Genomic DNA, 284087 nt, shown 5'->3' with positions numbered 1-284087 from the left:
AAGAGGAAACTGCCTCAAATTTTGCCAGGGTACATTTAGATTGGATGTTAGGAAACATTTCTTCACCAGAAGGGTTTTCTATCATTGGAACAGGCTGTCCAGGGAAGTGGCTGAGTCACTGTCCTGGGATGTATTTTAAAGATGTGTAGATGGGGTGGTTAGAGGCCTGTTCAGTGGCTGGACTTGGCATTGTTAGGTTAATGGTTGGACTTGATGATTTTAAAGGTCTTTTCCAACATAAGCAATTCTGTGGTTCTGTGATCTTTCTCTGTCTCTATTCAGGGGTTCTGAGGATCTATAGGTAGCAAGAAAAAGTGACAGGCTAGTCTATGGCAATTTCTGTCTCTAGATCTGTAAGAGAAGCCAGTGTGAATTATTGCAGAGGCCTTCTGTGGTATTGTCAAGCCCTGACAAACTTCACAAGCTTAGTTGTTACAGTGGTTGTTCCTCTAGAAGCATTCAGCCAACACAAGAAGATGGATTCCCCATAGGATGGATCTCAGCAGGTAAAGGGGAGCTTCAGGACTCTTCAGCTGGGATTAAGTAACAGGCTGAGAGAATTTGAACAAAGTTTAACTTTCGTCTCAATTTATATTTCAGCTGTAAATTGTTTCTATACATGATAGAAGTGGTTCAGGGGCTTTTTGCACTTACTTGGTGCCACTGGAGGGATATTATTCTAGAATAAGAGAATTCCTTTCCTTGGAGGTGGGGTTGATATGTGAGTATTCAATCAGCACAGCTGTATAATTTGCTGTGGCAATATTTGACTGCATCAAATTATGTTACTCTGTCTATAATTTCTAGAGGAAAGATTATCCTCTCACCTCTAGCATTAGTTGGAAAACTTGTTGGCACCCTCAACAAAAAGAAAACCAGATAGTGCTTAGGAAAGAAATGCCATCTCATTCCTGTGCTGAGCCCTCAAGCATGGGACCTGCAGAGGAAATTTGTGGTGGCTGTGTTTTTCCTCTTTCATGGGTAAGCACAGCATTTTTTGTTTTGCTACTGATTCAAAATTTCCAGAATCAAATAGCATATGTGAATAATTGTCATATTATGGATGGTCTGTGAACTATGTGGTTTAGACAATTGCTGCTTCTTCTTCTTTGTTTGTTTGTAACATCTGACGGGTCTGCTAAGTGTATAGTTTTCACTAGCTATGTAGATTTTTTTAATCAATAGTTAATGTGTAATGTCAGTAATAAGCAATGTTAGCTAATTTTGCAAACTACTCAGGCTGCAGTGGATATTCTCAGTAGATTTTTTAAAATTTTGTTGATTGCTGGTTGGTTGGGGTTTTTTTTCCCTAAAACCCTTATAGCCTGTGTTTTAAATTACACCAGCTGGAGTGAAACACATGTCATTATTACTCTTGCCCAGACATCATCTTGAGAATTGTCAAGAATCTTCCCCTCAACACAACAGCTAGTGAGAATGAATTTTTCACTTGCTAAACCAAACTTGTATCATGGGAAAGAGGAGATAATATCACATTTCTGTGTCAGAGGAAAAAACACAATTCTGCAACCTCCAGCCTGCACAAGATGGCTTTACTACGCATCTGACAGCATTAAACATGTGCATTGACTTACTATTCTCTTGTTCTATCCTTGGGTCTGACAAAGCACTTAAAAAATTATGTGTGGTTAGATTGTGGACAAACTGTCCTGGAGACTACTACCAACTGTCCAGTTGTGATAAAAGCAGAAACTGCCTTGAACCTGACTTCTGCTTCTCCTAAAAAACATTTCCCCCTTATCACATTAAACTAAAATGGGGTGAAATTGATCTATAAGCACAACTGACAAGTGTACCTCAGATAAAAAGTAGACAGTTATCAAAGCTTCCAGATCTGTTTGGAAGTAGTGGCTCAGCTCTGTCTAATTTTGTGGGAGAGAAGATTGCTATGCCTTTTTTACTTGAGTGAAGAAACCAAGAGTCATATTTATATCCCCTGCTGAATCAAATTAAGCAGAAACAAAGAAAATGTGCTCTACTTCATCAAAACTCTTTATCTGAGTTTTCTCTTCAAAACTTATCACTGTCACATCCCCTGACAGCATACCTCGCACTAGCAGCATTTTACCTAATTTTTTCATATCTTTAACAGGAAAGCTGGAATCACTTAAAGGGGCATTGCCAATTTAAAAATAAATGTACTTTCTCAATTTCTAAAATTACTTTTAATTCCAAACAATGCCTAATATTGTTGAAAAGAAAAAAGCTGTCATTCATATTCAGAGTGTTTTACTTAGTGTTTGCCAGATTCTTTGCATCTTCCACATGTTTCTGGAGGCCACACAACAATGAAGGAATAATGTACATTTTAAAGGGTACTTTCAGAAAAGTAAGTAGAGGATGCATGCAAGAATTTTCTGAGTTCAAGAAGCATCTGGACCACGCACTCAGTCACATGCTCTGACTTGGGTGACCCTGTGTGGAACTGGGAGTTGGACTTGATGATCCTTACGGGTCCCTTCCAACTCAGGATATTCTATGATTAAAAAGAGAGTATAAGCAGGGGTTAAAATACTGAGGCAAAGAATAAATGGAGATACTAGAAGTATCTCCAGAAAAGGGTGAAGATTAGCAGAGAAAAAGTATAATAAGGATGAGGCCATAAGTTGATCTCTCTCCTGCATTTGTGTTGTGAACTTTAGCAATAGAGTTTTGTCCTTATGTGAACATTTTAATCACTTTGACAGCCATGTAGAACTTGGGATCTAGGGATGTGTGGCTTTTAGGATAACTTGAGCTCTTCATTCTGCATGTTACCTACCCACTGTAGGTTTACCTTCACCATAATTATGTGTATAGGCATGCAAAAGAAATACCCAGCTTCAGTTTTATCTGTACAAAGAGACAGTCAAACTAATGTCACTCATGTCAAACTACCCCAGATTTCACATGTTTTGTTTTCAGATCATGGAAGAGTACAGATTCCTGATGTAGCCGTACTTTCTTATAACTCTAGTTGGCTGATGTTTCTAGTATGAAGCATCATGATTATGAATTCTAAATTACTACTTTCTGTAAATATGGCATAATCTTCCCTTTGAGTATATACCAGAAAGTAGCTGAAATACAAATAAAAAATATATGAAGGCAAAATTTCAAGGGAAAGATACTGAAGTGTTTTTTTTTTCCTGGTACCCAGCTTCATTGTACATTACATTTTAGTCCTAGTTTTCTCAGATGAGTCAAGTTGCTCTCAGCTTTGAAGGACAAAATAGTAATTACATTAGTCAGATCTAAAGAACAGTTGAGAAAAATAGGTAGGTATGTTTTCAATATGATAAAAGATGAAATTAATTGCGACAAACCCATAGTAATGCACATTAGATGCTATTTGTAGACAGTGTTAAATTCTAAATGATGATACACTGAAGTATAACACAGGAGTGATGGTTTCCAAATGAAGAAAAGCTTCTAGTGTTATGCAGCAGCACTTACTGATGCAAAAATACATTTGAAGAATGAAAGAGAAGTAATCCCGAAATTAATGAAGTAGTAATTGTGCTTAATAAATTGTGTGCACTGTCATTTGGAATACTGTAAAAAGTTTTCATAAATAGGTAGCATGTAATACAAGTTTTGGGTTTGTACAGGGAGATAAAAAATTGGTGCTGCTTAGTCTGGAAAAATATTAATAAAGTAAATTCATTGTAAGAATTTAAAATTATGAACATTGCAGAACAATGTTTTGTAAGGGGAAAATTAATTTTCTTCATTTTAAAGAAATTGAACAATAATGAAAATTAAACATATAGCAGAAAATAACTTTTATGCATGATGAGAAATGCATGACACTGCATACGATGAAGTTAGTAAATGGATATGAAAAGGATATGTGGCTTGCATTCTTTGAATTCAGGCTACTGTAAGTTGGACATCACAGAATGCTCTTTTGGTACTGGTATTTTATGCTATGCTTGGTAATTTCTTTCAGAACCTTGACACTTAGGTGATTTCCAACTAGGAACGGGTGTCCCCAGCTGGGCAGGGATGCAAACTCTGAGGCTGTCACTGTGAATCCTGACACATGGATGGTCAGTGCTGGAACAGTCGATGGTGATTTGGGTTCACTGGTTGTTCAGGACTGTATAGAAAGAAAGGCAGATTCTCAAAGGAGAAAGCAACTAGAACAAACAGTCACTTTTTTCTTTTTTCTACAAAATACAATATCACCTTCTTTTCATCTGTATGTAAGAAGGAGATGATTTAATGGCATGTGTACATGCCTACTTTTTTATGCCTTGATCCATACAGTAGCATTAAGAAGAGAATTCTTTATTTTTGCCATCTTCATGAGTGCTCAAAGATCACTCCATAGCAGTATAATATCCACGAATTTTCCCCTCCCTATTTCTGAATAGTTCTCTAAGAGAATACAATTTCTTTGAACGTTATCATTTGCAAAGGAAGGAATTATTATTATATTATATTACTAATATTAAGTACTTGTTTCTCCCTTTACCTTTTCCCATATCACAGCCCACCCTATGCATTCATTTTTTCAATCTGTCATGCTTCTTTGGTCTTCCTGAGAACTGCCCCTTCAATCACTTCTGCTTTTAAACTTTTAAACTTTACCATCCTTTCCTGTGTACTGTGGCCACTTCATCTCAGTTGTACATCTGCAAATCAAAACAGTTTGTCATGCCAACAAAACAAAGGCATATTTATTCATGCATATGGCGTTGTGAAAGCCACAGAGAACTCCTATTACTCTCTCTCTCTCTCTCCCAGCACAGTCCTTAGGGCTTCATTTGATTGCAATTAATATAAAGAATTTTGGTTCACTATATCACATGTATGCCTTTCAATAACATCATACACATCAATTAACTGAAGCTCACTGCCTTACCAAAGTGGCCTGTTTTAACTATCCACATGTTTTTTAGAGGAGCAAAATGGACTTGCTCCTAATCAATACCACAGATCAGCTTAGAACCAAGATGTTTTGGCAATAGCTGACTATAACTGTCACATTGTATTCTCTCCTATATGCAAACCTAGACTCCAAACAGGGCCACAGCTGAGACCACACTACCCCAGAAAAAGTACAGATGCTACACTGCAGAACAAACTCCCCCTCTTTCCACATATTCACCACACTTTGCAAACATTAACTAATTAGTTAATCTGAGGTCTCACTTAAAACCAAGATACTTTTTTTAGAATCTGATTTAAAGCTAATTAATTAAGATGAGTTTCTAGCTTATTAAGCTCATCATAATAAGGACGTTATTTTGATTAGTCTAACCCTGTTTTCTCTCTCATTTTTTTACTCTGAATTCAGTATCATACTTGAAAGCATGAAAATTGAGTGTTGACAATTTCATAGGGAATAAGAACAGAAGGGATCAGCTTTGAGCTCATCAAACCAGTAAAGCGATTGGGCTTCCCCGTACTCTCCGATATCTGGGATAATTTTGCTTAGAAATATTAATAAAGGCTCACTTCTCCTCTCCTTTACATCCAACATTGCATCTATACCAAGCGTTTTCTTTAAGTAACCAATTCTTCTGATTATTTCTAGCCTAAGAAAGCACAAAATTCCCTCAGAATCAATATTTGAAGGGAAACCCACAGAAACTGTATCAATCTTCAAATCTGGAAAGAAGAGAAAATAGGGAGGAAGAAGCTAAAACCCTAGGTGCTGCTGGAAACTTAGCCCACTAAGGGCTTGGTTTTTTGTTGCACCCTTAAATTCACTTACTGCCGGGTTGCTATATTCCTGTACTACTGATATAAGGTACTCTGTGACCTGCCTTAGAATTCAAGAGCAAGTAACCAAAAAAATGTGAGCAATATAGAGTGCTTAATGAAGACCTTCAACGTAATCTTACAGCCCACTATTCTTTTCTTGTGGTACATTTCCACTAGTTAGCATGGGCTGCATACATGCACTTTCAGACAGGCAACTTTTAAGTAAACAGTCTAGTCTCAATAAGATAATGAAATTGCTCCTTTTCTTTCATTGTCCTCAGGTGACAATGAGGTTTATTTTCCAAGTCACATGGTGCTTCACTCTTCTGTGCTGCGTGTTGGAAGGTAGTGATTAATGAGAGTCCGTGAGTGCAGCTCTTCACTTTGTGGAGTCCCAGGTTTACCATTGCAGTATCTTGAACTTTAGTCAAGGGTCATTTATAGATCAGGAGTTTGGCTGTCTCACCTTTTCCCTTGGTCTAAGTTCCTTTTTCTGTTTTTCACCTCTCTGACAGAAGAGAGCAGGAGGTAGTTTTCTCTTCTTCCTGCCGCCATTCTCTAGGAACAGGCTGTTCTCCTTCTTCACCTTTCTTAATATTTCTTTATTCCTTTTCATTTTATCTTGTTTATCCCCCTTTAAATGTGAATAAACTTTACCTACCACATATCCAGCAGAATATTCAACATACATGCAGCTTCTTAGATTCATATATTCCACCTAACTAGAAGTTTCATGCAAGGTATATTAACACAGCTGTTAGAAAAGCAACATTAACAGTGGCAAAGCATTCACAAAATAACTATTACATCTTTGACCTCAAGAAAGACTTTGAAAATATCATTAAAAGGCAAGCCTAAGAATTGAAGTTCATAATTATTAGACACAAAAAATAATATACTTAGATCAAGGTTTTAGAATTTCCTTTGTACCAAACATCACTCATACCTCATTGCTCCACAGGTGATAATTACTTCTTTTTCTGTATTCTCACAGGAGCTATTGAACTTCTCTCCTCCCCTCTTTGCTAACATATCACCCTATCTTACAACTAGTAACTTCTACCTTCTTTTTCTTCAGACTGATGAACGTAATTAAATTAAACTCAGAGCAATTTTGCACAAGCTATTTCAAGTTTGCTGTTTCTGTTTCTAACCTGAAAAAAAAAAAAACCCAACCCAAAACTGTGCAAAAATGCTTGTCTGGTTTTCCATCTGTATCAGCTGCTCTAAAAAAATACAGTTCTTCTCCATTAAAACTATGACTGCCATATGTTCTCCCATAATATAGACCTTTACTGATTTTGGTAAAAATGAAATACCTTTTTTTCTCCTAATCTAGTTATGATCATATTAACTCAGACTATTTGTTTGGAGGCCAGCAAGACAGTTCCACTCAGCCTCTCTTCTCCATTAGTATTTGTATATAACCCCTAAAGATTTATTTTTCATCTCACCAATGACTAAACTATTAGAATGCAATCTAACATGCATTTTGCAGTACATTGGGTAGTCCTTCAATATTCTGTGGATCTAAGAGTAAAACCATGACCTAACAACAGGAGAGAGGAATCACATAGGCACTGGAATGAAGAAACAGCATCCAGGCATTACATTTTTTATCTATAGAATGAATCCTAATGGGAAATTGGACAGACAGAAAAATCAACACCCTCCTCCTTTCACCAACATGCTATGTATGCATGTATGAGTAATATAGCACAGCCTACCTCAATAGCAAAAGTGTTGAATAAAGAAAGGAAGTGTCTATCTTATTAGTTGTCACTGAGGTGCCACAACTGTGATGATGGGATGGATCTGTCTACAAAACACTATGTGATACATGCCTACCTCATTCCATAGGGGAAAAAAACCCCCATCTATATGATGAAATAAAAAGGAAAAGAACCTTGCCTCTAAAGCCCAGTGTCTGTGGATGCACCTATATCTACATTGTGTCAGGCTGGGCAACCATTTAGCATCTGACCCATGTGGTATTCCTGTAGCCTTAAAAGGCAATTCCTGTTACATTCAAAGTGTTTGAAATAATGTGAGAGATGTTCTATGTTTCATCAAATCACCTGATACAGAATATTCTCTATGACAGGCCCTGAGGTGTAGCTGTTTGCTGAGGTTGTTGGTGGAGGATTTGTGTAGGGTGGAGAGAGCCAAAGCTGATGTGTTCTTCCTTTTCAGTGTGATTTCTGATATGAGCTATCCCCAAATCAAGTGGGGATGCTTTGGATAAACTGCTCTGAACCATCGAGACAAAGCCTGAGGGAGAAAGAACAGCTAAGCATTAAACACAGTCAGGGGTCAAGCACTCGGGTTTGATCTTTTTCATTTTACCATTGCAGACATCCTTGAGGCTTCTCTGCTAAGCAATTTTACAGACTATCTCTTCGGAAAACAAAAGGTCAGGAACACGGTTGGAAAAATCTATTATAGTAAGGCTTTGCAAAAGAGAACAGTGAAGAGGCTGTATTAGAAGGAAGAAAGGGGAATGTTTGGAGCACAGGAAGGAGAGGCATACTCCTTTTAAAAGTGCATAAATAGAAGGCAGGATGTAGAGAGACAGACAAAGGTAGATAGAGGACAAGCCAAATAGATTGTATGAAAGAGAAGTATGTGCTAATAAGAGCACAGGAGGAGGAAAACTAGACAAAATTAATCAAGCTGGGAGAAAAGTGGAAGCTAGCTGTAAAAGGTCACAGTGAGGCATTCTCATGGGACTGAAGGAGGTTTCAAAAGAGACAGGTGAGCCTCTCTGCAAAAGAGAGCTGTAGACAACTAGAGAAAGATGAGAATTCCACAGGAGCACAGGGATACAGGGAAAAGAATGGCCTTAAGGAGGGTCTGGGGAACTACAGGCCTGTCAGTCTGACCTCTGTCCCTGGGAAGATCATGGAGAGGGTCATCTTGGGAGCTATCATGCAGCACATGCATGGTGGCCAGGGGATCAGGCCTAGTCAACATGGGTTTACAAACTAACCTTCTATGACAAGGTGACCTGCTTAATGGACAAGGGGAAGGCTGTGAATGTGCTCTACCTGGACTTCAGTAAAGCCTTTGACACGGTTTCTCACAGAATTCTGACAGAAACTGGCTGCCACTGGCCTTGACAGGTGGACCCTCAGCTGGGTTGAAAACTGGCTGGATGGCCAGGCCAAAAGGGTGGTGGTCAATGGAATAAAATCTAGCTGGAGGCTGGTCACGAGTGGCATCCCCCAGGGCTCAGTCCAGGGTCCAGTCTTATTCAAGATCTTTATCAATGACCTCGATGAAGGGATTGAATGCTCCCTCAGTAAGTTTGTAGATGACACTAAGCTGGGAGGAAGTGTTGATCTGCCTGAGGGTAGGGAGGCTCTTCAGAGGGATCTGAACAGACTGGACCAATGGGCTGAGACCAATGGGATGAAGTTTAACATGGCCAAGTGTAGAGTGCTGCACATGGGACATAACAACTCCATGCAACACTACAGGCTTGGGGGAGACTGGCTGGAGAGCTGTCAGGAAGAGAAGGACCTGGGGGTGTTGGTTGGCTACAGGCTGAATATGATCCAGCAGTGTGCCCAGGCAGCCAAGAAGGCCAATGGCATCTTGGCTTGTATCAAAAACAGTGTGGCCAGTAGGTCTAGGGAGGTGATTGTGCCCCTGTTCTTGGCATTGGTGAGACTGAACCTCAAGTACTGTGTCCCGTTCTGGGCTCTCCACCATAGGAAGGGCATTGAGGTCCTTGAGCAAGTGCAGAGAAGGGCAACCAGGCTGGTGACGGGGCTGGAGAGCAAATCCTATGAGGAACGGCTGGGGGAGCTGGGGATGTTTAGCTTGGAGAAGAGGAGGCTGAGGGGAGACCTTACCACCACCTACAACTACCTGAAGGGAGTTTGTAGAGAGGTGGGCGATGGTCTCTTCAGCCAAGTAACAGGAGATAGGACAAGGGGAAATGGCATGAAGCTGTGCCAGGGCAGCTTTAGATTGGATATTAGAAAAAAATTTTTTACTGAAAGAGTTGTCAGGGCATGGAACAGGCTGCCCAGGGAAGTGGTTGTGTTCAAAAAAAGGGTAGATGGGGTACTTAGGGATATGGCTTAGCTTAGGATGTGAATGGTTGGACTTAATGCTCTTCAAAGGTCTTTTCCAACCTTGTGATTCTGTGAAAATGCCTGAGTGGTATGTTTAGAAGCAATAAAGTAGAAGGAACTCTTACATTATTTTTTCATAATAAAAAATGTATCCTTGAAGTGAACTAAGTGAAAGAGTTGCTAGTTAGCTGGCCTTATTTGGTCTTGGTACTAACCAGACCTCTGATGGTTCTGATATGCTCTGATAGCTTTCTTCTTGTTCGTTTACTTTGTCAATTGAATTCAAGCTTAGATACAGCTTTTTGTTGATGCTGGCAGTATCCCAATAGAAGGGTCCAGTCAGTATAACAAGGAAGTACTTGAAACCTGAGCTAAGGGCACTGAAAGAGCATGTTGTCTTCAATCGTAAGCATCAAACATTCAGGTTGTAGATGAGTTCAAGTTGGAGTTCCTGGTTCAACCTGAGGATCACCACCACTTGGATAGTTCTTCTGCTCCTCAGAATCAATTTCTCATCACTACATTTGACCCTGCAGCTTTTACTAACATTCCTGAAGTTAGTTCAAAACCACATCTGACACTTCAAGCAAATTAAAAGAAAAAAAAGCTGCTGCTAAAAAAAAATGTCCAAGAAAGGTGAGCGCATCAGGATGGATGAATGACTCAGTGCAAACACATTGTCTTCAGAAATACTTCAGAAATACTAATACCTCAGTGTGGTCTTAGGTAAATACTGTCCAGTGCAGGAAATACACAACATAAAAAAGTGGCCTAGATTACTTCTAACCAGATGTATGACTTGACAGCAATCTCTTTAGTCAGACTTCAGAAATATACGGTCACTTAATTCTATTTATTTCAGTCACAGTTGGGAAGGAACCCCATCATCCACCATTGTCAAAATTAGTTTTGGGTACAAGCGTAGATTTGGTCAGCTGTGTAGGAGATCTCAACCCCAATTATATTACTATTAGTTCATTCTGAAGACAACTATCAAAAATAAGGGAGAACAATGGTGTAGGGACAGGAGAGACATAAGGAAGTATATTCCAGCTATTGTTAGGATTCACCCTGTCCTCCTCATCACTGATATAATGCATATCATAAATGTTTTGCTTCCCATGTGCATTTGTCAACCTAACTTGGGTGAAAGATATGTTGCTATCTCAAACCATCTTCTCAAACTGCCTTCTCTACTGTGTCAAGAGGCTTAACTATTTGTCACATCCTTTTATTACTGAAAGATTCAGATATGTAACCAAAGAATTTTAAAACTGAGAGATAGTTTTGGCCTGTTGCTGTTTGAATACATCTGTGGATGTAAGCAAGTCATGCAGTCCAATACGAGTGGGTATGAAGGGAGAAGCAGTTGGTTCTGAGGACACAATATCCAGTGTGCTGGAGGTGCATTCCAGTAGGGCATGTCTCAGTTCAGTTTCATATAAGTCTCCTGCGTATAACACAATTGTTCTGTGAGCCAAAGCACGATGCATAAAGTGTGAACAAGAGACTCCAAAAGCTTACTCTTGAGCCAAACTACCTAAAATTCTAGTGTAAACACTCCCAGTGTAAGCCGAGTGACTTCACAAATGACAATGAATTTGCATGGTGCAAGAACAAATATGAAAATGGGATACAGACAATTGAAGACAGAGAAACGAGAGCAAGCATTTGTAATTGAGCCAAGGAGGCACAAAACCACTGAAAGAGCAGCTGTCTCAGACATGATAGAAAACTTTGCCAATGGCAATAGATATTCCTGTACAAATCCTACTGTTATTATTTTTTGTGCATCTTGTGAATATATATTGCAAGCATAAAGAAGGATCTCCCAATCCATAACATATTTTGAGCCACATCCTAGAATAAAATAATTAACGCAGTGCTAGGATAAAAATTACATATGGAAAGATTCCAGAGTTAATGGTATATATTCTCTTTTCAAACCACTTCTGTAGGACTGCCAATCCCTTTGCTCTGTTGGAATTACTCCCAGCTTTCATTGTTATATGAGACAGCAGGGCCAGTCCAAAACCATCTTCATATTAGTATCAACATCTCTACCTTCTGCCTGTGGTATTTTTAGTTAGGTGATACTCTGAAGGGACATCTTAATTGGTTTACTGTAGAAACCACATGGAATTAAACTTTAATTTTTAAAATAATTTTGATGTGGTTTTGGCTCTTCATATCAGCATTCCACATTTCATAATGCACAGCTTGTGTGCACAAATAAATTGAGTGAAGGAATTTACAATATCAGGATAGGACTCTCAACAGAAGCTGTTATATATTACTATTCTATGACCAAAATCAGAAACATTCACTATTTTAACTTTTCTGTTCTTTAAGAATTTATTTGAAACCTCTTCATGGTATATTCTCTTTCTGAGATCATAGTGTTTCTTTTATACTTAAACTGCACACCCCAATCATTGTGAAAATATATGGACTTATGTTTTATGACCAAAATAAACAGTTATGTCACTACATTTTAGTGAGCTTTTAATACAAAAGGTGTAATTTAATCATTGTCTTTTCAAATACCAAAGCAAAATTTAGTGTGCTGCTGAGCTATATCTAGTGAGAACATTAGGAGACAACTTTCCAGAGCTTTTGTGGAACCTTTTTTATGAAACTGTAATATGATTTTGCAATTTTAATTTATGACTGTTTTAAGGAGTAACAATGTGACTCTACCCAGAATCTTCAAAGCTTTTTTTCCTGTGATGCGACACCTAAGAGACAAAAACCTGTTCTTTCTGAGTACATATTGTATTTGTTCATTGGTTATTCTTGTCTTCGTTACTCTTCTTGACCTTGGAAAACAGGTCAATAATAAAAATTTGAAGTAGTCTGGGACCAAGATTTGATTCCTGTAAGGAGGGGTTGAAATCAAATCAATTTATTTGATTCTCGTAGGGTCTACAGGAATTGGCACTTAATGATCTTTGTACCTAAGTTAACTCTTCATATCAGAATGTATCATTGGGGTTTAATCTGCTTAATATACGCAGTGTTAATGTTGTATTGATTTAGTTTGTTAACTTTGCTTTTAGTCAAAGTTTAAGTTTTCAACAAGTCATGCCTATATCTGCAGCCTTATGACCTTATCAATAAACAAGTTGTCTATTAGTTTAACTGAAGTAATTTCTTCCAGCCTGGACAGTAAGAGTGCCTGTGATCTAATAAGTGCCCAGGAAACCTTTTTACTCTCTGCACTGTTTATGGACAGTGGGAGAATTAAGTTAATGAATAAGGAACAGTGTGGCCAAGCAGGAGTAGGGAAGTGATCCTTCCTCTACTCAGCGCTGGTGAGGCTGCACCTCGAGTACTGTGTTCAATTTTGGGTCCCTCACTACAAGGACATCGAGATGCTCGAGTGTATCCAGAGAAGGGCTACAAAGCTGGTTTAGAACACAGGCTTTATAAGGATCAGCTGAGGGAGCTCGGATTGTTTAGCCTGCAGAAAAAGACTCTGAGGGGAAACCACAGCACTCTCTATAACTACGTGAAAGGTGGTTGTAGTGAGGTGGGGATTGGTCTCTTCTCCCTGGAGGCTAGTGACAGGACAAAGAGAAATGCTCTGAAGTTATATTGGGGAAGTTTAGTTTGGATATTAGGAAAGGGTTGTCAGATATTGGAACAGGCTGCCCAGGGAGGCAGTTGAGTCACCATCCCTGGAGGTGTTTAAAAGAAGAGCAGATGTACTTGGTGACATGGTATAGTGTTGGACCTAGTAGGGCTGGATAGATGGTTGGACTCGATGATCTTGAAGGTCTTGTCCAACCATTCTGTTTCTATTAATGCCTTGCAATTTTGAAAAGACCAGGAAATCAAGCTGCCACTTTTTTCCTTGTGTCCTCAAAGGTCAAGTTGAAGTTAAAACAAAGTTGTAATATGAAATTATTAATGGAGCACTAAATAACCAGTTAAAATGTATTCTCTGTGAGGATTGGTAAATATACAGCAGAGTGAGAGCTTACAATATTATATAGTTCATGACTTGTCAGGTATTTATTTAGGAGATTGTTATTTTTCATTAAAAATTAAAACAAAAGAGAAAAAATGTGTGTCTTCACACAAGTTCTTTGTATTTTACATGCCCTGAGACAATGAATTTTTCATTATTCTTGCATACATAAAGAATTATCTTTGCAGAGTAAAATGATTATGGATGATACAAAGTAAACATTAAAGCAACCAAGATCACATACACATGAACTCTGGAGAGCATCATCTACCAGTGTTATGACATTTTAATGAATTACTTAAGATAATTGATGCAATTAAAACATTTCAGCCTGATCTTTTCTGTAAGGGTAATCTTCAAATTGAAAATACCTAATGTAATTGGGTCATTTTTGATGAAGGACAAGTGTTGGATTATGCCAGTACTCTGAGGTTAAGCAGAGACCAAGGTTTCCTCAAAAGAGCAACACAGATCTTAATTTTTTTAAACAGAATATTTCTAGGCACATTTTTCTACAGATGCTACAAAGGAATCAGAATTTAGATTATACAGTGTTTCTATGCTTTGGCACTTGGGTGCCCCTTCTCGGGCTTCTCTGAAATATACTTCAGCATTTACATAATCAGATCTTTTATTGCAATCAATTAGGCTTAAAGCCTGGTCTAATTTTTGGCTTTTTCAAGGATGCAAATGCAGCCTGATTTACATAAAATACTGCAGCATCTAAAGATGCCGACATGAATGAAGGAGATGGAGTTTATATAAACTCTGAAACTCTGTAGTTATAGGCTTCTTTTTTTAAAAATGTACTTCTTATGTTTTAATTGACAGGGTTGAACATGAAAAAGAGGTCTTTTGTTAATTGAAATCTACTGTAAATTCCTATTGATGTCTAGATTCACAAAGATGCTGTAGTCCAGTGGACTAAATTTCTGTATTATATTTAAAAAGCAAAGCATTAATATTCTGGTAAGGTTATCCTTTCCCTCTCAATTTTTATTAGCTATTTTCCATCATGCAATTATGGATTAATTACTTCCTGATACTTTTTAATATATCAGTGCTTTGTAGTTTTAATTCAGCAAAGAGGAGGTACAGTCCATTACACATAATTAATGCTGCCATTAATACATTCACGGCCGGTGTCAGGGAGGACTTTCGATTACAGGAACAGTCTCTAATCATTGCTTGTCACTAAGTTTTCCTGGCCATATATGAACTGCAACAGCTTTTATAAATCCCTTGGTGTACTTCTCAAGGATCCTGCAAGCATTAGATTTTTAGAAAATAAAAATCATCTACAAATATTATAGTACCGAATATTTGCAATTTTGACTCTAAATTTTGTACTTCCTCAATGTCAAACAGCAAGCATGACATGATAAAACTTCCAAACACTAAAGCAGACCTGTAAGCTCTGGATCATTTTAAAACACATTTGCTACCGAAATCCACCTTGGTTATTGCACAATCAATGGACTAAATTTAGCCAGTATATAGTCTAAACTTCACCAAATTTGGAAGAATTCAGTCACTTTAGATAGCACTTTGCACAACATTTACCCCTATTTTCCCTAATACAAAGATGTTAGTTTTTAAAAATGTGTGCATGGCTGGAGTTTGAGAGGGTCATCCTGAAGTTGTGTAAGCCCTACAGAACTTTAAGCAGGATGACATGGTAGGTTGGCAAGGTTCATATTCGGACTTCAGACGTGAGCAGAGCTGACCTCATTATGGCATGTGAAGTTACAAAATTTTGAAAATATACATAAACTTTTTTTCACCATCAAAAAGCAAAGTAAAAACTGTAAAACAGAACCTAGGTTTCTTGTCAATCATACTTGGCTTATTTTTTTTTAGTGTCAGTATTTAGCGTTTTTTCTACCTTCATTGTGCTTTAGAAAATTGTGCCAGTGTTTTGGTATTAAAATAAAGTGATAGATTGAATACCATTTAAAATAAATCAATATCATGCATACAGCCACCAAAAAATCAAAGTCATTGCCCCTTCTTTCTATGCTCATTGATACTGCAAAGCTCAGGGAGAAGTAGGTGATTAAAAAAAGAGACCTCTTAAAATATCAGCTACCACACTGCAATGTGTAGTTTTCATCATGAATGTTTTATACACAAGATGTTCAGCAGTGTGGCTGGTTCATTAGCTCTGGGTTGTGCAATATCCAAGTACAAAGTTGGCCTCATTTTCATAGGTGCTTGCAGCTCATAATGAAGTCTGTGTAATCTTGCATTTGCTGTACTGCTCTGTAAATCAGACCAGCAGCTTTCAATAGGGATAGTAATTAAAAGGACATAGGTGATACAGTGTTTAATTTGTTGTAAATAAGCTTCAATGTAAGTAGTGGTATATTCTTGCTGATGAATTGTTCTACCAATGATTGAGAAATCTAGTCAAAGTAAATAACATTCTGTAGCGAAAAAGGAAGACAAAAAATTGCATACATATATGTCTGTGTATGTGTATATATCCTCTTGCCTCTGTGGAGAGTCTGCCTGTTAAACCACTGTCCAGGTATACCATCTTCTATCACCTTACGATTTTCCTTCAAGGTCAGAGTTTCCAGCCTGCAGCCCATATTCACTGATATTTCCCTTTACTCCTATGGAACATCCCTGCTATCCTTTCCCTAACTGGAATCTGCACCTCAAGTCCTTAAACTACTTGAGACAATTGTAACTCAAAAGCCCTTACCCTCTTCCTACATCTTGAACTAGCAAGACAGCTTTCTGAGATGTTTGTAGTATTGCAGGAGCAACACTTCTAGCTCCTTAAGAGAGGTGATCCAGAGCAACAGCTGCAGTTATCACTGCAGTAGTAAACAGGTAAAACTTGTGGTCTTTACAATGACTTTAATTCTTGTGTAATTCTGGCAGAATATTTCTTCTGCAGTGAAATCAGCAAACAGTTTCACTTACCTGCATCAGTACGATATGGGTGGATTTACTAGGTGGGAGCTTTGTGTACAGAGCAGCTGCAATTTCCTGCTTCTCTGTAGAAATGATTTGCTGTGCCTGCTTCGTGGAGAAAGAGGTTGGATTCCAGTCAGTACTCCACGGGGGTTTCATTGCCAATACCAGTAGGAGTCACATCCCCAAAAGGTATTGTGATGCACATACTTGGGTTGCACTCCCCCTGCTTGGACAGCTCTAGCATGGTGGCAATTAAGTAGCAGTAGTACAATTCACATTTTTGTTTTCCTTTTTTACAGACACGCAAGGCAAGTGTGTCTTCCTTCCAAACATGCTGCCAGCTGCTGAGGGAAAGGTTTTTTCTTCAGAAAGATTAAAACTTTGTTTGAAATTAGACATTATTTTAATTGTGTGTCATTTTCTTATGTAAAATTATAACCAGGCAAAAAGCTCACATTATTACTAGAAGCTTTAACCATTTAAGAGTCATATATAGAGAGAGAGTCCTGACTTGTTTTTATAAGGCAGTTCTATAAACAAAAATATTCACATAAATTAAATATCATTATGAATAATTGAAAAAAAGAAAAGAAAATTTAAATCAGTGAAGAGATTGTTTATATTTATTGCCAAGCCCTGTAAGTTGCATTATTGATAAAGAGATCACTTGTCAAAATTCTTTGATAATGTAAGAAGTCTATTATTATAAGAGTATAATGAAAAAAAATTATTTACTAAAACTTTGATTTCCTTTTGTTCAGTATGCTGCTATCTCAGCTGTACACTGGAAGGAGATTCAACTCAAAAGTTACATTCTGAGCTGACACAAAAGGATAATACATTCTCTCCTAATCTCCAGGTCAGACTCCTCTTTGGTTTTGTTCCTGTTTTGCCCACAGCTAGTGTCCAGGTAATTATCCAATTTCCTAAACTGTTCACATTGCAAGTGAACTACACAGCCATCAGACCTTCATGCATTTCAGGAATCTGGAGTATATGTCAAAAGGTGCTATATCACTGGACTTTCAGGTTTCAGGTGTCATTACATCACTATTCTTTCCTTAGGCCTGGCCTAACTAATATTTACTTGGTCTTAATTTTCCTCTATGGTTCATACTTTGTTTTATTTCTGTCATCCTGTTAATTTCACCACTGATCCCTACTCATTGCCTCCCTGTTGGTCCCAGTCTAATGACTCCTCACACAACCCAGAAGGCTCTTAGAACAGAAGGATATACTGTTGGCTTGAAAGCCTCACTGCCAAACTTTCTGGTTGAGCTGTTCAAACTCAAGGCTTGATAGAATTCAAATGTTTCTAAGATGGTGTCATGAGATTAAGATGACTGGCTGTAGCCTTTGAACAAGTGTTATGCATCTATGTTGTTAAGTAGGCCATGAATCTTACGCAAACATAAAACAAACTGCAGGGTCTTTGATAGTTAAATGTCCTTAGCTACATGAATCTGGATGACTATCGGATGTAGATATGGAGCAGGAGCTACAGGTCTGGATGGAGTAGGTGGGATGAGCTTTGGGGTGACGTGTAACTGCTAACTTCTTTTTGTTGCCTGAAAACTAAAGATGAACTGTGCTTTGAAGACTGAGAGGTAACAGATAAAATAGCACACTTATCAATACTATTTTAAGATTATTTTCTGGATACCTTACAGCTATGCAAGAAGTTGCTTTCTAAATTAAATAAACTAAATTAGGAGGTTAATGTGGAATTCATCTCACCTGACTTCAGACATTTATAACATATGCTGTAGGCATATACACTTAAGCAAGTCACTTGAGTCTTCTCTTTAAGGTCAATGGGAGAAACAGAGAGTGATTCATTAGGCCTATTACTGACAGGCACTTTAGAAAGAGAAGATTTACTCCCTCTTTCTCCCTCTGACCTTGAAGAGAAGCATTGAGTGACTAGCTCAGCTCTTCACATGTGCTTTTGGTCCAACAAATCTCACCTTTAGGCTCTCTACATAGTTAACCTTCACTAGACAAATCAAAAAAGCCTTGTTTAGTTCTTTTTCTCCCTACTGACCACCTAAAGAAGCCCAAAGATGACTAGATTAAGCATTTCAGTTAGATATTTGCAAATTATACACAGTGAATTCCTCTGCCCTCATTTTCACTGTACATATTGGTGACAATCTAAGAAGCAGGAATGTATTGAATGCCAATTAAGGTGGTTGAGCATTTAGATGCTGTTTGCATTACTTATAACTAGAAAGGGCTGGATTAAAAGAAAATAAACTGTATAAATTTGCAGTGTGTCAAACAGGAACTCTAAATAGTTTAAAGATTAACATATCAAAATACAGATTTTATTACAGGTATTGATAACTTTGAAAAGAGCAGAGCAATAGCTTGGATTTTTAACATTTTTTTCTAGTTCCAGTGGAAAGGAACTGCAATGTATTTAATTGCATGTCTTTTTCATCATGTTTTTCTGAAAAGAAGAAAAAAAATCAATGATATTATCAATAAGAAAATAAACACAACCTTTTAGGATGTATATAAAAGGTATACTCCACTCCTCCCCCTCACTCACCTCTGAAAAGTAGTAAATGAGAGTTCAGTTAAAGAGAAAAAATAAACAGATTATATGATCATGTATAGTTTAGAATTGTCAAAAAATAGAGTAGGGAAGAAAATGCTAAAATGGTGATTCATTTGACATGGTTCATTTGTGCTATAAAATTGAATTTCAGGTAATTAGAGATTGTCTCTAAATTAAGTGATATAAACTGCTGATGAAGCATGCATGGAATACAAGATGCCTTGGAAAACAATGGCCAAAAACGTGAAAGAGCAACTTGTTTTAAGCAAGAAATACAACAACAGGGCTGAAGTGCATATTTAAAACTCAGATGTTCTAAATATAAGAATTTCTTCAATAGTTTAAAATATCTTCTGGTTCTAATACAAGTGTTTTCCAAAAGATCCAAAACTCAAGACCAAATTGTTTGTTTTCTTATATACACTTGCTATTTCAGATCTTTGCTCCTGGATGTAATACAAAGCAAGCATAGAAATGCCTGAAAAGATTATGAAAATGGCATTTGAAAGCCATTTTGATGGCTTCCAAGCTATTGAGCATTCTAGGTGAATTAATGTAAGTTGCTGTCACAGTTTATTTAACCCTTCCTTGTCCCTGGTGGGATGGGGAGGAGAACTGGTTAGGATGTGAACAGTTTACTAGGACAGCAAAGGAAGTGGAAGAATAGCAACAACATTACTAATAAAAGAATATACAAAGCAGGTGATACACAATGCACTTTGCTCACCACCACGAATCTGATGCATGTCCTGTCCCTATGTGGCAAACCCACCTCCCTAGCCAGGTGCCCCGCCTAAAAACTAAGCTTGACATCATATAGCTAGTTTAGGTCACCTGCCCTGACTGTGTCCCCTCCCGGTCCCTTGTGAAGATTAACTCCATCCCAGCTGAAAACCAGGACAGATATAAAGTCCTGAGAAGATCAGTGCAGTAAGGATGCTGTCTTCACTGTGAAGATGAGCCAAGAAGTGTGCAATGAGTTGTCCAATGCAGGATGCACTTTGACGTAGAAATTTGCACTGATACTAGTTTTCTCACTGCTAAGTTTTACCACAGTATATCTTCAGAGTGCAAAAAGAATTTTAAGCACTATCTTTATAAAATTGAGTTCTAGGATATTGGTATGCAAAAGAGTTTGCACAAAAGCCCTTCTCTGATTATTATTGTTAACCTAAGATACTTCATTTTGTAAAGGAAGTGTTAGTACAAAAAGAACAAGAATTTTTAAAATTTTGGACTCAGCTGTTATTCTGGGAATATGTCTCACTGCACTATGGTAGTTTGGGAAGATGTAAAAGTGCTCTGATTTCAAAAAATATAATGCATGGGTTCAGTCATTGTCAGACTTGAAAATGAATATATATGTTTGCTTCTGATGGCATATTCTAATAGATATCTACTAAGAGATTTTAAAGGTAAGAACATGAAGTGCTATAAGCAATCTTAAGTTTCAGAAAATCCTTATATTTTGAGAAGGGTTAAGGTTGAAGGTGTATCAATGTACAGAATATCACAAACGTCCTGTGTAGCTGGAAACACTGTTCTTAGCTTTGCGGTCAGCTAGCGTAGTGCACAGTCTTTGTAGTCAGAAAATTGAGGGGGTATGGTGGTGGTGTTTAGATGTAAGGATTTAAGTAGAAAGGTACTAATTAAAAGGTGATACTGTTATTTTAAGGCTTCATAGATTTTTAGTAGAAAATTATTAAGATGAGAGAAGTGGTAAATGCTCTACCTCTCTTTGAATTTCTACATGTGAAAAGGTATTTTATAAGGAGTATCATGGAAAAGTGAAATTCAAGCTTATGGTGAATACAGCAGAAAATTTCTGTAAGCTGCTCTGCTGGATATACAGAAATAAATGCCCATGATAACGACCCTAATTTCTGTGGATTTAGAGGTGCTCTGAGAAGGTCAAAGTCATTATCCTGAACTTGAACTTGTCAAAGTAGATAAAAGCTCTCCACTCTATAATGAGATAGAAACTTAGATTGATGTCCTTTGGGAATAGCTCATGGGAATCATGATTTTATAATGCTATAGAATAATCATTTTTTCAGTCAGTTATACATAGATGATGAAACTGGGATATGCTCATATTTACTGCATTCCCTTGATGCTTTGAATTGTCTCTTTTATTCTACTAGGTGTGGAGTCTTCTAGGCTAAATGAGTTGCATAAATTAGACGTAATACAAGGAAGGACAGGGTTTTCTCCCTGCAAAAAAGGCCTTTGAACTGAATCAGGCTAAATCTAGGTCAAGGCCTGAAAAGAACCTGTCAGCACTCCACATAGCTTCTAATAGTTATCATCAATAAGTGTGAAAGCTTGACCTACAAATCCTCAGCTCAGCTTCCAGCTGTGACCATGGTGAAAGCACTTATAGGCTACTGCTCCTTTTTATGGACCTATTTTGATCACACCCTCCAGATGGAGAATGTCACATAGGTGCTGTCTTTTCCTCAAACTTGACCCCAAGGCTTTTTAAAGGATCCTTCCAGCTCCGAATAGGTGGCTTTTGTGTTGTCAAAACAGTGCATCTGTCCCTCAGCCTTCTCCCATGACAAGATGGCTTGATCTGACATAATTTGATAAATTTGTTTCTAGTTACCTCTGCTGTTCTCTACATATTTTCTGAAATAATTGATTCATCAAGCTTAACAGACATCATCCTTTTACCCTTTAAAGGATGTTTATTGCAGTTATGATTTCCATAGAGATGTTTAGCATATATCTATTTTACAACTTTAATTACAATTATCTAATATAATTATCAAAAATATTTTATTAAGGACAATTATAAAAAGAAAATAGTTTATTCAGACCAAAAGTTGATTTATTCTTTTACTGATTCGTAACTATCCTATGTATCATATTTTTCTTATATAAATATTCATAGAATACAAAGACTGAGAAAAATTTTAAATATCAGTTTGACCTCTTAGACAGGAATTCTTAGTATAGAATTCCTGAACATGATTGCTCTATCTGATTTTATAAGTTCTATTTGAGTGCATCTTTTAGAAGGACATCAAACCTAACTGCAGCTGATGAAGAATTTGTCATGTTCCATGATAATCACCCTCACTGCCTCACTATTAAATATGGTATCATTTTTTGCTATTTTAACTATCTTAACTTAAAATTTCAGGTTTTGATTCAAGTTTTTGTTCTCTGTAAAATCCCTTAACCCTCTTCTTGACCTCATGAGCTTGACACATATTAGGTCAGAGAGTAGTTGAAGGAAACACAAGGCCATTGAAACGCAATTACAGCAAATCACTTAAAAGGTGATTTTATGAAAAATCTTGCCAAATATCTCTGTTTTGATGCTTGGTCTCAGTCCAAAATGAAGCCTCTTCCTTGCCCCTAGCAACAGCGACAAAGGTGTTTATAACTCACCATCTTGGCAACCCAAACTTTTTCTTTTCCCCCGAGTGTTTGTCCAGTATTGAGACCATGGAAGAAGTTTTATTCCATTCTCATTCAATTCTTCTTCTTGTCAGGATAGATACAATATATTCTCTGCCACAAAAAAACAGTAACTGTCACAGAGCTAGTGATAGAATCGCCCGTGGAAGTACAACTCTTCAAATCCAGAAATACAAAATCCAAATTTATACATCTAAATCCATCTCAGGTAACTGACCATTTATTTTCATATACCTGATGTGTGGGACATGAAATTTTATTTCAGCATTTTAAAGTATTTGAAATCCATTTTATCTGTTATCATGTTCTACTATTCAAAAAGGTTACAGCACATAAACTGTGTTTTCTAATTTTATAAATGCCACATGAGTTACAACTCTCTGATACTCTACTAACACAGGCAAAGAGCTGATAGTTTGTTGATAAGCATTCACCTAACCCCTAAATTATTTTGGAACGAAGATGAACATAGAAAGAGTGTCATGTGGTAACATATTGAGTTCTGTGGTGCCTGAAGAGAAGCTGAAAGTAAGCAACTTACCTACCCTCAATTAAGAAAGAATTCTTCCAAGGGAGAATTGAATGGGTCTGAAAAGAGTCTACGACAATGAAAAAACAAAGTACAGAAAGATGTTCCACCTTCAGCAACAGTGATTAAAGAAAACATCATGGAAAATGAGATGTTTGTATAACAGTATTCATGTTTAGGTTTTTCATAGAGTCTAGATAGGTCTTTTTAAACTAGGTGATTTGAATGGAGTGTGTGTCTTCTCTGGTGTCTTTATTATGTATTCCAGGAGGCCAAAATCTGTGTCGCTCTGCCAGGTTGCTTTGGAGTATGCCCCAGGTTCATACACTTGTTATACTTCCTTTTGGTTTTCTCTTAACTTTGCTAAGAGTGAAATGAAAGTGTGGTGCTACAAGAGGAAAACAAAGACCAAGTATTGTAGATGAGAACCTAAGAAACAGCCTCAAGACCCGCAAGTAAACGGTCTTGGGGACAGCATACCAGCACTAATTCTGATGCTGTACCTGATAGCCAGAAGACCAGTAAAGTGATATTTTTGAGCATGTCCTAAGGTAATAGTAAGAGAACCTTAATTCTCTGCTTTCTCCTTGCTAAACTTCTGGTTTTGAAAACTGCCTTCAAATTTACCTTGGCTCCTGCATGCTCTGCAGCACTCTTTTAGGCTTTTCTTATAGGCGCTAAAGCAATGAGAGGAAGAGAATGAAGGCACTCTTTTTATTATTTGTTTTGGAAACGGCTGCAGAAATGTACTTCTGTTCTTCTTTCTGGCCTTCTGGCCATGCTCAAATTTGCAACTACAATATTGGATAGATCTCTTTTGAGGATTAAACACTATAACTGAGGTGACTTCTCAGATTAAAAGGCCTCATTTCTCTGACAGCCTTGGTCTTTGAAATAAATTGTAACTGTCAAAATTCCATTTAGGTTATTATAACCCAGATTATCATAGTCTGAAGTCATTGCTATAAAGGGACTTATTGCTGATAAGAAATTAAACACACTGCAATGAATGCACATAGAAGGTTATGGAGTATAAACTTTTGTAAGCCTCGTTTCTTCTTCTGTACAGTACTGTTGGGCTTTATCTCAGATGGCTGTACAAAGCAAACTCAGGTTGTTCTCCACAAAATGGAAAGTAAAATAGATGGATAAAATCTTTCCCTTGTCAAAGATCAGACCAGATTATGTTGACTCAGACACTTTTATTAATTCTTATGTATGCTTAGAAGATACTGAGCAAACAATGCAAGTCCATTACCTATGGGATGTTGTTAATCATAGTAGGAAACATTTCTATGTTAATCAGCTCTTAACAAGGAAAAGTATATTAGGAATACTCTGCAAGAGATTTGTTTATGATGGCAGCTTAATGCTTGCAGTTTAAATAGTGGTGTATATCTTTGTTACAACCATGGTAAAGTAAATGTCATTATAGCATGGATTAAAACTGATGTAATATGTTTTGGCCTTTGTTTCCAAGTGCAGTGTTAGCATTAACTTTATGTAGCATTGTTTTATAGGAACTCAGATCAGCTGGACTGATCAATGTCATTTCTGTCAAGCTGTTTTCCTGACCTGAACCATAGTCAAGAGAAACTGATCATGGAGCAGTTCAGTGTAGTAATAGCAACATTTCCACATTGATATGCATTGTTTTACATGTTTTCTGAGTGTATTGTAAATTATTTTAAAATAATGCTTTAATTTATTTTTCTGATAAAAGTGGCAATCCCAAAATCCATATTATGACAACTGTGGTAAAAATTTGACTAGCCACACACGGACAAAGTACTTTCCAAGAAGCTTGCATAATTTCTCCCAAGTACCCAAATGCCTCTCTCAGCTAGGAAGCCTGTTGGCGTTCCTGACTTTATTTGATGTAATAGACAGAAGGACAAAGAATAATTGTGAGCTGTTTCTGCTCCTGTACATTGAGAGTATCTGGTGTCCAGACTAATAAATTAATAGTCTTGAGATTTACTAGGCTGTGCATTTCCCATGTATAGGGAAAGATGTAGAAACAGTCTTGCATGAATACAAAATCTAGCACATTACAGAATCTTACAAACTAGCAATGTCCACAGAAACAGCAAGAAACTTCATACTTAATCCCCAAATGGATTCCATTAAGTATCTTTTCCTCTGTATGGCATTACTAGATCAATAGGGCTGCTGGTATTAGTACAAACAGGAGCTTGTCGGGGTTTTTTTCTGAATTTACTCCAGTATGACTTAAGCCTGATAAAGAATTCATATCCCCTGAGGAGTTTGGAAAGATTATTAGGTTACTAAATAGAGGTGAAGTAACAGTCAGAACCTGTGTCATGAAAACAGGAATTTCTCTCTGTTAATGCACTGTCAGCAGCAGTTTTGTTTTATTGGTTTGGGGGATTTTTTTGGCTAATCTTCTAGGTTTGAACAAGATGAAAATTAATACATGCATGTTTTGTTTACTCCAGATGTTATTAATATTTGCCTACTCAGTATGAAAATGTACTTATATAATGCCTCTGGGTCATTGAAGTGATTTGGTTTTTTGACTGATTGTTATAATTACAGCTGATACGTTGGTCGTGAATCCTAAAATTTGTGGGGGACAAACTCAAGGACCAGAACATTGGTGTTCATTAATGTCTCTTGTTTAAATACAGGCTTGACGTGCTGAAAGAGAGCCTTCCCTCCTAACCAAAATTATGACTATGACTGCCAATGTTGTGGCCATTACTTATCACTAAGGTGTAAACCCAGTAGTATCAGATAAAAATGATATGCTGTACTTTCTCTGGATAAAGCACTTTAAAAAATGGATTCCACATTACTGCTCAAACACAGGTGCCAGTCTGTTGATGCTTTTCCTGACAAAATGCACAATTTTTCTGTTTGAAGTGGCCTATGTCTCCCATCATGTTGTGTCTTTTGCATCCGGCAGCTCAAGAAGTTGGACACTAGAACTGCACTTAACTAAAGTGCCTTTTTTGGGTATTCTTGAACTGCTGTCTCATTTTGAGTTTGCAATAATGTCCTAAAGCTTGACTTGCAATAATAATACTACAAGGCTTTGGAAAATGAAAGTAGCGTTGCAATATATACAGAGATGTTTAATAAGCAAGGATGAGTCTTAGAACAAGAGTATTGCTGTAGTTGACTATAGAGGAAACTGGCATGTTGCCTTGACATTTTGGGTTGTTTGTTTTTTTAATTTGTTTTGCATGCTTTTTTTTTTTTCTCCAGAAACACCCAACACCTCCCCACCAGCCACCCCCCACCGCCCAAAAAAAGAAAAACAAACCTTACCCCCACACCCCCACAACAACAACAAAAAATCCCCCCACAAAGCAATATCAGGAAAAATCAAAGCCGTGCCATTTGTATTGTTATAAACAAATTTGCTTTCCTTTAAAAAAAAGTATAACATCGGTGTACATAATCAGCAGAATGTAAGAAAGGAAACTTTGCACTGACAGAAACTCTCTTTACCTCACAGTTGTTGATTTCATTTTCAGAAAACCTGTTACAGCATCATTTGAAACATGCTCTTTTCTATAGGTCAAGAGAAGCAAGGATTTATTTTTATGGTGAAAGATGGGTTAACGTACTGTTTATGTCTAGATCTAATTGGGTACCAGGTAAAGGACTTTAAGAAACAAAGCCATTACTAAATGTGTATTCCCATAGTTCAGTTCAGCGTTCTGCATAAAATGTTCCATGCAAGAAAAAAAATAAACTGCTATAGTTTTAGAGTTCCCTTTCTTCTACAAATCCAGGGACAAACTTTAGTGCTAGTGGCATTCCTGAGTGCCATGGAAATCCCCAGACAGTAAGGCAGAGGATCTGTTCTTTGAAGCATCTATGTTGGTTGGTTTTGAATTTGCTACATAGCTGCTATGTTCTCAAGCAAGCAGTGGTCTGTGATAAAGCAGGAATATCTCCATCAGATCAGGAAAAGTTGAGGGAAAAAAGAGTTATCCATTACTTTTCTAATGCAGATAGTTGCTTTGCTTGAGTTGCTGATATGACTCTACTGATGAGGAGAACCGACCTGCTTTTTGAGTGTCTTTTATAAGAGTTGCATAACAATCATTAATGAGAAAGGAGAAATCATTTAGCTTTTAGCTCCTGAGATACATGGAAAATGTGCTGTAACTGTTCTAATATGCAAGAATTTATAAGATATCAGTTCACTAAATTAGGCCTAGCTTTAATTACATGTACAGGAAGTTATATCACATTGTAAGAATTCTGGCTTCTCATTTTCCATTCCTAATTCCTCATAAGCCTCAAAAGGCAGCAATGAAACCAGATTTATTACAAAAACAGTGGTAAAGTGCAAGCCACTAAAGAAATTGTTGAAGAACCTCAGTACTGTCAGCATCCTAGATTAGCTAATATACCACTTCAGTGAACATTTCGCTACCATCTTTTTTCAGCTGGCAGAGGAAATGCATAAAAAAACATTGAGAAGTAGTATACTATGCACAAAAGAAATACCACTGATACCTTCATTGGCATTTTAAATCAGTCATGTTTATGAGGCTAGTATCACTGAATGATTAACTTGCATATGGGTTAGTAATGCTGGTTTAGCTAGTTGGGGTGGATATTGAGCTTTACCCAGCCCAATGTAGGACAGAAAAGAAAGATCTACCTTAGCAAATAACTTTTCCATAATCAGTTCAGTGGTGATGGGATATTTTTGGGACTGAGGAAGTAAAACTCTTGCCTATGCGATAATAAGATATGATACACATCCCATGAAGGTGATGGAGTGGAACGTAAGGGATTGAATAAACCTTTCAGCGTCATGTAACTAGAAATATATGTATTACATGGGAGGATGATAATATGGAGGCCATGGGCATGTCAGCAATTCCCGATTCCATTACCTCTTCAGCACATACTCTGTAAGTTTGATGAGCATTTTATTTTTTATGGTTTTAGAAATATCACTGCAAATTAGTTATAATTTGTCTATCATAAGAAGTGATGGAACAATTGCCATTTCCACCGTCCTCTCAAAACCACAGTTTTTTCCCTATAGCTAGGATGTCCTCACTTTCTCAAGTGATAAATCAAAAGTACTGGAAGAAAAAAGGCAGGAAGAAAAGAGAGAAGAGAGTTAACTTTGATGTTCTCTGTTGATTAATACTGGGGGAGACAAATGGTTTTTATATCTCTCTTTGGAATTGTATGGATTAAATCATGATGATGGATTGAAGGAAAATATAGGCATATTCTTTCAGATAATGAGATATGTGGTTAGCTGAATGCACAATAGTTTGTAAAAATGTTCATGTTAAACTACCTTCACTTTAAATAATGAATAATTCTGACTTATTTTTATTCCATATATTACTTTCTGACAATATAAAAAGTCTTTGACATTCAAAAATCACATCTTTGAAGACTTTGAGGACAATAGAGAAAGGGAGTGAGTGCCTGTTTGTACTGATATCCATGAAAATAGAATTGTCCTCCATTCTGTATGGGAGGTCTTCCCCTTGTGAAATGGAAAGAATACAGTTAATCAAATATTTAAAAAAAATAATCTGGAGTTTGATGCAGAATAAGATTGTGTCATTTTCTCACAGGACAATTTATACTCCTGTGCATTCTCAGGAAAAGACAGCTAAGAAAATTTGGGGCTAAAACCTCAACTACTCTGAGTTGCTGTTATTGAAAATGTGATTTAAATTTACATACCAGGAACTGGGAGTAGTCAAAAGAGATCTTTTACTCAGAAAAAGAGATTGCTTAGAACTTGGCCATTCAGACTAACATGTAATTGTGTGTTTGTATTATAGCACTATCTAGGTGTTTTTTGAACTACAGTGTAGTATGACTTATAGTCATTGATCAACAACACCAGCTAATAGAGCATCCGTTTAAATGCAATTTTTGTGGAATTACTTAAGCATGAAAATAATAACATTTCCAATTCACAGAAAGTCTCTGAAGAAAACTGCAAAGAAATATGTGCACCTTTTTCACTTCTTTATGACTGTGAACTACATTTTAATTGTTTGAATAGGATTTTCATTTATTTTAGTCGAGAAATGATCCCTTGTATCGTTACAAATTCTGAGTGTTTAGGAAGTGGACAGAAACTCAACTTCTACAGAAAAACCTTTCCCCTTTCTGACTATAAATTGAATGAAGATGAAGGAAGAAAGGAAGAGGAAAGTATTGCCTTGCTTTGCAAGACTGTCAGCAATCTATCATTTCTGCAGAAAACTCTCCCTTACTTTGAGCCTTTGCCCTCTTTTGTCCTGTGAAGCTATGTCCTACTTCCTCTTAGGAGTCTTCAGGGCACCAAAACACACCAAAAAGGAGACAGGACCTTGGATATACATGGTAAGACAAGTGTATTAAAATTAACGGGATCCACAGAGAGGAAAGTGCTATATGCAGCAATGGGAATAAAGGTCCATTTGCTTCCTTTTGCAGGAAGAAAAGCTCAGCAGCACCAAAAAAAATAAGAAAAAAAAGTGCTGCTGCTGTTTTTCTTTATATCCTCCTTTTTCTTTTCTTTTTTTGGTCTGTCTCCTGTGTGGGAGGTCTAATGGACAATAGGCAGAAGGTTGTTCCAAAGTACAGGAGACACACCAGGAGTTCAAGGAGGAAGCTTAGTCCATGCATAGTTGTGAGCCCATCTGTATTACTATAAGGAGTTGCAGATGGTTTTCGGGGGTTTTTCACTTCTGCAGAATAGTCTGTCTTTCCATTGACTCCTGAAAAAATACCTTCTTTAACTATGCCACATCTGTTTAGTCAGGTAAAAGGGGGAAAAAATCAACATAAAAATATAGCTTGACTTTTAGTAAGCAGCAGAGGTTATGATAGTATATAATTTACCTCCTCTGAAAACAAAGCAAGCAAAACCAAGGGGAAACTGCTTCAGAATTGCTGAACACCATTCAGCTGTAGTTATCTGGAGAATTTTCTGTTGTACTGACTGAATAATCTTTTCCTTCCCTTTCCCCTTCCACCTCCCCTCAATATTGTACACAATGAATTGTACAATATAGAAGCATGCAAAATATATTTATCAAAGTTATTCCTGTCCCAGAGATATTGCAATCAGTGTCTTTATTTCCAAGCTTTCCTGCCTAGGTTTTTCTCTATTTTCAGGCTCTTTCTGTTGTTTCTCAGTGTGTTATTTTTCCTCTCCGATACCAAACATCCAATTAATGCCAAGCAGAATATTGGTAAATGTTTGAGTTTTTAAGACTGTCTCTGTAAGAAGTTACTGTATGTTTTTGTCCCACTGTATAATAATACATAAACTACAGTTATGTACTGCAGCCACAAATATTACAGCTGATTTCCAAGCCCTAATGATAAGCAATTCCATGAACCACAAAAGTGACAGTATCATTTCTCATTCCTAAAACACTCTCTGAGAAACCACAAATCACTTCTAGGACTGCTGTCAATAGCCTGATTAGTAATACAAAAGCAAGTGGTCTAAGAAGTCTGTATGCTATACAGAAAAAAAATCTTGCCTAATATTACTGACAAGTAAAGTAATTTAAAAATGATGAATCATAATATACCCCCAAATGCCAAATTCTCAACAAAATTGACCTTTTGTATCTGCTCTCTGTTTTTCTACAAACTGTGAGGTACAGCTGGATCGTATTTTTAGGGTTTCTTTTGTAAACCTAAATTATTCCCCTCCCTCCTCCAAATACACAATATATAATATTCTCACTGGTTTGCAGAAACTATTTTGGATTGGATTCTTTGCTTGGTTGATCTTTTTTAGTGAATATTTTGAATACCATTAGATGGTCGTCCAAACTGTCATGGGCTAATCAACATCCTTAGGTTGAATAATAAAAACATGACAGAACATGGCTATGGGATATGCTTGTATGAGATATAGTGTATCCTGTAGTACGCTCTAGAGATTAAGGAGAAGATATTCCAAGTTGGGTTTTTTTTAATGAATTTTGAAGTTTTTATATTTGATTTTATAAACTACATAGTGAACGATAGTTCTAAACAAGAGAGCTAGTTAGAGCAGCCTTCCTCACAACATAAGGAGAAAATCTGGCATCCTGCAGTCAGATCCAGTACTTATGCATTAGGTTTTGACATTTCTGTATAATTTGGCTGGAAGGTAACGGAAAATTCTCCAGTTCTTACCCACTTTTCTCATCTGAGAAGTTATTTGGTCTCTGTGAATGAGTAAAACAAGCAACATCTTGGTCAGCAACAGGTATTAATAGATTAGAAATGGATATACTTGCATGCAGCATATAGCAAATCTCTTTAGGGTCCTTTTTTTCAATTATCCTCTTTCAGAAAGACAAACAAATGCGTCTTTATTTCTTCCGTTGTTAGGATCTGTCATTCTAGGGCACTTTAGACATCTTAATGTGCAGCCATTTTTCCAGAAGCCTGTGGCAGAATACCAGAGTTTGATTTCTGGGGTAGTGAAATAAAGGACTTCAATTTAATTATTAATTACTATCTTAGCAATCTTTATTTTTCTGATAAAGCCTACCTGGAAACTTGTTTGGATGTAGTGATGAGACTCACATAGTAATGATTCCAAAAGTTACTTTCTCCAGGGATCCCTTTGACATATAAGGCTTTCCATACGTTTTTGTACATTGCCTAAGCTAGCTATTTCACAGAATCACAGAATGATAGGGGTTGGAAGGGACCTCTGAAGATGATCTAGTCCAACCCCACCCTGCCAGAGCAACTCTATTCAATTTTATTTCCTCTTCCACCTAAACATCAGAATTTTTTCCCTTCAGGAAGTAACTAAAGATGGTAACATGGAGAATTCATGGTCTACCAGAGTCCCAGCCCTCCTTACAACATTTTTTTGCTCACTCAGCTTCTTCTTGTAGTAGAGAAGTCATATTAGAAGAAAGATAGTACTCTGCTATACCCATGTGTCAGCTGTTACTTGAGCTGCTGTGATTGCTCTTCCCTTAAGTCAGTTCCTCTGAAAAGTTTCTATCATAAGAATTACTGTCATTATATCTCAGGTTTTGAGGCTTCAAGTGTCAGGATTGCTGTCTACAGCACTTTCCTTCAAGGCATGAAATTCCTTCAGGGAATGAGAATTTGAGACTATATCAAGAACTTCATTATTTTTGTGTGTGCTTGTATTATAAGTCTCTTATTGTAGTATCAGATCTTCAAATCATTTTAATAGGTGCGCTCCCCATGAGTTTTTACAAATATAGTTTAAGGAAAATACCCATCTTATTCTTTTTGTGGATTTTTTTTTTTTACTTTTTTAATTGTTTGTGGCTAATTCTTTGCTACTTTGCTATTCATTTTATCATGATAATGTTTTAAATTATATTGTCCAGAACAAGAGAAAATGCCAGCTCTACTAAAACAGAAGAGAATGATAAAAAAATTTCTATTTTAAAAGGCTAATCTCCATTTCCCAATCAGTTCATGCTACTGGTAACTGGATTAGTTTATCCTGAGGGCTTCCTCTCGGCAAAGCCCTAACCATATCAGTGATTCTTCTTTTGCTTGTGAAATATATGGAGGCACATCCCACTGTTTTTTCAGATAAGGTGCATCAGATGCCCTTCTGAGCCAGCTGTTTCTAAGGAAGTTTGGGAAGAACACTGGAGGAATATCAGCTCTCAGTGACACAGCATCCTGTTTATGAGCACACTGTTAGGCTGTTTAGTGTTTACCCATCCTAACAATAAAGTAAACAAGCTAAAAAAGTGCTTCTATATAGGTCATAGGTTCCTCTGTGGGGAGAAGTGACTCCACACAAAAGGTGAAGTGACTCATTACAACTAAGAACGGTATGACCCATGCTAGAAAGACATAGTAAACTGGAAGGTCATTTCATCCTGCTAGAATGGTTTTGTGCATACCTATGAGTGAGGGAGAAGACAGGGATAACATCAGGAAATTTCCACGTAGAGGTGATAAGATAAATGAACAGAATAACAAGGAGAAGAATTTTAAACAATTTTGTCAAATTTGGAAAACGTGCTGAGTTTCCTACCCAAAAGGTAAGAACATATTAATATAAAAATAATATGATTAATAATGATCAATTTTTAGAATTAAAGTAACTTTTATATCACCATAGTTTTAACTTTTAGCATGCTTTTCTCATATCCATTTTGAACTGCTTTATAGCTTGTTATAAGAAGAAATTATATAGGTTGACTGCTTTACTAGATTTGCAAGATATTCATTATTAATAACCTAGTCTTTGAAGAAATTATTCTGTGAAGAATTGTTCAAAATGGTTTCCCTTAACATATTCATAAATATTAAAGTTGGCCTCACTACTTTACTGGTACAGAAAACTAAATATAAATTCTTACAGATTTTTTTTCGATTTTCTTTTTAGATGATAAAACTAAAGTATATTAAAAAGGTGTTGAAGGATGAATCTCTACTCTAAAATCAAATGTAAGTAATGACATTCTCATCTTGAATTGCAGCTCCATTACAGCAGACTGAAAAAAGATTATTTAAGGATTGAATAGAGAAACTCCACTTCGGATCTCTACCAGCAGGCACACAGCTAAATGCTACGTTATTCTCTCTAGTCTCTCTATTCACTCTAGGTTTCTTTTGCCCTGAGTTCAGTTACCAGGTTCCACAATCAAATCAAACTAGACCACCCTCATTGCCATTCTCAGACTGGTTCCACGGTCATTAATAGGATATGACATGAAAAAGACTCCATTCTCACTTAGATAAGATATATCATCAAAGTTGATCTCCTCTCTGTGGTGACCAGAGATAGGACACAAGGAAATGCAATGAAGCTACATCAGGGGAAGTTCAGGTTGGACATTAGAAAAAAAGTTCTTCACTGGGAGGGTGGTCAGTGTGGAATACAGTCCACAGTGAAATCATCATGGCACCAAGCCTGACAAAATATCAAGGAGTATCTGGACAATGCTCTGAGTCATATGATTTAGTTTAAGGTAATCCTGCGAGGAGCAGGGAGTTGAGTTGGATGTTCTTTATGGGTCCCTTCCAACTCAAGATATTCTATGATTCTCTGATCCCATATAATACTGAGATTAGTTCATTGGTTTTATGATGGTGCTTGCTAGACAGTATCACGGTTGTCTAAAGTTAGAGAAAAGCTCTTGAAGTATCCAAGGAACCAACAGAGGGAACTTATGTTTTGATCAGCATTTTGAAAGGATGTAGCTTTTCTGTGATACCCTCAAGAGCTCTGAAGCAGGATGTAGTGACAAACCTCTTCTAATGAAGTGTCTGTGATTGCTTTTATTTCTAGAAAGACAGTTCAAACTGACTTGGCACTTCCCACATTTAAAGACAATATCACATTTCTAAACTTCCTTTCCTTTTTGAGTTGACTCTTGCATTTTTTATATTCTATGGCTTACCCTAAGACAGGTTTTCACAGGACAGGGAGCCTTTTCTAGTTCTGGCTCCCAACAAAAGAAAGCTAGAAAAACTCTGCTTAATATGTCACTTTTGGACATTCTTTACCTATATAGATTCTTTGAATTTCAAGCGAGCTCTAAGTATGTATTGAGTAAACTATATAAATGAAAAGTAAAATATGGTCAATTGTGGATGGATTTTTATAAGAAATGAGGAAGCACATTTCTGGTACAAAATCAACCCCTTGTAAATTTTACTTCTTCTCCAAAGCATGGAGCATCCTAAAGCCTTTCAAAAAATATTCCTAATACACATTGTACAATCCCTTTTCCTAATCTTGCTCTAAGAAATGTGTTTCAGCTGAGGTGCTGAGTTTTTTGGTATATAAAAAAAGCCCCCTAAAACAGTGTGCAGACATCAGAATGGAAAACTGTAGCCTGAATTACTAACCTGAGACCAATTTCTAGTAAGGATAATTTTGTCTGGAAACCTCACTAAGAAGATGTACTTTTGCCTTATTTGGTAATTCACTGAGGGGATGAGGAAAAAGCAATTGACACGATATATTAGGACTTCGGCAACACTTTGATTCCACCCCACATTGTGTTCCTGTAACCAGACTGCAGAAAGAATGAACTGTGTTGCTGTTTTCAATCTCTTACCATTTTTGTTCCATAATTTTTTTCAAGGGAAAAAGCAGATTCCTTGGATGGCAAATGCATTCTTGATGACAAGATGCTTGCTTGTCTTGCACAGAAGATGCAACCATTTGAAAAACAAGAGGGATAGATAATATTGAATAGGGGCCCAGCTGATTGGAAAAATATACTGGAAAAGCATGTACCGATGTTTTCATGTCAGGTTGAGTGGAGATGTCAAGTATTTTATAGCATTCTGCCTTATGCCCAGTCCTGTTCAGTATTTTCTTTAATATCAGGAATAACAGAGTGTAGATTGCCACCATCAAATTTGTGGAAGTTACAAGACTTGTATTTAATGTGGAAGGTAGAATCAGCATTCAAACTGTTCTCGATAAATTAGGGAATTATTCTGAAGTAAACAAATATAAATTAATAAGGCTTTGTACTTAGAAAAAATATTAATCAAGTTCACATAAAAATATAAGTGGTAACTACAGAGAATGACAGGCAGTTTATAAGAAAACACAACTGTAATATAATCCAACAAACTGATTCTGGTGCAAGCCAGGTGAACCTGTGTTGGTTACAGAAAAAGAAGCAACGAATGCAAGTAATATAACAGAAAAAAAATCTGTTGCAATTGGCCTCTGCAATGTCTCAGCTGGACCACCACATCAAGTCTTTGGCACTATATATTAGGGAAGAGACAGACCAACTGAAGTAACTAAAAAAGAAAGCAGTAAGAATATAAGGTCTAGAAGACATCTACCTAGAGAAAAAAACTAATGTGAGTTTTATTTAAAAGAGAGAACTCAGTGCAGTGGTGAGGAGACATGCAGACATTCTTCCAAAATGGAGAGTAGTAAAGAAAGGACAATGACCAGTTATTCACTGTTTTGCACTTCCTGGGGAAAAAAAGCAAGTTCATGTCAAAGCAGATTCAGGAAGAATTCTGATAAAACCCTTTCAAGGTATAAGCACTGGCAGAGGCAACAGGGAGAAACTATGCAATCTCCCTCTATTAAAGGAAGACCAGAAAACTCTACATTAAAGAGAACCTAAGGCAATTGCCTGGTGTCATTACAGGGGAAGATGTAGATGATCACGTAAGGTCTTCACTGCCCTGCTCTTTAATGATTCTGTGACAGCTTCACTGGAGCCCTGATAGTTGGTTGCAGCACTGACATCACTTGTTTGCTTTTTCTACTATGCTTCTAAAGGAAATGAGGCTTTTGTGGCCCAACTGTAAGATACATATAGTTTTATTACCATTGTGCAGTTCTGTCAGTACATAATTTGGCCTTATCTGTGGTTTTCTTACTGTTTCGAGAATCTGTATCTGAATTTGCAAATTATACAACTCCTGATAAACTCAGTTGAAGGGTTTGGGTGTTTCTGTAACTGCTTCGGGTTTTTCAGCTTCTAATTTTATATATGCTGAACATACCTCTAGTAGCACATTTTCATTACATGAGGATAATTGAATATTTTATAGAAGAGAAATAGAATGCTGCAAAATCACTGGGAAACAAACAAGAAATGCCAGTATAACTGCTAAGATTCCTCTTAGCACATCAGTCTTGCCTATCTTTTTCTCAGGATTATTACAACTAAAAATGTTTTCTGTATGAAAAAGTCTTTCTAACAAAATAAAGCAAAACATGTAGATAAGATGTCTATCTCATATATGCCTATCTTTAAAACAAGGCAATGCATCAGTGAACTACTTGCTGCACATCTCAGGGATTAATCTAATCCTTGTGCAGTATAAAAAGGGATCATACACACCACAACCAAATTTCAGGAAAGGGTAATGCAGTGTATCTTGAACATTCATAGTAATTTCTAAGCTGTGCAGATGATCAGTATTCCACTTTGAAGAAGTTTTTCAGTCCTTAAAAGAAAGGCTAGAGCATACAAAGTGTGTGATGACTGCAGTTCCTCTCTCACCAGTTTACAGCAGTTCTGGTGATTTAATTTAAGAAATGAAGTTTTCCAATTTCACAGGAGTTTTAAATTTTCATTTCAAGAGACTTAGTTTAAGCCATTGAGTGCATTCATAAGGAAATGTAACTCTTACCTTAGAATATATTTTCTATGGATTTTGCTAGAATGAAACACATTTTGTACAAGAAGTCAGCAAAGTTCAACAGAAACTTGTCTCAGATGTGTGCTGCATGACACTGCATGTAAGGCCTGTAACTATACAATGGAAGAAGTATTTAGCCCCATTTAGCCTTTGACTACCCAATATCCCCTAAGTGAGAATATAGTGAAGGAAGGATGGGTTAACACTGTTTCTTTAAAACTGTGGCTCTAAAAGCAAAATGTATTGTTTAATTCTGTTCATCTCATCCCGGAAGTTCATAAAAAAGTAAGACTGTCCTATACCCCAAGGAGCTCACAGATGGGTTCAAGTCCTTCCAAATGATAGACATCGATGATTCAGCAAAGTATTGGTCATGTAACTTTAACATAACTGCATATCAGTAAGTCTATGCAAATGCTGGTATGAACCAACTACTTTTCTGGCCAGCTCCAGCATATCCTCTTTGAATATATTAAATGCAACAGGAATATCTCTTTAAAAAAAAAAAAAATGCATGCTTTTCAGGGGAAAAAAAATTACTTCGTTCTTCTCCATTTTTCTGAAATGTGAGGTGCTATATACATATATGTTTTAATCTTCAGAGAAAATGCTGTTCTGGGTGGAAAAGAGTCTGAGACAGAATGTCAGCTGAGGTGACCTACAGCAATGAAAAAGCTAACAGTTTTGATATTTGCATTTTTTCCCTTCCTTGAACTAGTTTATCTTAGCAGAAAACTGCCCCAGTCCTTTAAGAGTAAATCTTTTGTGCTAGGAATGTGCTTCAGTTTTGTTGTCTTCAAATTGTTGCCAAGGTAGATGCACCTTTCTGGTATCTGAATACCAATTTTATTTTTGTCTTATATTGTTACAGCTCACAAGCTGGTCAATATTGCCTGCTTTTTTATCACCAGCTTATAATAGGGTGCTTTTTCCAGTTAGCATTTGGCACCAATAGTTACTCCTTCCCACCTCTTCCCCTCCTTACAAATAACACTTGACACATTCTGGATTCTTGTTTTTCTGCACCTTACTGCCCCTTCACCCTGTGTTACTTTGGTTTCAGACTTCTTTGTGAAATAGCATCAGGGATGTAAAGTAATAAAGAGTTTGAGGATGTCTGTAATGCAACTGTCTAAATCATGTAATGAATGTCACCAAGTCTAGCTGAGGACATACTTGTTTGACAACATGTCTATAGTATCTTCAGCACCCTCACTGGTATGGTAATAAAGCCCCAGTAGAGAAACATAATGAAATCCTTTATTATGCAACCAGTGAGTCGAAATTTTACCTGTACATTTAATGATTAACAAAAGAGCATGATGCATCTTCTGGCTAAACAGTGCACTGCAGAGCTTATGTCTTTATTTAGTTATGTTATAGGCTACTTAATAACTTTGGGAACATCACATCTTTTGTATCTCAATTTATATCTGCTAATTTGGAATAACATTTCCTTTCTTTTTCCAATCTCTGTCTTGTTTATTTAGATAGAGAGCTTGAGAGGCAGAGAGTGTCACTTAGAATACACCTGTGAGAAACCTTGCACAGAGACCCAAGATCTCTGTCACAGCAAAACTGAATGTGACAGTGCCTGTAATTTATTTATATTTTACCTGTGCAATAATGTATGCTAGTCACTGGTGAATACTAACCTTCAGACAGTTTGTCCTGAAATGTTAATCATATATGTAATCCTTACAGATCAGTCAAACTTTACATAAAATACCCATATTTGTAAGAACACAGTTCCCCTTAAGTCAAACCCCTCTGAATCCAGGCTGCTGCAGCCTGTCCTCTTCTGCACCATGTGTGAACACTGTCTTCCCATTCTGTTCTTCTACGTGTAGCTGGCCTGACTGAAAGGCAATCACCTCAAATGCTGTTAGATCAGTCAAATCAGTGTACATAGATAGGCACGAAGTTAAAGAACTTGTCATACTGTTTCATGGGCCTTATTTAATCTTCATTTAGGTGGTATCACGTCAATAAACATCTTTCTTGTCACACAGAATCTGATGTCTGATGTAATATAACATATCTTCTTAGAGGAAAAAAGTTATTATTTGTGTCATAGCCTTCTGCTTGCTTTCAGCAGGAAATATTTCAGGGAATAATGGCCCTTCCACCCATGTTTCCCTGGAAGCTAGCATCCAAATGCTTATAAACACTTCAGTGCAAAATGTTTTAAATCAACTGTAGCTGTAGTACACAGGATGGCAGAAATAAAGATTAATCACATTTACATCTAAGTTTTATTGCAATTAGAAAATTAGAAAACGGTTTCTGTTAAAGCATCTGATACTGTAGCTTGCAGCCTGGCATTATTAGGCAGGAAGTTTTGAACTAATATCCAAAGAGCAGTTATAATTTAGGGCATTTTTCTTTGGTTCTGATAAATAGCTTAAAACATTTCAGTGCTACGAAATTGAGTAAATATATAGAAGAACAATTTGGAGGAACACAAATTTCTGCTTTAAAAGATTTGGGATTATTCTTAAGTAAACTTTTGTATGGTAGAAACGGGGGGGGGGGGCGGAATCTTATGTGTGCTCTTTAGAGGCTTCCTGACTAATACTTTTTAACTGAAATTTTTCCTGAGTAAAGTGCAAATGTACTCTCCTCTTAAAAGGAAAGGGGGGGATGGGGAAAGGTGGGGGGGTGGGGCTCAGTGCTGTTTTATCCTTCTTGGAACGTATTTTTCCCTTTGTCCTATACTAATACATCAAGAGGATATACTTGGGGGGAAGTTTCAGACTGCTAATCTTAGAGCCTGTTCTTTCCCTATTGTCGTGGTTTCACCCTGGCTGAGGGCTGAGATCCACGCAGCTGACTGCTCCTTAAAGGAAAAGAGCGGGGAAAAGGGAAGGGGCGGGGGGGGGGGGGGGGGGGGGGGGGGGAAGGTAAGGGAAGGGAAAAGGAAGAGGAAGGGGCAAATAACCCCAAACCAAGAAATAAGAGGCCCGTGGGTTGGGATAAGGATCGTTTACTAAGATAACAGAAAGATACAATGTAACAATGCTAACAGGACTTTAGAGCAAAAATATATGAAGCTGTTGATACACAATGCAGTTTCTCACCAAACCACACAACTCAGGCCGTGCCACCCAGAGCCGTCCCAGAACCCGACCGTCCCCCAAGAACCGCGCGTCCCGGAGCCGCCCTCGGCCTTCCTCCCATCCGCCCCCTGATATCCTGGGCAGGACGTAATTGGGGTGGAATACTCTCTTTGGTCAGTTGGGTCACTGTCCTGGCTTCGCCCCTCCTTTCTCATGAAGAGCTGAGAAAGTCCTTGACTGTCTGACAGCAACTAGAAACATCAGGGTGTTATCAGCACTACTCCCATTTTTACTCTCAAACACAGCATTCCATCCGCTGCTACAAATGAAATTAACTCCATCCTGACCAAAACCAGGACACCTATGCAGCCCTACCATTCTAGCCACAAGAAATCATTCTCAAACATCTTCTTCTCTTTGTTTTTTATTCCCCCACCCTGTGTTTGGATTTACTTCTCTTAGTATTCTTTGTTGTTTATGTAGTAACATTCATGAAAGATTGTTCAATTTTTCTCTCTCTTCCCTCCCTCCACTTCATATCCTGCAGATGTAGAGAATATATCCCTTGTTATCAACCATAATTTATGTATGTGTTGAAAGTAAAAGTGAAAAAGCATTCCTAAGTCCCTGGAGATCCTTCTTTCCGCTGGTACAGACCCCTCACCTGCTGTGCTTTCAGTTCCAGTTCATTGGAAAAAACATTGTCCCTTACAGTATTTTTCCTCAGCTGACTACCACTCCTCTGGAACAATTTCAACTACTCACTTCAGAGCAAGAGCTTAGATCTTGTCAGCAGTCTGCCTATTGCACTCGGCTGCACCAACCAGATAAACTCAGCATGAGAAAGCCAAGCTGAGATGGATGTGAACCTACCCAGTAAACAAAAAGAAAACGAGTGCCTTTCACACAAATTTAAAGGGTCTTGTTCTCAGAGGACATGGGCAGGCGTTGCCAGCTACAGATTTATTTTTAAAGAATGTAGGCCAAATTTTGCCCCCTGGTTACACCTTCATTATACAATTATTTTTATCTTGTGACTCCAGTGAGGACGCAGAGGTGTAATGGAGGACAGAATTTGGCCCCATTAATATGTGCCACTAATGAGCATTATTTTAAGATGCAGGATGAAAAATTGTCTGGACAAGATTGTCAAGGACCCAGAACTGGAAATGTTCTTTGGCAATGTGTGATTGGGTGTGGAGGGACAGATGAAAGAGAGGAGAAAGAGAGAAGCAGCTTTGAGATGAAAGAAATCACATATTCTGTCACAACCCCTGGCCAAAGTGAGGGCGTGCCAGTCCACACCAGTTTGCATTCAGCACGTGAGGGACCCAAAGGGTCAGTTTAGCACCCTCTTACATTGTATGGAGGTGGAAAGTATGCCACTGGAGAAAAATTCTAGCCCTGGACCGGTAGGTTAATTGAAAATTTCGATTACACTTGCAGGATAATCTTTTACTTCAAATAGGAGATGCACTAATTGATCTCTCAGATATTTTTATTTTCTTTCAAAAGAAAACAAAGCTTATATGATAATGCTATTTGTCAGTCCCCAACTGATACGTTCTGAAACATATCACTGATTACAACCAAATCTGATGGAGGGGTGATGTCTCGAGAGTAATGATGTTCCTAACAGGTGGCTGTTTTAGGCATGTTTTCTTTTAAAAATGAGGAATTATGCAAAGACGAAAGAGTTTGGGGTTGAAATTATAGGCAAGAGACACAGAAGAGTTTGGTTAATAGCTGAATCCAGAAAGATATAGGGATACTACAGCAGGGAACAATATCTGTATTGGACAATGTTTCCATGTTATTTCTGAGGTAGGTGACTGGTATGCTCATAACCTGAAGTCTGAAGCACCTCCAACTCCAAACCTTTGCTGTAACTTTAGCTTCAAACCTGTCATTACACACTTGTGACTTCAAGTCTTGCCCATAAGCTGAAGATACCAATATTCTGTACAAAGGCTGTGTATAATGCTGCATAGGATTTGGGAAAGCAGAAATTATTTGCAGCTCTCCATGTAGCACTCTAGTTTTTTTCTTACTGTTTTCCTACTAGTGAGTTTTACTCTTCTAATCTTGTGCATGGTGCTGTAGGAGATCACACCATGGGGCGGTGGAGTGGGAAGCTCTTCTTTGGGGGTTTTTTCCCCCCCTCTCTGGTCCTGCCCTATGGCAAACCCATGTTTCAGCAACTGGCAGCTGCTTCTAGGAGGCAGGAACAGATAGGCTGGGAGACATGCATGGCAAGACCGTCAGCATAGAGGAAACAGACCACTGCAATAGGTTTTTTCTCTGTAGGCTGCTAGAATTTGGGTGGCCAGGAAGGAGCTGGTGGTTTGGTAACGCTACAATTGCTTGAAGGACTAGTAAATTAATCTGAGAAGCACCACCCTTATTGGGAGGAGGTTACAAAGGTCTCCCCAGCTGCATGTTGTTGGCAATTCCTAGACGAGAAAGCAAGTTGAGGTGAACTGGATGAGAAGGTGGTAGTAGCCTTCTTTGCCTGGCTCTCTGGATCAGTGCTGCTATTGAAGTTGGTGCCAGTCACAGCCCTCTGACTGGGCACCCGTTGAAGCCTGCAAGCAATCGCTGCCTGCTGCTTTGGTCAGGTGTAGTAAATTCTCAAAAGTGGGCCAGGGCTTTTGTGCAGTCCAGCTCTGCAGCATGCATTAGGACTTTGTAAGGAGGCCTTGAATCTGTCGCAAGTGTGTGCAAGTATTTTAGCCATCTAGCTGTAATAAAGTTTTGCTATAGGAGTGTTTATATTTCTAGGTATATGACATTTATTGATAGAAGGTCTAAAGCTCTTGTATGTGTGCTGTATTGCTAGAACCCCTTAATTAAAAAAAAAATAAAAACAAACAAAAAGCATGTTTAGAAAGCTGGAACACAGGAAGCAGCTCCTTTAAAACTTGTCTGGACAGGAATTTTTGAAAGAAAAATAAGCTGTCTTTAAAAAAAAGTAAATGTATTATAACCCTGCCTAAATGTTTTTCCTTATATCCTGATTATTTTCTTTGCGTTGACCTGAGTTAACTCTGCCCCCTACAGCATTCATCTTATTGGTATAGAAAATGGAAAGCTCAGTAGGTTGCCTAGTAAGAGTTTCTCTAAGTGTTGGTGTTAAATGACAGTGAATCAAAGAAAGCTGTAGCATGAGCCACAATGAAGTAAAAACATGTTACGATATGCATGGCTTCCATCTATTGCTAATGATGTAAGAATGATGTTTGGGATCCTTGTTGCTATAGTCATCTCCCTATAGAAGCAAAGGGTGTTAGGGACTTGTGTTTGGGTAATTTTAAAATTGCATGAAAGACAGCAGTTTAATCCAGCTCATACAGCCAATTGGAACTGCTGACCTACTACAGAACTGATTGAATTTTAATGAGTTGAATTATCTCTGAATTAAGCTGCTTGGTATTGCTTGTGGTTTGAACAAGCTTCATTTCTTGTGTAGGTCCTAACTGGAAAGAAACTGGAAAAGAAAGATTGGGAAACAGCTCTTTTGCTTTTTTCAAATTAGATTAATGGCCATATATTCACTAGTGATTGACATTGCAGTCTTAGATTGTTACATTGAACAAAATTTTCATGAAAACATGAAAATTTATAGTCATTAGCCTAATTTTTCCACTCAAAAATCGTCTTTGTTTCTTGGGGTTAGGAAGCAACAAAGGCTTTATAAGTATAGCTTGCTCACATGACTTTAATAGATTTGTTGCAGGCTTCTTGTTTTCCTTTTCTCTCTCTTTCCTAATGAGAATACGACTGGAGTAATATCAATCTTGGCAGCAGTAGTAGTAGAAAGGTATGCATAGCACACCTAGGTACCAAACGAGAAGGTGGTTGGAAAGATGAACAAGCCCACTTTATAGCCATGGGGTTGAAAGCAGCATCAGCACTCGATTTTGTGACTTTTCTGGATAGAGAAGTTTACCTGGTAGTAGAGAATGCTACTGGTAGAATAGGTAGGGAAGGTAAAAAAACCTAACCCTACAAAAAAAGCTAAGCCTAAGTTTCAAAAAAATTCAAATGCAACTTATGTGGAGGAATGGGGTAACAGGTTGTACTGAAGGACAATGGCATATTGGTTCTGGTTTGTCAGAGTATTAAGGGATAAGAAGGAATGCAGGTGGCAACTGCAGAGTGCTACTAAAAACCTTTTTTAAAAAAATAAATATATATATATATAGAGAGAGAGTTACAAGCACTATAAGCAAGAAAGGCAGAGGAATAAGGAAAGGGTTTTGAAGTGCTTTGTATACTGCTAAAGAAACAATGCGAACCTTCTCATACAAAACCAGCATAAAGGAAGCTGTCCTTAGTTACAGCAGATGCAAACCTTTTCAAAGAACATCAGCCTGATGTTATATTTGAAGAAACACAGAGGCTTTTTCTTTGCTTTCCCTTCTTTTCTGACTGAATGTTTGCATGTATTCCAGTCCTTTGGTAGCAGGTGCATCTATGAGCCTATACAATGCATAAACAGTCATCCACCTATAAAGCTGAGTTTAGCAAGCTTTTAACCAAGTTATTCTGTGCCACTTTGAAACTACTGCAGTTGTGATTGCCATGCATTAAATCTCAGTGCCTTCAGCTGTGTCCTGCATGCAGTAGAGTCACGTGGGCCTAATTTTTGTTTAAGGTGTTGTGGGAGTGTATTGAACATTTTGGAACCACCTAGAGTTACTTCACTAACTGAAGAAATTAGAACATTGTTAGACAGAAAGCTGCAAGTTCTTTGTGCTGGTGAGTAAAAATTATTTGCATATAACATTGGGGTCAGGGGTTGTTCCTATTTTATTACACTTTTTTTGTAGTATTTAGGTAAATGTTATGAAATTGTCTTTTTGGTTTTAGAGGAAAACACTACTGTGGTTCTTGGTGTGACACCAACCCCCTGCTACTGTTCAGTTTGCTTTGTTGGCATTTTGTGAAAATATTAGTGTTCTCTATTAGTAATAATAATAATAATCCTCAATTTTGAACTGTGATGTGAATTTTGTCTTTGACCTTAGAGCTTCGAAAGGAAAAACATCATCATATGTCTGTTTTCTGAATGATATCTTGCAGTAATGCTACTTGAGCCCAGCCATAAGGATATTTAAATCTACCTTTTGCTCAGATTGTTCAGTTCAACTGAAGTGGTTAGAAGGGAGCTCTTCTACAGCGTTCTCACCTAGTCTAAATGAACTGTTTTACCATTCAAAGGCAATTTTTCAATTAATTGGGTTCAATCATAGACTGTTAGTTCAATATCACTTTACCTGAATAACTATATCAGTTGTTGTTTGGCAAACTATAGATTGTCTGCCAACAAATATTCACCAAAACCTGAAATGCTGTTCTGAGCTCCAATAATTATTTCTTGGTGTTATGTGAGAAAGTTTTCTTGTCTGTGCCTAATATAGCTTTGCAGAGTGTGTGGGCAATTAGCGAGGTGGCTTTTCATAGTGTGAAAAAGGAAAGTCCTTTTTTCTGCTGAAACAAGTTTGAGCTAAATAGCGACATGTACCAACTTCTACTAAAAGAGAAGGCAGTGGACTGTAGGAGCCACCCCAAAATGTCTTTTATGAGACAAATACTGGGGTGTCAGGTACCTGCAGGTGCAGGTATTCCAGCCCTACCGTCCACCCGGGACCATAGAAGCGATGTGATTTCTGAGGTCTGGCGCTGGCTGAGCCGCTGTGGGGGTGAGGACTTCCACGCAAGATCTGAACCCGGGGGTTCCTGCCCTCCCTCTCCCCGTCTCCGACGCGCTGGACCGCCGTCCTTTCCTGGCTGATCCGGGGAGAGGACCGGTAGCCTGTCAGGTTACGCTTCGGAACACCGGGAGCCCCTGCCCAGGGAGGGAGGCGATGCGGGGACGGAGAGATGCTGCGGAGAGAGGCTGGCGCGGTGGCCCCACTGCCCGCAGCCCCGCACCTCCCGCTCACCGCGGCGGGGCCCGGGCGGCAGCGGGGGGCGCATCCCGCCCTGGGTAGCGCAGGGCAGGGGGGCGGTGCCGCAGGAGCCCCCGGAGCGGGGAGGTCGGACAAAGGCTTCCAGGAGAGAGAGGGAGTGGCAATCGGCCGCCGAACCCTGCGGCGGCGTCTGGGCTAGCGGGTCGGTCTCCGCCGGGACCCGGAGGAAGAGGGGACGAGTGAAGTTCCCCACGGACACGGGGAGCCTCCGGCCCCCCAGGAGGCGGGGAGGGAGGCGGCGGCGGGGGTCGCAGCCGCTTTCCCAGAGGCGAAAGCCGTGCGCTTCTGTGCTGCTATCTGCTTCTCCTAAGGTGGCTGCCGGGGAGGGGGAGGCGGAGGAGGAGCCGGCTTCATCCCCGGGCGGGCGGCGGCCCCTCCACTGCACCAACCTGCAGGCGGGCTGGAGGCAGCAGCCCCGCCTGGCCTCTGTCTGCGCGGGGCCGCGCCTCCCCTCGCCTCCGGGACGGCAGAGCCGCCAGCAGCAGCTTCCCGCTGCGCCGGTCCTGGACTGCAGCTTGCTGGCGGCGAGGGCAACAAGCAGCGGCATCTTGGAGCGTCTTTTTTCCCGAGTGCCCTTTCATCTCTCTCAGTCCTCTCCTCTCTCGTACCTGCAGCCTTTTCTTCTCCTTCCACGCCTCCTACCTTGCTATTTCTCATCTTCTCCCTCCTTCTCTTCCCATTTTCTGGGGGTTTTTGTGGTGTTTTTGCTTCCTTTCTCTTTCTTCTCCCCCCACCCTGTTCTTTTTTGGACCCTCTTCGTCTAGTGCCTCTTAATTTCTTGATTCTTCTGATTTTTTTCCTTGGACTTTGCCTTGTCATGTCAAGATGGAAGTCAGGCATGACTGGCTCTCCTCATCCCCCCATGAGGGATTCGAGCAGATGAGGCTGAAGAGCAGACCCAGGGAGCCTTCCCCAAGCCTCAGCAGAGTAGGTGCGAACTTCTACAGCACTGTCAAGCAGCAGGACTACAGTGCCAGTGTCTGGCTGAGGAGGAAAGACAAACTGGAGCACGTAAGCTAGCTTCTATTTTCCCCTTTTCTCTTCTTTCTAGACCACTGTCCAGGTACTCTGTTAGGCTACGTCCCTACCAGCTTGGACTCCAGAAGGAAAGTGTTGCTCCAGTAATTGGTCAGAGCATTTCCCAAAAGGTAGAGAAAGGAGCTGCTTAGAGGTCCCAGACTGGCCAAATCTAAAGTAAATAGGATGTCAGTACTGTTCCCAAACCACATGCAAGTTCTGTTCTTGACTGGAAGTATCTTTCAATGTTCTCGTCTTACTCATTCGTCTATTCCCGCAAATTCAGCACTGATGTGGGAGGAGAAAGATTGGGATGGTGCAGATGGAGGTTAGAACATGTAGCTCACTGATTATAACTGGTAAAAGAAAATAGTTTGGGGTGGTGGGTTTTTCTTGTTTGGTTTTTGTTTTTTTGTTGTTGTTGTGTTTTTTGGGGGATGTGAGGGTTTTGGTTTTTTTTAATTCTACCTGTGATTATCCCCCTCCCCCATTCTTTTTCTTCTTCATGCATGGGACTTTGAAAATACTCAATCTCTGTGGGGCAGAGATTTCCTTCAAGACATCTGCAGCAGTAGTACATGACTTAGCTGTGTTTGGAACCACAATAGAAACAATACTATGGATAGCTCTAGTGAATATTTTATGAGAATTTAAGGTGCTTCTAAGTATTCCTATTTCAGACAATGTTTGAAAGCATTTTTCATGTAACTTCTAACAGCAAGGAAATGGCAGGAGATGACCTGCATACTGTGTAAGAGTTTTCTGAATAGCTTATTAGGTGAACCCCGTTGTTACTGTACAATCAAAACAGGGAAGTAGCTGCGTCTACAGGAATACAAAAGAATGTGGATGGGTTTGCATAATGCAACAGCCTGCCATTCTTTACATTAGTGAGCAATTTGCAATCAGTCACATTGACTTCAAGATGCACAGAAAAATATTTCTTGTGGTTCAGGCACCTGAAGTCTCTTTGTATAGAAATACTCTCATTACGACCAAGTATTGCCTTTTATTACATGAAAATCCTAGATGGCATAGTAGAGTCCTTTAAAGATGAAACCTGGAAAAAGCTCCTCTATCAACTAGTTCATGGAGTATTACCCTCCCTTCCCAGTAACCTGCAGAGTATTTTATCCCTGGTAGTGATCTTAAAACTTGAGCTATTTACGCTTCCAGGGGAAAAGGCAAGAACTTTATGAGCTGTTGGAAATATATTTCAAATGTTGAGAAAGGTACTGAATCCTATCTGCCATAATTTTTGTGACTTTCTCTCTACACTAACAACAAGGCTTTGCAGTAGTAAGCTTGTAAGCGGAGTATTCTCCCATTGTGACTCGGGAAGAAAGGTCAGTGCCTTATCTCAGTACAGCTGATGGCTGAAACATAGAAAGCACATGAATCTGAGCTCTGGCTTTTGTAACAGCCTTTTGTTACCTGTGCCTACATGTTGATATATGTCATCAAGTGAATGATTATTAAGGGGGGGGGGGGGGGGGAGGGGAGGCAATAATTTGTCAACAGTTTGATAGCTAACTACTGTTCTGATAGGTGAATGTTAGCATGTACAGATACCTGTATTTTAAATCATACCACAGTATTGGCATGGGCAAGGAAAATAGGCATTAGCATGTTTGAAGATCACAGGTGCAAGACCTTTATTTTGTATGTGGTTTGGTTGGTTTTTAGGGGTTTTTTCTTTATGAAATCACTATTTTGTCACAACAGTAATCTTCAATAACCCTGCAGCACTGATGTGAAAAGCTTTTCCTGTAATCAGTTTGGTATGAATGCATGTTCTTCTGGGGGTTTCCCTCTCATTTCATCCAGTTATTTTTGTTCCTAGAGACCATTTGAACAATGTAAAGAAAAGAAATTGGAACACTGCTATTTCTTGTTTGCCATGAAGTATTTCTCATTGACGTTTATTGTGAAAGCCCTGCAGTATATCAGATATGCCACCAGTATATATACGCAAATACTTTGTTTTAAGGTTTTGGGTAGCTGCTTTGCTCATTATTGTTCTAACAGACAGGGGATCAGGTAGCTCCCTTTAATGAATCTAAAATAAATATTAATTTCCACAATCTATTTTGCTTATACAGTGTTGGAGCAATGTTGTTATTTCCTATTTTCAGATATATCTTTGAGGGTTTTGAGTGTTTTCTTGCCAAAGGAGTTATTTCCTGCACTCTACTCTTCAAGTCCAAAAGCCAAATCAATTAATTTGAGATACATAATTTTCAATGGTTTGGTCACTGACATATGATAGCTTATGACCAATATTGGGAAATGAAGTTATGCAAACTTCATACGGTGCATGGAGAGCATGAATAACACTTCATTGCAGCTCCCTTTGAGAGATAATCATGTTACTTGATACCTACAAAAGAAAATCAAAATACAGGGAGTGAGCATTCATAGGGCACTGATTTTGATATTATGCCATCATAAATTTGATGTTACATAATGACAGATATGAGCAGAAGAAGGGTGTATAGTGAGTGTGAGTCGATACGCATGAATAGATTTGAAGTTTTGTGTGCACTATTTACCCTTGTGAAGGGGGTTGTTTTTTGCTTCATTGAAATTATTTCTTACATTTATTTCAGTCCCTGCTACAGGGGTTGTAGCAGGGATAAAATTGGGTCAGTATGTTTTATACACTTATTCCAGTAAATCCTTGTAGACTTCCATTAAAGTGAGTAGAACACTTAACTCATATGTGACACTTCTTATTAATATGTGTATGGTTTGAGGAAATAAAAAACATCTTCTGGAGCCAGTTTTTATTAAATTTTTTATATTTAAAAATCTCAAATATACAAAGAATTTGTTTCTAGATTTCAAAACTGTAACAAAGTTGTAGGGTTGGGTGTTGTGGTTTTTGGTTTCTAGGTTTTTTAAAAACACAATTTGAAGAATGTGGTAAAGAGGTTCAAAATTTACCTGTTGCCATCTCTCTTCTAAAAGCACAGAATGAGTTCAGTTACACAAATATGCCATGGTTTCTTTGAAATTGTTCAATATTTAATAATTGACTTCCTCTACGGTCAGTCAATCTGGAACGTGTTGCTGGCATCTTGCTAATTTGATTGCTCTTCACATGGATCTTTATATAGTGTGCCTCCTCATTGGCTAATTGTGTTTGTGCGTTATCTTTTTTTCAAGTGGCAGTAAACAGCATCTATCATACAAGGATTAGATGATTCTCCTGGAACATGCTTAAAGATAGGCCAGCGAACAGTTTTTGCCTCAGCATGTGTCTGTTGTAGCTATTGGGTCAAAGAGCCATACTTTCAATGAAGAAAGTACTAGAGGTGTGAGGAACTCTGACATGGCAGCTGTGACCACAGTGATGTTGCAAACCTTTGGCTGAAATTCCCCCTGTTCAGGTTCAATATATCCACTTCAGCTGGTTCCTCACACCTTTTTGTGAAGCTGTTTGCCTGGAACTGCAAGTGTTGGAGTGAAAACTGTTGTGTGAAATATTCTTGAAGTCTGTTGCATAGTAGTTTTTTGTTTGTTTGTCTGGTTTTGCCTTTTTTAATGATGTGAATTGGTTAAGAGAAAAAGGAGAAGGAGGTAGGAAAGGGGAGAAAGAGCTAACCTGATAGCCTTTAGCTGGTGGGAGTCACTTATGTCTGGTTTATAGCAGCTATCAATCATATCTGTGTATCCTTCAGTAGTGACAAGTACTGCATAGCTTCTTGCCTAGTAATTCAGCAACGAATTCTAGAGAGCTTTTGAATTATCAAAACTTAAACCAAAACCAGAACAGATTTCTTTTTAAGCTATAATAATTGTATATTATTCTTTTATGACAAGGACAGGTATTCCTTCTCAGAGATGTAGTGGGAGTCTTTCTCTAATAACTTTTCATTATTTATGCTTAAATATTATGGTATTATGCTTAAATATTTTAAAAATTGTCTTTTTAGAAACAGGTCCAAGACTGTAACTTTTTGCTGATCTGGTATCAGAACAGTCTTGAGAGGCATAATCATGGTAAGAGACTTAATTTGTGGTGTCTGGCTTCATGTTGTTGCACAAGAAAACAAAACGACTGGAAGTTTCAGAGTTGCACTTTAAAACTGATATATGTATGTATGTAAAAATTTGATTCAACCCATTCCAGACTATTTAGAAATCAAGTTTTCCGGTTTCCGAACAGAAGTCCTAAATCTTAGGCGATGTTTGTTCCAGATGATAACTTCAATGGAGATAGGGGAAAAGTGTTTTTTACTGATATGCCTTTTCTGATGCTACCAACAGTAAGGAAAAACAAAATTAGTGTTTTGCTGCTGTCATACCTTCTTTTTATCAGTATTGACCATCCTTGCTTAAGGATTTTTGAAATATCCGCTTCAAAAACTTGCAACTTTAATCTTGTCGGTTGCACAAAATGTCTGCAGTCTTTAGTGGTTTGATCTTGTAGCAGACCATGGACAGTAACACTTGTAAAGAAAGCAGGAGTACTTAAGACACTAATAAAATTATCCTTTGTGAATACCACCACCTCACAAATGCAATCACTTCACTGTCTGTAAACGATACCCAAAGAAGTTAGTTTCTGTGGTTGAATGGAAGGTCTAGTTTAGGCTTCCTTCCTGTCCAGAACAGCACATGCTAAAATACTGCAGTGAAAATCTCTTTACCAAACTATCCAAAGATGGAAACAGCAGGCCAACTGATGCCAATGATTAACAAATCCCATTTCACTGGCATTCAAGATGGGAAGCCATATAGTCTTAATCATTCCTAAAAAAGAAAGTCCTGTACTGGCAACAGACTCCTCAGATCTGTTTCCCCTGATGAAACCATTTCCAGAGGCATGTATACTTATGACTTCCCACCTCTTGCCTTGCTCTTTTTGTAACATTATTTAAGGTCTGATTCCCTGGCCTTTTTATGTAGCTTCATTTCTGAGAGTAAAAAATACCTTGCCTAATGTCTTGGAAGGTCCATATATCCTCTTAAACTGAACATTCCCTGTCATATTTCAGAATCTGAAAGGAGGTTTCTTAAATTATAATTTGGATAGTTTTTTTAATTTTGTTTTTGTGTTACTATATTTCTCATTGCTAAATAGCAGCTGTTAGAGTGAAAAAGTGTAACATGAATTCTTTAGTGCAGTAACATTTATGTAGTGCCTGTAACCTTGCGTAGTCTGAGAGGACAATCAACTTGCTTGCCATCTGTCCTTCACAGTTCTTGGGAGCTAGGAGATATCTAGATTAGGCAATGCTGGGATCAATATCATTTAATTAGCTGAATTTAGGGACCTGTGCCCCTGCTGGCTGATGACCTGTATGCTGGGATTTCCAGGAGGGGCAAAAATGAAGTGAATGTACACCTAGGTGTTTTCTGGTGGGGATGTTGTTGAGCCATTTATTGAGAATTGAGGCACTCACAGATTCACTGGTCTTTAGTGTCATGAAGGAAGTTTCCTCAAAGTGACTTAAATACTGGGATGCTTGTGATTATCCGACAATCTACTGTGCCTTATTTGGCAGAAAGGCCACTCAGTGAAAAGTGAAGAATTGTGTGCTTTGAATCAGGAGAATCTCAGATATTCATGAAGAGGAAGAGAGGGAATGAGTGACACATAGGTGACAACAAAGTGACTTCATTTAATCAGAAATTAATTTTATTGGATCACAAACTTATTCCTATGGGGTGTTTTTATGCTTATCCATCAAAACTTTTAATTTTTTTGTTTGTTTTGTTTTTTAAGGTTTGCTCCTCAGAATTACTTTGGTTTTATAAGGGCTTTGCAAATACAAGATTTGAATATTTTTATAGGGATTTGGCTTCTTTTGTTTTGATGGATGCATTGTGTAATTTGATTGTGTAGATAATGTCTAGCACTGAACAGAGTGATATTTTTAACAATACTTCATTGGCTGGCTCTCTGAAGACAGAGACAAATCTACCTACTTTTTCCACTTTTGTATAACCTGTAAACCTACTTCTGTATATGCAATATTTGTAGGTGAATGCACTTGTGCATTTTATTAATTTTTTTCTTATTAAAGCCAAGAATGTAAAAAAACTTAGTAAGTTCCATTTCTGGTTGTATGATGTCAACTTAATCAGTAGCTTGTTTTATAATTTATGTAGTTGTTGCAGCTCATAAATACCAGTCATTCTATTCTAATTTTGTTGCTATTTGTAGTTCAGTATTTACAGTTATAATGAAATGTTTAATGGAATAAACAAGCTAATGTATTTGAGAATTGTTACTAATATAACAAATAGTGATTCAGACAATTCCTGCCATTCAGATACATTAAATAAGCTGGGTATCCTCAAGGCATTTTAAGCTGTTTGGAGCAGAACCAAATTTGGAGCAGTGCTGAGAGGGATTTGGACCAGTTTAACATTCACAATCATATTGTTACTTCACTAAAGGCAAATTTACTTGGGGTTATACTTTAAATTGATTCTCTAAAAGCTAGCATGTGCTGCAAAAAAACCTTTCTCTAAAAGCTAGCATGTGCTGCAAAAAAACCTTTCTCTAAAAGCTAGCATGTGCTGCAAAAAAACCTATCATAAAGGCAGATGTGTACTAGCTTTCAAACATGTGAATGATAAAAGTCAGTAACATCTTCAGCACTTCAGTCACAGTAGACATGGTGTGTCTCAGTAGTGCTTTTTGTGTTACAGAAATTGTCCTGCTGCCCATTAAATTCTATGACTGATCTCTTCTGAGCAGGATTTTTTTGGGAAGGGAATATGCGTGCTCAACAGACGCCAGGCATTGCCTCACCTGCAGCTAACTACTTCTGGGAAGGGTGTTGAAGTTGACTGTGATTTGTACCCTACATGCTCAATGCAGTTTGTGCACTTCAGTTTGATCTTGTTCCAAAGCCATGGCAAAGTCTCCATTGACTTTTCTACTGTAGATTTAAGTTGTATGTGAATTCCTTGAGAAGCTGTGGATCAGCTCAGCTGCCATGTGTTTGGGGGTGAAAAAAGCAAGTTCAATATATCATACTAAGCAGTTGGAGGAAAAAAATAATCTGAGTCCTCACCTTTTCTTGAGCTTTGAGTATCTGGATCATCATGCTAGTAGCTAGATGAGTGTTCTCACTATTTGAGAACACTTTGCAGTTAGTACAGGTGAAAATCTGTGACAGGAAGGACAGAAAGCATCCTAATGTAGCAGATGGCATGTAAAAACTGTAACAGCCTATGTGAGCATGCAAAAATTATATAGATCCAGTTGCCCACCATTTAAGTCCAATTTAAGGTGTTTCAGAATGGAGACTACAGAACTCCTTGAAACTTAAATTACCTGCCAAGACTAATGAATCAATAAGTAAAGAAAACTCAAAAGAAAATAAATTTACCATTGACATTATTTCTTTGCTCACAATTAGAATACTTCTGCTCCTCATCAGAAAGTATAGGTGAAAATAATGCCTATCATGCTAAAAAACAAATCAAACCTAAACTAGAATATGATCTCAGTTTAATGATAGCGGGCATCATCTGACTTTGTGTTTTGTGCTCATTTAAGTAGAAATGTGTACCTGCTTTAATTAAAATAGTTTGGGGAAGAAAAAAAAGCCCTGAACTCCAAACAAGCCCACTAGAATCCAAACCTCTTGCCTCTTATGGAAAATTAATTAGGTGAGCAACTAGAAGAATGAGTATGAATGTAACTGGTGGCCACACCAGTTTGGGTTTTTTTGTTTGGGTGTTTTGGGGTTTTTTTTGTCAAGTTCTGCTATTTCTCCATAGTTGTTTATTGGGAAGGATGCATCAGTATCTAGAAAGCCTTGTGTTCCTGGAACACTACGAAAAATGTCATTTGAGGACATACAGAAACTCTCTAACAGCATCTTTCCTATGTCGTTCTGGTGCCTGTTGGCAGAAGGTGGCCTGTTTAGCCTCTTCATTAGTAATGATAAAATAGCCAGCATGAATTAGGTTCGGAAATTGAGTGGAGTGTATTAAGCTAGGACTAAAGCTCTGTCAGCATGCTTTAGGACTTGAATGGCTCTAAGTGCCTACACGGTATGATGAGTAGGGATTTGCACTCTTTATAAACAGAAGTTGATGTACATCTGTAACCCTGTGCGTTCATTGTTACCTTCTGGAATAAAGTAGTTCAAAGGTTTCAAGACAGTGAATTGGCTGAGGCAGTGATCCCACTTTTCCTTTTTTTCCCTGAACAATTCATCTGATAGCTTCTTCCTGTTTATTAAATAATTGTCTTGTGGCCTAAGCACTGTTTTCAGTCCTGTGAAGTCTAATATTGAAGATACACTTTCTACTGAACGGTCTTTGCCTTATGGAAAGGTAGTTTCCCTAAGTTTCCAACCGGATTTATAATGCTAAGTTTGGGTAGGCTAGCGAGTCATTTAGACATTACTTCAGTCACAGTTTGAGGTGTTTGCTAAGCCATGCTATTTCTACATGGATGTCTTCTGGAAACCTACTACCTTCCATGAAGAGTCAGCTGTTGCTGTTTACTGGGTAAAAAGTGATCTGGGGCCATATGGTCCTGTACATAAGTGCTGCTTAAAACAACATGGGATGAATTATATTCTCTGCAGCCTCTACTGGATGTGAGTTTTCAATCCCTGAGAACATACATATTTTGTGTAAGTCCTATTACATAAATAAAGGTTACATTGTTGTAACCTTGTTGTAGCAGCAGATTGGACAGTTCTAAAGATATATAACTTCAAAATTAATGGTTTAAAACAGGCAAACAAAATGTTGATGAACGGAAGACCAACAATTTTTAAATTATTTGCAATTTAAACTGTTTTTGGAGTGACTTATTTTCTACAATGTGACTTATACAGAATCTGTGATGCTGAAGACTGGTGCTTATTTGGGATGCTACGAGCATAAAAAGATCATCAATACACCAAATGCTGTTTCAGGCCCTTACAGTGACCGTGATTTATTATTTGAATAACAACAATTCCTTTGGGTCTAGCACAAAACCAAGTCAATTAAGTGTTTTGGAAAATGTTATCCTTTAGAACAAAGCAATTTCTTTTGTCGATGTGAGCTGTTGTCCCTGCAGACTTTTCTTTCAATTCCCTGTTGGGCATGTGGCAGGCAGATAGCACCTCACCCTTTCTGTTTTCTTATTCCATTTTATGCAGTATTGTTCTCTCCGAGCTTTGTTGTCATGGCTTAGTGGCATCAAACTCCAGCTGTGGAAAGCTGGAATGTGCCAGCCTATATTCTCTGGTCTTAATGCACATCAGCTAAATCAATTTGTTTCTGCAACCATACGACAGCCGAAACCATTGACTTCTAGAAATGCCAATTTTTAAAAAATATTTTTTCTTCTGTTTGTGAACTTTGTTCCCAGAGTCGTGTCTGTGCTGAGGCTGTTCCAAGCATTCTGTTTGGCTTTAAATGTTGCTTTGTATCCAACTTCTGTAAGGTAGAATTTCACACAAATATTTTCCTTTTCAGTTTTCTATGTTTGGATTTACTGACTGTCCTGGTTTCAGCTGGGATGGAGTTAATTTTCTTCCTAGTAGCTGGTATAGTGCTGGGTTTTGTATTTAGTATGAGAATAATGTCAATAAGCACCTTCCAGTACCTGAAGGGGCCTGTCAGAAAGCTGGAGGACTGTTTACAAGGGCAGGTGATGATTAGAACAAGGAGTAATGGATTTAAACTGAAGGATGGTAGATTTAGATTAAAGGAAGAAATTCTTGACTGTGAGGGCAATGAGGCATTGGCACAGGTTGCCCACAGAAGCTGTGGATGCCCCCTCTCTGGCAGCGTTCAAGGCCAGGTTGGATGGGGCTTCAGGCAACCTGGGCTAGTGGAGGGTGTCAGTGCCTGTAGCAGGAGGTTGGAACTAGATGCACTTTGAGGTTCCTTCCAACCCAAACCAGATTCACAGACTGAAACACACTGATGTTCTGTTTGCTGCTAACTAGTACTTAGCTTAGGTCAAAGATTTTTCCAACTTCTTATAGCTTGCCAGTGAGAAGGCTGGAGATGCAGAAGAAGCTGGAAGGGGGCGCAGCCAGGACAGCTGACCCAAAGCGGGCAAAGGCATGTTCCATGCCATATGATGTCGTAATCCATAAATAACTGGGAGTGGAGTTGGCTGGGCAGGGGATCACTGCTTGGGAGTGGGCTGGCCATCTGTCAAATGGGTGGTGAGCAACTGAATTGTGCATCACCTGTTTTGCATATTCTGTTATTAGTAATATCAGTATTATTTTCGCTTCCTTTTCCTTTTCTGTCTTGTTAAACTGTCATTATCTCAACCCATGAGTTTTTCTTTCTCCCCCTGCCCCTTAATTTTCTTCCCCATCCAACTGGGGTGGGAGCTGTAGGTGTTTAGCTCCATGCCAGGTCAAACCACACCACCTACCCAAACCAAAACGTTCAGGGTTTCCCTTTTTCTACAGTTTCATCTTACCACTTTTCATGATGCTTGATGTTTTAGTCCATTTTCTTTATCTGCCTGTCTACCTGCTGCCTTGTCCCCTTGAACTTGTCTGACGTATCCACAGCCATATTCTGGTATTGCATGCCAGGTTTTGCGATGCTGTGTGTGTGGTACTCCCAGGGAAAATATGGTGAATGAAGCGTATGTAGGATCTGCAAAAAATGTAATTCTCTTCCAACGATTATTTATAGTTTTTGTACAGACAGGATAACACTTTCTGAAGTTCCTAGGTGTTTTAACTTTGTAAGTCCTGATTATGCACTTTTGAACCCCCTGAATATGTGATTAAAATGGAAGTCTTTTGAGTTGTGTGACAGTTTGAGTTGGGCAGCAGCCTTGCAAGTGTGATCTACAGACCTAGTAATATAAAAGGCAATGGTTACATCAAGATCAACACAAGGTTTTGCCACCAGTGGGACTTGATGTCAACCAACAGCATATTCTTTCAGTATCTTCTCTCTTTGTAATTAAATGAGAGCTCAGATGTTTCCAGAGTGGAAAAATAGAAGCAACTGTACCATTATACCTTGAAAGGGATAAAAAACCTGTTTCTCAGTATTATGGAATCTGTTTTCCAAGAGATTGCATGTTTATTTTTATTTTTTAAAATAGACACCTGAGTGCACCTTTTGAAGTCAGTTTGTGCAGGTAGTGAATAGGTTTTTCTCTGATCTAGGAAGAAATTTGCAGCAGATGTAGAAATTCTTGCTTATTATAGGAGTACCACTGTATATATTAATACTTTCTGATTTACAAGCTGCAGTACGTGAGATACATGGAGCATTGAAACATGTATGTGGTTTAGATCTCATACTTCCAATGTATGTTTTGTTTGTGTAGCTTTGTTTTTTTTAACACGTTGCTTAAATAAGGTGGAGTGATAGTTTTGAAAGACTGTAAGATTCGATCCTTTTTGGACTAATCTGGCTACTGTATTTGAGCTGTTGCTTTCTAAGATTTCTTTTTTGATAAAAGTCTCTTTCCAACAGCTAATTGTGATTTATCTTTTTAATGTTTTGGGTTTTTTTCTCCAGTATTTATAAGATTAACTTTTTCTGTTGGGTTTTTTTTGGGGGGAGAACCTTTGTTGCTGCATTTATTCACTTTATGATTCTGTTTGGCATCAGATGTTCCCAGCTTATTTCTGGCCATCATTAATTTTCTACTGCATACCTGGCCAACTTCTTCAGGCTCTAAGGATGGAAGTTCTGACTCAAGTAGAAATAGAAAAGATTGATGGGGACCAGCTACTGATAGACTTTTGATTATTGTCACCATGACGGAAACACCTTCTCAAAATATCGTTCTGAATAATAATTGCATGTCAAATTAGAGATGTCATGATGATGTAATCTGAAAACAGCATAACTACTGGTAGTAGCCTCTCTTCTGTGAGTTATATTTGATTTATAGTAGCTTGTTTTAGCTCTACTTAATTAACTTAAATTACATGTTTATATATGGGTATGCTTTTAACTATTGGGATTGATACTATAACTGATAGGTTTGTTTAGTTGTATTAAGTGCATATTTACCACGCATTGTGAAGTGTTTTTCTGGTTTTGGCTAAAAACAATAAAATAGGCTTGGCAGCAGAGTGGAAGGTAGCTGTCTTGTATTATCCTATCTGCTGTACTTCTCAGGAAGGGGGAGATGAGTTCTTTTTGAGAGCAGCTGAGCCATGAGGTCTGGAGATGCTTTTAAGGTGGAGGTGGAACAAGCAGATTTGGAGAGGAACAAAGAAACTTGGATGAAACTGTAGACTGGAAGATTACAGAAATGAGCGGAGAAATTGATTTGTAGTAGCATGATGACAGAAAGATAGAAGCTCTTTTAGGGCTCTGGAAATGAAAACACAGGATTGCTCAACTCAGCCTCTGAAAGACTTTGAATGGGTTAGCCAAATCAGAAGAGAAGATCTGCCCTGCAAGATAATAAAGCCCAATTTTTTTTCAGATTTTTTTTTTTTTTCATGCAGAAGGTTTGAGTTCTGGGTTCTGTATTAGATTACTGGTTTTGTGCTAGCAATTAGAGAGGTGTGTGTGTGGGGAGTGTTTGTTTGCTTGTTGCTATTTGGTTTTGTCCGTTGTTTTGGTAAACATTTTGATATACACAGTAATTTCACCTGAAGACTCTGTCTGAAATGAAGCTCTGTCATGAATGTCTGCATATAAAGTGTCTGAATGTAGTAAGATGAGAATAGAAAAAACAACTTCTGTGGTTGACTCCTTGGATAGTGGGCTCGAAAAACATAGTTCAATGTTGATGCAGTGATTTATTTATTTTGTAGTATAATAATTTAATGTATATTGAACCACAGACTCCAATGTCTGCCTGGGACATTGTGGTGGTTTAGCCCTGGCTGGAGGCCAGATGCCCACCAAAGTCAGTCTATTACTCCCCTTAGTTGGACAGGGGAGAAAATAGATATTAAGAGGCTCAGGAGTCAAAATAAGGACTGGGAGAGATCTTTCTGTCATCCACGGCATGGGCAAAACAGACTCAACACAGAGTGAAGAAAGCAAACTTATCTAATTTATTACACTACACTACAAAGAACAGTGAAACGGGAGTCCGGAGCACGACCAAATCGTAAAACAAACGAAAGCAGATCTTAAAACATTTTTCCCCCACCACTCCCGTCTTAGGATACTTTAGTCAGAATTTTGCTTCCTTCTTCCCCCCTGTTCACAGCACAAGGAGGGGGAGGGACTGGGGAAAATGGGGTTCTCGGTAGCACCTTCCCCCCACCCCTCCATTCTAAGCAAACTTCCCTTTAGCCATGATTTTGCTCCCTTCTTCCCCCCGCTCACAGTACAGGGGGGCAGGACTGGGAGAAAATGGGGTTCTCGGTTACTTCTTCATGAGCTGTTTTCCTTTTCCAAATTTTAAAACACCTCTAACCTCCCCCGGCTCCCTTCTTAGCAGACTTCACTCTAGTCATGATTTCACTCCCTTCTTCCCCCTGCTCGCAGTACAGGGAGGCAGGGGCTGGGAGATGGGGGCTTTGGTCAGTCCCTTGCAAGTTGGTTTCCCTCTCTACCGGAGGGTGTGGGGGGGCATTCACTCCACACCCTCATCCTGCTGCACCGTAGGGTCCCACCCACGGGAGATAGTCCTCCATGAACTTCTCCAACGTGAGTCTCTTCCCCCAGGGCTTTAACTCGTCATTCAGCTGCCCCACCATGGATCACTGCTATAGTGGGCAGTAGTAAATCACAATGTCTCTCAGTCCCAGTCCTCCGCGGGGTCACCAGCCTCCCCCAGCAAACCTGTTCCAGTGCAAATCTCTCTCTCTGTAGGTTGCAAGTGCTGGCAGGGGCTTTCTTCAACGTAGGGTCACAGCGTCTTCTCTATGTCTCCACCTGCTCCATCCAGCTTGGAGCCCCTCCATGGGCTACAGGTGGGGTCTCAGCCTTTTCCATGATGACACCCACTCTACCATGGGTTTCTCCACCGCCTGCAGGGGCATCTTTCTCTCCAGCAGCTGGGGCGCCTCCTCCGCTGCCTTTCCCAGCCTTGGTGTCTGTACAGCTCGGTACATCTCACTCCCTTCTCTGGTGGCAAAATGCAGCTGCTTCCGGGTTTTTTTTTCTCTCCTCTATGTGATTCACAGAGGTGCTATGACTATCTCTCAGCTGCAACCATGGCCTTGAATTGCCCGAAGTTTACACTTTGAGGCTGGCAGAAAACTGTAACTGCTGCTTACAAAAACTCTCAGCAGCACAGCCTCGCAAAACTGCAACAGACATGTAGCCATTGGCTTATTCAACTACCTTCTGTTACATAGCTTTATGTTAGATATATGGAAGCTACGCAGACCACACAAAAGGAGAATAGGAAGAATTGACTGAATAGGGACCATTTTGCTTTCCAAAAGCTGAAACTAATTTTATCAAAGTCCTGATGCAGCAGAAAGTCTTTGGTAGCTTTTACTGGCTTAAATTTTTTATTTATTTGCAGTTCAGTGTGTGTCATCAGACACAAATAATACTGATTTTTGCTTGTGCTTTTTTCCTTTTAAACATTTGCTATCTGCAGAGAAGGCACATTGGTAATTTCTGAATGGCTATACTAATACTTTTGACATAAGCTTTTGCAAACGTATGCTTGCATGGGTATTTGAGGTAAGCTGTTTTCAACCTAAAAAAGACCACTCCAAATGTCTGTATGCATAGATGTCACCTGAAAACAGAGGTAAAACTGCCATGAGTGGAATACGTTGCTGAGAAATGAATTAATTTTTTTGCTTATTTTGTGGATTATACTACTGTTTAATCTGCAAGGTGGTTATATGACTTGTAGCATGTATGGAGAGCAACATAGTCCCTTCAATCTTTTTTTTCCTGTTTGAATAAACACTGCATACTATGGCTAATCTTCATTTGTCATTTGAGTGACAAGTTTCGTTGTCTTCCAGAGAGTTTAAATTCTCTTCTTTTTGTGGTGCTTCATGAACATTTTTACCTAATATGGAAAACATATTTCAGTGAGGAAGTGCTTTTTTCCTCCTTTCTTCCTTTCCTTTATGTTGTGGGACAGGAAGATAAAATGAGTATGGCTAAAATCATCAGATCCAATGTGGACAAGTGTTCTATGACCTGGAGCTGCACGGAAGCACAGTATTAATAACAGGTGTGGCAATAGCAATAGTTTAAGTTCTTAAATTATTTTCACTAGATTTTCCTTGTTGATAAATCTAATTTCCTATTGCAGGTGAAAAACATTGGCCTGGTAGGCTCTTGAAATGATACTGATTCTTTCAACTTCTTAATTCATAACCATGTATACATCGTACTGGAAAACCCAATATTGACTAATTTCAAGGGAAGAAGGTGTTATTTAAAGCTCAAACTGTCTGCAGAAAGTTCTCTAACACTCTAAATAAGCTTCTTTTTTTATGTGTTAAGTTTTGAGGAGGAGAAGGTGCTGATTTTACATTAACCTTTTCATTTTGTCTTATCTTTTGGGACCTCAAACACAAGAATAGTTTGTTTTCTTTCCTTTTCTACAGGCAATGACAGCTTGTTCTCATAGACCTCAAGGAGAAATTATATACTACTTGGAAAATCTGTGTCTGAGCTGCCTAGGGGTTCTATTTGTTAGTTGATTTGATGTGGGTTTGAGGATCTTTGATTTTAATTTTTTTCTCAACCACACCCTTTTTTATTCTTAGAGCAAAAATAACCCGCCCTGTATTCTCCAGATAAGGATTTAGCTGAGAATTTGTGGTGTCTTTGCTGCTCTGGATTTCTAGACATCTCTTTTGCATGACTATATAACCATTTATCAGTGCCAGCTAACAAATGTATTTGCTTTGGCTGTGGACTAATTTTGATTACTTATTTAAAAGGAAGCTCACTTTTCAGCAGTTTTATTGGTCCCCTCATCAGTGTGGAACTTTACATTTGCATTTCACTTTCACAGGGCTCCTGTCAGCCCCTTTGAGACTGTCAAAATCTGTCTGAATAGTAGCCTTGAGTTGCCTGTGAATTTGTTGCAAGTGATTCTGACCAATTTTCCAGGTCATTGATGAGATATTAAACAGCATTGACCCTGGTAGCGATCCCTGAGATACTAGGGTAGTATCTGACCACCAGCTGGACTCTGCTGACCACAACTCTTTCAGCCCTATGGGTCATCCAGTTTCCAGCTCATTTTATATTGTTGTCCAGTGCACATCTTCCCAGTTTCTCTTTAAGGATTCTGTAGGAGAGAGGCCTTGCTAATACCAAGATACACAATATGTTCTGCTTTCCTTTAGTCCAGTCATCATATGCAGAAGGGGTGTTCAGGTTAGTCCAAGTTATGCCCACATTATATTAGAATCCTAGAAAAGTTTGGGTTGGAAGGGACCTTTAAAGGTCATCTAGTCCAACCCTCCTGCAATGAGTAGGGACATCTTAACTACAACAGGTTGCTTGCTTACTGCTTTCCCTGTTAACGTATGAAAAGTTTGACCATTTGCCCTCTCAGTAGCTGGTTCCTGAGCTTGGTCTCATTTTGAATATGGAAAATACTTGCCATCCCCAACTCTACGAAAGAAATGGATGAAAATTCCTCTCTTGTACCTACTTTTTAGTGCACCTGCTTATTACCTTCACTGGGTGACTGCCAAGAAAAGCTTCTGTAGTTAGACTGAATGTTACTTCAAGAGCGTTGAGACTGTATTTGTGAATTTGTGTGTGTGTGTGTGTGTTAGAGAAAGGAGTATGTGACAGTAACAGTTCTACTTGGAGATTCAAGATGTTGACTAAGTTTCCTCATCTGTTTGAAGTTGCTTTTGTTGCAAAGCTAGCTTAGTTTAACTTATTTTAACTTTGCCTGGCTCCAGGAAAAAATCTGTTGTTTGAAACACCAATGGAGCTGAGCAGTGGAAATGCTGTTGAATTTTCATTTCATTATGAGTTTATATTCAGTTTCTAGATTGGATCTCCTAAAGTTAGCTTAACTTAAAGAAATGTTTTGGGCATAGACAGGTAATGAGATCCTAGGGCAGCGTTTGCTTTACTGTTCCTTTTAAAGACAGAGTGAAAACAGGCTTTGTTTTTGATGTGACCTTGGGAAAGATATCGTAATCTCACTGTAACTCATTTCACTGCACGTATAATGGACTAATTGCATTACTCAGCTTTTTATAAGGGTTATGAGGATATATCCAGTTAAGATGATAAAATATATATGTGGGCAAGTTGCAAGCCATATGAATACTTTAGATAAATGATAATATAACATCTTTCCCTTCAGCTTTCCAGAATAGAAATTATACTGGCAATTTTAGATGCAATTGTATGCATATCTTATCTGGGCCAATCGTAGTGGTTGATATTAGGAAATTGTGCTCAGCTTCCTGAGTTGCAGGGTCCGCCATCCTCCATGTGTTGCTGCTAGTGATTGCATGGTCAGAGGCTGAGCTGATCAATAAGCTGATTTTTATAGAAAACCTACTTTCCTTCATTCCCAAATGAAATTGCTAACATTCTTTCATATAAGTGTGCCGATATAGCAATCATGTTGTTGCAGGGCCAGCTAACTTCCAGGTAGAGGAAGGACCAGGGATGTATGGATGTATGAAGAGGGGAGGAGCTCATCAGAAACTGTTGATGTACTCAGGTTGGTTGAAATCCAAAGCAAAATAGCATCTTTAAGGATGTATTTGACTTCACTGTGGCTTCGTACAGAGTATTCTTTGTAGGTCTCTGTCCTTTTCAGAGTAGGAACTTAGATGGCTACAGCCCAAGATTACAGGCTATTGCAATATACAAGGACAGATTACCTCAACTAGCTGTTTGTTCTGTGTCAGTATCAACGTTGACCATGATCCAGGTAGCTTTCAGAATGTAAAATTCTACTTGCCCAAATCCAAAGCATTACACAGAAAGTATGACGAGACTGAGTTATTTCTGTAGACCTGTCTTCTTGCTTCTGAGGTAGGGCTCCAACTTGCTTAGAAAGTTATTTGATTTAGAAGATGTTTCCTCACTGCCTTGTAGAACATGGGGCCAAGAAGCAAGCCAAAACATATTGTCATGTTTTTGACAAGTAGAAGCTTAAATGCTATCATATTATGTGTTAGCATTTTCTGGGACTTTTCCTTAGACTTGTTTGTCTGAACAAGGACTTTCGTTTGGCTGTAAGGTAAATTTGATCTCGCGGATACTGGGGTCCTGGTTTTGAAAGGCAATATTAATATGAACAATTAATAATAAAATATTTTTCAGAGAACCTTAATGTTACTATCGTAGAATCATAGAATTTTAGGGGTTGGAAGGGACCTCGAGAGATCATCGGGTCCAACCCCTCTGCCAAAGCAGCTCCCCAGCTCATATTACACAGATAGGTGTCCAGACGGGTCTTGAATATCTCCAGAGAAGGAGACTCCACCACCTCCCTGGGCAGCCTGTCCCAGGGCTCTGTCACCCTCACTGTGAAAAAGTTCTTCCACATGTTGGTGCAGAACTTCCTGTGCTCCAACTTGCAGCCATTGCCCCATGCCATATGTAACTTCAGGTTCTTTTCTCTTCAATCTTGTAGCATACTGATTTAGCTGTTGTTTCCTCTCAGGAAGGGCAAAACTTTGAGGCTTGTGTTACTGGACTTTTTTTTTTGTTAAAGTGTATTGTTAGAACAAATTCTGAATGTTACTTACCAGTCATGTAATTTCACATCCAAAATGCTTCTTACCTGACTCCTTTAAAAGAGTGCACTTATTAAAACATCCACACATGAAACACACATTGCAAGAACTTTTATGGCATTTCTTACTATTTGTATACTCTCTGTTGCCATAGCTTTTCACACCAAGTTAGGATGCTTGTCCACAATTATTTGGATAAACACTGCAAGATGTTATTAGAGACACTGGATTAAAAGAATTATGTCAACAAAAGATCTACAGACAAAGTAGATGTTCTAAAAATTGCTTCCATGATGCATGGTCTTCATAATACTAGATGGAAAAGTTGATGTAAAAATGAAAATCTGGAAATTCAGCCAGCCTGATCTGCTTGCTCTATTAGGAATAACTTGATGCAGCTCATGCTTTAAGAAGTAGAATCTTCCACAAACAGAAGCATTGCAGTTCTTGCTCTTTTCTTAGCCATGAGGGATAAAAAGTACCCTAAACTGAGTTGTATTAAAATAGAGAACTAGATTAGGAAAAGACTGAATATAGTTGTTAGCAACAGGACAAGGGTCAATAGGTGCAAGCAAGAGCATTGGAAGTTCATGTGAATATGAGGAGAAACATTTTCACTGTGAGGGTGACGGAGCATTGGCACAAGCTGCCCAGAGAGGTTGTGAAGTCTCCGTCTCTGGAGACATTGAAAACCAATTTGGATGTGTTCCTGTGTGATTTAGTCTAGGCGATCCTGCTTTGGCAGGGGGGGTTGGTCTAGATGACCTTTCAAGGTCCCTTCCAACTCCTAATGTTCTGTGATTGTGTGATAGCAAAGATCTGTATGTGGGTTCTGCCTTCAGAATATACAGTGTAAAATATATTAGGCTTTCATAAAAATACTTCTTCAAGAAAGAAAGCATTAAGGAAACCTAGAAAACTCATATCAGGAAGGAAAGAAACTCATTTCAGGTCTGGGATGAAATCTCCTGCAGGTGAACTTACTGCTTACCTTCAGAGAATCACAGAATGGTTGGGGCTGGAAGGGACCTCTGGGGGTCATCTGGTCCAACCCTCTCCTGCTCAAGAAGAGTTTCCTAAAGCAGGCTTCCCAGGACCATGTCCAGATGGCTTTTGAATATCTTCAAGGAGGGAGACTCCATCACCTCTCTGGGAACCCCGTGCCTGTGCTCAGTCTCCCTCACAGTAAATAATTGTTCCTGACATTCAAAATGGAACCTCCTGTGTTTCAGTCTGTACCCACTGACTCTTGGCCTGTCACTGGACACCACTGAGAAGAGTTTGTCTCCATCTTTGCACCCTCCCTTTAAGTACTTGTACACATCGATGTACTCCCCCCCCGCCCTACTGAATCTTCTCCAGACTGAACAGTCCCAGCTCTCTCAGCATATCCTCATAAGAGTGGTGCTCCGGTCCCTTAACTGTTTTCATGTCCCTTTGTTTGACTCTTTTCAGCAGCTCCATATTTCTCTTGTACTGGAGAGCCCAGAACTGGCCAGAGTACTGCAGATGTGGTCTCACCAGTACGGAATAGAGGGCAAAAGTCACCTCCCTTGTCCTGCTGGCAGTGCTCATTAATGGTAGCTCAGGATACCATCAACCAGCACATTGCTGGCTCGTGCTCTGTTTGTTCACCAGGATCCCCAGGGCCTTTTCTGCAAAGCTTCCCCCAGCACATACTGATATGTGTGGGTGTTCCTTGTCAGGTGCAGGTCTTTACACTTCCCTTTCTTAAACTTCATGGTGTTGTCATCCCATTTTTTTCAGCCTGCCAAAATCCCTCTGGATGGCAGCACAACCCTATCAGTTTTCTATCATCTGCAGTCTTGCTAAAGGTATACTCAGTTGAAGCTATCCCATCATAATGAAGCTATTAAATAGGACTGGACCCAGTGTCTATGCCTGGTGTATATTGCTAATTACTGGCATCCGACTAGGTGTTGTACTCGGTCTGGCTAGAGCTGACTAGATCAACACCCTCCGGGCCTGGCCCTTCAGCCAGTTTTCAGTCTGCTCACCCGGCTTTACTTCAGCTTCCCTATAAGGATCTTACAGGCCACTGTAAAAGATCAAGTACAAAACCACGGTTTTGCTTGAACAGATCTATAAAAGCAAAACAGGTTACCACCTCGTTTAACTTTTCTGAAGTCACCAAATTATTTAAACCCACAGGCAGTTATTGACAAACAGTTAAGAGTTTGGTTACATTTCTTTGTAACTCTACAAAACACATTTTTTTCATTACATTTCAGTCTACCTGTGCAAAAAAAAAGTGGCATGGAGACTCTATGAACTAAGCTATTGTACTGGTGAAAAGATCACTTAAAAATACACACAATGGATGCATTTCGTACAACTGTTTTTCAGAATGTAAGGGTGGTTTTGCTGGGAAATGTGAAAAAGAAAATGCTGTAATAAGATGGTGTATGTACTTGCTACCAACTTTTACACTAGTCTATATTTCATAATTGCATCACTAGAAGCATGGCCATGAAATATGTCACCCTCTGAAGTAGATCACAAAAAGCAAGACTGAAAGGGAGATAAAGAGTCACATAGTCTGTGTTTATGCCTCTGGACTGCATTAACTTCATCCACAATCAAGTATTATACTTAGTTACATTTTAAGTATCAGGATAAAAATGTAAATAGTGGCTTCTGGTTAGAAAATATTTAGGACTTACTGTTCTTGCATTTTTGCTGCCTGGCATTATGACTGATGTATCTAGTCCTTTTTCATCACAGTTTGTATAAAAATGATGTAATGTTCTTTGCTTGCAAATTTGCCACATCCCTATGGGCTAATACATTTATGATTTTTTTCTGATGCTCAGTTCTACTGTTTTATCTTGAAACAAGCTGAAGAAGTTGAGTTCAAAGAAAGTGCTGCCTCTCATACACAAACGTAGCCTGCAGTGTAATTGTATTAGGATTGAGAAATAAAGCAGGTGTGCAAATTGTTTCTTAGAACATAAAGTCAACTCACCCTTACTGTTAATGTGTTTCTCTGCTAACTTGTCTTTTCCCCCTGTCTGCTCCTGCCTGTTTATTTCTCTGGGACATAATCCAAAGCCATTGAAAACTTACTGTTGATTCCAATAAACTCACAATGAAGGCCTTATAATTGTCAATTTTAAGCTCTGCAGGAAGAGATGTTAATAGCTTATATAGGGCTGATTACTGCAAAGCCCTTGTTTTAAGGGCTCTAGGCTGTGCTTCGTTTTTACGAGTACATTCAGCACAGATACTGGCTTGTTTTAAAGTCCTTTAGTCTGACATAGTTTTAAATAGACACCTTTTCTTTATAACTGTATTACGTTACAACTGCTTGAAGTTCTGGAAAGTCTGGTTGTGGGATGTGATTTTGCTTGGTGTGGACTGTCTTTTTTCTTTCTATTTAAACATAAATACTTAACCATGTACTTACAGTATACCTATTTTCCCCCTCTAGCAAAAAGTGAAACTCTAGAATGGAAAACAATTTTTTATATAGGGCTGTAAAGCAGAAACCTCACATAATTACATCACCTTTTTTTTTCAGAAATGTTATATTTTTTCCATCAAAAATAAATTTTGTTGTGAGTAGGTCATACGGTTTTAAGTACTTTTACACTTCTGTGAGCTTCCATGCTGAAGCAAGCAAGTATTAGCTCATGATTTTAAAAATAAAAGTCACAAAGATTAATCATCCTGACTTTCTTCCAGCTCTTCCTAACACTGGCCTTGAGCTACTTGGGTGATTGAGAACCTGTTTATCTTCTACGCTGCTTGCCATCTGGGGTCCTGATGTTTTCAGTGTCTATAGACCTGGAGTGCTGCAGAACAGGCAGCCATGGTGCAGTAGGTACGGGACACCATAAATCAAACTGCGTTCAGAAAAACATTATGATGACTGCACTCCTTCAGGGAGAAAACACTACTGTTTCCACTTTTTAGAAAATTATAGTCAGTGGGTCATCCTGTAAGATAGACGCTGAAGAAGCAATGTTCTGGATAAAAAAAATCTATTGGCATCCATCAAAAATTGTGGGTTTTATCGAAGATGGAAAGTAAAAATATATGAATACAGTAATTCATAGACTGATTTAATTTGGTGACAGATTGCAACAAGTATGCTTTTCTTACAAAGTCTATCAGACAACAACTATTTTAATATTGTTTTCCTTGAAGATTAGCCATTTGATTTTTCACCTGTGTGTAGGCCATATGCAAATTAAAACAACTATTCTTTTCTCATGTAGTAACATCTTCAGACTATGAGTTACAGTCTTCCTCTTTCTTTTCCTTATTTTAAGAAAGCAAATACACTATTTTTTTTTTAAATGCATGAAGCATATAGACATGTATAGTATAGAGTTTGAGTCTTTTACATAGTTAGAAATCTGGTTATACTATGATAAATGTCCAAAGGATAATTTTACAAATATATGTAGACACGTACAAAAACCATGTCTTTACTTTGGATAGGAGGAGAATAAAAAATAAACAGTTTCCTATTCCTATTTCACTTTGTCTCCACACTAAGAAAATCCCCTTGCCTCAGTAGACTGTAATAGCCACTTTATATACTTAATATATATTCAACAGTTGGAAAATGTGAAGTATAACATCAGAGAATCTGCTTAGTGAAGTTGTTTTGGTGTTGTGATGGGGGGGTTATCCAACTGAAAAAAAACTGAATAGTTACATGTGGTGAACTCACTCCACCTTTGAATATGTGTAGAGATCTACCATAGGTTTTCCAGTTCTGGTAGCAGTGAAGATGCAGAGAGCTGGCTATGGTGTTACCTTCTGAATGACGATATGGAGAATTGGGCTGGCTTCACAGATTGTGGAGATAAGGCTGGTCAGGTTACAGGGTCATTCTGTGACACAGTCATACTTTATGAACATAGTATGGATGTGTCCTCACTCCACATAATTTAAATTATTTGTCTGAGAGCATATAGAGGAAGTATGAGGTCACGTTTATATTTTAACAGCATACCATGTGATAATGGGGATTAGCATTGTCTACCGAGATTAGGGCCTTTTGTGCAGTGTCCAAATGCAGTGAGAGACAAGTCTTGTCGTGAAGGCTAATGAGATTAAATAAAGGCACAGAATGGCAATTTGTCTTCCTCTGTTTGGTTTGGATTTACTTCGGTTCTCTGGCTCCTAGATTGGTGCCCTAGCTAAGGTATTTCATTTTTTGGCTTGTCTTTTTTTTTTTTTTTCTTTCTCTGTGTGCGTGTTAGTCTGTAAAATGAGACACCCTGACTTCAGGTTTCGTCTCTCCCTGGCACTTGCACACACTATGTCCACAATAAAAAAAAGAGTACAAAGCAATATAAGCAGATCTCTAAAGCAAAATATTGGGTGCTAAGGCTGTGCCTGTGCTGTACGTGTCGGAGAGGTTTAAAGAGGACTAGCTCTAGTCTGGATCCATTGACTGAAAACCCATTAGCAGGTTTTGCATATTAGTTGCACTCCTGAAGTGCACATGTGGGTTTAACCGAAGTAAATTGGGCTGCATGTTCTCAGATCATTCTGTGAAACAAATCTTAAGTGAGCTTTGGCAGGGGGGTTGGACCCGATGATCTCTTGAGGTCCCTTCCAACCCCTACAATTCTATGATTCTATGATTATGGTGTCTGGCCCAGAAGGCTGTTGTAGAAGGAATTGGTAATCTATGATAACAAATACAGGTGTATGACTATCGTGAGTACCATGTAATGGCTAGCTACTTAAGAGATGTGCATTTAAGCAATATGCATATATATTATCTAACTGTTTCCAGGAACTTTTGGATTATTGAGATAAGAATATTAGGGTCTACCACCAAGGTGGTCTTTAAAGCTAAATCCAGACTCGATTTCTATCAGTGACAGAAGCAAGACCCTACTAGAAGTGAATATAGAATTGGTCAGCCTCATGATGGAGAAGATCAGTGTATTGTGCTGTGCTCTGACTGGAGGGTCCTTTCAATGCTGTATTGTCTCAGGGTTCCTAGCATGAGAAGAGGCATGAGATATTCTTTTTTTTTTTTTTTTTAACTTGCTGTCACTTTTTTCTGGAATACTAATAGTCACCTGTCTTCAAAGTGTTACCTGCTTGTTACAGGGCTAGTCAGGAGGACACTAATATGTTTGCGAAAGTACACTCCTGAAGCAAGATAAAACATTAATTTATTTTATATATATATAGATATATAAACTCTTCAGAAAAGCAAAGTAGAGTTTAACACTTGCATAATAGGTCTTACAATTTCACTTCATGGGGTTGAAGCTTTGTTCCTTGGGTTGGGGAAGGTCTGTTGGTTTTTTACACAAATGCACTCAATTTTTTTTCCTCAAATCAGAACTGAATTAGCTGGAGGCTCTCCAGTATTCAGAGAGCTCAATAAAGCTTTGAAAATTGCCTACTGAAAAGTGGTCAGAACAGATCTCCAAGGGGGATGTATCCAATTATAGCTTCCTTTACTGAGACACTATTTCATGAAGGAATGAACTTTCTTTTGAGAGTAACCAATCTGTAGGTTGTTTTGTGGTGTGGGTTTGGCTTTTTTTTAATTACAAAGAAGGGAAATTTAGATGTCGCTTTAGACAATATTGCATATAGTGTGGAATGTGGCCCTGAGAAGAGAGGTGATAAAGCTTTTCCAGATAGCACATTTTATGTTCCTGAAAGCCAGGATAAGGTAGCCCTAAAGAAAGAGCAAGTGCAAAAGATGTGTCAACAACTACCACCAAAAATTAAGAGAACAGAATATTGTAAATACTAAATAAATCCAACAAGAATAAATCCGTTGAAAGAAATTCGCAACTCGGTCTAGGCTGTTAAATAGTCTTTAATGGTTCCTGTAAATCATGTCAACTATGTGGGCATGCTGTGGCTCTGCCTCCAGTTAGGGGTCAAATTATTTATAGCAGGTTAAAAGACTGCTATTGTCTTAAGGCAACATATATATGCAGAAAGCTTTAGTCTATTGGCTACAGAAACATCATGTGTAATGCTTGTAAATAACGGAAACAGTTCAATTTCCCTCTCCCTCCCAAAAAAGAATCACCAAGGGAATTGTCAAGGTATAAAGTGTTTTGTATAATATACAGATTATTTTCAGAGATTTAACAATTAATTTAACAATTAAATCTGAGCATTGGATCTTCCAGATTTTTCATTCAAGAGGAGATAGATGTGTTTCTGAAGATACAGTGATTCTTTTTGGGATAAGCTTCTCTCTGTGCTTTAAAGCAATAAGTGCACTAATCAGCTGCAGCGTGAAGGTGACTCCAACCATGTCAGATGTCTGACTTGTAGGTACTTGGAACTCCTTGTGTGAGTTGCTGGGGTGTGTTCCTACTGAAGCTTATCCAGATGAGGCTGGAAAGAAGAGTACAGCACTTATCAAATGCAACATGGAGAGCACTGATGGATACTGCTCCTGTTTGGTAGTCATAATTTTTGAACATAGTTGAAGCATAATCTTGCAATGCTTTATCTGGTTTTTGTTACTGATTTTCTGGTTGAGGGGTACTTTTTGACCCCTATTTTATATATAGTTTAAAATTGTTTACCTTTCCTTGCTCCAATCAAGACTTTTGATCTGGCAAATATAAGCATTCAACCTGGCTTATATATATTTGATATGTAATATTTTGCAAATCATTCTTCTTTGTGTTTGGATGTGTTTTTCCTTTCCCTGCATTTAGAAATCCAGTAATTCTTAACAGTAGAACTAAAATGCCTCTTCAGGAATGCACTAGGGGTTGTGAGTCAAATTATAGTAATGCTGTAATTTGGCTGTAAAATTTCAGAGAGAAAAAACTGTTCTGCAGTGTTTTGTGTATCACTTGGGAAAGTATTTTGCAGGTAAGCATCAGGATTCCTTTAATGTGGGGTGCATTGGTTTTGTCATCCAAAGAGCCATTGCCCAAAGGAGGAAATCAAGAGGCTTAAGACTTCATTCTGCAATTTATGGGTTTATGTATATGTATTTCTCAGCCCTTAATTTTTCAAAAGATTTTTTTTTATGGTAGGTCAATCTGAGGTCATTCTTCAGTCTCATCAAAGCCACATTTTTCAGTTATGTAAAGAAGTGTGACATAGCAACAAGTGGGCATTGTCACAGCTGAAACCACTAAGGCTGTTTGTGTGCTCCAGCAGTAAAGAATTTGGCCAAGAAGGTTATCCACACCTTAATTACCTTTTGGAACTAACTCAATGCCTTAAAATAATTAGAGGATTAAACCATTAATGAACTTAAGCTGTGCCTTCAGTTCAGCTTGACCGGTAATAAGTTCATTAAGCTACTCATTACCAGATATTAAATTTCTGAACAGTAGCTTTCAGCTATACTGCAAAAATGTGGGTATTAATCTAAATTACTATAAATGCATATTATTCCTTTCTTCCTCTGCCAGTGCAGTGTAATGACTACACACCAGGCACAGTATGTATTCTCATTCTGTCTTGTGCTACAGAGTAGTGTTTTTAGATTCACTACCATTCCACTGTCCAGTCACTTCCTGCTGTCCTGAAAAACACAGCTTTACAAGCAGACGATCATCTATATCTGGAGTATGTGTTCAGAGAAATCAAGCTGCTTTGCTTTGGGGCTTTTTGCTACCTTATTGATCAGCTCTTTCTCACTCTTGTTTCCTAATTATAGGTATTGATGTCATCTTACCAGCTGACTCCAGGCAACCATTAAGAAACATTTCATTTCAAAAGCAGGCAATATGTTGGATACAAAGAGCTAAGATGAGAATATTCACATGTTAAGTTATACCTCATGTTAATCATTTACTTTTCCATAGCATGTTCTGAATTAACATCAACTCTGTGATGGCTTCGGGCCAACATTATCTCATGTTAAGACCTTGCAAGTTCACAAAGCTGCCCTTATTATCCAGGTTGCTGCCTTTGTCCTGTCTCCTGGCATGACAGTCAACTTTGTTGACAAATAGTACAAATAGTTGTACTGTATCCAACTGGGATGTAGTTAATTTTCTTCACAGCACTGTGTAGTACTGTGTTTTGGATGAACAGCTAAAACAGTGTTCATAATGCACTGATATTTTGACTTACTGAACAGTGCTTGGACAGCACAGAGGCCTTCTTTGTTTCTTAGTTGACCCTCTGATTCAGTTGGCTAGGGTGGGAAAGAGGTTGGTGATGGATGCAGCTGGGATGGAGAACTCAAACTGTCTAGAGGGATATTCCATATCACATTACTTAATACTTGGCAATAAAAACTGGAGGTAGAGGAAGAAGGCAGTTGGCAGGGCAGGGGGCTGTGTGTGCATGACTTCCATGCTGGTCGTTGCTCAAAGAGTGTCTGATCATCAGCCTTCTTGTGGGAAGTAATGAGTGATCTCCTTTTGAGTCACTTTCTGGTTGGGGGGGGGGTGGGGGGGGTTGTTGGGTGTGTGTGACCACTCTACATCACTTGTGAAGATCTCTATTTGATCTACAAGTTTTCTTGCTTTGTTCTCCCTATTCTCTCCTATGAGTGGGATGTGAGTGAGCAGCTGTATGGAATTTTTGTCTTCTGACCAGGGCCAACCCACCACAGTGTTTATTTAAGTATTAATCATTTGCAGAACTGTGGTGAGAAGCAACCTTGTTCTCCTGACACCTGTTTTGTGCGCCTATTAGGTCAAAACTAGCTGTTTACAGCGGATTATCAAGCTTTGAAGCTTTTGGCCATTGAACTGGCAGTTCTATCCCTCAGTCTCCTGAGAGAGATAACCTATTCTCAGCAACTTCTTTTTTTTTTTTTTTTCCAATTTTAAAACCATTGATTTGCAGAGCTTATTGTGAGACCCTTGACTTCACTTTCTCATAGGTAAGAGACTCATACCACTCAGGGCAAGGAGTTGCCTATCTTGTGATCCTTTGATAAATGGAATTTTTTAAAGTTTGGCAAAATGAGTAAAAGACTTTTTTCTGTTGACGTCACTGTATTTGCCCACAATTAGTTCGGGACAAAGCCTGAACTTCACTATCCCTCTTTTAAGTAAATAGTCCATGGCTTAATTCAGTTTTCTCCTTTTTCTATCATGGATAGGATTTTGGTTAAAGAATTTAGTTCAGAAACTTGTGCAGTTTTTTTAGAAGCCTTTCAAAGACCTTGTCAGTAAAATCAACTCTTCCATATTTTATTTTTTTTTTTAAAAGATTAGCTCCAAAGTAGCCAGGTTATCATCTGCTGCTATCATCAGGTTTTCAAATGTTCTGCCATTTCCAGAGATGGTTTCTGTTCAGCCATCTGACCACTTGCTGTGTCCTTTCACAAAATCCTATCAGGTTTTGCATTCTGTTGTTTTAATAAATATTCTGCTAATCCTTCAACCACTCTTTCAGAAAGTTAATTTTCTAGGAGGGTCAAGAAAGTCTTTGAATTATGGGAGCATTTGTCCCTGCTATCTTTACTATATTAAGAGACCTTGTTAACCTCTTTTCTAATACTGGTAAAATTCGGCAGTTTTCTTTGTGGTATCTGTAGTATACCTGTGTGATAGTATATGGCTACTCGATAGCATCTGTTTGCTGTTGCTCTTTTGTTTTCACTTTGAATGGATGGAGACTGGATGTGATGTCTAGGGCTTCTTTGATAACTCCCTGTCATTGATGGAGTCATGCTCCTCAATTGTAAGAGAGAAGCAACCATATTCCTTATTCATATAAAACAGTGAATTAAAAAAGTTCAGTGGTAAATGCTACAAGATTTGATGGCAAGGTACATCTGATTATTTACTGCATAGAAGACAGGATCAGACCAAATAGTCAGGGACACCCTCCCATTGAGTCATGTGGTTTGGAAAGAACACCCTTGCTTTCTAAGCTGCTGTTCAGAGAGGAGTCTTGGTGTGGCTGAATCCAAACTTTGATCAAGGTTTTATGTCTAAATAATTATACATCTGTGCATATGATCAATCCTTTATATCATTTTGTTAAGACTTAAAGTTTAGCATGCTAGTAGTCACTTACTGAGAACCTGTTGTTGTAAGGAATATCTCGGCCTCAAGGAATAGTCTCAAGAGGCATCCCTAATCAAGGGAAGATCCTGGCATGCAGCCCACTGCCGTGCAGGAAAGCTCAAAAAGCTCTTGGGCTGCTCATTATTTATGGGGGTAAGATAATTGACTTCAGTCATGTTTGCATACTGACCACAGATACTAGCTTCTTCAAATTGGATGTTGACTAGCACTGTAGCTAGGTAAGCACATTGCTCAAATTAGCCTTTGGCTATTGTGGTGCTATCTGTTTCTGAATCCAATTTGATCTGGATGCAGCCATCAAGACTAGTCACATCCACTACCACAGCCACTGGTGATAATCACTTAAGCAAGATGACATGAGATAAAACTGAAGTTGGGAGCATGGGAGGTGAGCACACCGTCACCTAGTGCAGCTTAAATGACTGACTGTTAAGATTCATTCCTGAGCCAAATCCCACAGCACTTTCTCTTTTTTTTTTTTTTTTTTTCTAAAGCCTATCACTGTTCTGTGTTGTATCTTTATAGATCCTTTTTCTCACAGAACTCGTAGTGGGGTGAATGGTAGGTCATGGCTTGAGAGTCCAGGTAAGTGTTGACATTGAGGTATTCCTTGCTGCTTCTGTTTTCATTACATGGTAAAGGGAATCCTTATCTCACATGCCTTTCAGCGCTGTGCAGGTCCATTTCTTGCTCAGGCTGTGCTGGAGATACATATTGTATACACCTACACTTCTCAAGTTTTCATAAATTTATAGCAGTCATTTGCCTGCTTCACTTCTTCCTTGTGGCTCTTTTCATTTGGAAGTGGGTTTAATGACTGCTGCCTGCTTCACAGTGAACAAATGCTGATGCTGTTCAGCTGCTTTTCTGTTCTTTCTTGGGATCAGACCCTTCCCTGAGAACTGGTTGGGGAGGCTTGTGTGTTGAGTTTTAAAGTAGGTTATATCTGTCATTGAGTTTGTTACACCAGAATAGTTTAGCACTCTCCCCTTGCCCTGTTGCTTGGGACTGTGCCACCATGTCTGTCATGGATCCAGTACCTTCAATGCCTTTCTGAGCATTTTCACGTCCATAAGACTTGACGATAGTGCTCTGCTCTGCCATTGCTCTCTAGCATGTATATCTGTGTTGGGCTCCAGTGTTCTGAGGACAGCGTTGGAGTGGCATCATGATCAACAAAATCCAAAAGATGTAGTACGCCCTTATCTATTGTAGTGTAGCCCTGAAGTCAACACCAAGCCCTGAAGATCTGCTTGGGTGCCGCTCCATTTCTCCACTTCTGTCTCAAGCTATTTTCAACTTAGTGGTAGTTAGTGTCTTTGATCTTTCTGCCATTTCTTTCCTCCTCTGCCCAAGTTTGAGACTGGTGTTAGGTGGGGTGTTGCAGCAGAGTTAAATGTCTTTTATAACCTAGGAAAATTACATTAGGAGCAACTTTACATAGAAACAAAGCTGAATTACATCAACCAAGCTACGTTGTTACGTAGGAAGCCAAGTACAGTGATGTATGTACAATGATTAGTTGGTTTTAAAATCAGCTGGTTTTTCAGCCCGTACATTCCACAGGCTTTTTGTGTGCAAAAAAAATTTTTAAAAAAAAGTCTGTTTTGTTAAGTATTCGATGGTATTTATTGCGATCATTCTTGCTTAGCGTAATTAAGTTAATGCAAGTGGTTGTTCTAAGATAACGAGGCGCTTCCGCTGTTGGGAGGGACGCGGCGCCGGGCGAGTGGGGCCCGAGCAAGGCTGTACCTCCCCCTCGTGGCCAGCGGGAGAGGAGGAGAGCGGAGGAGAGCCGCCGCCGGGCGGGCGGCGCCTTCCGCGCAGCGCGGAAGCACGGCGGCCCTCGGAGACAAGTGTTTCTCCAGGCACGGAACGTCTGCTAGAGGCTTTTCTCATTATCCTACTTCAGAAACGGTTTGCTGATGAGGCCATTACCCCGATAGCGATTTCAGTGTTCAAAGGCTGTGTCCCATCTTCACTAAAATATGCAAAAAAATGTCAATTTTTAAGGGTTGGGTTTTTTTTTCGTCTTTTGATTAAAAAAATCAGGCTTGTGATCTTTGTAGTTGGCATTTTTAAGAAACATCCCTGGAGTTACTTTGTAACGGAAGGATGCTTGGCTTGGGTATTCTGTAAATGTTGAAAATAACGTTCCACGGTTAGTGCTCAAAACATAGTGCAGTAAAACCTAAGCTTCTTTAAATGGGACTTCTTAAACTGCTAGCGCGACTACAGTTATGCACTGATTTCAGTAGTCAAGCCCAGAAATGCCGTGCTGCTCTGAGTTGTTTGGCTCTTGTAGACCAGTGCTGTTGCCTCTGTTGTTATAGATGATGGTGGGTGGAAGATGCAGCTGCGCTGCAATCCTGCCTGTGCCTCTCTTTCCTTAAGCATCTCCCAGGGGTGCTGAAGAGGCTCTTCTTGCCCACCTGGCTGCTCCAGGTGAAGTGGTGGGAAGTGTATGCTCTGTGTGGCAGTCTTGAGGCCTGTGGAGAGAGAGAGGGCCTACTGTGTTTTCCTTTAAGTTTGTGCAGGAAGGGATTTGTGCGAGGCATGTGAGAAAGGCGGATCCGTCCCAATTTTCAAGCTGCTGTAACTGGCTGTGCTGTTTGGGCAACACAGAGCCCTAGGGCTGTGCATAGCTGGAGTGGTCCAGTGTGACCCCTCAGTACAGTGGTTGGCAGAAACAGAGAATCTAGTTATTGTTTCACAGCCCTTGGAGATTGTTTCCTTGGACACTGAATCGGTGGATCACAGCAAAATAGAAAGAATTGTTTCTGGCAGCTGGACTCTGGGAGGCAGCACTCATATGTTTTTTCAGTTGTGTCTGATAGATAAGAAGGCTTTTTTCCTTTGTAATGTTTTTAATGTGATGGCATTTCTTGTGCATCTGTTCTTACCTTTAGCTCACACTTTAATCACAAAATAGTGGAAATGGTTTTTTTTCTTTGAAAACTGCAGGCAATGTTTGGACTTGACTGGCAATGAAAACCTATCACCCTCTGTATTGATAGTGCCTAGTTAAATAGCAGGCACCTGCTGTAGGCAGGGTCATGCTCCCCTTTCAAACTGTGAGCAGGCACACCACTTTAGGGCTGGGTGATGCATGCAGTGATTACAAGGGAGATAAACATTCAGGGCCATGTTTCAACCTTTGGTTAATGCTGAGTAGGGTCTTAATTGATAGGAAGCCTCTTCTATCCATAACCTCTGAATGTATTTCCATTGATTTGAAATTACATTCCTTCAGGTGTCAGGGTCTGCTCTAAAAGCAGAATTTCCCATAAAAGCTTTCTTTCCTGCTAAGCCAGTAGAACTTCTTAATCCTCTTTCTTTGCTTCAGAACATAATTTGAAGTATTTGAGGCTGTGCTTTTATATTAGTCCCCATGGAGAACTGGATTTTAGCACTGGAAAGTCTCACTGACATTAACGTATGAACTGTATGAGTGAGGGGGTTTCAAGATGTAGCTTATTTCAGTAAAGCTTCTTGCAAGGTGAAATACAGCTGTCTGAGTGGAAAAGTAGCAGGTTAGGTGATATCTCTGATTTTGGTGCTGTTGGTTGTTTTTTGTGCTTGCTATTGATTTGTAGATCCAGTGGGTCTTGAAGAGGAACCGATGGGACCAGCTTGTGTTCAGTTACTTCTTTAGTATGTAGGAGTATGGCACTTTTCTCATTTAGAATCAGAGTCAGAGTGCACTTTGGACATATTTCTTCATAGCTATGCTGCATAGGGACCTACTTTTTTTGGGAAAAACAACTTGATTCTGAAAAAATGGTTGGAATAATGACAGTCAAAATATACAACAAGCTGACAGGATGCCAGAGAGAGGTTATCTTGAAATAAGAGGCCTGTTGAAAAGACCTGAGCAAATGGAGGAGGTGCTATCTGAGGTGCAGTCTTGATGCTTGTTGTGTGAAAATAATGCCACAGTAAAATAAAATAGAAATACAGTTCTTGCTGCCACAGAGTAGTAAGTCTTGTGGCAGGTCATCTGCTGGGTTTCTATACAGAAAGGTAGAAAGCACAGGGATATTCACTACCATATCTGTTCCCTTACCTTGCATAGCCATCTCCCTGTTATCACTGCTCTTTAGGAGCACTTCTGTTTGTTCCAAGCCTTTAACAATAAAATTCAGAATTCTTTTGTTCAAGTTCATCTGGCCAGGACAAGCTAAACTTTGTACTGAAAGTATTTGGGCTTGGATTTTAAGCTACATGGCTGCCTTCAGATTTTGAAAAGTCTTATTGTATTCTGCTCTGGTTTACTGCTTTCCTGTTTCTGATGAAATAGAATATCCTTTAAATGAGAAAGTGTATGTTAATGTTCTGCATAAATCCCAACTATCGTGATGGATTTAGACCTTTTCCAAGAGTGAATATTTTGGAGCCAAAATGGGAAATATCTGTATTTTGTGAAATACAAAATTATTTTTAAAATCCAAAGTATTTTTGTTGATAGATTTCCTGTTTTCTGTAGGTGTGTCTGAGGTTTTGTGCATCTTGGTTTACTGACTTTCAGAATTTCTGTAGACATATGTAACCTAGTGTGACTCTTCAGAATGAAGATAAATAATATTTCATGCCTTGGTCTTGTTATTCATTACATCCATGATCTATTTTAAACTATTTATAGCAAGCTGTTTGTAGATCTTTTCAGTATTTATTATAGCCTATGGAGAGAGATGGTGTTTCATAATGCCAGGGACATTTAGGACAGGCCTAGTGCCCAAGAAAGCCATAAGTACATGCCCTTTAGGTGTTGCAGCATCTCAAGCAAATCCAAAATTACTCAGAAATTATATATTTAACTTTATTGGGAGTAATGAAAATTTGAAATTCTTTGGTTGTCCATCCTGTCTCCAGACAGCAATCCAATATCAAAATAAAAGAAATTCTAATGGGGCAAAAATTCAGTTCTTTGGTCAGTTGCTTTTGTTTGCTGCCTATCAATACAGCTTTTCAATTGTTACAGACTGAGGGCTATGGTGTGAAGACCTATATGCTACAAAGAACATACATGTGTGAAATACAATAGATCTTGGCATTACAAGTTCTTTTCATTTAAAAAAAATACTTTAAATTAGTTTTTCAGCCCCATTCTTTGATGATACAGAGCATTCAAGGTCTTACAACATTGCTTGAGAAGTGCATCTAGTCTTTTTAAGCTATGCTGCCTGTTAACTACATTTCTACAAGTGCTTAAGGAATGTGATTAAATGCTTTTGAGAGCCTTTATTTATTTCTGAAATAGCCTCTGAAGCATGGGGCCTCTGATGAGTTTGATGAGAGAAGTAAAGTCTGGCAAAATGTGTACTTGTCCCTGCATGAGAGGGTTGCAAGCAGTCAACAAGGGTTACATTAAGGGTTTTAAATCAGACTTGGGAGGACGATTGTTTCCTCATATAAAAAGAAGGAATTCTAGACCTGTCCAGAAAATTTAAGCTCCTTTTCCATGTTACTCCTTTAAGAAGTGAAGTGGAAGTGGCAAAAAAAAAACCCCAAACCTGAGGATTTCATCTCTAAGGGTTGTGTTAGATGTAAAAGTTGAAGGTGACATTTAAACTATTACAGTTACAGCAGTACTCGACTTTTTCCCTCAGTGGACACTCCTTTTTCTTTGTCTCTGAATGTGTGTGTTGGGACGAGTTTAAAGCAAATGAAGGAAGGTTGTTGTCTTTTGAAACAAGAATGCTAATGCTACAGTCAACTTGAATTTTTTTCTTTTTTTTCTCTGCTTGTATAGATGTACTACTAATAGTGCTTGTTCTGTGTAGCAATGTTTTTAGTTGAATTTACGAGATGATATTTGCAATTGAATTTTTACATATGAGACGACTGTGCCAGAATTTACTCTGAAATTTATATATATTCAAGTAGTTCTTAATCAGTAAAAAATGGCAGCATTCTGGCTTCCTTGACTGAAAGGCAGAGTTGAAAATAGTTTGCATGTACGCGTAGGGCCATATAACCCTGTTCCATTCCACACTTGGTGTAGAAACATAGTGGGGCAATCAAGACTTGACTACATGTCTTCATATTCCACATCTGATCATTATCCCACTAGGTGCCTCTTTGATAATCGAAAGGTTTCAGAAATTTCAAGAACTGCAGGAAGGGTTTGCACAGACTAGCAAACTGGCTGAAAACATTCATAGAATCATAGAATCATAGAATGGTCTGGGTTGGAAGGGACCCCAAGGATCATAGAGCTCCAACCCTATGGTTGGGGCAATGAGGTCCCCCTGCAGCCTTCTCTTCTCCAGGCTGAACAAGCCCAGTTCCCTCAGCCTCTCTTCGTAGGGCAGGTGCTCCAGCCCTCTAATCATCCTTGTGGCCCTCCTCTGAACCCTCTCCAACAGTTCCACATCCTTCTTGTATTGGGGGCCCCAGATCTGGACACAGTACTCCAGATGGGGCCTCACGAGGGCAGAGTAGAGAGGGAAAATCACCTCCCTGTCCCTGCTGGTCACTCCTCTCCTGATGGAGCCCAGGATACCATTGGCCCTACGAGCTGCAAGAGCACACTGCTGGCTCACATTAAGTTTCTCACCCACCACAATCCCCAAGTCCTTCTCAGCAGGGCTACTCTCAAGAAGCTCTTCTCCCAGTCTGTATCTGTGTCTGGGATTCTTCTGTCCCAAGTGCAACACCTTACACTTGGCAGTGTTGAACCTCATTAGGTTCCCTCGGGCCCACCTTTCCAGCCAGTCAAGTTCCCTCTGGATGGCTTCCTTTCCTTCTAGGGTGTCGACCACACCGCTCAGCTTGGTGTCATCTGCAAACGATGATAAAGATTCTGATGATAAAAACCAAGCCCTCTGTAGCCTGATTCATTGCGATTGAACTGATTCACAGGATTGACTGTTGGGTCACGGTGGTGTTACAAGTGGAGCCTCTCTGATGGGAATCCCATTACCAGTCTGACTAATACAGCCGAATGAGTTGTTTACTGTCACTGCTGAGGTTCTGGTGTGGCACTGAGCACTTCCCAGTGTATATCCTGCTCCCTCCATGCTGCTGTAACTGCTGAAACCAGTGCTCTATACTGATTTTCTTTATCTTGTAAGCTACCTTGTATGTTGCTGTCCATTTTCTCCCTGAAATTTTGTCTTAGTTTTGTAGAACCTGTCTTGCTTAATTTTTCCTAACTGCCTTCTTAATCACTCTTTCAATATCTCTTTCTACTCCATCTTCCTATGTTTCTTAGGGTTTGAACCATGCTCCCTTTCTTTTATTTACATCAGATAATCTGTAAAAAGAAATCAAATTTATCCTTGTCACAATGGCTTGCAAGTGGACTTCTTTATTCCAGACCTTTCCTCTTCAGACAGAACTGAGGAGAGCTTCTTGTGCCTGTTCAGCTAGATATCAACAACTCAACATGGTTAAGACAGACCTCTTATAGACTTCCATACTGCTGCTTCCTCCTTCACTCTGGAAAACAACCTAATCTTGCCATGATGTCCATAATGTGTCATTTATTACTTCATTGTTTCTCTAAATCCAGTAGCAACATAGTGTTATTGATGACTGTATTTTTCTATGTAATTTCTAGAACAAGATTATTGTTGTTCCAACAACCAAAGATTCCAAACAGCTGCTCTCCACCTTTTTAAAAAGCTTGCCAATTAGTCCAGCATTCTTCCTCTTGCTTTCTTCAGATGAGTTGAGCGCTCTCATACACAATCCAACAGTTTCGGTGAATATGATTATTGTATCCTGTTGCAAAGAGAATAAAGCTATGAGCACCTCTTCTGAATTTCTTTTCCTTCCTTGCACAGAGCATGGTCTTAGTTTTCTAGACCTTTATAAACTCTCAGTCATTTCAGAAGCATCACTCCATCCTTTTTTCTTCCATTCATTAAAATTTCAGATGCAGTCTTGTGCTCAGTATGATGCTTTCACCTTGAGACAATATCCAAGGTAGTCCATAGTCTCTGGACTCCATAGTCTCTCAATGACCCTTTCTTTAAAACTACTTTATTGTCATGCCCCAAATGTTCAGAAATGGTCAGCTTGCTGGGATATTACTTTTCTTACCTCTCCAACTAGACAGTATTGTCTCATTTAGTTCATTGTGCATCCTTCTTTGTCAACTTTCACTGTGTTCTTTGATGAGAGGATCCATGGAGCATGGAGTCAGGACTTTCTTTGGAGTTTTTTTGTGGGTGGTTTTTGGTGGTTTTCTTTCTTCTAGTATTACACCCAGCACAGCAGCATCCTGGGTTGTCAATGAGAACATTAAAATGGTTATAATATTAACAAAGTAGTAAATCATAGTTACAGCATTGCAGAGAGATTTTTCTATGGTGTATATTCTTGAGAGGAGTGGGGGTAGAAGTGTGTAGAAGAGGTGCCAGTTGATCATTTCATCCCTTTGGATCTTACCACCTCGTCTTCACCAGGGAAAAAAGTGTGTTTTTTAAAGAAACAAAAAGCCAACAAAGAGCAGCCACACTGCAAATAAAAGATGCTCTTAGCTAATCTGAAGGGGCATTTGGCTGCCTCACAAAAGCACTGTGTGTTTTGGCAAAGTTAGGAGCTTTGGCTTATGAAGATCCATGTTTGGAATAACAGGGTGTGTTGCAAGTCAAAATTCAGGTATCTTGGCAGAGATGTATGCGTAATCTGGCATGATGCCTTTCTGCACTGTGCCTAGCTGTAGCAAGTGCTGAAGTCCCTTGTGAACAATATATGAATCTCATTTTGGAAGAAAGAAAAAAAAAAAAAAAAAGAGGAGGAGGGAAGAAGGAGCCAGGATTTATTTTAACATTTCGTGGATATAAAAAACAAGTAGCAAGAAGCAAAACACTTCCGAGAAGCGTTTGCTGTGAAAATTCTGCAACTTCTTGTTGCAAACCTCCATCGCTTGGATTGGCTGATTTCCAGAGCATCAAGGCTAGGAATTGAGGGACTGAAATATAATCAGTGGTGATACATTTTAACCACATAAAACATTCTCTGCTTCCAAAGCCTCCGGTGTCTCTAGTAAGCAGTGCAACAGCAACAGCTCCTTGCTGCTGGACTCCGGAGACGGGGAAAAATATTGGAACAGAATGGTAAGAAGCTCTTTACTTTTCACCAGACCTAGCTTATTACTTTGAAAAGAATGTTTAAAAGATGATGATGAAATTAGTAGGGATCAGTATTTAAACCAAGGAAACTGTGTGTGTAATATGCGGTAGCATTATCAGTGTTTTGCTGGAAGAGATCAGCAAAGCAAGTTGGTGACAAATATCTTTGGCACTGAACATGTTGTGCAGCTTATATAAAATCTTTTAAAATTGGGAAACACTGCCGAATAGAATTCGATGTAAAATGTAAGCCTGACTACTTGTTCTATTGCAGAAGGACAGCTGCATGAGCTTTTAAAATAATTGTGCATTAATAACCATTGACACAGACTTTATACATACAAATATAAATAAACCTTAGGCAGGCTGTATGTTTATATGTTTTCTTCCATTGGGGTTTTGTTGCTTTGTTTTTTAGGAAGAAGGAGAGATGCTCAGTTACATACCTTAGACTTTTGGGGAGCTATGAAGTTTGTATTTTACTGGATTTTCAATCCATGAAGACTTGTTAATCACATTGTGTTTCTCTAGTGTAATTGTTTGGTGGGAAAAATAACCAAGGAAAACTTTTTAGGATAGTGATTTTATTCTTTCTAACAACTTAAATATTCTGATCTAAACGTTAAAACAATAGAATGTAAAATACAATAGTGTAACATCTGAATTATTGCAAATTGATACCAATGTTATTAGTAGTTTAAACGATGCCAGAAGATACAATAAAAATATTCTTACTATTAATTTCCTATGTATTAGAGAACAGGAGGGGGAGATGTAAACCTTGGGAGTGTTTACCCCAAGTCTCATTGTCAAGACTGTGTTTTTGTTTTAATTGAAATATATATGAAGCCAAATCTCCTGTATGGGAACTCAGCCATTCATTTAGAGTGTATACTAAGTCCAGGAATACATCGATTATAAAATTACAGTACATCAGGGTGAAAGGAAAACAAATTACTAAATACATCTGAAGCATACTGAAATATGCTTACTTGACAGCCCAGCTGATGTGTGGGAAATTATTCTCTTTGTGATTCAAATGGAAGAGGAGATTTTAGAAGAGTGACTATGAGAGTTTGAAAAGTGTACAGCAGATGTGAAAGTGTGTCTGATTTGGTATTTTTCATTTTTCTTGGGTATTTGTTGTTGATCAGCATTATGAAAATTAGAAAACAAGAACTAAAACTATCACTGAATGATCCTTTCCTTTTCTAAGTGGTTCCACTGGATGGCAAGAAATAAAACACTGAACTACAGTAGATAGTAAATCATGTTATCTGGGCCTATATATTCCGGGTTATGACTGTAAAGACACTTTGATCTGTTAAAGACTTCTGTTTTCCTTCTCAACCTGCACCATAGACTACAAAATCAGTAACTGAATGGCCACCAGGCTGTAGGGTTCTTAGAAAGAATTTCAGAATGGATCTAAGCATGATTTTGTTGTTGCAATTAGTATTTTTAATACTTTCTTGAAAAAAAGAAATGTTCAATGCTGAATATTCAAATACTACTCTGGTACTGAAGGGATATAAATATGATGCTTCCTGTCAGAAGAGAATGTGCTTATAGTTATTATTATTCTGTATCTAAATTTTGTTACAGGAAAATATTGGAGATGGGAGATTTGGCTTCTTTTCCCTGTTGTAAACACAGAACTTATATATAACTTCATTAGTTATTAGTTATTTCCAGGTGTGTGATTCCTTAGTTCCTATATAAGCCAAATACCAGGTATGCTTCAGTAACAGTAAATGATGTTTCCCTCTAGAAACATAACGTTTGTGAAATACCATATACTTGCTCTTGATGAAAATTAAGCCAAAGTAAGCTTGCATGGTGTCCTGTCTGACATGGATTAGTTAGGTGACTATCACAGGCAGTTCACAAAGGCATCTATTTCCATTTGGATTGCCTGGGCAAGGGGTTTGCATGTCTTTTGAGGGGGGAAAAAAGAACCAACGTCATACCCCAAAGATGAATCCCTGGTAGTAATCAGCTATGTAATAAATGGTACAGCCAGCCCAAGGGGCTGTAAGTTGTAAGGTCTCTCACAACTGTAAAATAATACAATTTCTTTCAGGATGTAAATACTAAACCGTCTTAAAGAGCTCAGGATTGCAAGCTGCCAAATGGTTTAGATACCCGGGTTTAATTATTCAAAGTGATTTTTCTAGTAAGTCTTAAGAACAAAAGTAAAATTATGAGTAATGTACCAGTCTTGCCTGAAAATTTGAGAGGTTGTAAACATGACTCTTGGAGTGCTAGATTACAATACAGTATCATCTAGGATTACTGCAAGAGATGCTGGGTATGACGAAGTTCAGTTTATGTGTTTTTCTGGTGCAAAATTTCAAAAAGTCTACTCAACAGTTGGATCAATTGGATGTGTGATTCATCCAAATTAATTTAGATTAAATAATTTTTTTAATCCCGGTGACTAAATAGAAGTTTGTTAATGCATGAAAATGTACTCCTGTATTTAAAGAGGTATACTAGAAATATGTAAACTATGTAGCTTATATGTAGTATAAAGTAAGTTTAGGAAAAGGAAGGTTTTTATCTGCTGTGAAGTTGATTCAAGACTTAATAATGTTCTTAGGTTTGACTGTTTTAACTCTCCTGCCCTCTTCTTTTTTTTCCCCCAATAAAAGTTTGTTCATTGAGAAGCACTCATGCTCACTCTCACTTCTACTGCTGAAAAAGTATTAGAAGATTTGCTCAGAAGATATCTCATGCAGTACAGCTTTGTTGAAATCACAGGTGTTTAGCACCAATTCATATGCCCCAACTATCGTTTGGCACAGTGTGGTTCAGATGATGTGTTAGAGCTGTGTGGCAGGCTGTTTACACACCAATAAATCTATGCACCATTCTAGAGTGAAATACTCTTATGTGCTCCTTAAATAATGTTTTTGAAGGACAAATATAACTGAAATGTAATGCTAGACTATCTCTCTATATATGCATATATATTAGGATTCATTCATAATGAAATAAACTTGTGTTTTGAATTCTTAGCATCCATGTTTATGGAGCCTAAATACTTCCAGTGAACAAAGTATGAGAGCAAGCAAGGTTCACACAAGGATTCCTAAACTTTAATAGTTTTTTGGTGGCGGTGAATTACTTTTTTAAGCCATTTTCCTTTTGATTCATTATCAGTATGCTCTGTAGATCAGGTTTTGCTCACTGAAAGGCATCTTTTAAATTGTGCCATTACACTGACAGTGTAACTTTTAAATGAGTTGCTTTCAGGAAGTTATAAATTATTTGTTGTGGTTTACATAATGTATTAGCATGTCTGCTGCATCTGTGTTCAAGACAGGGTTTTATTCCTTCATCCATGTGATATACAAAGAAACTATTAGAAAGGGATGCTTTTAGCATTAGTCTGTCCTGCCTTTTATCCTGTCATGCCATCTGAAATGAGGGTTGGGTGAAAATGATGGCAGGGGAAAAGGTCAGTCTGGTTTCTAGGTGAAATAATTCATGGGAGCAGCTTCCTGAGAAATAGAGCTAAAGTGAGGAGGTGGCTGTGCAACGTATTTTTTTCTGCATCTGGTTAATGTTCGTATTGCAGTATTTCCAGTGTTTTGAAATATCAGGACAAAATTCTGTTGCCCATATATCTTATGACTCTCAGAGCAATGTGATGCTTTGCCACACGTAGTTGTCCTTATACTTCATAACCATATTGAGAATACTGAAAACAATTAAGTTGAGACTTACTGTGGACCATTTACGTAAAAAGGTTTGGAGAAGACAAAAAGGTACTGACAACTTTATACCCACTTGATAGTTTGCAGATGTAAGAAGAGACAGTTATGGAGTCGTGCCCTGAGGGTTGTGTTTTCAGTGCTTCTCTAAGGACTGTGCTCTGGCCAGAATTAAGACTGCATGATATGTGTTGGTAGGAGACGTGATGCACAGTTTTGCTGGATTTCCAGGCTTGCTCTGCTATAGAGTGGTGATGGAAACCTATCGTATCTAAAATCTACAGTAAATCTGCTATTAAAAACACTTTATTTAGATAAGTTTTCTAATGTTTCTGTGTCACTTGGTGATACAGCTGCATAGTCATGCCTACTGTATCATCTAATAATGGAAGGGACAACTCAAAGGTGAGTGCTGTCTACTCCTCTGGAACTGTGCTAGAGGCTTCAGTTCCCCTCTAGTCACCAAGATGCACCTCAGGTATACGACTAAAGTTTTTGCACCCGTGAAGACTTTTGGAATGAGATTCCTGTCTGAAGCTTGGCAACCTCTGGTGTAGATCCTTAGTCTGCAGATAAATCATGTGTTGAAACCCACAGAACTTCTGTATCCATTGCCATAGTAGGATAGCAGTAAACTGATTGTGTTGACCTTTTGGGTAGGTCATAGACTTTCTGAGACCATGTATTGCAGCTTCTTCTCCCCTTATGTGATGAGGTGTGGTTTTCATTGCATGACTTTTATGTGATAATTCTCCTTTTCACAGGATAATAGGTTGTGTGCATGTGTCAGGCTACCAGGCTAGAAACTGGGCATGCACGTATGTCATTTCTATGACTGAATATCCACTAACAGGGACATCTCTGTTTTGGCCATATAGTGGGGATTTATTTGATCAGGTGATGACTGGAGATTCGTTTGGAAAAAATACCAAGGAAGAAGATATTGTAGGAAGGTTTAAATTAGATATTAGGGGACGTTTTTCACAGAGAGAGTGGTGAGGTGCTGGAACAGGCTGCCCAGAGAGGTGGTGGGTGCCCCGTCCCTGGACGTATTCAAGGCCAGGTTGGATGGGGCCCTGGGCAACCTTGTGTAGATCCAGGCCTGGAAGTTGGTGGCCCTGCCCATGGCAGGGGGGTTGGAGCTCTGTGATACCTGGGGTCCCTTCCAACCCATGCCATTCTGTGATTCTATGACTACACCTGATTTAACTTTTTCCCTGTCAATACTTTTAATAGTTTTTGTGTGGTCCTACCTGTTCAGAAAGGAAAACAAATAAACAAAAAAAATCTACGTAACACAGTATAGTTTTTACGAGTATTAGTTCTGGAGAGAAATTTTTGGAAGAATATATACTTGGTTTGGCCCAAACCAAAGAGCTACCACTCTGCAGACCTCTGATTTGTTCAGGTAAGAATGAAGGACCTTCCATTGGCTGAAACTGTCCAACAAAATTTATGTCAGGAAAAGAAAATGTGTGGGGTTTTTTCTTTTAATTGGAGAAATAGAAGGAACTGGTTTTAAAGAGTGATGAAAAGCTCCATGATGAAAATGTCCTGTTAGTGAGTTAAAGTTTGTTAGGTTCTTTTCTGGTTCTACTAAGCTTGTTGCATGCAGTACTGTTAATTTTCTTATTTTCTATATGAAGGATTGTCAAAAGTGATAGGTATGTTAAAAAGAAACTTTTTTTTTGTCCTATTCCTCATTCCGCTATTACAGGGATTGATCACAAAACCATCACTTGGATCTAGTAATTCTTCCACTACAGCACAGGTAGAGAGAAAACTGGTTTCTTTCTGTATGCAACGCATTAGAAAATAAATTCTCTGTGAGGGATGAATACAACACACTAGGAATACTATAGACAGAATATATGTCTATATAGTATATAGCAGAATGTATGCCTGTATACCAGCTCTGAGGAGAAGGACTTGGTGGTATTGGTCGAGAAGCTCACCATAAACTAGAAAAGCGTGCTTGCATCCCAGAAATATAATTGTGTCCTGGGCTGCATCAAAGGAAGTGATTCTGCTCCTCTACTTCATTCTTGTGACGCCTCATCTGGAGTACTGTGTTCAGCTCCGGTGTCCCCAGTACAAGATGTGGAGCTGCTGAAGTGAGTCCAGAGGAGGGCCACAAAGATGATCAGAGGGCTGGAGCACCTCTCCAGCTACAACAGGCTGAGCGCTGGGCTTCTTCAGCTTGGAGAGGATTCCAATGAGACCTTACATTGGCCTACCAGTATCTGAAGGGAGATCTACAAGAAAGCTGGAGAAAGACTGTTTAAAAGAGCAGGTAGTGATAGAATAAGTGGTAATGGCCTTGAACTGAAGAAGAGGAGATTAGTTTGAGATATTGGGAAGAAATTCTTGACTGTGAGAGTGATGATGCACTGGGATACAGGTTGCCCAGAGAAGTTGTGGCTGTCCCCTCCCTGGCAGTGTTCAAGATCTTGTTGGATGGAGCTTTGGGCAACCTGGGCTGGAGGGTGTCCCTGCCCATTGGCAGAGGGTTGGAACTGGAAATCTTTGAGGTCTCTTTAAACCCAACCAGTCTGTGATTTCTATTAAGGTCTCTGCTAGCACCTGTTTGCTGCAGAGGTTGCTATGAAATGACACTTGTTCTTTGCTATTTCGTCTTTGTGTGCTTGTGCTGGTCATGGACTGTGTTTCCTCTGTCCCTCACTGCTGGTGTGGTCCTGTAGCTAGCAAGTGATTGGGAGTTCCATTATTTCCAGCTCCACCTCTGTTTCAGGGTCATTTATGCATTCTTCATCCAAAACTAATTGCTCAGTTTAGGCTCCTAGGAAGTTGCAGAAGAGTTGAGTTGTGGAAGAATCTTCTGTCTCAGTGACCATGGTGGATTTAATGGTTTTGTGCTTTGACCTTGACACTACATCTGTAGTGTTTGCCATTACACCAGCCCATTGTTTGGTTTATACTTTTAAAGAAAAAAAAATCCCCAACAACAAAAAAACCAAAGTAAAAACACCTCCTCAGGATAAATATTTCTAGCTCTTACCAAATGTTTGCTTAGGCCTTGTACTTCATTTAGGGAGCAGGACTGCAATCTAATAGGACGCATGCATGTATTGTTATGTGCTTGGGAAAAATAAACAGGTCTAAGAGTGTACCAGGGTAAACCATGAATCTTTCTACTGTATCAGTACAAGAACTCTTTGAAGTCATAACAAATGCAGATAATTGACTGAGGAAACTAGTTTTGGTGCTATGCATAATAAGAGAGGACATGCAGGTTTTTAACGGTGTTATAGAAGGAAGTTTACTATACAGTACTTTAGAATTTATATGACTTTGTGTTACATTGATGTTGTTAGCTTTTTTGGTTTTTGTTAGCATATCATAGGTCCCAAAAATGCTAGAACCTCTTTCATAAATTTACTAATGAAGCTGACTTCATTGTTGATTAAAGTCCCTTTTTAGTAAAAGAAATGTAAAAATATTTGTAGAAGAATCTGATAAAAAAACGCTAAAAACCTGCTAATTCATGTGGATGTAGAGTGATCTTGATAGCCTTACCAGTCGTAGCAGCCTTATGGATTCTCTGGTCCAAGCTTAGGGAAGTGGTGTGTTTTGCTGTCGATTATTTTACTGGTCCAAAACCAGTGAAATATTCACTCTGGTCTGCGTCAGTGAGGAAGCACATATAGTATATGCTTCCAGTCAGTGATGGAGGAGGAGTAGGAGGATTTTTCTTGAACAATATAATTAAATGCATGTATGTAAAAGATACCTGCAAGATGCTGTTTGAGAAAGTACTTTATAGAAATAGATAATTATAGGGAAAAAAATACTTCTTGGGGATGATAGTACATGTTATTATTTTACCTGTGATGGTAAGGGGGTTTTTGTGCAGTTTGTTTCCTTTTTTTAACACAGTACTTTTTCTAATAATCTTTGTATCTTCAGAAATGATTTTTAGGCAAAAATGTTTTATAGGGCATATTACCTTGGAATTTTAATACAGAACTAACACTGGCCAATGTTGTAACGGGTTTTTTCATCGCTTTTGCAGAAGTGTGGGCCAAAGGCATATGTTTTCTTGCCTATTTACTACAATTTAAATTGTTTGCATGGTTGCCACTGTTGTAGATCATACCCACATCTATCTTTTAAGGTGTCCAGAGGAGGTGATGATATTAATTCACCTGCTGCTAAACACTATCCAATTAGAAAGAAATTCAGAAGTGACTCAGACATCAGAAATGAAAACAGAGTCAGTTGCTTAGGTTTGCTTAGGGCTAAACCTTGCAAGTGCTTACTACTGGGTATGGTGTGTTGTGACTTTCCTAGGATTAATCACATCCTAAACAGATAAAAAAATATTCTGGTTCCCCCTCCTCCTCTCCACTACTCCTCCATTTTCTGTGGAAAGAAAAAGGCTTCAATGGATTTTGTTTCAGCTGTCTCCAAACAAAGCTGTAGGCTGTGTGTGTGATAACACTTGTTTGCAGGAATGAAGCACCTGGAAACTTGATCAAAAATACCTGTTGCAGGCTATGCTCTTAGTGTTGCCCAAAGAAGCCTTCAGATGCAAGAGCATCCTTGGGAGCCTCAGGTCCATGTGTTGGCCTTCAGGTAGGAGCACTATGGGGGCAGCCAGAGCCAAGGCTGGTGCTCATCACCCTGCCCTACCTTTGCCCACCACTGGTGAATATTTTGCTGCTTTGCCAAGAGGTTGCTGTGTAACATTTTGCTTCTGAGCCTGATTTGATAAGTGCTGTGGAAAGTATATGGTGGAAAGGAGCTGGGTCAGAAGTTTGCTCTGGGGAGGGTTCATTTGAAGCTATCAACTATTATTTAAAAAAGAAAACCCAGTGTAATCCATGACATTGTTACTGAAAAATGGGAGTTAACCCATTGTTATCTGGTTTAAGGACAGCTTCTTTCCAGTCTGTTTTCCTGTAAATATTTCTATTGAGTAAGAATTATGTTAGGATACTGCAGCTCTCTGAACTATACTGAGATGACAGAATAACTGGAGTTGAGCATTCTTGCCCATTCTCCTTTCCTTTCTGATATTAAGTGCTGCACAAAAAACACAGCAGAGATTTTGACCTGTTCCACATCTTAGCGATTGAAGGAAAGATGGTGCATTCAGTTAGCATTAATTTCAAGGAGAAATCCCTACCAGAACCGTGAAGCCAGATTTCTGTCATTTCTGAGACGTTTCACTACTTAAAGCTATGTGACTATGTGACTTAAAAAAAAAAAAAAAAAAAGTAGGTGCTGTTGGTTTTAACGATCAGAGTGATGCCCACAGCTGAATATGGCAAACTTGCAGAATGCAGATATGGAGATCCTCATCTAAGCTTACGTAGGTGCCTCATGTTCAGTAGTGGCATGTATACTTTCCACTGAGTCTCTGATCTCAGACTGTGTTGAGTAAATGTGTATTTTTTTAATAAAATCCTAAGTTCTGAGTGGACAGTGTTTTCTAGGGAAATGGATGCAGAACACAGAAGACCATAGTTAGTTTAAAATCTTTACTACCTCTAGGGACTTGACAACACTCGCTAGGCTGCAGTGAGAAGCATATAATTTATTGTGTTATAAACACTCTTCTATCTTAAATTCTAAAATAGTTGTTTCCTGGAGGAGGCTTGGAATATAAACTGATGTACCTGACAGTTAATTAAAATTCAGCGTTGTTTGTTCTTGCTTAAATTAGTGAAGAAAAGCTTCTAGGAAACACCACAGAGAACAACATTCTGAAAATTTCAAATTATTTTGAAAGATGAGAATTCCCATGACTCAATTCTTTAAAGAGTTGAAACATAATTCAGATGCTTCTTTACCACCTGTCACATTCTTTTGCATTTTTAGAGCGAGTATTTTCTCTCTCTCATAAATAAATAAAAGGAGTGAACTGCTAAGAGAACCTCTTACTTCCTTTTTTTTTTTTTTTTACCCAGCAGGTTGTTTCCTGAATCCTAGTTAGTGAACTGCACGCACGTACTACTTCTCTTACAGCATTGTAACCAACCCGGACAAATGCATACTGAGAGGGAGTCCAATTGTTTCATTAAGTTACACCAGGAATTCGCCAGTATTGCTGTAGGAACCACAGAAAAGCATGTGTAATTGGTTTTGTTTGTAATGTGAAATCAGTGATTAGCCAGTGAATGCCATTTTCTTTCCCATGCACGCAGCCTCCCACACATGCATTAGAAGATGCAAACAAATAGTTTAAAAATAAGTTTTAACCTACAACAATTAGGTCTCCAGATGTCCAATTCCTTGGTTTAGAAAATTGCAAAAGAGCTTATCTATTCCGGAAATAAAAATTGTTTAGATGGTCCCAAACTACTTTTGCTGTTGCCCATCTGCCAGGGTGTGCATTTCCTTTTTCATGTAGCAAATAAAATTTCTAGGTGATTTTAAAAATCATTACTGCACAGCTCATTACAGAGATCTTGTGCTTGCTAGTACTGACAAATAGGAGGCAAAAGGACTAGTAAAACATGAGGAGCACCCATAGGAGGTTTGCAAGGCAAGTCCCTCAGGGAGAAGGGAGAGTAGTTCAGTGGATTCACACAGGCTATTCCACTTCACCCTGTTTCTCCTTTCATAAAATGCAGATACATACTGAGAGGGATGGGAAAGGCATTTTTCCAAGCTTTCTTGTTGGGTTTGTGCCATTAGTTTCCCATCTGAATCAGGCACGTGTTTTTTAAGCTGTCCTTTCTTGTTATGTACCTTACTACAGTGCATTGGCTTCATACTTGTGCTTAGGTAGGCAGACTTCTCCAGTCCTAATGCTTAAATTTAGAGTCTTACCTTGTTCAGATTTTTTGAAAGGTCACTTCTGCTCAAATGTGACAGGTTGTGGGTGCTCAGACATTGGCAAATCAAGCCTTCCCTATACTTTACACCGAAGTCACAACTGGAAAAGGGGGAGTCATACCCACCTATGTTCCCAAAACTGGGCTGACTCTTGCATACTTAGCTAGAGGTGCAGTTAATCAAAACAGCTGCAGCTCAGAGCACCTGGAAGTTGTGCGACTCTTAAATGTCTAAATGTAAATTTAAGAATCCAATTTTAAGCAGGCAGATTTGATCATTTTGCCATTGGTTACCCAGGAAACCAGTTAATTACTATGCATTTGCTTCAGCACTCTGCATGCAGCTTTTAAAACATTTTATTATAATTTTTCTTTTATTTTGTCTTAAGCTAGTGTTTGTAGAAAGGGCTGGCTTGACAGCTCTGGCAAATGAAATAGTCTGCCTGCCCACGGAATATGTGCTCCCTAGACAGTGGCAGTCCAAACTTCCTCACACTGTTTTCTCAGTGTGCTACAACTTTTCTTGGGGTGGGGGGAAGAGTTGGAGGAGGAGGTAGGGTCCTTGTGCCATCATGTCTTTGTCACCAAAACACATAAGCATTGTCAGGAAAAACAAGCTGCATTTTCTTTCCAGCATAGAAAACAGTGCAGCTAAAAATTGGATGAACTCTCAATCCCTGGAAACCTAGATCCAGTCTGCAAACCATCATCAAGATCACAACTTTGATTTTGCTGTGTTGCATTTGGCATGGTGACAGATGAGATCATGAACTAAGCAGAGTTTTCTTTGCTTAGTGCTAGGGCAAAAGGATTTTCAGAGAGTTCTGGTGCTGAAGCCATCAGCAAAAAGTTCTGGGATGGTATTTGCAAATTAGAGTTGGAAGTGGGATACCTGGAAACTTACTATAAAATGTTAACACTGCAGCTTGTTGTGCTTCACTTTCTAGATGCTGATCAGAGCATGCACAGTTTGTTACTTTGGTTTGTCTTGGGGATGACTTCTGTTGAGATAGATGTGTAATACAAATCCTGATAGCTATGGATTACCTAGCACTCCTAGGAAAGTCACCCAGGAAGCAGGCAGCCTTTTCAGTAAAGAATTATGTAGTTGCTTTCCAAGTTGTTTACAGGCCTTCTGGTTCAGTTAGTAGCCTAAAAATCATGGAAGATCACTGACAGAATTATACTACTCTTCACTTGTTTCAACAAAAATAATGCTCTGTTCTTCTTACCATCTTTTAATTTCACAAATCTTTGTTCTGTTGTGACTGAAAAATGAAATACAGAAGGAATGTTCACATTATCCAACTTCAAGCATCTGACTTGAATAGCTACAATGCTTCATAATCTGTTATTCTGTAGTTATGAGAGGGGTTATCCAGAAAGTTGTCAAGACCATCTCTGTTCAAGCTGTGCTTCGAAGACAGCTTAAATGATCCAGACCAGGCTGCATGTTGCTGCCCCATCTTTTTCTTCCAGCCAGTGCCATGGCTTGTAATGAATCAGTTCCGAGAGTTGCTTGCTTGAAAGCTAACCAAGAGTTTTGGACTTCTGGCATAGAAGACATTGTCAACTGCAGAGGAGAGTTTTGCAGACTTCAGTTTGGCAAGGAAAGTGTGATTTGGCTTGTAAAGGCGAGAGTATTGCTAAGCATAAATGAAAATGACAGTGTGTTAAGAGTGAGAGCACAAAAGAAGACACTGGTCATGAAAATTGCTTGGGGAACCCTTGTTCTTTGAATGCTGTTTTGAATTATGAAATAATTTTTCATAGCTTTTTCTACCATGTTGTACTTTCAAGTTCATCACTTAAGTTCTGAGAAAGAGCTGTAAATTCAAAAAAAAAAAAAAGCACAAAACAAAGATTTTTATGTTACTGGCACTCAAAACTTATTAACCTTTTGGGCATCTAAATTCAAGATTTATTGCTGCTTAATATTACTCAAAGAAATCCATGGTGCATTAATGTAACTAATTGTGCTATCGGTATTGGTCTCGTACACATTGCATCTTTTTTAAATGATGAGGAGCAGGGACAGTATATAGAAGAAAATGGAAACCATCTCTTCGTTATCTGAATTAAGCTGTTCTTCCTGCCTGGAGAATCAATATTTTAGAAGTCAAGGAGCACTATATTTTGCTGTCTTGATGCCTGTTAGGTGTTCTTAAGTGTTAGAAACCAGTACTCCAGAAAAGAATTCCATAGTGGATTTGCATTTGTAGGTGTAAGGAACGTGGGTCTGTTATGGAGATGTTAGAATATATTTATAAATTAGGAGTGAGATCCTGCTTTATGTCACTGTAAAAATTTTCATTTTGAAATTTAGTGAACTTTATTTTACTCGTGGCAACTATTTGGTTAGTTTGTTTGCTTGTTTGTTTTGGTTTATTGTTGGTTGGTTGGGTTTTTTAAGTTTCTTTTTTTTTTCCTGTTTGAATAACTTAATTTCTTATGTGGCTGGTTCTGTGGTCCTAGGATTATGAGCTGGTAAACTCTGAATTATTCAGAGTTGATGTAGTTCATGTATTTTTACTGCTGGGTTGTTTGCTTAAGGCAAACCTAAATAGGGAAGAAAGAGACTAGATTTAGAGCATGAGTGTGCTGTCAAATTGCAGAAGAGACTAGATTCATGTTTACTCTGTTGAGACTGGCCAAGGAAATAGCCAAGAGTTGCCTGATCGTAGAAACCTCTATCAATTACAGCCATATCAAGTTTCCAGTGGGACTAGCAGAACTTTTTCATTCACCTTAATGATATTGACGTAGCAAATTTTCTACCAGTTCCACTAAATTCAATGGATCCTGCTTTACTCACTGGCATTGAGTGTATGATTTGTCCTATTTACTGAGAATCATACAAAACTTCTGTAATTATAACAACCTAAGAAGGTTGAAACAGACCCTTTTTACTTTTGTTCATTGGTCATGAGTATCTCTACCTTTTGTTATAATCGGAGATTATTCAAAGCAAGAAAAAAACCAACTTGATAAAAATGTGTGTTAAAGGCAAAATAGAGATAGTTCTGAGAACTAGATGACTTATGTGGCTGAGAGGTGCTGCCAGAATTTGTCTTCCATCGTTATTTGGGAAAGAGGTGCAGGCTCTATAGGAAAAGTACACAGTACCTTGTGTGTATGTAGTTATGAAGATTCATTTGCATCATTGTGTTCATATGAAATATATACACTTGAAATCAGATAAATCCACAGATATAAGAGCTGTATTAATTTTAGGCAAGCACTACTTTTTCTTGGGAAGCAATGCTTTAGATAAAAAGCAAGTAGAAAACCTAACTACCCTCTTTGTGAATGTAGTGTAGCTGCTATCTGGAAGGTGTGCTTTGACACAGAATGTGTGGTAGTGTGTGGGAATGGGGAGCTCCAGGGTCTCGTAGGATAATAAAGGTATGTGCCTCTGATGGTTAGGACAAATATGTTACCATCTGGGTTCACATTGATAGCATTACCTTATTGAGAGATTGAATTGGATGTTGATTGTGTCACATCAGACAGGGTTAGTACTAGCTTTATTTTTTATCATTGGAGCTATTTTTCCAAGTTCATGTTGGTGCTGTTTATATGTAGCTATTGCTGTTGTTTTTATTGAGGTCATTAATTTTAATAACCCAAGCATCACAAATAGGTTATTACTGTCATAAGTTGAAGTAAAAATGGCATTAAATCTTTAGAGATTTATGTAAAGGAGTGTCTTGATCTCCCTACTCTTCCTATGCCATGAATAAAATTTGCTGAACAGTCCAGAGGTTTACTTTTTTTCAAGTCATAACATCTCCTTTGTAATAGTGACTAGATAAAGCTGAGAGATGAATGTAAATGTTCACTCTACAGTGATGTACAAGAAGAAAGAAACCTTGAAAAGGTCCTTCAGAACAGTTACTCCATTTAGTCTCCAGGACGGTGAGAGTTCAGGCTCATAAAAAGCCTAACAGGTTACCATACATGTATATGCTGAAATTGTGGTAAATGCAATGTAGTTCAACTAAATATGTGATTCATTGCAATCCAAGGGCATACAAATAGCATGATTTCATTAATGTGTTTTAAGTTACGTAGCTGCAGAATCAGATCCTATAGCTGCTCTTTGCTTAAAACATTAGGACAGCTTACATGCAGTCACTCGGAACTGACAGCTCTGGGTCCCTAAGCAGAAGCAGCTGAGACCCCTCTGTCACTGGTGAGAACCATGTGCAGCACAGCAATGTCTTTGTGTCTGTAGGGCATGACCCTAAAAATTGTCATCAGTGAGGTCACTGTTTCGCACAGAATTTGAGGAATCAACGGCAATAAAATTCTTTTCCTCCCTCCCCAGGAATGCATTTGCCTTGTTGTGAGAGATGTAGACTGTTCAGTACAAGGGGCACCATTGGCCAGGTCACCATATGGACCAGGGGCTCTATGACATAAGAGGACCCAGTAGGACTGGGGGTTTCCCATGGGGGCTTCCAGGGCCTGTCCCACCTCCACATCTAGGAAAGAGAGTAGCTGAGGGGGGCATCCCTGGTGCCAAACATTGGGTTGCTGGTGGCCCTGGCTCACCAGGAGCAATGGCAGTGCTGGACCATGGGGAGCTGGAGACTGTTCCTGTTGCAGCATTGCTGGGACGGGGACTGATGGCTCTGGGAAATGACATGGCATCCTGCCCATGGGCAGGTGGGGTGAGCCCTGGGGGCTGGCCAGGACCTGTAAGGCCAGTAGGTATCTTCAGAGCCCTGCTACCATGTGTGCTATAAGGATATTTCCTTAGCATTGTGTTTACTGTCATCTGTGGATGTGGTCTACCTGGGCTTCAGTAAAGCCTTTGACACGGTTTCTCACATCATTCTGACTGAGAAACTGGCTGCCACTGGCCTTGACAGGTGGACCCTCAGCTGGGTTAAAAACTGACTGGCTGGATGGGCCCAAAGGGTGGTGGTGAATGCAACCAAATCCAGCTGGAGGCCGGTCATGAGTGGCATCCCCCAGGGCTCAGTCCTGGGTCCAGTCTTGTTCAACATCTTTATCAATGACCTCGATGAAGGGATTGAATGCTCCCCCAGTAAGTTTGTAGATGACACTAAGCTGGGAGGAAGTGTTGATCTGCCTGAGGGTAGGGAGGCTCTTCAGAGGGATCTGAACAGACTGGACTGATGGGCTGAGACCAACGGGATGAAGTTTAACACAGCCAAGTGTAGAGTGCTGCACATGGGATGTAACAACCCCATGCAGCACTACAGGCTTGGGGGAGACTGGCTGGAGAGCTGTCAGGAAGAGAAGAACCAGGGGATGTTGATTGACCGCAGTGTGCCCAGGAAAACCAATGACATCCTGGCTTGTAGTGTGGCCAGTAGGTCTAGGGAGGTGATTGTGCCCCTGTACTCAGCATTGGTGAGGCCACATCTTGAGTACTGTGTGCGGTTCTGGGCTCCTCACCATAAGAAGGACATTGAGGTCCTTGAACGAATCCAGAGAAGGGCAACCAGGCTGGTGAAGGGGCTGGAGAGCAAATCATATGAGGCATGGCTGAGGGAGCTGGGGATGTTCAGCCTGGAGAGAAGGAGGCTGAGGGGAGACCTTATCACCACCTACAACTACCTGAAGGGTAGTTGTAGGGAGGTGGGCGATGGTCTCTTCAGCCAAGTGACAGGAGACAGGGCAAGGGGAAACGGCACAAAGCTGTGCCAGGGCAGATTGAGATTAGATGTTAGGAAAAAAAAATTTACTGAAAGAGTTTTTGGGGCCTGGAACAGGCTGCCCAGGGAGGTGATTGAGTCACCTTCCCTGGATATGTTTAAAAAAAGGGTAGATGAGGTACTTAGGGATATGGTTTAGCATGGGACGGGAACAGTTGGACTTGATGATCTTCAAAGGTATTTTCCAACCTTGTGATTCTGTAATCTCCAGTTACTCGAGTTGGTATCTTTGTCTTTACTATGTAGCTCCCAGGGCGCTTCTGTATTCAAGAAGAAAACCCAAATAAATCTGTTTTCAAATCTGTGTAAGATTCTAGCATCTCTGGTGTCCCATGGTGAAGGGTTCTACAGCTCAATAATGCCTTGTGTGGAAGAGTACCGTTTCTGTTCATTTTGAACTTGCCAACATAATTAATTTAATGTCCTCTAATGTTTTTATTGGAAGACACTGTGAATAACTGTTAGTCATATTTTCCATGCTGATTAAGAATTTATAGTTCTGTCACATTCCTTCCTTAGTCATATCTTTTTCCAAGCTAAGACTACCAGTTTATTTGATCTTTCTTTATACAGAAACATTGTAGACTTTGATTGTCCTTTTTACCTTTTCCATACATCTTCCAGTTGTTCTATAACTTTTGAAATGAGTGGACCAGAACTGCATGGGGCTGTTCCCTTTCTAGTACTTCAGTTTGCATCTGACTTCCAGACACGAAGTTGATATTAGTTAGTATAATGTTACGTACAATTGCAATGATATTGCTCATAGATGGTAATAGTATGAAAATAATTTTGAGGCAAAGTCAGTCAGATGTTTCGTGTACATTTACATGCACTATGTTATATACAGCTATGTAATTTTCTTGTTCCATCCAGTCACTCAGAGTCAGTAGGTCCTACTGCCACTGCTTGCCTCTGGCTGCCGCCTTTACTAATCTGTGACTAACTTTGTGTCATCAGCTAACTCTCTGCCCACTAGTATAAATTTTGTCACGTAACTAAGAAAATGAACAATAAAAGCAGTAATGAATGTTTATTCAAAGTGCACTTGCTAATTTTGAGGGAGGAGATCTTCAGCAAATTGCTACTCTGTTAGATTCTTCAGTGATGAACTGCTGTGGTTTTACAGATCATTTCTGATAGTTATTTTTTTAAGATAGAAGGAATATAGAAATGGGTTTAGCTGGGTACCACTTCTTTAATGTTTAACTTAACAGTCCTTATGTTAGCTTACAATCTTCAGAACTCCCTGAGTTACAAAAAACCACAACTTTCTTCTTCCTCTACAAAACTTCCCAAATCTCTGTTCATTGTTTGGACTGAGATTAAGAATAGGTATTATAACATTTTGGGGGAGGTTGGGGCCAGGAAGCTAAAATGAAAGAAGAAATTCCTCCATGGTTGTGCTATGCTAAATCTCCATATCTGTGTATCTGCAATGTATTAATTAACAAAGTCTATCTGAAATATTAATAAAATTCAAATGTAACTGGTCATTTAAAAATACTTTTACAGCAGAGAGAGGACTTGATATAACATTCAGAGAGGAGATAAAACAGTCTCTACCTTCAGAAACAAAGCCTGGGAAAAATACTTCAGGTGGAAGAGGGGGAGGTGTTCCTGGCTGTCAGCATGTAGTTTTAAAATCGGGCTGGTATTTTGAAATGAGATGTATCAGTTGTGTAGAATTTTATATGGTGTTGTAGGTAGTGTGGGCCATATTAAGAGCTATAATAAGCTATTTGCTATGGTCATGGGCTGGGACAAGCTGAAAGTATTGAAGTTTGGGAGCATTTAATGAAAACTAAGACAATCTAAAACAGTAGATGGAAACTGTCTCTGCTGCTCCTTCTGGTTTTGGCACCTTCCCATATTTTCAGCAGATTTCAGTGTTGTTTTCTGACACTTTTGACAGCAGTCAAAAGATTTTTGTAGAATGTACTGAAGCCTCCCTGGCTTTTTGAGTGAAGGTGTTGGGGCACAATACAAAGTCTAAATGCGCCTTTGTTCTCCAGGGCAAAGATCTTTTTCACAGGTGAGACATGGAACTTGCTGAAATTGAGGGAGAATCAGTGAGAGGTAGCAAAATGATAATATTGTTGCAGATGAAAAAGCAAAATATACTGCCACTGTTATACAAAAAGATTGGGTTTTATTCCTTTGCACATACCAGATGCTTAGATGAGAAAGGGGAGAAAATAATAAAAGGAATTTGAGCATAGCTTCATTATGGAAGGGGTTTCTGAATATCAGGTGCACCATAACAGGAATTTTTTTTCTTCCTTATGCTCCCTGTTCCAACATCAAGGCCATGGAGGGCGAGCATAAGTACTGTAGTTACTATGACAGCGCTGGAGCACTCACCCTCGGTGGCATTATGGATGCAAACGTGACTCTCAGTCTTTTCCTAGATTTGCCTATAAGTCTATGCATTTTCTGGTCAATTCAGCATCAAATACTAGTAATATTTCTGTGATATTTGTCTTTCCATGTTTCTAAAGGTAGTTTTCCAAGTTCCTCTGTCTTAAAGCTCTATTTGGTGACCTTTAACTTTAGTATTCCTTTTCCTTCCTCCTTCATCCCATGGACTTGCCTCATTCTAGTCCATAGAGCTTTCTTCTGTCAGAGAGGTGGAAAAGAGCAGTTTGGATGCTGTAATTTTACTTTAAGAGAATGACATCCCTGAATGACATCTCTGCATGTACCTTGGAGAAATAATAAAGATTTTTTTTTTCTTTTTAATTTTGTTAGCAACACTGGCTGTTACAGACAGCCCACTTTCTGCCAACTCAGTTTTAATCACCTTGTGCAATATGCCAAGATTACTGTTGAGAAAAGTGGCCTTAAACAACTTCTGCAACCTCATTATTCTCCTGCCTTTGGAATGCCATCATCTAGTGAGCATTAATTCATTTTGATGGCATTATTGTTGCCCTGTAGCCATTCCAGCTCTTAGAATAACAATGGGGCAGGGCCATTGCCTTCCTCTGTCTTGCCACAGCAGAGCAGCCTAGTACGCCCAGGCATTAGGTACATTTCTTGAAGTAGCTCAGCTATCTTTATGGTACCCCAGCTGAGGGAGGACAATACAGAGCCTGGAGGCAAGAGGAGACAGGGCTTGCTTTTCAAAAAGGACTGTTAGATCACACGCTCTGTTCTGCCCTGTGCTTATCTAAGGTAAAGGAGAAGATGACAGCAAATTTTTTCAAACCACTTTTTGGTATTGCTTTTTTGGTTTTAACCTTCGGATTTTATTTTTTTTTTCTTTCAAACTTGTTGTAAATCTTCATTTGAGTCAAGAAGTTTGCCTGGGTAATTTCTTTCAGCTTTCTACAGACAGAGCTGTGACTGGCTGGCAGAAAACAGAGCATTGGAAAATTCTTGCATTGAGCCAAAAAACTTTGGAGATGCTTTTTGTCAAATAATCATTTGCAGTCTCAGAGCCCATTCTTATATAGTAAAGAGATAAATTGCCAAAGTTGTCCTCTACAAAGTGATTTGCAGACCTAAAAACATCAGAAAGGGAATATATTAATTTCTGCAGATATAGCAAATAGATTGAATGTCCTTGGAGAGATCTCCAGATAAGTGCAAGCATATTTATTGAATTTATAAATTCTTAGGTAATTTCCTTCAGTTTGAACTATTGTGGCTTAGATGGAAACTAATAATTTTTCCCCCCTCATGTTTAAAAACGTCTAGTCTGTGCTTCTCAGGCAAAACTGTTGAGCTTTATAATATTTTTTTCCAAAGTATCTCAGGTTATTTCAATTTTTTTTTGTGTAGTTGAAATTGCAAGCTCAGTTTCCAGTATACTTGTTGTTTGGGGTTTTTATTTCTTAATTACATGTATTTAAACATTTTCATCTTTACTGAATAACTTTGTAGAAGTTGTCAACCATGGAGAAGGAGAACAAGTGTCAAACACTGCGTTTATATTTGTGCAAAGTTTGAAGAAAGTCAACGATCTTAGTAAGGTTGTCCTAACAGTTTTTATATGATAATAGAACACGGTTGCAAGCTGGAAAAGAATTTACTGTCATGCTTTGTTGATCAGGCTGTTCACTTTTTCTCAGTAAACAGCTCAACAGCTGAGCACAAATCTAGTGTTGAGAAAAAAATCCAGCCTTGCAATCCTAGCAGACAAAGTGAGATGTCCTACCATTCCCTATATTCCTCTAGAGAAATATAACTGTCATAAGAGGGACAAAATCTAGAGCTATTGAATGTTGACCAAGGCCTTTACAGAAGGACACAGAAGAAATGGAGAAAGAAAATTTTAAATCTGTCAGAAAGTCTTAGCAACAAAGGACAGGTGCCATCTCTTCTAGGTACTAAGGTGTAGGGTAATTTGTGAATAGTTAATAATGTGCCAGCTGCTTTGAATCATTCATTAAATTTTGATCAAGAATTTTGTATTCCAAGTGTAAATCAAGACGACTTTACACCATATCTGACGTATGCCTAGTGTTTCTTTTATATATCTAGCATAATCTCAAAATAAGATCAAGAAATTTATCTGAGAACCATGTTAAACAGGAAAGGTTCTTGAGCTGTGGGGCTTCTACCTGGCTGTACATTCTGAATGTGCCAGAATTAATGTGGTAGATTATAGCTGCATTTTTGTGTCCTTGGCAAAATCTGAATTTGAGCTCAATGAAGTAGATGAGTTTTGGCTTAGGTGCTAATCTAATTATGCCTTTAGGCCCATAGGGAACTGAAGTTTTCATAGTAGACAGAATGATCTGAAGAAAAGGCAAAGGCTTTAAACAATGAGTTGCATGTTATCCCTGAAAAAGGTTCTTTTGATGAGTGACTTCTATGAGATTATAGTCTGCATTTTAATACCCCTTGAAAGAAAAAGGATACAGTTTTATGATTTGACAGAAATTTATCACATTTATATTCAAAATGGATTTTTGGCTTTTGCAGAAACAATTATATGTGTTTTCTGAAGAGTGAGTTAAGCCTTGTTCTTTTTAAAGACAGTGGCACAATGCTATTATACACAGCAGCTTGTACAAAGTCAATAGGAAATTTAATACAAAAGCAAGGTGGGGACTAGACAAAGTCACATTAGAAGTTTGCCATCAGTATGAAAATTAGGATATGAGAAATGGCATAGATGATCATGGCTCATAGTGTGATTTAAATCTGCACTGGGAGTGTGCTAGCGAGCTTGTTGGCTCTTTGGTGGGTAAGAATAGCATTCCTGAGTAACCCTCTCCCTGGTAACTTCTTAATAAACAGTAACAAGTGTGTCTTGTTTGGTAAGTTTGCTGCAAAGCATTTGTCACTTTGAGTGATATAACATCTTGGTGTGTATATGGACATGTATGTCTATAAAGCATGCGTACACATCCTTAGCTTGAAACTGCAACAAAATTTGGTCCTTTGCTATATATTATGTATTCCAATCATCTCAGCTGCATGTTTGGAGAGTTAAGTTTGAGTGGAGCCTGTGCATCTTCCCCATTTCTGACCACTATAGGAAAAGGTGACCCTGGATTATTAAACTTTCTCAGACTTGGAAGCGCTCCGTAGGGTGTGGTCTGGACAGCATTGGTGACCTACAAATATTTATGGTAGGTGACCCACTGAACTGTGTTATATATTGCTGCTTAATTCACTTTTATTGCAGTTGTAATTTATTGATAAATAGGTGTGGGTTTCTATTACAGTTCTTGCGGTCTGGCACTGTTTCGGTGACCCAGAAAATGTGAGAACTTCTGTTCTATGCTTTTGATATACAATGGCATTTTGCCCAGAAATAAGCTTTGTAGGACATATATGTGTATGCATGCATATTTCTTACAAATGCTATCAAAGATATTAATTAATTTGCTTGTCTACCATTAATTCATTCAGTGCTTGTCAGTAAACAAAATTAAGCTTCTTTTAGTTTGTGGAGCAATGCTTTCTGTAACTATTTTTGTTGAAATCTCTATACAGATTAGTATGTGAATAAATACCTGCAATTTAAAAATAAAATCTGTAGTAGATATGGGGTATCAATCGGCTGATTGTATGAACACATATGCAGCCTTTCATATAGCTTCTGCAAAAAGCCTGTCTTGTCTTGTTCTGATACTGTACATTATCTCAGAAAGACAGAAGCAAAACAGATTATTTTGAATGTGCTCTGGAAGAAGCACAGGCCTCAAGTATCTGTACCAGTGGGCACTTCATCAGTTTTCTTTACGAGTGGCTAGGAAATTAAGAAAAGCAAGGCTGTTGCCATTAAGCTTACGTTTCCTATACAGAGGGAAACTCATTTAAGAATTGTAAGAACCACTGTTGTCTCAACAAGTGTGTACGGGGACGCATGATGATGCAGTGTAATCTGGAAATGTTATCAACTGATATATTGTCTGAGTTTGGTTTTTAAGAGTAGTAGAATGTCCATGTGAAAGGCTTACATTATACTTGTTAACAAGTTGTACATTTGGAAAGCAAACATGTACCAGATTCTACTTGAATTTCATTGATTGTTTTACCAGAAAACATGATGAATACTCTATTGGTTTTTATTTGTGTGAAATAGCTTTCGGCCTAAGCAATGCATACAAAAAGTATGTAGGTTCTAAGCCTGTTTTCATAAGTGCCGTGTGCATGGGTTTTACTGCCGTTGGTTTCAGGAGAAAACTGAAAATGTAAACTAATATAATATGGCAGCATAAGATCTCCAAATCTCAAATTACTTCCAAAATGCTGGCAATTACTTAGTATTTTGCTGCTTTCTAAGAAATGGGCAAAGGTGTCTTTTGAGACCACAGAAACCTTATTATATGAAAATTTCTGACTGTGACAGATGAAATGTGGATGTCTGTGGGAATTTTATAGAACTTAACAGATGCTTTTTTGAGAGAGAGTGTCTTAAAAAATTATTGCTATTTTTAGATTGGGCATGAGCTACTTACTCATCCTGAGACTGATATTTCCCCAGGTACATGTGTCTACCTTTCCAGATGCTTTTGCTGTGTTAGAGCCTTGATGTTTAACTTAACGGCACTTTATTTTGCAACATTAGAGGGCTTACTCATAAGGTATTGTAAGTACAAACCACTGTCCAAAACAGTTTTCCTCACTGAAAGGCCTGCCACAAGAGGCTTTTATTCCAAATAATTCAATTTGTTTTCCTTCAAAGAAAGTATTCCCAAGTAAGTCTGTTCTTAGAGAGGAGGGAAAAAAAAAAAAACCAGAAAAATATTGGACTTAACAGTAGGATGAAAGGTGATAATGTTTAGTGACCTTCTTTGGCATGAAGTTACTTGTTCCAGGAACTTTCTTTGATATATCATCACTTCTATCGGTGAGGTGCAAAACACCTACTCTCCTTTCAGGAACACTGAAAAATCCGTGAAGGAATTGTGTCTCCACCATGTCAAATTGCTGTGTGGCTATTTTGTATTCAAGGTTTGTTTTCATCTCTCAAAGTTTTTTATACTTTATTGGGAGTCTGTGATACAGAATTGAGAATAAGAATCCAGAACTTCATGGAAGCTTTATTCCTTCATTTATTTTACACAATGATTAAATTTCCAAATTAGCAGTGATTTAAAAAAACCATAGCAATTACCTAATTTAAAAAAGTAATAAAACTAGAGGCAAACTCAAGCAGTCCAGAACATTTGGTGGTTTTAATGGGAACAGCCATGTACTTGTATGGATATTTTAATTTTTAAAAAAAAAAAATAACTTATTGGATATAATATTTAATCTTTAGGACTATTTTCCTATTAAACTGAGACTTTGTCATAAAGGCTGCATGCCTAAATATGTATATTTACATTGACTTAAAATCTTATAGGAAGGTGGACATTTTCAAGAGGTTTTTCAAGTCAAGTGTCATGAGTTCAATGATCGGTTGAAGGAAGAAGCAGATTCTCTGCCACCTAGCAAAGTGAAATGCTCTACATAACTGGGCTCTGTGTTTATATGGGTTTTCAATGACAGATGCAAAAAGCAAAGACATTTTTTTTGTATGTTCAGTCATGATGTTGATATATTATTCTTATGTATAAATGTTGAAATTGTTATTTTTAAAAAACTAATTTATTTCTCAAGTATTTTGACTGGATAATAGGTCAACAGGCAGCAAGTCCAATTCAGTAGAATAGTACTATAACAATAATAGACTAAGGAAAGAGTAGTACAAACGCTTTCCAGAAAGGAAATAAATGAGAAAAGGTGGAGAAACAAGGCTGTAATCCAGGACACCTTCGTATCCCAATGTACTAGAAGGATTCTGACCTTATTAACATGGAGATAACTCATCACGGTTTGGGCCGATGGGTGGGAAGGGGAGCATCATTGCTGGGGGAAGAGGTACCAGGTAATTCCAGCAAGTGGTTACAAGTTAATCAGAATAAAGTAATTTTGTACTCTGCTGGAGTAGGAACACAGTTGCAGCAACCTATAGAAAACTTATCTCTTTGACCCTACCAAAACTGGATCCTGGTGGTTACTTTTTTGTCGACGCCTCAAGATATCTGTTATCTTCCAGTAGTTTTGAAAGCTGCTGTCCTTTTTGTGGACTCTTCTCTGCATTGTATGAAGAGAGAAACATGTAAGATGGCAGAACAGAACAGGAGTGAGACCATGATAATAATGAATTATTTTGCTATTTGGTGGAGCAGAGAGGGCAGGAAAGGATGAATCTAGATGGAACAGTGAAAGAAGAAGATATCCAGGAACAATTATCTTTGGCCAGAGACAAACCCCATTATTGTCAACTTCACTAGGAGTAGGAAAAATATTCCTATAATAGTAAGAACACTGTAAAAATCTCATACAAAAACAGATTATGGTAGAGGAAAGTAGAAGACTTAAAGGCCGATTGCTGTTTTTCTTGACTTTTTCTCTTGGCACTCCTTTTTGATTGTTATATATTCATGTGTGCTTATAAATTTATTATCATTGTAAATATTCAAATCTTTTTTTCTTTTTCTGGGATTTCAGGGGAAGCTTTTCAGACCAAATCTTTATGAAGACCTGTTATTAACAGTTTTTATAAATAACTAGCACCAGACATTCCAGTCATTGAGAACTGAGAGGATTTTTTTTTCATTACCTAAATCATTCCTGCTTTGCTATGAAAGTACTTTCATTTAAAAAAAGCCAACCAAAACCACAACAAATGCATACACTCACCCCCGCCACCCCAAAAAGTCCCCAAACACCCACCAGAAGAAATGGAATGTTCGTCTTCCTCAGAGACAAATGAGAAAAACAGAGCCTCTGGGGCCCTCTCCAAGAAGAGGCAGCTGCCTTTGTAGGATGCATGTGAAAATGGAGACTTCCTGCCTCGCTTTCTTCACATTGGATTTTGCTTGCAGAGTAAGGGATGGTTCTGCTCTTAATGACATTCCACTCTTCAGTCTTCTGTATGCTGTCATTTGAAATCAAATGTTGTATGTCAAGGAGGGAGATTTTTCTCCTCTTGTTCCTTTTCTGGGGATTCAGTGGTCTTGACATTGAATTTCTTCAAAGCATCGGGCAGGCAAGAAATGATCTGGGCCAAATATCTTTGTTTCCTTTACGCAAAAATGATATTAGGGGTGATTATTCTATATATGTTTGACTTCCCAGAAGCCCAAGTCAATACAGCAATCCCATCTTTCCTCTTAATAGTACATATTTTCCCAACAATAAAGGAATTATCCATCAAATAGAACTACTTAAGATGTAAACGTTACAAATACTGCCATTTAATTCAATTACAGAATTGTGGCGTAACTCAACAGGCAGATAAAACAACCCTACAGCTGCTTGTTCACTTCTGCCACAGTGGGATAGGGGAAGAATGGGGGGACTGGGGTGAGGGGGGAAAGCTAGAACTCATAAGTTGAGATGAAGACACTTTAACAGGTAAAGCAAAAGCCGTGCCCAAGCAAAGCAAGACAAGGAATTCATTCCCTACTCCCCATGGGCAGGCAGGAGTTCAGCCATCCCCAGGGAAGCAGGGTGCCATCACGTGTAATGGTGACTTGAGAATCGCCATCATTCTAAATGTGCCCTCCCCTTCTTCCCCCCACTTTATATGCTGAGCATGATGTCATGTGGCATAGAATATCCCTTGGGTCAGCTGTCCTGGCTGTGTACCCTCCCAACTCCACCCCAGCCCACTCACTGGTTGGGTGAGAAGCAGCAAAGACCTTGGCTCTGTGTAAGCACTGCTCAGCAGTAACTAAAACATCTCTGTGTTACCAACACTGTTTTCAGCCCAAATACAAAAGCTAGCCCCGTACCAGCTACCAGAAAGAAAATTAACTCTGTCCTGGCCAAAACCGGCACAAGAATCTTATAGTATAAAAAGCTTGGTAACTAAATTACCTCTCAATTACCTGTCATAAAAAAGAAAGCATACATCAGATACACTTAATCACTATCATTAACTATTTACCGTTATAGTTCTGATTAGCTATAGATCATAAGCCTCTCTCTATTTTCCTTTATCTCTCTCTAAAGTAGAATATAATTCCTATTGTGAATGTCACGTTGGTTGTGTTCTCTGTGACAATGGAATTGACTTGCTTGGCCGAATGGCAAATCTATCATTTCAACATGTACTCACAGTGTAGTTATATATTCAGAATGAGCTAAAAATAAATGTTTCCTTTATGAGATAATTTCATTTCATGAACTTATGTCAATTTATAATAGTGTTAGTAAAACTTTTTCCTTAAGCGTGTCTCATCAGAATGAATAAAAGCAAACTAAAAAAAAACAAACCAACCATAAAACCCCAACAAATTTCACTCTTAATTTTCTTCGTACACTTCAGGACAGGGAAACTAGCAATTTATGATTCATCTGAGAAACTAAGTTAGTACCTCTGGGTTGAGTTGCACCACCTGCCTTTGATTGTAGAATGATTGCTTTATTGGGATTTAATGTGATGTTGCTGTAATTGATGGCATGCACACTCTTGGCCTGTCCAATTTCAGGAGGAAGTGCTTAAACCTCATCAGAAAAAAGTTTAAGGTAATTTATTTTCCTTTGTTAATTTGATTAAGAAAAAAAAATGTTCCAGGTAGAGCAGTGAGTTAGTTATGCTGCAGAACTGCACCAGAGCTTGAATTTGTGTCTAACAGACTGCCTAGTGGCACTTATGTGTCAGTAGCCACAATTTCTTTGTTTTAGGCCCTTTTTTTGTCATGACTTGTCTATTTTTAAAGAATCTTAGAAAAACAGTGAAAGACTGTGTGCGAGAAGCTTGAGCTGATTGTGCATATGAACATTAAATGTCATATGAAAATATGAGGAAAAAAATTTGTTCATGACTTTTAAATTTCAATTAGTTTATCTTAAAACCTTATTAGCAGCATTCTTAGATAAAACATTTTCTGGATAGAAGCATTATTTCTTTTGTAATTGCTGTGTTGTCATCAAGTTTTAGGCTAATTAGGTTTTTTTTCTAGTTACTAAAGTAGTAAACCAAATTATATTTACTTTTCAACACAGAAGAGGCGTTACCTGTTGTAAATTAGAGATCAGAAGTATAAAATCAATGTATTTGTATATAGCCTGGTCTGCCTTTGCAAATAAACATATATAAATGAATCTAACATTCTAGTAGTTTTCCCTTGTCATGTTGAAACAGATTTGTGTTGGCTGTTAACAGTCATTATTTTATATATTTATAGATACATATATTCAGGGTGTCTGTTTGCATATGCATAGGGCCTAAACATCTTTTTTGGGTGCTGAAGTGATATGGAATGATCTATCATGGACATACTTGCACTGACATCAATAGGGTTACTGTATTTTCCTCTTAAAAAGTCCCTTGCACATAAATGTTTGTTTGTTGTGTGCACACAAAATAGCTGCCCAACATTTTTCTGATCCCATCTGTCAGGCAGCCTCAAATCCTGTGATGTTGCCCGAGTGCACCCTGACCTGTCCTCTGTTCCCAAATGCTGCTTGTCCCGGATTCAGACTGATAAAGTGTTCTGAATTGCTGGATGGTACCATGTCATCAGATTGTCCTTAGGCTGAGATCTGCCTTAATAGTATGACGTGATAGGATTGATGTTAAAATTTAACAGCTTCATACCTGATGTATTATAGCCAAACACTCATTTTGATGCTCAAAGGTGACCAAATGGAAATAAAACCTCAATGTGTGTTAGGCTTCTTAAATGCATGACTAGTTCAAATGTGGGATGTCCTTCCTTTCTTGGTGAGCTGTCTAAGGTGAAAAAGTTTTGAGCATTTCACAGGCAACTAAGAAAATTATACCTTTCCCCTCCTTTGTAATTTAAAGCATTCTATTTCAATTTAGTATAAACATGATTAATCTTTACATTAAAAAGTGAAGGTGTATGATGAGCAGTTCTAGAAGAGATTTAAGAAATCAGGGTTAGTAGAAAAATGTTATGATGAATGCAAACAAAGTGTAGAGAAGATAGTAGTAATGTAGACTTTTTTTTTCCTTGATGATGATGATGGCTTGCAGGACTCAGATGCAGTATGGCAAGTTACTGCAGTTTCTCATTCAGTGTTCGTTGAAAATTCTCATTTCTTGCGGTTCTGGTATTTTGTCCTAGTTTTCCATTAGGAGTTAGGACAATCAACATCAAATACAAAGTGAAGGTGGAGAGAAGTAGGGCTACAACTTGGACTTTCAAACTATTTGGCCTGCTATGCTGTAGGCTCCAGAGAGATAACTAAAGGCTGTAAAATTATGAAGAGTATTTTCTGCTACCAATCAGACAACCAGAACGCCTGCTGATACCTGGACTTCTAGATTACAGGCCAGTCCTTGTATCATCTGCTAGATCTTGCCCGCTGTCCTCCCATGATTGTAACTGATTTAAGTGCACTGCTCTGCAATATACTAAGTAGCTTGCATTAATTTCAATCTTTCTCACATTGTTGCCTTATAGGATCTTGTTCTTGAGGAAAAATAATAGAGCTTTAAACGCTTGTTTGCTCAGTGATTGTTTGATGTGTTTCACCTGATTTCTGAAGAGGGCTGAGTTCAGTTTTTAATTATATTTGTGGGCTAAAGTTGCATATAAAGGGTGTCTTATCTGTACATAAAAAAATCTAATATATGAAGATAAGCACTGTTAGATGTGTGTTAGTAATGCTATTTTTAGCTGCAGTGTTCTAGTTGGTAGACTAATTTTGCTAAACTGATTTTCTTTTTTTTTTTTTGCCTTTTGTATCTTTCCAGTTTTATATTTCGATTATTCTCTGGTTCTTTCTACCTCTTCTGTCTTTTGCAATTTTTTTTCCTCGTTCTTTCTTACCTTTCTGCTTTTTTCTCCCCTCCCTTCCAACTCTTCCTTTTGCAAACCATAGACTTCTGTTGTTTTTTTCCCCCATATTGGACATCTTTCTTCCCTTTTCCTCCCTTCTTATTTATTTCCTGTCTCTTCCATTCAGTGTACTTTATGATCTTCCTTTCTTTATTTGGTCACCCCAAATTGTTAATCCAATACTGTTGCCATCAGTCCTGGAATTCAGGTTGGGGTTTCTTCTTTGGTTTGTTTTTTCTAAAGGTGATTTGTATTTTGTTATGTGGTGGAATGCTGATGCAAAAAGAATTCAATTATAGCATTCTCTATCACAGCAATTTTTACTTGCAAAATTCCTGGTGGAGTAAGGTATCTAATGCCAGCACTGGTAAGAGTCCTTACTTAGATGCTCTAAGTTTAAAGATGAGTAAAGAGATATCAGGATATCTCTTTCCTATTTTTGGTGGGTATTGCTAACGAGGTAATTTCTGAAGTGTTTGTTCAGGACGGGTTCAGATCGTTCAATTTTTATTTCTTTGTTTGTTTGTTTGGGGTTTTTTGCGTGTTTTTTCCCAAGAAGGTACTGGATTTAAGTAGACTTATTTTTAGGGTAGACAATAGCGCTTTTTTTTTTTTTTTTTTTTTTTTGCATTGCCAAACTGTAATATTATGTTAAAGACTGAGTCAACATATCATGTTGAGAAGTCAGGGCTCAATTTTGGGTAAATGGCACACAAACACTTAAATGTATTCAGGCTTTTCACTCCTCCTTTTTGCCAATTCTGGCCAACAAATACATTAGAGGTTACTTGGTCATGTGCTGGAAACCCGTTGTTCTTATAGAGCTCGTATTCTGAATGTTAATAGCTTTCTGTAATACAGCACTTTGTGTGGATGAGGTTCAGATAAGTAACCCTAAGGCCTTGGATTTCTTCCAAAGTAGTTTATTGGTTTTCTATTTATAGCAACGTGTCTGTCCATGCGTTATACGCCCGACCAGTTGGATCAAATGTTTGTTCAGTGAGCAGTAAATCCAACGCTGCCACTTCACTGCTGGTGTGTGCTCAGGGCTTGCAACCCCTCTGTATGCCAGGGTGGCAGCAGTTCCTCTCATCCCATCTCCACTAGGCTGTGCTCTCTGTTTGCTGGGAGGCAAAACTTTGAACCACTTTTTACCCTTGGTAAAGGCACTCATTTGGGTCCTTCTCAGCCAAGTCTGACTACGGACTGGATATTGTAAAACCTCTGAGATAATTACATTTCTGTAAATCTTTCTTTTAAATATGGATTCTAAAGAAACTGCTTAGCAGAAAACGTGGCTTCACGTGCCTTGTTTGCTTGGAAGACACTGACATTAAAGAATGTTGTTTGGAGAATTAACTATTGATTCTATTCTTTCTGTGGTAAATATCACACTAGTTATTGTGGGGTTTTTTTCCTAGACTGTCTCCATACAGTCCTGAAAAGTGAACAAAATAGGCCAACTTGAAGTAGAGGGTAAGGATTATTTTTGCCTTGTGTGCAGTGCAAACATTATACCAGGATGCACAGATGTAAATCAACATAACAGTGTGACAGGGATGGTTCATGTTCAGGTTATACTCTGCTATAGCTTGTAGGTCCTTATGTGGAAAAAGGAGACTCTTTAAGAATGTAGAGAATAAATTCTACTGCTCACACCCGTGGCAATTTTAGTACTGTGCTGTGTGTCTAACAGTGGCAACAGGATGCCCCCATCATCTCGATTAGAGGGCACATCCCTGTGTATTTTCTCTAGCATCTGCTCTGGACTTTTTTTCAAAGGCTTTGTCTAATCTCTTTATAAACCTGCTGCTGCTTGCTTTTACAGCCTCCTGTGGCAACAAATTCCAGACACTCAATATCCACTTCATTAGAAAGTTTTTTATCTTTTGGAAACTTCACTCCTACAGGTTCCAATAAATGTCCCATATTTCTGGTATTGTGATACCTGGTGAATAATAATTTTGCTTTCACTATACTTGATGCTCTTGTGATGATTTTGAACTCTTTGGTCATATTACTTATTGTCTCCAAACTACAGACCCCTACCTTTTTCTCTTCTAAAGCATCTGCTCCAGCCTCTTAATAATTTTGATTATCCTTTTTCCTAATGGCTTCTCAGTTCCTGTATCTGTGCAAGTGATTACTCCTACCTGCTGGTAGCTCTTTTCTCTTCCTTAATTGAATTTTAACCTGGGTTTTTTCAACATACCCCCAAATTGTCAAGAACATGTTGAAATTTAAATCTAGTCTTCCAGCAGGCTTTCAATTTGCACTGCTTTTGTTTTGATTGAAAACTTAATAAGCACATTTCATTTCTAGTCCATAATTTAGATTGTTAATAAAGACACGAACAAAAACAGATGCACAGCAGAATCCTCTGAATCCCTTCTAAAACGTCCTCCCATTTTTTCAATGAGCTTGATATTCCAACCAGTTTTGCACCTCTCCTGTAATAACCTGGACATAGTTTCTGTGGTGTGTAAGAAAGTTTTTTTTATTAAAGATTATAGTATATGTTATTTTCATCGTCTCCAACAAGATAACAGGCTCATGACTAAGAAAGATGGAAATCGAATTTGATGTGAATTTTTCTTGACAAAATTTCTTATCTTCTACGTGTTTATGTATAGCACCTTCATTACTGACTTGTTCAAGTATTTTCTAGAGATGGGAGTTAAAATAAGTGATTTGCTTTTCCCCGATTTCTATTGCCTGACTACTTTTTTTTTTCTTAAATATGGGTAACATTTTCCTCTTTCCAGTCTTCAGAGATAAGCACTGGAAGTTGTCTGCTAGCCTAAGCCAGTACCTTATATATCCAAGGATGAAGCTCAGTAGGCTCAGCCAATTTGAAAATATTTATCTTAGCACTCTTGGATTAATTCCTTCCTATTTTTGTTAAATAGGAACTTAAGCATTGGTTGGTATTAATCATACTCGCTGGGAGATTTAAGGCTGCGATGAAGATTATTACTGTATATGGATTCCGGATTAATGGAAAAAAAAAAGTCTTTACAGTAATTTTTTTTTCTCTAGTAAACACACATAATGATTCTAAGAAACAAGGTTAATCCAAGAATGATTGCTAATTCTAGAAGTCCAGTTCCTTGCCATCTTTGGCAAAAGTACTGCAGCACTCCATAAAGCCTCAGGAGCTGTTGACCAGGTTACTAGTGTTGAAGATGAGTGCCTTTGTTCTCACAGTGCTGTTCAGACATCTTGCAGGAAAGAGCAGGCTGCTGTTATGATGGAAGATGTGAAAACCTACCTTTTACAGCTTCCATGGTTCTGACAAGCAGATATGAACTCCATATTAGTATACTGCATAAATATTGTCTACTTTATTATTTAAATAGATATAAAATAAAGCTCTGGTTCAAAGCCATGACATGTTTTGTTTTGTGCTCAGTTTTCTCAGTAGATTCAGAACTGCAATTTCATGGTTCCTGCTTGGGGAGAGAAGGACATTTTTGTACTGTATTGAGGTAAAAGTAAATTCCCAGTTAAATTTAGTGTGTTGCAGAGATATACATATTGTTTGTGAAGAAACTGATAGCTTTATGGGCCATTGAAGCATTCTTAACTGCTTTTGAGTAATGGGAGTGCAGTAAAGATGGAGGCCTTGTTCTTTCTTGCTCTAATTTTGTATTCTGCCTGGGTAGCACGGGCTCTGATGTAACCTTACCTGACATAACTATCCTTTTTCTTAGTAATAAATAAACAGATAGGGTCCTTCTCAGATTGAATTCTAGTTTGACTGGTACTGCACTGCATACCTATTGTGCAGCTTTTGCTCTTGTTCTCACTCTCTACATAGGGGTAGAACAGCATGTTTTAGCAAATGCAGTATTTTGGTGGATTTGCTTTAATGTGGGTATTGGTTAAGCTGACTGAGGCAAACAAAGGAACACATTTTTCTCATGAAGTGGAAACCAGAAGCATTTTTGATAAGTCCTTATTCCTGCAGGAATTTCATTCCCAATCTTCCACAAACTCTGAAGAAATCTTTCTATCATGCAGCAGTATTTCTGGTCGTCAGAGATCTCCAGACTGTTAAGAGTGAACCTCTCAGCCACTGATATCCTCTGACAGGTCTAGTGAAACTGGTAGATGCTGTGGACCAAGGTCTCTTCGCATCTCTAGCAGTCTTCAAATATGTAAGAGACTACAGCAGGAAAGTGAAATACTCTCCTGTCCATTTTTCAGAGTATGGGAAGGAAAACCCAACATTGCAACGTAAGAGACTTAAGTAAGGCATCAGTAGGGTAATAATACATGGGGTGGATTCCTTAAAGATACTGCAGGATCACTTTCAACTGCAGATTTTTAGGGACAGACTACCAAAGTACCTGTTAGAAGTAAAATTTGTATAAATTAACCATGTATATGGAGAGTTGGAAAAATAAGCTTTAGAGGTGCCTCCCTACCCTGTATTCTGTAATCAAGTTTTGAAGACTGGAAGCTTGAACACAGAGGGTTTTAGACATTTACTGAAGGAGGCAGGAGGATAGGTCTGCTAAACTCTGAAGGATCCCAGTTGCCAAGGGGATGCAAACAACACAACATCCAGCAAACACCGACGCAAGAGTCCGAAGAGCAAATCTAACCGATTCCTTCTAGTCTGTCTATGGCATGAGCTCTTCTATCGTGAATTCTTTCAAGAAGCCTGCTATTACTCACACGTGCCCACGTACACACAGGCACGCGTGGAAGCGCTCACGGAACAGCGACGTGGTCTGTTCTAATCTATTTTAATTAGAGAAGGCCTGTTGGAAAATTGCTGGCAGAAAGGTGTTAGTGCATGAAAATTAATATTTATAACCATTGTCAAAAGAAAGGCTCGGAAGATTTGTTTGGTGCCTGTAGCTATTTTTTTATTCTGTGTTATCTAATACAAACATCAATTTGAATCTAAGCAATATTCAAATATTTATTTGTAATGTGTACCTAAATGTAAAAGATATCAAAAAATCACCACTCAGGAGATGCAATTTCAAGATGAATGCTTAGCTCATTCAAAATCTGCCTTACTAGCTGTATAATTTTTAAACTTTTTTTTTTTTTAATCAGGTCTTTACCTGACCCTTCATACCTGTAACTAATAATGTAGGTTTAGGAATATTGCAGAGTTGTAATTTTTTTTTTTCATGTTTTAGGGTGTCCTTATTTCAAAGAAAAATGCTGCTGTTACAGTTTGGGTTTTGTGTGTGTGGATTTATGAGGTTCCCTATGCTATTTCTAGCCATACTGTTAAGCTGATATTTAAGAAAAAGTGAAAGAACGAAACATTATAATTGTCAAAGATAAATGCATAACACAAAAGATCTGTGTAAATAAGAGCAGTAAATCAGATCTGTGCAGTTCTGTCTTTATTTTAGTGCTAGTGTGATAGCAGTGGGTGAGCAGCAGTCAGTCACACTGCAGAGCTTGACTGTAGCTGTAGACATGCAGACCTGAAAGAACAGGGATTTAAACTTCATACTATAATGTGTAAGTCAAGAAGCTTTGAATATGTTCCCCAAATTTATGTGAATGGACAATTAAAGCTAGATTCGGAGGATACAGTCAGAATTATTTTGGCTTCCCCTTTGCATCTTGCCTCAAACACCTAGAAATTGCTACCATAACATGTCCTGGTATTGAAGGAGCATAAGGCATCCATTGCACCTGCTATCCCCACCTTAAGTTAAGGCTATGCCTTGTTTTAATATTCAATCTGAGATACAGAGTTTATCATACTGAACAATGCTTTCCAGTTGTTTCCTCGAATCCCATCTATCTTCTGAAAATTTGTTTTCCTTATATTATGAGTACCGAGGGGCAAGGACTTGCCAAGTGTCTCAGTTGCTGTGACAATCAAAGTAACAATATCAGTTACTTTGTGTAGCAATGAAAAAATGACTTTGCTCTTCACTGTTCTTGCACTGACGTTTTATTTCAGCCAAACACAACAAAACTCTCAAGACTTTTGAGTGCCATCCTAAGTGTGTCCTTTATCTGTGAGGAGCAATCAGAAAATACGTAGTTAATGTAAGAGTCATTATTTTAATGCATAATGCTTCCCTCATGGTACAAACAGAAAACAGTTTAAATTATGAACATTATTTGTGACATGAATTATTTAACAATGTCTGAGAGATTTAAAATACATCTCAAGGTGATACCTGAAGGACAGTTTTGAGAGGGTGGGTTTTTTCATCCTGAGGTGTGTTTCATGTTGACAGCTGTGGTGGTAAGATCTTCAAAGAATTTTAGATCTTATGTAAAAGCTTTAGAGCTTCAGGTCATTGACTGGAATGTTCTCACACCATTAAAACTTTTTTAATCTTAATCTCTTTCAGTCCCAGCAAAGATGCATTGTGATCTTTGCACTGGTATGCTGCTTTGCAATTCTGGTTGCACTGATATTTTCGGCAGTGGATATTATGGGAGAAGATGAGGATGGACTTTCAGAAAAGAACTGTCAAAATAACTGTCGGTAAGAGGTAACAAACAAAACTTCTCTTTTGGGGTGGACAAGAATATATATGTCTTGTATAATAGCATGTAGTAATTACCATAGTCCTGTGGTATAATTGGGAAGAGTAGGTAATAGAGGAAGAAATTGTTTCTTGTTTTGAATTTCTGGGTTTGGAAGTTGGTTTGACAAAATAAAGTGTGCTTTTTGAAGTTATTTTTGGTTGTGTGTTTTGAGCAAGACCCGTGTGTTATTTAAATTATTTTGAAAGCTTGGGTCAAAGCCTATTATATTTCAGTAAATGAGTACTGAGGTGGCTCACATAGTTCCCGATTCTGTCATGCCAGTCTTTCATCAAGAGCTTTTTTGTTTCCTCAGGAAGATCACTGATCACTTTTGACCTAAGATTGCTGTCCCTATTACATAGGGGGACATATTGTATATTCATGTCTGTTGCACTCCACTTATACACAATAGCTCGCCTGGCAACTGTGAAGGAAATTAGTGATATAGTCAGAAAAATAGGGAGTATTGACTATGTTGGATTAGGATTTGCCTCAGACACCTGCCACAATTTTAACTTTAAGAGTTAAGAAGATGATCATATTTTGGGAGCTGTTATTTCCAGACTGTGAATTACATTTTGCTGCAGCCCATTGCCAGGTTCTTCCATGAATCTGTTCATCCAATGTACCAATGATGTTGTCCAAGGTCCACTTCTCTCCACTAGTAACGCTGGTTTAATGAATGTTTCACAATTGTATTCTGCTTTTTTTCAAGCTTTAAACATGGATACAGAGAACCCTTTCTCTTTCATTTTATGAAAAAATTCATCCTTAAATAACTTCTCAGCAATCCATTTGATTTTGATCAAGGAATTGCTGGAGTGGGAAGGGGCCTCTGGGCATCCTGAGGTCCACTGCCCTGCTTGGAGCAAGGTCAGCTACATCAGGTTGCTCAGAGATATGCAGAACTGGGCTTTGCATAGCTCAAGGGGTGAACTCCACAGCCTTCCTGGGCAACCTGTTCCACTGTTTGTACTGAATCTACCCAGCTACCATTAGCTGGGTATACAGTGAGTTGGAGATAATTGGTATTTATTTTTCAGAATAATCTAATGAAAATTTAATGTATGTTTGTGTATTTTTTCTTATTTCTGCTATTCTATGTTGATTTTGTGTGAAAATTCATTGGGGATGGTGCCTTTCTATTGCTGCACCTGTCACAATGTGGTCAGAAGTGATTCACAGTCCAGAAAATGGGATTATGTTTTTGCAACTATACTGTGGTTTTACAGTATTTTTTACCCTCTGGTAATTAAAAAAGAGGGATGGGGGGGAGGAGAAATTCTTCTTTACATTTGCAGCTCCTTTCAAATAGGGCATACCTGCAGCCTTGTTTTGTTCTGAAACCCAGCACACTTCCGGCAGTTTTTTCCAGTTTGGCCCTAATCTGTTTCCATTCTTGTATGCCTACAGTTCTGGGCAACCTTCTTATATCTTGTCTGAATTTCCTAGAGTTCAGCTAGCTTTCTTTTGCCATCAGGGACTTAGGTATTCTTCACTGTGAGTGGAAGCCTTCTAAAATTTTTAAAGATCCTGCATGTGTCACCTCTACACCCACTATCTCCATGTGTGAATCTTTGACAGAACTAGGTCAGACGAGGGGAAGGTCTTTCTGCTCATTGGCTTCAGTGTGCTGTGCACAACTTCAGTACACGCAACAACTACTGCAACGTGTTTTCCTTCTAGTTGTATCAACTGATGGCTCCTGTTTTGTTCTGGGTAGCTGCATGGGCCTACCCAAAGAACTTAATCTTTGTATTCTTTAAATGAAAAAACAAAATAGGAGGGGCTGCCATGTACAGTTCCATGGAAAAATGTGATGTTACTTTTTTCCACATGTAATGGATTACTTGGTTTTGTCTCTTTGCATGGGCTACACCAGTCTGCCTTTCCAAAGGACACTCAGCTTTGCTCAGCTTTCTGTTGACTGGCATGCATCGCTCTTGCCTCTTCTGGACTGCGTTAGGGGATCCTGCGAGTAAAACCAGCACATTTGACTTTAAACATTAGAGTCAATGAAACTGCTCTCCATTTACAGTGATAGAAGTGATCTCAGACCCCAGCTCTATTTTAAGGTGCCTTTCCCAGTGATTCACTTGCGTGATCTAGCTACTGATACCTGAACCAGAAGGGCTATCAGTGCTGTGTGTACAGACTGCCTCAACCATTTCTAATAACAGTATCTGAGTGGCAGCAGCTGCTACCTTCTAACATCGAACCCTTCTCTACACGATGAAGCTGGGCTCCTTTACGTGTTAAATATATTGCAAGCTTAACTGAAGTGTGGCAAGATCAATTGCTGCCTGTGGCATATGTTTAGTACTTGGGGTAAGCACTTTTAATAAGTAAGACAAGAATTATTGAATTCTTATATTTCTGCTGTGTGAGTACTTTCACTGAAATTCAGGAACGGGCACTTGTGCCTGCTGGATGTGCAGAGACAGAATGGTTATAGATGATCTTTTTTTTTTTTTAGATTAAATGATTGTCAAATGCCAGTTTACATACACAATTGTGTGATTCTGTTTTGTTTTTAATTGACTGAAGTTTGAAGATGCTTGATGGGAAAGCATGTTATTGGCTTGAGAGGAACTTCACTGATGATTTCTAAAAGGTTTTCATGTTCTGAAAATCAATTTGATTTCTGTAATTTTATTTTAAAGGAAAATATGTCTGAAATAGAGCTGTGGTCTAAAATAGTTCTTTGGCATGAAATTTTTGAAGCTTGTGCCAAAAAATAGCAAGTGAGAATTTCAAAAAATAAAAAAGAAAGAGAGAAAGAGAAAGCAAAAGGAAGACATTTGTAGCAGTCTAGAGCTTTTTGTAGCTTGAGAGAAGCATTGAGGTATACTGCAAGTAGCATTATGCGGTAAAGCTTACATCTATTTTTATTGAGATTGTATTGTTGTCCATCAGTATAAATGCAGCCTTTCTGATCTACTTGTTGTAGTTCAACATGACGTCTCTTCTGTTAATTATTCCTTAAACTCTTATTGCATAAGGAATGCATATGTTGCCAAAAAGACCTTCCTCTCTACTGATGTATTTATTTCTCTTGGGGGGCTTTGTAATAAAAAAAAGTCAGGGAAGTGGAAAAGCAGCCTTTTTTGCATGCCTTCACCAGTTGCTGAAGGGGTTGCTGCCACCCATCTGAAAGGATGCATAGGAAATGGCACTTTCTGAAGAAGCTAAAATTATGAATTATGATATGTGATCTTTGAGCTTCTTGCTGAAAAACCCTGCCTGTGGTTGAGAACTGAAATGCGTCTTGCCTTAGAGGTCAGTCTTGACTGCCAGAATGTGAGGGCAGTAAACCATTTCCTATAGTGGTTGTTACAGAGGCAGAGAAACTTAGTATTCAATAGTATTGAGTAGAATATTCAAGAGGAACTTGAGTATTTGAGATTTAACTAATTAAATTTTTGGACATGTAGATACAAAATCTTAGATTTTTTTTTTTTTTGTCTGCTTTACGTGTTTTAATCCAGAAATACATATACATAATTCAAAAGAAATTTCAACCCTGCCCTAATAACTGAGGGCAAATAAATGTAATTAACAGATTAATTACCAAGCACTACTGTAAAAAATTACTGTCTTCTACTGATACATATACTGTAATTCAAAAAGCAAGCTGGGGAGGAGATGGGAGATGGTCTGTAAAATTTAACAGGCAGACAAATTATGGCTTCAGAACTGAAACTGGAATCTGAACTCTCCTGAATGGAAAGCTGTATTGGTTTAGATGAAACAATGCTTTTTGTACTTATTTACACTGTCCCATATAAATTTCATACTGTAAATGATATGTGGAGAGACTGGCTGTTGGAAAGTAGACCTTTTATTTAAGTTCTTTTACAGCTGGACCAACTCTGTTCTGAGGGAGCTTTTCACTTCTGAGTGTACTATACACTCCCGGATTTTTTCCACAAATTCGATTTCAGAATGCTGGGCTTAGAAAATACAAATGACTTTTGACCCTGGCTATTAAAAAGAAATGTCATCTGATAGACATTTAAGGAACAAACAAGTAGTAATGACTGTGAAAATTTGAGGTTTTGCACTTGTGCTTTGTGTGGGATACAAATAATTCTCCTGAGAATGTTGTTAGGCAGCTCTGATGGATGAGGCCGGTTAAGAGGATATGCTTAGCAGTCTGGAAACTTTGCCTGTCTCACTGTGGGCCCATTAGACACTGAGTCTATAAAATTAGATTATTGCAATTAGAAAATAGTACTTTCTAATGGCTGATCTATTGTGAATAAATCTTGGGTAGCCCCTGATGTAACTTTAGTCAACACTTCCTTGGATTTGTTGAAACTGGTTGGTAAACTCGAAAAATAGCTATCTAGGAAAAAGAAGAAATTGCAACTATGAAGAGTAGGTCTCTGTTATCTAAAGTGTTTCAACCAAGGTCATTTCAATTTATTACCAGTAACTTCAGCTGTTCAGTATGCCTCTTCTCCTTGTTGCTGTTGATAGTCATGCTATGGTTCCTACAGAGCTTGCACATGCCCTTGGTTATCCTTGTCTCACCGTCTTTTCCAATATCCACTGAGGCAGTAGCAGCTGGCATAGTTCCTGCCTCTGATTCTGCCTTTGATCCTGTCTCTTGAGAGGGGCTAAAGAAAACTAAGGTGGAAAGGGAAGCAATGGGTACTACTTTCCATGGTTCCCAAGTTTAGGGTGTAGTAAAACTGTTGTCATGATGATTTAGGGCTGGGAGGGTTTTTTACAATTTTTGCCTTTCTCTGACAATAATTGGAGGGTTTTCTTGTTTTACCTGTGTGTTCAGGGTGGATTCTGTCTTGCATTCTGTTCCAATTTTGCTACTGTGATCAATTTTCTTGTCCTCAGTGTAATATATAATGAAGGTACTTGTTCTTTTGTTTTTGGATTTGTACTGGAAGAATTTGCTTTTCTGTATGACACGATTGGCAAAGCTGTTTAATTCAGTTGGTGACTGCAAGGAGGCTTTGACCAATTCTGCCCCTATAATAAGAAGGTGGTAATACTCAGGCAGTATTTGTATTTGCTTTGGAAATTGGAGTGGTTTGAATAAGGGTTTGTATTCTTGATTTCAGTTTCCTGCAGAGGAGCTGAATCTTCCTGGTGAAATGCTAAGCTTTGCATCTCAACAGTACCTGGCAGCACTGAGTTCTAGACACTAAATCCAGTTGTATATAATAATTCTTCATGTGTATCTGTACTCTGTTTTCAATTTCATTAGGAGTTCCTGTATTCTCATGTTGTGAGAGGGCCCACAATTGTTATTCTTTCTATATCTTTATAAAATTTTCCTTCAACTACTCTCTGCTGTTTCACCGCATAGGGTTCTGCAGTGCTACTAACAAAGGATGCTGCAGCACATGCTTACGTTGGTTTACCTTGGAAGTGCTTTGCCCCTGGCTGGCTGTGGGGGAGAATTTTCTCTGTGCTGCGTGGGTTCTGAACATAGCAAGGTTTATATTGATGGATTTCTATTTAATAAACAAACTATGACAGGCATAATAATTAAATGTCTAAACAGAACAAGATGCTCAGATTTTTTTTAAACAAGGCTGTTAAAGAGCAACTGAAGATTTCAGTTTACAAAACACTTATGGCACTTTGCATAAAAATGCCTTCTGCCAACCTGATGACTGTTGGCCTCTTGCTTTGGGGTGATGGAGAGAATGAGCTATAAAACACCTTAATTGTAAAAATGATCCACATTGGAAGGCTTTTTTTATTTTTTCATCAGAAGAATGAATACCCTAGATAGTTCAGGTAGGCAGTTCATCAGTAATTACATCATATGAATAGGTCTGGGCTACAACTCATTTTGACCACATGCACAAACGATTCCTATTTCTTGTATACTTTGTTCAATTAAAACTAATCCCTTCTTCTGGACTTTAGGACAGAGTACTTTAGAGTTTCCTTAACACAGTTGCTCCTGTCATGTAAAGCATTATTTAGGAGGTATTACAGAGATTGACATAGTTGGATATATTCAAGTATGTGCTCATTTCTCCTTTTGTGACTTAGAATTTGGAACATTTTCTCTGATGTGAATTCACAACCTTAATGGAAATCAAATTCCAGTTACTTTAAGTTTTCAGAGTAAGGCATGTGGGTTATAGGCTACCCCAGCACATGAATGGTTCCTTTCTCATGTATAGTCTGTTGGGGTTTCTCTATGATCAGATTTAGGTTTTTTTTCTTTTTCTTTTTAACCTAATGTGTTCAGGAAACTTAAATGACTTCATCCCAGCAGGACTCATAAAATTCCCAAGGTCATTTTCTATACCAGATTGTAAGTCTGTTCTAAACAGAGTTATTAAATCTAAAATTACTGGTCATTCTCCTGATCCTGAAGACTGATTTGAAATGTTTCAGAGAGGTTTTTATTCTGCCTGCTGAGAATACCGATAGAAGTTAATGAAGCTCCCTGATACATCGCTTTTTCTTTCCCCTGTGAGAAAGGCATTTAGAAGTGGCTAAAATTTCAAGTAGAATCTGTGTGAATTCATGCTCTATTTCAGGGTGACTTCTTCATTCAGCCAGGGCTGACTTTGCATCAGATCCTACCAAGCACCTGTTCCTGTGACACCATTTATTTTTAATTGCTTCTCCACCCTTAGAGCAGTATATAAAGAAGGTAGTTATTATCTTATCATCTTACAGCAGATGTGTTGAGTTCTGTGTCTAATCCTACGATGGTACCATAAGTGTCCTCTCAGCTAGCCTGATTTGGTGCTCATGAGTACAAGTGTAACATGCTAGATGCTGCTGTTGGTGACCTGCTGAGTACATGGTTGGGTCTGTCTCCCAGAGCACCAGGGCTGCCCCACAGTAATGAAAAAGCAGTTATGGTACCAGGTGAAGCCCAAGAATTATGCCAGAGCTGTTGGCACTGTTTGACTGGGTGAGCTGGAGTTATGTTTTTCAGCCACATGCATCGTACTTTGCCAGTCTTAACACTGAGGTTGTAGTCAGACAGCAGCAGCTCTTGGTGTCAGTGCCCCACTGGAAGACTTGGAGGAGAATTCATAACTGAGGTTTGTTAGGACTGTTTGTCTTTTCTAATACTCTGTACATGTTTCAGGAAGAATTCATGGCTGACCCATCCCTGGAAGGTGCAAAACCAGGTTGGATGGGGCTTTGGGCAACCTGATCTAGTGGAGGATATCCCTGCTGATGGCAGGGGGTTCGGAACTAGATGATATTTCAGGTCCTTTCCAACCCAAACCAGTCAGTGATTCTATGGTATACTTGTGTGAAAAGTTCCAAATTTTCTTTGTAATTCTGAAGATTTTCTTCCTGATTTGTTTTTCTCATATTAACAGATGGGCTCTGATATTGATGGAGCCAGAGGCACGTCTCTGTGGTCTCTCATATGGTCTCTCTTTATATCCATGTCTCTCTCTAGCTAGTCAGAGCATCGCTATCTGTGAGTAATCCTTTAGACAACTACTCATGTGTGTCTGGCAGCTAAACATTTCTGTTTATGACCTTTATTAATTGCGAAAATGAGTTTGCTTACTTTATTTAACTTACCTGCATCCAGCTGTATTGATCAAGAGGAAAAAATTCATTGAAGGACTTGATCTGCTTCGTTACTATTCCTGTTTTTTCATTTTACATTCTTGGTTATGTACATAAGGAATTTGCTGCCTCTCAACCTGACCAGAAAACAGAAAAAATAATGAACAAATACCAGCCTTGGCATCTGCCAAATGCAATTCCTTGTATGTCATTTATTCTCTATTTAATGACCAGTCTTTCCAAATAAGACTATTGCAAAATTATGATACAGTTCAAAGGGAGTTTTGGTATATTTAAATCCCATTTCCTCACATAGTATATATTGACATGGCTCTTTTAAGAGCCATCAGTTGTTTGTATGCCTTCTGATGTGAGGGGGAGGATTAATTTTGCCTCAGACTAATCTTCTGATGGACATTTAACGGCACATTCAAATTATTCGCTTTTATTTTTTACTGGTTTTCTAGATCTGCTTTGAACTCTCAGAAAAAATATGACGTACTTACATGTATAAGCACAAATGATAACCTGATATCTTTGGTCAATTTGGCAGGCATAGAGCTAACTGATCTTTATTGATATCCCAAAAATATTCCCTAAAAAAAAAAACCTGTTGGGAAAATAAAATCAGTGTTTAGTTTTCTTTGTTGCCATCCTCAAGTGATCTGGATTTGAATTATTCTCTAAAATAGTAAATTTTAGAGTTCAGCTTCTACTGGTTGAGTGTTTGAGAAAAATGCTGTTTTACCAGTAATCTAGCAAAATATGAGTATGCATAAGCCTCATTACTAATCACAAAACTTTAAATAAATGTACCACCAGCATGAGGAGGACAGACTCCATTTGATTTTTGCTCAAACTCTTTTCTCACACATTTTTGAGTCAGTTGTATCAGCTTGGAAGTACATGTTTTGCCATTCATGACAGATGCAGGTGGAGAATAGAGAGACTTACAGTTTAATAAAGGTACTAGAGGATGCTAGGGGTGACATATTTTGGGCAATGGAGGATGAAGTGCTGGACTAGAAGAACTGTCTTCTCAAGCAGGCAGCCAACACTTCTGGGATGGTGACAGTCTTCAGGAGGTGCCCCATCTGGTGTGTTTCATACTTGTCTATGAAGTACCTTAAGGCTATCTTAAACACCTTCCAGCTTTGGGCAAAGATGGCCTGCTGCAGTGCGGAGCCAGGATATCACTACAGGAACTTTTGGGAATGGTCTGGTAAAGCAGTAGAGATGTAATCTCTGCATGACATCAGACAAACTGTTGTTTTTCCCAGTGACTCATCTGTTTGTGCCTGAAAATTATTGTTCAGGACTGAGGCTGGAGCACCTCTCCTATGAAGACAGGCTGAGAGAGTTGGGTTTTCTTCAGCCTGGAGAAGAGAAAGTTCTGGGCCACCTTCCAGTACCTGAAGAGGCCTACAGAAAAGCTGGAGAGGGACTTTTTAGAAGGGCATGTATTGTTGTTGTGGGTTTTTTTTTTACTCTAAGTATGTCAGACTAAATCATTCTTTAAGTAGGAATATTAATATTACCTTATCAAGCTGCATCACCTATGTCTGTTCTGAAAAGACAATGTCTTCATCTTGGCCAGAAATTTATCCATCAATTTTCCTTCCCCTCCCTCCCCCTGCCCCCCTCAGTTTTAACTTGGATGTAACAAGTTTTAACAGATGAAATTCTAAGTGGCCTAAATTTAACTCTTTTAAAAAAAAACATATAGGTGCACCCACACACACAAGAAGCCACAAAAAAAGTCCAACCAACCAAACAAAACCCACCAAAAAATCACCCCAGAAATACAAATAGAAAGCAACAGACAATATTGAAAACTATCTTAGTTCTCCTAAGGTCTCCTGGAACGTTTCCATAAAATCTTGCTTTTCTAATTTGAGTGCTGGCAATGTCCTTTGGGAATGGATACTTTGAGTACTTTATTCTTTTCATCTGTGGATTTTTATTACCATTCTTACCTTGACTATATCTGCTGAATTTGCAGTGCTGATTTCAAATAGTTGCTGACTAAAGGTTTTACCTTGAATTTTCCTTCATTGTTTTGCAAAGTAGTTTTGTTTGCTCTTGGTGGGCAGGAAGGGCATTAATTAAGCTTAAGGGATTGTTGTATTGTGTAAATGTCAGCGTCATAGAATAACCTTTTGTTCTTATTCCAAGGAAGAGAGCTCTTACTTAGAAGAATCGCATTAAACTATTGTTAAAGCCATAAAATTATGTTTATTTGGAGAACAAATAGTATTTTGATTCTTAACTAGTTTCTACAATTGCAAGCTAACATACTTATCTACCCAAGTCATACGAAGGTAATTGGGCCCTTTTAGCAAAATGCACAGGCCAAGAGAAAATAAGTTAGCAAACACATTCCCACTTATTGTACATGGATATGTGATTATTCTGAATAAATTAATGTTTCTATTTGCAGTTACTAAATGTTTATATACAATGATCAGGGCTTGTGTGGAAGGAAATTAAAAGATGTCATGTATTTTGACATCAAAAAAATTCTACAAGTTCTTGTAATATTTATTAGCAATATTTAGGCCTTATAAAAAGGGGTATTATGAACTTATATTTTCATAAACTGAATATAGAAATAAAATAAAAACGTCTGACCATATAATTCATATATACACCAGAGTCTATTTATATATTTGTTGATTTTAGGAGAGGCTTAATAAAGTTGATAGGATATTTTGCTGTGTTATACAGATGAGTGAACAGTCAATGGGTTCCTGCTCAAAGGAGCTGAATTGACATAACCCAGCTGATGAGGCGTCTGTGTTGCTGCTTTGCAGCATTGTACAGGACTCAGTTACCTCAGCTTCCTGTCAGCTGTACCTCAGCTGTTAAATTTTACATAATTTGAAAGTCAAGATACTGGTATTTACCCAAGTGGCTGAGATCCCTTCCAGAGAGAAACAGGTACTGAGTCAGTGCTTTTTATCATAGAATGCTTTGGGATGGAAGGGACCTCAAGGACCATCTGGTTCCAACTCCCTGACGTGGGCTAGGACACTTTCCACTAGACCAGATTGCTCAAATCCCCATCCAACCTGGCCTTAAATGCTTCCATAACCTCTCTGGGCAACCTGTTGGGAAGCTAGGAAGACTGAACTCCTGATTCCTGGTAGAAGGATATTCAGGGTGTTCCCTGCAGTATGCATACCATAACATATAAGAGGAAAAATTTAAATTTAAAAATGCAATATTAGCACAAAGAACAGCAGCTGGATCGCCTTACGCATGGCAGGGGGAAGAATGGCTTCTGCTAAGAGCAGCATTGTCCAAATAGCATGTGCCTTGCAGTCTTCATCTCTGTTAGAAAGAAAACAAATATCTCCCCCTCCCACAGACCAGGGTGAAGAGCTTCTCCAACTGCTGTTTAGGTGTATTGCCTGGAAACAGGCACTTCATATGGGGGAAACTTGTCTGTGTTACCGTATTTGGAAGACTTTTTTTCCTAATAACATTTCTAGATAGTGAATCTTGAAAAGATTAGCTCAGATTTAAAAATATATAAACAAACTGTTAAGAAAGCAACATCAGTAGGATTTGGTTTTATGTATAAATTGTGAGTATACTAGTACTGTGGTATCAGACTGCAATGGAGATATTTAGAACAGAAATATAAAAAAGCCCAACTTTTACATTTTCCTGGTGAGGGGTCAAAAATCTAATTGGCAAAATAGTGATTAAATAAAAACCAAATTGACTGGTTCTTTCTCAAGGCTAGGGAGAAAGTGGGAGGAGAAAAATAGCACTTCTGAGAAGTAAAATTGGGGTTTAAAAAAGTTTATTTTCTGGTGGTGTCCTTGTCCTTTCACGTCCAGAGATTAAGCTTGAGCTTTTGAAATACATAGACAAGGCAATTGCGTGGGATTTTGATAAGTATATCCAGTAGATCTTCAATTACAGTATGGTAGTGAACGGAGATGTAGTGTCTCTTGGTTAATAATATACGTGGCATTTGAGATGATAAACAGCAATGCCAGATAAATTTCTTATTCTAAATTCAGCAGAATTGGGTCACTGTTTCTTTTTCCTGTAGGTGCTTTGAATACGTACCTCATCGTTCTTCATTACAATTCACCTCGTGTCCTCAGGATCCTCATGTTTTCATACTTTACCCTTCAATGTAGCATCTATCTGTCTACAACGTGATAATGTGAGCTACAGATCTGCTCTTCACAAGGGTGACACTTTAAATTTTTCAGGCACTGAGTGATGTAACACCTAGATGGCAGAAAAAGGACAGAGGCACTGTGCCTGTATCACATGGGCAGGACACTGGCAGGCACTAATGGGGGGAATATCTTTCCTCTCATTAACTCCAAATCTGAAAGCAAGACAGATTTCAAGGTTTCGGTGTGAGTGTGAATGTTTTGAATAATGAATGGTGGTGTGTTAAATTGTTAATACTTTATCTACAAACTCTGACATGAAGTAGTTGGTGTATTTTTAAATGTTACTGCTCTGTGGATTTAATTTTTTCTTGGCTTGCGCTCTGATAAGGTTTTTGTCATTTGGTAAAGATGTCTCCTTATTGCTTTCTTATTTTTACAAGTTTGTTTTGTTTGTTTTTTTTTTTTAAATTTCCTATCTTTCCTCCCGACAGACATCTGTAATTTTGTTTTCCTTCTCTCTGTCCTTGTCATTTAGGTATGGCTTTGTGATGTTCTCACAGTGTGCTTGGACTCCTCGTGGGCTTTTCCTTAGAGGCCTTTTTGGGGTCTTCCCCTAACTCCCAGTGGTTTAGGAAGTGGTTTAAATGCCATTCCTTGGAGTGTTTTCAGACTCCTCCTACACGCATCCGTGTTCCCTGCCTAGATGAACTATCTCAAGTCTATATTCGGAGACAGAGACGATAAATCTGTGTTGGCCACAGGGCTGCAAATACCAGACAAGTCCACAGTTTAATGTATTGGTGTAACTAAGAGAAGAATTTGGGTAATTAGCTAAGAAACGTTTTGGTGTAATTATTAGAAAGCTGTGTCATAAAATAGTTAATCCAGTGAATGTGCTATGTGATCTCACTTTTATATGACTTGAAATCAAAATACTTAAACTATTTCACTCCTGTGAAGGAGTATTTATTTCTGATGGCCATTAGCAGACTTTATTACAGCACATTGTAACAGCAAGACATGTTCTTCTTGGGTTGGCCTAGGGATGTCTTTTGGGTGGGAAACACATGGAATTAGTGTTTAACCAAGAGACACTGTGGAGTGCTATTCTCCTTTCAGCAGAGGGGAAAGTGCATTTATAACCCCTTACTTGAACTTGGATTCCTGAACTTAATTCACTCTCTGAAACTGGGTGTCCAAGCACTGGATGGTTGCTCTGAGGAGCAACAGCTCATGGTATTGCAGTTCTCTTATGCCAGACACCTCAGCTTGAAGCTCCAGAGACTGCATGTGCTAACTCCTGGCATTGCTGCTATCTCTCAACCACACAGGCTTATACAGTTGGTTAACATCCTTTGAAGAGGCACCTTTAATTCAGACACGCTGCTGTCCTCACCTCCAAGTGGACAGCAGGGATGCCATACATGATTTTCTGATTGTGGTCTGCCTTACTTTCTCAGTTCACGCAGTACTTACAGCATGAAGATCTGTAGCATGAACCCCATGTGCTAGGTGCAGCTTATGGGAGTTGAGGTTGCCTTTAGCTGTGCTTCTGCTCTTTCATGAGTTCTCACAAAAAGCTGCTGCTTTTGTTAAGATCAAGCAAATAAATAAGGATGTTAATGTGGCTTGCTACACAGACCCCATGGATCACGAAGGGTCTTTGTTTTGGCATGCTCATTGTAGGTGAAAGCTGCTGCTTGAATTTTTTGTGGAGTGTGAAGACTGGTCAGGTCAGCTGGTTTCTCCTGCCTCAACACCCTCAGGCACTTGTCTCCCAGCAGCGTGCCCTAAGAATCTGCCGACCGTCTCTCAATTTTCCCCTCACAGCTGCAAAACCCATTAGAATGCTTTAGTGCTGACAGGCAGAAATGTTGTAAAAAAGCAAATTTTCTTCTGCTGAAGGGCAAGATGCCAAGAAATGCTTTTAAAAATGTTTCACTGCTGAATAAGGGTTATGGGGAGTTGATACAGCTGGAATGCAGAGTTTTAGCAATGAGAGAAGCTTGTACTGTCAATAAGATTACTATTATTTTGGTCTTTGGTCAGGACTTTCAAGGTTTCCTTTCTGTACTCCCATTCATTATATTTTTAAGAGAAAATAATGAGCTAAGAGGTGGTGTTCTGCCGTGTTGGTAGAAAAAGGAAGAGGGATTGCTTTGCAGGCTCTAAAATGTCTTCATTTGCTTAAATGCCATACTTCGAAGCTCTATAGAAAAGCCCAGGATAGAAGGGTCAGCTTTCATTCAGAAGATATTTTAACTTCCTGTGCACATTGATGCTCTGCAAAGCTGTGGCCAAGTGACTCTGTCAATGGAGTAGTGAGCTGGGGAGGTGGTTTTCTTTTTTTCTTTAAAAACCTCTGACTTGTCTGGCCCTGTGTGGAGCCAGGAGTTGGACTTGATGATCCTTATGGATCCCTTCCAACTCAGGATATTCTGTGAATCTGTGACTCTAAGATTTAATGAAAATAATAGTGGTTTCTGTTACAAAAGAAGTAGATGGTGAATGTTTTGGCTAGGTTTTGGAACCGGATATCACCTTCAATCAGAAAATTTTAAATTTATGTATTTTTTTCATCTCTTAACTGAAATAATATAGTGGCTGCATAACAGATGATATTTGAGGCTGTTTAGAAGGGTGTTACTTTCTTCCATTAACCAGGGGCTGAAAAAGGGGAGGAGTTTATAATATTTCTACTTTTTTCCTACTGTAATAATGTACATCCTATATTAACAGTGCAGTAATTTCATCCAATGTTAGTCCTCCTTTGCCGCATATGGGCTGTTCAGGCATAACCTGCCTTGATACATCCTCTGAAGCATGATTATCTATCTTGAACTACCGTATTTGTGTTGCTGTATTTCATATTATCTTTCAGTTTTACATCAGATGATACATAATGAGGACAGGAAGGATTAGCCCTTTGCAGTTCAACAAGTTAATAGCATCTTCAGAATGTTTTACACAAGTATAAACAGTTAAAAAGAATATGTCCTTTCCAGGTAGTTTCTTCTTATACTACTGAAGCAAAGAGTAAGTGTTACATGAGCATTCATTCAGCAGTATCAAGAAAGAGTAGCTCCTTGTAGTAAATTTTTTTGTAGTGATCTCAACAGAATATGAATGTGGAATTAGTACATATGTTACAGTGTTGTCTAATTTTAATCTGAGCAGCCAGGAGAGGGGCATACAAATGTATTTGCAGAGTCTCACAGTTTATTCTGAGGAAAATCTGGGTTGCACAGAGCTGTCCGCTGTGTTCAATGCAATATGTGAAAGCCCCATTAGTAAGAGCAAAATATAAAGAAGGCTGCAGAAATTGTACCCTCCCACAGGGAAATGAAGTCTAAAAGTCTCAGTGGGACATCTAAGACTGTTTGAGAGGCTCAGCAGTGGTTGTGCAAATGTACTCTGAGGGTGTGAGCAAATTACAAAAGAGTAGGCTTGCATTTTGAGACCTCAGCAACCACAGACTTGGCTTCTTTGTAATCCTGTGACAATCAAAGGTCTGTCAGATGGATAATCTGCCTCTGTACCAAACTTGTTGATCCTCAAACTATATCTGAGGAAGCATACTGCAAAGTAAACTGGTCATTAGCAGAGCTGACTGAAGATCAGTTTGCTGTACCATGGTTGTATGTATCATCCTAATAATTACCCTGATATATTTAGGGAATATGTGTGTTATAATAAAAAACACATTTCCCTAAGTTTTCCACTTCCCCTAATTATATTAACCTACTATGGTACTAGATAATTAACCCATGTGTAGCAATTCTAAGAATGAGTTTGTTGTAAATTCTTCACCTAAAACTTAGATTTTAATTATTTCTATTATATCTTTCATCTTGAAATAAACTGAAACTGTCATTTCTAGAGTCTTAACTCACAAATTCTTACTTTGTTGTTTCTAGTTATAAACAAGATGAGGTTTTTTGAAAAATTCACTGAAGGTAAAATCTTTAAATCAAACTCACAAATTCATGCACAAACAATAGAAGTTTTGCTTTTAATTTCTTTGGCAGGTGTTTAGTCAGTAACAAAAAACAGAGTCAACACCCATTTTATAACTGCTACATTTTATTTAAAAATTGGCTTCTTTCATATTACAAGTTAGTTGATCTTTATAATAGTTATTTGTTGCATCTTCGCTCTCTCCCTTTCCTTTGCTTTCCAGCTCTCAAAATCCATCTTGATGATGGTATGCAACATATTTTTCCATCTTCCAGTTTTCAGATATTACAATTTCATTAAACTCATACTGCTACTAATAATGTGGCAAAGAAGAGGGACATTTATTTGACGTATTAATTCAAGCTTAATGGACTCCCTGTGCCTCTCACCATCTAACGAGGCAAGAAGGCTGACTGGCCTTTTCTTAATAATGACTATAGTTTGGGTCACTCTTCTTAGACATTCATGACAGGTGAGGAATAGAAGATGTCTGGATATATATTAAAAAACAACTAACTGTTGGTTATTGTTCCTCAGTCCCTAGGAAATGTTCTGTGTTTGTTCAAGGTCAAACGTTGTAGCAAAACTTTGAGTTCCCCTATTCATGACTTCTTTTTCTTGTGAGTGCTTTTTGTTAATATTGTTCCATTGTTTGGTACCAATGTTTTACAAAGCTAATGCATGCTAGATAGAAGGTCATCATATTGCATGCACAGTGGCTAGCCTTGAAATTATCTGTGCAGAATACCTGCTCCCATGAGATGAAAATTGCCCATCGCTACATCAGAAAGAGGAGAAGATGAAGAAAGGATCTTTACTTTTTTTCTGAGAAGCATATTTCCAGCAGGCTTTTTTTTAAAAAAAAACTTTTCTTTGGTTAAGTAGCTGCAAGTTAGCAGTTAAAAAGGCAAAGCAGAGCCCACCCTGCTCTAGCTTGATGTGGTTCTGGGTTCTGTACTGATATTGGATGTAAATAGAGAAAGGAGACTGAGGGGAGACCTCACTGTGGTCTGTGCCTTCCTGGAAGAGGGAGTGAAGGGGCAGGTGCCGATCTCCTCTCTTTAGTGACCTGTGATAGATCCCAAGGGAATGGCTTGAAGTCGCGACAGGGGAGGTTTCAGTTGGATTTTAGGAAAAGGCTCTTTACTGAGAGAGTGGTCAGGCAATGGAACAGGCTCCTCAGGGAAGGGGACACAGCACCAAGCTGGACTGGGGTCAAGAAGTGTCTGGACGATGTGCTCAGTCCCATGCTCTGACTTGGCTGGCCCACTGTGGAGCCAGGAGTTGGACTCAATGACTCTGGCAGGTCCCTTCCAATTCAGCATATTCTGATAGAGTACAGCTGTAGCCGGCAAATGAACTGCCATTGCTTTTCCAGCCAGCAGAGTCAGGGCCCCACTGTCTCCATCTGCACCCTCTGGGTGCTTATTGCTTGTCTCCAAGTTTCTGTTGAAATATTGCTACTTCTCTGAAGTAGGAATTAACATGTGTCCTGGTTTTGGTCAGGATGGAGTTAACTTCATTTGTAGCAGCGGATGGAATGCTGTGTTTGAGAGTTAAAATGAAAGCAGTGCTGATAACACCCTGATGTTTTTAGTTGCTGTCAGACAGTCAAGGACTTTGTCAGCTCTTCGTATTTCTCTATTCATGAGAAAGGAGGGGCGAAGCCAGGACAGGTGACCCAACTGACCAAAGAGAGTATTCCATGCCAATTACGTCCTGCCCAGGATATCGGGGGGCGGATGGGAGGAAGAGCAGGGGCGGCTCTGGGACACGCGGTTCTTGGGGGACAGTCGGGTTCTGGGACGGCTCTGGGTGGCACGGCCTGAGTTGTGGGTTTGGTGAGAAACTGCATTGTGTATCAACAGCTTCATATATTTTTGCTCTAAAGTCCTGTTAGCATTGTTATATTTTATCTTTCTGTTATCTTAGTAAACTATCCTTATTCCAACCCACGGGCCTTTTAATTTCTTGGTTTTGGGGTTATTTGCCCCTTCCTCTTCCTTTTCTCTTCCCTTGCCTCTTCCCCCCCCCCGCTCCTTCCCTCTTCCCCTGCTCTTTTCCTTTAAGGAGCAGGCAGCTGCGTGGATCTCAGCTCTCAGCCGGGGTAAAACCACGACAACATGTTTCAGTAGCTCTTAGCGCAGTAACTACTGAGTTGAAAGGTGAAAATACCACTACAAGGCTTCACTGGAACAGTTTCCATTTGGTCACCTGGTGGCTGCTTGCTCTCCCATTTGGAGATGTTTGCTTCATAAATGACATCCAAATTAGTGTAAGAGCCCTACATAACCAAGTGTTTTGACTGAAGAGTTAACATGTTGAGTTTACTTTTACTTTTTCAAATTTATCTCATTTTAAATACTTAGCTTTTATTTTTATAATATGACAGTGAAAAGAACATTTTTAATAATAACACTTATCTCATTACGAGCAAAGTTCAGCTTAGTCTAAAAGATACTTGGTACAGGAAGCTTGTAATAAACCACAGACTACTTAGAAGACTGTATTTTGCCATGATGTTAAAAGAGCACATTTGTAACACTAATGATCCCATTTCAGTAACCATTTGTGGTAGTTTTGAAAAACATGTCCTGTTTCTAGTGAAAAACAACAAATTTGAAGCAACAGAGAGCATTTTCAAGCTGGTAAAGTCTCACTGTGAATTTGAATACAATTTTGGAAAAGTGATTTTCATGACAAATTGTTTTGTGGATGGCTACCAACTAGAAGCAAAACATTTACACTAATGCTTAGCAATGCTTTGCTGAAAATTTATAGTAATTACCTTGTCTTTAGTAAAGTGGGTTTGTTCATGTTCTTGTTGTTCCTTGAAGAACAATGGAAAGCCCAGATTTTGAGTAGCCAGCAATCCAAATAGTCAATTATTGGGGTTTGTTCAAGAATTTGCTTTGCACATGCCGTTTCCTGATTTGGTGCTTTGATTTTTTTTTTTTTGTTTTTTTTTTTTTTTGTTGAAAGAATTGATCTCTTCTAACTGCAACAGCTTGTTGTTTGTGTTTTCTTAAATATGTATTTCCCTCTGGAATGTTTGGAAGGGAAGGCACTGAAAAACCCTAGGTCAGCCAGTCACCAAGTGCAGCCCAATTCAGTCTTGACATCTAACCAACTACAGATTTAAACTATGTGAAAACTTAAATTCCCCATTCCTTAACTTGTGCAGAGCTGCTTGTTTCACTGGGCAGTGGGCAGGTTGGTTCAATATATATTATTATAGCAACAGAGCTTCTTAGGGTGGGTTTTTTTAATAAATTATTTCCAAATTAAATGTTGGGGTTTTTTTCTTACAGCAAGTGACTTTATTGTTCTAATCTTCATTTTAGCTGTCTGTTGTCTCTTGATAATTTGATTTATAACAGAAAGCTTGCAATCACAGAAAGTATTTGTTTTTCATAAATGGTCCCTCCCTCATCCCTGAAAAACTGCTGTCATGAGGGGCAGACAGCAGTTTTTCAGCCTGTGTATGCTTTAAAGCAGAAGTAATTTCTTTTTCATGAGATCATGTTGTTATGGCTCACTGTTGTATTTTACAACTACAGTGTAATTATAAGTTGTGTGGCTATTGCTTCTTGTTTTCAGTAACTGAAATGAAAGAATAGATTAATGGGTACACTTTTTATTCCATGGATTTACACTCGAGATGTGATTCTGGTGTGCTCCGGTATTCCAGTTCACAGATTCTAGGACAGGAACTTGACTTGAACTTACCTCTGAATTATAAGACATTAAAGATATTTTGTTAATTTAAATAACAAATGTATGACTTCCACCAAAGCTCTCAAAATTATAATTGCAATGCAATTATTAAACAGTGAATTAAAATTCAGCAATAATGAATGAGATAAGGAAGAAGGACTGTCTAGGAGAATACATAGAGTGATTAAACATAAAATAGTATTATGAACTTGCAGTTGATACTGAAAACCATTATTTTATATTGGGAGCAGGGGACAAATTCATTAAAGTGTAAAAGCAGAATGAATGGGAAAAAGCCCATCAAAAAATTTTTTAAAAAAAATTTTAATTTGCTGCCAGCACTGCACCTCATTTCTGCTCCTGAATTTCTTCTTGGCTGAGTGTCATATATTTTAAAAAATAAATAAATCAAATAATACACTAAGCAATGTTTGGAATTTATTTGATTAAATTATACATATGACATCTTTAGCCTTATGCGTGAGGCTCAAAGAAAACCTTGCTGAGCACACTATGTTTCCTTTGCATCAAAGGGTAAAGTTAGTGTGATTTCTTTTAATATTGGCAAAATAGCAATGAATTATTATAGATAGCAAAAATAACTTTAAACTGTTTCCAAAATGTATTATTCTGGAGTTATGTGGTATTGTGTTATACTCTTACATTTGGTAAAGCACAGATGCACTGTTCCATTTTGGGGTATCGCTCCACTTTCACTTACTGAGAATCTGAGCAAGTTTAGGGTTGTACAGTGTCAATGGCAGGCTGTTGTGGTCCTGATATGCGATTGCCGGGCAGTTTGGTTAGAAGACGGAGATGACTTTTATGTCACTTAAGCCCATCTTTTTATTTGTTTGTGTTTTGGTTGGGTTGGGTTTTGTTCTTTGTTTTTTTCCCCGGGAGTCTATTTGCTATTGAAAGTATGCTGCTTACTTTTTAAAGCAGTTTATGGACAAAATGTGCCCCACTGTATCAGGCTGCTCACCATATAGTTATCTTGAGTCTGCATCTCTCGTTTCTCTGCTTTCAGCTTGTTTACATTGCCACTGCAGAGAAGGTGTCCTGGTTTTGGGGTTTTTTTCAGGCATAAAGTTAATAACAGGAATAAGCCAAATCCATTTCCAAGTATCAGTACCTAAAAAGTCTGTCCTAAACCTGAGACCTTTACTGTGCTGTGGCAGTCGGGAATGCACCTCTGGTCTCCTGTGCGCTGCTTACAGACCTTCTGCCTGTTTGGGTGGTGGGGGTTGTGGGGTATTGGAAGTGTGGTGGTGGTGGTGTTTGTCCTGTTTGCCTTGCTTTTTCTTTTGTAACCTCTGTCAGAATGTGTCATTCTGTAGTTTTGTTTTCATTTGTGTTCTCGAATACACAGACTACTTGGTGAACCCTTTGGAACTTCATAGTTATTTTTCAGTTTGTTCTTCCAGTGCTCAAACTAGTTTCCCAAAAATTTAGTTATTTTCAGACGTTAATTTTTACCATTCACATTACAATGTGTATAAAACCCTCCTGCTGTTATAAAGAGGCTTGTTTTAAAAATTGTATTTTTCTGATTGTATTTTAGCCTAGTGGCAAATAAAACAGAGAATTTATTCATCCAGGTAGTATTTGAAGCTGGACTGTAGGAAAAGGATAGAGAGAGTGTAAAATAAGAATTATTTAATTTTTTTACCTCTGTGTGCACTAAGTCACAGTAATGGCTGTGGTGTTACCGAAGTAAAAGTATATTTTTTGCCCAGGATAGATTTCTAGAGTGGAATTCCCAAAACCTAGATAATACAGCAGTGAGGATGTGCTAGCATAAACTGCTGAAGCTGGATCAGTGACTTAATGTATATTTGGAGGACTGTCAGCAGAGATCTGAAGTATTAAATAAGACTGGGAGAGGAAGTTATGTTGCAACATATTTTGGGAGGAAAGGCAAATGCATCAATTGGCAAAGAGATGTTAACTTCATACTTGAAAGACTTCTTTTAGGAATGCATTGTAAGGTAGATAAGGTATTGACAAGTATCCATCACAAAAATTGTGATTAATTGAGTCAGAGAACAACTTAATAAAGAGAAGACTAATAGAATGGAAACTCTCCAGTCAAAAGAGTATGTGCAAGATTTATTTTTCATCTGTTTGGTACTCAGAAGAACAGGGAAAATCCCGTTTTCCAAAGACTTGATCCTTTAAAAGAAGTTAGTGGAATTTTTTTAAATTTCCCAGGCATCGGAGTAAGTCCTGTCGCAAACAATTAGTTTAGTTAAATTAGAAGCAATTCTTTCAGTCTTGGTTTTGCGCTTGATTACTCTTGTGGCCAAGTTCTTCATCATGTAATTATTCTACAATTAGAACAGACCAGACAATATGTTTATGATGTCACATCAGCATCGTGTTCTTAAAATTATTCTGAGAACACTAAATTGCTCATTATATTTCTGTACTCTTACTTTGTCTTCCTATAACTTTTACTGGAAATGGTCTGCTTGGAAAACTCATGGCTTTGTATCCCGAATTGCACCTTGTGTAGTGAAATACAAACTAGGCAGATTTTGGGAGCTGAAGTCCAGAAAGTAATCAACATTTTTTATTTTTTTAATATTTTTTTTAAATCTATAGAAAATACAGTATTTATACCAATAAAAAAATCCCTACCAACCAGGTATGGTTTTTCCTACTCTGCATTTCTAACACTCCTCCCTTTTTAGCAGAGTTCCCCATCTTATCCTTCAGCAAGTTTGGGGTTCACAATTAAAATATTCCTCTGAGTAATTACAGATCTGGGAGATAAGCTCAGATGGAACCAATCAGAGCTCATGCCACCGAGCTCACATCCATGCCAGGCAAGGAGGTTGGTGCCTGCCTTCATGTAGTGAGTGGGAGACGAAAAGTACAAGAGCTGAGCTATAAGCTTTTCTTTGCATCTTCCCTTTCAGAAGAGTATTCCCTTTCACAGCATGAGGCAGGGCCTGGTATGTGTTTCAGGGTGTGTTTCATGCTATTTGTTTGTGATAACTGTGACTAGGAAGCACTGCAAAGGATGTACACAGAACGTGTGTGAGGTTTTTTTGGGTGTGTGTGCACTGATGAGGGTATTCCCAGTGGATCCATACAGCAGATATTAAACAGCCTTGAATGGCTTTTTTTCTACAGTACTTTTGATCACCAATAACCATTTAAAAATGACTGTTAAAAATGTTCACTGGTAATTTTCATTCCTGGCAAATTAAAACATTTGTGATTCATCTACATACTAATTACTTATTCTTTTTTAATATGCATAAACTCATGAGACATAAAAAAATCGGTGGGCCTGAATTAACTAAAGCTGAGTATTAATGAGATCAAACAGACAGTTAATGGATTTGAGAAGTGAACTACTGTAGAATCCCTGATGTGTAGGCTTTTTTGAGGTTATTTAAAATTATTAAGTCAGAACCAACTGAACTGTTAGGAATTTTGTTATTCTCATTAAGGAGGTGAGCATTTAATTTGCTTTGCTTCACCACAACCCACCATCTGCCTCCTCAGGTGAGAGACACATGGGGATCTTGCAAAGTGTGCGGTTTCCATAAACAATTGGCCTGCACCTGTGAGGGCAAGAGTAAAACCCATCAATTTGGTGAGAAGCCTTTCCTTGTCAGTGGACAAACAGGAGAGACAAAGGGCTGTTATTTTTCATATTGCCTTTCCTTGTTCCATCACCATTAATATAAGCCTTCTTAGAGTTTCTTGTTCTCTGTAGATTCGTCCCCATTTCTGTCTTTGGAGCATCAGTAATGAGGGCTTTGTTTTGAATTAACAGGGCAGCTTCACAATTACTTTTGTTAGTTATTGGGAATCACTGGATCCAAGGGAAAGAGACATATTTTGAAGGTTTTTGTCCTGCTGGAGATGTCCATTGATAGGCATAGTTTGGTTAAAGATGAATAGGCCATAGGAATTTTTCTTTCATGAGAGATGTTTAAAAAACATTTATAGTAATATCAGTAATATTGTAATATCAGTAATAATTAAAGCAGCAATTCACAGAAAATAACTCCTCCACTGCTTCTGATCCAGTTTATCTGGTGTTGGGAACGGAGGAGATATGAAATCTTCAGATCAATATCCTCTTTTAAAATCATCTTCCTGTAATGGTAGACCAGAGGAAGGTTTCTGAAAGTTTGTGTGATAACGTGAGGAGAAATTACTCTGTATTGCAGGTTCAGGTGTTTCTACTAGTAAGGGTTAGGAACAATACATTAATTAATTTGTGGCCTGTCAGTTTTCTCTCTCCTTGCATCTATTTACTTTTTATGTATTCTTTATATAACTTACAATACATTATTGTCCAGGTTATGTTAGATGTTGCACAAAAACATGATATGACACAACCCGTACGCTAAAGAACTTAGTCTCAAGCTTTTAAGGAAGTTAGATGTAATAAGCCTTCATTCTATCTCTAGAATAGCCACTAGAGGAATTTTGCTAGAGTAGGTGGAACTCCTGAGATCTGAATGGACCAAAGAAAATATCTCAATATATTGTTGAGTTTTCATTAGATGTGTCTAACCTGCAATGGGAAAATGAATTTTCAGCCCTGTAGACCTATTAATCCTTAGTTTGTTAGTAAGCTTGAGTAAATTACTTGCCATAAGATGCTACCAGACATAGTTTATGGTAAGTAGTAGAAACAAGAAATGAATGAGTGGTAGTTTTGCCTATATGGTTACTATAGGTAGCCCCCACGAACTTACCGTTAGTTATGTTAACTGAGAAAGTATAGGTCCATAAGCTACTGGAGATGGGAAAATCAGTTCTTTTTTTTTCATAGGGAAAAGGAATTGCCTGAATAATGAGTACCTGTCACAGTTTTGCATAGCTGGGTGCTGGGAGAGAATGGGGGGGCTGCAAAAAATGGCTGCTGTAAGGAGCAGCAAGAGCTCTCTGCAGGCCCCGAAGAGTAAACATTGGCCAATTCAAGGCCAAAGTTGCTGCTGACCAGGGCCAAGCCAATCAGTGACAGTCACAGTGCCTCTGTGAATCACATACAGGAGAAAAAAAAATGCAAGCAGCTGCATTTTGCCACTGGTTAAGGAAGTGAGAAGATGTAATGAGCTGTGCAGACACCAAGGCTGGGGAGGAGAGGGAGGAGGTGCCCCAGGTGCTGGAGAGAATGATGCCCCAGCAGCCCATGGAGAAACCATGCCCCCACCTGCAGCCCCTGGAGAGTCTCCACGCTGGATGAAGCGGGTGGAGACATAGAGAAGATGCTGTAACCCGGGTTGGAGCAAGCCTCTGCCAGCACTTGCAGCCCATGGAGAGAGACAGAGACACAAAGATGAGCAAGAGAGGGATTTGCGCCGGAACAGGTTTGCTGAGGGGAGGCTTGTGACCCTGCAAAGGACTGGGACTGAGAGACATAGTGATTTATTACTGGCCGCCACAGCAGGGACCCACAGCGGGGCAGCTGGTGAAGAGCTAGAGCCCTGTGGGAAAGGACTCATGTTGGAGAATTTCGTGAAGGACTGTCTCCCATGGGCGGGACCCCACGGTGCAGCAGAGGAAGGGTGTGTGGAATGAATGCCCCCCCCCCAGCCAAGAAGGAAACCAACTTGCAAGGAACTGACCAAAGCCCCCATTTTCCCAGTCCCTGCCCCTCCCTGTGCCACAATGGGGGGAAGAAGGGAGTGAAATCATGACTAGAGTGAAGTCTGCTAAGAAGGGAGGGGTGGTGGAGGAGGTAGATGTGTTTTAATATCCGGAAAAGGAAAACAGCTCATGAAGAAGTGACTGAGAACCCCATTGCGCAGTCCCTGCCCCACCCCGTGCCACAATGAGGGGGGAAGAAGGGAGCAAAATCATGTCTAAAGTAAAGTCTGCTAAGAAGGGAGGGGTGGGGAAGGTGCTTTAAGATCTGGTTGCGCTTCTCATTATCCAACTCTGGTTTCACTGTGTGTGTAGTGTAGTGTAATAAATTAGAGAGTTTTCTTTCCTTCACTCTGTGTTGACTCTGTTTTGCCCATGTCATTGATGTCTCCCTGTTCTTATCTTGACTCCTATGCCTCTCAATACATATTTTCTCCCCTGTCCAACTAAAAAAGGAGTGATAGACGGACTTTTGTGGGTGTCTGGCCTCCAGCCAGGCCTAAACCACCACAGTAACCAATAAACTTTCTTTGTTTTTGTTGATCAAGATAATGCAGCTGCATGCAATAACATGTATAAATCTAGACAAGAAAACATATTGTGTTTCTCTGTCCTTAAACCTATTTTTATGTAGAGACTTCCAGCTGTAAATGTCTGAACCCTTTTATGAGCACAGCTGCTGAAATGAGGTGCATTAGGGAATATTTTTGCTTTACTAGTGTTCCTATTGAACCTTCTTTAAAATAGGCTTTGCTTTTGGTTTTATGCATCAATCTTTCTTGTCTTTGTTTTGTTATATAATAATTTAATCACTTCCATATATCTCATTCCCTGTAACAAGTGAATTTTCCACATGTCATCTGTATCGGTATTTTTTCTGGGTTTTTTTTTTTATACTCATTATAATGTGTAATTAAGTCAAGTAAAATTCTTTTCATCTGTTATGATGAAAGCCTGGTCTCTTTGGGATTGGTTACTTGAAGCTTTATGCTTTCTCAGATAGTGTTTGTAAGTTAACAAATCTCTACTAAAAAAAAAAAATAAAATCCTGTAACATTTTACTTCAGTGTTATAGAATGTTTCAGTACAGAGATGTTGGAAAGAGGGATAAATATTGCCCTTGATTTGGTAAATGACAAGCTATATCAGAGTAATATATTTCAGTGAAAAGGTAAGTGACTAGATTAACGAGGTAAGGCAGTGGATCTACAGTATCAACCTGAGCAGACCATTTGGTGGATGAGAAATTGCCTCAAAAGAGGGCAATGTTGGGTGCTGTAAAATCATGAACAGGGATGGTACAGCAGTGTTTTTCAAGAATCGGTGATTCTCAAGATCAGTACAATTTAGTATTTTGCCTAGTGTATTTTGCGCCCAAAAGCTAGTTTGAGAAATATTTTCAATGTTAGCAAGAATTTGATAATTCTGCAAAGGAATTGGATGATACCATAGAAGACAAGAAGTGATCTTATGGTCTGGAGTTGCCTAACACTGCAAAGTGCAAAAATCATTCATTTACAGATGAAAGCATGAGTGCTAAAAATTAAGGACTGAAGGAACTTGGTTACTAGGGCAAAGTATTTTATTTGATTAACATAGGCTATTTGACTTTTAATAGACTAGGATTAGATGAAAAGCTTTATGAGGTTGCTGTTCATTTGAAATTGATGTAAAATATCACTAGCCCTTATCATAGAATCTTTATTCCTAAAGTTGTTTTGGGTTTTTTTTTTTCCTTTACGACAGTTTTCTTGCCTTTAAAGAACTTCCATGTTGAGCAGTAGTAATTTAAGGAAATATCACTGTCCTGTTGTCACCTATTCAGTGATAGTGTTTGCAACAATCAAATCTATTCAAGGATTGTAGTTTGCAAATCCTACAGTTGTTGATGGCAAAATGATATTCAAAAGTTGTTGGGATGGACTATGTTTGATGTTAGGTAGCAACAGGTAAGTAGACAACACCAATGTACCTTGTATAAAGACATTAAAACCTTTGCATCCATAACTTACAGGGAAGCTGCTGCTTCTGTTTGCTTCTGCTCATACTGTTTTTTCAGCGTGATTATTTTGTCAGGGAACAGCATGAACTGGGTGGAAGGAATATCAGTTTGTTCTGTTAGGTTCAGAGAATTGTGATCACTGGGACCAGTTCAATGTGGGCAAACGTGAAGTCTCCCACCTGGCTTGCAATAACCCTGTGCAAGTGGCTAGAAGGCTACTTTGCAGAAAAGGATCTGGGATTCTTGGTAGACAAAAAATTTGAATATGGGTCAGAGGAGGGCAACTGTGTGCTGGGCTTTATCACAAGATCGTAGCCAGCATGGTGAGGGAAATTATGCTTCTGGTCTTTTCGATACCTGTGAGATGACATTTGGAGTACTGTGTCAAGTTTTGGTTGCCTTAATATGAGAAAGACACTGACATGATAGAGAAGATCTAGTGAATGGTCACTAGAATGGTCAGGGGACTTGAGTGCACAAAGAACAAACAGCGGTTGAAAGAGCTGGTTAGCGTGGAGAAGAGGAGAGATCTTAGTGCTGCCTACAACTACCTTATGGGTCATTATGGAGATGACAGAACCAGAGTCATCTTAAGTGTGCACAGTGACAGGGAAAGCAGCAACAGATGCAAATTGCAGCACAGGAATTTCCAGTACAGTACATAAGTTTTATTCTTTCTGTCCATCGTGTGAGTGGTCCAATATCAAAACAAGCACCCACTGAGAACTGTGTTATCTCCAACCTTGGAAAAATTCAACACTTTGCCAGACAAAGTGCTGAGCAACCTGATCTAAGCGGACCTGTTCTGAGCAGGAGTTTTGACAGGGTGATCCCCAGGGATATCTTCTAACCTGAATTATCTGCCGATACTGCCTGCTGCTTTGTCTGCTGGAATGCAAACCAGAGCGCCTTTTTCCTTTCTGCAGTGGTGTTCTTCCTTACAGCTATGTGAACTTTTCATGTCCACTTCTCAGAGGGGTGTCTGCCTTCCCTAGGGCTCAGTACAATATAGGTAATTCTGGCAATCTCCAATATCTTCGCTAAGGGTCTTTCAGTAGAATTTCCTCAAGTTGTTTTGCTGCAGATCCCAATCATGATACAATTTCTTATCAGGGACTGGGGTATCACCTCAAAATTGCTCTTTGCAGACTTTCTGTATTCTGAATTTCTTTTTGTCCTCTGTTTCACATTTCTCATGTTTCTTATTTCATAGTTTATCATTCCTCAGGTTCTGTGCTTATCCTGGTTTTGGATTAGTTGAGAATAATAATAAAACATCCTCAGAAACAGTTTTGAGTGAAATAAAGCTACCTCAACTGTTGGTTGTTTTGTTGGAACATGTTGCTTACAGTTTCAGAAAAGGGTTGTCAAAAGATTTTTCTTCTGTCTGTTACACATTTCAGCAGCCATCTGGCTTGTAATTGTTCCATTTCTTTAGTCTTGGTATCTTTTTACTTTGTTTTACTCTTTGAGCTTTACAAATCACAGCAGTCATGCAGAAGCAGGGAATAACAGAAGTTTAGTCAGTTTTCTGACTTAAATATGTGAATACACTAACAGCTGAATATAGAGCCTTCTAAAGATACATTTCCTCATAGACATCATTAGAATTAAATTTGAATGAGCAAATATATAATCTGAAGGCAGAAAATAAATACAAGTGATTCAAAAATGCCCTTTCCTCAGACTGAGAATGGGAAAACCCTTTTTCAAATTTGTGATGTTATAATGGATCTTAAATACAACTTTTGGTGTTTTATGGGGATATATGTGCCATTTTGGTTAACAGTATTTTGATTTTAGTCACTCCTAGGCAGTAGTCCAACTGTAATTTAACTAGATTTTCCATCTTTATAATGTTTAAGGGAAGCAACTCCTCAGGGAAGCTGTAGTAAAAGAAGACAGAGTTGCTTAGGGATAGATGCAATTCTATTTCTGTCAGGCAAGATGTAACCAGAAATGCAAGGGAATTATTAATGTCATTTTGAAAGGCACTGGCAAGTTTTAATCTGGAATAGTACGTGTAGTTTACCATCAATAGTCAAAAAGGTCGAACTCATGCTGAGGAGGAGGAGGTTTTAGAAATGAAGGATCTGCTCAATAAAAGACACTAAAGGCTCTTCGATGTGCAGGGTGAAAGTTAAGAAGGGAAGTGGTTGTTGTCCATGGAAATATCACAGGAGAGAGGAATTCCAGGGTGGAACCTGGATTACTGACCATAAAGGATAGAGCAGGTAGAAGGATATCAAATGGAACAGGTTTCTACCTACAAAAGAAGCAAGATAAAAATATTTCAGTATGACAAATGATGGAACAGTCCCTTCAATGCTATAATATCTTTGCCTCGTCTGCATAATTTAAGAATAAAAACGTGAACAGTTGCCTGAAGTAGCATGAACAAGGACTTGATCACCCAGGAAACTTTTTCCATTTGAGTTTGGAATGTCTACTTAAGTTCCTGCACACTGTCCGTGGTTTACTCTGTTACCATGTAAGCTGTTTGGAGGTAGAGTATCCATGTTTTTAAAACAGTATATCTGTTTTTCTGTTCACTGCAGCTAAAGGTAAGCTGCAGCAGACTGATTTCAAACAATTATCATTAGATATAGTAATTAGAAGTCTTAGCTGTTACTGCTGTGCTGCTTGGAAGACACCAAGATATCCATAAACTCCCTTAAAAAAACCAAACAAACAAAAGAAACTACACACACTCAAAAGCAAAATAATAAAAAACCCCACCCAAAACCAGTAAGCCAAATTAGACTTGCCTCATGCCTCTGATGTAAAGTGTTTGGATGATAACAGCATAGGCAGCAGTTCTTAAAAGTCTATCTCTGAATATTGTATTGTCAGTGGAGATTTTCAGAGGCTCATCCTGCTACTTCCTAATGCAGCTATTCCTAGGGATTTACCAAAGATGGATCCACCTGTGTTTATCACTGCTGTTAGAGTAAAGGGATCCCAGTAAGAAAGAGCTTTAAGTCACCTAGACAAATCTGATATTGCAGAGGAACGGGACAGTGTGCACAGAGTGTGCAGATCATGCAGATTTAATAGTAATGCTGTGTTTTCTGCCAATTAAGTAATTTAGAAGAGATTTAATAAGTAGAAGACTAACTAGGAGCAAAAAAGAAGACAACACTGGGATGTAATAAATAGAAGAGGGAGGTAAGGGGAGGGGGCGCCAGAAAGTTCAAATTAGAGAATAACTAGAGCAAAGGGAGCTGGGGGGAAGTTAATACAGGGGTGGGGCAATCCATTGTGCTCTCCGTTCTCTGATGCAGAGCCCGCACAGGAAAAAATACAGGAGTCAGCCTGTTGTCTTTAGAAAGCCTAATGATCCCCACAAAAGGACTGTGCTGACTTCCCTCTCGGGCTTCTTCTTAGCATTTCTTTTCTCAAGGAGAAAGAAAATCTCCCAAGAACGCGCAGTTTGTTCAAAACAATGCATCTGGAGCATTTACAAAAGGAAGGGCAACTGAGGGAAAATCTTTTTCTTCCCTGTTGCAAGTACTCCACAATAAGATTCTGGGATAAAAACGAGGGAGGGAATGATGAGAAATAAAGGAAATAAAGAAAATAAAGAATGAAGCTGCGGTAGTCATAGAGAAGCTTTGATGGGAGAAACTCGTTATGCTGCCTGAAGTTTGATAGAGAAGATGTGAGCTCTTGAAGTTCTGTCATGACCCCAAATAAATTTCAGCAGCATGCAAACGCTGATATAGCATCCTTCTGCATTGGTGTACTTTAATAAGATCAGAATGCAAGCCGTTTCCTCTCCTTTGCCTTGAAACACTATTGTGAAATAAGTTTAAAAGGAAGTTATTCTAGCACATGACAGCGTTCTGAAAGGGTTTGTGGCATGTTTCAGATATGATGAGGACAGAGGCATGTCACAGCGAAATTTTACAGCTTTTTGTCATGGCTGATCATATGTAACAATAGCTTCATAGAAGCGTCTTAAAGAAAGCCCAGATATGTATGAGGAACAGACAGCAGTTTCCATTCTTAGTCTTTAATTGATGTTGCACACATCCCTGAGGCTTACATCTGTTGTGCAGAAAGAGACCCCTGAGTGGAACAGAATACCTCTGTATTCTTGTGCCTTCTTGTATCTTCTTGTATGGGAAACTGCAGTCCAGTCTACTCCGAAATGAATGCTGATTAGTGTCTAGAGATGTTGCTGTCTTTGACATACAAGTGCCTTGGTCCTTTGTTTGAGAACATTTTTTCAGTAGTTAAACAAGTGGTTGTTCAGTGAAATGAGATTGATTTGAACCTTAAGAAATTTGTTTCTGGTCAAAATACAGGCATTATCCTATTAAAAAAAAAAAAACCAAAGTGAAAGTCCAAGTTCTGAGAGCAAGTACATTTTAGATTCTTCAAATTCTTTAGAGTATGATGCCTTTTCTGTTGATTACAAATTTTGAAGTGTCAGCTCCCATCAAAAGGCAGGGAGAATTAGATGACTGCTGTGCCAATTTAGTTCAAATAATGACTTTCTGGTATCACTGGTGGCGCTTTTAAACAATCCAGGCACATTTTTACACTACATTGAATATTAAATGTATATGAGTGCTGATTTTTTAGGATTGTATGAAAGTTGCGGTATGCTTCAGTTGTGATTGCTATTTATCCAATGTAAGGGGACTTCAAGACCTTGTGACACAGGCTGGATTTAGACATTGATGATCTGGTGCTCATCAGTTTTTGCAAGATTTCACATGAAGTGAAATGATTAAATAAGGCACTTGAATGTCTCCTGAAATGAAACTTCAATCTGTTTCTTGGAAACTCAGATGTGGGTGTTGCCGTTGCAGCCCTTCCCTCTAGCCAATAATTCTTCCCTTGTAGAGTAAGGCACTAATTGTCATGGATAAAGATGGGAAAGTTGGGATCATAAAGTATAGGATTTTTACTGGGATGGCGTATTGGTTTTCTGGTCAAACCAGCCTTAATTAAATCTGTGGCTAATCTAATGTTAACTTCTGGTATTAAGTTGGGTTCTTTACTCCACATGGTCATGCACAAAATTGAAATTAGAGTGGCACAAGACCTCTGTCATAATGATCTTAATTTTATTATGTTTTTACACTTGTTCTTATTAAATGGAGGTATGCTTATTTCTGGTTTGATGGATTGGCTGCTCAACTTGATACTGTATTTTTTTCTTAGATGATACTGATTTACTTCTTTTCTCAATCAGAAACCAAGAGATATTTATAATTAATGCTGTGATTATTCCATATAACCATATATGTGTTATGACATACTAGGGTTTTATCTGTTTGCTCTGTATGTATATAAATGAGGGTAGAAGGTATAAAATAGAGGAGAAAACATTCTGAGAAATTAAGAGTTGTGATTATACTGGGTTTTATTATGGGATCATGGCACAGAAAGTTACAGTAAAATGATTTAATTTTGTTTACACTGGATGTCTACTTTTAAACCTGGAAGAATTAGGTTTGCATGTTCAGGAACTGTAAAATAACTTCTTTATTGAATTGCTGGAGAATTGCCAGATTGAAGTCTAGAGGACCAAACTCTACACCCTGTCTGTTCAGTAATTTAACAGATGATCACAATAAGTTTCAGTGAATTAAAGATTTCTTTGGTCCACTGTATTCTTATGATGTTAATTCTACCTAGTAGAGAGAGATTCCAAGATCTCAGCAGATGACATCCTGCTAGTGATTACTAGTTCTCAGCTTTACAGTGCTTACTTATGACTGGAGTTTATTAATCGGTTATATTCACTTGCTTTTGAAATAATTTTAAAATATCTAAGTTACCTAGGTATTTTTCAACAAGTGTGCTAGTGTTGTGGCTCAGGCTTAACATAACAGTGCTACAAGCACCTGAAGAAAAAACACACACTATTTCTATTCCAGAAGGGTCTTTGCACATATTTTTTCTGTGCCTTTTGATTGCATTCTAATTATTTTTTTTTCTTTCATGATGGCTTTGTTACTGACTCCTGGTGATGCTAAGTGATGTTTTATACAGTGGAATCAACAATCTTCATTTCAGCATCCTATTTATGGAGCAAGGGGCAGTTGATAAGGATTGTTTTGATATGAGCTTGGATATGTAATAGTGGAGGGAAGAGATCACTATTGAGCTGGACTGACCTGCGTAATTCAAGAAAATGCATCAAGCATATGAGAAGTCCTAAGAAAATCAATGAGGCTACTTAAAGGTTCAATGCTAAGTTGCACTTTATTTATATAGTTTTTTCGAACGGAGGCAAGTATCAGTCATGTCAGTACAAACAAATGAAAGTCTTTAATGTTTGCTATTGATTCTTCCTTGTGTTTTTTCTTTCCTCCCTGTCTGTGCCCCTTTTTCATCTGATATATGACTTCTTATATATGACTGCTGTCATAATTGCAGCATTCAGATCATCATGGCAGGCTAGATTGAATTTCCAACTAAGGTTCAGACTTGCTTTGGCACAGGAGGAATACTGTCTCCAGTAGGTTGAAGTGACATTGTAAAACATCTGGTCAGTTCTTTCTGTCTTTTAAATGCAGTTTTGTCGTTGAGAACTGAAAGGTGCATCTGAAATACAGCTACATAAATTTCACTTTGTCTCTTAAAATACATTTAATTAGAAATCATTAATAGGTTTAAGCCATGGATGAATTGTGGTTTTGTATAACAAGTCCTTCTTTTGAAACGTATGTGTCTGTGGTATAACACAAATATTCTGTTGTTCATCACTTGAGGGAAACTGAAACAATAGGCTTTTATTGCTTGTGGGTTCTTTCTGAAGATGATAGTATTAGAGGGAAGGAATGACTTTTTTTTTTTTTTTTTAATGTAACTGTCCATGGGGTAGTCCAAAGAGAAGAGTTATTCCTGGAGTGCTTCTAGTTACTTATTCTTTAGGCCCAAACAATTGAGTCTAATCTTCAACTGGTAAAACAAATATTGTTCCACTGACAAAACTGCTGACTGAAATTCTTATTTTTTTATAATGTAATGACAAAGAATCTGGCATGTAGAATCTGCTGAGCTTGATGGATGTATTGTGCATGTCTGCACACTATATTTGGCTTGCAGACATCGTGATGAGTGGGCACAGAAACAATTATGTGGGAACAGCAATAATAAAGTGATCTCCAAGTTGATTGTATAAAATATAAAAAGGCCTAAGTGGTGAGGAGTTAAAATATGTGTTGGTATATAGTTTGCATACTTCAATCACTTCTGTGGACTGATAAGAAAAATTGAAAGGAGACAAAGTGCAAAGGGGCAGCCATAGAAGGGGAAAGCTGAAAGGCAACTTCTAATTTTAGGCACTAGCTGATGCATGTAAGGCTGGAGTTCAGTGAACACTTGAAGTTGGCAGGACTGTTTATTGTCACTCTTGTGCCACAGCTACCTTCTGCAGCTGCATGTTAAACAGGATCAGGGCACTCGCTTGGCTGAAGGGGCTCATGTCTTTGGAGTCCAGTCACAGATGGTATTCACAGAGTTTAGACCACTGGTTAGATCTGTCAGACTGTTTGCACTAGGTGCAGGACAGCTTCAGCTGGCTCCAGCTGTGTGTTACTTGGCAAGTTATATGCATGTCTTGCATTTGTAAGGTAAAATGCTGCAGCCCTTTCTTGTGTCAGGGTGCCCTGGTGGCATCCGCGCTGACCGAAGTGGTCAGTGTAACTGAGGAGTCACTGACTGACTGTTGGGATGCAGAGCAGGAGCCCAGGACCAGGAGGTGCCTCCTTGGCTTGAGGCATCACACCTGGAGGGAAGAGTGTTTTGCTGCACCCTGTAGCCATGCCTCTATCTCATTGTATGCTCCAACACAACAGTCTAGTAGTCTATTTAGATGCACATCATCAACCCTGTTACCACTCCCCTTCCGTCCCACTAGGCTGCAATTCAAGTGTCCAGGGACAGGGAACTCAAGGAATCTGTTCTAGACCATCTAGTTGGACCTCCTGTATGACAGGTTTTTACCTTTTTACTCTAGTATCATGTGACCAGTTACCATTATCTTCCAGAATGACATCCAGGCACATTCTGAATATAAAGAAAATCAAGAGATGGAGAATCTTCCTTCAAAACAGACTGGTGCTATATGTCTCTCAAAAAATCCAGCACAATTTGAGTTCTTCAAGTAATGTGTTAATATGTGCATTACAGTGTTTTATCATCCTGTTGAAAATGCCTGTTCATCAGGGACTCGCAGAGATTGGCTTTTCAGTTCAAACATCACACTAGTCTGCTCTATAAAATACTCATAAAAGTTCAGAAGAAGCTCTGTACCCAGAGCCAAATGCTGCACGACTGCAGAGAAATCTATTTCATACCATAAACCTGAACCTATTTGCATTCACTGTAGAACTAATTCAAAGCATAGTCTTAAATCGAACATTCAGCGTCCCAAGATTTTTGTCTCTGGAGAACAAAGTCTTCAGGAACAAAATTCAAAAAGCAGACAGGCAAATGTCAGCAAAGAGCTCCTGTAGTGTCTGTGTACTGGGGCACATGCACATACACCAGCACTCAGACAGGTGCCTTGCCAGCTGAGATTGCCAGTGTTAGAGCTCCTGATATTCTCAGTAAGATGCTAATGATCTAGGTGCTTTTGAGTACTTAGTTTGAGTTTGCAGTCAGTTTAAATTCAGTCTTATCTGCTCTCCATTTCACTTTTAACCATTGTGTTCTGTTATTAATTTGCCTTAATGGGTCAAACATATTTTATTTTAAAATTAAATAAACAGTGTAAGTATGTGACAGCCAGCAGAATTTGTAACTTACCATTCTTATTCAAAGTAGAGGAAAGATCTTGTAGAGACACTGAAGTGTGTATTACCTGGATTTCCTTTAGTGCATGACTCTAGATTGAGACAAGCAGAGGTAAATCGTGTTCTGCAGATTATCATTTTAATATGCTGTGAAGTTTGAACTATGAAAAGAACTTCTCTTTTATACTTGTGTCATCATTACAGCTAAACTTTTCAACACCCAGACCTATAAATTTTTGCCAGTAACCCCAAGTTTATTCAAGAGCCAGAGATACAGCCTCTGCATATTTTCACTGCCCTAGCCCTCTTACCCAGATGCTAAATTAAGCATGTCTCTATTTCCTTCAAAGGAAAAAATTGGTGTGAGATCAGTAACAAACATTCTCACTTTCTGACCAAAGAACTGCCAAAGATGAAGGAGAATCCTTAGCCTGGGACAGAATTCACTTGGAATCTCTAAATGCAAGTCATGTAGTTCCGAAGAGTTTTATTATTGAGGTCAAGGTCTATTCTTTGGTAGGCATTAAATACCATTATACTGCCTACCAAGATTAGAGAAGCTTGAATCTCAGGCCTGACCCTTGTCTCTCTATGACTTCACAGAAATTGTGTAGCATTACTTTCAGGTTTCTCAGTCTGAGAGGTAGGTTTGAGAATATTCAGCTCTGTAACTGGAGAGGCTAGCCTGTGTGGGCATTAATCAGGTGAAATACTTAGAGCACCAGGAATCCAGGAAAGGGAAGGACATCTCATCCAGCAGGTGTAAGGTTATCTGCTAATGATTTTGAGTATAGGAAAAGTCTGTTTTAATCGCCATGTTACATTTGTTCTGTTTTGCTTTGTTAATATGCCGTTTTTGCAGAATAAATTATGTCACCATGTCTGATCTTCCTCAAGGTCGGTGAATGACCTTCTCTCCTGGAAGTTTTTGTTATACCGTATTTTAAAAACCTCTTTGTGGGATCATATTGGAACAAAAATGAGAGCTAAATTTAGCTTTTATTGATGGAATTGGGGCTTGCAAACTCAAACTTTTGCACAGAAGGCTTAGCAAAACTCTTCCCAACGAAGCACTGGACCTTTACTATTGTGCCAAGGAAAAAGGAATATTATGAGGGCAAAATCATGTAGTTTAGAAACTTGGTGGTTAGCTTTTTTAACTTCTGAGCTTGGTGTTGAGTTCTTGAGTGGTTAGGGGAATACACAGGGGAGATGGGGTGTGTGGCAATATCAGTTTACTATTAAAAGGAAGTCTAAACTCTAAACCAAACATTTTAACTAGTTCCCTAGCTAGATGAAATGTCTTTGTCTGCTAAAGAACACAAAGTACTTGCTATCTGGTTAAACAAAATACTAGAAAATACATTAACAGATAATGTCTGTTCTGAATAACTTTCACTAACTGGAATGCATTTGGCTTCTATTGCATAATCAAACTCAGGTTATAGAACGGCAGGAGCTGTGCAGTCACATTCCTTATTTAGTGCTGGAGCCTGCTGAGTGGTATGCAGGTTGAAAAGTTGGGAGCTGATCTCCAAGTGAAGAACAAGTTCATCCCTGGAGTCAGGACAAACTTCCTTACAGAGTGGTATCTTGTCCCTCACAAAGGGCTCTTTTAAGAGGGAGATGAATTTCCTTTTGCCCAGTAAATTTGCCTTGTTACTTTCTTAGAGTAGATAAATCATTTTAACCTGTGGAACAGGAAGAAGACCCCAACTTCTTTATCATATCTTGATAGTATCTGTACCCAAATGTAACTTCCCACCAATGGGCCACATCTGCAGCTCTTCCTGCATTACACTTCAAAGTACAGCTTCCAGCAGCTTCTGGAATCTGGGCTTATAATATACAGATACAGCATTTTTCCCTACTTTGGACCTAAAAAATGTGAAATCACTGCATCAGAAATAAGCTAGTATGTGCTTGCCTGGATCAGGGCTCTAATACTAAATATAATATGTTAAGATTTTTGAACTTGGATATATTGGAGATATTCAAAACCTGGCTGAACAATGTTATGGTTTCAGGAGAGATTTTTTTGCCAGGTCAGGAGAGTAAGAATGTGATAATTTCCACAGCTTTACTTTATCACAATTCTTGCTGTGTTTTCTTTATACTATTGAGCTACTAATTTCCAGAATTTTGATGGGTTAACTTCACAAACATGCTTGATATTCTGAAATAACCACCTGGACATCTGCTGGGAAAACCACACAGTGAGCTGCAAGAGGTTCAGGAGACTCCTGGAGTCTGTAGATGACAACTTTCTGGTTCAAATAGTGGATAGACCGACCAGAGGCGATGCATTGCTGGACCTGGTGCTCACCAATGTGGGGGAGATCATTAAAGGTGTTAAGGTTGGAGACAGCCTGGGCTGCAGTGATCATGCCCTAGTTGAGTTTGCGATCTCAAGGAATGTGGGCCTGGCGAAGGGTGGGATCAGGACACTGAACTTTAAGAGAGCAAACTTTAGGCTATTTAATGACTTGTTGGCCAAGATCACTTGGGAGGTGGTCTTTAGAGACAGAAATGTTGAGGACAGCTAGCTACTCTTTAAGGATGCCTTTCTGTGAAAGCTCAAGGGCTCTCTGTCCCTCTGAATAAGAAAGTGGGCAGGAGGGGCAGGAGGCCGGCATGGCTAAGCAAGGACCTGCTGGTCAAACTGAGGGAAAAGAAAGGCAAATACAAGCTCTGGAAGCAAGGGTGTGTAGCCTGGAAAGAATACAGGGATGCTGTTTGGACTTGCAAAGATGGGATCAGGAAAGCCAAGGCGCAGATGGAACTGAACTTGGCGAGGGATGTTAAAAACAACAAGAAGGGATTTTACATGTACGTTAGCCAGAAAAGACAGGCCAAAGAGAACGTACCCCCCTTGGTAAATAAGAAAGGAGAATTGGCTGCAACTGATGAGGAGAAGGCTGAAGTACTGAATGAGTTCTTTGCCTCGGTCTTCTCTGGCAGCCAGGATTCTCATAATTTTCAAGTCCCAGAACCTTGCATCCCTGGACTTCTAGGTGGGAACTGGGGGAGCAGATCCCCCCCCACTGTAAGAGCAGAGCAAGTCCTTGACCGCCTCATGAGACTGAATGTCTACAAGTCTATGGGGCTGGATGACATGCATCCCAGGGTCCTGAAGGAGCTGGCTGATGTGGTTGCCGAGCCACTCTCCATCATACTTGAAAAGTTGTGGCTGTCAGGAGAGGTCCCTGGAGACTGGAAAAAAGGTCACGTCACTCCCATGGGAAACAAGGAAGACCCAGGGAATTACAGGCCGGTGAGCCTCACCTCTGTGCCTGGGAAGAACATGGAACAAATCCTCATGGATGACGTGTTGGAGCACATGAGGGATGAGCATGTGATCCGGGACAGCCAGCACGGCTTCACCAAGGGGAAGTCATGCCTTACCAATCTGGTGACCTTCTATGATGGAGTGACAGCATCGGTAGATAAAGGGAAGACAACCGATGTCATCTATCTGAACTTGTTCAAGACCTTTGACACAGTCCTTCACCACATCCTTATCTCTAAATTGGAGAGATGTGGATTTGATGGGTGGACCATCCAGTGGATAAGAAACTGGTTAACAGACCGTAGCCAAAGGGTGGTGGTCAATGGGTCTATGTCCAGGTGGAGGCCGGTGACAAGCGGTGTCCCCCAGGGGTCTGTCTTGGGACCGGTGCTCTTTAACATCTTTATCAATGACATCAATGATGGAATTGGGTGCACCCTCAGCAAGTTTGCGGATGACACCAAGCTGAGTGGTGTGGTCAACACCCCAGAAGTAAAGGAAGCCATCCAGAGGGATCTTGACAGGCTGGAAAGGTGGGCCCAGGGGAACCTAATGAGGTTCAACACTGCCAAGTGTAAGGTGTTGCACTTGGGACGGAAGAATCCCAGACACAGATACAGACTGGGAGAAGAGCTTCTTGAGAGTAGCCCTGCTGAGAAGGACTTGAGGATTCTAGTGGATGAGAAACTTGACCTGAGCCAGCAGTGTGCTCTTACAGCTCGCAAGGCCAATGTCATCCTGGGCTCCATTAGAAGAGGGGTGGCCAGCAGGGACAGGGAGGTGATTGTCCCTCTCTACTCTGCCCTCGTGAGGCCCCATCTGGAGTACTGTGTCCAGATCTGGGGGCCCCAATACAAGAAAGATGTGGAATTGTTGGAGAGGGTTCAGAGGAGGGCCACAAGGATGATTAAAGGGCTGGAGCACCTGCCTGACGAACAGAGGCTGAGGGAGCTGGGCTTGTTCAGCCTGGAGAAGAGAAGGCTGCGGGGGGACCTCATTGCAGCCTTCCAGTACCTGAAGGAAGCTATAAGCAGGAGGGGATTCAACTTTTTTAAAGGATAGACAATGGCAGGACAAGGGGTAATGGATTAAAACTAAAGGAAGGAAGGTTTAGGTTAGATATTAGGGGGAAGTTTTTTACAGAAAGAGTGGTGAGGTGCTGGAACAGGCAGCCCAGAGAGGTGGTGGATACCCAGTCCCTGGAGGTGTTCAAGGCCAGGTTGGATGGGGCCCTGGGCAGCCTTGTGTAGATCCAGGTCTGGAGGTTGGTGGCCCTGCCTGTGGCAGGGGGGTTGAAGCTCTATGATCCTTGGGGTCCCTTCCAACCCATGCCATTCTATGATTCTATGAATACCTGTAAAATCCTGTAGGTTGAACTGAACCATTACAAGATGCTGCACTAATCTGTTTTTCAAAAGTCAAAAAGTGGACAGTTTTCATTTACGCTAGAGGTTGTATTATGATTTACTTTTTTAAAAGTTTATAGATTATATTCATGGTGCTGAAGTTGATAATTAATGCTATTAATAAGTACAGAAACAGTCTGAAAATACTTGATGTACTTGGATACGATGAAAAGCTGTATTCTCCAAGTCCCTACTACAGCTTTCCTAAATCTGGTTTGTATGATTCACAGTGAAAGTGGCAGATGTTGGGGGCACTCATAGAAATGCCACTTGAATAAGCTGAGAATTTCATCTATTCACCTAAAGACAGAATTAGGAAACTTGTTTGAATTGTGCTTATTTTTAATATTCCTCTACTGAGTATAGAGAGGAGCTTTATCTGCTGGAATATTATGAAATCTAGCAATGAGGCACTATGCCAAATGCAACACCTCATTTCCCTGCAGCAGAGGGGCATATTTTGAACTGTCACTTTACTCTCGTGTGTTTAGCTGCTTGGATCTGTGTGAACGTATGTAATGTAATTTGCAAGCGTTTTGAGTAATGTAGAGAATAAGGTCAAGGAGCCTTCCAAAAAGAATAGGAAATCACAAGGACATGATTCTGTTCTTAACCACTGGATCCCAGTTAGAGCCTTACACCGGTGAACACCACCGGAAAAGTTAGGTAGCTTAGAGTGGTTGGAAAGGGAGGTTTCATATAGATAGACTGCAATGTAATAAAATGTCAACTGTAAAAACAGACCAAAGAGAATGACAGGGAGTATATCTCTTGCTTAGAGAGAAAAAGAAATTAAATGCAAAGATGAGATTGACAAAGCAAGAAAAGATTGTTTCATTTTTCCCACCCCTCACCTTACGGACTGCTTCCCACTCACTGTGTTATAAGAAGTAAACTTTTCCAGGCTTAAGCTAATTTTTCAGAGCTTCAAAAATGTATTTAGCTTTGCTGCAGTAACAGTAGGTCATTTCCACATTTTATTGTTTTGGGCAGTGCAGAGCTTGACTGCAACTTTAGAGTGAGTTGTGGGGTGGCACACTGCTGAGAGCCTCTGGGAGCAGATGTTGAACCACAGGCCCAAAACCTGACATTCTTTACAATTTGGAACTTTTTCATAAAGAACAGTGCTTTTGTTAAGCGGTTATTCTTTTCCTTATCTATTCTCAGGGTTGCTCTTGTGGAAAATATTCCTGAAGGGATCAACTATTCAGACAGTGCACCATCCCATTTGTCTCTTTTCCAAGGCTGGATGAATTTGCTTAATATGGCTGAAAAGTCTGTTGACATAGTATCTTCCCAGTGGGACCTCAATCACAGTCATCCATCAGCATGCCAGGTATGTTCTAGCCTAAGGGTGGGACTTTAACAACCCGTTCTTGTTATTTCACTATTAATTTTTTTAAAGCTATGGCCCTTCCCTGTAGGTGACCTATTTGTTTGGGTAGTCTCAAAAAACATTTTCTTATGGGGGTTTTCCTGCCAATACAACAGTTTTCTGAGAGCGATGGCACACTTGGTCTAGATAGCACATCCAACGCATATTCATGTCGCTTCCATCTTAGGAAAGGATATCATTGTGTAAGCCTAAGAAACTTGCCAATCTATACCTATATTAACACATCTTTAATTTGGGAATATCCATAAATCTATACACTTACTTTGTTTGTTGCAACTGATGAAGTATAAGAGCAAGCCTGTGGATTGATTCAGCAGCTGAATAGATGGACAGAACTACGTTTTTGAAGAAAAAAGTAGTGCTAGAGAATGTCTAGTACCTTTTCAAAACAAATCTTGGGAGGGAGCAGTGTTCTAGACTTCCACAATTAAGAGTGATAGGAAAAATTATAAATCATTGTGAATGAGACAGACATGCATTACAAAGATGATGTCCCAACAAACACTATTCTTGAGATCAATCCTCTTAGAAACACAGTACGGGCAAGTTTCCATTTCGTATTGCTTGTGAAACTAAGATATCAAAGAACCGATGAGCTGAACCTATCTCCTCTTTTCCTCCAAATGGATTCTTTGCTAAAAGAAGATACTCAGCTGACATGAAATGGGGTTAAAATGACAGTCAGGTAGCTGTAAGGATCAACTCTAAGTATATTATGTCATATACTCTTCACTTTCCTCTCTAGTTCTATCAATGCTGTGCCGTAAAAAAGGGTATGCCTCCTGGTAGATAATAGACAAAGACTGGTATTCTGAGCAGCTGCAGATAGTACTGCAAATAGCCTGTGTTTTCAAGTCATGAGCTGAATTCCACTTTTGGAAGAGGCTGTAGCCTAGTTGAATGGCATACATTAACTTCAGAATAAATCTGCTGTGTGTCCATTTAAAGGAGTGAAAATCTGAGGTGAGCAGCCAAATGGAAAATGTAGTGCAAACTCTTCCTTTTAGAATGCTTATAAATATTGGAATATGGTTTGTGAATAAATGTATTGAGTATCAAAATATTGAGATTTTTCACAAAGTAATTATGCAGCTAAGCTTTATTTAAATTTATTGCCTAAGAAACTTCAAACCCATGCACTGTCATTCAAGCAGATGAATTCAAATAGATAGTGCTTTAGATGTTTTTAGGATGTGTATGAATTGGTATGTGCATGACTCTTTTAAAAATGTTTTGTCTCAAAAAAATTCAACATGTCATTTGCTTCAAAACCAGCAGAGCCTAACAAATCCTAAACAGAGGATAAAATTAGCGAACTGGAAATTGGGATTTCAGCAGTTAACCATCAAATCCATTCACTGTTCCACATTCTCATGCAAAGTAAAAACTATAAGATATTGCTGAATGTCAGAGCAGGCGAAGGAAGAGGAGACATGTAAGAGCTGGATGTGCTCTTTCATCCTCAAATGCACTGTTAAAGCCAGAAAAATGAAACATTTTTCATGATATTCTATTCTAGTTATCTATTTCTGCCTGCTCATAGTCTTACAAAAGTGAGTAATTACTTCTGTTTAAAGGCAATTAATATTCCAGTCATTTCCTCATTTGTACTGCAGTATGGGCTGAACAGCTGATAGATCTTTCTGTCAAGCTTGTCTATTCATGCTAAAGCACTATACTGTTATTGGCCAGTCTAACTGCTAAAGAAATTGCCAAGAGGCAAGCGTTTCTTAGCGAATCACTGCCCCAGAGAATGTACACAAAGCTTAGTGTGTGAAAGGGAAGGGAGAAAACTGTTACATCTGCTTTCTCCACGTGTAAAATCAAAGTGAAATTTCAGAGGAGATTCAATGGTTGTAATCTAGTAGTTTTCCGAAGTATAAGTCGAATGTCCTCATGTCTTTACAATTTGATTTGAGGAATATTTGCCCCAAAATAGCAGAAGCATTATGTAAAGTAAGGGACTGAGATGCAAAACTTTCAGGTAGTATGGTGCTTAGTAAGTTCGTTCTACTTGTTCCTTGAATGATTCTTCTTTTTATCAGAAACTGAGGGCATAACCATTTTCCATATGGACCCACGTCCTGCTCTGTATCTAGCAATTTCCATTTTATGAATATTCAAGGCACATTGCAAAGCAAGGTTCTCTACAAGAGCATTTCAACAGATGTGAATTTCTGAAGGAGAAAAGCTGAGCAGGTTAGATCGCTTTTTCTTAACTGGTTACAAGGTTTAGCTACATTCTCTGTATGTGAGTTTATGTAGCTACGTACATGCATGCATACATATATTACATATACACATGTATGTCCAATATGCATACTGATGAAAAACACAGCAAGGAATTCTGCAATTTTTAGACACACATGCACATATATGCCACAATACATATCATCCATAGTGTCCATCTTGTCCAAATGTGTTTTGGACATATACAATAGTGCAGAACCACCTGCTGTACTTCTCTTCATTTTTGTTTGTGGGTATGTTACCTAATTGCCTCCAATGTTTTGTTGATCTACATCTAAATAAACTGTCACTTCTGACTGAGCTGTCCAGGTTACAACCACTGCACTCAGACATCTGAGTTCAAGTCGTCTTCAATTGGAGTCTTCAAATGCAAATACAGCAGATGATGCTACCATGTTGTGTAGGCTTCCACAGTGGTCAAGTAAACACATATTTTTTTGGCAAAATGCTGATCAGGCTTTCCTCACTTGCTTTTCTCCTCAGAAGAAAGCCATGTGTTTTAGCAACTTGGTGATGTCACCTGTGTGGGTTTTCAAGGTTGCAAGGTAGTTGGCATACAGAGGTTTTCAGTTTTTTGTTGGAATGTGAATGTGTGACTTCCCCTCTGCAATCTGATGTTTAGAGATGTTTAGTTTTCAGGACAGCTTTTAATTCTTTTTCAACAAAGGGAGAGGTGAAAGTAAGATTACGCCAATTTCATTATTTTCCTAATTCATTTCCTCTGGCTCATCTCACGTTTTGAAACTTTAATTTGGCCTCGCCTTTTATACTTCCAGTAAATTTCATTTTAACAAACAAGAATTAACACCACCAGGATTTATTTGCATTGCCAGAGTTACGGCACAGAAATTGGCTGCCATCAGCTGTAGAGACTGCAGTGTATTGTCTCTTCTGTAAGCACCCATTTACACAAACATCTCTTCAGGTAGCGGCATTTCCCCAATGCAGACAGTACAAACTGAAGCCTAGAAAAATAAAAAAAGACTGTTTTTAAAGTGGAAACATTTTTTTTAAACTCTGAGTGAAATTCCAAAAAGTTACGTTCTCTCCCTTTTCATTAGCTGTTTTGCTGAAAGAATTTAAGGAGAGCCTTTGAGTTTCTCTGTTCTGCATTAAATGGCAGAATTTAAATTTAGGGTTGCTGGATTTATTTGCTCTACTGGTTTCTTCCAGCATGCTATGATTTTAGTGATGTTTTGTAGATATACGCAAAGGCTCGATCATAACACAACTTTAAAAAATATTAGTAGAATTTTCAGAAGAAAATTCTGGAAGTAACCGGTTTTATTTCTGTGGAAAAGCTAAGCATTGTCTAAACTGTAGGACTTTAAGTCACTGAAGAGCACAATAATTTAATTTTAGAGTACTTCAAGAAACACAGCATTTTTGTGTCTGTATCTCCCCTATTTTATGTTTAATGAGGAGCACATGCTGATAAAGACAACAGCAGGCAAGGGAAATCAGCCAGGCGAGAATCAGTCTGCCCTAGTGACTGCTGAGAAATTGCTTTGGGGACAATTCAAGGGCCTTTTGGTAGTAATAACTATGGTTTTGTTTTTACTGGGGCTTGGGAGAGTAGGGGGGATGTTTCTCTTAAATTCACTGGGCGACTGTGTCCGGTACAGTTGGGATTGATATTTCAGATGAATGATAGCATAAAGCTGCCACCAGAATGTCAGTTTGTTCATGTGATATATAGATTTTGGATCCTATTTTGTCACTTGCAGTACGTTTTTCGAAACTGGCCAGCGAAAGCGCCAGGGAACATTTTATCAGGATAGGCAGATTTCTGAGGGTGGCGTTTGTTAAAATGCAGATATGGTATAAGGTAGCACTCTGCAGCTCCAGGCACTTGGCTGCTACTATTTCTCAGCCCTCACAAGCCAAGTAAACAGAAGTGATTCTGATCGCTGTCACGTAGTCGCGCAGCAGCCTGGCATTGTCTTGCAAAGGGAATGTGGTCTGAATGACGGCATGAAGGGTTTGTATTCAACAGAAGCATTTCAAATGTGCTGACAGCAGTGACAAAACTCTGCAGACCTTCTGTCCTGTCTTTTTCCTTCTCATAGAACAAAACAGTAAAATTGCGAGTAAACATGTCAGAAAGTATAGAAACTGAGTTTCAAATTAATATTAATGGGGAAGAAGGCCAGGTTCTTTAACAATGGGGGAAGAATTTCTAGTACCCTACTTCACTATAGTACGTACAGATTTTAAAAACAAGTTGTGAATTCCTCATCGTTTTTCAGAGTATCTAGACTAAGCCTTGGTGAGCATCTGAATGCCCACTGAGGGATGATGCTGAGAGATGAGATGGAAGGTATTCTTCTCAGTTCTGGCACCAGGTGATGCGTTGTGTCTACCTGTATAAACACATGTATTTGTAGTGAGTTCACTCCTACTCTTAACCATCACTACTTAAAGATGCTTTAAATGTTTATCAATTTGAGGTTTCACCATAATTGGACAAAAAAGGATACTACAAAAGCACAGCTTGTGGTGTCCCTGATGGGAAAAGAGGTGTATTTTCAGAGATGCCTTGATTGGAATGCAGGGCTGCACTCCAAGAAATCTATCCACTCGTAGGATGTACTGGTCAGCTGGCAGCCTGGCCTGTAAGAGACAGCCAGGTGGTCCATCAAGGACACTTTCTTGGTCACATCAGGGCATACTAAGATCAGATAAAACTCAGGAAATGCTGCCATATTCTTATTTGTGCAAACTAAAATTAATACAGACAGCCTGGGCTTGTTTATCAAAGCCTTTTTAAATCATATGGAAATAAAATCTCATTCAGGTAGAAAAGAAGTGGCAATAACGTCCAAAAAAAAATTACCTTGGGGAAAAGAATGTGAAGAACCATCCCCTGAAACAAGTTATTTTATCAGCTTTAGAAGTTAGTTTTCTCAGCTTTTCATTAGAACAGTTAACACATTAATTCACATTGATAATGCAAACCAATTTCCATCAATTTTTCAGAATGTTTTTCCATGTTTATTTTTGTATGCTACAGCTTTCTGTTACGCTTCTAGTCAAAATCAGTTTGTATAGATAACATAAAAAAAAGTGCTTCTGTTTGTCTTTCTGCCTAGTAAATTAAATCAACATGTAGAACCTTTCTGAATAGCAGCTTCTACATACATATACAAATATATTTATGTATGTATGTATATATATATATAAAATGAATTTATGTCCCACAAGCCTTCTATTCCTTAATTTTTCCTACTCAATTTTTGCAGAGAGAAAAGTAATGAAACTCTAAACTATAGTGGTATCTCCACTTGGTGAAGGCAGAAGAAGCAGGGTCTATAGCTGCCTGAGCTCTGGCAGGTCAGGAGCCTGTCACCCCAAGGGAGCTAGGGGATGGGGCAAGGTGTGGACTGGGGGACTCTGTGGACAGCAGCACAGCAGTTGTGGGTCCTAGATTCAACTGGAGCCTACCAGTGCCAGTCTGTAGCATTTTTAGGAGAGATACTCCCGGAGGGACTAGGGCACAAAGGAATGCTGGTTAGTGCCCCTCTGCTCCACCAGGATCGTGATTTTTTTAGAGGGGTGCCACGTGTTAAAAATAAGTGAATATTAAAAGTAGGACTGTACTGCAAACATGGTGAAGAAGTACTTTCCATGACCCAGCAAGGCCCAAAGTGTCAGTCTGTGCAGGCATTGACAGGGCAAAGGGTGGCTCTCCACTGTTTGCCACTTGAGGTGTGATGTGGGGGGAAAGAGGGCTTCTCTCAATGTTTGATAGCCCAAGCCATGTCAGATAGCATTGTGCCACACAGCTTTTGCATTGGCCACTTTTGGAGAATAGAGAGATCCTTTAAAGATTTTTTTAGAGTGCTGGCTAGTACAGAGAATCATCTGACGTGGATCTGTGGAATACTTTGTTCCCTACCTGTTTGTTTGAAAGTTGGTATGGCTGTTGCTGTTTTCTTTTAGTTTTGTCTTGGGGCCAGCATTATAATGAATCTAAAGTGAGCTGAGTAGGTAGGCAGGCACTTTGTTAGCTGATCAAATCCTAAGTATTTGTGTATTTGACTACTAATTGTAACTGGTGTCTGGTGCAGTAAGTAGGAATGGCAGCAAGGAAACCTCCGTCTCTAACTGTCGCTGTAGTAACACAGCACAGTAACAGTACACTGGATATTTCATTCTTGACACTGTGTATTTAGATGCTTCTAAATAAGCATTTTTCTTTAAGTTAAAATACGGAATCTAAAAATTAAATGTTTACTATGCAATTGCAAGCTGTAATTTTCCTTTGTTTCTTGGATACAGAAAAATGCATTGATTTAATTTTTTTTCATGTGAAATAAGATTTCTGTTTTTAAAAATATCTAGTTCAGTATTCCTTTTTTGTTTGGTTGGTTTTTGTGTGTTAGAAATAGGGCTCAAATAGTAAATTGTAACAGTGTAAAAAGGAATAGCATTGTCTTCCTTCCTGGTACAGCTTGAATGAAGATGAGCATGCTTACACTTTAAAAACATTGTGTACCATGGTTGGAGTCACTTAGAATTTTTTTTTTTTAAATTCAATACAGAATAAGTGTAATTAACCTTTTTCCTTGAACTTTTTATCCTGATTTAACAGAATGCAATTATTTAGAAGAAAGCTAATGTAAAAACATGTTTGCATATAGAAAATGGACACTTCATGTTCTAAATGTCACCTGACATCAGTAGTATTGCACAATCTGGCCTTAAAACAGCATTTCTCCAAGAAAAAAAAAATGAGTTGCTAACCGTCAGTGTAAATTTAACCATATCTAGGAACATATTCACTCAGCAGTTGTGCAATACATTTTTGTTTTAACATGCATCTTTAATGTTTTCATATGCTGTTTGAACAGTCCTGTCTCTTCCATCATCTTCTTTCCTTTAATGTCTTCCCAGGGTCAGCGTCTTTTTGAAAAATTGCTTGAACTGGCATCCCGAAATATTGAGATAAAACTAGTGAGTGATATACTGCCTGTGGAATCAAAGGTATTAAACGACTTGAAAACTAAGGGTAAGACCAAGTTCTTTTTGTTGTTATGCCACTGACTGCTCCATAACGTTCCTTTTACTTACAATGCAGGCTCAGGTGATGTATAAAATGCACATGATTGATTTGGCACTGCTACCCTATAACCCTTCAGCATCCTCTGGTTCATAGTTATCAAAAATCTGATACTGTAGTTGGAATAGATGTTTGCAAGTGATCAAAAAGTTGGTGCAGTGATTAGAGAGATCTTTAAACATTAAAGCCATTCTAATGGTAGGCTACGTAACCAGAGATACTGCTGTCATGGGATAAGATGGTTTCCTCTTTTCAGCAGTGGTGAAATAAATTAATTTTAAAAAACATGTTTGTGGTACTGATGATTCTGAAGCACTGGAAAATAGACAATCAGTCAGATTTAGCCAACTGACAAGGTTTTCTGTGCTATGTGCATTTCTAAGGTGTCTACTTTCCTAATCATCCTTTTGAGGCTTAAAATCCCTATCCAAAAAGAGATTACACACTGGCACTACGTGACTAAACTTGCTTTATGTAAAACTGTGTGCAAAAATAGCAAAGAGAATTTACAAAATGCTGAAAGAAATGAGAATCTCTTAGGAGTTCTGACCATTTCTCAAACACTTCTCCTGTGTGTGATAATACACTAATTATCTCTATTATCTGATAAAAGTATGATTTTAAGGGTAACATACATTTTTCAAAGGGCAAAACCAACCTATTCATTCTGATGGTGATGATATTTGACAGAGATTACTATGCAGATCACAAAGGGAATTCTAAAAAATTAATTAAGCAAAGCAGTTGTTACATGTAGCAGCACCCTAACATAACAAGTCTGTTTATGGTAAAAAATAAAGAACACCCTTTCCCTACAAGCATCAATCTTCATTTGTTTAAATTCCTTGCAATCTTCTGACTGGGCAAGTAAAAGAAAATTATTAATGGACGTCCTAGTCCTTTGAAGAGATGATCTTTTGATCAAGGCTGACATGTTACTTAAATGTAATAACTGGAGAGTGTTGTCATTTCACAACACTGCTCATTCCAGGGCTTTGATTATTTCTGTTACGTAAGCAAAAGTGATATCGATCCTTTGATAACCAGTAAGAATCACCTCCGCTTTCTCAGACAGCTGTGAAGGAAGCAATTGACCTTTTGTGATGTGTTGAGAAATAAAATAGGTATTTTAGTATCAATGTCAATAAAATTGTCTTTGAAAAAGGGGTTTCATACCTCTGTGATTCTTCTGTCCCAAGTTCCCACCAGTGAAGAGGACATGAGAAGCCTGGACATTTATATTGAACTGCCTGGCAGATGGATATTTTTGCTATCATTTATTGAGAAGACTCAATATCAAAACCTGTCCTCTTAAAAAGGAAAAAAAAAAGGCCAAATTTTATAGCTAGAAAAGGAAGAAATGTTTGTCATTAACACTTCCTTCAACTTATGCAGGAATTCATCAGACCTGTAAACTTTCTGAACAAACAGAATATGGGCTTTTGTAATTTTACTAGCCTCAGTTTCCCTTATGCCTTGCTTAGATTTCTAAACAAGGAAATTTTAGAGTATTCAAATAAAGTAATCAATGTATTTGAGTGCTTTGAGCTACACGACATTGGGAAAAATTGCTTTTATACGGTAATTCTTGTGTGTTTTGTTGTAATTGTCTTTGATCTCTATAATTGTACATATCATTGTGTACTGTTGGCCTATTTCAAGGATAATATTATAATTTATTGATTTTTTTTTCTAATTCCTTGTCTTGGCTTGTTTATTTCTACAAACTCTGATGTTTTTCTTAGAATATCTTTATTATGATGCAGTGATTGCTAGCTCTGTTGCAATTCTTTCAGCTGCATTTAGATTTGTTGTTTGGTTTTTATCTCCAGGAAAGCTAGGTAAACCATTATTTGGGTCTGCATTCCTGAAAAGAACTGTTAGGTTTAATAGTCGATCAGATTTATTTGCCTTAATTTTGTGTGACAGGAGATAGGACAAAGGGAAATGGCACAAAGCTGCACCAGGGCAGGTTTAGATTAGATTTTAGGAAAAAAATTTTCACTCAAAGAATTGTCAGGGCCTGGAACAGGCTGCCCAGGGAGGTGGTTGAGTCACCATCCCTGGTTGTGTATAAAAGAGAAGTGGTTTAGCATAGGACAGGAACGGTTGGATTTAATGATCATAAAGTTCTTTTCCAACCTTGTGATTCTGCGATGTTGAAATGAGCAGATCTTGTATGAACAGCAGAGTCACAGTATGTCCTGCTTGTGTGAAATAGAAGCTAAATGTTATGATAGTTTTAAAAAACAAAAAAAAGATGCCCCAATTTCCATAATATTAATAACATGGTAAATGCAAAATATATTTATATTATCTTTTCAATGTCAGCTGGAGAAAAAAAATTACCCTTACCTAGCTGTGGGCAAATGTATCATTAAGCTTTGCTATGCTATTCAGGAAGGCCTTCCTACTGAAATTGTTAATCTCTGATCGTGAGGCACTGGCTACCTGCATCTTGAGAAATCGGTCAGAATTGATCCTTGATTAGGGAACTGTGTGTCTTCATTTGGACTCAAACATTCATGAAGATAACTTTTTTTTCCCTACGACTGGTCAGATTTCTGTCTTAGAAAGTATGCCATGCACTTTTTTTTAATAGAAAAGTTCTTCTTATGGGAAAGTAAGCAGTATACATCAATAGCTCAGCCAAGTTTTGAAGCTTCTCAGGATGGAGATTTTGCTGAACAGACCCAATGTCCCACTTGCTGTGTCTGTCTGAATTAAGCAGGGGAAGGTCTGAGCACTAGTCTGTGGTTCACCAGCTAATAAACTGCACTGATTGTTCCTAAGGCACTTCTGTCCTCCAAGACCTGTTGAAGATGATAGAGAGTGGCTCAGCAATCACTTCCACCAGCTCCCTCAGGACATGTGGATGGATCCCATCCAGGCCCATGGATTTTTGTGCGTTAATTCCTTTGAGACGCTCCTGGACCACCCCCACCTCAACCAGAGGGAAGCTCTTAATTTCCTAAACTCTCTTACTTTCTTCCAGTGTCTGTGGGTCCCGGGTGGCCTTTGAAGTGAAGACTGAAGCAAAGAAGACATTCAGTATCTCCACCTTCTCAGCATCCCCTGTCACCAGGACACCCTCCTCATTCAGCAAGGGACCCACATTATCCCTGGTCATCCTCTCACTATTCACATATCTAAAAAAACCCCATTTTATTATCCTTTATGTCTCTTGCCAGTTTCAATTCCAAGTGGGCTTTAGCCTTCCTAGGTGCATCCCTACAGGCCCTGACAACATTCCTATATTCTTCCCAGGTGCTCAGATCCTTTTTCCACAATTCATAGACCTTCTGCTTCCCTTAGAGTTTACCCGTGAGCTCCCTGCTCATCCACACAGGTCTTCTGCCTCTCCCAATTTCTTGCTCAAAGGAATGCACCGGTCCTGGGCTTGGAAGAAGCTCTGTTTAAATGCTACCTATTAGGTTGCGGAAGAGATCAAAGTTAGCCTTTCTAAAATCCAGGGTAGCTAGCCTACTTTTTGGCTTGCTTCTTCCCCTCAGGAAGAACTCTACCATTTCATGGTCATTTTGTCCCAAACTGCCCCCGACCTTCACTTCCCCAATGAGTCCATCCTTGTTGGTAAAATACAACGTCCAGTACCCGCCCTCCTCTTGTAGGTTCCTGCACCATCTGTAGCAGGAAATTGTCTTCTACACACTGCAGAAATTGTCTAGACTGCATACGACTGGCCCTGTTGCTTGCCCAGCAAATATCTGGGTAATTGAAGTCCCCCATAAGGACCAGCGCATGGGATCTCGAGGCTACTTCTAGCTGCTTGTAGAATGCACTATTAACTCGCTCCTCCTGATCAGGGGGCCTGTAGTACACACCCACAACAGTGTCAGTCACACTTGCCTGCCACTTGATTCTTACCCACAAGCACTCAACTGATGGATCATCCTTTCCCAGGTGGAGCTCAATACATTCTAGCTGCTCTCTCACATAAAGAGCAACTCTTCTACCTCCCCGCCCTAGCCTATCTTTCCTAAAAAGCACATAGCCATCCAGGACAGTGTGCCAGTCATCCAGGCTGTCCCACCACGTCTCTGGGATTGCAATGAGATCGTGGCCCTGCGATCGCACAAAGATCTCTAACTCTTCCTGTTTATTACCCATGCTATGCGCATTCGTATATGGGCACTTTAGGGGGGCAGCAGATGCAGGTGTCCTCAACAGGTCACAGGGAGATTTCCGACAGGGGATGGGCAATGCTGGCTCCACTGAGGAGTCCTCAGGGCAATCCACAGAATTTCCCCTACTATCACGTGGAACAACATCCCCTAGTTCGTCCCTGTGCCATTGGCACCTTCTTCCGCCATCAACTCTCGTCATGTCTCCCAAAGCACTTGCCTGACCCCAGCAGCCTTCACGATATCCCCTTCCCCCTTCATAACTAGTTTAAAGCTCGCTCAATGATCCCTGCCATCTCCTGGGCAAGGATTCGCTTTCCCCTTGAAGACAGGTGAGCCCTGTCAACAGTCATCATGCCAGGAGCTGAGTACACCATCCCTTGGTCAAAAAACCCAAAGTTCCTATGCCAGCACCAGCCTTTCAGCCACTCGTTCAACTCCTGGGTTCTCCTAACCTGCCCTTACCTCTTCTCCCATTTCTGAAATATTGTAGAAAGCAGCTTTGATAGGCCTTTTCCAACCCAGGGGTGCATCCTAGAGTCCTCCCTACACATCTTTGCTCTCTAGAAGCATACTTGCTGATTAACAGATGAGAAAGTTGAAATCTGACTTCAGATTTGAGCTGATGGGGTAAGAGAAAGCATGACTTATGTGAACAGGAGAGCAGAACTGAACTGGATAAAGCATGACTTATGTGGACAGGAGAGCAGAACTGAACTGATGTAGAGTAAAATAAAATTAGCCATTTACAGTTGCAATGTTAGTACAAATATCTGAGCTAACTGTGAACCTGCAGATTTGTCCCTGCTGTTAGGACTTTTTTTGTTATGACTTTGCTATCCTGACTCACTTGAGCTGGCTGTAGTAGGGTGGGTTGATTACAGAAGCAATCTGGCAGCTGCAGTGTGAAACATAGATTGATTTACTGTGCTAACACATAACACACCTAGAGCTGTGATGACAGGAACCTCCAAGTGCTGAGATAATGCATATTTGCTAATAATTGCTGCACTGTGGGAGTGTTATTTAGCTGCGAAATGAAGCATGTGGAAATGAGGAAATACTAGTCCCAGAACATATATTTCTGATAGACTTTAATTACATTATCAGATTCTATATTTTGCATAGAATACCTGGCTGGTACTTGCTGTGATCTTACCACATTAATCAGAAGCTTCTCCTTTGTATTGAATGAGACTACGTCAAACCTTTAATGCCTAAGGCAGATGATGCTCATTCAGGGGATATTATTTCTGCTGGTAATGGCTAGAATCTTTTTTTATCTTCATATTTAATGTATGTCTCCAGGCTTTCGTTATTGCACACCTGCCAGATCCTGCGCTGAATGCAGAATGATTAATTTCCTCATAGGCTTTTCCATGCTGCTTCTCACTGTGGCATCCGAGCGCTCCTCAAATACAGTATTAATGAATTTCTTTTTACAACATCCCTGTTAGGTGAGGTCGCTTGCTGTTTCTGTCTCTCAGGGACAACAAGCAATTATTAATTGCAGCACAGGCACCAAAGTACCATCTGAGCATTTTTTTTCCTATAATTTCGAGAAATGTATCTTTGTAATTTTAAAAAAATAAATGGCAGGTAAGCTCTCCCAGCTCATGTTGTCACAATTATTACTAAACAGGACATAAGCTATGGTGTTATTTTTATAGGACCTCTTGTAATATGCAGTCCTAGGGTGTGAAGTCTTGCCTCTCTATAGTTAATGTTGAAACTATATTTCATTTTCACATATATATACAAATACTATGCATATATGTATATGACTCTTGTGAAAGGTAGGTCTGCTTGTAAGCAAAATTTGGCTCACTGTGTAAACAAACATGTTCTTCTTTATTCTCCTGCTGTGACAGTAGGTTATTAATGCTTGTTTTCAAGGTTATTGTTTTAGCCTTTTCCCAGCTGTGGTTCAGACTACTAGATTGAAACATTTCTTGTAACCCTCCCACTCCTTGCACATAATTACGTACCAGTCTTTGTTCCTCAGTAACATTTGAATAGCATTGTCTCCAATTAGCAGGTTGTTGTATCATTTCTTACGTGTATGGAATCTAAATCCCATACTAATTACGATCTTATTTTAGCTGACAGTGTTAATGCTTTTTAAGACATTCCATTGGATTTCCTTTCTTCAATTTGCATGGCTTCATTCGTTTTGTAATCCCCCCCCCCCCCCTCCCTCCAATAGACCCTTTTCACGAATCCTCCCTTTTTCATCTATTTGCAGGGAATACGTTCTCTTTTGTCAGTACTGGCTAAGGCAGATAGGAGTCTGTCCATGTCGCAATATGATTTAAAGAAAACCAAAACAGCTAACTCAGCCAATAGCTATTTGAGTGTTAACACTAAACTGGAGAATAATAGAAAGGCGTTGTGCTCGGGCAGGGTCACGTGGGCAGTTGGTACTGAGCTGTTTGTGCACGTTTGCCCAAGATTATTTTCTCTCTTAACCTGATACAACCAAAACAGAGAAACTGGAAAATTATATTATTGTAAGGAGACAAAGAAATGAGTAGGAAGTGAAGTTCTAGAAGCTTTTTATGCTTTGTCAGCCTTAGATTGCAAGCCCTAACAGATACCACACCATGACAAAAAAAAAACCCCCGGTTTATATCTGGGCAGTTGCATGATCCCAGCCTCCTCTTTGCTCTCCTCTCCATGTTTTTGTTCCCACCTTCTCTGTTGCATCAGAGATCACGTGGTAAGACAGTTTCGGGGCTGATTTGGCTATAGACTGCTTGGTTTTGGCTGCATTAGGTTTGAGCATTACTTAGTATATGATCTTACAAGCGTAAATGCTGCTACAACACGGAGATAGGAATCATAGCTGGGGTTGGTGAGTGAGGGTGGAAGCACTGGTTACAATCGGCTTAACCTCCAATGGCACTAGGAGGCATGGAGTTCATGTAATGCCTAGGGACTTTTAGTGGTTTTATTACATTGTTGTGTGATGGACAGCAGTAGTGAATATGATTTGTAGATCAGATAAAATTAGTCCCATATTCTGTCAGTTTCTCTTGCGACACTTAAAGTGCTGCTTAGTTCTAGAGCTGCGATGCTTGTGGCACGTATTCTTCTTACTTTTGGCTGCAATCATGTTCCCTTTCCCTGTCTAGTTGTGGGGGAATGGGAAGATGATGTCATATTTTTAACACATTATAGAAGAACCAAAAAACTTGTGTTAAGTCACAGAAAAGATAGAGATCGCTTGGGAACATCGTTAGCTTGTCCTAATGAAACAAGCTGTGAATTATGCAGTTGTCTTAACCTAGAACCCTTGTGCACTGCAAACCCTAGGAATGTGGAGTTTCACCATTTGGGAGAAAGTCAAGCTTTTCTCTGGAAAAGGAGAAAGATAGGAGTAAGAGAAGGCACTTCATGGTAAGTTCCTCTGAGCCTAAATCAGGTTTGTGTTTTGAGGGACCTGGGTTTCTATGAAAGGCACTAGTAGGGTAAACCATGATGATACTGATTAGCATTCCACTTGGAATATTTTGTTTCAGTATGAGAGAAAATTTTCCAAATATGGGGACAGTGGACTGTGAGCAAATTATAGCAATTTTAAGACAGACAAGCCCCTGTGAGAGTGGCCTCACGAGTATGTGGCTCTGGTGCGTGGAAAAGTCTAGATGGGCTTCAAAGCTGGTTTTAATAATTCCTTAATGATTTTGAAGGAGAACAAAATCTTATGTGTTTAAGTACATTCATGTCAACATAAAATCAAAGAATGTTTTTACAGTAAGAAGAATAATTCACCAGAACAACCTCCCCAGGGACATGTTAGAATTCCCATCATTGGAGGTTTTCAAGATGTGACTGGACAGGGTGCTAAATAATCTCATATAGGCTCCCTTTCCCATGAAAGACTAGGCCAGATCATCTAAGGACCCTTCTAACCTGGGCTTTTCTAGGATTCTAAGTAAGCATTTAACTCCTCTTCATGTGAAAATAATGTTGTGAATCAACGCAAAAACACTGCAAAAACTAAAAATAATACACACTCCATACAGTGAGAAGTGGGAATCCTGAAGTTGGGTTTTGAAGACAATTCTGCCTGTCCAGCTGGCCAGTTTTTGCACAATGTACCATAAAAATAGTATCTGATTCACACTCCCTGTAGGAGCATAAAGAGTGCTTTTGAGGCTTGAAATTTACTTGTTAATTTTATGTGAGGTGTTGTAGTCTCACATAAAATAAAGTAGTAGCTCCATTGCTTTCTTGATCAGTCTTTCCTAGGCTGGATTCTCCAAAACTGTGTGAGAAGGAAGGGTGTTGAAGATGGGATAAGCTCCTCCTCTTTTTAAATTTAACTGTACCAAATATACACTTCTTTTTTTCCTGGTGATTTTTCAGGAACAAGTAAGCAGAACCTTTTGAGAGGACTGGTAGACTAGGGGTGAGTCCTCCTTAAGGAAGAAAGTAACTTGGATCGAATTTACATCCAGTTAAACAAAGGTGGATGAGAGCAAAGGGGGAGAAATCTCTTCTTCCACTCCTTTGAGCTCTTAAGTGTTGACTTTTTTCTAAAACTCTGCCTAAGCCATAACTTAAAATATGACAGTGTTCAAAAAGCAGGTAATAAAAATTATACTGGCAAGGCCTTTGACATCTGATTTTAAATTCATTTTTATATTTTGATTTATTATGAATCAGACCTTTTTCCTATTTTATTATTATTTTATGTGCCTTGGGTACTCACAACAGAGTAGATGCATGCTTTGATTTAGATTATATTAGTTGCTGCTGGAGAGTGTTTCTTGATGTTTTCTCAGAGACTTTCAGCCTGTGACAAGTAATCTTAAAGCCAATTCCAAGATGAAAGATCTCATTATGTTCTTTACCTCTTAGAACCTACATAGTAACTTTGACAGGGTTCTGCATAATGAGAAATACCGAGCAGAATTTCCAAAACTAGTTGCACGCCATCTTAAAAGAAAGAAGGAGGCACAAGTTTTGCATCAAAGATTGAAACTGGTTGTTTTTTTGGGTCAATGTCTTTCTGTTTAGGCATCTAAGCTCTCGTGCCTCAGTTTATGTTGCTAAGTGTGCACACATCCCCTAATGTCATGATAGCAAGGAAATGTTCCACACTGTTTTTACGCCTAAATCCCATAATAATTAGTATGCATTGTTTCTCCCTAGTTTTGAGTTAGGCAGCTAGATCCTGCAATGTAAGGTAAGCCATGTCCATCCTGATGAAACCTGGTTGAAAATAGAGGCCAGGTTGCATTGTCGCTATATTTTTAAGCATGCATATAGATACACAGAGTGTCATTGACACAGATCATCTGCCCAAGTTGCAGAAGATTGGTTAAAGATCCTGCTCACCTTGAAGAAGAGCTGTCTACCTCACAGGCACCTGTCACAAAGCAAAGTGTTTAAGGTCGTATTGAAAATCTTAAACTTCGTAAAACAGAATTTGCAATCACACAGAATTGCAAAGTACAGAGGGTATTCTACTGTGGAACTCCCTGGCTTCCTCCTGTTTGAGCTCTAATATTTGCAGAAAGTCTTCTAACCTTTGTCTGTATTTAAAGATGGTCACACTGTCATTTGGGATGGAAGAAACAATTGGTTGTAGGACAGGATTTTAAAACTTGATCCTTCTGTGCAATTCCAAATGAGGATCTAGGGTAAACAACATACTTTCCATTGGCATTGCCTGAAACTAGTTTAGCCTCCTGATAGTCCATTTTTATATAGGCTCTGTAGGAAACTGGATGCCTAATCTGGGAATAGAACTTCCATTGGACACATAAATATCTCCCAAATTAGATGGCATAATAGATCACGGTGTGAAACAGCTTATTTTCTCTTTATGAGTCTGAAGCCCACCAACTTTAGGATGATTTGGGCATAGCCTGCCTTAGAGAGTTCTTTAGCTTGAGAGAATTAGCACTATGAGGTTTTAACATCCACAACAAATAGAGAAAATTAAATGTGCACACACACACAAACAAACAAATAAAATAAATCACTAGAACTTAAATACTGAAGGCGTCCAGGGCCTTGGGCTGTACTGGCTGCTTCTGGTTTGTTTTGCAAATTGGGAGAGGGGAAAAAAGTTCACTTAAGCCAAAAACTCTGTGCCCATCAGAGTCAGATTTGCAAGCAATAAATTCTAATTCTAAGCTCTACAGTGTCTGTGCCTGTAGACTTTACTTTGAAATGAATATCTTTGCTGAGAGGAATGGCCTTGTTCCCAGGGACAGTACCCTCCCCTTGGTAATGTGTACTTTTGCATTACAAAATATCAGTCACATGCTTTCCAGTATCTGTTAACTATTGTTTCAAAGACCCACAGGTGAATAATATTACATTTTTCTTGATGAATTAAGGCTGGATGTACTGTAAGGCACTTTTAAGATGCTAGATGTTTAGTAGAAACAATATAAAAATTCTTCTGGTTTTAAACCTGTAATTGAAATAGTCTTTCACGGTAGATCAATCAGTACTTTAGTACATAATTTCAGTTTGCAAATGTCCTTGCACTTGAGTCTATTACTGATGTGTGTATATTCATGGATTTGGCATAAATGGTCACTTTTGTATTACATAAGCTCCAGCACCGCTATGAGGGTTGGTCATCCAGCCATGTTTTGAACAGCCAAATTGCTTTGGTCTGGTAGTTACTGGTCAAGTTCAACATAGTCAGTTCATGCCACAGGGATCATCTCCAACTCTTGCTTGATAGTTCACATGCTGGAATGAATTCTTCCTGTGTGGCAGTAGTTGGTTTGAGTCACTGACACTATTTAGTGCAGAGGAACCAATAACGGATGGCATTAGCAGAAATTAGTTGTGACATTTTTAAAACATATGGATAGCATGCAAGTTCCTACCTACAGTTACTTGAAGAGCTGGTAAGAGCTGCCAGGGCCATCTGAGCTCAGATAACATTTGCTAGGTAGCCGTGCTCCCTCTGCAGGATTTTTGGCGCCCCACGCCTTCTCTTGTATGCAAAAGCACTATCTCATCATGAGAAGATGTGAAGACTAGTTGTCCTGCATAGGGGGACCCAAAGAAAGTAGGTTAATTTACTGTCAGTGAATTTTGCCTTGTCCATTATGTAAGTCCCACGTGGTTTATATCCACTTGAAACCTGATTGTCTGCCTACAACTGTGGCTTGGTCAGCCACAGCTGTCTTGCGGGTATGACTTGGTATATTTTTGATACCTGCTGTTTGCAAGCAGGCTGCAGCCTTCCCAGTCATGATGAGTCTTTGATCTGTCTCCTCTCTCATTTTTTTGTGTCATCTGGACTGAAATGCAACTACAGACCTGGGCAGGCCTGAAAAGACCATCATCTGAAGTGACATGACATGGACACTCGTGTACATGTTTTTATGTTCCTCTAGCTTCTTCACTGCTTTGCTCAAGCAATATAACGCTTCTGCTTCAAACCTGCAGTTAAAGTATTGTGTTCTCAAAGTTATATAAGAAGTTGTCAAAAGCATCTAAGAGCATTAACAAATGTCCACACCAAGCTGGCACTGTGACTGACACCATTTGGTTTTCACCTTGGAAAGGCTATTCAACTGTACCTCCCCTTGGGTTGTTGCATACAGTGTAGTTGTGCCATAAAGTAAGCCCAGCATTCATTAGCAAGCTTTATCTTTGTAACAAGGAGTTGCCATTATCATGCTAATACTGATCTTTCTGGTAATCTCCCATACCCATTTTCAAATTAACTTTAGGCTCCAATGGCACTTTGGTGTGTTACAGATTTTTACACGGCCTAATGGTTGGAAAGTAAATGACATTAAGCTTGTTCAAAAGTAATTCAACTGGAAGAAAAGTCCCTGGAATGATCTTTCTACTTTATTCTCCATCATTTCCACCTCTTACTGCACACTCTTACAGAGTGATTGTCTCTAATGCTTACGTTTGAGAACAGAATGCATTCCACATATTTTCCTTCTTACAGACAGAATATTAACTATGTTTAGTGTGCAAATATTAATAATTATGTAGTTTAGAAACTGACAGTCACTTCAGTGACTCAAAACAAAACAGATCCCTGCTCTCAACGCTTTTAATCTCAGCAGTCATGTTGGCAAAAAATGTTGAGGAAAATACCAGCAGAGTTATAGGACGACATAATGTCTCTACTAAGCTTCAAAATCATGTTAAAAGAACATTATGATGGTTGCAATGTCAAGTTTTCAAAAATAATGATTCCTAAGCAAATGGTCACAGAGCAACTGCTCTCAGCCATAAGACAAGGGAATCAGACTGAAGGTCGGTCTTCTGCGCTGCTGAGGTAAGCAGAACTACACGTTTACAGGGTATAACAACTGAAACAAGTGGAAGATGATATTGCCCTTCCTCCACATATCCTTTTAGCAATCTGCAGGATAGGAACTGCCTAGTCATGTAGTTCACAATGTGTTGTGGTGCTTGGATCTTTTTTCCTTTAGTTTCTGTAAACACTTTTGAATCTGTTTGTATTTTTGTCATTCACAAAACACTATGCTCACTAGTCATGTGTTCTGCAACTTCAGCATCCATCTTTCCTCAAAATCTTTTTTTGTTTTTTATAGTTTTACATTTAGGTTGCCTGAATTGAATGTCACTTTTCTCTCTTTCCTTCACTCTTTCCTTTTCTCACTTGGACTCAAATCTACTTATTGAAGGATACCTTCTTGTCTCTAACATTCTTCTTCATCTTCTCTTTTGTCTGTCCTTGCACCATCACTTAGGAGAGGGGCGTTTGGTCTCGCTAATCTTATACATTTATCCCGAGCCTCTGTTAGGATGCTTTCAAGTATTACCAGGCAACCAATAAAGATTTTTCTCTTTGGCCTTTGATTTTTCTCTTATGTTATCCTTATGTTATCGAAGTCTTCTTTCTGAAATTAAATGTTACCAGAATGGGCTTGTGAGACACAGGTGGTGGTGTTACAAAGATAGTGAGCTGTGCCATCAAGATGTTCGTGGTTATGATACAGACTTGAGTAGAATGACATAATCTTCTTTCCAATGGACCCTATCAAATTCAGTGTACAGGGATACTTATGTTCTCCTAAGTATGTGTAGAATATGTTATTTCACTATCATTTTTGTTGTGTTGTTTCTTCTTTTACTTATTGAACACTGGCCAAGGCCTCATTTGGGGACAAACTAATTTCCTTCCTTTCTTTTCCCTGTGGTATTAATACTGAAATAAGAGTCCTTCATGAATATTCAAGAATGTTCGTGATACTCACCAAACACAGAGGAATAACTTGGTTACCACTTTACAGATGACAAAGTAAGACACATATAAGACCCAAAACATCCACTTATTTTTATGCCAGTTTGCAGCACACGCAATTTGTTGATTGCTTTGATTATTTTTTTAAGACTATCACTGTGTAGCACTTAATATGTAGCACTATAATTTATGAACTAGATTAGACCCCAAGTGCTCAAACTAAGTCCTTGGCAAATAAGATGCACACCAGCCCTTCCCTCTCTCATGCAAAGTGGTCTTGGATCCAAATACTCTGGGTAGTTTCAAGCAGCTTAAAATATGAGAGTATCCTTTTTCTCTTCAATCCTAGCCTTATTTGCTCCATCATTTTGTCTTTTGTAACACACACGAAAGAGGTCCCACAGCAGCAGCTTTTTTCCAAAGACCTGATCTTCCCTGTCAGCAGAAGTGTCTCCTGTGCTGACCCTGTTAATGCCTAGTACTGCTTTCAGTTTGATCTTTTTAGTATTTTCATGCAGGAGCTGCGTGCCTGTCTGTGCATTGACCATATTTCATGTCAGTGTTAAGCCACATTCACCATCAAGACGGTGTTGTTTCGAGTGGACATGTGTTCCACAGTGCAAATCTAATTGATTTCCATGTCTCTTGTCTTGCTGCCCCACACTGCCATCCCTCAGGTTTTCCTGGGTGTGTGTCCAGGTAGCTACTTCAGATGGGCTTCCAAAGTAATGGCAGCACTTTCTCCTGCAGCTTAGAGTGAGTGCATTGAAAAGATTGGCACCAAATCTACAATGTGATTGCTGGGAATAGAAGTACATGTGCTGCCCTTTGGCCTTGCTTTTGTAGGGATCCCAGTGTGCAGCTGCAAGCAGACCAGTTATGCAGCCCCTGTCCTGTACCCTGCTGACATCCCAGATGGCTCTGAACTGGTTGGTGTCTGTCTCTTAGTGTCCTTGAAGTAATTCTCTCTCTGTCTATCCTGTGTGTTTTGGAGAAGTGCTACAGACTCAGTTCTCCACCTGTTCAAGATGTCACGGGGGAATAAGATAGCTACATCCCTGTACTTTACAGGCAGTTGCTGATATTTACACTGGAGAAATGAGATGATACTTGTGGTCTAGTCCCTCTGGGTTGGTAAAATCCTCTGTGATTTCAGTGTGCTGTCACTTTTATTGACTGTATATTACGCGTGTCCTTCACTCAGCTAATAACACAGAATCTGTGGAGTTGTGCCTTCCTTTATTTCACTTTCTACATTTTAAATAGGCTGTTTGTATGAAAGTCAATCTGTATTAAAAAGCTGTCTACTAACAAGCTATCGATTTGTATCCCCTATGTATTTCCTCAAACACAAAGAATTTTTTCCTCGTGTTTTTTATTTTCCCTCAGTGCACTCTGTGGATTTTTCTGGTTTTGTCACTGGGGTGTTTCATTTACCTTTCCAAAATATCTCCAGTTTAATATATGAAGTACCTGTGTGACCAAACTGGAGTGCTGAAGCCCTCAAAAATGCACCCAGCAAGCTGGTCAGGACAACACTAAATCAAGCCTGAGACTCTTCAGTCTGCGTGGAGCTGCAATGTCTAGTGCTTACTTTTTTATAAAAGATACTGTAAAAGTGTCTCGTTCTTTTAAGAACCTTAGACCCATGGCAAGAAAGAAAAGCTCAGCTTCAATTGTTATTTTGACTAAGAAATTCCCAGAGTTCACATCTGCACCAACCATCAGTAATCTTTGTCTCTCTTTGGGTTGTATATTGCGCGTTAATACCTGCAGAAGTTCTAGCACATGCTAAATAAAATTAGGACCGAACTGGGCACCCCAAAACTGTGGTTAGACTTAAAACTCTTAAGAAAAAATATTTTTCCAATTCATTTGTAAAGACTTGGAGAATACATCGTGCTGCTTATATAGTCAGAGAATAAAATATGTTCTTCAAGTAATTGGAGAGTGGGAGAGTGAATGAATAACTGAATGAATATATGAGCTAAATGAAACAATGAATGAGTGGGCAAGGGCAAGAGTGAAATGATGAGCTGGGGATGAAGTGGGTGAGAGTGAAGGAGAGGGAGGAAGAATGATGTGAGTGGAAATAGGGGGGAAAATGAAATAAAAGGGAGGAATGAATCAGATGAAAGAGAAGGGCAGAAGTAGAAAACTGACTAATTAGTTTAGGAAAAGATCAGAAAAGAATGCTGGCAAAAGGTCAAGCATGTTCTTGGTGGGCTTGTGACAACATAGGTGAAAGAAGAGAAAAATAATTGGAACTAAGATAGGAATGATCTGGAAAACATTGAAAAGTCAGAGGCTGACTTGGTAGGGATAATAGAACAGGATCAAAGGAAATAAGTAGGAAAAGAGACTGAGGGACAAGTGAGAGGTAGTAACAAAAGAAAATGGCTGGGCCACTGGCAGGCCCAAGTTGATTCTGCCTGTCTCTGATTTCCTTGTACATCCATGGCCAGAGCTACTGCTCTAGGCTTTTGGTAATGTGGAGGTAATGCCCAGAGAATCAGCTGATGCAAGAGCAAGAAAAAATTTATTCTATTCAAAGGTACTGTAAAAATAAAATCAGTAGTTTAGGATCTGACAGTACTGCTATCTGAAGAAGAATACTCCATCCTCTCCTCTTTGCCTCCCCTGCAATATGCTTTCTCACCTTCCAGAACTGAGATTTCTCCTTCATGGGAAGGAAACCGATGGAACCCAAAGCAGAGCTACAGATGTCTGAGGACCACTTTTGGGGAATGACTGCACAAGTGTTATTGCTGGTCAGCACATTTAGAAGTGACTGTTGCCAATACTGATGGTTTTGGAATATATAAATATCAGAATGAAATCATGTTGGTAAGTCAAAAAGAAAGATGGGAATAGTCACGACAAATTTTGGTAGGGATTTAGCCTTGTTCATTCGTAGAAGGTTGTGATTCTAATTCCTCATGTGTTAAAATGAAAAAATGTCCCTGAATTCTTGGATTTTTCATCCAGGAAGCCTACAAACAAATCCAGTGCTTCATAATGCTAATCTAAGTAAAGAAAAGAGTCTTTGAAGGGAGTGAGGTAAACAGTGTGTGAGTTTACCAATCTATTATATTTAAAATAGACTTTTTTTTTTTTACAGTAAAAATGTATGCAATATAATTAGGCAAAGAAAGCAAGCCACAATCTTTAGTAATGCTTTTACTGATAGTATTATAGTCTTCCTTTAAGTGGTCATATGCTTTGGTGCCTTAATCAACTAAGAAAGAAAATTAGTTTTCCTAATCTCCAAAGCAATCACTTTTACAGCTTCATCTAGTAAATGAGCAGCCTACTCTCCAATAATGAAGGACAAAAAATATATGGATTCTTTTTTTAATATTCTATCAAACTGTTGTACGCTATTTATCTTACAAGCTTTACTGAATCATCAGACTCACAAAACAGATTTATACTCAGAAAATGCTATTTAGAGGAATGCTGAGTTCTGCTAAGGGGAAAGAATTGAACTGATCATCAGTGCTCTCGCCATTCAAATTTTTATTCAAAAGAATCTATGACTATTGATAGGAAATACCTTAAATAGCTCAAAAGAAGTAAAACTTTTATTAAGCAATACTTATGTCAGAGTCAAGTCAGTGCAACATATGAGGATTTTTCTCATTTTTGCTACATCATATCATATCCTGGACTACATCCAAAGAAGCGTGACCATCAAGTCAAGGTTGCTGATTCTGCTCTTCTCCACTCTGGGGAGACCCCACTTGGAGTACTATGTCCAGCTCTAGGGTCTCTAGGACAAGAATGGTGTGGAGCTGTTGGAGCAAGTCCAGAGGAGGGCCATGAAGATGATCAGGGGCTGGAGTACCTCTCCTATGAAGAGAGGCTGAGAGTTTGGCTTCTTCAGCCTGGAGAGGAGAAGGCTCTGGGGAGACCTTCTAATGGCCTTCCAGTACCTGAAAGGGCCTACAGGAAAGCTGGAGAGGGGATGGTTATAAGGGCAGGTAGTGAAAGAACAAGGGGTAATGGGCTTAAACTAAAAGAGGGGTAGATTTAGATCAGATATAAGGAAGAAATTCTTCCCTGTGAGGGTGCTGAGGCAGTGGCACAGGTTGCCCAGAAAAGCTCTGGCTGCCTCCCCCCGGCAGTGTTCAAGGCCAGGTTGGATGGGGCTTTGGGCAACCTGGGCTAGTGGACAGTGTCCCTGCACATGGCAGGGGGTTGGAACTGAATGGGCTTTGGGGTACCTTCCAACCCAAACGAGTCTGTGATTCTATGATCAGGCAGCAAAACCTGTTGACGTTTTTAGAGGGCAAAGAAAAGCTGTTTGGATCTTTTATGTTAATAGATTATTGTGCACAGACTCAATTTTATTCTCTTTTAAAGATAGTCTGAGAGCTCTAAACTGTGTCCTAAACAGTAAGGGTTTCTGTAGCAGATACAGTACAAAAATCACTGCCTTTAGAGTCCAAATCCTGGTGGGAAGGTTTTGCATTGAAGTATGTCTGCTTCTTGATTTGTTCCATATAGTTGTTATAAATTTGAGACATAGTCCAGTTGATAAAACCAAACAACAATTTATTAATTAAGCAAGCCCGCAAGATATAGGCAAATATCAGCGCTGGGCGTCCGGAGGAGACCCTTGCTCCTGCAAACGGCACGCACCTCACCCTTCTGGAGTCCCCTTTTTATAGTCCCGTAGTTCCGGGTACACGTGGCATATTCCGGTGTTTTTCTGTAGCTGTGTAAGCTGGTAGTGGGGGTCGTCCTGGTCCCCCGTAGTCTTCCTCTACATTGTGTTCTGTGTCTTATTTGGTTAACTCATTTAATCCTATCAGGATGTTGCTAGTGATAAAACAATGGTTCCCCTTTTGACCTGGTTACCTATTCACAGCCATAGTCTACCACAGGCACCAACTCAGCAAGATCTGAAGTTCTTTCAGGGTGTTACTAGTGATGGAACAATGGTTCCCCTTTGCCCTAGTTGCTTATTTACAGTCATAGAAGGTTTGAGAACAATTACTTATTACAATCCCCCCTTTCAATTTTGACCAATTTGTTTCTCAAACCGACTAACTGCTTTTTGAGATAATAGCATCGATGCCTCTTCTTTTTCTAAATCGATTTTGGGTCATCATTCAAGAAACATTAACGTGATTACCTTCGTTACATGGGTACTTGGCAGCATCTATGTATATACAATAGCTGGTATTCAAAGAACCCATTAATTCCAGTTCCTGTGGTTCTGAGCCAATTGGGACTCTATCATCCCAAGAATCATACCTTGTCATGTCCTCACTGGCATTATAAATATAAGGACATCTTGCTATTTTACTCATTGCAACCTCAAAAACTTTCCAGGTGGAACTATTCAGTGGCACTCCTACCAAACACGTGATAAATGGAGTACTTGGTGTGGCAAGACTAGCACAAAAAGTAGTAGCATTCAAAGCTTGAGATAATGTAACCCAATACGTTTTGCCTTGGATCTAATGCGGTCCCAGTCCCCAAATAACAAAATACAAAATTTAAATAAATCTATAAAAATACAATTATTAGCTCCCCTTTATTTAAGGCAATTGGTGGGTTCATAATAACTATTCTAGAGTGGTGACGCTTGGACTCAATAGTTTTTGTTTGGTATTTTCTGGTTCTTGGGTATCTGGTGCCTTTTTCAGCCTTGGTGTATGGAGCCACCTCGTGATAGGACTGGAGGGCTTAATACCCCACAATTTCCTTATGCCTCTGCCTCCTTTGCCTACTCCGTTGCTTGGAGCAGCAAGGTGTTCCATCTTCTCGGCAGCAGTCATAGTCTTCAGGGGTTCTTCCTGTCCTCTGCTTACGAGTGTTATAGGCTTCCCAATTTTTATGTTTCACTTCCAGGGCTGAACAATCCAAATGTTTCACCTGGGACTGGCACACTACCCGAATTATTTTTGGGCTACCTTGTTTATATTCATTAGGATATGTACAACCTAATTCGGGATTTATCCCTTTTGTATATATCCTCCACCACTCTTCAGACCCTTGGATAATCTCTCCAATTTTTACTGCTAATTTAAGGGTTAATTCGATTAGTTTTCTTTCTGCCCAATAACATTTTTCACAAATGTCTGGGGTATATTCTCTTTCTCTATAATATACCCACCAATTGTCTTTACACACTCGACACTCAAAACAAAAGAAAGTATAACATATACATCCAACATTTGAACAAAATAAATTGTCATTCATAGACAGTTTTACTCGCTGGTTCTTCGAAAGGTGGCGTTTAAGTTGTCAGGATTGTTTGTAGTTTCCCACCGAGATTCTCGAACTGGTCTTTATTCTGCTCGTGCGTCCAACCTCTTTCGGCCGTTCAAACCGCAGTATCTGTGGTAAGCAACACAAGAAAGGGTCCCTCCCCCCAGGTATCTTTTTTTTCTGAGTTGTTGTTTATTGACCTTCTGGCATGTCAGGCACTTTCCCACCATCCTTTTGGCGATTTTATAAATTTCAATACACATATACTTGGTTCCAAAGTGGTCCACTAGTGCCTGTACTACCCAGTGGGTAAATAAACGGAGACCTGTTGGCAAGGGTATGTCCCTCAAGTCAGGTCACACTTTAGTATGATATTCTATTATGTCTAAGCAGTTATGCTCAAGTTTTTGGTTATTAGTCTCCCCTTTTGATAAAAAGGTGGCAGGATTGAGGCATGATTCAGCAGTTATAACTAAATCATCTTTTTCCATTAAAATTGCCTCATACTTTAAAATCCTAGAATCAGTGAGACCTCTTCCTGCCTTTTGAGTCAGAATTGTCCTTACTTGATGTGGAGTGCTTACTGTAAGTGCTCTTCCAAAAGTTAGCTTTCTGCTTTCTACCACCAAGAGGGCTGTGGCTGCTATTGCCTGTACACATTCAGGTCACCCTCGGGATATTGGGTCCAGCAGTTTAGATAAATAGGCAATTAGCTGTCGTTTGCCTCCCCACTTTTGAGTAACCTCCCCCCCCCCCAGGGCTGTTTCCTTATCTATGGTAGCAAACAAGTGGAATGGTTTGTTAAGGGAGGGCAGTGCCAACACAGCAGTAGTGATCAAGTTTTGTTTTAATCCTTGTATTAATTCTTTTTCTTCATTACTCTATACCAAGTCATTAGGCTCTTCTAACAATTTAAAATATAATCCCTTTGTTTTTAGTACAAATTATTCAATCCATAGGCGACAATAGTCTGTCAATCCCAAAAATTTTCACAGCTCTTTCTTAGTTTTCGGCAGAAGTAACTCAACTACTCATCTTCTCAGGGTTTATTTTCTGTCTCCCTTCACTGATTAGATGTCCTAAATATTTAACTTTCTTTTCCATGTACTGCAGTTTGGGTTTTTTGATACTTTTAGTCCCTGTTTCCCTAGGAAATTTAGCAAAGCATTTGTTGTTTCCTTCACGATTCTCTTATTTTTCCCTGAGATTAAAAGATCATCTACATATTGTAGAAGGGTGACTTCAGTTGGGACTTTAAACTTTTCTAATACTTGTTTCAATGCTTGTCCAAATAAATTTGGTGATTCAGTGAATCCCTGAGGTAAAACTGTCCATCTAAATAATTTGTTGCTTTTGTCCTGTGAAAGGATCTTCCCATTCAAAAGCAAACATGTCTCTACTATCAGGGTCCAGTGGACAGGTCCAGAAAGCATCCTTTAAATCAATCATACTAAACCATCTGTGGTCATCTGGTGTTTTACTCAATAGAGTGTAAGGTTTAGGAACTACTGGGTGACGCACTTGAACTATTTGGTTTAACTGTCTTAAATCCTGTACCAAAGGATATGACCCATCGGGGTTTTTGTTTGTTTGTTTGTTTTTGGGTGTGGTGTTTTGTTTTTTTTTTTTTTTTTTTTTTTTACTGATAAGATTGGGGTATTAAAAGGAGACATACATGGCTTCAGAAGCTTATCCTTAATTAAACTCTCTATAAATGGTTGGAGACTTTTACAGCCTTCCAATGAAATAGCATACTGTTTTTGGCAAATAATTTCATTGTCCCTTTTAAGTTTAATCTTTAAAGTGGTAATGTTTAATCCACCTCGATTACCCTCTCGCACCCACACTATTGGATCAATTTGGTTTTCATCTTCCTCTGTTAGTAAAGACATGGATACCACAATTTGGTCATCCTGGGTTTTCAATTCCAATCCTAATTGTATTATCGAATCTCTTCCCAATAAATTAGTTCCGGAATCAGGGATATATAAATTGCCCACAAATTTTCTCATCACCTAATCTTAAAGTGGTATTTTCAAACATGGGGACTGGGAATCCTTTCCCTTTTACCCCGATACAGTTATACATTGGTCTTATAGCTTCAGTCCTTGAGGCATAAAATTTAAGGAAGTCCTAGAAGCTCAACCAGGGAGACAACATCCTCCTCCTCCTGGGGTCCCACCTTCAATTTTATCAAGGGTTCTTGGTAGGACCTTAAATTAATAAACCCCTGACTTCCCTATTCATGTTCAAAGGACATGAAGGGAATTACCCTTTCTTCTTTTCTTAGCTCAGGACATTCTCACTTAAGATGTCCCTGTTTGCTACACCCGTAACATCCTGCTGAGAGAAAACCAGCCCATAGGGATTGCCAAAGTTTTCCCCTACCTCGGCCAATTCCTCCTCCATTCATGTTTCTCACACCCCTCCCACTTCCTTTTGTCCAGCTTTTCCCTCTATCTCTAGGTGAGACTGGCTCTGTTCTTTTCTTTACTACCTCATCAACAGCAGATACCATCATTTTTGCTTTCTGCTTCTGCTTTTCTTACTCTCTTTTCACAAACACTTTCTGAGCCTCTCTTAGTAAATCTTCCAAAGATCTTTCACTCCAACCATCTATCTTCTGTACCTTTCACCTAATATCAGGTCATGCTTTAGTCACAAAATAAACTTTCAGAAGACCTTGTGCTACAGGATCTTCAGGATTCATACCCGAATATTTTCTCATTTGATCTCTCAGTCGCTGTAAAAACACTGAGGGTGTCTCATCTTTTTCCTGCTCAATCTCAAAGGCTTTAGTAAAGTTTTGAGACTTAGGAGCAGCCTCCTTTATACCTTCTATGATTAGGTTTCTTAAATCTCCCATGTTAAAACAGGCTGTTTCTGCTAGTTGGGGTAGCAAGTATTGTGACCAATTGCTCGCAGAATCTTTTCCTTTAGGCTTTGCACATAGATTTTCAAGCTATCAGGGAGACCCCTAATCAGTGGTTTAAGGTGGACCAGATATACCGGAGTGGCAGGGGGAATGCCCGGCCTCCATGGCTCATACATGCTTGAATGCACACAGCCTTTTTGCACTGATTCTGCCAGCCCAGATAATTTAATGGAGCCAGCAGCTTTTCACCCAATCCTGTCCCTGGGGTAAGGGACAAGATCAGTGCATCTCAAGATTGCAAAACTTATCTATCCCCCAGGCCAGGGAAGAAGCATCATTAGAGATACTGACTGCCTTAGAGGCGGCCATCCTATAATTACGTACAAACTTCACAGGGGCAATACATCCTGAGAGGGCCACACTGTAGTATCCAAATTTCCCCTGTTCACTCTCAGGAGGTCACACTGTAGTTACACAGTTTACGTTACCCGTATCATACACTCTTTATTCTTTCATCGCCTAGACAGCTAGTCCCCTCAGTGGGCAATCATTAACCCCAAAGGACTGTCTGGCGGCTTACCGTGTAGCACCGTCCTTGGGCTACCCATGGGATCAGACAGCTTGCTCTTCTTCTGTCCCATCATCTGGAGCGCACTCAGTCAACAATATATTCACTCGCTTCCCCTGGTTCGTGGCTCACGCCCTCGCGGGCAATGAGAACCGCACTACTGAGGGTCCGCACTCGCTTGGGGAATGCGAGCTGCCGGTCCCCCTCTCATGCACACACACACTCGCCGCGCTTCCAGGATCCCCGACCCAGACCGAACGGATTTCCTCCCCAGATACTCACGCGTCCTGCGTCTTCGTCCGGACCTTTGTGCACAAAGTTTATAGGGTCTGCCGGCCTCCTTTGCCTAATATCTTGGAATTTGGGTTCGTCGGTGCAATCGAGATGGGAAATGGGCTACCAAGGCCGCCAAACAACAGGCGGGGCGCCTCCCTGATAAGACCAAGAGTCCCATCTCGCGAGTTGCATCCGAGTCACGGCACCAAATTGTTATAAATTTGAGACATACTCCAGTTGATAAAGCCAAACAACAATTTATTAATTAAGCAAGCCCGCAAGATATAGGCAAATATCAGCGCTGGGCGTCCGGAGGAGACCCTTGCTCCTGCAAACGGCACGCACCTCACCCTTCTGGAGTCCCCTTTTTATAGTCCCGTAGTTCCGGGTACACGTGGCATATTCCGGTGTTTTTCTGTAGCTGTGTAAGCTGGTAGTGGGGGTCGTCCTGGTCCCCCGTAGTCTTCCTCTACATTGTGTTCTGTGTCTTATTTGGTTAACTCATTTAATCCTATCAGGATGTTGCTAGTGATAAAACAATGGTTCCCCTTTTGACCTGGTTACCTATTCACAGCCATAGTCTACCACAGGCACCAACTCAGCAAGATCTGAAGTTCTTTCAGGGTGTTACTAGTGATGGAACAATGGTTCCCCTTTGCCCTAGTTGCTTATTTACAGTCATAGAAGGTTTGAGAACAATTACTTATTACAATAGTGAACTGTAGTGGTGGCTGCTTACCTTTGTGGGGTACTTGCTTATCAAATATCTACTGAGTGCCAGCATATGCCTTCCAAGGATGTGCTGATATGGATGCATCTTTGTTAAGAACAGAGTAGACATAGTCTGGTGGAAAATATTGAATAAAATTATAAGATTACAATTAAAAAATTTTAAATAAAAAGTCAAGTACACATCACAGGTTTTAAGAAAAAGAAATGGGAAGAAAGAACGATTGTAGTGCAAGTAATAAAAACCCATGGGGTTAACAATGTTAATTTACTTTAAAAATTTGTGTCATTATATAGCCTGCATTAGAGACAGGAGTATCAGGCTTCAAGTCCTGTTTCTGTATACTTTGTTTTTTAACATGGGCTGCACTGCATTTTGTGGTTTCCCTTATGGGATCTTAGCACTTTATGGATTCATGGAAGCACTCTGTCTTGTGGGTGAAAATGAAAAAGCCAAAAGCTTGCCCTGGAAAATGCATTTCCATCTTTGGAAAGACCAGAGGTGTGTAGTCACATGAGTTTCTTCCTTGTTTGGTGTCCAAACTCTGTGCATAGGTTAATTAAACATGCATACCTGTGATTAATCACCTGTGTTACCTGCTACTGGTAGGGAAGCTGAAATAGAGTGTGACTGTGCTATATCTCCTCTATGGGTAAAGATGCGATCTTTTACCTCTATGCTGTCACATCTGCCATGGTTTTCCCACCTTGTGTTAAGATGAACCTTTGGCTTTTTGTCAGTGAATCAGCAATTCTGTTTAGCTGGGTGAGTATTACAAAGAAATGTTGTCAGGCCTTTCTTTTGTCTCCTCTGTGACATGGGGTGGGAAGTGTTTGGGTTATATGTTTGTTTTTTCTGCTGAGTAAATCGAAAGGGCCCAGCAGGCAGCACAAAAGGTCTTCACCTGGGTGTGAGCTGTAAGGCTCTTACCCTGAACTCTGTCTACAGCAGGGTACTTAGCTGATATATTCAGCATTTTGCTTCCTTGGGCTAGCAACAAAGGCCAACATTTGACATCATCTGAGCTGCCCTGAGGATGTATTTAGACAAATGTTACCTTGGGAACTAACTAGCTCCCAAGATGTGATTGAAGTTAAACGAGCAATTGAAAAGAAAGGGATTCTGACCTTTCCTTTGTCCTCAAGGATCTGCCGTGAGCACACTGCACAAGCCAGGCGGGTCTTTCCGGGATCTTCTGTGTTGCGGTGGGGCTCTGTGTATGCGCGTGGGAGATGACAGCCCAAGCAAATGCCAGCATTGCCCTCCTGTCTGCTTTGCTTGAGCAGGGCAACTGGTAATGCAAAAGGCAAACAAATCCAGGGGCTTGCCACCTGGCATTTCTGAGAGGCCTGATTTCGTGAGGAGCGGAGGCTGCCTTACCTGGGACCTTAAACGGCAGCGCCGGCCAAAGCAGTTTCTGCATCCTGTTGCACCCAGCCTCGAGCTACTCATTCCCATGCTTGTGCTGTGCCTTCCGCTGTGTTGGGAAAGTTGTTTCCCGCTGCATGGTGAGCTGGACTAGTGAATTGTTCTACATTTGAAACAACCATTTTATTTTCAGTTATTTTTAAAGCGGGATCCATTTTTCTGACCCAGCTCATTTCTTGGGCACCAAAAAAGCTATTTGGGCACTGAGCAGGTGGCAGAAGGAAGAAGGGTTGCTGGAAATGAGATCTGTTGGTGCTGCTATTACTTGGGGAGGGGAGGACTGGGTTGTGTTGTTGTGTGGTTTTTTTAACCATGCCAGTTGTAATTCTGTAGTACTTTCAGAGAGCTGGGTTTTATAATGCTCATTTCTTACTATGCCTTTTTCTTTCTGATCTTACCAGTCCTCACACTCAGCTCGTGGCTTCCTCAGCAATTTCTGGGGCTATGCTGGCTCAGGGAAATTGTTTTAATCCACTGAATGAGGGAAAAATAAAGCAAAAAAAAAAAAACAAAAAAATCCCCAAAACAAACCCCACTGGTGAGCACAGAAGGCATTTGTTCTCCATGATCGTGCAGGACAGAGCCGACAGTCTGCTGGGGGGGGGGATGGAACCAGCCTAGAAGCTGGCTCAGTGCCTGGAGAGGGGGCTGGGAAGTCACTGGGCAGCAACAGAGATTTCTTTCTTCTCACACCCGTGGCTCCACAGGGAGATCCTTGACTGCAACCCGTCTGCTCAGGAAAGCTTTCTTGCAGCAGCCTTTCCTCCCAAGCTCCAGCCGGGCGCAGACGCGTGAGCCAGCTGGGGAGCGTGCCAGCGGAGATGAGCGGTGGCAGCCCGCCGTGGGCTGGGAGTGCTTTCCGCGTGTTTTCCCTCCCTCGACCACCCACGCTGCAGCCCCACGTGCAGGAGCCCATCCATTGCCATGCCAGTGGGTGCTGTGGGCTCCCTGTCTCTCCAGAGACAGGCCAGAGGGCCCCATGGACCTGCAGTCACAGGTTATGTTTTTTCCTGTACACTGATTTTCCTCAAAGTTATTATTGTGTCAGTGATCTCAGATGCTGAAAAATAAGGCGGTAAGCATTAATTTTTTCATGAAAAATATCTACATCCAGGAACAGCTTCCTTTTCCTACAGTCAGCATTAACTTTGGGGGCTGGTGTTGTTTTCAGAAGCTGCATGTGCAGATAGTTTATGGCTGACTGTACGCTGGCAGTGAGCGGGAATTTCATTCAGAAAGGAGAAATTTGTCATGCAGGTAGTTTGAGTGTTACAGTTTAAGGCAGGCCAAAGTGGTGTGAACAGAAGTTGTATGGAGACGGCTTTCTGAGGATTTGCTTCCACTTGTCCAAGAAGATGAATTCTTTCTGTGATTCATTTTTTGTATATGTAGCTGCTGAAGAAGAGATAGTGAGGTTTTAGTGTCCTTTTTTTGGTTGCTTTGTTTTTTTTTTTAATTCTGTGAACTTGGACTGATGGATAGATCTCAAAAGTGGCAGGATTCAGTCCTGCTTGTTTTTAAAACAAAGAGGTGTATATGTGTGAAGAACAGAACGTGATGTAACCAAAACAGCCGATTCAAAGTTAAGGTATTGCCATCAGAGATTTCCCTAAAAGTCCTTGAGTGCTCTCTCGTTAAAATAAGGCTGAACCGTTAATCCTTTTGGGGCCAGGCAGATTTTTAAATTGCATTTTAAATCCAATATTCCATAAAGAGTACAGAAAGAGTAAATATTCTAGTTTGTCTTTTAATTATTCAGAGACTTAGTAAAAATAACTTTGTTGTCAAGTTGTGCATTCCTTTGCTTCTGTACTTGTCCTCTGAGCGCTGGCAGGTCACGCTAATGGGGATTCTGGAAAAACTCCAGACCTTTTGCAATGAGCTGAGAAAATAACATGAAAATTCCTGGGGAGATGATCCTCTGCCTGGGTCACTTGTGACTGCCCAAGATGAGGCAGCTATGCTGCACTTGTGAGCAAGGTATGGAAAACTGAGTTTTTCTCAGGGGAATGAAAAGTATTTTTATTCATTGGTGTACTTTGTGCTAGGGCTTGTAATTGAAAGCAGATAAATAAAATGAAAGTGTCTATTGCAAAATGTAGGGAAGGAGACATTCATCTATGATTTTATATACCTGTAAGTGTATGCATCCATATCCCAGTGAGCAAATTGTATTTTAAAAAATAAGTTTGGGACCTAGGGGGTAATAACAGAAAAGCCTTTATCTTTCTGAGTTAGCACATGATGATTAGCTGCATCTGTACTGGTGTGAAAACTCAGTTTAGCTGAAATAATACAGCAGGTCAATGACACGGTGTCAACTGCCATGCATGCTGCTTCCCACCCATGTGGTAGCCACCTCCTAGAGAGACCATGCAAGGTGTTGTGCAGGTGTTCATGGTTAAGTCTGCTCTTGACTCGGGCTTAAGGCCATACTCCAAAAGGTAGCAAACAAAACGTGTATCTTTGTGTGCCCAATGACTGTCAGCAGTGGGGTGAAACAAAGAAGCCAGAGCTCACATTCTGAGAGTCCTTTTTTAAAGATCTCATTATTTGGAGTATTTGGCTGGAATACACAGAGAGAGGGGGAAAATAGTGTTGTGAATAAAGGATATGAACATGATGATGAGGAGAGTGAAGGAATGGCAGGAATGGGTAAACCAGGAAAGGCAGCTGTTACTACTGTAGCCAGCTTGGTGGTGACATGGGGAATGGTGTCTGGAAGATGCATAGTGGACTGAAGGTGGTGCAGATGCATTTGTCACTTTCAAACTGCAAATAAGAGCAATTTTTGCTTTTGCTGGCCAACCTAATTTCCTATCCTAGTGCTTCGTTATATCTTGCTGTCCTTTCTCCTTTGAGGTCCCTCTACAACCTCCCCACTCTCCCTGACTACCAACAGCTCTATGCCCCAATGTGCTACACCTTCCATCACTGCTGTGCCTCTGCAGCCTGCCCTTGACAAGCTCTGTTTTCCCAAAATAAGGAAGGAGAGGCATTCAAAAGCCCCTGTCCATCTCCTCCAGTTTTACAACTCTCCCATTTCTAGCTGGGGGTAGCAGAGCTCAGCCTGGCTCCACAACTCTCACAGAGCTCTGCACATTGCACAGTCCCAGCATGTGCCACCAGATCATGTATCATTTCTCTCATCCTCTTCTCGCCTGCAGCACTGTTTCCTTCTGTCAGGGCTAATGAGGTCAGGGCTCTTGGTGCTTTCCTCATCCTTGCTCTGCCTGTTGTGAATAACCCTTCACCACTGCTGCAGCTTCCCAGATACCTCTGTCTGGATCTCAATCCTTAAACCCTTCCCCTTTCCAGTTTTTCATTCTCTCTGGTTTTAAGAACACTATAGTGAAAGTAAGAAAGTTGTGAAGACAGAAGGCCAATTTTAGCCGTAGTAGAAGCAAATGCAGCTTCTGTTTCTCGGGTGTTATGTTTGCTAACTCCAGCATGAGTTTAGCCTGTAACTGGTGCTGTTGAAAACTGTTGAAGGCAAAATTTGCATGTTTGCTTTCAAGGCAGCTGTGATAATAGCAGCCTGAACAGTTGCTCTTTCTGGGTCTTCTTTACAAAAATTGTTTATTGTACCCACCAGAGAGGTGATACAGCTCAGTGATGCTGCCTCTGTACCAGTACAACCTGGTAATACCCTAGACTACTCTCAGGCATTGGATCCAAAGGTTCCTGGGGCACCTTCTCCAGCCTGTTGCATAAATCTGGATCTGGAGTCTTGAGTGGCAGCCCTGTGAGTACCAGTCTCTTGCAGTATTCCCATGAAGAAGAGGCTCCCAGTTTGTGTAGCTGGCTGGTGACCTTGTTTTAGCAGCAGTAAAATCCACAGCTAGCAAAAGCTGTAACACAGCAGCCAAGATGCGCTTCTCAATGGCGTACAGTTTATCATGATAGACTCTGTATGGGATGAGCTGTTTAAGGTCTGATGCTAACTGCTTAGAGTGTTTTGACTCAAATATGTGGAAAAATGTTGTAAGCGTTAAGCTCCAGTTCTTGAAGTCAAGTTTGCTGTGTAGACTTGCTGGCATTGGTAATAGAGTACTTGAGAGTGGGCAACTAGACTGAGCTGTACAAGGCAAGGCTAGAAATAGTAAATGTCACTTGCTTGTGCCATCCTTCTTTGGGATTACTTTGGGAATTGGATTTTTTTTGGAAAAGTGGTAGAGACATTGTCCCTGGAGGTATTTAAAAGACATGTAGATGGAGTGCTTAAAGACATAATCTAGAGGTGGACTAGTCAGGGTTAGGCTATGGTTGGATGATCTAAAGGGTCTCTTCTGACCCAGATGATTCTATGATTCTTCCTCAAAGAGACACAGCAAGAAGCTGAGTGGCAGACTGGCACATCCCAGGGTCTGGGGTCTCAAGGGCAGGGTCCCCTCTGTGCATCCCAGTCTGCATCAGTCATCTCCCTTACACAGAGTGCAAAACCTCGCCACCTAGCAGAAAAAGTACTCAGTGAAATGCCTGTTACTTAAAGCATGCTTTGATCCCTATAGCAGTCTTTTTTCCCTGCGGCAAGAGGGTCCCAGCCTTTAGAATGCACAATTTTATGGGACAGGCAAATCCACTTGAGTTTTAAGTGACAGCTCTAGTTTTCCCTAAGATCTCACACTGCAGTTTAATCTCTGGTGAAACAAAATTGTTAGATTTATTTTTAAGAGCCTGGCATCTACATTAGCAATCAAGCCAGCAAATTGTGCCTTCTGGTTGAACTCAGCAGACCCACAGCTTTGCGTAATTGAGACTGCAGTATGATAAAGAGTTCTGTTAGGGCTTCACATATTGATCAGTCCAATTTAATTTCCTCATGGGACCTGGACCATGCTAGAGATGATGGATTGTGTTGAAGGCCTGATAAGCCTATTTTAACAAAACATCTCAAGGGCTTCTAGAACAGAGGCAATTATCAATACTGATGCATGTTTCCCTTCATCAAAAGTTAAGGGCTCATTAAGAGGCTGCACAGCAGCTGCTGCTCCCAACACATGACTTTTTTTCTTTTTTTTTTTTTTTTCTTAATTAACTTTGAGATACTGTTCCCTCAGCCTTATAGGAGCTGGCTGGGTCCAGAAAGAAAAGAAATTGGGTTCCAGGTTTTGATTTTAATGAAGTGTGATAACAGTATCTCCTGCACTACTATATCCACTATTTTGGCAACTGAAGCCAAGATTATATTTTAGAGTGATAGTCCCATCCCACTGCTTATGCCCACATCTAAACTACCCACGCCCACAAATCCTGGTGTGTTACAACTTTTGAATTGTGTGTCAGGTTACTGATGATGTCTGCTATTTTTAATGTTAGTATTTCTGGTTAAATAGTCTCCTGTTGTAACTTTAGCAGTCGGCATTTTTGTTCTGTGTCGCATAGTTCAAGAATGTTTTTGTCTGTGCTTATTTTAGGGTCTCAGCTATGAGAAGGAAGCTCATTGTTGCTTCCGACTGTTTTACCTTTCCCATACAAAAAACCCCCTACCATTTCATGTATAACCTGCTTGGTGCGGGTGTGTTGTGGGTGTTAAATTCCTACTGTTATTTAATGCTGCAAATTGGAGGTTGGAAAAGAAAATATGATCAAGGCAAACTGCTATATTAAACTTTGTTTTAAACATGGTTTAGGGCCTTATGGAATTGTTTTCCTTAGCTGGTAGGAGGAGCTGCTTTTTTGTTTATTCACCAGAAAACAATTTAAAGCTTTTAACACCTGGTACAGTGTTTTCTGATTTCTTTTCCATTTCACACACATTATCTTGTTAATTAGCACAGTTCTGCTCATTAATGCAGGGATTGAAAGTCAGCAGTAACATGTTCCACGTTGGAAAATACCTTTGTTTCTAAGAATAGGTGAATGTGGATGAGTGATGCCTAGAAAAAAATTGAAAAGGTAACACGGTTGCAGCAAATGTAACTGTACAATGAACCATATTCTGTAACTTGCTCAAAAACTTACATTGCATCTTTTGGTCCTTCGTGAAAAGTGGCACCTTACCTGATTTTTCTTCTTTTCTTGATGTTTGAGCCTCTAGAATAATTTTTCCTAGTGGGAACTACAGTTTTCATAACAAAAAGGGAATATTTAGCACTGGTAACTGTTGCTCTAAAATTTCAAGTCAAGTGTTTCTTAGAAGGCCGGAAATGGGAAGTCAGATTAAAAGAAATGATATTTTAGATCTGTAGGTGTCCTGGAATTCTATTGAAGCTATGACTCTCATCCAACCACTGCTGGAATTCACATATTGAAGATCCCATGAATGTTTAATGGGAGGTGGCTGGTACTACCACTGCCCTCTGTTTACTGTCACTTCTGTTTCCTAGTTGCTGTCATAACTAAAATGTGAAGATGGGTGTTACTTGAAATTACCTTCAACAATGATTAATTCAAATTAATCACTTCATCTTACAGACACTAGAGCACTGAGAAAACAATAATCATGTGAGAGATCTCCTAAACTCACCTACTGTTAATTATATTCTGGATTTAGTCCTGCAACCACACTGATGGGGCCAATTCAGACCTGGCTACTGATGTGATGGAGCTCATGTGCTTTTCACAAGAATCACAAGAATCACAAGGTTGGAAGAGACCTTTGAAAATCATCGAGTCCAACCATTCCCATCCTATGCTAAACCATATCCCTAAGTACCTCATCTACCCTTTTTTAGAACAGATCCAGGGAAGGTGACTCAACCACATCCCTGGGCAGCCTGTTTCAGGCCCTGACAACTCTTTCAGTAAAAAATTTTTTTCTAATATCCAATCTAAACCTTTTCCCCGACAACTCCTTTGATTTCAGTAGCCTAATAGTCCTCATTGAAACCATGCAGTTCAGAGTGGTAGTTTGAATGTCATAGATTAGAAGGATTAAGAGCAGTTTCATCATACTTTAGGCCTTTGCTTACTTACTCACTCCTTACTTGTACCCCCACGTTCCTCTCGTGGGCGTCTGTTCCATGCGACATCCCACTGGAGCCTACCTGCTCAAACCATCACACAGGGCAAAGGACCAGAGTCTGCTTGTCAGGAAGGGGTTATAATTGGGTTTGTATCATAACATATAGCAGGTTTGAGTTGCAGAATAGACCTTTAAAAAATAAACTTGCTTCTAGGAAGATACGCAGCTGGAAAAAAGCTAGCAGTTATTTCGTTCTAAAATGGAAGAAAATCAGGCAAACAGTATACTGCATGCATGGGAACATTCCCTATACTTGCTTTTCTGAAATATATGTTAATTAAGGTCATAAATAGTGGGACAGTAACACTGTTTATCATTGATTTTAAATGTCAACAGTATGTTTAATTACGTTCCTTACTAGTTTCGGAAGCTGAGGCCCTAAAATGTGAAGTTGTTTCTTCTTTTCATAATGTAAATTAAGTTATTTTAAGCAATGCTATTTATAATTTTATCCTTAAATCTCTAGGCGCTGAAGTGTTGTATATGAACATGTCAGCATATAATGAAGGCCGGCTTCAGTCATCCTTCTGGATCGTCGATAAGCAGCACGTGTACATTGGAAGTGCCAGCCTAGACTGGAGATCACTGGGACAGGTAATATAATTTGTTCGCTTTTGCTACATTCCACTGACTCTGTGAGGCTGCTGTTGGGCGCATTTAGGGAGAGGAACCTGTGCTTTCAGAGCTCAGGAATGATAATGCATAATGGAAGGGAAAAAGGAGGAGTCCTAGGTAGTCATTACTTGCAGTAGAGGAACTTGCTTTCTCAATATGAGCGGAATCTCAGAAACATATGAAGAATCTTGAACATAATTTGTAATGATTTTGTAAAGAAGGTGGTGTGTGTTGGCTGCATTGAAGTTTTTAAGGTTTGTTTTGAGCTGAGACTGACAGTCTGAATAAAACCAAACCATTTTAGTGAAGAGTAAATACATTTTTGCTATTCCTATGTGTATTAACTTGGTTAAAATATAATGTTTTGAATCTTTACAAAGGAATCTGGAAAACTGGTAGAACAGAGGATGTGGTTAGCCAGCTGGACAAAGTTGTGGCCAAGAGGATATTGCATTTTTAGACAATGTAAGAACATACAGTTTGGGCTTTTGGACAGTTTAGAAATTAAATGTTTATACATTGTCTGTGCTAAACTGCTTGTGTGTCATAACAAAATAGCTCTTCACAGAATTATTTAGCTTCTAGTTTAGCTTCGAAGCATCTTCTAACTGGGGGTTTGAGTACTGGAGAGAGTAATACATGTGGGGAAAAGAAGCACATCTACCACACAGATTATGATATTATTGCATTTAATCATTGTGGTTATGATCTTCATCACAGATGCTGCAATTCCTTATAGGATTGGTCTTCTCATATTGTCGTAAATCTTAACTCTTGTAACATATCTATGTTAAACTTTGATGCCAGTTCCTTGTGGGCTGGTGTTTCAAATGCAATTCCTCACTGTTAATTTTATCACTCTCTTGCACGCATTTCAACTTTTTTTTCATCTCATTGTCATATAATGGTATATCACAGAATCATAGGGGTTGGAGGGGACCTCAAGAGATCATCGGGTCCAACCCCCCTGCCAAAGCAGCTCCCTAGCTCATATTGCACAGATAGGTGTCCAGATGGGTCTTGAATATCTCCAGAGGTGGAGACTCCACCACCTCCCTGGGCAGCCTGTCCCAGTGCTCTGTCACCCTCACTCATATTTTCATATGTAGGGGTAAGACGAAGCTTAGAAGAATATTTGTAAAGAAGAAAAAGAAATCTCTGAATTGCAGTTAAAGAGAATCTGCTTTAATTTAGTTGAGAAATGTACGCTGGGGTTTCAGAAGAGACTGGGGAAATAAGATGCTGGGCTCCTGTTGGCATCAGATATGAGTATCCGATTCTTGTACCCCAGAGCTGGAGCTTAATAGATCGGGGCAACTGTCATAGAGACCTGATACACAGTCCTAAAATAATAACTCTCTGGAACTTTTCTTCTCACACAAGAGGCAAAATAAGCACAGAACTCTGTCATTCTATGCTGAGAGCTTTCCTCAAGGAAAATGCTTTGCACACATGTGGGACTTCATCTTAAAACCCACAGTGAGCCAAGCACTCACGGGGGAAACACCTCCCACGGGTTCTCATTATCAGAGTCCCAGTGTAGCTGCAAAGGAGGGATCGGGTCCCTCTTCTCTTCCCTCAAAGCAGCCTAAATGATTAAGGACTGAATTTAACTGGGGAAACAGTGGACCAGATAGTGCCCGGCTCATTCAGGCTCCTGCCCTTGCACTTGCTGCAGTAGCTGGGTTGGGCATCTGCAGTTTTGCAGCAGGAGGCAGGGAACTCGCTGCAGATGCCACTGCGTGTTTCCTGTTGCATCCTGCTTTACCTGCAGGGAAAGGACTGTGAAAAGGCAGACTGGGCTGTTGATGACTCACATATGGTCTCTTTAAAAACTCATCTGACTCTTAGAGCAACAGAACTGTGGTTATTGAAACAGCAAACCACTTCAGCCAGTATTACTAGACCTTGACAGCAAATCCCAGAGTAAAGTAGGTTTTTGCTATTCTAGAAACATATGGAACGTGGCCTAACAAGCACAGCAGTTGTCTTCTCACTCAAACAAAACATCCAGTGTGACTAAATCACCTTGTAGCTAACAATGTCTCATTACTCACCAGCACAGTTCCAGTATAAATGATTTGAGTGCATCCAGTTTCGCATCTAGTATATGAAATGTAACTCAAAGTTTAAGATTTTAATGGTACCTGGTTGTATCTTTTCACATTCCTCTCCCTGAATTTTCTACTTGCATGTTTAGTGCTTCTCTGTACTGAACCTTTGGGTACATTCGGGGCAATGCACTGCATGAGTCATGCAGGTGCACTCGCTTCACTGGTGGGGCAGTTGCACCAGCGATGTGGCAGGTCTCTACAGTACCTCCCCCTGGGCTGTACAGTACCTCACCCTCTTGCTTGCTAGGCACCTGAAGATGTTGAAGCACTTCTGTGACATACCAGTACAGAGCATTTCACAGAGAGCAGCTCAGCATACTAGACAATATTTATGCAAGGTTAGGGTGGTAGATAGAACTGGATTTTCTTGCTTTTTTTGTCCCTTTGCAGGAGGGTTAAAAAATCTGATAGTATCATTCATCTCTTGGGAGCCTGAGTCTAGAGTCAAAATAGTCATTTAACTTTTAACAGCTCCCTTAGAAAACAATGTGAGGATTTACAGGTCCAGAAGCGTCAGTTTTGGTTTTACAATCTTTGCAGAGAGTTCTCTACATTTATAAGCCGGACACTAGAAATCTGTCTTGTGTGAGGCTTACTGAGTTTTGCTGCCATTTTCTTGATTTGCCAGCACTGACAAGAAGCAATACTGGTATTTCCTTTAAAAGTAAATTTTCTGCATCAGGGAGAGATTTTGGTATGCTGCATAGATTACTTGGGGAATAATCTTTAAAGTTGCATATATCCTCGTGCCTTCACTGTCAGAGTTGTAATACTTGCCAGAGTCTCAGCTTTGAAATTATGAGCAAGGCTAACACTGCATCATTACTTCTCAAGTAAAACTATGTTTCAGTTACATTCCAAGTTTTTCAAAACACTAATAATTTTGGATGAAGTCATCTAAGCCAACTGTCTGCTTCAGTCTGAAATCAAACACCACCGGCAAATGAAAAATGTATTTTTTTTCGTTGTGAGAAGCTTTGATCTTTTCTCTGAACATCTCTAGATTTTGCATCAGGGATGCACCTTTTTATTGTTATCAATATATGGTGAATATTGTCTAATTGCATAGCCCATTGAAAATTTTGGGTTATGAACAGCCAGAGTTTTTACTACTTTCTTAGGTACCACTTCCTTAGATGTAGTTATCTGTGTTAAGAATTTGCCAGTGAAATAATCTTCCTACCAACCTAGTTTCTTTCTGATAAAACTGATAAAATGGTGCAAAACCTGTACAAGCAAGTCTTTCCCAGTTTGATGAAGGACTTCTGGAGAGATGGTCTCTTGTTCTTTGCAGTGCCATTCTGCCTTCAAAATGTCATTTAAGGGGAGTACTAAAAGAGGACAATTCCAAAGATAAAATTTTAAATCACATTTTGAACATTTTATTTCAGATAAGTCCATCTCCTGCTTCACTGACATGCATTTGGTAATGATGCAATTCATAGTATTTTCCCAGAGCTGTCACCAGCTCAGAAGCTAGTCTTGTAACCATCAAACAAGCCAAGCAACCTCTTTGGGCCATGACTGCGCAACATACTTAAGTACATATTTAAGATAACTACATGTTGAAGGCTATTTTTATTCACTGAAATACATGCATATCCATGTTAAAATGCTTGGCTAAAAAAGGATTCCCTCAAATATGCCTATAATTAAGTACTTAAACTGATTAATTTTTGCCTATGGTTTGATAACAGTCGAGGTGGCTGTGGTGTGGAGGACTGGTTCCTAGTTCCTTGGCCAGGGAGCTTATTAATGTACCTAAATGAACTAAATTTGTTATGCAAATTGTTATAGTCCATAAAATATTAGTGCGGAGCAAGAGCTGACAAAAAGTGTCATGTATTGCTTTTGTCCCATGACTCCCTTCAATAGCTCCCACAAAGCCTGAAAGCACTATTAGGTCCTTAATTCTGTTAAGGAGAGTGAGGCTTGTTGGACCAAAGCCAAAACCTTTAATCAGCTCAAGAAACACTTCTGGAGCTCTTCATGCAAACAACATTTTTGGAAAAGTTTTATTCACACATGAATAATTGCATCCAGTGGGCAAACAACTGTACTGGATTAAACCCTTTCAGAAAAACACATTTATGTGCAACAAATAATCAGCCCTTGGAAAAATTCTATTACTGAAAATTAATGAAACAAGGAAAATTAATCCAATTGTCTTCACTGGAAGTGGTATCAGGCTAATATTAAGTACTCTTGGAGACAACAAAAAATAGCTTAAGCCACAAATACTAACAGGTAGCAGGTAGTTGGGTGTATGTGTAGGGGTTAGTGTCCAAATTGGGATGCTTAAGCTCTCAAGCAGAAGTGTCAGCTGCTCCCTGCAATTGGGAGAGTTCCAAGGTAAAGAGCTGGACTAAATGAAAGTGGCACATATGGAGTCCTCCAGTTAACAAAGAGACTTGGGACAGAACTGCCAGTTAGGCAGCTGCTCACACCCTGTGCTTATGCCTGGAAATTGCTTAGACTGGGGGAAAAGTGAGTCTTGGTGTGCCAGAAAGTGGTGGTCTTGGGAAAAAAAGAAGGGGGCTCATGAAGAAAGAAGGTGTAGTTCCTGGCTGGAGGAAAGATCCTGAAAGTTGGTGGGAGCTTTGAGGAGATGGAAGCCAGGGGATGCACCAGGACATTGTCTGGTGATGTCTGAGACAGGTAACAGTGAGCAGCCATGCAACAAAGATGGACCCGACTTTCTGCCTGGGGATCTGGGGCTAGCAGCTGCCTCCCTGCAGGGATGGAAGGTGTGAAAGATAATCAAATAGTTGCAAAAGCTCTCATGTCATTTGTTCTTAAATCCCAATAACCAGATCCCCTGGGGGTAGTCATTTACTCTACCTTGCTTGTAGCATCTTAAAAGCATATCTCAGAAAGTCCTACTTAAATTCGGACTCAGAGCCATGATTTTCTCTGTTAGTTATCTGTATAAAAACTGCTAGCAGAGGATTTTAATTTTCAAGATGCACTTTAAGCCCATATATTTTCTGGATTGTTCATTCTTCTGTTTCTTTTCAATTCAGACCATTTTTTCCTAAATGGCTAAAAATTTAATTTTTTAAGAACAAAAAGATCCCACAACCAGACTGTAAAACATTTTATTTTTTTTAAGGACAAAAACACAACCACGTGAACTTTCTCTCACTTTCCCACTCACTTTATGTCACCATTAGGTTCCTTGTGTGATTTGTTTCACCACTACAAAGTTACGTCTTCAGAAAGGCATTTGAGTTCTCTTCATCTTAAAAATCCATCAGAAGGAGGACTGGAAAAATAATACCTGATGCCTTCACCTATGTATTTATTTTTGAAGACCTATTAATTCTTGGGAGAAATAGGCTTGGTCTCACGAGTAGAATTTTTTTGACCTTTCTTCTTTCATGAAACGAATTCAGGCAGTATTCTGAATAGCAGTTTACCTAATCTCTGTTGTGAAGGATCAATTATTTGTTCTTGCTGACCCTTGGCAGTGCCTTGGAGCATTTTCTGAAGTGTCCCAAGTGACAGTCGGGTACCTGATGTCACTACTAAACATCAGGATTTCCATTTCAGGCCGTTTCCTATCCATCCTCCTCTTACTCTCCTGTTGTTATAAGTGAGAAACTGCTGATTGTAGCTATATAATTTAAGGTAGTAAAAAAATCAGGTAAACTGTCCCCACATTGTTTATTGGGTTAGAAAAAGTGTCCTGTTTTATCCAAGGAGTTGAGTTTTTACTTGATACACTTAAGATGTTAAATAAACATGCAAGAGGGCCAAAGTACTCTAGAAGATGAGACGTGACAGTACCCAAATGAGAACGTCTCTATGAATGACTTTTTCATTATTAGTAGTAGTATGTAAAACATACTTGTCTCTTTAGGATTGACTCCTGCAGTACATCAAAGTTGTAGCAATTATGAATTATCTATTTCATTTGAAGAACAAAAATAATTTGCCCGATTCATTTCTTCTGTTAATAATTCAGTTGAATCAACAGTCAAATTAGCTATGCGAGATGTTGAGAGCAATGAGTGTTAATTATTCAAAAAAGGTTTATTAAGCATTTGTAGATATGGCAAATAAGCGAAGTTGTGCTTTTTAGGAGTGAGTAATCTAGTACATACTTATAGCAAAAGTATGTTGGATTCTGAATTTTCTGAAATTAAGAACCCAAAGTTATTAGGGCAGAAAAAAAAAAAGTTTAAAAAAGCCCCTCCCAAATCAGAATCAATTGAAATATATATTTTGTGTGTGTCAGTTTTAAGTAAAAACTGATAAGCCTATATTTTATTTGTTTTAATATGAATCTGTTGGACAATGCAATAGGAAGGCTTGCAGCAGGATGGCTCCAGGAGCACTTGGAGTGTTGCTGCACTTGTTGCCTGTTGCCACCAGACAGAAGTGGATTGAGAGGTGACTCCCAAAATTCAGGAAGCTCTGGAAAGCTGCCAGGAGTGAATGCAATTCGTGCTGCTTTTTAGGTATCTCTCAGGGAAAGGGGAATGATCATTTCTTCAAAGTACATACATAAAATTGTAATTGCTATTTACTTGTGATCAAAGTTGTCCTCCCATTATAACAATATCTAATAACTACTGTACCTCTATATACCTCAAACTCTATTACCTCTTTTTTTTCCAGTTTCCCCAAAATCTTGCTGTCCTGGAGCCAGCTCTCCAAACTGATCACTGAGACAGGAGCTGTGAGTTTGCAGTTGCTGTTTGGCAGTTGTGTCCTATCTTTACAGAAGTGCTCATAGCAAAAAGGATGCTATAATCTGCCAGTAATTTTTTTGAACTTTTATCTAAATGAGTCTCTTGAAGTTATGTAATGGTCCATCTGGTCCTTTTGAGATAAGAGACTTCATCTTACAATTAGTGGAATCACATTTTTATATTCCTGCAAAAGTTATACTGAGAGTGTCCATTTGATGTAATATTCTTCTAGTATGAACTACAGTTATGTCCCGAATGTGCCCTTTAGACCACTGCAGATCCTTGCCATCATCTTCTAATAATTTGTTTAATTTTCTTCCTGTCCCAGTGGTGTTCAGTATCATATCGCTATTAGTAAATTGCACACAGTCTCAAGTGTGCTCTAACATGAAACAAGGCTCTTTCAACTTTGTCATCTCCAAGGTTCTGTCAGACTCAGATGGGTACCTATAAGACTGAAAGTACACACAACATAATTCCAGTATATTCTATCTAAATTTGTATTTCTGTGTTAAATATTATCTCTTATATATGTCAGAAAATACCAGCTTCTAAAAAGTTGTAGTATATTGTTGTGATCCAACCCTTAAAAATACTCATGCAGCTAATCCGATTTATTTCAATGGGATCATTTCCAAAACTAGCTAATGTTATAAATGTGACGTAGAAGTGCAACCCAGATCTTCAAGCATAGCTGAATGAATCAAGGTGCAAAGCAAACAGGTCTAAGGAGATATTATGGAGCCGCATTGACATTTTAAATACCTTTTTTGTGTCTTTGTTTCTTGTAGTGTAGAAAGTTAGTTGGATTATCAAAACCCTGCTGTGATGCTGTTACAACTTGTCATTCAAAAGAGGCTGCAAATACATTGTCTTCCACAAGAGCTTTTAGCCAGGGTGTCCATCTTTGATGAAATCTAGAGCAGTTGGATGGCTGTTGCCTTTCTCCAAAATGGCAGCTTTGCCTTTTCTTTCCACTTTTTTTGGTGGGGCAGGAGTGATATGTTGCTCTTAGAAATGTGCAGAACTCACAGTATGCATTGTTCGTGGTGTAAAGTTTGCATTTTTGGAAGCCTGATACTTGATTTTAGGCTTCAACTGAGACAGGCGACTTTTTTCCTGTTCCACCACCCAGAACAGTCGACATTGCCCGTTAAGCTCACTCTGCTTGAAATGTACGATCTGACCATCCAGTATTTAGAACAGAATGCCAGTGGAGCAAAAGGGCAGCTTGTGACTCGCTAGCGCTGCTGTGCAGCACCGAGGGCAGGTTAAAGCCGGAGAGGAACACGTGCAATGTCGCTGCTCTGCTTGCATTGTGTGCAGGCTTCCATCGCTGCCTGGGAGTGCGTTTGGTTCCTCCTTACTCCTGTGAGCTTCTGGTTTTGTGATCTAGTGATTGAGAACAGCATGGGGCTGTACAGTCACCTTGCTCCTGGAGCCAAGAAGATTTCTTCCACCAGCTTGGCTGGTTTCTCTTGATGCAGAGCTGCTTCCCAGTGGCAAGGTGTTGGGAAGCTGTTGCTCTGCATCACACTTCTCCCACTGCTGAGCTCTGTTCTCGTGTGCATCACCCGCATTACATGTTTGTATTTAGAGAGGGCAAAATACAGCTTCCTGTGTATTTTTATTTGATTTCTGTTGGCTATATGAGTATGTTCATTACTCTGTCTCTGACCTGTGAAATTACAGATCTGTTTTCTTCTCATAGTTTGTGGGGGTATGGGGAGGTGTGGGTTTCAGTTGCTGTAAAAGTTCTGTAGAACAGGCTTACCTACTGCTGGGGTAATCAATAATTAACTGTAAATCTATAAATAATAAACCTGCAAAGCAAAATAATGGAATATCCAGTTCAAACAGATTGACTCACTTCTTTCCAAAGTAGCATGAGATATTCAGGTAGTTGGATCTCCACAATCCAAAGGAAAAGAGAAAGTTCTTTCTCCAGTAAAAATAACCTTACAATGTTTGCTTGTTTTGTAATACTTGCCATGCCATCACTACATCTTAAAATAATTAAGAGTCATAGAGGATGCTGAAAGGAGAGTGTGTCTGGTCTGGTTTGAGTGGTCCCTCAGATACTTGACAAATAGTACGTTAGGATTATCAGACTCAAGAGCTTTGAATGGCTTCTAGAAGAGTTTAGGGAACTGGAGGCATGCAGAAGTACTGTACACCACCACACAAGGATAGAAAATCATCAGTACAAGTGTGTGCAAAATTAGCGACAGCCTTAAAGACCCCTGCTGCTATCATGAAGCAAACAGGAAGGCAGTGTGGTAAACACACAGCACTGGTGAGATGTGCTTGCATGAGTCAGAGCTTAAGAGTTAATCTGCTGAAATTTCTGGATCTCCCAGAAACTGCAGAACAAGGAATGCACCTGGCAGATGTGTTGCCTCTACAAAAAAAAAACAAAACAAAAAAAAAAACCAAAAAAAAAACCCCCCAAAAAAACCAAAAAAAAAACTAATTAAAAAAGAAGGCATCAGTCATGGTGATGAGACTGGTTTCCAGGCAGACCACTATAAGGCCTGTCTGCAAACAGCCTGCACAGTGGGGGCAGGGAGGGGAGCAGAACTTGTCCACTCTGCACCAGTCTGGCCCGCTGCTGTCTTCAGCCCAAGCCAGATGACATGGATGGGGCAAAAGTGTTTGTGCTGCACTTCTGTGCCAGAGCTGGCTCGTGGGAAGCCACTGATGGAGTTCACAGCAGCTAAGGAGTTGTCTTGCCTGCAGAGTCCAGTCTTAAGACCAGTGTGGCCTTTTACAATCATAGTATCTTGGAAAAGACCCTCAAGATCATTGAATGCAACCATTAATCACTTTGTCCCAGATAGGAATACAACCTATACAGTCTGATCCAAGGGTTTCAGCCTCTGGCTCAACAGCTGGTGGTAGAGTCTTAAATAAATGGTAAACTTACATGGATGTAGGAAAGGCAGGAGATCCATAACTTTCCCAATAATGTAATTTATGTTGTGCTGAAAGAGAACTTTTTCATTAAAACCCAGGTGAATCTCAGGGGGCTGGGGAAAACAGGCCTAATGTACCACAGTCTATTCTGTCATCTCCCACCAGAACTTGCTGGCAACTAATCTTGCTCAGTGATGTTAATGAATGGAGGCAGATTCCTCTCAGAGGGACTTAGTTATTAGCATACCCCATCAGATCAGTCTTGTTCAACTAAACAATTAAAATAACAACATAAAGTACTCATGGAAGTGTATTCCCAATGTGTTGTTACACACACATACACACTCTTCGATATAGACAGACAATATGTATCTGGATAAATACCTTCATTCAGAACTGTCTCAACTTCAAAATTCAGCAGCCCAGTCACTTCTCCCTTTAACAGTTACATCCCTTCATGGAAACCTGAATTTAGTATTGTCCTGTGGAAAAGACACACAGTAAATCAGGCTGAAATACCATGCCATAAATCCCTGTGTGTCAGGGAAGGAAGGGCGGACGATCATTTCAGTCATTCTACAAGGAGAGTAATGGTTCTGCGGTTCGGTACAAACCCTCATCTTTGAGATTCTGACAAAGCATTCCTTCCGTGTGAATGTGCAGCATTAGTGGCACCACTAACCTTTCCAGGTTTTTATATTGTCGTCATAAGCATTAAGCCTAGTTGGGAAGCCACCATGGAGTCAACTTTGCTAAGTAAACAGCACTCACCCAAACTGAAATCCTTGGTGCTTCCATGGAACTGCTCAAGGACGAACCATTAATCCATGCTGGAGGGAGGTGTGTTGGGCAGCAGCCCACACAGACAGCAATGTGAGGTGCTACCTTCAGGAAACTGGAGAAATCATAAGAATCCATTGACTGGACAGTCAGGTTTTTCTAATCAATATGTCTTTTTAGGCATTTCTTTCAAATTTAATGGTATGGTAGGTTTCTCTGTTGGCTAGCAAACTTCAACTCTGGATGTGCTGTAAAAAAGAACGTGAAATATTGAGAAATAAGATTTAAGATGCGAAGTGAGTGTTGATGCTGAATTGGAGTAGCATGTTTTCAGGTATCTTCTCAGGTATTTCTCTCCTTTTGCTCTAAAGTTGAAGTGATTACATAATATTGCAGATGGAAATGGCATTGAGCCTTGAAGTTGTCTCATGCTTGTTTTATGTGTGGGTTTTTTTACCTCTTTGTTCTGTTCAGTGTTAACTTACATAAGAGCTACGCTGACTTTTATTAGGGTATTAAATCTCTGACATCTTTGGCACAAGGGGTATTATGCATCATCTAGAAATAAACAATTTTTACATCCACATGGGCAGCATCTGCTGTGATGTGACAGGTAGGAGAAAACACTCAAGTCATGACCTCATGCAATAAACAAATGCGTATGCCTCTTTCTCATGATGATACAGCCATAGCATGCATTATTACTATTTGATCATGAAGCAGATCATGAAGTAGCAGCCAGCTGACACCTCAGCTGTATCTGTTCCTCCACCAAGTACAAAGAGGCTTTTCAGATTACTCAGATGACCTTTACCTGTATTTACAATGTAGTACTTCGGCAGAAAGAAGGAATTAAGGAAGCATGAACCAATGCATTCCAGATTCCACTGTTAGGGTCAGGTGGCACAAATACAATGTATTAATTTAATTAATAGAATTAAGTTTTCTTCTAGGAGTGTATACCCAGGACCACATTTTTACAGGAGATATTGCTTCCATGTTGAAGCAGCCAGAAATCCCACAAATATCAAAGGTAGGTACTCAGAAGGGTAGGGCAAAGAGCAAGTACGGATTCCTGAAACAGATTTGCTGATAGGGCAGCCATTTTCCTGGGGCTGGAGTGCTTGGCCAAATTACCTATCCAAACTGCCTGGGTTCCTAGCTTACCTGAAGGTCTGCTACACAGAATTTAATTAAGGCTCAGGCAAAAATTACTTCGAGCCTTTGGCCTGCCTGCTTGCATCAAGAGAAGAGCTTTCTAATTCTGATCAGGTAGTCTGGCAAGGCTCAACAGTTACAACAATAATTCATATGCAGTGTCGTCATCCCAGTTTGTGTCCACAGCACGCCTGCTGCCAATCTATTTGGTTTGCAAAAGGAAAACCCACAGTGTGTGTCAGTAGTGTTATAAATAATGCATCCAATTAATCAGCTACGTGCCGTTGCTTTTCCCTGAAGCCCGTGGACGTGAAAGCCCCAAAGCAACTGCACCTTAAGAACAATGCTTAGGCACAAATACTGCCCTCATTCTGAGGTCAGTCCTTTGCACTTTCCTCCCTGCGTTGTACAGCAGAAGACGTACAGAGGTTGCCCTTTGCAGCACTGCATAGGTCAAGAACAAGTACTAAGAGCTCATGCTGCGTGAGGAGGATGCAAGTTAAGGGCTGACAGGACAGGCCTCGATGCAGAAAAGCTGGGAAGAGGCAGCAGGAGGTAGGCATGTGTGTGTGGTAAAGGGGAGGGCCTTACCTGCTAGGCCTTTCCAAAAGCTAGCAGGATCTTTCACTTCACCTTTTATTTTTTTTCCTATGGTTCCGCTGAGGTACCAAATTGTTTCATGTCATATGAATGAGACCAGTGCTGAAATGTGCTGCAGCTTGCCAGCAGCGAGATGGGGGCCTCTTCTTCCCAGTCTGCACTTTTTCTTTGATATAAGAAACAAAAAACTGTGTTCCAGAAGAGAAACGGAATCAAATTAGAATTCACATTAATTAGATTTCCTGCAGCAAAACAAGAAATAAATCAAACATGATCCTGGAAAAAATGGTTTCTTGCAGCTGCAAGCTTGCTTTTCCCCTAAAGAGACACTTGTGCTTGCTATGAGGGGGTAGCGAAACTGTAAACTGAAACGTCACTTGAAAATGAAAAATTAGGCTGCGATTATGCCAAGTGATATTAATTATGCTGATGGACTATATAGCTAGGGATTTTTAACTGGTTCAGTTCTGCTTCCTGGCTTGCTCTGACAGCTAAATGTGTCAGGCTTGGTTTGTTACTGAGCTTCACTAACAGCAGTAACAAAGCCCAACTTGGACTCCAGTTCTGCACTAGGTTCCCCATGATCATCATTGCAGAGTGGTCTGTGGTTTAAACAAATTATATTTGTATTGTTGGTACAGACAGACATTTTTCTGAGTTTTCTGTATCAATAGAGCAGACGGCTGAAAAATAAAAAATCTGATGGGTTTTTTTTGGCTTTTTTTCCCCCTAATATGGCAAGGACACAGGGGATTTCTGGGTTTTTTTTGCTTTGAACATGCATTGCTACATCTTGCTCACAAAGCTGTTTTTAAACCACGCCATTTTAAAACAAGCTTCCATCCTGACTGGGTGCCCAGGTTGCCTCGCACCTTGGTGGCAGTACCTTTCAGTTGAAACGAAGCGTTTCCTTTTTCAGCATGGCTTTCTTGCAATCAGGGTGCTGCCCAAAATAATGGTGGGACTATCTGCTGATTGTATGGTGAAATGGAAATTAGTAGAGCATCACTGTGCAGTTATACATTCTTAACCTATGGATGAGCAGAAAACAGAATGGGACACACAAAGTATGAGCTCCTAAAATACCTCCTCTGCCTTGTTGTGGTAGCTTTTTGCCATTAGATGATGAAGGTAAAAATAATGTATGAGGTTTTAACTTCCCTGGAACTTTTATTCTGTGAGAACCACAGACCCAAAGCTATTGAGTGTCCTTTCTAAAGGTGAGAATTAAAGACCAATGGACTCCTAGTGGCTGCCAATTCAAATGTACTTTACCAGTTCCAGTGTGGTACAGCCAGTCCAGTGATGTCCCTTCCCTCCTTTCAGTGAGAGCGTGTCCGGGCTTTGTCGCAGCACTCAGTGCCAATGCTGGGTGCACTCTATTGAATGCATCGCTGCTTCTTGGTCACAGGCTCGGATTTATTTCCAGCACTGTGGCTTGAATGACAGTTCTCCATTTTCAGTGATGGGATTGAGTTCCCAGCTCAGGCAGAGACTGCATTCTGATGTCAAGGGGAAGGGACTTTTTCCCTCCTTCAGGAGAAATTCTTCCTGCAGAGTATTTTCCAATCACTTAAAACCAAGATGATAAAAAAATAACCTTTGGCCTTACATGGCAGGAATGTGAAACCCACACAACTGTGGGCCAGGGACAAGAGATACTGATGTGGAAGACTGACAAAGTAATTGACTGGAGAACGGTTAAGAGTTGAATCTAGGAGTTTCAAAACACTATTTATTCAGAAAGTGTCTACAGGAAATAGGAACAATGGTTACAATGAAGCAGTTAATCTCAAAATTTAATCTATTTGAGCTCTTTAAGTCATCTTCAAAAGTAGTTTCTGGTTTTCAAAATAACAGGCAATTCGAGCAAGAGCATTCATGATGCCCTAGATGATTTCTGGCTGATAAATTTTGCATTTATTCTGTGACAGACAGTTTAAGCTAGACAGAGCTTTACCAACTTTCTGAGAATATGGTGCTTTACTATGTGTATTGATCTTTTCCATTTACCATTTCCCAGCAGTAGCATAATGCCCATGTTCTCGCCAACATGGAAGGGAAAAGTGGAACTCAGAGAGAAGCAGGACTGTGCTTGTTTTGGATTTCACTGTGTTACTTTTGATTTGAACATAACAAAGCTGTGAAGCCTCTGCACTGTAGTACTAGCCAAGCATGGCGGGAGGATTTTGGCTCAGAATGCGATTTCTAGTGGAGTGTTAGCTGAGGTACATGCTTTTGCTGGTTTGGTGGGCTCCAACACCTGCACAGGTTTGTAAGAAGAGCCAGGCAGTGTTGCAGCTTTCTCAGCCTCTTCAGCATCAGGTTGTGGTTTTGATTTACATCAAAATCACACCTGTCTGAACAGGGTACGTAACACTTCATGAATCTGTGATAAGCACTACTCTGTAATCATGTTACAGCAAAGTCTGCTGCAAGAGTCACATCATCAATACTGCAGAAAGAAACAATTTACTTTTCTTAAATCTCTTTGTGTTTGTCTCTCTCCTTTGGTGATGGTCTTTCCCATCAGAACTTCCTTTCCCCTCCTGCACTGCAGGCACAGGCCAACACTCAGCTGTTACCTGTGACTGGCCAGGGGACTGGCACATAGATCTGCTCAGCAGGTTTTGGCCAGAGGTAAAGAACAGCTGCAGAGGAGGCAGCCTTAAGATGATGCTGTGTGTGGTTGGAAAAGTTTTACTGAGCATTAAATGTTACCAGATGAAAATGTAAGGGAGGTTTGCAGTAGGGTCTGGCAAGACTGATAACCAAGTCAAAAGGAGCTGTATGTTTGGCGTGCAGGCTAACCAAATAATTAGAACCTATCTTGTAAAACATAAGCTGTAAATTTCTGTGTTCATCTCTAAGGTGGTGATGAATGCATTCTACATTGGTTTTATTTAGAAGCTTTTGAAAATCTTTGGTCCATTTAGGCCAAGGGGATTGATTCACCCATGGGTATAGCATGCTTTTTGTTAAAGCCATTATTCTACCCCCATTGTGATTCTGGTTTTGCATAGTCATTTGTTTGGAAACTGGTCAATAAAAAAAACACAGGCTTGAAAGGATAATTAAATACATTTTCAAACACAGGCAAATGGCAAATGCACACACAGCCCTTTATATAAAAAGGCTACTTAGTAAATCTAGTGTGCAGTAGGCTACCGGTAGTTTATGTGGAGCTCCTCCAGCACAGGGAATGGATGCCCGGCACCTGTCGGAGGCCAGAGATTTTGGGCAAGTGGTGGTTAACGCCTGAGGAGAGCTGCCTGTTGTTTTCAGGATCAGGCTGGAGTGTGAGCAGTTACTAAAAACTTTTTCTTTAAAAGAAATTAATGGGGAGTTTTCTAAAGCCTCCTGCTACGTTGGCCACAATTGAGCTACTGCAAGCTGTGAACCAGATTGCACCACTCCTATGTAGGTCACATAGAGCCCTGCCTACACAGTGGGGTTGTCTCTTACAGCGTAGCTCAAGGTAAATATAAAAAGCACTGTCTGGTCTGTACAGTGCAGGCTAAGGACACATCATACACACTAACCCTTGATCCAAATGTATTTGAAACATCTTGGTAACACCGTTTCTCAGTTTATGAAGCTTGTTGTCTTATGGACCCACAATCTGTATTATATCAGTTCTTTTCCTGGGCATTTTATTATTTTGTATATGATGCCTACAAATATACAAGGGAAAAGGATAAGCAGAAATTCTTGTTTGTGAAATCCTGCTCTTTGTGTCCAGTCTAGTAAGGAATTCCTCCTCTTGTCATTAAAAACAAAATTTAAAAATCAGTATTTTCCTAACTCAGCTGAATTTGTTACTTTTTGTAGCTTGGCTGATTTCCCTAGTTGGAGTATCGTTGTACGGAGAGTGTAAGCCACCATTTCTGGAGTCTTCTTGTCCAGGTTTCAGCTAGAATAGTGTTGTTTTTTTTTTCTAGCAGCTGGTGCAGTGTCGTGTTTGGGAGTCAGGACGAGAGCAGTGCTGGTAACACCCTGATGCTTTTAGTTGCTGCCAAGCAGTTGAGGACTTTTTCAGATTCTCACACTGCTCTGCTAATGAGAAGCAGGGGCGGGCATCCAGGAAGCTGGAAGACACAACCAGGACAGGTGACCCAAAATGGCCAAAGGGGCTCCTCCATATCATGACATCATGCTCAGTGTAAAGGGGAGTTGGTGGGGGAAGGAGTGTGTGGCTCCAGGTTTTGGGGACAGGCCGGTTTCAGGACACCTCTGAGCTGTACAGCCTGAGTTGTACAGTTTGGTGAGAAACTGCATTGTGTATCACCAGTTCTGTATATTTTGCTATAAAGTCCTATTACTGCTCTCTCTGCTGTCCCAGTAAACTGTCCTTAAAGGCAAACCTCAGGGGTCGGGATGTTTTTCTTTTCCCTCCCTTCCCCTCCACCCCCACTCCAAGAGAGCAACTACATGGTGCTCAGCTCCCAGCTGGGGCAAAACCATGATGCTTGCTTAGCCATTTGCTTCTCTGGTGCTTTAAGAAGCAACAAAACTGGTGAAGGGTCTGGAGCAGGAGTCTTGTGAGGGACAGCTGAGGGAACTGGGGCTGTTCAGCCTGGAGAAAAGGAGACTGAAACCTTACCACTCTCTACAGGTACCTGAAAGGAGGTTGTAGCCAGGTGGGTGTTGGTCTCTTCTCCCAAGTAACAAATGATGGGACAAGAGGAAACGGCCTCAAGTTGTGCAGGGGAGGTTTATATTGGATATTAGGAAACATTTCCTCACCAGAAGAGTTGTCTGTCATTGGAACAGGTGGAGTCACCATCCCTGGAGGCATTTAAAAGGTGTGTTGCTGCAGTGCTGAGGGACATGGTTGAAGCAGTGGACTTGACAGTGCTGGGTTAACAGTTTGGACTTGATGGTATTAAGGTTCTTTTCCAACCAAAATGATTCTGTGATTCTAAGAAAGTGCTTACTGTTGCAAAAGAGAAGTGGTTATTCGGTAGCCTTAAAAAGTTGCTCTGCACAGAAGTAAATGGCATGGGTAACGAGGAAAACTAGCTCCTATGTTTTTCACTCTTTGAGAAGAGCACTCATGGGGGCCTCCTAATGAAGAGGGAAAGAAGCCTCCTCATGAGAGGGGACACAATTCTCTACCCAGAAAACCGTTCCTGTCCCCAGCCTCCAGCACATGCTCTGAAAATGTCACTCACAAGCAAATGTGCAACTTTTAACATCCAAGTATTTCAGTTCCATTTTGAGGCAATCAAATTTGTGACTCCTTATATTCACTTCAGATTTATCTCCCTTAATTTTATTAAGATTTTGATTTCTTCAGATCTTAATTTTAATTTATCAGTAATTTTATTCAGTGTGAGTCGCTTTTAAAACTCAGGATGAAGAAATCTTTCCCATGCCTTGCCCTGAACCATATTACCTTAATAGCCACCTCAGATGATGCCTGGCTCCAGGTTTCAGTCACTGCAAATCAGGGAGTAACACTCAGGATTTGATTCTTTCAATTCAAATGGTTTTTCTTCCTGCTTCTCCTCTGAGGCTATTAAAAAATAAGTCTGTTATAACAGCAGCTCTCAAAGTGAAGAGGAAGTCTTTTTCCCTTATCTAGATGACATACAACTTCATACTAAATCTGTCACTAGCACATCCTGGCTGCCCACTCTCTGTGATGCCTCCAGGATGATAGGCTTTGTGATTAATTGGAAAAAGAGCAGTCTCTCCTCACCTCAGAGTATGGGAGTAAAAACAGGCTCCCTGTGAAAGACGCTTCTGCAACAGTCTGGTTTTTCTACAAGGAAGGAGACAGCGGGGGTTTTACTGCCTGTGCGTGCGTACGGTTAGTCCCGTGTTCATTCCAAGGTGATGTATCATGTGTAAACCAAGTTGGTCATGAGGTGACAGGCTGACATCGAACCAGGTCTCCTAAGGAAATGAGGTCTGCACAATAAGCATCAGATTCAATGTCTATCCTCTTCCAGTAACTTTGAATCTACTTTCCAGATTCAGGCAAATTTGCATTTAAGTTCATCAAAGCTTGATGAGAAGAGGCAGCCAGGTAAAGAGGATATAACCGTGTTTTTGCAGAGGGGGAAGGGAGGAGCCCAGTCTGTGTCATGCACCAAGGAATCCGTGTGCGGGAGAGCTCTTATCACAGCTTCAGAAGCAGGAAAAGCTTTGATCAGGGCTTGCCTCCAGAGAAACCAGCTGCAAGACACAGCGCCCAGGGAAAGTGTGGTTCATTTCTGCACTGTAAATACATCCCCTGAAATGGCATCATTCCAGCCTGCCATTAGAGTGTAATGGCTGTGAGGGGCGAGTAACAGGGCCTCAGCCACGGTACTGCCCCAGCCCTGACAGCCGTGCCCGCTGGAGGGTCCAATTCCTGTGCAGAACATGGGGACAGCCTAGGGCTACCACGTGGCTTATGCTGTGTCTTATGTCAGGCTGGGTGGTGACCTGTAAGAGTTGAACTTGAAAAGCCCCATGAGTGCTGCAGGCTGCCCCTCTAGCCCTGCAAGTAAGGGAGCACTTCAGGCAGAAGGGCAATCCTTTAATTCCATGGAAGGGAGAGCAGACCATGCAAGCACTCCTGCTCCCAGGAGAAAGCTGCTCATGCAGCTGCAGTCCTGGCAGGTTCTGGTGTTCTGCGAGGATGCTGTTTTATCTTTACTTTTAATGGAAGGGATAAAGTGGAATAGTAATAATGGGACTGATAAATGAAAGGAAAACTGTAACCACATAATTATGTCAGAATCAACTAATGGCCACGAAAAGCCGATTAAACCACATTATGCAGATACATGTAACAGAATACTATTAATAAGTCCTTTGCTATGGCATGCCTGGCAATTAAGAGCACAGTATTGGCAGCACGCAGTGAAAACAGTGATAATGTATAGTTAAAGATGTTTGGAGACAAACAGCGCAGAGACGACAGGGACAGTCTGCAACTGAAAACAGGCGTGTCCTCAAAGATACCAGCACCCAGGGGAGAAACCAAAGATGTTATTTCAGACAGACTGTTTGACCAGAGCAGAGCTTGGAATAATTTCTATTTACTGGTCAAGTGCATTTTCCAGCTCCCCACAATTTTCAGGTTGGGCAGGCTAATGGAAGAATTTCATCTTTTTTCAGAATTGAAGAAGCTTGCAGAAATAGTCTGATTCAGGCATTAAGAATATGAGGTGATATTCTCATGGTTGCAACTATTCAGTAAATATCTGAAAATGAGATGGCTCAGTGCTGCATATTCTTACGTGTGTGTTATTTCTGGGTCAGACACCTGAAGGAGGTGTTGCCCAGCCAGTTGCTTTGGAGTACTGGGATTGGTTGTTCCTTGTCAGCCAATACAGAAAGAGAGCTGAAGGTTCAATTCTGTCCTTCCACTGCCCTCTCTTGCAGAGCAGTTCTCATTTGCAGCCACGGGAAATTGTACCGGAACAAGTTCTGAGGTAACATCAGTGTGGGGTTCAGAATCCCCACAGGCTTTACAAAAACATACACCAGAAACTGCTCCACGTAACTGGAATGCTCATCTAAGGCAATAAAACCAGTGCGGATTTTCTGGTGTCAGAGCATGAGCACACTGGAGAGTTCCTACTCCCCTTATTCTCTTCACCATGCCAGACAGACTTCTGAGACATGCTGCCAAGTTTGATTGTAGAAAAACAGCATGGATCCTTTACCTATTTATCCTGCACATTGTTTTCCAATACATGTGCCAATATATGTTGGAATATATATTTTCTTCTTGCTTTATTTTTGGAGATGGCTGAACTAGTGTGAAATGCAGATAATGAGAGGTCAATAGCTTCTGTGCCCACAGCAGTGCTTTCCTGAGCCATTATGAAGCAAAGGAGGGGAGAGAGTGTGCATGTGGTTATGCTTTGATTACAGAAGCCAGGCAATATGCTTATAAACTAAATTCTGTCAACAACTTAAGTACCAGGGATGTGCAATTAATGAAATCTCTGCCAAACTAGGATTTATGATGACCAGGAGACGTGCCTTTACTTAAATGGACAGGCGAGACTGTGTCTGTCAGAGGTGAAAGCATTTGACTGCACTATGATGTCTGCAGCTACTTGGGCTATTTTTCCTCATACTTTGGATGTGGAATGTGATGCCAGAGTACTTTTCCTGAGATAAGAGTACTGTTACCTCCATTTGTACATATGAAGAAACTGATACCCAGAAATTTGGAGTACCCTATGTGAGGTACCGTACCACAGCACCAAGTATATTTGTGCTCTGACTGGGTATAATATATACTGGATCATGCTAGATTTAATAGAGTGAGAAATTTAGCTATTGATAGTATGAAACTCATGGTTTTTCATCCTTTTATTTGAAAGTAGAGCAGCATATTCCTCCTCCAGCAGAGAAATTACTGAAGTCCATTTCTTTCACCTTTTCCAGAACTCAGGGAAAACAACTGTTTCTGAAGTAAGAAACTGTTGATGGTAGTAGCTGTGTGTTCTCCTGCACCACCCAGCAGAAAGGACGCTTTTCCTGTAAACAAAAGAATACAAAAATACTAAAGAAATAAAATCCACTAAACCTTGGGCAACACCTACAACAAAACCAGTGCCTATGATAAAAGGGTGTCACTCTGGACTTGTGTCCATCCATATGGTGTGTTGTGGTCTATCAGGACACACGGCTCTGACATACACTGAACACACAAACCCTGTTACAGCTTTTGGCTGCTCTTGACGTTGGAGATTTAGATTATTATTTCTTTTCCCCCTAAAACTGTGTCACTAGGACTGTCCTTGTAGTTGACAGCACTGCCACTGAGCCGAGGGCACGCTGCTGAAAGACACCCACCCCTCTGACACTGTGATGTTCTTGCTGCACACTTCCACAGATCCATCAGCCAAAATGTCACTAATGATACCAACTTTTAATTTCACAGATGAAGGAACTTGGCGTCATCGTATACAACTGCAGCTGCCTGGTCCTGGATTTACAAAGGATATTTGCCCTGTATAGCTCCTTAAGATACAAGAATAAAATACCTCCAAGTTGGTCAAAGAGACTATACGGAGTGTACGATACTCAGAACAAACTGATGCTGCAGCTGAACGAGACAAAATCAGAAGCTTTTGTGTCGGTAAGTTCTGAATCCAGTTGCCACGTTTTTGGAAGACCTGGAAATTTAATGTCTGCTTACCCTCCTAATACTGTTCTTTATGAAATACAGAGCTGTGGGACCAGGTTAGATAGGTGCCAGGAGCAACTGGGAGAAGAATCTCAAGTGTCTTTTCACTGATACAGAGATGTTCACGGTTCCCTGCATTAAGTCCATCATATGCTGTGCTTTCCCTGATAGTACCCGTCAGGGAGAAATCACTGTGGATGGTATTTTCCAGGAATGGCAACTATGTGGTGTAAATTAAGCCTATACTTATTTCTCTAAATTGGCCCTACCTGAAGAGGATGCACGTTACTGCTGTGTCCTTAACCAAAAGCAGATACTAAAATTGAGACTCGTGCAAGTGACTGGAAACTCAACTACAGAGATAAGACCACTACAGCTGTCACCTACACAAGACAGAACTTGACTGATGTTCTCATAATGCTGGAAAGTTAAATCATTCTGTTCTCTGGGAAAATGGTTATGCCAATAGGTATACTTTTGTGGGGAAGTCTGTAATTGAAAGGTCTTTTAAAAAGTTCCTTGCTTTTTTCTATGGAGCAAGAGAGAAAAATCATGGTTTGTTGTGGGGCTGTTTTTTTAATTTCTGTGGCACTGCTCTTGCATGCAATTTACTGGGACTGAAGATGGTGCAGGATTTCATTTGAGTGCTATTCTTTTTCCCTTCTCTGCAATGTTACCACACTTCCTCTTGAGTTCAGTAAACGATAGGGAGGCTCTTCAAACTAGGTTATTTATTTACGCTAATAGATAGAAGGTGAATGACTTGAGAGTACAGAGACTGTTAATCAGACATCTAAAATGATACAGAATAAGCTTGATATCAGAGTTTGCATTTTTATCAATGTAATTTATAAGAATTAATCCTTTCCACCCTATTATTTCACTGAAAGCATTCGTACTTCTGTAGAAAATTACTTTAGTTTTATTTTTAAATGACATTTTAGAACTTCTGAAATTCAAGCAGCAGTCCCCATGGAAGCACTCTCTGTGCATGTATTTTTAAGTGATGTAGCAAAACTGCACAGAAGTACATAGAGCAATGGAGATGGGGGAAGATGCAGAATGTCCTTCAATTTAGAGGTAATTACATGAGAACAACCCCTTCAAATTCAGGACTATAATGAAGCTGCCAAGAGTTGATTACCCTTCTGTGTAAGGCAAGGTGCAAAACCCCACAGCTTTATAGGCAGCGATGTCTGAAACCACAGTGCCCTACACGCCTCGTGATAAGTTGTACACAACACCGGGTGCTGGTCGGGGTGAGTGGTTATACAGGGCTGGGTTTACCTTCACCTACTGGGTGCCACACAACGTTCAGGTGTCCAGGGTTTCTCATGCTCTTATGGTCAATCAGTGGAGAGACAGAGAGCTATTCTACAGTGAAAATCTCCAAAAAATCTCCAGCCAGAATTAACAGGCAACTGAAGAGACGTAAGCTTGCACTGGTTCTGCAGACTCTTAAGCTTCAATCTAGAGACTAACCTTTGGACAATTAGCTAAGGAGCTGTGAAATGAACTCCTGCTCCCTCCTAAGCACTCTGTAAGAAATGGAGAAATCCTGCTGAAAGCCAGCCCTGGAGGGGCAGAGTGAGGAAAGCTGCGCAAGGCCAGCTTTAAGCAGAGCTGGTCCTGGACAAAGAAAGGTGGAGAGAGGCTCTACAAAACCTGCTCTTCTGTGAATTGCAGAAAATTTCACTTCCTCTCAGTGATTTGTATTTTCCTTTTGTGTGGGTAACAAAGGCTTTCTTCTCTTGAGAACTCCACTTCAGAAAACAAAAGGAAGGAGTACTGGTACTCCAGAAGCTCCAATCAGCAAAGTCCAACTCCAAGAGCTACCTGAATTTGCAGCCACAGACAATTGGGATGGTTCTTTCTTCCTGAAAACAGGCTCTTCCATAAATATCTCACCTACTAGCAAATTCTCAGTGTTAGCTAGCATGCCACCTCTGAAAGGTAGTCCTGGAGTTGCACTGGACTGGTTTGATGAAACCAAATATTAACGATGGTGTCTGTTCCTGAACTAGAGCTAAGAAGAAAGGCTCCAGGAGCCAGGCCATTAACTTACTGCCATTGCTCCCTTCTATGGGTGCCACTCCTTGGTGGCCTTGCTGCCTCCACTCAGCACTGCACCATCCAGCCCTGTGCTGCTTCTTTTCCTGTCTGGGGTAGGAAACCCACCAAGCCAAGGCATGGCACAGTACTGCTGCCCAGTGAGAATAAATGCCGATTTCTGCGAGGTGAAAAGAAGCATCAGATGAGTATTTTTTTCGGAACAGCAAGTACTGCACAATTAATGCTGAGAAAAGTCCTAAAATGCCCAAACATGAGCGTTACAGTGAGAGCTTCAACAGAAGTTTTTCTTCTAATTATCATCTCAAATGTCTTTCCCTTTCTGGCCTTTATACTGAACACATCTGAAAAAGACAACGCATAAGAATTCCATTCTTCAGCTGTTTCTAACTTAAATCTTCCATTCAGGAAAATAGTAAGAGTGCAAGAATAAAACCTCAGCACTATAGGCTTCTAAAAGTTCTAAGTAATAGACATATGAATTATATTTAACAACATCACTTCACACTTTGGGTTGAAACTCATTCTTTGAAAATGTGTTTCACTTTCAATGTCTGTGCTGTATAAAACAACAAGCGTCTCACAGAGTCATTGAATTTTTTTGTTAAGAGTTGCGAATCATGGCTATAATGTTGCTTAGCAACAAAATCATCTTCCAGACTGGCTGATAAAACGTAAGAGGTATTGGTTGTTATCCTTGGTGTTCAGGAATGGATCTGGAATATTGGTCTTTTCTTTTTTGAATAGTTAATTTTCTAGTATCTTCTGAACTTAGCTGTAGTAAAACCAGTCAGTGATTAAGAAACCACTGTGATAGGCATTGTATTGGAAGAAAAACAAACCTAATCAAAACCCCAGGATCTGTCCCTAAAAAACCCACAATCACCTCACTATCAGCTGCAGCCCAAGCAGGTAACAAAGGTGCAGTGGTGATACAGCAGCGGGAAGGCAGAGGGGTCTGGCAGGGCCAGTGGCACCTGCTCTGGCTCTGTGAAGGACCTTTAACCACCTCTGTTCCCAGCAACTGTGGTTTTGCCTGTGAACAACTTGGCAGGTCCTCGCTTGGGCAGCAGAGCAGAGAAGTCCTGGGCCCCTCTGCCTGGGACAGGTGATTCCTGCTGGCTTCCCCTTGCCAGCACAGCTGCCAGCCCTAGATAGAAAGCAGAGGAGCTGAAACCTGGGCTCACCACTTACCTGCTCTGTATAAGGTGAAGAGCCCAGTTATACCCGATTAGGTGTTGGGAACGTTCAGCAGAACCGATGAAGTTTACTTCCTGGTCAAGAGTGATGGGTCGGGCTCATGTGGCAAGAATTACTCCTCCTAATAGTAACTAGTCCTGAGACTCCTTGGAACCAAATTCTCTGAAATGTAATTTCAGCTAGAGCTTCTTTGATGACAGTAGATATTTCAGAGTTAGTGCCTTCTGCATTTTGCCTGCAGTTCCATCTAAATGGTGAGGCTTTCAAGGGGGTATTAAGCAAATCTCTCTCCTTGGTACCTTAGTTGAAGGTATCTCTTAATAGTCTCTACTGAACTAGAGGGTACTACTTGCCATAGCAGGAAGAATGAGGGGACGAGGAAACAAGTCATGTTTTAATGGACATATGTGAACTTTTCCCTTCACAGAATTCGCCTAAACTCTTCTGCCCAAAGGACAGAGTCCTGGACATTGAAGCTATATACAGTGTTATAGATGATGCGAAGCAGTTTGTATACATAGCGGTCATGGACTACCTGCCGATCGTCATTGACACCAACGCTAAGCGGTGAGTGTCCGTGTCCGACACGAGCGTGTTACCATAATGGCAATAAGGGCTGCTGGACAAAATGAACCCACAGGAGAGTAGTTACTACTGTGGACCAATTTCTTGGGGCCCAATTCTGCTCTTATTGAAATCAGTGAGAGTTCTGCCATTGACTTAAATGGGAGCAGAATTGGGACCTAAGAAGACATTTCCAGTTCTGGGTCCTAAGCTTTGGATCTGCCTATGGAAGGAGATCAGAAATTGTCTGGTCTGACCATCTGCAAGTGACTGGGACCCAGCAATACAAGAACCTGCTTAAGCATGAATCCTGTTTCTTATGTTATCGTATTCCCTATCTTGATACCACAGCTACTGGCATCTTATGAGTATCATAGAGTTACTCAACATGAGTGTGTGTGTGTGTGTGTGTGTGTTAAGGAAAAAGTAGCATGATGCAAGTTCTCATATGTAATGTGGATGATGTCATTATTTTACTGAAGTACACATATACAAGAAAATTCCGAATTCAGCACAGATTACGTTTGAATTATATCACAGTTTGTTTAACTGGGAGATGCTAAAACCAAACAAAACCCCAGCAATTTTTAAAGACACTGTTTGTATTGACCATTAAAAACACTCATGACCCAAAACTGGAGCCACAGAATAGTAAAACCATCTCCATACCACTCTTGTGAATTGGATATCTAGTAAAGCTCACCATTCCGTCCTGGCACTTTGTCTGAACACAGTTAATCCAAACAAAATTTATGGTTATGTCCTTTTTTCACAATTTTGCATAATTAAAGCTGTTTTGTTCAAATTTTTTAAAAAAACAAACTATCATTTGACTGCTAAGCATACGCTGTTTCAAGTCTACATGAGGGTTGTTCCAGTGAACTCGTTACATAGAGCCTCTGTCATACTGAAAGAATCATGGGTGGTGCTCAGTTTTACAACATACACCCCTCACATTTCTCCTTTATGCTGGAAAGGAATTAGCTGTGCAGCACTGGTACAGTACTGCAGTTGATGTTATCTCCCATACTCCTCCTCACTTTGTTCTCATGCCTAAATCTTTTGATTAGGGAGATCCAGGGAAGCCATCAGTGTGAATTCTTTGACGTTTTTCCTACAGGATGGCTTTGTGTCTGAGGCGCTACCACCGCTTTCTCAGCCTGTCAGTTCCCACTTCTTTCTGGCAAGTTTATTCTGGCACTGTAGAGCTCTCAGACTTCATTAGGTCAAATGCCCTGACACTCCTGGAATAAGGAAAACATTTATTTTCTTTGGCTAATTCTACCAGGCCTTGCTCGTTCCTACCAAAGGTCAGGGACACAAAGCTACCTAGAGCTTGTGAGACTAGCACCACGGAAGCCATCATCTCATTCACAAAAATTTCTGCAATCCTCTTCATCCCATGCAAAATTTCTGCAATCCTCTTCAGGAAAAAAATGTCCCATCTACTGCTGCTGCTGCTGAAGGACACTTACACCCTGTGCAGCAGCAGCTCTCCTTTTACCAGGCAAGAAATTAGAGAAGGCATTCCAGTCCTCAGGCTGTCTGGTCCCACCTAGTACAGAGGGAAAAAAGGATGGCATTCCGGGAGTATTCCTGCCTTCTGTTCCCTTACTTGTGTAACCTACAGACAACCCTTCCTGTCCCTCGGGCTGGGCTGAGTAAGCAGCACCCTCTAGCTGTAGCTCCTTCTGCTGACTCTCTGGCACCGCAAGAGCTCCACTGCTCTTGCCACTCGCTGTGAACACCACACTGACTCTCCCAGCTACAGGCTGCCCAGGTACCTGTCTTTATTTTGTGCGAGTGTTTGGCAGCAGTCTGTCCACCTACGTAGCTGGGAGGTGAGCTCAACCATCCACAACCTCACTGTTCCCACAGTGGCCGTTTTGGTGCAGGGCAGAATGACGCAAAAAAAGGATGCTGGCAGATCTGTTTAGGGAAAATACCCTTAAATAAGAACTGTGTTCCTTCAATGGTTAGAAGATGAAAATCACATGTGTTCAGTTTTTGTTATGATGTCTAGACTTGGCTGTAAAAAAGTCTAGATTATTTTTTTTAAGTTCTCTAAATATAATGTATCCTTTCTCCACAGGTACTGGCCATATTTAGATGGGAAGATAAGAGAAGCGTTAGTTTTGCGAAGTATTAAAGTACGACTTCTCATAAGTTTCTCAAGAGACACAGATCCTCTTACTTTTAACTTTGTTTCATCTCTGAAAGCTATTTGCACTGAAGTTCCAAGCTGTAGTTTGAAAGTTGTAAGTATACTTCATATTGCTTTGAAATCTAAGATATTTCCCACTCCCCCCTCCAAAAAATCAACTTCACAACTAGTGTGGACAGATTTCTGATAGTATCGAAGCCTTTAAATTCCATTAAATCACACAGGAAATGTAATATAATGAACTGAATTTATTCCTAGTAGTAATAAGGCATAGAAATTAAGACAAAAGAATAGTATGCCGCCAATAGGCAGACTGTGTGGTGGACAGCCCATGTGAAACATTGCACCTGGTCTTTCACAGCAAAGCTGAGAGAGTGAACTTCTGTCGTACGCCTTGTTGATACTGGCTGATAAGAGTGAATGTGACAGCACAAAAACGTGCTTTAGTCTGGATTCATGTAACCTCACTGATCAGCTGTGTGAGCAGCTACTTTTCCTTTAGTCATGTACAAAGTACAAGAGAAAATAATGAAGACCTGACACTACGGTCAGCACTGCGAAGACCAGAACAAGCATCACGTGACAGCGTTAGAGCTGCAATGTGGGGAAGTGAGAAATGCCACATATACGTTACATCTGTATTAGAGAACACACCGTGTGGGTAGGGGTCACTTTCAGTCCCATGCAGTTCGGTTTTATGGAATTGAGGCTCACTGGTAATGACCCATCTTTGATCAATTCATCTTAGATGAGATTTTTTTTCTTCTTTTTTTCAGTCTACAGTCTTAGATAGTCTGCTGAGTTAGTTTGACTTCTTAAATTGATAAGCCACTATCTCATTTTAGATTTTTTAAATCAACTGTAAAAAAAAAGTTACTACTTGTGTTACACACTAGGTGGTATTTATGCATATCTAGAAATAGGGATTTTTGTTATAAAGTACACTTATTACAAGTTTTTTAGGTACGAAGCAGCATAAACTGTGTTTTTGAGTCAAAAATCCCATACATGGCTGACATGGCTTTAGGCACTTCAGTTTCAAGTATTTTCTAGCTTGTTCTGTATTTATCATCCAAATCCTACTTATGTATTCAAAATTATGTTTGAAGTGGCGTCTAATAATCTACATCAGGTTTGGACCCAATGATCTCTTGAGGTCCCTTCCAACCCCTACGAGTATGTGAAATATTTATATCCATTTTCACCTATTTACAGCAGGTAAAATCTTCAGTACAGAATTAATCTTGTCAAGGACTAAATGCTAAAAGGAAAAACAGTATTTCTAGTCATCTATTCTAGCTAGCTAGTCTAGCTAGAATATCTGCAGTTAGCAAATATACCTTCCAGTAAAAAAAAATTAGACCACCCTGTTGTAAACAGCTGTAAAGGTACGATCTCCCCTGGTTACCTCTGTGCCACACATCACTCGTTCCACACACGGGGTAAGTCACTGCCTAAAATAAGCCTTGGTTAGGAGTACCAGCCCAAGGCTCATAGTTTGCTGCCATCTATTAGATTTTGGCTGAAGCTGTGCCACAGGCTCCATCACTAAGCACTCCTTTACTTCACAAAACATGTCAGATGAGCATTGTTGCCTTTTTTAAACGGCATTTCCACTGTAATCTGCTCTAGCCAAGATCAAAGTGAAACAAAAGTACGTGTATGTGCTGGGGAAAAGGAATAGCTAACAAGGTAAAAACTAAACTTAAACCTTTTAGATTATTGGAAAAATCTGTTTTTTCTTTTTGGTTCTGCTTTGGGTATGAGAAAATACAAAGTCAAACCAACCTCTGTACAGGAAATACTGTCATGCAGACACAGACTGTAGGTGTTTATACACAAGAACACTGACATTTGAAGAGCAACTTAAGTTAGAAGTTCTGATTGAAATTATACTTAAAACTGCTAAGCTGTCCCACCACCTCAGTACTGTTCTGCTAGAAATGGCACCCCTCCATCTCTATTCTCTTGGGGATAATTATCTGAGTCCTACACAAGGAGTATTCTGTTATCCTTTCCTTTAGCTTTTGATCCCTGTGATACACCATGTTGTGATTGTGTTCTTTTTGTTCTGCCCTCTTGGAGAAAGCTGTGCAGGTGTAATTCCTCTGCTAGATGGGAATCTCCTCCCAATTTCCTCTGTTCTTTGTCCAGTCTAATGGAAGTGTTGGTATTGCAACATCCTGATTAAAGACAGCTGCCAACCACTCTGCAGGCCATTTTTCAGTCTGCTGCCACTGGGGTCAGGAAGCAGGGGCTGCAAGACATGATTTCCTAGCTGCAAGTGCTGAATTGCAGCAGGATGCTCTGTCTAGAAGCAGGTTTTTTTTCTTTTGCCACAAAGCTTTGACAGTACTGGGCAATTAACATCATCAATGCAGTCAGAAAACGATTAGTCCCTAATTATGCATTCCTCAGCATCTCACTCGGAGTCCAGTTCACATAAGCACTAATAATTCTTGGGTTAAACTGAAACTGCTTTGTGAGTGCAAACGCAATACAAGTACTCTGAAAAAATGATCCATGGGAGAACTTACAAGGAAAAAGCTTTGTTTGAGGACTAAATAAATGCTGTAAGCAAGAGACAAATGTTGAGCGGTAAACTGCACACCAAGCAGCTGCTTACCTGGAGATCAGTCCTCTGCATTGAACCACATGTGGTAGAGAAATTTCTTTGAGATTCCAGCTTTTAAACTCAAGGTGAAAAGCTCACTCTTCTGCCTCTTGGGGCCTTAATTCCAGTAGTCCTTAAGTTTTGTGTGCTTGACCCTATCAATCGTATCACGTGCAAGAATGCTCCATCTACCTCAGGAAGGAGCAGCATAAAGGGACCGGCTTCACTGGCTGCAGCGCTGAACAGTGAAAGGTGCATGTTTTTTGAAGGGCCCCTCATAAGTATCAACCAGAACAAAGAGTCTTTAGACAACTGGAGACCAGGGTGGTGTGGCATGAAGCACACAGATGTATCTACAGCACAAGCTGATCTTGAGCTTCCATGTGAGCCTATTGTTCCCAAGTTGTGGAGATGTACTCCTGCTAAGGTGAAATAACGGGAAAACCAAACCTTTCACCAGTTCTCAGAAAGTCAGAAATGCCCTAGGAGTAAACAGAGTGTTATGAATTAACTATGAAGCCTTTGCCTGTAAGCACTAATTTAATTTTAAAGATCTAAACTCCTAAAAAAAGGATGGAAAAGATGAAACAGCAGTAGGTGGCGGTGCATTGCTAACACAGTGCTTCTGAGAACGTTAGGCTGGGCTACTTACTTAATCCCAGTGCAGGTTCACTTGTTCACCTGAGCCTCAGATGAATATTCCGTTTGTGAGGGCTTGTGAAGTACCTACTTTCTGTGGTGGGGGTGTGGTTGCATTCCTCAGGCATGACACTGTCTAAGAACTAAGCCCTAATAACCTTCCATTACAGCTGCTAAGATGGTGTGTTCTAATTGTTTTAGAACTGTAATGCTCTAATTCTTAGTGATGTTAAAAAACTGCAGTTAAAGGTACGATTTTTCCATGCAGCTTAGTTAGAAGTGAATATACAACAGAAATCTCATTTAAAGGATACAACAGTTTTACACGGAATAATCTTTTTACATAGAATAATCTCTTTTTTTTAATGCCCTTGACAAAGCAATCACTCAAAACAACCTAGGTTGTTGTGCTTGCTTTCAAATTTAATATAAAAACCCTATCTTTGGCATGCTGCCAGTATTTGAATTCATCCCAGTCTTTAAGCTGTGGAAGACAGCAATGCCGTGTACAGGTAAGTAAGCACACAATGGCATATGAAATTCAGAGACTATTTAGGGAAACAACTTTGTGATACTTATCAATCATAGAACTGTGCCACAGTACCAGCCAGTATTTGAGCTGAAAAAACACAAATGCTTTGAGTTTTATTTCTAATGCACTAAAAACTTTGAAGAAAACTTTATTCATTGAGGGGAAGTGGAGCTATTTTGCTTTGGGCTGTTTTGCCTTTTGTCTGCAACTGATCCATTTTAATTAGGTTTGGTAATATTAGGTTTGGAGAAACCTGTTCAAAACTTAGAATAGTCTTCTCCAAGGAGAAATAAACCATAAGGATCAAGACTGGCAATTATGAAGGCAGATTTTCTGACTTAACTATTTGCATGCAGTTCTGAAGCAACCAGTGATATACAACCCACAGCTGGCATTCCTGCCAGTAAGTAACCAACACATCTTGCACTAGTCAAGAAGTTTACTGCAAAGCAGTTTAAAGCCTACCCACCCTGGGTAAAGAATGCCTTATAAAATGAACTGCCTGTGTGCTATGCCTACACCCTTATTTGATTTAATCAAACTGATGATGTAGGCTACCACAGAGATCACCACATTTCACTAAAGAATACAGTTGGGTTTTCAAAGTAGTAAGATTATTCTGAAAGACATCTCCATAACCTAAAAGGATTTGTTCAAGGTTTCTATCAAAAAAAGCACTGGCTCAATAGATGGATTTTGCATTACGGAATACAGACCCCCAAAGAATGATCAAGGAGCTTTGGGGTGGGGGTTTCTTTTAATACTATTTTTCAATGCCTTAAATGGGTGCGATATATATAGCCAGTTACTTACATCAGCAATATATGGTAAATTAGGTTTCTTCAGAGAAGCTGCACCACCATGGGAATCCTCATTTCCCAGTCATGCAGTAGATCTTTAAGTTCTCCTTCGACATGGTATTCTCTCCTTCTGGGTTTGGAACCTGTGTCTAGGTATCAGTTTCCCTGACAAAATAAACAATACTTAGATTTGTACTGGAAATGTCACTTTTGTCTGGCACTGATGAAGCATATAGCTAAAAAAAAAAAAATTTAAAAATCTAACTCAGACTTCACCCTTTAAAGGTAAAATAGATGCATCTTCCTCTTGGTGGTGGTAAATCTGATCTCCCCACATCAGATTTAATCCTGAGAATCTTCTGCAATCAGCAAGTTTCCTGTTGAAAACTATGCAATGTGTAATACAAAAGTATTAATTCAGCTTGTTGGTGTGCCTGCCAATGCAGGTCCTGAAGCAGATTTCAGGCTGTCCCACCATCCCTTGGAAAGAGGAAACGAACTAAAGAGGAGTTCCCAGCTCTTACCCTGCAGAACACAGATGGGGGGTTTTGTTCATTTCACAGCCTTTATGACCTGGTGCTGCACTGCTTTCAATATGCAGGAGCCATATAACTCGTATGGTTCAGAATGCCAAGGCACAGTGAGCATCACAAACTATGAGAATTTAGAAAGAAATACAGTGTGCAGTGTTTTATTTAAATTAATGCTTGGCTATAAAAATTCAAGCTGTTCCGTAGCACTAACTCGTTTTCAATAAAGAGAACAGACCATATTTTTTTCTGTCCATTATAAAACAGTACTCATTAACCTCCACTCCATTCTGTTTTATGGCAGAAATTCTTTGACCTTGAAGAAGAGAGTGCATGCTTTCTTAAAGAACAGAAGAACACTTCCCTTCCCAAATTAAATCGTAACAAATACATGGTGACTGATGGAGCTGCATACATTGGTAAGTAACCACATTTCAAGAAGTTCGTAGCCAAAAGCCTGAAGTAACCCCATTTGTAAATGAGGAATCTACAGCTGATATCCTTGTTATGTTAAAATAATGTTCTTTGGAAACCTGGATGAAAGTGTGCTTTAAGCCTCTTCCCATTTAAAAACTACTCCCCACCCCCCACCCCATGAATCAGTTCCACCAAAGCAACATTCTGCTTTCACTATTTAAAACAGACTGTTAACACAAATACAGTATGCTTTATGAAGCAGGAATAAATTGGATTATTAACATATTTTCTCTCTGCAATCCAATGAAGATGGACTGCTCTCCCATGTTGTTACTTAAGCTGTGGGTCATCTTGGTAAATACGGTACAAATGCCTTTCATCATCTTCTGAAGTCATGGCATTTCAGACACCCTCCTTTTATCCACAATAGCTACATATCTGATTGGTATTTTAAGTCAAAGGTGTATTTAAATTAAGTTGCTGTATGGCACTTAGTCATAGTCAGTTCGTGCTCATTGAGTGCATGTTAAAAACTACCTTTTAAAAAAATCATCTGACTGCTTAAGCTGTGCGTGAGTTGCAGGATCAGAAAGCTGCTCCTGAATCCAAAAGTGACTCCATAAAATCTCACGAATTAAGAGAATGCAGGTTTTCTCTAATATGCTGCAACTTGATGCTTCAGTTGCTTTCTTCCTCACCCTGACTTACTGGAGAGGGCTTAAAGCCAGTGACAGCAGAGGCCATGACCCAGAAGCATGCTCATGCACACTGGGAGAGTCCCAAGCAGCAGAGGTACAGCCAAGAGCTACTCTGAAAAGCTCACCTTGCTGTGCTCTAACACATGCATGCACACACATCCCCTCTTTTCCAACTATCCACATCTTATTTTTCACTTCAAACAGTGCAACTCATTCCCCTCAAATATTTTTTACACCATTTTAAATTCTGTCCAATAGCCAGATCAAATTTCAGTACCTTGAAACGTGTCTTCAAGTTTCTTAGCTGAGTTGGGCATTTTTCTTTCCCATAGTCCTCAACTCCTTAGATACATATAAATAAAGGAACGAAATAACCAAAGCTTCAAGAAAGTAATATAAATGCATGTTGATTACCTGGTATGTCTTTTACTTGAAAGCATATGAAGAGGTTTCCCTTATGAATAGGCTTTCATTTACCATCCCTGAGAACTGTAGAAATATCTCCTGCTGAAGTAGCTGAAATGGTCAGAAAGAAAAGGTATAAATTTCTCAGATATCTTCATGTTTTATGCCTGTTCAGATATTGTTTAAAAAGATGACCTCTAATAACAGGGGGGTTTATCCAAAATACTGTGTGCATTATAAATGTAGAATTTAAACAGCTATAGGCTTAGTGAAACAAAAAGAAATAACTGAAACACTGGGATTACCTGTTGCCTTGTGATCATCAGGATCTGAAATGCTCATTCATTCCCTTAGACGTCAACAAAGGTGGTAGTAACTGGCTTGAAACAGTAAAACCTGGTTTTCTTTCCCGAAATAGTATCTATCAATGGATAACCTGTAAAAGGTCTATTGGCTTGGCTCAGCATTATGGAGTAACCACTATCCATCCCATCTACTTTAAACAGTTCATATGGCAAAAAAATATTTTCATTCTTGGCATTGAAAAGGCCCCTGAGACAAGTAAATGGAGTAATAATGCAATGTATGCAAAAGGAAGAGCAAGTTAGTTTTGAATAAATAAAAGAACCTGTTTTCACTTCAGAAGGATTAGAACTTCCCTAAATTACCTGCTCTTGTGCACTGGTAGGTAATGGAGTTTTTTCTTTCCTGCTTGTATAGAAAACGCACACCCGTCTCTGCCCAGGTAGGCACTGGGGAAATGACACTGTGTGGTGCTGGATTGCCTTTGGGAGACATTGCCTGGGGGGTTTAACGTCAGATACTCATTGTATGTTCCTGCCTTTACTCGTAGGTAATTTTGATTGGGTAGGAAATGCATTCACGCAGAATGCTGGAGCTGGCCTTGTTATCAACCAAGCAGACGCGGGGAACAGCACAAGCATCATTAAGCAACTCAAGGCTGTTTTTGAAAGGGACTGGTCCTCGCATTACGCCAAAAGTTTACAACCAACAAAGATCCCAAACTGCTTTAATCACAAACTTAACAAAGCAACATCAAATAAGACTGCCACGAGCAATGTGAATTAGAAAGACTATTTTACTGTTTAGTATGGCAATGAAGAATTACACTGGGGTGTGACCCTCTTTCATATTTACAGACAAAAGACTTAAAAAAAAGAAAAAAGCAAAAAAAAAAGTTTGGTGGGGGGTGTTTTTAGGAAAAAGCACACTTATGTACAAACTGTCTAAACTATATTCTCTATATTGAACTATTTAAGACTTTCAAATTTGTTACTTCTGACACTGAATGTCATTTCTGCTTCCATGTTAATTTTAACGATCTGCCTTTGAATTTAACAGCATGTGTCAATTCTTCTGTTTCACTTTTAGAACTTTCCCTAATTGCCATCCTGGCTAGAACAACCTTGAGGCCAAACCAAGATTCAAGCTATGAAATGGCATTCTAAGATCGGTTATTACTGACATACAAGTAGATGGTAGGTTTACTGTATTAAAAAACATAAAGGAATAAGCAAACTTTTACCCATATACCTTTTAAATAAATACACAGTCATGCAAATTCTTCCTAGTTTTGGGCGTTTAGTTTTAATATCACTCTTCCATGCCTTCTAACTAGCCTTAAAATGCATTAGAGTTACATGATTGGTAACTCATTCATCTCTTAAAAGTATGAGAAGGTTTTGAAAGACTGGGGTTGGCCTCATCCAATTCATCATAATCCTTAAAGCCTCTCAGATAAATGGATTTTTAATCAAAGTAATGTGGATTCCTTTCGACATAATAGTTCTTTCCAATTATATACTGTTCATCTAACAATTAAAATCTCTGTATTAATAGCAAAGACCTAGGACCTTTTTCTTTTTTGGTTTTTTTGTAGTCTCAAGAAAATTTCTTCCCTAAGTTAGATATTTATTGACTGTGAGTCAGCAGTTGTGTAACGACTCGTTTTCAAACCAATGCATATATAAGAAATCCAGTACTGCTTTTTAGGAAGAGCATGCAAATCAAGAGTTATGCAAATCATGCCATAATTTCTGTTAAATGACCATATAGGCATTTTGTTTGATTTTACATCTGGAAGGTTTTTCCCCAAACTTTTACTTAAAAAATAATAATTGTGAAATTAAAACGTCATCCACATAGGTGAATACGTCAGCACAAACAGGAATGTGATGCCTTCATTGAGGCCACAGTTTCAGCTGGTGTCAATAGTGTGCCTATCCAAACACAATTCAGTTGCACCAAGAAATAACTGTTCTGTAAGAGAGTGAATTTGCTCTCTGAGGAATAGACATAAATGTCTGACAACAAAGTTTTTTTCCAGTCAGAGCTCTAATAGCTTAGTTTTGTAATAAAAATGTTTCCTTACTATCTCTGCTTCTGTTGGAAGAAATGCAGCCATGAAAGTAAAGTGCATCCTGCATTTTGTTAAACACAGAGCTTTTTGCAAAATGCAGGCTTTTCTCATCTGGCTCTATGCTACTGAAGGCACACTTCAAAAGCGGTGGGCAAGAAGAGAAAGAAAAGCAACCATGTCCCAATGTGCTATCTGAATCTTATGAACAAGTTAAACACCCACCTTAACTTCCAAACCATGGGTTCCATTTACAAGATTAAAAAAAAAAAAAAGTTGAAATTTTTATGTTAAATAAGCACAGCTTAGGAAATTCTTACAAGGTAAAATATGCACAACTTCAAATTGCCAGCCAGAGACAGAGACACACCACAAAGCTAGTTACGACTGCGAAAGGCACACTTTTGAGAAAGAACACTCTTTCCTTTTGCAATTGCCAAAATTTACATCATCTTACTGAAAGTTGTCAGCTTTTACAGAGAAGATTCCACACAGCTCTAATGCTCAGCATTTTTTAATATTCAGACAAACATGTGCCATTTATTACCCTCCTCCTCCCACATACACTGAAAAACATATATTGTGACATTCATGTAAGAAACAAGTATATCTCAAAAGAAAGAGTTTCCTGAGTTGCTATGCAGGAAAGATCTTTGTGAAGAGAAATTTCTGTATTTTCTTCCTTCTGTATATAACTTTAGAATATGTATAGCAAGTCTGGGAGAAAGATCCCCAGTACTTAATTTACTTGTTGGGGTTTTTTTGTTTTGTTTAAGAAATAAATATTAGTCCAGATTGATTTCTGGTGAAAATTTCAGCTGACATATACCAATAATGTATTTAGTATTAGCAGTCAAAGCTAAGAAAAAACCCAAAAGAAACAAAGGAAAAACTTACCACATTTTTAAAAGCTGGTTAAGGTATTTGTAAAGTCCCCATGGAGGGGTGATCCTAAAGGTTGAGATAAAAAATACCGAGTCCTTACACACAACATACAAAAAAACCCCTAAGGAAACAAAAAAACCCCACTGTCCAGAGTTGTTAATTGTAGCACCTGGTGGCAATAATATACAGGAATTAATCAATGTCACTGTTTTCCCTCTTCTCTTATGGATACTAGAAATGTGTTAATTTTTTAAAATGATATCTTGTATAAGGAATGAAGGATCTGAGTGGAACTGAAATCTGTCAGAGGATAAAGCTAAGCTGTCTGTTTACAAAGCAGGATTTGGTGATGAAATCAGACTGTTGAGTTACCGCTGACCTTCTGTCTAGTATACCAAATGAATGCCTCAGATGCAGTGGTTTCACTGCACAGATCCTAGGGAAATACAATCGTGAACTATTCTACAGTTCTATGAATATTAACCAGATGTGTTCTTTTATAAGTACATTCTTTTGGGCTTGACTAACAAATTCTGGTGCTTCAATGAACCCCCAAAAGAGCTGATAGGTAAATGTACATTTTAAATATGGCAGTATGTTCTGTTTTATATATGGAAGAGTTTTGGGTTTTTCTGAACAACTTTTAATGCAGCCAGTCAGCCATCCTACAAATGGACTGGCAGGCTCGAGTTTCATTTGGTATCAAATATGAATTGATATTTTATTACCTGTTTAGAATGGCAGCAGCTCCAAAGTAGTACAGAAGGCTTTGGTCTGTTACAGTAGCCAAAACAAAGTGCATCCTTGGACTTCAGCAGGTAGGAAATTAAAACTATCAGATTCTTTTTTTGAAGCTGTTTAAGAGGAATACAGCCAAGTAATCATTTTGGGTTAGCACTGTTCCTGTTTAACTAGACTTGCCACAGCAGCCTCGACTCTGGCTTCAGATCCTTCTACCAACACAAATAAATCTGGAGTAAATCCATCAGTGATTTCATGTTGGTTTAGCAGGGATGAGAATCTAGACCATTTTCCTCTTGCTTTCTCACAGACCTGAGAAGCATAATCCAACAGATGCACTTTCTCTAACCCCCTTCTAACTGGCATTGGTAACTCTGTCATATTAAAGGCAATTTCCTAAACAGAACAGCTTATTCTTAAAGAATATAGATTGTAATTGTTGTTTGCTGCAAACATTTACTAGTGCCTTATTCATACAAGTTTCTGTTTAACTGTTCCTCGCATGAAGTCCTGATAAAGATCTGATACAAGGCATACAATGAACTTTCTAAGTAAAAAGACTACATATTGCAATGTTTACAGGTTAGTACCTAAAACTAGAGTCACAAAAAGACAAAAACTGAATGTGAGCTGTTGGTCCAATCCGTAAGCACATCTACCCACAAGCATTTTTATCTAAGCCCAGTTCGAAAATTAAATTTCACAATTACTCCTGTCTTCATTATCAAATAATCCACATCACCAGTGATTTATTCTGTCCTGCCAAGGTGTGGAAATAAATAAAATCTGAATCCCCCCAACACCCAGCTGATATCACGATCATAGCCACAGAAGTTCCTTTAAGCACAGGCTGAAGTCCAAAAACAAACAAAAAAAATCACAATCACGCAGCAGCTACTTTATGCCTGTCAAGTTTCAAGTTGCTTTGGGCCAGCTACCATTTTTTTCTGCCTCAAGCATGAGGTAGTAGACATACCTACTCTTACCTTCTCTCTGACAACCAGAAAAGCTGAACTGTATGCCACAGCACAACGACCATAGCTGTACCCTGACAAGACCAGATTTAAGTTTTTGGCCCCTTTTTTTACATTTTCTCACCTTTTTCTAAGAAAACCAAAAAACCAAACACCATCTTTGAACTGAATTTGGGGCTTACAGAATACCCAGTGTTCCTTCCAGTAAATCCAGGCTCTGCAGTGATTCACAGGAGAGCTAGAGAAACAAGTAGACAGAGTCTCCGAATGCTGCTTTTATGCCCCACACATTATTTGCTGTACCACTAGCTACCTAAATTCTTTCCTGAGTTTTACATAGATACGAACTGAACAACCAAGCTCTGTGTAAATGTTAACTGCCAATGAACTTTAATCTAAGGAGATTTTTTTGTGACTTTAGTTTGTACTTACTAAGATTAGCGCAGCCTTTCTCATTAAGATGGTGAAGACGTCAGCTGGCTCTTCCAGTTCTTCAAACTGAAGTCCTTTACAAATATCCCAATCTTGAGCATCATGCACTTGACTCCTGAGAATGGCCTTATAGTGTGTGCTAAGTTACCTTAAAACCATTTTGGACTTCAAAATTAACCATTTTAAAACAAAAACACTCACTACATGTATAGCATGTTTCCAGATGGTAATTGCTGGCACTGTATTTTTCTTCCACTCCTATCCTTTCTATATGTTTCTGTGTTCATGGTTTTTTTAGTCGCTGTTAATCCAACTCAATGTATGTAAAGTACAGAAAGAATCCTCAGTATATTTAAAATTCACAACGATACCTCCTGAGTTGAATGCACCAGTAAACATATGCCACTTTTAACACTGTAGAGTACAGTAGCTCAACTGATACTGTAGTGTGATTGCTTTTCTTAGTATTTTTTCACTTCAAATACTGCTGGATGTTATTTATTAATTTCTTAGTGTTGAATTAGGTTCCTCTTGCATCATCACTTTGCACAAATGCCTTAGAAGCTTGCCAAACTAGCATGTAAAAGACCTCATTCAAAATAGTTTAGACAAAAGAACAACTCGCTTTACACTCTGCAGATGCTGAAGTCAGTAGATAAACTCAGTCCTACAACGCAGCGGAGCTTTCAATTGCACCTCCTGTTTGGATTAGCCCTGCATGGGCTTCAAAGGAAAAGTCTGATAAGTGCGTGTTTGAATTATCTCGAGAACAGGAATTTACAGCGAATCTGAATGAAGAATCCAGCTGTACTGAGTGGTTCAACCCAGTAACTTCAACGGGGGTATTCATGAAAACACCTTTCTATTTCATCTCCATACAACTGCATGAACACACGAAGGTTAGGTTTCTCCTGAATGCAAAATACATGTAGGAAAAAAAATCAAGCGACTGCAGCCCGTTTCTGAAAACCTTGTTAAAATTAGATTTTAAGAGAGCAATTCAATTCTGGCTGCAAATTATTCTGCTGTAGTCAATGGAGTCAGCTCTCTTTTGTTCACAGCAAATTCTACACTGCAATTCTACAGGAAGACTCAATAAATCTTTTTAATCCTGTTAAGTGAACATGGTAATTTTCCCTCTAAGAACAGAAATAAGGTTGATGGCTGATTCAGGCTACAGAATGCAAAAAAAAAAATAATAAAATGGCTGACAACTGCAGCATTCCAGAAGACTATATATTGTGCTCCTTTATACTGCATGGTCACAAACGTGAACAATTCAAATTGTATGTGCTGCAATGGCACCGCACGAACACGTACTGGGCACGGCCTCTCACCCCTGTCCTTTCTGCAGCAGCATGGAATGTAGGAAGGGTAGACAGGAAGCGGGGAAACAGCTACAGAGGCAAACCAACTTTAATCAGATGGAGTTAATGGACTGGGTGCTGGACTAAAAGCTCTGGGCTCCGTTCCCATTTTGTTCCTTTCCCTGAAAAGTCCTGTATTTCTTATGCATCCACCTTGCTCTTTTTAATGTGAGTGAACTCCCGTGATTATTTTCAGAATGAGGGAAACTAAAATTTACAAACTAACTTATGCTTAACAAAGAAAGGAGCAGAAATAAAGCCCATCAATTTCTATGTAGCAGGTATGAAAAGTAAAGCAGTATTTGAAATGGGTCTCTTGCCTGTATGTTAGAAATTCCTAACGCTAGGTAAGCAGGGATTTACAACAGGGCTGCAAATTTCACATCATATGCAGTATTTGTATATGTTCTCTCAATGTACAAATATCAAGTCAGACAGACACCGTTCTGAACTGGTGAAAGCAAAGCACAAGAATCAGGCCATCAAATCTGACAAATCAGTCACACTAAAATAAAAAAAACAAACCTCCAACTATATTCATTTCATAAATGACTTGGAAGCTGGAATTATTTTGAAATATAATTTTGAGGGACTTAACAAGGATCTTAATGGGAAAGGAATCTTTATGACAAAGATTAAAGGCGTGCATCATTATATGTAGCACTGTCTAAGCAAGACAGTCTAACACGAGAAGCTCTTCACATGGAAGCATGGAACATTTTATTGACTGATTTGCTAGCAAATGTTTCAAAATGGATTTGCTCAATTACTCTACATTATTCCTTTCCTGCATTTCTTCAAATGACACTGTACCTGTATTCTTGTTTTTCCTGAAACTTGACAGAAAAGCAGGGTGCTTCTGGAAGTGACAGATACTTCTTTCTAAAGGCGGGAGGACTGTTGTCCTAATCTCACTTGTCCTTTCGCTTCTCCTGCTTCTACAGCAACGCTGTCCACATTTTCACTTGTCATTGCCTGAGAAGCAAAGAAAACAAGAGTATTTCCAGTACTTCCTATGAAAACCACTGTCTGCTCAATATGCTTTTGCCCTTGTAGAGATTCCTCACCTCATGTGATACAAGAGAAAACGTAATCAAGAAGGTTAAACACATAATTCCAGGTACCTCACATAAATCTTAACCTGGAGAGATACATATGCAAAAGCTGGAAGAGGAGGAGATTGTGGAGGTCAGGGAGGGTGTAGATGTTCTGTAAATTTTAAACAAGGCAGAGGTTCTTCTGGTGATGTAAATACCTCTTCTGGTGGCCTCATTTTATTCTAGTGTAAACCACTGAGCCAGATGTATAATGTAATGAAGGAAATGTGTGGCTAACTTTAGCATGGAAAGGTGAGAGGTCAAACACCCTCTGTCTCTAGAAATTGAGTTAATTTATTCACTTTGTAAGAGGGGTGAAACAGACAAGTAAAAATGGAAAATGCATTGTCTCCTCTTTTCAAGGAATAGCCCAAGTTGCTACTAGAAATAGAGCTGATAAGTTTACTTCAAGAAAACAAAGGTCTTACACATCCAAGTTCTATTAATTCTCAAAGGTCCTGCATACCTGTGGGACCTGGGGGCTGACAGCTTAGTGGTAAACTTCTTTGTGGCAAACTGTCAGGCTTCACAGGAGAGCTCCTTTTCCTTCTCACCACACTCAAGACAGCTGTGACATCGGCTTTTACCAATCTCCAGATTCTTCAAAGAAATTTAAAAACTAGATTATAAGAATTTTTCCTGTGGAAAGAAAAATAAATAGCAGGTTTAGAGAGGAACATGAAGAATCTAGTACAAACATTGAAGTGCGTTAAGAAACCAGGATCTATCTGGAACACATCCTCATTTTTGCCAACATTTAAGGAAAAAAAATTAGAATTGGAAAAAGTGCAGTGCAGTACCTCGGATTAATGAAACTGAAATTTAAAGACCAAAATGCTGTTACGTTTGTGGACAGTCCACACATCTAAACTGCTGGTCTTAATATGACAGAGATGCAGTGAAAACTCTGTTAAACCACTAGCTTTGATATGTTGCACACAAGCTTTGGTATTTGAAATCTTATGTCCATCTGTGGATTTACACAGTTTAAAAGGTAGGCAAAAAAAAGGTGGGGGGGTGTGTGTCTGTCTATATTTATACAGACACTACAGCCAAATGATCATTAAAAAAATAGTCACTTCTCACAGCATTTGTGTCTTCAGATGTCAACACAGAGCTCTTAGTGAGCAAATCTGGGGAAAGGCAGAAAAGCAACATCTGTGGCAGCAAGCAAGCCAACTAAAACTGTAAGCCCATTTTGGAAGTGCCAGCTGATACAATAAAAGCACTCAGATGCCCCCATATTGATTCCAAATACAGAGCTGCAGCTCCCTACACACAGACACTTCCTCAGAAGGAAAAACGAGTATCTGTGCTGGAAGAGTCTGGCACACCTCTAGTACAATGACTTGTTCCACTGTTGTCCTACTCTTAAGTAAGGCTGACTTGAAGTAGTACAGCTCCTTCTGAAAGGGTGACATATCCTGTACTCGAATACAGGAATTTGTACACATAACGAGACTCAGAATAACGAGCTACAAAACTAAACTCCTGGCCAGCGCACAGATGTACATTAAGTAGCAGTTTCTGATAACACATACCAAAGCCATCTACTTGCCTTTTCATTCCCACATTCCATGTGTGCTAAAGCTCACTTTAAAAAAAAACCACAAAAAACAAAGGGCAATGTTCTTCTCTGAACTAAACATTCCAGAGGGGATTATACTTGCTATTTTTGAAGAGAACAGCAACCACGGCTCCAATTCTCTCTTCCCTTCCCTCACTCCCCTTTTCCACTGGCAAGTATTTCTGTTACCTCTCCCCCTCTCTGGTCTTTTTCCTCTCCAAGCTGTTTCCTACATGCTGTTTCTGACCCCTCCCCCCCCCCCCCCCCCCCCGTGCTGCTTTTGTACACAGGGATGAATCCCTGCAACTTGCATCATTGGTGCTGTAACATCCTAGGAGGTTACTTCCCCTAGCTTTACCCAAAGTCCTCAGAAAGTACACGCACATATTGTTTAGAGACATGCAAATTACTACAATATGAAGACAGGGGAGTCAGGGCAAAAGCAGGAACTACTGGAAAAATACATGGATGGGGAAAGAGTTTTAAGTCATAGTCCTCAGGCCAAATTCGCCTTGGCACATCCAGAACCTGTATTAGGGATCTAGAGCCCAACTTTGCAAACCTCACACAAGCAACACAAGCCTCGCCTCCAGGTCCTTTGTTCACCATTGTCCTGGAGTCACAACCTGTGTCACCTGCCGAGCTCGGCAATAACAAGTCAAAAGCCACAGCCAACGTCAAGCCACCTGGCCTCAACTTTACCCTCCAGGTGGCATTTGGCCCCAGATGGGGATGCAATCTCGGTACTGGCATCTCACAACAGTTAAAATGGTCCAAGCTCTCCATGGTATACAACTCCACCACCTTCAAGAATGTAAATGAAGACCTCTCTGCAAACATGTTTTAAATCTCCGAGTGTGACTTTGGCACTGCATTGTATTTCCCTATACAATCTAAAAGTAGCAGGATATGTACTATGTAAGTTTACTACGATACCTCTTCTGATGAAAAAAAAAAAATCAAATAGAAAAGCTGTCTAAACTTATTTTGAAAACTGCATGGCTAGCTTATGCAGTAGCTATATATGTGGCAAGGTTGCAGTGTTACTCTCTAAGGAGAATATAATAAATATGCTTATATATTTTGTTCAAGCATTGCATAGTCTCCAAGTTCTACTATGAGAAGTAGGGGTAACTTCTCATCCTTCCTGTTTCAAAACACAGTATTTATCACAGACGTGTACAATACAGTGGCATAGCTTAGGCCTGTTATATAGGTCAGTATCTGCGATGCACACGGGAACATAGATTGCCACCGCAAAGGAGAGTGGCTGCAAAATCTATTTTGGATAATCCACTTTGTATCTGAGGAACTCAACGTGTGGTTATTTCTAGAACTATGAATATACGGCAACTGCTGCATGCTTGTATATTTGATAAGTTTTATTATACTATATCCTTATATGAATGCCTATGCAGTGTAAATGCTTTAATATAAGATACTGAATGTTGGGTTTTTTTACACATTATTTTCTAAATGATGCGACATTTCACTGCATGTTTTATCCATATTTTGTGTTGGTACAAAATAGAAGCAGGAAGACACACAATTTTAATAACTAACACAGCAGCTGTTCAAACCCATTATAAAAACATGTTCTTATGTAAAGGCTTTTCATTTGGCAAGAAGTGTGCTTCCTTTAGACAATGGTCTCAGTTCACAGCAATACCTGTGTAATTAATATTTATTTAACAACAACAAAAAAAATCACTGGGTCTATAAATGGAGCCACTGACTCTACTACAAACCACTGTGTAGGTAAGTTGTGATACCTTTGAAAATGTAACTCATGTACATTTACCTGGATAACAGATAACCTGTCCTGATTCGAGTTGAAAAACAGTGGTTTAACTGAAAGTCCAGAACTGAGCAGCTATTGTATATGGTGCTGCAAGATGCGAATGTAGCAAGCTTTTTTTATTTTTTAAAAACAATCCTTTCTTATGACTGTAATACAATGAGTTCATGTTATTTGATTGTGAACTGGGCCCACTGTTTACAGTATTACTATATGTAACCAAATGTCTATCCAATTAACAGAACTGAGCAGATTCATTCTTTTCAAAGGAGAGGGGAAAAAGAAAAAAGAAACCAAGGCTGACTTTGGTTTTGCTGAGGTTTGAGAGGCTGCTGGGTACAGCGTTGCTGCTGTATGAGTGCATTTTAAACCCAAGGAAATCACTGGCTGCAATACTGATGGCTAAACCAGCATTGTCAGTGGTAGTCTATTATACTGGTGGAAACTAAGTTACCAATGATATAACACTAAATCAAGAAGTAATGCATTTATTTAAAGCTATGTAAATATTTATTTACGGCTGCAACATTGTAGCTATTATTTCTCACTGCTTTGATATCCAAGGATTCCTAATGCTACACAAATGTATGTCATTTGCTTAATTTTTTTAGTTTCAGTACTTTCATTCATTCATATTTCTTTGTACTGCACTGAAATAAAAGAACGTTTCAGTATACAATGTTTTTCTTACTCTTTCTGCTCTGTCCCCATCACTGTTCCTCCCTCTGAGCACTGAATCACAGGTACTACTAGCCCCCAGCTTTTTGTACACACACATACTGAAAGCATACCTGGCAACACAGAATGCCTGGTGCCTCCAACCAAGGCTCTGGAGAGCCCAGGCAGCACTGGCACTGAGCGACTGCAAGCACCCAGCAAGCTCCACAGCTATCAGGACACAGGACCTCTGTACCTCTGCTTTAAGCTTCAGACACATGCCGCTTAAGTCCCAATTTTAGGTACATCAATCTCTACATCTGCCAGGCCATATGTTCAGCATTAAGTTCAAGTCACTAAAGCAGTCTTGCTGTCTGTATTAGTAAATAAAACAGGAGCATGGTGTAAGTAAGCATTGATAGTACCTAGTATTACCCAAATTAAGTTAGGATAGTTGTCCTTTGTGTTGGGCCTCAACAACTAGCACTCTCACAGAGAGTACCTAGGTGCAGAACTATAGGGCAAGATGTATTAGTAACTGGTATCAATAAAGGAGACTTCACATGGATTAAAGTCTTCTGATTTATTTCTTGTACACTATACAGTTCACCATATCATTGAACCACAGAATGGTTTGTGTTGAAAGAGACTATTCAGTACAATCTAGAGAGAGAGGTAGCTGCTTTGTGCCAAATACATAAGCAGTTGCTCATATATTGACTTACCATAAAAAAATCAGAGTGGTTTGGGTTGTAAGGGACCTCAAAAGCCATCTAGTCCCAATCCCCTGCCGTGGGCAGGGACATCCTCCACTAGCCCAGGTCACCCAAAGGCCCATCCAGCCTGGCCTCGAACACTGCCAGGGATGAGGCAGCCACAGCTTCTCTGGGCAGCCTATGCCAGTGCCTCCGCACCCTTACAGTCAAGAATTTCTTCCTAATATCTAGTCTAAATCTATCCACATTCAATCTAAACTGGTTACATCTTGTCATACTAATCCACACCCTTGTAAACTGCCCTTCTCCAGCTTTCCTGTAGGGCCCTTCAGGTACTGGAAGGGTGCTGTAAGGTCACCCCAGAGCCTTCTCTTCTCCAGGAGCAACAATCCCAATTCTCTCAGCCTGTCTTCATAGGAGAGTTACTACAGCCCTCTGATCATCTTTGTGGCCCTCCTCTGGACTCGCTCCAACAGCTCCATGTCTTTCTTATGTTGGGGGGGCCTAGAGTTGCACACAGTACTCCTGGTGGGGGTCTCACCAGAGCAGAGTAGAGGGGCAGAATCACCTCCTTTGACCTGCTGATCACCCTTCTTTTGATGCATCCCAGGACATGACTGGCTTTCTGGGATGTGAGCAGACACTGTCAGGTCATTTCAAACTTCCAAACCGCACCAGTTTGGTATCATGAGCAAACTTGCTCAATCCTACTGACCATGACACCGACAAAGATGTTACTGGCAGTCCCAATACTGAGTCCTAGCACAGCCTGAGTTACTGTATGCAGCAGTATGTTGTATGGCCCACAATTCTATTTGCTGCTCTGATTCAATATAAAGTAAGGTTTCCAACCTCCCACCAGACCCGAATCACAGTACAGGCTTTAAAAACTTCATGAACGAAATAAAAAGGTCCTGTAATATATGATAGCCCAGGTCTCCTCACAAGTCCTAAGAACTGAGTTACAGTAACAATGGCAATACTAACAAATGTCTGCCTGAAGAGGCTGATGCTTAGGAGGGAAAAGCCTTTTCCACAAAGAGGTACTGTTGTGGACAAGAGAACCTGCTGTGAAGGGTAGAAGGGATATATGCATAGAGATGGAAAAATGTTGGTTTGTAAATGGGTGTTGTGTGGACACCCATTTACAGCTACTGCTTTCCACCTAAGTGTGGGCTACAGAGACAGTGGAAAAAACAGGAGAGAGACTGAAGAAACAGCAAGGAAGCTGACTCCAAACAATTCAGTACTTCAGATAAGCTTTATGATATTGGGGAGATCATGTAAGTAAATTCTTGTTGTGCATATCTTTTAGTACACTTATGTTGGTTTCTCTTTTCAGTAGCAGAAGGCTGCAACTGCCAATTCTAACAAGAATGATCAACAGTTTCATAGTTACCCAGATCTCCAGGACTTGTGCAACATGATCCTCTTTTCCAGTAGATTCAGATAAAGATCCTAGTTTGACTCTGGGAAAGCAGGCACTACCCTGAATTCCCTTATTTCCCAGGAGACTGCCACAGCCACTGGGATATTTGTTGCCAGGACTACTCTCACATTCTCTTAAGCCTCCAGGAGTCCGAAACAGCAGAACACCAATCCTCCTCTGAATTCTATCTCAAAAAACTTCTAACCAGGTCTAGCACCAAGTAATTCACTGTATGGAGAAAGACTCATATTCCCTGCAGTTAGGAAACAGGAACACTAAGCAGCAGATAACATTTAAACAGAAAAGGTAGTGACTGAGGAGATGAGAAAAAGCAGGAGCTCTGCAGATAACCACGGGTATGAATAGCACATGCTTTTTTCCAAGAGCTGATTTTACCAGAGACGCAGCTTTTGATTGTACAGGTCACAATGAGGTAAGCTACAGGCAGGCAGACTTTGACCCACAGTCTCACATACAACACTTGAAAAGATTTCTTCCCTAAGTGCAACAAAATCAATGAGATCATGACAAGGAGAAAGAACCAATTCCTGTGCAGACAAGCATTACCTTAATTCCAAAGCTACTTCTGTCCCTATTTTATTCTATAAGAATTGGAAGATGTCCGTTTCACACTTCTCAGGCTTTTTGCAAGACAACTATTCCACTCAATAATTATTAATTTAGTGCCTATTTTCACAGAAAATGAAGTATACACTTAATGCCAAAAGTCTGCATCTAGGAACTCGGTATTCTTTTCACTTATGCAGCTTCATTACAATCATACAAAGTAGGAAACAAAATCTTAGTCCTGTTTATAGACAATGAGCAATATTAATTGGTGACTGTGCACTGTTACCACAAAGAATGTAGTCAACAAAATTTAAACTGGTGATATCTATTTTCATCCTTAATTTGCTTTTCAAATATGCAGTCTCTCTAGAGAGATATGCATGGAAATGTTAAGATGAGAAATCCTTCAAAAGTTCAATTCCAGTAGCTGAAAAGAAAGCAGCTGCAGTGTCCCAGCTACAGTGCAGACCCCTAGCACTGGACCCATGTACTGAGCAGAATGGATTTTATCCCATTTCCTGGTTTTGATAGCATCCAACAAGGTTTGGGCTCCAGTGGAATAACGACTCTGGTGACACAGATGGGTCTCATCTCTACTCAGAGTCCTGTGCAATAGGGTACAACAACCAGCTGCTTTTTACGAGACCTCCCAGTCCTAAACAGGCTGCATTTCAAATCTAACAGGTGATGCTTACTTACCATGCTATCGTGACTTTGAAAGGACACATCCTTTTCAGACATGATCTCCAAAGCAGCACATGCCTTTTAACAACTGAATTAGAGCACTGACCCCCAAACATGAGGACACCTCCAACCCAGAATTTTGCAGTTGCCTCTGAGTTTTTGAGTGCCAATACCCATTTCCCACAGAGTGCCACATGTACTCAAGTAATCCACTACAATAAAGGAATCAAACAAGTGACAGTGCATGAGCACATGTTACTGAAGAAGACAAACTGTGAATCAGCTACTGTATGCTCTTGGACTCTGCTCACACCTTTAAGTAACAAGGAAAAAGTAAGGGTTTTTTTTCACAAACTGGTTTGTTAACAGTACACTCTTTTAAGGGAGCAGAAAGGCATATGCTAATAACATGCTAAGACAGTCTGTTCCTGCTTAAATGACTCCTGAACTGCATATACCCATTGCCCCAACACAAAACTCTGTTCCACTTAGTAAAACTCAGGTTCTCAGCTGCTTCTTCAGGCTACAGTAATCCAGGTCAATGAAACTATATTGTAGACTTAAAGACAGAAAAACTAGACAGACAGAAAAACACTCAGACCAGGTGTTTGGCTCATTACAGTAAATCTACCAAACCACTCCTACAAGCAATGGTGAAACACTGTCCCCAATATGATGCATGAAAGTCTGAAAGAAGGTAGAGAAATCACTGAAAAGCAACAATCCACTTTGCTGTGCTCCCATGTTGGAACTTCATTCTTCTGAAGGAAGTACTATTTAAGAGACAGAAGAGGAATATACTTCTTCAGCCCTTGCATAGCCTTTTTCAAGCCTGCAGTTTAAAAAGCAAAGACAAAACCTCAAATCACAGTCCAGTGCCGAAGAGCTATGTTCCAGTCACCACCCTGTATCCATTTTATGGCTATAGCCTTAATCAAACCAGCATGGCACTAAGTCCTTAGATGGATTTTACTGCTGGTATAAAATAATACTTTGAAAGATTATATTCAGCCAGCCAACAAAATTCTAACACAACTTCTCCAAGGGGCTTATGAGTTAACAGAAAAGTCATGTCTTCTGTAGCAGAACCAGCTTAACAAGCTGATTTTAATGGCTTATAAATGCTTAAAGCATTTCAGCTCATGCAGAGCTGCCATAAGGGTACAGCCCAAGATCATCCACAGGGACAAGCTTAAAAGTTAGACCTGGTCACACAAACTCATGTCTAACCATAAATTCCATTTAAATCGGTGCAGTGACTCCAGGGAGCACCAAAGGATCAGCACATTGCTTTTCTGTTCATACTGATGCAATAGAGTTGCAAATACTCAAGGCTTTTAGGGATGGTTCTTTCAAAAAGAATGGTGGGGCCAGGGAGGTGATCTTAACCCTGTAGTCAGCCCTGGTGAGGCTGCACCTCAAGTACTGTGTGCGGTTTTGGGAGCCACAGTATAGGAAGGTAGATGTGGGGCTTCAGGAGGTGGTTTAGAGGTTACAGCAGTGCAGGGCTGACAGTTGGACTTGATGATCTTGAAGGTCTTTTCCAACATTGATGATTCTGGCAAATATTTTGAAGGCCAGTAAAGGGGCAACATCTATATCATCCAAGAACACACACATGAACCCTTTCAGTCTTACAAAAATATCTTTTGATCTACAAATACAGAAAACTGATATGGGCAAGGCTGTGGCACCAGCCTTAAAAACAAAAAGTACATAAATACAGGCAATCAGAACAGCATAGCATATCTGGCTACCATAACACCCTGTAAAATCTGGTCCACAATTTTATCTTTAAGTATCAAACTGACAGTAGAATCATCTCTTTAACAGCACCATTTGCTTTATCACCTGACTTTGAAAAAAAAAAAACAAAACAAAAAACCAGAAAACAAACTTGTTCAATATACACCATTTATTCAGCCATGTCATTTATTCAGCCCCAAAACAGCCAGTGCTGCATCCTGATCTCTTTCGATCTTTATTTTGGTGCTTGCAGTGAAATAGTGTAAAAGACTAAAAGCCTGTACTTCATCACTGATCTACACTCTGACCTAAGTCTGTACAGCAGAAGTTGGTTTTCACACTGAGGGGCGAAGTTTATCTCCGCATCTCATCTATTTTGCTATTACAACCCCTTGTCAGAATTAATGCCTCCACAATGCTTTATATATATATATTACAGATGGAGTTGTTTGACATGCAAGTTTTGTGGTGACTTGATGAAAGCCACTCATGTGGGACAAGTGAAAAACCTTAATGTTATAATGCAATAAACACATGACACTTCAGTGAGACAGCAATCCCAAGAAAATAAGCTGAATCCCAAGCTCCTCTCTAAGCGCGAAGGGTACGGCTGGCTTGCATAAACAGGAGAGCTGAAAAAAATAGTAATAAACTCAAGAGGAGAAAGTTAAATCCTTAAAATTCCTATCCCCAGTCTGTCTGATCTCCTGGCAAGTTTTAGAAGGACAGAGGTTTCTTTAAACCCTCCTCCCACACTGGGAGCCCGAAAGCAGAAACAGCAGCATGGGATGAAAAACTGGAAGATGGGGTCCTGCAACCACAGAACAACAGCAGTAGCATTTTGCCTAATGAACTGACAGCAGCAACTCCAACCCTGATAACGCTGCTTTGGCACGCTTCAGTGAACACTTCTAGGTACTCACTCTGCCTCAAAGTCCCAAGATGCTTGGAGTCCCAAGCCTTTCCTGAAAGATTTCTTTAAAAGTTTGATGAGTAAGCCAAGAAGCTACAAAAGGCAATTATTTTACTATTTTGACTACAACCAAATACAGCAAGAGATGAAGTAGAGACTTAAAATTTTAATAAGGATGAAACACTTTGAAAGAAGCTACCTAAAACAGTCAAAGGAAAGGATCAGAAGAGCCATCAAAACACATGCTTTACAGGAAAACATTTTAAATAGGCTGGCTTTCCCATGAACCTACAGTGAAAAATATTAGAATAATCTAAAAATAAAGCATAACGTGGAACAAAATGGCAAAATTGTGATCTTTAGTACTTAAAAGTTCATACTGTTAGGAATGTACATGGCTGCCTTTGGCACGCTGTAGCCACACACATCACATGAATAATAAATGCCAGGCCTACAAGTTCAAACAAGATGGAACTTGCTCCAGTGCATTTTTTATAAGGAAGAAACAGAAAAGCCAGTTCTCACAAGTTTTATTTATATAGCCTATAATACCGCTTATTTGCAATTCCACCAAGGTTTGTTAGCCTGTTCTGCATTTTGTTAGATGAATAATGTGGAAGAGGGATTTACCATCATTATGGCTTCCTGAGTACAGGAATGATATTAACAGTGAAGAAATTAATCAGGAGCTCCCATCTGGAGGCATGAAGCATTAATATAAAGATTCTGCCCAAGTCATCGTTCTTGGTCTTCTCCCCACCTGATATTGTGCACCTGTGCTATATAAAAGTTTCCTTCAGAATAAAGCACATTCTCTAAAAAGATGAAGATCTTAGGAAGGAAGCACTCAGATTAGGTCTGACACTAATTAGCATTTCCACAGGACCCACAGGTTTACAAGCAACAAAGGAAATTCTCTGCCAGGTTTGACACGCTGTCAAGACAGCCAATGCAGTTCTGAATGCTTAAGAGTAACCAGATACTGGGGCCAAGAGCCCAGTGAGGTATGGGTTGCAGTCTGCACAATGGCCAAAAGATTAGTTGGTAGCCTTAAGCCATCAGAGCCCCCTTAGGCACATTCAGATGATTAGGGGGCTGGAGCACCTCCCCTATGAAGAGAGGCTGGGGGAGCTGGGCTTGGTCAGCCTAGAGAAGAGAAGGCTGCGGGGGGGACCTCACTGCAGCCTTTCAGGACCGGAAGGGAACATACAAACAGGAGGGGAATCAACTTTGTGAAAGGGTAGACAATGGCAGGACAAGGGGCAATGGATTAAAACTAAAGGAAGGAAGGTTTAGATTAGATATTAGGGGGAAGTTTTTTTACAGAGAGAGTGGTGAGGTGCTGGAATAGGCTGCCCAGAGAGGTGGTGGATGCCCCGTCCCTGGAGGTGTTCAAGGCCAGGTTGGATGGGGCCCTGGGCAGCCTTGTGTAGATCCAGGCCTGGAGGTTGGTGTCCCTGCCTGTGGCAGGGGGGTTGGAACTCTATGATCCTTGGGGTCCCTTCCAACCCAGATCATTCTATGATTTCCACAAGAGGCAGTAGCAGAGGGCAAGTGGAAGCCAGCAGTGGCCACCTCCAGAGGCAGAACCCTATCTATATATTCCTGCAGGAAAGGCACCTGGTAGCATAGTCTGAAACACGTGGTATACTCCTCATGAACTGACATACCCCTCTATTTGTCTCGATTAATGACATTTTTCCTCAGAACTGCATGCAGACTTCCCGACTTCACAGGTATTGTGCCCATAAGTAGGCCAGTCTGATCTCATGGCTAGTAAGTTAGTACCAAAAATAACCATTTTAACATTTTATCTCAGTTCTGAGGTCAAGACAAAGATTTCTGGAGCACTAGTCCAACAAAAACAAGTCCCAGGTGCCTAAATGACCCAGACACGATGCACAGTAACTATATACAAGCTCCTCAGACAAAGGGAGATAGCAATAAGGCAACGAGAACTTGCTCTGATTCAAGACATTTCCTGATCACATTTACTATGTTATGGAGCAAGCAGAATGTGCCTATGAAAACAAAAACGCAGTCCTCGTGGCATCAGTCTCTTGGATTTTGTCTGTCCCTATGAAAAGCCTTTATGGTCTCATTTTATTTCAAACCCATTTTAAAAAACATCTCTAGAAGAGAAGCCACTCTCACAAATCAATGGCCTGAAATAATGGAATAATGAGCCTGCCCTAAACAAGGCCAATATCCAGGTCTCTCAGTTCCTCAACAAGTTCTTTAAGTATTGTGCAGATTCTGGTAGCTTTTAATTTGCACTGCAGCCTGTCCCTAAACAGATTAATTAAGGTTCCCCCTTATTTTCTAACAAATAACAATCAATAATGGCAGGAAAAAAACCCAACTTGGAATCAGAAGTAGCAGAAGACTTCAGAAGTAAATCAATAAAGCCAAATGAGGAAAGAGAAAAAAAAGGGTGGGGGGGATTTTTTTTCATTTACAACCACCTGCCAGACCCTCTACTGCATGGCTACCACATGCCTATCACAAGGTGAGCTTCCAGGCAGGCAAACTGCGCTAACTGAGAACGCAGCTACGTTGGTACCTTTGCAGGCAGCACACCCGACGTTCACAGCTGTATGCTCACTTTAGATTCGCAGGCACACCTGGTTCTCCTACATAATTTGTCAAACAATAGGTCCCTAATTCTTCTGAAGCAAACGGGATGGCAAAAGGCCAGGTGATGTTGCTTCCGGACTATGACAAAATAGGATCAAACCACCTGCACCATTACCAGGCTAAGATCACAGGCTACAGTCAGGGACGGACCCCACCAGTACCACTGGCTCCCAGCGCTGACTCTTCCGAGAGCAGCACAAGTTGTTACCTGAAAACACCTCCCAAATTCACAATGTTCAGCACTGCTGCTCCACTCAGTCCCCAACCACTGCGAATGGAGGAAATAATCACGAGCAGCAAGCTGAGGTTTGGCAACGGAGCCCTTGACTTGTTCTTGGTTCAGCTACAAAGCCCGATGCAGCTGGAAGCCCTTGCGTCAGCAAAACGAAGGAACCAAAGCCCACAGCATCAGAGGTCAACTTGGCTACAGGACCTTAATACAGCAGCCTGTCCGTCCCAATTCAAGGGGTTCAGTATGTTTAGTTAAAGCAACGCTACTCTGGAGACTGGTGCAAGTTAGGCTGATAAAAGCCTGCAATTCCCCAAAAGCACCTCCTGCCCTGAACCGCCTTCCAACGCACGGGCTCTACTGCAGCAAACACAAGCTCAGGACATTAAAGCCACGGATTCAGGAGTCAAGCACCTCTCCCCAGGGTTCTGCCCGACTCCCACAGCTACACAAAACGAGCATAAACCGCCGGTGCCCCGAGGGAGCAACTAGAAGTCTTGTCCGAGCCGCCAGTCCCCTTACCTGCACATGGCCCCGCTGAGAGCAGTCGGGAGATGCCCCTACTCCCAACCCCCCACCCCGTCCTGAGGCGTCCGTTCTGCCCGCTCCGCCTACCACGCTGCCCGGGCGACAAACCACGGGCTAGAAGCCAGGCGCTACCCAGCTCCGTGACCCATCACAGGCACACGGAGGAAGCCACAACCCGCCTTCACGGCACCGCCCCACCAGGGGCTCTGGAAGATTCTGTGGCCGTGCGGGGAAAAGGAGAGCTTGAGGCAGGCTTAATCTCTGTCTCCCCACGGACGCGGCAGCCGAGGCTGGAGATGCATGTGGTGTGTGCGGGTGGTTTTGGTCATGGTTACAGAGCTCTGGGATGGAGGCGGGCATGTTGTGTTTGGCTTCTTAGTTCTCGCCTGATGAATAATGCAGGCCTGCTGAAAATCAGCTCTCAAGCTCGGGGAAATACGAGGCCAGTCTCGCCCTTCCGCTGCCCTTTCCTTCCCCCGCCAGGCCTCTGAAAAACGGCGTTGCGGGCAGAAACGTTGCGTGCACAATGAGCGGTTCTTCTCAAGCACGGTTATTTGCCAGGCAGAAGAGGGACCCGTACAGTATGCTAGCCTGGGTTTGCACATCGCTGTAAGAAACACTGGGAAAAGCTTGGGGTCTGAGTTAACAAAGAAAGGAGAAACCTAAATAAAGGTGAGCTTCAAAGTGGCAGATGTGCTTTCTGCACGGTGCCCTGAGGATAAGGAAAGGCCGCTTGGCTCCCGCCCACCCTTCGGTTCCCAGCCAGGAAGCGGAGAGCGAGGCATGGTGGTCACTGTGCAGCGGCATTCGGTCCTCTTGTGTCCTCAGCAAGGGATGGATTCCTTTGTTTCCGGGAAGGGTATACTTGTGTTTCATTTCTCTGGGAAAGAACAAAAGCAGTTTCTCTGCTGGGATTTAATTTTAGATCTCTTTTCAGCCCCCAGGCTTGCTCAGGCTATCGCTCTGGGCAACAGATTAGTCTATGGGAGAGAAGTGTAATGAAACACGCGGTGCGGGGAGGGAGGCATGTAGCAACAACAAGCGTCAGGCTCAGGAGGAACACACAGCACAGGAAAGACTGAAGGGCAAAACCCTTTGTTGACCAAAATGTCATTTGCACATATACATCTGCAGTCTGTATTCAGTCCTGATGCCACGGGAGATAACATAGTGAGTCTGGAAGGGAACTCAGTAGGTTATCTAGGGCATCCTTCTTTGCAAAATTATGTCAGCCCCCTTGATTCTCATGTGCAGGGTCAGAGCTCACTGCCCCTTCTTTTACCGTAACAGGGACCAAGCTAATCCCTCCTTATTCACAAACCTCAGTCTTGACTGAAGCAATCTGAAAGATTTAGTAGAAACCGGAGAGGATTTGTTTCCTTAAGTCATTGCAGAAAGTTCAGCCTGAGTTTGTAAACCCCTCTACTGACACTGATCACCTCCTCATTCCTCCATGTGTTGACTTGGAGGACCGGCTTTGCTTGCCATTTGAATGCACGGAGTGCCTTGCCTCTGGGCCGAGGTAAGGACTGCACAGTGCATGCCTCAAATCAAACAATGGGGGCTGCAAAGATGATGAATCCTCATGCATTGCTACTGACTAGGTATAAGCTCTCTGTCACATTCATCCTAGCTGTCTGGGAACAGTTATGGGATAAGAGTCTTGGTGTCAGCTCTGCTTTATGCAAGAATATAACACTGAGCTGAATGTCGTCTTTTCTACCCTAAGAGGGTAGGGAAGCCCCAAATGCTTTTCTTTCTGTGTATATACCTTGTCCTGCCTTCAAAGAAGCTACATGTTAGGGTATTTGGAGAATTAAACTTGAAATTGTCCCAGCAGACTCCTATTTCATCCTCCTCAAGCATCTGAAATAGCCTTTCTATTTGGAGTGCATGGGTGCATGCCCTATAAGGGGCAAACCAAAGGCTCCTACCATTACGCAATTATGAGGTGGAGTTAACACATTACAAAGAAGAAAGCTGCTCGCAAGAAATAGGAAATTACACTTGGCAGTAGATCTTCTCATTTAACCTTTTGAGTTTCATACAGTGCTTCTGTTCACACAGATGCAGGGAGATCCGCAGATGGTCCCGGTGCTGCTGCGATACAGACCATCGCCAGCAGAAAAACAAGCTTTCAGAGAGGTTTCGGTGCAAACCTGCGCTGTGTTATGTGTAACACTCTGCAAATGATCCTAATAGTCATGGAAATGAGTTCCATTTGGCATGAATCACAAGAGCTGCTAAGTGAGGGCCTCTAAAATGGGCCTGTTAGGAAAGACAGAAATAATGAGCTGTTGTGGGTTTTTTTTAAAGCTCATTAAAGTGGGACAGCTGTTGTTTAACAGTTAACTGCAGGAAATAAATGCCAAGAGTAACAGATAGGCAGTTAAGTAAGGCTGACTACCTGCCCTTTATCTGAGACATTTGCATATGATACCTAAAGAGTATCACACCACGGAAACTGCTTCCCAATGACAAGTACGGCTGTAAATAAGAATCATAGAATCATTTTAGTTTGGAAAAGACCTTTAAGATCATCAAGTCCAACCATTAACCCAGCACTGCCAATTCCAAAGAAGCAGGTAGCAAATGCGTCACAGTAAGGACCCCAAAAGATGTCATGGAGAACTTCAATCAGACCCAGTACAACTAACTTAGCCTGCCATGTGGTGTTTCAGACCCAGTGTAATCACCTCTAGAGCAGTAGTCCCTGAACCACATGCATAATCCCTCCCCACATTTCCCAGACACTGGAATCTTGTGCTGCAAGTGAACAAACATTGCACCAACTTGCTTTTGTTGCAAGTCAAATTTGTGGGCTGCCAGGGGTTACCTCCTTTCTCTTCTTGATAAGGAATGAACACAAAGCTGATTTATCAATAATTCAGCTTGGAAGTCCAGCTATAGCTGGGGGGCAGGAGCTACGATTTAAATCCTCGCAAGCAAGGGCAAGAACCGCGGCCAGATCTTCTCCGCTCTAGTGCTCTGAACAGGCTGTTGAATTACAGCATGAGGAGGAAAGCAGTGTAACCCTGTTGCAGCAGTTGTTAACAGAAGCAGTAGAGGCTGTGTTCTGTACAAAGCCACGTGTGCTTGGTGTGATCTGAGCATCCATTCTAGGTCAGACCTCTGAGGAAGAAGAGTTCCTAGTTTGAGATGTTTGCAGGTGTCCAATAAGGACTGAGCTGTTCCTCTCTAACAAAACTCAGGCAGTTTGAGGCAAAATAACCCATAAAATTGTAATCCAAGAAAACTTCATGGGTATTTTCAGAGTGGGCATGCCAGGCATTCTGAGGATCAAACTCTTGGCGTAACCGGTTCCTAACAGTTTGTAAAACTGCTGTGCCTTCAGGCCTCAGGAGTGCCCTGCTGCCTGCATACCAACTGTTTCTGGGCAAGTAGAACAGCTCAGCTTAATCCCCGCTGATTTAATAGTTGAGGGAAGGCAAGAAATAGCTCAGGGGTATGACTTATTCCTAAATTTCTACAGTTACTTCTGACCATACACAATTTGTACGAGAAACCAACATTTTGCCACTTGTCTTTTGATAGATATTACCCCACCACTACCTAAATGAAGTGGGGAAGAGGTGCCTTTCGTAAGGACCTAAGGAAAATAATAATGATCCCAAACACCAGAGAAATGTGTTTGTCTGGAGAACACCTGTATATTAGGCCCTGGTCTTTACTGCTACCAGCCTTACATAACAATAGGATTAAAACAGCATTGTTTAAAGAAAAATCTTTGAGACTCTTTTCTGTGACCCAGAAACCTTATCTAGAGTTTGGAAATCTTAGACAAATTGGCACTTGGCACTCTAATGAATGCAGTCTCACACACTGTCATATGTTAACACTGGCTGTTAGGCCAAGTAAATGTCATTTATTAATCACTTTGTCCCTGCATGGCCACAAAACAGAATTAAGCATGGCATACATTCACCATGTACCTTGAGCAAAAAATGAGGGGTATTCCAAACAAATAAACTGTTCTCTGTGTCTTGGCACACACAAAACATATTTGGCTAGGCAGGAGCAAGGTGTATGGCAGGTATCTTGGGGATAGACAAGGTGTATGGCATTGTTGAGGGATAAATGTTCCAGAGCAAAAAATCCTACTGTAATTCACTAAAGTACATTGTCTTCACTCATGAGCCAAATGTAGTCATGCCTCCAATAATATTCTTACACTGAATGCTGTTATGGGTTGAACAGTATTTTGGATCTGTTCAGCATCAGACTTCAATAGATACATTTAGCAAATCTCTTTCATTTTAACATTTGTAAGAGTGAAGGAATTCAAATTCACACCTGTAAGTACACTGTAGCCATGACACAGAAATGTAGATGGTTCTAGACAAGATGCAATAGGACTATTTTCTTTCTTGATGATTTCAACCTCAATGAAGCTGTCATCAAGCAACCTATTAGCTATCCTGAAACAACGGATCTAATCAACCTGAAGCATTCAGCATGACAAGTCACTAAAGTATATGCTTCCCATGGGATTTGCAGGGTACAGAGATAATTCAAAACTAGAAAGATGCAGAGTCATCCCAAGTTTCTTTTTAAAGCATTGTTATCTTCACAGTTAATATTAACACATCCATTACCAGATTGAAACCAGTCTTTTCTAGCATATACTGCCTGTAAATGTTACACGTATCTCAATATGGTAGGCATCACATGGCAGGAATACAATTCAAAGCCCTGTTTCTGAAACCTCTACAGAGCATATTAGGCTATTCAGTCACCCTCTCTCAATCAAGTTAACGCCTTTGAGGCACCCAGCATCACTCAGGTCACCACTGATAACGATTCTCATGCGGCACACCAATGTGAAGGAATATTCCAAACTAGAAAAAGAACATCTCACATAGCTATTCAGAGCAAGACAATTCCTTCCCCAAGGGCTCTTGTCAAAAAACATTTATCTCAGCTTGGCCATTAGAGTTTAAAGCCAGATTTGTATACCTCACTGCAGTGGGTACTGAAAAGAGAGGTAGGACTCAAATGCCTGCTTGCAAAGGTGTCTGCTGTGCCAAAAACGTGAAACAGAACTTATGTCACCAGCCAACACACATTCATTCAAAAGCAGGAAAGAGACTGATGAGACAGTTAAGGCTCCTCTTCCCAAAGGGCTGTTATCACACAAGATCCACCATAATGTGCCCATTGTGGAGAGATTTCCAGCCCATACATCACCATGAAAGTGCCACACATGAGGAATGGGGCACAAAACAAATCTCAGGAGCAACCTACATGGTGGTATAAACCAGTCAGCAAACTTGAAACACCTGGACACTCAAAAAGCCCCCAAACCTCAAACATCCAGGTTGCCTCCACAGGGACCAAAAGAATAAAAACAGAAGATGATCACAACACCTGCATTCAGGGTAGCTTCTTCCCACTTTGTTGTCATCAAACACATTCTATATGTCAGACCTCTCACAGGAACAGCTCAGGGAAATTCCCAGCTCCAATTCTGACCTCATTTTATATGGCAGTCACATGTCAGGGTAGGATTTGACCCAGACAAGACTGGCACCAGCATCTTAGTCATAAAAGTTATCTCAACTCAACCAGCAAACCCAGATCACAAACATGCCTTCAGGATACACCTTTGGGAATCACAGTGAGTAGGATATCTTCCTTGCTAGTCAGAGCATAAGTTCATGGGCAAGTCTGTCCTCACCATTCTCTGTCCACTGCAGGCATGACACTGTTCAACGTGTCCTTGACATGTAGTGAACCCAGCACCTGACTCAAGGTCTCTAAAGCCTTACAGTTCCATAATGCAACCACACTCACGCTATACACTGTATTCCTTTTAATACTTTGACTATGTTTGGTCAGGTGCCAAATACAAGAAGTGACAGCACAATAAATGACTAGGCAAATGCCACTTCCGACCCATGAGACATGAATGAAGCTACATTTTTCTCCCAGGTATGCTAATTTGCATGAAACAGTGAAGAAACCCTGCACTGTTTCATGCAAATTGAGCCAAGATCTACAACATGGGAGCAGACCTGAAGATGGCTTGAGCTGCTCCTGTGTAGAAGGTGCTCTCTCTGATACTGCCTACTTTATTTTGAGCATCTTGAGTTCACTGACAAGGCAGCCAGCCATCTCTGAAGAGCCTGTGTGCACTCCCCACATCAACAGGCGTGTGGGGGAACCCAAGCAATGTGTCAGTGCCCCCATTCTGGGATGGTACCAGCAATGACAAAGCCACGTGCCACTCATGTCCCTGTGCAACAGGCAGCCTTTGCCTTTAAGAAACGATCTTGAATGCAGGTGCTGTGGTCTCTATTTTTGCTTGTTAGTCCTTGGGGAAGCATGTTGTTAGGCAACCTGTAGTACTTCACACAGCATCACTATGCAACTTTCATTTGCCCTGTCATAACACAACAGCTTCAGTTTTTCATTCCAGAGGGAAAAGCCGCCTGAGCACAGCGTGGGGTGTATACACACTGTAATACTCCGTGGCAGTAAGGAATGAAACATCTCTAAAAACTGCTTCTATTAAACCATACAAACATTGTGGCTAACTGAAAACGTGGTTGCATCCAGTCTGTGCTAAGGTGGCAGTCAGTCAGCATGCGTTTTCTAGGCCGGTTGGACTCGGGCATCCCAAGTTCAGTAGAACTACCTCATCTGTTAACAGCAAGTCCCAGCAGATGGCATTAAGTTACAAGGAAACATTACGCCGGTGCCAGCTGCCTTCCCCTCAGCTCTAGAAGTTCAGAGGGGAGGCTCAAACTTCTCTCTGCTTGGGCATAACCTTACCTGCTTTCTCCTCTGTTTTTTCCAAGCCGAGCATACAGTCATTGCATTTCAGCTGGGTGGAAGTAAGGAGGAACAAAGCCAGAAGGAGATAGCAAAGCTTTATGTGACTTTTATCTTCATTCTTGTAGCTCTGTTTCAAAATCCCTTCCCTCCCTGTGCTCCCTAAGGCTAGAATAATCTTGATGTCAGCACTGGAACTGTATACAACAGGCTGATAATAGCTGTTGTCTCCCCTAGTATGCTGTAGTCTGTCTTTTCTAGGAGCCAGACACTAAGGCAAGAGTAAATTCAATGCTGAAGTACTTCTGACATCTAATGCCAGGGAGACATAAAAGGTTTAAGCACAGATATGTGAATGCAGCCATCTATAGCTCAGTGAGCAATAGTCCAGAAAGGCAGACCCAGATCCTGGGGAAATAACAGAGCTGGAGGTGCAGGTACAGCAGCCCCACAGAACTGTCACAACTGCTAGCATTACTAGTACCCAGTCCATCCTCAGCTGCCCTTCCCACCCTTTTCCCAATTTTCTGATGTTCCAGCAAAGCCCTGCTGTGTCCCAAGCCACAGAGGAGGTTACAACAGCAGTCCTTAGCTCAGCCCATGCTCTTGTGTGCTACTTAGTCATGCTGTACTGTTGTGCTATGAAAAGCTGGTGATAATTCCTGTGACTCAGTAGTTCAGGGCCATACACCCAAGGGTCTACCAGAGATGTGATTCCCTCATCTTTATTACAGATCTGCTGACCATGAAGCATCTGGCTCCTTAGTGACTGTAGCCAGGTAAAATCAATAAGGAGCAGGCATCATCAATTGGAATAAGCAGAACCGATTATAAGGGAAGATATTTGAGTGTAGTCAATCCATTCAACTGTGGAAGATGTATATAAGGAATGAGATCAAGTTAATTCTGGTTCACTAGATAGAGCTGCTTCAGCCTCTGCTCTGCTTCACACCCTGCTAGGTTCTATGCACAGCTGTATTAATGCACTTAACAAGTTTATGTTGTATGCACTTACAAGTTTAAGAGCCCTTATTCGATATGTCACTCTCTATTCCCTGTTTAACAGCTGGAAAGGTGCCTTTTCCGTGCATGAGATCCTGGCTTTTGATAATTACTCCTTCCAACACAAGCAGGAGTTCCTCTGTCACTCCACTGCTCTCCAAAGAGCTGGCATTTCAATGCCTTTTTCTTTGCACCGTTTATTAGCCAGACACAGTCTGATCCGTATTTAATCATTCGTATGTGTGTGTAAGGAAGAATTCCTACTGTGCCATAAGGAATCTGGAGAACCGTCGTTCATTATGGAGTACAAACACCTGGCGGCGGTCTGAGGGAGAGGGATGAAGCAGAAGCTAGCCAGACATTTTAAGAAAGAAGTCCATTTTACGCCAGGAGGTCCGGGCAGACCATTAAGTATGTCGTGCCACCTCCTGGCAAGCACCGCAAATTGCAGCTTCCCCAAGAACGGAGACAGTGTCATCTCCTGGCTGGAATGCGGCGCCCAGGTGCTCAGGCCGATGGAAAAATCCCGGCAGCGGAGCTCCGGAAGGATGCGCTGGCACACCGAGCCGCGCAGGGCAGCTGGCATCCCGCACAGCCCTGCACGCCGGTGCCTGCGCCGCGCTGGCAGGGTCTAGGTGCTCACACCAAACACTACGAAGCCCCGATTTTTCTGGGACCTGTGCAGACTGAAGCTGATTCCTTGCAGGCCCTCGGTCATGTCCGTGTGGTATTTTATCCTGGTGCTGCAAGGGGTCAAGTCTTCCTCTCCTGGGCTGTGGAGAGCTGCCCGCCTTTTCCCATCTCTCATGTTTCCCCCTCGACTTTATGCATCGCTCCCAGCCAGGATTTATCACAAGCTGAAGGAAGTGACCTTTTTTCAAAATCTGTGCAGCCTGTCATATATATATGTCACAGATCAGCATCCAAAACAGATATATTATTAGCGAATGCTTAATATGCTAGGACTTGGTCCAGAACCCACTGAAATTGGAATTTTTCCCTAGACATTTAAAGACAACAGTTGTGCAGAGAAAAAATAAATATCAAGATTAAGTCAAATATCCATTCAGTGTCTGTGACATACTCTGTCACTGAACTATTGCCTAACTGATTAGTGAGTTCCCAACTCCATGTGAAAAAGGCAGATAGAGGGTTGCTATTAAAACCTTCTCCCCCTCTTTCCAAGCTATGAGCAAGTAAGGAACACAGCCTTCTGGTTTGCCACCCTCTTACCAGAAGGGCAGAGTCATAGGAACTCATCAGAGAAAACTCTGGCTTTTTTTGCCTCTTCTACCTTCTTTAAGTATTTTTTTGGCAAAGACAAAAGGTCATGAGTGATTATAAGGGTATAGATAACAAGTGCTGCTGGTGAGGAAAGAGGATCCACAAGGGTGCTGGGTTTGGCTGGGGTAGAGTTAATTTTCTTCATAGCAGCTCGTATGAAGCTATGTTGTAGGTTTGTGCTAAAGGCACTGCTGATAACACAGTTGTTCCTGTGTAATGGTTCTAGTTTTAGTTCCTGCTGAGCAGCGCTTACACAGAGCCAAGGCCTTTGGTGCTTCTCACACTGCCCCACCAGCGAGTGGGCTGGGGGTGCACAAGGAGTTGGGAGGGGACACAGCTGGGACAGCTGACCCCCACTGACCAAAGGGATATATCACATACCATATGCCATACCATATGCTCAGTATATACAGCTGGGGGGAGAAGGAAGGAGGGGACATTCAGAGTGATGGTGATTCTCTTCCCAAGTCAACTTTATGCATGATGGAGCTCTGCTTTCCTGGTGATGGCTGGACTCCTGCCTGCCCGTGGGGAGTGGGGAATGAATTCCTTGTCTTGCTTTGCTTGGGCACAGCTTTTGCTTTACCTGTTAAACTGCCTCTATCTCAACCCACAGTTTTTTTCACTTTCACCCTTTGATTCTCTTCCCCATCCCACTAGATGGGGAATGAGAGTGAGTGGTTGTGTGGAGTTAAATTGCTATCTGGGATTAAACCAGATGATGAAGCAGGATTGCACCAAGTAGCAATTTTCAAGGGCTGCAGCAAAATGTTCTTTTCAAAAATCCTCAGACAATGTCGTGCCATATCTTCCATTCTGATTTATGACTAACTGGACTGAGCACCAAGTGACAGCTTTGCAGGGTGTAAGAAAGGGTAATGCCAGAGGAAGGGTACTGGGTTTCTACTTAAGATATGGCAGCAGTTGTGGTACCATGAATGGACAAGCTACTTTTTTTTTTTTTTTTTTTTAAGAAGAAATTATAAACTGATAATTTTGCTTCACATTACATTTCTCCTTCCTACAACATACACATGTACATAATCTGAACACCCACTGCCCTTTTAGTCCCCAGATAGATGTTACCAGTCAGGGATAACATTTGGGCATCCTTTCCCCCTGTTTGACTGCACCACAGCTCCATCTTTTTTAAAATACTTAGCCTTTGGAATCTGTAGGTGGGCTGGTCAGGATCAGACGGAGTGTTTCTCCTCCTTTACTTTCACTCAGCTCACACAAAAAAGCTAGTGGCAAAGAGGAGATGAAAGGGAAGAGCAAAATTGTCAGTAATTCACTTCAGTTTTTACCTCATCTTTCAGCCCAGGCCTTCCACCTTCTGTTTCTTACCTCCATCTGCTGATAGGCACATAAGTGGCTAATGTTGAATGTCCTGTCACACTCAGAGATGGTGCTGAAGGTCATGATTATTCCTGTGGTTGCCCACAATAAAGCAGTTACCTATACTAGAGCCACATATATTGCTTTATGTTCCTTGCTCTTGCCTGTATCCCAGCAGGGTATCATTTCTGCAAAACTCTGTAGGTCAGCAGAACAGGGAAAAAAGTCCTTATTCTCTCACAGAAGTTTCTGCTTCATAAGCTCTCTGGGGCAAGGACTATCTTTTTTATTACCTGACTGTGAGGAATTGGCCTTGATTTCTCAGGCATCTTTAGACAATAAGAAAGAGCAAATACTGAATGCTGGCAACCTTACAGCTGTGGGCAGCCAGAGGCAGCAGGTGTTCACCTCACATGACAGGTATGAAATTTCCTCTGAATAAATGTAAAAATCCTTGGCAGGAGGTGGCTGACAGGGAACAATCCCAGGAAAATCACGTTTCAGGTTGAATTTAACCTAATGACTGCTGGAAAAACATCAGTGAAGGTGGTAAGACTTGGAGCACAAGGCGGTTATCTTCATGATGCATCTCACCAGCCACTTTATATCTCTGTTTTATATCTCTCTAGCTTTATTTTGCTCATTTGAGCGAAATAAATTGCCCAACTCTGGCCTGAGCAGAGTTTTGTAAGAGAAGCTGCTAACTGGACACAGGGACTGGGCTAGAAGGATATGTTGTATGTAATTAGTCCTCTACAGCATGACTGGTGCAAGGCAGTGAACTGCCTGCAGGGGAATGGTGCATTTGATGGTTTGATTTCAGCTCTTGTAAACATTCACATTCACTGTGTCAGAGTAGTAGCCTTGCTTAAAGAGACAGTGAACTTCAACTATAAGAGGGCAGTAGGGTTTGGGGAGTTAGATAGAAAATCCAAGAGAGTCCCTACAGCCTTAGGAGGGAGGACTGTAGGCCAATTCAGGCTTTGGATCATAGGGTGTTTTCCATTATGATTTACATACCCTGTTCATGTTCAGTTCCTGGAGGAGGGATTACTATCAGCAAAACATGGTCCCTTCAGAGGCTGCTAACCTGAATACTAATGCCTGCTTCTGAGAAAACTGCAATTCACCTAAACAGTTTTACCACAATTTGAGAAACTAAGAGAATTGTTACCAACAATGTACTAACACCAAAATATTTTTTCTTTTTTAGTAGCTCTCCAGACTGCTCTTTTCCTGGAACATTACAGCATTTTTGATAGCCTAAGGGCAGGCCACCTGCTGCAAAAGGAAAGAAACTATGTATGTTAAACCATAAAGCAGATCTAGCCATCTGTGTGATACCTGTATTTTGTAACATATACCACAAAGTCCTAGAGCCTTTATAGACCTGTTTGACTCTTCTATGTAGAACTAGTGTTAAAATAAGGGTACTTAACCAAGCAGATGGTGTGTCTTAAGAGACTTTTGATGTAACAACAGAAAGGCACTTCAATTATACATTAGATTGGGTCCAGGCAAAGGTAGTTATGCCACTGCCAGTAGTAGTCATGCCTGTATTTCAGGAAATCCAAGTTTTATCAGGGATAGCCCTGAAATCCCCCTAGAATTGTTGCTATATATTAAAAAAGGTTATAACCAAACTGAGATGCCAAGCCAAAGTGAAAAACTAACTAGAACATAGATATTCCTTTAAATTCACAGGTGCAGTATTCATATGCACATTTTTATCCAAAAGAAGGCAAAATATTTGAGATCTGGTATTTTTGTAAGTTCTCTTATGACTCTTTGCTGTCTTCATATCTGATTAAGCTGGGGCAATGGCAAGTCACAATCTTAAAATTTAGATTGTAAAATCACTTGAGATGTGCAAGATTTGTATACACAAGCTAGAAGTAATAAGGAAATCTGGGCAGCTTATTTCCTAAATCTGAGGTTCAGTTTAGCGGTCAGTTTTAAGATGGAGGAAGAAAGGAGGATTTTTTTAATAGAAAATTTGTGTGTGTAAACAAGGACATTTTAACGTATGTGATTATAGTAATTCTTTTTTATATTGCATTGGGGACCTTGATATCCAAGACACAAAAATTATCTCTTAAACTCAAGGCCTAACAAAATTGCACAACTGCAGTCACTGCTCTACAATAAGATGTGCACTGCCAGAACTGTAAGGCACAGTACATTTTTCTTCAGTGTGATTTGCTGCTCTTTGCAGTCAATAAAATGAATTGAGACTCTTTGTTTCATCCAGTGCTCATAGATAAGGTCAGTCTACTGACCTGTTGCTGTGCATGGCAAAGAGTTAGGAAGACACTATTAATTTATGTACTCGCTTTAACTCAGTCCTCAGCCATGTGTGGGATTGTTAGAGTGGTCTTAATTTAGATTCACCACAGTCAAGCACATACCTAGGGATTCATTTTTTTTGGTTTTGTTTAGGGATCTTGTGGAAACTCTCACATTGCAGGAAAGATAATAGTGAATTCCTTGTTACTCACATCACAATGCTGGATGTAGATAGAAACCTAAAACCAGAGGTAAAAAAACAAACAAACAAAAAATAGTTAGGAGAAAAAGCAAAGGAAAACATTGGATTTACATTCTACTTTTACAGAAGGTCTCATTAGTCCTATATGTGCAATCAATTATTCAAATAATTTGTTGACAATTAATATAATTATTTTTAATTATTCTTGATTAGACTCCTGGAATTATGTGATTATATCTAGGTGTATGTATCACAAATACAGGAGGTACAACATAGATGAGAAAGAAATGTAATTTTATTTTTCAATTTATTTATTTTTACAAGTTTAAAGGACTCAGGATTTACATGATCATAAACAGAGGCTCACTGAACTTGTCTTTGTTACATTTAGTTTTTTAAGTTCAGTAGTAGAGCCTCTTCAGTCATGGAAGCAAGAATTCACCATGGGTTTGATATTCAGGAAGGCTAAAAAACACCTGAGAGTTGTGTGACTGACACGCAAGTAATGTAAGTGTTTATGTTTACTTTCTACAAAATCAGATTTGTAGTGCTAAGGTAAGTAGGTTATTCCTAGGAGAACATAACCATTGGAATAGGTTCAGCTAATTCGAAATTGATTTGTTTTTCATCCATCCCAGAGTCTTTCCCTTTCTTATCAAATTTAGATTTCATGTTTCCTTCTACTATAGACTCAACTACATACTTAGAATTGTTTAGCATTTTACAATTACACTTGTGCTTAAAAGGTCTTGATATGTATTGGATAAGCATCTGAGCCTGATTTTTTTGTTTTGTTAAAAACAAAGTTACTGGGTCTGATTCTGCAACAGCTGGGAGTAGTATAAGCTAGGACCGACTGATGAAGTCAAATAATTCCACAAGCAAAAGACAAAATTGACTCTAAAGGTCTTCTATCAAGCCCATGTTTATTACAAGTGTGCACTGATTTTAATGGCACTATGTCTAAAATTGCATCTACTTACATGAGGGAATGCTACATCTAAACAAAATAGATCCTGTCCAGCAGCAGTTTGCACTGTTGGGCAACTTCCCACTGAAGGACTAGAAACTCACTGGCAATTTAATTCAAGATTGGAAATATCTCACAACAAATAAATCCTACTGGCTAGGTGAGCTTTAGTTAATGCTTAAATAAAATATTTTAATTTAAAAAAAAATATTTTGAGTTAACTTTATATCAACTTTTATTTTAAGCATAACAGCTTGAGTAAAGCACTTTGGAAAGAGATGAAGATAGATGAGACCTCCTGAAACTCATTCTGCATTGTCTTCCTTCTGGAAGTCTTCCCAACGTATACAACTGCCTGATAACAGTAGCAAGAGCTCATCTGCCTAAAGAGAATGCATTAAGTCAAACCATAATGCTGTTCTAACACAGAAGCCAGTACCACATCTGCTCTGATGCTAGAATATCAGTAGCTGAACAACAAATAAGATTTTTCAAACAGCAAATAAGATTTTTCTACCAGAAGTTTTGTCATGCTAGATAATGTCAGCATGACCTCTGCTGAGAGAAGAAAGTTCTCAGGAGTTGTTTATACTCAGATTGATGAAATCTGGGTTGAAAAGCCCTCTTTGCAAAGATGGCTCATACTAACTCATGCTGACCAAGAAGACACAGCATCAGTTTCAGGAATCTCTGAACTTCTTAAGGTTACAGAAGAACCTCAAGCACAGATTTTAAAACATGATCTAGAGATACCACCTCAAGCCAAAATCACATCAATACCACTTTCTTCTTTCCCACCTAAAATGCAGCAAATAATGTCAGTCAGCATTAAAAATGTCTTTGAAGTAAGGCAAGCTACAGAAATACCAACTGTAACTTATGCATGGCCAGTAATAAAGATGGAAGAGGCTTCCAGCCCCCTTTGGGACGTGTTTTCACAGTCTGTAATACCAACCAGCCCAAACTTAACAAGACGCTCTTCTGGTCCTGGTGCAGTAATTGAACATGTGAAAAGTTCTCAAATAACCCCAGTGAAACAGCTTCCACAAGAAGAGTTGACAAAAAGATGCCAAGAACATATCCTCTTATTGTAAAGTCATCTAACAGTGTTGTTTCAGGAGTTTTAAAATCACTGACCAATATCAAGAATAAGGATTATAAGAATATTTTCCCACTTTCATCTGTCAGTCCTGTTGGAGAGCAAATGGAAAGTCCTCTCTTTACAGAAAATGCTATAGTGATATATAAAGGGCAAGTGTACTTTCTCTATATAAAGAGGCATGAGGCTTTGTCACCTGGAATGGGAATACATGGCTGCGATACGTTGCTTAGGAAGACCACCATTTGGATCATTACATGCAGCATTCCCCATGATGTAGCATCCACATCCACTGCTGCCAAGACAGTGTGTTGTAAAACAGAATATAAAATGTCATACAAGCCTTGCTACCCGCCTCCACCAGGATAAAATTTCAGATGCAACATGTTTCTCTTCACACAGGATGACTACTACCTCTCAGCCCAAGCAGTGCTCTCCTCCTACTGGGAAAAGGCAAGAGGCAGTAACCTCTGACACTCAGCTGAACGTCTATGTATGGACAGCAGATTACTTTCCTCTTTGATACAGCCAAATACGAAGTGCGTTTTTCAGCAACTTATGACAGAAAAAGTGCTGTGAAAGACAATTGACCTGGTTTTGATTTCACTTTTGTGGAGAAGCCAAACACAACTCCAGTAGACACAATCACTACTGTAAATCAAAGCAAGGCTTGCGGGACTTTAACACTTTATTGTTTACCAAGAAAAAATCATTAGATAATGCTGAGAAAAAAAACCCCATCTTGAGATATATCAAGGATCTTTTAGTATTTGAACAGGAAAAAAAAAAGCACTGCAGTTAGTGGGAGCAACCTGTGCTGTTATTTTTTTATTTTGGGGCTTTTGATAGAGTCAGAAAACTCTCCTAGACCTGTCTGTTATCTCTTGATCAGCCTGTAGCATTAAACTTCCATTTCTGTCAACTGAATTTTAAACCGTCATCACCCAACCTTTCCAAGATCTCTGAGAATGGTCTACTTTTGTTGTTCCTTAATGGGAAAACCACTGGTGTACCCTCAGCATTCAAGAAAATATGCTACCTCTTTTTGTGAAAATATTTCAAGGCCAGGTAAAGCAGAACTTTCCAAAGAATATGTTGAAAGAGCACAGATACAAACTGCTTTTTTTTCCCTTTCTACCAGTACCCAAATGAAATACCGTTGTAAGAATGTTAGTGACAACTGTCATTTTTCCTAAATGTCATTTTTCCTACTTTCCCGCTAAGTATGCCAAGGCCAATTCTTAGGATAGTCAAATTTTGATGGTGGTTTGCAAACTATCCACATTATAATTTCTCAACTTTTGTCCCAAAAATCAAACAGTATGAAATACCTAATGAAATATTTAGTATTTGGATTTATTCTATAGCTGTTTTACACAAATGCTTCCAATTACTAGACTGCTATGGAGAACTTCTGTTTACCAACAGCGTTGTTAGTAGTGCTCATTAACCTTAATTGTTATCGTGGCTGCCTTATCAATATTTTTTGCTGCCATGTCTTTCTCTTTGCAGATGACATTCACTTTGTTACATTCTGTCATTTATGCAGGCTGTGTTCTTTGTGATTAAGAGTTATTCAAGTAATAGAAAGATGCTCTGTCTTCTTTAAATTGTTGTGCCTTATTTCTGCCTTTCTCTGGCTTGTTATGTAGAGTTTATGACAGTGGGATTAACCTGCAATTACTGAGCCCTGCTGTAGGACCCTTCAAATGCAAGAGCCCCTTGCTAAAGGGAACACCCGTGCAGAATGGTTTGTTTCATATGCAAGACAAGATTTGCAAGAAGGATAATAGCTGTTATCAGACGAACTAGAATATCTAGAGAAATAGACAAGCATCATTTTCTGAAGAACAATCGGTAAGGATATAATTAAATACATATCACCTAGACAATCCAACATATAAAGTTAGTTAGTTTGCAAAGAGCAAAGGGCTTGCTGGTGTGAGAAAAAAATGATAGATAGGTTATTTCCTGCAAGAAAGAGAATGACAGATACTGGAAGACTGTGGAAGGTGGAGATAGGGGAGTGAGAATTATATATCATGAATGGCACATAGAAATGATGAACCAGGATACCTGATTTTAGTATCCAGTGCCATTATTAATTTTCATGGGTGATAGTGTGTTTCATCAACATCCATAGGCTCAGTCCCATTTCCAGAATACATAGGTGCTGACGGCAAATGTAGTCATGTACATTTGTTGGGAGCTCTGACAAGTATCCTGGGGACAGGAGTCCTTCGTTTTCATACACATGAAAATACTGTCAGAAAAAAAAACTTGGATAAAAGAAGTGGTTTAAGACTGTGAAGTATTTTTTTCTGCTAGAGAGGTCTGAAATACTGTGCCGCTTATCTTGACACCACAATTCTGAGATAATTTGTAGACAGAGAAATCCTAGGAGCTTGCTAGCTTGGGAAAACAAGAGAGTTCAAAGCCTAATGAGTAATATGAGGGGGTGGGGGAACATAGTATGGAAAAAAAATCACATACATGACAGAGGAAGGTGAATGACTAACATCTTAAGTAAGGTGTTCAATATTTGGCAATTTACATTTTCAAAGGAAATGTGTGCTGTGAAGCCTGTTCTCCAGGCCACCAGGAGTGGCAGAGCAGTGGCAGGGGGACCATCACCAGGGTTTTATTTGCTTCCAGTAGACAAAGACCAACAACCATCCTTCAGTTACACTCTTGCTTCCAAATAAGGTGGTGTATACATCAGTGAAAGGCTTTATAAATAAAAGGCAGAATTACAAGAGTAGGAGGAACAGATGTGAAAGGAAGCTTTCTAGAGTTCTCATGTTGACAGCTTATGTTTCCAGGAAAGTACATAATAAATGAAGCATTTACGCTGCATAAAATCAAGATTAGCTCTGTAGATTTCTTAAGTCAAAATGTCATTAAATCAAAGATTCATAATGTGCCACAATAATGTCTCATGTATCAGCTTTCATTATTTGCCTGTGTTTAGGAATCCAATCACAGTTATCCCCAAGGCAAAAAGCATGTGAATCACTCTGAGGACCTCTGCATTCAGGGAGTTTCCAATGGGTCAAAATGCGACATGTTTGGATTTGAAGGACCACATTGCCATCAAGATCTGTCATGAACAGCGTTGGACACAAATTTTTCAGATGTGAAGGGACACCGTGACTGCCTTCTGCCATGAGCTGTTGTCACCATTTGCCATTCTTACACTGACAGTGACAGTAGCTGTCACTCTGAGGTGCCATGTGAAGCCCAACTAGTGACTAACAAGTATGGGATGGTCAAAACAGAGCAGTATGTCAGGTGTCCACGGCCATTCTCCAAATGCTTTCGTTCAAACCGCATGTGGAAGTCATTCTCAAAGTCATCCAGGCTTCTGAGCTCTATGGATACCCAGACTTCAGTGGTGTCAGTGGTGGTCAGTATCCACAGGTATTCAGGGCCCATCTCTGGGTAGCTATGACAACAAGGGCTGCTTTTCCACTGTCACACTTGGTTTTAGCACATGCTTGATTTATCATTATTGATTTTATTATCATTATTGATCTTAGCTTCACCAGAAGGATTCTTGATGCCCATGACTCCTGCCGCTGTAGCCTCACACTCGATGAGGCAGCTGCTACTTTCTAACAAAACAGAAACACAACCATCCTTGGGGTTTTCTTATCTGTTTGCACTGTGAAAACAGCCAGTCAGAGGTGTCCAGGAGTGTGCCTGTATCTGAGACGCTATGTCTCCTCACAAGGCAAAGTTCAAACATGCTGTGCATTCAGATCCAGAAGTGGGCTTAAGGAGAATGTGTGACAATATCAAGGCCTTTTACATTGGGTGAATGTAAAAGCTTCACTAAAGTGAAGCGTATTTCCAACATTTCTGTGTGTCGGCTTTCCCTTACTTGAGAAGATGGGTTGCTGGATGCCCTCCTGCACCCTTAGTGCATGGCTGGTTCACTCACCCCTCATATGTGTCATTCAGCCAATCAACCTTTAAACAAGCATGGTCATTCTGAACATCTTCTCTGGCTCTCTGTACCAGAGGACTTTTTGGCCTTTTGGTGTACTGCTGTGTCCCCATGATGATGACCTCCTTCAGGAAACCCAAAGAATTTTGACTGTGCTTGTGCAAATGCCAAAGGTGAGGAGTGCAGCTCAGGTGGAGAAGGTGAGGGAAGAGTCCTTGCCTTGGAAGCAAGGCACATTGGGGATGGGAAGTTTGACAAAGGCTAGGAAAGAGCTGATTTGGCCATGAATGATTGAAAGGTTCTTTCCTCTCTGAGATGACAGCTTCTGCACCAATCCCCTCACCTCTGTTTTGAGCTCTGGCTGAAACTATTTGAGGAGGTCTGACAAATTCCTGCCTCATGATGGGCCATCAGTACCCCATAGCTCATGCCCCTTTCACCAGACAGTCCTTGCAGCCTTTTCTGTCTCAGAAAATATCTTAGTTTTCCATGTGCAAAGCACTTAAAAGCCAAGTTCTCTACATGACTATTACCTGTAGGAAGACTAAAACCAATTCAGAGTGACTGGTGCCCTTTTAACTTTCCTGATGGGCCATCAACCCCTCACCACCCCAATGCTTTTCTCCCCCAGAAAAAAAGACACACATGAAATGATGTGTAGCTTAGTAAAGGCTTTGAGTTTGAATGACAGGAATGCCTCCAGCTGAACAGCACTATCATGGATCAGCAGTAGTGTTGAGACAACAGTTTCATCCCTGGTTAGGACAAAAATTGCTGATAATTTGTCAGAACATAAAAAGGGATAAGAGCAAAAGCTTTTCTAATCAGCGACAGTGGAACAGAAACATGATAGGAACAGGCAGCATTCAATATAGCCATCAAGCTGAACTTTGTCCTATGGGACAAAAATGCCACCTGGGGATTAAAATGCAGAAAATCTGGTCAATGTGCCTGACAAGCACAATGTCTGCCAGCCTAGACAGAGATACTTGGAGCTTGACAACCCACCTTTTCCTCTAAGTCTGAGCTGGGGACAGCAATCACTGCAGCTTCTGAGTTCCTCCTCCTCCAGTTCTTGCCATGCTGTGTGAAGCTCTGTGTTCTGTCCTACATCAGCTACCACCCTCACCGTTTTCTAGGAGCCTCCTCCTCTAAGAATTGCTGATGTGGCACTGAGGAGAGAAGATCTGATGTGCTCTGATCTTCTGAGTATCTTGAAGGAGTCAAGGAGCATCTGTGTATGACATCTTTGGTCATGGGTTTGTGTGCATTGAAGGGAAACAGTTTCTGATGCAAGTAGATATTCTGAAGGAGATTTCTTCTGCAACTCATATTCATTTAAAATCTTGTCATACCTTGCATTCAGACTGGTGGTATAAAGAATCTCTTCATTAACCAGAAGGCTCACTCATGCCTCCCAGATCCTCCCCCAAAGACATGTATGAAAACACAGCACACTTATCTGAGCTGGAGTGATGGCACAGGGAGCCATAGACACTAGCCATGGTAGACAGATAAAACCCTGTCTGGGGTCTTCTGCATGGTGCAGGGAGGGTACTGAGGGGACAACTTTTATCTGGATTTTCCCAGGGCCTAGGGCCCAAAAGTCGAACTGAATGAAAATTAGTAGCACCCAGGCAGTTAAAATCTACAAAACAAATATTATTAATGCCAATTTACCAAATTTTTTTTCTCAGATTTACATGTGCTAAATGTTAACAGGGAAGTGTACTAAAGACACCACTTCATCATTCTTTTCGTAGGCCCCAGAACAGAGTGTAAACTGCACTCACAAAAACTTGGCTCATTACTTTTTCAAATCAAACTAAGCCCAGTACAACAGCTGACAGTGTGTCTGAAGCTCAGAGGTGGAAGAGAAACTCCTTTAATACCCTCAATAGCAGTACTAGCAAGAATAAGTGAGTTATTTCTTGAAACTTGTACTATATTATATGGCATTCTCTATGGGGATGACATTTGAAACATGCACAGGCTGTAATAAACAATAAGACCTGGAAGCTTGATGAGGGAGAAGACAGACCTGAAGAACTACCTGATAATGTGGTGGAAAACTGCTGTCATGTCATAAGAGACTTAAGTTGGGAGAAACCAGGTGAAAATCTGTTGCCTGCATCACTTGGGATGTGTAAGAGCCAACTCTCACTTCTGGCCTACACATTGTATAAATCTGAAATTGCAACATGTATTTTGTTGACTTAAAAACCTATGTAGGCTTTGACAAAGCAATTTCTCTTCCAACCACAGTAATCAGATTATTTGTTTCTGGAACTATATAACACCATCTGTTAAAGTCTAGTCTGACTTTCCCAGTGATTTAGAGAGAAACAGTGTTAGGAGACACATTAGTAATTTAAATGCAGATAATTTTCTTCTACACTTCCCATTAACATCAATCATTATAATTAACTGTCTTTATACATCTCTTTTGCGTACTGAAAGTACAAGAAACACAGGAATCCTGGCTTCAGGACCCAAGTTAGAACTGAGGACAGCCAGGAAAGGGGCTTTCCTGCTAACAGAAAACTTCATCTTTTTCAGAATTGGGTTTCACTTTAATCAGATGAAATCATCTTTTCTTCCCAGTCCTCCAATCATCAGGAAGCTGCTCAGACACAGGAACAGCTCAGCTAAACTGCCTCCATCCTAATACCAATAGCAAAGCCAGGTATCAGTGTCACTGAAAGCTGGGGCTTCCCAGAGTCCCTGATTCCGTGGCCAGTCTCCCAAGGGGCAGCGGGGGGCAGACATCTGGGGAAGGGGAGACAGGGTTACCTCAAGAGTCTGATCATTCAGCAGAAGTTCACCGAGTGCAATAAATTATGGCCTCTGAAATGTGGGATCTATCAGAGACAATTTGTTCCATCAGAAAACTTTAATCCTGATCTCTCTCCTTCTGGAAGCTCTGTCTAAGGCACCAGCTTTCAGACCACAAAGGAGAAAGACGATGGATGCGGGACCACGTTGCAGTCACGACTGCACTAACAATAGTGGCAACTGAAGTCTCAAGTGTCGGAAGCTCCCGTAACACACTTGAGTATCAGGAATCTTTTTCTGGTCCCTCTTCAGGTGTGAAGAGTTCTAAAGAGAGTGGCTGAGCTTCAGCTGGCTGCATTCCAGCACCCCGACCCTCATTCTGCCCACAGACATCCTACTGCCTCTTTTGCCCCCTTGCAAACTCAAGTGTCTGAGGTGATTTGGCCCTGGCTAGAAGCCAAATGCCCACCAAAGCTGCTCTATCACTCCCCTTTTCAGCTGAAAAGGGGAGAAAATATATGTTGAGTGTTGTCTTCACTGCTTGGCTGGAAACTCCTCATGAGAAGATGCTCCTTTTGTACAGCGTGTCTATAGCACCCAGCACAAGAGGGCTCTCTAGCACTCAGCTGATGCAAACAAGAAACAAAAAAAGTACTTGACACTCCCCCCCCCCTTAAAACCATCATCAAAATACATAGTTCTCTAACAGGCAGTTATCCAACTATATTATTTTGGGAGATGTAAAGGGCTTTCTCATTAATCGGCAGTCCGGCTGCTCTGTGGGAAGAATATGATCCTTCAGAATTAGAAGGAGGTCCTGCAGATTGCTGACTTCTAACAGAGAAATGAAGCCAGGGGAAATCAAAGGTATTTGTTATCTTGATAGAGGTTCTCAGAAATACTGCAAGATGACACCTCTAGTGCTTTTGGACTTTCCAGTGTGTTCTGGAGAAGGACAACTATGCTGCTGGGCAACTATCCTAAATGAGCCATGCCTAAACCTTAGGCTGCAGCCATTCATCCTGGACTGTTTCAACTTGCATCTGACACGCTGTACTGTGCAATAATTGTTCTGTGCTATGTCCCTTAAAGACCTTCTTATAATCCCCTGCTAGGCAGACCTCTTACAGCCCTACTTCCTACTGTCAGCTGAAAGAAAATAAATATTACTCATTGCATGTTTGGAACCTAAATCAGTCTGGAGCACATTTGCATTTTGTTCATATCTTTCTGAAGGTGAAGTGACCACAGTGAATAAACTCCCAGCTTCTAAACTATCTTCTGCCTGTTGGGCAAACAAGCAAAGGTCCCAGTTTGACAGGGCAAGACTCTCGGCACAGAGCCAGAGGCTGGCTGAAGTTTTTGGAGTTTTCCTTCCAGCCTGTCATGGTTTGGTTATAATGAGAAAACAGATTATATGAAAACCTACACCTTCATCCCCTGCAGGCATGCTGAATCAGCACTGCTAATGCTATGGAAACCCCAACCCTCTGTTTGTTTGTTTTTTAAAGCAACTCTGAAAGGTCAGTCCAAGAATGCCCAAAAATCGTCTAACTTGGGCACTCAGATTTAGGAAATAGAGATGATACTTTGTAACTAAATCAAGTCTTATCTGGAAGCTGCAGACAAACAGGGCATGCTGTGAAAGGGCAGCCCACCTCTTGTCGTTTAATTTGATCATCCAAGGTAGAAAATACTGGTATTAATCTGTGATACCTAAAAACACTATCAGTGTTTTGTCTTCACACTGCAGGAGCATTTATAAAGATGAGTGGTATGACAGACTGGGTACCCTCAGTACCAGAATGGAGGATCACTGAATGAAACTACTAACAGCCAGAAGGTTCAGAACAAATGGAGGTGGTTCTACACACGGTGTGTAGCTAAGTTGTAGGAACCACTGATAGCATGTTGTTGGAGATACTTAAGTTTTTACCAGCATGAATTCAAAAGGCTACTGGATGGATTCACTGAAGAAAGTACATCTGAGGGTATTAAGTGCTATCCCCAGCTCAGGAAATTACTGTACGTCAAACAGCAGAGGATGGGTAAGTATCATTTAATCTTCTCATAGTCTTAGTTAGACATCTTCATAACTTTAGGACAAAGAAGGTTGTGTCAGACCAAAGGTCCATTTAGCCCTATAGGCTGTTCTCAACTTTGGTCAGTAGTGGATGCAGAGTTCAACTACAGTGCATTTATACGAGCTCCATATGGCCATTTATACTGGCTGCAGTTAGAAGGAGCACAGGGGGCTGGCCTGAGACTCAGGCCTTGCTGCATGAAGGCTACTGCTGCCACTGGCAGCTCAGCTGAGGGAGAGGAACAAAAGACACGTAAACCTGACACCTCAATCTGAATTGACCACAGAATCACAGAATGACTAGGTTGGAAAAGACCTTTAAGATCATCAAGTCCAACCATTCCTGTCCTATGCTAAACCATATCCCTAAGCACCTCATCTATACAACTTTTAAACACATCCAGGGATGGTGACTCAATCACATCCCTGGGCAGCCTGTTCCAGGAGCATCACTGACAAGTGCAATTCACAAAATGCTCATAGCAGGGTGGAAAACCTCTGCCCATCACAGATGTTAATGAAACATTGGATTGAAACAGAAAAAAGCAATGCATTGTAAAACAAAACTTGATGAATTTGGCCCTTGCATCTTTACTAGGTTTCAGAACAGTTTGCAGTCTCCTTGAATTTATCCATTATTCAAAGCAATCTGACAAAAATGACCTCATACATGTACAAGTCACAGTGGGCAATTCCAGTTTTTACTGGAGAAATAGCATTC

General features: G+C 39.8%; 1 protein-coding gene across 2 annotated transcripts; it reads left to right on the top strand.

The window, feature by feature from the left end:
• Positions 1–47181: 47181 nt before the first annotated feature.
• Positions 47182–239325, top strand: PLD5 (phospholipase D family member 5; the record flags this gene model as incomplete). 2 transcript variants are annotated; one of them, XM_084262198.1, is made up of 10 exons in its annotated part: positions 47182–47367; positions 121850–121986; positions 163619–163787; positions 170994–171108; positions 204048–204175; positions 225358–225555; positions 229301–229440; positions 231530–231695; positions 237021–237135; positions 239090–239325. In XM_084262198.1, 10 exons carry the CDS (start codon positions 47182–47184, stop codon positions 239323–239325), a joined length of 1590 nt encoding a protein of 529 aa, XP_084118324.1. The 2 variants fall into 2 exon arrangements, with proteins under 2 accessions (XP_084118324.1, XP_084118325.1); XM_084262199.1 differs by lacking the exon at positions 47182–47367 and having other exon boundaries at positions 121944–121993.
• Between the last annotated feature and the right edge of the window lie 44762 nt (positions 239326–284087).

Source organism: Gallinula chloropus, assembly GCF_964237585.1.
Source record: "Gallinula chloropus genome assembly, chromosome: 3".
In the NCBI taxonomy this organism is placed as follows: Eukaryota; Metazoa; Chordata; class Aves; order Gruiformes; family Rallidae; genus Gallinula; species Gallinula chloropus.
This window is presented reverse-complemented; position numbering and strand designations above follow the sequence as displayed.